The following is a 244,999-nucleotide window of genomic DNA, read 5'->3' as shown; positions in this document are numbered from 1 at the left end:
TGTACTGCTCATTTTGTAAGTTTGTTTTCAGATTAATCATCCATAGGTCAAACCCAAAAGTATAAAGATGAAGACTTGACTTCATTAGATATAGGAATCCTGTTATCCAATGAAAAACAATATTTAATGTGATGTTAATTGCTCTGCTTCTCTTTGCCAAAGGATGCAAGAAAAGAAGGGTACTATATAAGCCAAGTTTGTACCCTCTGATGTGGAATACAATACCCTTGTTCTACTTCGACATATCACACTCCTTAAAATGTCTTGAGATGTCCCTAAATGACTTTGAGATATACATTGTCTAATTGGAGCTAGAGGGGCATTGAACTCACAGAATTTAACAGAGATTTAATGCCCTTCTGGCTCTCAACAGACGATAAATAAATTCCAAAGCTAGGAGTATAAATAGGCCTGTTTTCATCAGCTCGAGATTGCAAAATAGCCCGCTATTTCTGATTTGGGAAATAATCCCTAAGTTACATGTTGCGTCTTCATCGGCTCGATAATTGACCTCGAAACTTGAAACTTGAGCTCTGGAAATTAGCATGAGATATTTTGCTCAGCGTTCGCGCATTGTGCGAGTCTTCGGGCTGGTGAAGACGCACCGGACAAATAGCCGGATATTTTGCAAACTAGCCCAAGATATCTGGGGATGATTATCTCGCCCGAATATCCCATTAATTGCAACTTTGGGCCGATGAAGACGCAAATTGATTGGATAATTTGCGATCGTGATAGTTCAAATAGCGGGATATTTGGCAATCTCAAGCTGATGAAAACAGGCCTACTGAGGAAGACACTATACTTTGAGATAGAAATATGAGTGGGAGCTAGAGCTAACTGGTGGTTGGAGCCTTGGAGGAGACAGCATTCTACAGCCAAGCCATCAGTAGGCTATATGAGGCTTTTATTCCAAATGGGCTTTTCTACTTGACTTTCTCAAACGGTGGTCTCAAGGCGCAGTCTCCTATGAAAAATACCACAGCCGTTTCATCATTTTGTGATGACGATTCTTGTATGAAAACATCACTGTTCTGTGCTGAATTTGTCACCTTTTTTATTTATTGTATGTTTGAATAATTCTTGTTCAATCATCAGAATTTTCTTTGAAGCGTGTCACGTTTGTTTTCGACGATTGGGAAAGGGTGTGAAAACGTAGACTAGCGTCTCAAAGTCAGGAGCGGGTTCGTGCTTTGATTCGGGCTTAAATGGGCTCACAATGGGAGCTAAGATTACCCTCAATTGGCAATCTATTACATCCTGGAGCCCGGGCTGCTGGAAATATGGTCACCATATCAAATCATATCCCAAACTATATGAACCCACTAGTTTTCATGCCACAGACCCCTCTAGGCTCTAGTCACGTTTGCGATTCAAACATCTAGGATTTCAGCGACCTATACCTGACCTTTGGTTATATATATCCGTAGGATATGTCTCCGATTACAGACCATCTCTATCCATCATGGGAGATATAAAATATTTCTTGAGCTGCTTCCCATTGCATTTTACTTTTTCAAGAAAATATTTTTGAGATAGACCACAGATTTCTGCCTTTGTAGATGTGGAAAATTTGAAACTCCAAACAAGTTTTCCTTCTCACCACCCATACATGTTCATATACATATTCCATGGTATCATATTATTGCTCTGTTCTCCCACCACCACCACCTCAAAAACAACAACAATAACCACAAAAAACAAAACAACAATAACTATTTAAAAATTAAAAAAAACCCACAACAACAACAACAACACAGATCAATCTGCCACTAGGAAAGCCTAATCCTACTTTGCTCATGTGGGGTGAAATCTAGAAATATAAATGAAGAATTTTTTTTAAAGCTTGCAGGTAAAAAGAAAAGTGTCCTCTCATTCTCATCTGAGGTATACCGCTTCCCTGAAAAGAACCGATGATGCCGTAAAAATGTCATTCTGAATTTGCAGTCTTATCCAAATACTGCTTGTAATTACAAGCTCTTTCCAAAGCCATTAACAATATGATCCATCAACCTGACCCAGATACAGTTAGCTAGAAATAATACATGTAAAATAGCCTGTTCACACTGGAAGATATTTAAACAAAATTCATATAAAAATGGTGGTATCAAGAATCATATAGCGAAAAGAGCATTCACACATGACAAAAAGGTACATGTATCTTATGATTAAACTCTGTATAAAGAAACTAGTTTTAAAGATATCAATTGACACAAGTTTAGTGTCAGCTTTAAAGACAGTTGGCCAGTCATCGGTGCGCATTCTTGATGATCCCAGCCCAGTTTATCGTTTTTGTATGATAAGACATTCACATTAGATGTGTATGCTGATTCTTTTTATATATTTCATTGGGAACGATGCTCAAACATCTGTCTTGCTGTACAATGTTCTTTTGTATTTGGCTTTCCATTATATACATGTACTATACAACATTCAGACTTGAAAAAGTACATTTGATTTGATTGATTTGATTTATTTACCAACAGCAATACATTTCATACAATAATTTACATATATACAAGAAGAGAAACTATTGGTTGGTAAAAGGGGCCAGATAATAGCACATGTGCTAGTCGAGCCTATAACCCCTTAAACACCTAAACAAAGTATTTTGGTACAAATCAGTTTAGAGAACGTAGCAAAACAAAAATAATGAATTTACTTTTACAATCGATACTTTAAAAAAACAAAAATCAGTACTCAACGATGTAAATACTTATCGACTATTGCATAGCTACATACATGTATATGGTTCTTGTATAGCTACATGTACATTGTGCATGTATACAATGAATTCTGCTTGTCTGAACTGGGGGTGGGTGACAGAGAGAACCCCCCGGGGACATCATATTTTTTCTTCTTTAAGTCTAATCATTAGAAGTCCAGTTCAATCCCCCTATTCATCATGCATGGTGATGTATTGACTACCGGTATTGTTCAGGATACTGTTAAATCATACAGATATGGTCTATACAGGTGCATGTTTGATAGATGGCAATCCATCTCCTTGCTCCGATGTAGGAGGAAATAGAGCAGGTTGCTACAGGAAATATGCGTTTTTTGACCTGCCACATTGACAACTGACCATGTACAATGCAGCTTTGCCAATGCACAACATTTTAAAATCATATGAATGAAATATTACGATGGTTAAAATGTTTAGCCAATGAGGTAACTTCGGTACTGTGGCTCTTTTTGTTATTATTTCACCCCTAACTGAAAGATATAAAGTTGTGAGATGCAAACTTAGATTTTAGGCTGCATATGCTTAGTTTTATATGTAAAGATGGCAAATCTTTTATTGAGTATAGCTGTTTAATGTGCTTGGCTTAAGCTGACTAAAATGGACATTTTGAAAATGAAACCATCATTGAAAAGAAGTAATTTTATATTCTTGTACAGAGGATATTTGCTTGTTAGTGATCTTAATTTTATTCAAGATTCTCCTCACTTAACACCCCAACATTTATGCCATTGAGATCCTTATCCTTCTTCCAGAGTCAGTGAATGTTCTGAAGAGTATGTTGAACCAGAAGTACATCGGGAAGGTCAATGAGAAAGTCGTTGGGAGAAAAAAGCTTTTGCTATTGATTGTGCCATCCAGAAATCTTCCATGTTTGGACAGCTAAGCTCAAGGCTCATTTACCTGCAGTCCCACTGTATAGCTTTGTGTGTAATGGCAACCATCGATTGAGACCCGCTCATGCTTCGCCAATCTTGACAGTGACAGCTTGTTGACTTTGCAAACAAGTTTTCCACCTTATTATGACAGTGAACAGAGACAATGTCAACAAGCGGAGGAACATTAGAATGTTGATTTGGCCCGAACTGGGTCCGTTCTTTTTATCTCTCACTGTCGTTCATTCCCGAATCCAGTGATCCTTCGGGTAGATGTGGGTTTGAACTTTGATCAAGAAGGAAGAACATTCTAAATGGTAGTCAGCTTTATTTGATTGTATAGCTTGTTAGGCCAATGACAAATCTTCCACAGGGTCTTTCAATCGATAGGCTAGGTAAGAGGTGGGTGTACCTCAAGGCTCTAGCGCTACACCAGGTTTGAGAAGAAGTGCAGTGGGCTCTCCTGAACTCAGCGCCACTCTTTAACATCCAAATCAGAGGCACAAAATGCTTGTCCACGATGAAGGACTGGTCACATATCAACAGTATGGATTATGTCTCCTCCTTATTCAAACTGGTAGTCATAACAACATGAACAAAGGAGTAAACATTTAAAACCCAGGTCCATGACACAGTGAAAAATAGTATGCAAGTGTATCATTGTCAGGTGGTGCAAGACATTTTTTTAGTTTAAATCCTCTGGCAAACCTATTGCTGCAAGTGCATGTGTCATTTTTATTCTGACTGATTAATTGAAGGTATTGATTTGCCCTCCAAACAATTAAAACTTATACCAAATGATTTTAAATTTAATTCCTTCATAATAATGTCAGATGTAGTGTCGCAGTGAAGCTGGAGATATTACAGTAGTTGGTTAGCACACCAGTTATGGAGGGAGTGAACCTATACCAGTAGTTGGATTTAAACAAATATATGATATGATTGTATCTTCTCTTTATTGGTTTTGGTTAAACTTCTGAAGAAGTCTGATGAGGATAAAAGCTCAAAACAGATGTAGCCTGCATCATCCTTAGCTTGCATCTTAATTTCAAATATGATACAAAATATAGAAATGTTTACTGAGAGAGAATATAGATTGGAGTAGCTGGAAAGAGAGAATATATTTAAGAATTGGACAAGGTTACTTCCCAAATCACTCTAGATACTCTCATTTATCTTCAGTATTTCTACTTGTATATGTCATTATAATATGCTCAAGTGTACACAATATTTACGATCCTCATTTGTCCTCATCGGCTGGTAATGCATTTGACATACTCAATAGGCTAGCTGAGCTGCACAAATGAGACTTGTAGGCCTATATACTGGCTGCGAGAATTGCTTTTGAATTGTTCTTGAAGACAAAATCTGCTAATGGAAAAAATAGAATTGCCTTAATATGTTCAGTAGATTACCAGATTAAGAAATGTTCAGAAGAAGATATTCACTAAATTTGTATCTGATTTTGAGGGCTTGTGCAGCGGATTGCAATTTGAAAAAAAAATGCTCAGTTCCTGGAAAGTAGGCTAGGTAACCCGGGCAAGCCTGGATGAAAAGGATAGGGAGAAAAAGCTTTTCCATTACTGGCTTAATCTAGATATAGCCTCTTATCCCTGTTCAAGTGAAATCCATTTTCAATTACTTTCTCTTTCTGTATTACCTACACTTGATATTTGACTGAGAATAGGAAGACCTGATGAGCCGCTGGATAACTACACACATGTACATGTAAAACTGTAGTCTACCCATTCATACCCTTTAATGACTACTTAATGAATGTGGTTCATGGTTATCTGTATTTGCAAGAAACATTTTTTGCCTGCATACTACAATGCTGAAAAAAATGTATTTTCTATTACAGGCTTTTCCAGATTTAAAGCAATTGTCTTCTTATCCACAATAATGGAAATAAAGGGGGCATTTGAAATTGTACAGGGCTATTTCTGTATTTTATTGAGTGGGGGGGGGGGGGGTTGTTTAGGTTTATAGGTGTTTATCATTCAGGAGTGAATATTTACGGGGGCACACAATACATATATATTAGTCTTTGTTTCCAGCCTCTTCTCTCCCCCCCCCCCCCCCATCAATTTGAGAATTGATTCTGAATCAGGATAAATTTGTTTCTCTCATCTCAAGATTTCTGCAGATAAACAGTATTGGTATTTGCCCTCGTATAATAGGTATCAATGGCTTGAGTGCCTGACCAGCTGGAGCTGTACACATAGATCAAAAGATACCATTTAACAAATCGCAAAATTATTATTAATTGTTCTGTCAACTGAAGTAATATAGGAAATAACCTAACAACATATTATTCCATGAAAATATGTTGATAACTTTGGTTTGGCAAGTTTATTCCATGAACTGAAGGCTTATACTTGTGCGTTCGTTTGCCTTGCAGATTCTAAAACGTGTGAAGGAAATTAGAACGACTGGATCAAAAGACTAATATCAATGATTTATTTTCATTAAGTGCATGTATAATATATAATATATAATATATGTATCTAGATTATCTAGGGCAAGCTCCATCTTATTATAAGCCTTTAATGATAATGATAATAAAAACTAGGTAATAATAAATTCCACTCTCTTTGAGTGATAGCAAGAGAAAATCTTTTAAGATATGGAATTAATCTACAATGTAGATGTTCAAAATATATGCATTAAAATTGTTTGCCAATATACATGTAGATCCAAATTCGCATAAGATCCAAGAATACATAATGCACTTAAGTAAATATCTTAATACAGTAATGGCTTGCCTCAGATGTGTGCCTATTATTAATCACCCTTATTTTTCAATTTTGAAGAAAAACAAAACAACAACAAATTTTGTTGTTGTTGATTGAACTGAAGGTGGTAGAATTTTGGGCTTATTTTTGTGAATGGACACACGCTGCACTTCACAGCCTATACGCATGTCACTCATTTCGCTAAACCAGTGACGAAATGTGCAAATTTATACATAAATGAGAATTCTTGAAAATAATGAGAAAATTGCCTCCTTTTTCATTGATAATTTTTAATCATATAGGTACATGTATGCAAAATAAGCCTCATGCGCTTTTAAAGGTGGACCAATATAATGATGTACACAAATCTTCTGTCATACCACAGGGAGATGGTTAGGGCAGGCATACAAATGAATTGTCCCTTCAGAATTCTAATTTTTTTCTCGTTCTTCTTACAGCGCCCAGCGCTACTTTCATTGATGTCCCCATGATCCCTGTTATTCTTTTATTTCCCCTCTCCTCCTCCTCCCGCGTCCGTTATTGACATGACAAAGCTGCCAGCAATCACTACATCACACCAGCAGCCATGTATGTAATCATGCTTAGGGGAGGAAAGGAAAAAAAGTGCAAGCAAACATGCCCCCGTTCACACTCTGAAATAAGTGTTCATGTACAGTAGTCATAGCAACCCAACGGCACAAAGCAGGGTTTGCCCTTCGTTTAAAAGTTAAATTTGTCATCTCAATACAAAACCTTTATCTCTGAAATGTTTTCAACTTGACTACCAAACTACATACATATCACCAATACCAATGAACTTTCAAGTTTTACCATACATGTATGTTTAACTAAAAAATTTCTGTGAGACGAAGACTGTTGATACATGTACATGTAATTAATCTATAAGTTTCATATGCATAACTCATTCCCCCCCCCCCCCCCACTGTATGAATGCTAATGATAGATCTGTGAAATTTCTTGGACAAAGCACATTTTTTACTTCAAATCTTAAGATAGAGTTGGCGCATGTATGCATCCATCTTGACACCAGCAGGAGGCGAATGATGGGAGCTTTACTGTGCCTCTGGACTATCCGAAGCACTGACTGATACAGAAGTGTATTTACACTTGGATGAGAGAGCTCTGTCACCGGTCCAGCTACGAGCGAGAAAACTTGACATGTATGAACAGGGCCTATGATCACTCTTGATGGATGGCACTCACTTGTGTGTTAAATGAGATGTTCATACATGCTGCATCTTCTTGTATCCCCTGGTAACCCCTCCAGGGGGATGCAATCGCATGGACAGGATGGAATTATGAGTGGAGTCGAGAGAGAAGGAAGGAGGAAGCATGGATGAATGCAAAATGGCGAAGAAATTTGATGATCAGGGAGGGAGGGAGGTTTGAGGGATGCCGCTGTCGTGCTTTGATTATACCTGGTTTCCTCTTGCTCAATCAAAAAATAGATGTTGCAGGAGTACCCCAAACCCATCTTCCCCAAACCCATCTTCCTCTTTGAGTCTTTATTTGTAGTCTCTAATTCACGAGTAGTTTTGCAAACCGGCGAAAGTGCAATGCTTTATAGGCCTATGCACATGCAGCCATATGCAAGACCAGCTACAAATTCAATACTGGTTAGCAAACCGGCATCTGTGAGATGCTGAAGTCCTTCAAATCATAACTAACTTTGTGTTATGCTGAAAATGGAAGTGTTAAGGACATTTATTTTGCAGGATGGTGGCTGCATTTCATGCTCTGTATCTCAATGATAACCGTCATCTTTTCTCATCTCTACACCACTACCCTTACGGAGTAAAGAAATACAGGGCTTGTGCATGTAGACTACTTCTTGGGGACCCTAATGTTTATGACAGTGTTTGAGCTTGTATGGGTTCATCTGTACTTTTTCAGAAATATGTCTTCTGCATGTAGTATGAAGTCCTTGGAATTATGAAGGCACAACAAATTTGAGGGCATCATAATTTGGGGGTTATGAATGAATCTTGTTTCCAGATCAGATTTTCAAGGTTAGTTTATGTCTCTCCTGGTTGGACTTTTCTCTGGCTTTTTCTTTGGCTTTGTCTAGCCTCCCAGAAATAATGCTAGGTATTTGCTTCTTGTATACTATTCTCATCCACAACATATTTTGCTGGCGGCTTTTAAATATTATCTCTGCTCTTGCTAGGCTATCGATTTGATGCGAACAGCATTTCAGAATTTTTTCCTACCAGGTACTCATTTACTATTCCTGGCTCAAGAGTGGCAATTTGAGGTTAATGTCTTACCAAAGAACATTAGTGCCATTTTCGGGCTTGAACCCACACCTTAACATCTTCAGTCAAGTATCCAAATTAGTAGCCTAGTGGAAATCTGCGTGTACAAGTCAAATAGGTCACTTCACAATGAAAGATAAAATAAGTAACAGAAAGCACACATGCAGTTTCGCAGCCTCTAATATTTGTTTAAAAAACAACTTTCCCAGTGAATTTTATTTACCACTATCATATCCAGAAAACTGGACCGTGTAAACAGCTAGATGGCCTTTCTAGACAGTTCCTATAACACATTTCTTCCCAGAGGCTAATAATATGCATGTAGGTGGCCACTATAGAGCAGTGCCCGCAAAGACAGGTTTGACTGTATAGTGAGCACCAGAGGGGAATTAAACCCTCCTCAAAGAATATAGTGAGAATCTTTCTGGCTTTCACTATGTGCATGCATGCATTATTCTGTACATAAGAAGAGCTTAATTCCAGAAGGAGCTAAATCCACTTTTGATGATAATTGAGTTATTGATATCATTGTTCACTAAAGTACCCATATTCAAACAAAATTATTTACCTACATTTTAGGAGCAATTATGAACAAATGCACCTTCTAATATCCATAGATGTCTAAGGTACAAAATCTGGTAATTAATTTCTTTTTTCTCCAAACTTACATTTAATAGATTTAGCTCCTTTTGGAATTAAAACTCCTCATATACAGTATGTGTACAGATGATGAGAGCACACACAACAGCTGGGTGTCCTCACGTCCTGTCTTCAGAAGATGTAAATATAGAGCTGCCTATCTCCAAGCTATTGGTGTTTGTTGTTCTGCATCCATCGCTGAGTGGGTATAAAATTTACTTCCATCGTTTTGACCGACTTGCCCCAATAGCTTGGTAAAGAATTATGGTCATTAAATATATATAGGCATTTGTATATTAACTGGCCTCGCTATGGATTTCGATCCGTTAGGCCTATCACCATTATGTAGGCCCTATGAAGAGAGAAGTTATCAATGTATCCCCTTTGTATGGTTGCTAGATATAAAATTCAGAGCAGGAAGTTTTCTATCACAGCAACAACAAGTATTTTGCCTCAATCTTTGCAATATGATTTTCAAGCACTTCAAAATTATTAGGCCTAAATGTTAATGCATTGCAATATTTAGATTTTTACTTAAAGAGTAACTTACATGTGTAATTCTGAAATCTTTAGTCACAAAAACAGATATATTTGGGACATATCATTATTTTAATCAAGTTTTAGAATATTTATGCACTATGTATATAGGCCTATAATATGAGGTTGTACTGAGGTACATGGCAGTATCTACATGTGTACATGTATTCAATGGGAGTTGGGACAGAGCCATTGGTCTGTTAGAGACTGGGAGCCATGGGAATCGAGGGAGGTTGAGATATTTTTGGATCTGAGAAGAAAGATGTGTATAGATAGATATCTGAAATATTTTCCAGCACCAGTCCGCTGTGGCTGTGGAGGTAGGCAGCTAGGGCCATGATTGAGTGATGTATATAGCAGTGAGTGCTAGGGATAGATCTGGTGGGACCCCTCTGACCTCCTGACCCCCGTACCCAGCGCTGCTCAGGATGCTGTGTAAACAGACAGAGATGGACTCCCCTCTAGTCTCTGTGTCACTCATTCTGGAGGGTGGAGCAGGAGGAAAGATGACGGAGAAAGAAGGGGAGGGATGGGGGGGGGGGGGGGGGGGGGGAGGGGGAATGCTACCCGACTATGCAATGGAAGCATGATCGTAGAAACAGAGGTGTGGGAGGGGGACTCCCCTCGAGTTCCTATATGTCACTCATTCTGTAGGGTGGATCAATAGGAATGACAACGGAGAAAGAAGGGGGAGGATGGGGGGGGGGGGGTGGATGCACCTCTAGTCTCTGCGTCACCTATCTGAAGTGTGGAGCGAGAGGAAGGGGGGATGGAGAAAGAAGGGGAGGGGGGACGCCCCTCCTGACTCTGTGATGGAAGATTAATAATAGAAAAAGAGGTGTGGAGAAGGATTCCCTTGAGTTTCTACTTCACTCACTCACTCTGTAGGATGGAGAAATGAGGATGGAGAAAGTAGGGGAGGGGCGGGAAGATGGGACTCCCCTCTAGTCTCTGTGTCACTCATTCTGAAGGATAGAGCAGGAGGAATGATGGTGGAGAAAGAAGGGGGAAGGTGGATGCCCTCCTGACTCTGTGATGGAAGAATAATGATAGAAAAAGAGGTGTGAGAGAGGGACTCCCCTTGAGTTCCTACATGTACGTCACTTCCTCATTCTGAAGAGTGGAGGAATGAGGATGGAGAAAGTTTCGGGAGAGGGGGGGGGGGGGGGAGGGGCATTGAGATGAACTCCTCTCTAGTCTCTATATCACACACTCGGCCAGGTTTAAAGGATGTAGCAATGGTAGAATGATGACAGAGAAAGGAGAGAGAGGATGGACTCCCCTCTCTGTGTCACTCACTCATTCTGAAGGGTTTAGGATTAATGATGGAGAACAAATTGGGGATGGGGGATGTATTCCCCTTTTTCAAGTGGGGGTAACCAACTCGAAGCCTCAGATACGGGGGGGGGGGGGGGGGGGGGGGGGAGGAGGAGGAGGAGGTAGGGTCTCAACCTACAGTCTCTCAATCTGAAGGGTGTGCTGAAATAATGGCGAAAGAAGGGGGAAAGGTGACTTGTGGCTAAGTGAGGAAGCTGCAGATACTGGGGCAAAATAAATACGAAAGAAAGGGGGTGGGTGAGGTCACATGAAAAAAGATAATGGTAAGGAAGCTATAGTGATTGGAATGAATATCCCCCCCCCCTCCCAAATGGATGATTTGTGTAAACTCTATCTGAAATATGAGGAGACAAACTCCATAATGAATATTATTTCATGGTCCAAATTCACAGACTTAACATAATTTAAAATTTGGACCTGAATTATTGAAGACGATTAATGCTGTACCTTCAGGGTACTAGCTTTTCAAGTACCGTAAGTTTTGAACTTCTGGAAGCATTGGTGAAATACGTACACAGCATCCCGTTGCTGAAAATGAAATGACTAATTGATATTGCATTTTCTCCTGCGGGGGCAGTCACTCCTGGTAGCTAATTCATATTGGCCTCCGATACTGGTGGCCGATGACAGAGACATTGACATTTTTCATTCCATACTTGTGTCACCTTGACTGAATTAAATTGTCAATGTCATGTTCATTAAGTTCACCACTGTTGTCTGTCTCGGCTCATCACCTCTGCCTCATTGAAAAGATGCAGACAGCATGAGGGGTGTGAGGCCAATGAAGTTTCATTCAGCTTTTGCAGGGTAACGGTCTTGGTCTTCTTCTTTTTGTGGAGATAGTTTTGCTTAGAGTTAGAAGACAACCAGAAGGCAGAAGCAAGCAAGTCTGTCTTTTGCCATTTTGGGCTGGTAATTTGAAGAAAAAAAGAAGAATATGTTAACTCATTCAAACCGATAATATGGTGGGTTTTCTCCATTTTTGATTTGCTGTATTATATCAAACTCAATAAACTTTATGAAGATCCATTAGGGCAGTTGTTACTTGGCAAACTTTTAATGCTTCGCTTCATTTGGTGTCTGCAGTTTCGAATAATTAGGTCTTTCTTGTCATGAATTACACCGTGTTTTGGCAAGGAAAATGGTGACACCTGTAATTTCTCTCAAAACACTTGTCATTTGGCTTGAAGGCCTTTATGTAGGCCTTCATGTATTTGCTTTTATCATGGTAATGTGTAAGAGACATGCCTTCAATATGATGTTTCTTAATCCTTGTAAAGCTCCACATGCACGGTAATTCTGGGAAGCTTGTTATACTTGCAGTTTGATACAAACGTAAAGTGTACATGTAGCTCATCTCTGTTTGTGCCAGAATACCATGTATACACAGCAAAAGACAACACTTATTTATGGGATACGGACCCCAGGGCTCATTTTATTCAACTCGCAATAGAGTCATTATCCTCCACAACAACCAAGGTACCTCTTGCTTTTGTGCAGTCGATGGAAAAGATTTCATCACCCTCCTTTTGTATTCTCTTTGCTGGGGTGGGAGAAGGCAGGGAGGCGCAGTCTGTGTCTGTCGGCATCGCTCTATGCCCTCAAAGAACCCTCGCTGACAATGGCAACAATGCCCTACTGATGTGGGCCCAATCTCGGCCTGTTGATGAGATAACATTCATGCCAAGAATCCGGCTAAAGAAAGAAAAGATTGTCCGTGATTGATGTCTCTTTTAGGGGTGAGGCAGCTCGCACTCATCGCTCATGCCATGTCTGCTTGGAAGATCTCATGGTGGTAGAGACACAGCTAGAGCTTTGTGACTGTGGGGAACTAGCTTTGCATGATTGTTATGATCTTCAAGACGAGATATCTCCTCTTGGAGATCTCTTCGTCTCTTTCGATCTCTCTCCTTCTTTTTACATCTCTAGAGGTCAGTAATGAAAATCATCAATCGTACGACATTCACCCAGTCACCCAGACGGGATCATTCTGTCGGGGGTTCTTTCATCATGCTCGATGGATCAGCCGAAGTGATCACATTGATGCTATATGTCACCCCTGCGAAAAAGCAGTCAAAACCATGGCTTGCATTATTCATGAGCGACGGATGATTCACGGCGGTAGCTCTCGTAGAAATCTTATTCTTACGTTCACATGACTGCATGTGCTGGCTGTAGATTCATATAAGACACAAAAAGTCCCTGTTTTTCGTACTGAATTTTGCAAACTTACTGTCACTCAGAGTTTAAATCAAGCAAGAATTGAAGTGTTGCCGTTCCTTTCAGTAGGTTAGTGATATACATGCAGCATCGGCTGTTCGCACGGCCTTAAGAACTATGTATTGTCAATGGCACTTAAGACCTTCTTCCGGGCAGCCTATGATGTAAGCTGTGGAGGGGAGCTCCATAGTGGAAAACACATTGTTCATGATTTCAGGAAGCAAGAAAATGTATTCCAGTGGCATTTCAAACTGAGAATTTACAAGAAATAATATATGTCAGCCCACTCAGCAATCGAGAGAAGCCTAATCACGATGATAGGAATCTCTACTCCCCGTAATATTTCATCTCGGCACTCCACCCTCGCCTCATGGGTAATTTGAATTTACACAAAAGATGGCTTTCGTCGTCGGATCGGGATCAAATATTGAATTTTGCGTGGAACTTCTGGTCGCAGGTTTTTTTGATGGAATCTTTGCATCCATCACCTCGTATTTCATCCCCAAGCTGCCCGATACAGTGGTGCCTCATGGGTAATTTGTAAAGCAGCGCGGCTGCCTTGAACTTGTGTGCTCAGACCGGGGCTCTTGATACGAGAGCCGGCAGGATCCCCACTAGGCTGCTCGAACAAACACCTTACCTGGCAGGCAGACCTTCCAATATCCCAAATTGCCTTTGAATTATGGATGTAGATCAGGAATAAATTTGCCCTCTTTTTTTCTTACGGTGTTTTGCATGATTTTGGTTTTTGTTACTGGGTTTTTTATGCCTTCACTTCTAAAATGATTTTGGTAAGGGAAGGAGGGTTATGGTTAGGATGTAGGGAGAGACATTTTAAAGGTAAAGACCAGTTATGGTCATACGATTGCATTGTGAAAGAAATGTTGTGGAATCGATCATAAAAGGTTGATCATCTAGCATCTAGCATCTGCAAGGTTCTGGAATCATCAAAATGATAAGAAATTTGGCCCATTCTTCGTAAAGTTACAAGCACTATACACAGAAAGATGTATATGGGACTACCCTATATCTCTCACAGACCATGAGAGAAACAAATTTACCAAATATATGAATTAGTAGGCGGTTTCCTGGCAAATTTTTTATCATCATGTATTAGTCAAAACATATTCTTTCACATGATTGGTAATGAGAGCTTCCATTTCATTTTTTGAAATTGAGGCGTTTCCAACACTGGTCTTTACCTTTAAGAGGTTGAGAAAGTGATGAAGGTTATTAGAACACATGTTATGTTCAAAAGAACATTTTGAGGAAGTTTGTGTCTAACGTCACAGTATTACATTTTACACGAACACATAGTCAGGGATTGAAAAAAGAATTCCCTACATGCCCTGTCTCTCATTCTTAAAGGTAATACAAAGTTTTGGGAAATTTTGAAAATTGGGTGGATAGTGATTCTTTACAATTTTGATATATTTGGATGCCCCTGTGGATGTATTATAAGCACTAGAAAATTTAGCCCCTAAAACACTTCTGCTTTTGAGAAAAATTGAATATAAAAATTTACCGGTGCTCCCGGTAAATTTTGATAAATTCCAAATAGCGCCTACGGCCGTACAATGGTAGCTGCGACCATGAAAATCTCGGAATATGTAGTTGTGATATATAATTTCCAAACAGGAATAGCTGATCGGTCGATTTTAGTCAAGAAACATTGTTTTATAGCTTAATTAAGATCTTGACCTTGAGAGGGAGCTATACAACATAAAGAATTTGTTATTTACAATTTCATAACTTTAGACTCTATTTCAACCGCGACAACGATCATTGAATATTGTAGGACCGAATATGCTTCCAATATGTTCATTTGAACCAAATTCATGACCCCATACCAAAACTTTGTATAACCTTTAAAAGAATTCTTTAAATATCTGCACTGCTGTATACAGCTGTACATATCACAAGCTCAACTCCTGTTCCCCTTTCACAAAAAGACAGGAGCTGACCTTGTGGTCTGAAGTTCAAACACCTCCCGCTTTTCATTCTCCTCGAATCAGTATCTTCCCATTGAATCTTCCGTGTTGACAGCCATTCAACTAAACATGCACCGAGCTAGGTCCATGCTGAGAAAAAGGAAGAAATTTAGCATAAATATCACTTCCTGTGGAAACAAATATTGGGTTGTGATTGGGAGCTGTGCGCCTGCAGAGTGTATGCAGGTGGGGGCTTTTATGCTCCCAATAGGTGACGAGATGAAAGGGTCGGCACCGTTCGCATTCGAAATCTAGAGCAGCCCCCGTGATTTAATGGCGATCTGGGAAACTGTCCATCGATTTGGCATGAAAGTCCTTCCATTTTTAAGTCCTGATTTTAAAGCAGATTCGTTTTGAGAAGTCTTTTTTGTAGATCTAGGGTAATCATCAATTAGTGTTCTAAAATATGAAAGTGATATGGCGGTATCGGATATTCTAGATCTTAAGAAAAAGTGGTTTCAAGTGGGGCAATTTTGATGTTTTCTTAAGCTTTCATTAAAAGCTTTTTATGAGTTAATTCCTCCTCTTATACGTTGCAGTTTTCTTTTTGTCAGAAACTAGTGTTTTTTTTTTAAATTCTTAGTCTAATAAGGCAATGACTCATTTTTTATTTGAGCAAAGGAGCCTCCTGAATGAAAATTTGATTAGCCTTAATCTATTACTCTACATGCATATCCCCCAAATCAATTGCAAATTTTAAGTGCTATTTTCTGATTCGTTGAAAGTCCAGTTATTTTTTTAAAAATCATTTATATGTCACATGGCCTGTGCATATCATCTGTTTGGAGCAGGAAGGATGTTAACTCATAATTTTACACAGATTTTTACGCCTATCTGACAGACGATACAAAAATATGCCATGTTCTTTTATAACAATTAATAGTTTAGAGTTTGAAATTACTTGTAAAAGATTTGCTTTCATTCTTCCGACCCCCCCCCCCCCCATCCTCTAATTCAGTCTTTCCTCAGAGTCTGAATGATGAATCAGCTTACAATTTCGATGTGAACTGAGAGTTGAACTCAGGTCAAGTTTGTATAGTTTGGCTCAAACAAGAAGATTTAGCTCCAGGCAGTGTGGCTCAGATTGGTATGCAGCTACCGACCTTCAATTCACACTCTTCTCCAACACCCAGGCTTTACCCCTCCATAGGGGGAACTGAATCGTTGGAATGAATGATCGAAACGTACAGATAAAGATGTGAAACGTAATTATTGGTTGTATATAGATGTCATTCATCTCTGTCTGCTTGAGATTATAACATTGAATGAGTGATATGTTCAGACCATGTGACATTTATGCAAAACTTGTATAAAGAATTATCGGATAGCGAGAGGAGCGTACCGACTAGAAAACAACATCGCAGAAACAATCAGGGAAAAAATTAATATTTATTTTTTGGGGCTACTTTTCAAGCTTGCCTGCATGAAAATAACATTCTTAAATTTGTTTTGCATTGAACTCTATGCAAGTTTATGGGGTTCTTGTCTGATTTTCGGGGGCTCTTTTGGGCATTTCGGGGGCTAAATTGCCCCGAGCCCCCGTGTATTTTTTTTCACTGGAAACAATGTATGGAGAACTTAATTTTGAAGAGGTTAGTTGACATCACAGCTGACCAATCATCAGCCCCACCCAGTTATATGATTTTCATACAAAATGATTGTAAATTACCTGGCTGGTCCAGCTTTACCATCCACATAGTTTTATTCTGCAAAATGTCTGAATTACAACTCCAAATTTGAAGTTTCTGACCATAAAAATGACCCTCATTGACCATGAAAGTTTGCTGTTTACAGTTGACTTTATTCATCTTTCCATATAGTTTTAGACAGTGAATTCTTAATTCTACCCATGAGGAGAAAGCATTATGAATTTTGCAAAATCATAAATAACTTTAAGATAAAACTTCAGAGAAGTTTGGTTTAAATTCATTGAAATGAAAGTATGAAACAACATGTACTTCAAGAACTCTACATTCTTTTCAGTTCCATCTTCCAAAGTTCAGTAGACCAAATGTCATGTTGGCCTATGATTCGTAAGACAGCAAACAATCCTTAATGTTAGTAGATTTATATACTTGTTTATTGGTTTAGTGCTTTCATCGCCAGGGGAGACAGCGACTGTAAATCAAGAAAGACTTCTCAAATGTGTCACAAATTTTTTTTACATGAACAACTAAGATGAAAAACCTGTTTTTATGCCTCCGCCACCGAAGGTGGTGCCGGAGGCATCATGTTTTCGGGTTGTCCGTCCGTACGTCCGTCCGTACGTCCGTCCCGTTTGACCGTTATCACAATATCTCAAGAACCATTTAAGATTTAAACTTAAGACTCGGGAATAGTATTTATCACCATAAGAAGACGATCTGATTAGATTTTGGAGTACGTAGGTCAAAGGTCACAGTCACAGAGGTCAACTTATGAAATTCCTTGTATTGAGTTTGTTAGCGCGATATCTCAAGAACCGTTTGAGATTTAAACTTCAAACTTAAGGATAGTATGTATCACCATAGGAAGACGATCTGATTAGATTTTGGAGCACGTATGTCAAAGGTCAAGGGTCACAGAGGTCAACTTATGAAATTCCATACATTGAGATTGTTATCATGATATCTCAAGAACCACTGGAGATTTAAACTTCAAACTTAGTGATAGTGTGTATCACTATAGGAAAACAATCTGATTAGATTTTGGAGCACGTAGGTCAAAGGTCAAGGGTCACAGAGGTCAACTTATGAAATTCCATACATTGAGATCGTTATCGCGATATCTCAAGAACCACTGGAGAATTTTCACTTCAAACTTAATGATAGTATGTATCACCATATCATAATATCTCAAGAACCACTGGAGATTTAAACTTCAAACTTAATGATAGTGTGTATCACCATAGGAAGACAATCTGATTAGATTTTGGAGCACGTAGGTCAAAGGTCAAGGGTCACAGAGGTCAACTTATGAAATTCCATACATTGAGATCGTTATCGCGATATCTCAAGAACCACTGGAGAATTTTCACTTCAAACTTAATGATAGTATGTATCACCATATCATAATATCTCAAGAACCACTGGAGATTTAAACTTCAAACTTAATGATAGTGTGTATCACCATAGGAAGACAATCTGATTAGATTTTGGAGCACGTAGGTCAAAGGTCAAGGGTCACAGAGGTCAACTTATGAAATTCCATACATTGAGATCGTTATCGCGATATCTCAAGAACCACTGGAGAATTTTCACTTCAAACTTAATGATAGTATGTATCACCATATCATAATATCTCAAGAACCACTGGAGATTTAAACTTCAAACTTAATGATAGTGTGTATCACCATAGGAAGACAATCTGAGTAGATTTTGGAGCACGTAGGTCAAAGGTCAAGGGTCACAGAGGTCAACTTATGAAATTCCATACATTGAGATCGTTATCGCGATATCTCAAGAACCACTGGAGAATTTTCACTTCAAACTTAATGATAGTATGTATCACCATATCATAATATCTCAAGAACCACTGGAGATTTAAACTTCAAACTTAATGATAGTGTGTATCACCATAGGAAGACAATCTGATTAGATTTTGGAGCACGTAGGTCAAAGGTCAAGGGTCACAGAGGTCAACTTATGAAATTCCATACATTGAGATTGTTATCATGATATCTCAAGAACCACTGGAGATTTAAACTCCAAACTTGTTTAAATTGCTCTATGGCGGAGGCATCATTTTCGACTGCGCGCAGTCAAAATTCCATCTAATTTTTAAAGGAGTTGCATTTTTTTATACAAAAAGTACAAAGTCACATATAATTGGTCACAGATAACATATCTAATTCTTATAATCTTTGTTGTAGAGAGGTTTATTCATTCTAGTTTTGTTGTAATATTCAAATTTGATTTGGGGGGTAAAACTTCCCTAGAATTATAAGCTAGCTGTGTAGTGCTGAAACATTTTCATTCCAGCAAGGCACCACTGATCTTTGAGAGATCAACAGACAAATATACAGGATGCCGATGCCCCTACTTTGAGAGAATATAGGCTTTCAAGTTGTGTAGTATAAAGAAAGTTGGTGCACCTTCTCAATTTTCTTGCAAGGGTCCATCTGAAATGATCCAAATCTGAAATGATCTACTAAATGTATTTGCTGTTGATCACCTATCAGCTTTATCATAAAAGATGAAATTGAGTTATAAGACAAGTGCCTATGTTCACAATGTTTCAAAACGCTGGTACACAATCCTGAATTCTATCTAAATCATTAAAAAAAAGAAACGTCTTTGTTGAGTGTATTTTTTTTGTTTGTAAATATTTATACAACCAATTTTTTCATTTGAAGTAAAGACAAAATGGGTGAAAGAAGTAATATTATTTTTTGTAATAATGAGAAGTAAAATTTGGTGAAGCTTTTAAACGATGGCATGATGCTCTAGCTCGTCCCAATATTGTAAAACTCTATCTACACTATCTCGGATGAGAGAAGCAGGTGTGCCCATTATTGATGCTCTGATGTGTGATTATTAGGATGGACGATGGATGACCGATTGGACTAGCAAACAAGCAGATACTGCTTTCCAGCCAGCCCAGCGGGCCGAGGAGTGTGAAAGATGAACTAATTGAGCGGGAAAAGGAAAAACCTGTCATCGATATGGATCATTGCATCATCTCACTCAGGAGGGTGTTAATTACAGGGCATTACATGTAGTTATGCCCTTCTTGCACTCGGCAGAAGATGCATATTTACAGCCCCCCCCCCCCTGCACTCCTTATAGCTACTTGCGCCCTCTATATAGCAGACAATGCCTAATCGGTGCCTGTTGGTCCCCCATGTTCCTTTTTTTTCTTATGTTAATTGAGAGCTGATTTGATGAGATCACCACCTGTCAGTGACCTTGCAGGGAGGTCTAATCCCCCCGGTCAAACTAGTACAGACAGCTTTAAGATGTAGTATCTTTTCTTTTGAAGTATTGAAATTGTGAATGACTAAAAGAAAAATGTAGCCAATCTCAAATGGAATCAGGACAAATCATTCAGTTTCAATCATTCATACAATTCAAAGAATAAGCCTCTTCCAGCACGCTCTTTGCCCGAATCCTGCGTGAAAGCATGACAATTTCCGTCCGTCGCCGACGATCCAGAAGGAACTCGTCAGATTTCTGTATTCTCTCCCTCGCTCCCTCGTAATGTGACAGGCAGAGCACCAAGAATTGATTCCATTGAAATCACAGCCTAACTCAGATGACATTTACGATTCATTACGCCTGTCTGACATCCGTCGCATCCGCACATGCACTTTTCACTCTTCTTTGACAATCGACATTCATGTGGCGTCAAAATTATGCAGCGAACAAGACCAAGCTGGGGGAGAAGAAGGAGGCATAGGACGACAAGAAAAATATTGGAGAAAGGGAAGTTTACTATAGCATGAGACTGATGTTCTTGTATTTGAGATAATTTCTCTGCTGAGTGCCAAAAGGGCATTAACTCGCCTTTTGAAAGAGAGTTAATTCCTGTCTTGCGCTCAATAAATAATATTTTGAAATACAGACACTTACAATATCTGATGTAAATCCCACGCCAATCTAACTGACATATTATCTTGTGAAAATACATGGAAGTGATTAATGGGGTCGGGGGCAACATGAAAGTGTAGTGTGGGCCTGATGTCATAGTTACAAAGACATTGATTTGTTAGGTTCTATTTCGATGATCTTCCTGACTCTATGTTTTTGTCTGGCTTGAGTCTTGATGTCTGAGCTTTACCTAAATTTCTTTATTACTTCTGTATTACTCTTATTTCAGCTCATGATCACATTAAAAAAAAAAACAGGTCTAGTTTTTAAATATACACCTGTACTTGCAGTTATATTCATGCACTTAAGCTCAAAGCCCCAGTCCCATATAAAGCCGGACCAGCACGGACGAGCACGGACCACTCCGGACCATCCCGGACCATGGTCTGGGGTGATCCGGGATGGTCCGGGATGTTTTGTTAAAAAAAGTGTGATGCTTTAAAAGCTACAGTCCCATATACGTCCCGGACCGTCCCAGACCATCCCGGACCCCATCCGGGTTGATCCGGGATTCGGTCCGTGTTGACACCGTGTTGGGACCGGGGTGGTCCTGGATGGTCCTGGATGGTCCTGGATGGTCCTGGATGGTCCTGGGCGGTCAATAACTCACTCCCGGACTGCCACGGATCAACACGGACCGCCCCGGCGCCACTACGGATGACCCCGGACCCAGCACGGTGGCTACACGGATCACCCCGGATCAAACTTTTGTCCCGGACCGTCCCGGACCACCCCGGCAGTTTTTGACCGTCAAAAACATCCGGGGTCGACTCCCGGACCGCCCAGGACCATCCAGGACCATCCAGGACCATCCAGGACCACCCCGGTGCCAACACGGTGTCAACACGGACCGAATCCCGGATCACCCCGGATGGGGTCCGGGATGGTCCGGCACGGTCCGGGACGTATATGGGACTGTAGCTTTATACCTGTAAGGGGGCCATCTTAAAACAGAAAAAAGCACATTTAAGCTTGGTTTTTCTAAAATATGCTTCCTTAAATGGCATGAACTTGATTAAGATTTCAAACATGTTAAACATATATACCAAATTGTATGGTCAGTTTGTAAGCACAAAGCCTACCCTAATCATTTGATAATCATAGCAACAACTTGAACAAAACCTGCTAATTGTTTAAAAAAGAGTCCCTTTTAGACAACCACTATGCCTAGATCTATCTTGATCAATCATCTTCATAGAATATTTTGCATGTATACATCACAGTGTGCTCTGTGACTGGGGATGATAGTACACCAACCTTGTTATCGGTGAGAGAGATATGGATCCATCCCCCTTTCACTTGTAAAAAGAGATTCAAGCTTGAATACCTAATATCTATCTCCTAGCGATTCGTCCATTTCCGCATCAAAACACCATAAGGCGCTGGGATTGTCCTGTCGTAATGTCATCCTTTACTCTGCAAGATGATGAAGTTCTTTACTACCAGTATGTAAGATGAAAATCGACAGTGAGGGAGGGGGGGGGGCACAACAAGCCCATGTTCCCATTTTAAAATCAAGTGCACAAGAGGAAATGTGCCCATCTTCAAATATTTAACCCAAAAGGTACCTTAAAACTCTTAATACCTTTCTGGGGATTTTCAACAACAAAAAATTCCCCAAAAGGGATGGATAGTTCCCTTTCTGTATTCAAAAATAACTTTTGTAAACTGTTTAATATATTTCAATCATGTTTGTGGTTCCCTTCTTACTACTAAGAATTTTCACATGGCAGTGTAACTGTGATGGGAGGAGCCCCCAATTTTAATTTGCACCAAATCAGAGACTATTAAATTTGAAAGCCAAAAGAACATTTACTCACATCATTTTACATAGAGTTCATGCCCTTTTGGTTCTTACAGGCCTGATAATTATCTGATTTAAATTGGTTTCCAGATTTTTTTTTGTATTACCCGATTTTATTCTCCCCCCTCCCCCCCCCCCCCCAGATTTTATCACTATTTTGCCGTATTTGTTCCCAATTTTCTTACTCAAAAGGGGGGAAATGTTGTTAAATACCACCCCCCCCCTGAATCCTCTTCTCTCTTTTTTTACTCCAGAGGGGCGTGGTTGAGGGCAAACAAAAATTGTGCTCACTATCACCCCCGTTCTTAGCAGACCATCTTTTTAACCCCTTGCCTCCTGGAACTTCATGGCTCCTGTATAAAAGCCTATGGGAACGAGAGAACTCAGCAGTCATTGGGTTAAGCCCGAAGTCCCTTATGATATTGAGATAAGGGATTTGTGCTAATGACGGTGATGGCATTCAGAGAGTGATGAATGCGCTAATTAATATCTCGTCCCAATATTTATCATTGCCCAGGATTGATGTATATAACCTGGTGTTAGCTTTTTGAATAATCCAGATTGTTGACCTTTAAAGGGAGAGCTTAGTGATGAATGGCCTTTCACAGACCCAAAGGCTATAGATTATAAAGCCTGCCATAAATGTTAAGCCGGACTATGATTTAATATACATACAGATATCTTGTTATTTTCTTCCTGAATCCCTAATGTTCATTTTTAATATCCTTTTTGTTATATTGATCCAAAGAGAGAAATTGTTACTTTTAGACATTTTTAAAAGTTGAGGCAGAGCATTGAATTGTTAAAATGAGTATTCTCTTATACTCTTTTCACACTTGTTTTGCTTAACCCCGTACTTTGCTTAGCCCCGTACTATCCTTAACCCCGGACTATTTTTTTTTGGCTTTTCACACATGCTGCTTTTAGTCCCGTACTAGCGCCTATTCCGGAATAAGAAAAGTCACGCTGTTCTCACTGCAATTCTGGCCAGCTGCGATACGCTCCATTGCGTAGTACCGGACTATTTTTCGTTTCTGTTCTCATTCATTTGCTTGGCACCGCAATTGCGGGGTTAGCAGGAGTTAGCACCACAATTGCGGAGTTTAGCCCACTTTGGTAAAAGCCAGTCTGAACAGAAAGTGGAATAGGCTTAACCCTGTACTATAGGTGGGGCTAAGACCCCCCCTTAACCCAAACTATAGTACGGGGTTAAGCAAAATATTGCCAGTGTGAAAACAGTTTTAATAGTGACATACATGTAGGCCACATGAGGGGGTAGGGGTGTGAGGGGCAGGACCTACTCAAAGTTTTAGCAATCAGTTGAAATTTAATTTGGTCGCCGTGCAAGCATTTCAGAGCATCCAATTTGATTAAAATATAAGTGAGTGAAAGAGTAGAGTATTCCAGGGAAGAAAATATGATTTTCTGTGTGTTTAACAAAGAATCCAGTACAGAAATTATTGCAATTTCGGTCCTGTATGATTATCACTCTACTGATTTATGATCTGACAGGAATTTGACGAATAGAAAGAGATCAAACAAGATTTTGATGATGCTCCAAAACAAGAGGATGTTAGATTTCCTACATGTAAGCATGGACCTACTGATGTAAGCTTGCTTTGCAGAAGGATGTGACTGTGTAGCTTCTTCCTTGCACTAAAATTATCCCAATCAGATGTTCGACAGGAATGCGTATGATGTTTACAGTTTGAGATGTAAACAACCATGATGGTATGTGAAGTGGACATAGCACCAGGCTACAGTACACAGAGAGACCCTGCAAAAAATGCTGCCCCATTCGCACAAGGAGAAAGTTGTACAAAAGTTGAATAGAGAAACGTGTAAAGAATCGTTATAATAATTGCGATTTAGCAAAAGGGGCGTTCACACGTGAAAGAAAATTTTACAATGAAACTTGTGTTGAAGAGATCAGTTGATGTTATGTATGGTTTCAGTCAGCTAGCCAATCATCAGTGCCTTCAGTTATACAGGGTTTATATAATACAACATTCATACTAGAAGTGAACCTTGATTCTCTAGGATCAAATCTCCATTTTTACCATACTGTTGATGCTTTATTAATATGGGACATTGAGACTAAAGATAAATTAAAATAAGAATATTGTTTTGTGCCTTGCTAAATGATTTTCGTAGAGTTATACAACGACTTTTGCTAGGCTGAACTGGGGTACATCTCATATGCTTCCCTGCTGTAGATTGTATCTAACCCGATTTCTGGATCCCCGCATTGCTAATGACGCCTTGGTATCTGGCGCATCTCGACTATGCCGTTCATAGAGAATGCAATATGACAGCCAGTAACCATAAAACATGGGTGTACTGTCCCTTAGCCAGATGGGCAGATGGGCAGATGTCCGTGCTAGACTCGGTCATCTGGTTTTACTGGATAATGAGACGATGTCATGGTCAGCTAGAAGGGGCAAGGTCATGAGGGGAAATCTTTTCATTAATCATTTAATTGAGGTTGTGAAATCCATATGTGTATGTAGGCGTATGCTGCCCAACTGCAGATGTGTGTTGTTGTGTTCATTTTGTCACCTATCTAGCTGCCCCCTCCCTCACCTCAATAACCAAGCATTGTTGCCTGTGTTTCCAACATTTTCATATGCATGATACAAGTAAATCTTAGAAGGAGGAGGAGGGAGAGAAGGAGAGCAGTGATGGTGATGATGAGGAGGAGGAAGAAGATATATATATAGGGAAGGAGAGAGAGGGAGAGAGAAAGAGAGAGAGAGAGAGAGAAACATGGATAAGACTAGCAAGAACATGTATTGTCATTATTTGGTGCTGACATTTCAAGAACCTTCCTATTGCCGTTGCATTTCATTTGAAAATGACATAGTGCCTAATAGAAAGAAGAAAAAAGTGTTAATGTACATGTATATGTGGGTAGATGCAATACAACAAAAAAGCATATTACACTTAACAGAAGAAAGTGAGAAATGAAAACATTAATTCAGAATAGTCATTCATGTGTAGTGGATATTGCAAATATCAGTTTATTTATAGCCTTCGTTTTTTCTTTTGGTGTCCTTTCTCAATGCAGGAACCTGAGCAGGAATTCTATCAGCTACATCGAACCCAGAGCGTTTGAAGGCTTGACAAGTCTCACTGTCTTGTAAGTATTCCCATTTTATTAGTGAGAAGGTCGTTACTGCTATTCACAATACATATCTTGAACGACCTTCTTGCCTTCTCGAGAAGGTTGCTGATGAAAGGAACAGTTAAAAAAATACTAGAATGTGCAGGCCAGCAAGATGGATGCATTTTTGTGGGGAAGAAAATTCATGAATTGACCATAAATTAATTGATTCTTAAAGGCATCGTTTAACAATGTTAAATTTAAGATGCATGGCCCTACGTGTTATCAGCGACTGTGATATGGTGTAATATTGAAGCCCTAAAAAAATTGCACTTCAAAGTGATCATGAAGTGCCTCAAAAAAGTAAAAATCTTTGAGTGACCAGTTTTACCTGACTCATTTTCCCCAATAGGTTGTAGTGTTATAAAAACCGTTAGGAAAACAAATTTTTATTTCTAATTCCAATCATAATTATCTTGATATAATCAGACAGATGATCGGCTGGTAAAAGGTTCTTGACTTACCTAAAAGGTTTATAATTATCATTTCAGCATGAGCTAAATCCAGGATTTTGTTTCAGAATCTGAGATAAAGTTAGCCAATCGCTTTAGGACTATTCTTAAAATATGAACAATAGGGCAGAGCCAAAATTATAGAAATCACTAAGGTATTGGTAGAGGCAAATTGGCAACAAAGATGCATTCCTCCAGTATCACGATTACTATGAGATTAAAGGAGTTTGATTTGCTGATGAAAGGAACTGTTATGAGTCATAGTCCAAGATGCGTCATCCAAATGAAATGTCAGTCTAGTGAAAAGTTGATCTCTCTTTAATGTCGTCTTCGGGGTTTGTCGTAACCACTTCTTTCCCAAGTCAAATTAGCAACTCATTTTCTTCTCGGATGTTCTCCATGATGGGAGGTGTAGTGAAAGATAGTTAGAAAATTAATTATGAACGAGGTGAGATTAAAAATGGGATAGGTGATACATTCTAAAAACTCCATTTAAAATGGCTGAGGAGTGACAGTGTGAAATGTTGTATCTCATTCTTTATATTGCTGTAATAGATACTACATGGGTAAAGGGTGTATCCAGCATGTTCAAAATGTCAAATGTATCGTTTTGAAAATGTTTGCACTCTTGCCCCATTTGAATGGTAATACTTCACTTTTTCCAGTCTTCAAACACCTTCTGAAATAAATAGTTTATTGCCATCTACATTTAACTTCTTTTCTTACCTTTGTGGTAGATCAATCAACATGGATTGTTAATTTATTGCATTAGATGGTAGTATTTCTGTGGTTTTTAATTTAGAATTGGTGGCTTTGTGGAAAATGCTGATATTTTGGTATCAGGTACAGATATCTGTGACGATAATTGAATTATGTTTTGTCAGTTTTAGCCACTATATATGTTACAAACTACAATGCTTGCCAGATTCATTATATCAATAATTACTATATACAATATATGTATATATCTCCATATACTTGCCCAACTGATAGCATTTTTTAATGGTATTCTGGACGACCAATCAAGTTCATTTATAGGACCCTTTTATAGGCTACTTAAATTTTTACACAGGGACTGTTCCCTATGGACCACCTTCAAGTTCTAGGAATACCTCAAATAGCTTGTATTCTTAAGGGAATGTAATAAAGAAGGTTAGGGCTGCATGGGAGGGAGGGAGTCCATTCATCTTTCTGGGAATGGAAACACGGCCCAAGTCGTCGTCGCTATCTCCTCAAGAGAAGCAATTTGTCTAGGGAGCTGGGGGATCATCTCCAGGAATTAGCCATCTTCCCTTGATGAGGGGAACCCTTCCTTGATGAGCCTGCGAGGGCGCTATGCCGGAGTCACAGGTCGTTGATCTGACTGATGAGTGTCTTCTCTCTGCCTCATCAAACATCACCAATAAAAACTTAATTACATGTCATTTCCAAATGCAAGCCCTATTAAGATAAAGAACCTTGGAGGATGCTTGTATAGAGCGGCGATACGGTGACAGAAAGCGGCAAGACGAGACAGAAGAGCGGCAAGATTAGACCAACAAAAAGAAGGCTATTGTTGGATGTCACAGAAGATCAATTTTGCGTTGTATTGTATCTGTCACCTTGCTTTGGTTGTACAAAGGAGTGTTTGGTTACGTTTGGCATGTTCTTGTAGTATGCAATGAATTGTCAGAAGTTGCGCTTTCATGCAGAGAGACAAAAGGAAAGAAAGAGAGAGTATAGAGGTATAAAGGGAGAGAAGAAGGGTGGGGGGGGGGGGAATGGAGTGACTAAGATTAAGGCTTACAAAGAAACTGACAAAGAAAGAGAGAATGAGAAAGAGAGACAGTTAATGGGGAAATTCAGATTAGATACAAAGCAAGAGATGAAGGTTCTTATAGAAATCGGGAAAGAGTGAGAGAAACCTAGAATGAGAAAGAGAAATGTAGAAAGAGAGAAGATTTTAAAGATATATACCGGTAGTGGTAAAATTGCGGTTCAAGGGTATTGGGTACAAATATCCTTTCAATATTGTTTAAATACTGCCTTCAAAGGTTTAGATGGCAATACTTCAACCTAAATTCGCAAAAACAGCAGAAACATATGCCCTAATATTCAATGTTGAAGTGCATTCGCGATATCTATCCAGGTCGGATCAATATGATAATTTACCAGATATATCAATTAGTAGGCGGTTTCCCTCCAAATTTTTTATCATCACATATTAGTCAAAACATATTCTTTCATATGATTGGTAATAAGAGCTTCCATTTCATTTTTTGAGAGGGGGCGTTTCTAAAACTGGTCTATACCTTTAAAGGAGTGATGGAGAGGAAAGTCAAAGCATGGAATATGAGGCAGATGATGGAAAGAACGTGAGAGTAAAGGAATGAAATGAGATGGATGGCATGCATTTAGAGGTCAGTGAACATCCTAATGGCTTCATTCATTGTGATAAGTGGTGACAGGACAAGCAAATTCTACATTACTTGCTTCTTTCCTGACGAGTTCCTCCCGAGTATCTCGGAATGCGAGCCCGCTACTGTGGAAGTAATCGAGATAAAAGGAATTAGGGCTTGAAATGCAAGTTCATTTGATGTTAATGAGAGGATAGGTAATGTATCCCAGGGGAATTCTTTATGCGAAAAATCAATTAGGATTAACGGATGGTTTCTGTGCCATTGGTGATGATGCGCATGGGGGTGAAGAACCTCATTTTTAATTTTCATTGATAGGTTTGTAGAAATTGATTGTTCTTCTTTTAGGTAAATGAAATTAAGCAAGATTATATTCGTGATGAATGAGACATTCTGATTAGTCAGAGCATAGTGTGTCATATGCTTGAGGTCGGACCCATCAATGAGAAGGGGAGGGTGAGAGGGAGGGTGGGAGAAAGATGATGAGAGGTGGAGAGAGAGATAGAGAGAGACGGTGAGAGAGAGAGGGTGGGAGAGAGTGAGAGAGAGAGGGAGGGATGGAGTGAGTGAGTGAGTGAGTGAGTGAGTGAGTGAATGAGTGAGTGAGTGAGTGTGTGAGAGAGAGTGAGTGAGTGAGTGAGTGAGTGAGTGAGTGTGAGAGAGAGAGAGTGAGTGAGTGAGTGAGTGAGTGAGTGAGTGTGAGAGAGAGAGAGTGAGTGAGTGAGTGAGTGAGTGAGTGAGTGAGTGAGTGTGAGAGAGAGAGAGTGAGTGAGTGAGTGAGTGAGTGAGTGTGAGAGAGAGAGTGAGTGAGTGAGTGAGTGTGAGAGAGAGAGAGAGTGAGTGAGTGAGTGAGTGAGTGAGTGAGTGTGAGAGAGAGAGAGTGAGTGAGTGAGTGAGTGAGTGAGTGAGTGAGTGTGAGAGAGAGAGAGTGAGTGAGTGAGTGAGTGAGTGAGTGAGTGTGTGTGAGAGAGAGAGAGTGAGTGAGTGAGTGAGTGAGTGAGTGAGTGAGTGAGTGTGAGAGAGAGAGTGAGTGAGTGAGTGAGTAAGTGAGTGTGAGTGAGTGTGAGTGAGTGAGTGGGAGAGAAAGAAAAGAGATTCACAGATACAGAAAAAGAGATATAGGGAAAGAGAAGGGGAGGTGGGGTGGGGGGGGGGGGGGCGGGGTAGAATGATAGATTTAGATGAAGCTATACAAGTTGTGGGATATTACCTTTGAAGTATGAGTAGTATTCTGTGAAAATTCAACGAGGATCAGAGAGAAATGATAGTATAAAGAAGAGAGAAATAAAAATATAGAATATGAAAATTCAGAATGGCCATCTTAAAAAACATCTCAGAGAATGTTTTAACATCTACTGCTGATGAGCATTTTCCTTTTGTTCTTTCATTGATACTCCAGCCTATATATGCATGATGAAATACATGTGTAGATGAGATTTTCTACATGCATATCATTGGCTGCCAGCAAGAAGGCCATTACTCCCATGCACGATGCGTACATGTGACTCGTGACAGCCTTCTTTCGGGCAGCCAGCCATAATGCTCGTATATGATAAGAAGGTACTTGACAGCAGATCAGAGAATTCTATTCTTACTTACATGGGGGAGGTCAGAAAAAGTAGGGCATGGTATCTCACTTTAGAGAGTGATTTGTTATTTGTTTGTCAGAAGAGCATACATGTAACATCATCAATCCAAAAACAAGTATTTTAAACTATTTTCTATTCTCTTTTCAAAATGATGCGCATGTATGTTATGTACAATAGCTTCTTTGAAAACTACCAAAGCTATACAAGAAAGGGGATTTAAAGAGCTGTGTCCATATTTTTTCTCTATTTTCCCTTTTCTACTTTTTTCAAAAAACTTTGGGAAAGGCAGCATCTCTTTGTTTTTCTTTAAATGTTATTATCAGTCAAAATTAAAAAGTACAAGTATCATCTCTTGTTGTTTATTATAGCAATGCACTGTTATGGTATGACCACTGGTAGGTTTTTAAAGAATAAAAGCTACATGTAATTCACTTGTACAGTTTTCTCACAGTATTGTTTCGGTGCCTTAAGTTCATTAAGGGAATCGGATCTCACTCCACTCCAGTGATATGCATCACTATAATCAATATCTCCATCATGCCTGAAGGTCCGTCGCGGACAAGGCCACATAAAAAAAATACTGTATTTTTATGTTTGGAGGGAGAGAAACCCCGACCAGAAACTCTAGTGGACGCTTAATTGGTTTTGCACCATCCCGATGGGAAGGGTAGCAGTGCATAACGCATTGGAGCGGATCTAGCATCGATGCGACTGACTTTACCAATTCAATGTTACGTGTGTGTTGTGTGTGTTTGAGTGGAGCGTCGGAATCGGGCACTCGGCTCCTGATGTATGCGCACATGAAGATTAATGAAGTGAGTCATCGTCATGGCGATAGGGGAGTGGGAGATAGAGGGGGGTGAATAGCTTGTTAGAGGAAGAGGCAGTATTGTTGTTGACGGAAAGGGACTTCCTTATAGAAGATGCTCAGGTGATTTAGACTCACTTGGTTAAGTGATTCAAGAGGGGAGAGGTGAGGATAGAGTAGGGCGCTATTCAAGGGGCACTCTGCATGTGCTGCGAATGGGACAATTTTCTGTAGCTCCAAAGGAAATCTTCATTTCAATGTTCTCACTAGCTCATTCGTCTTACGAAACGAATTATAACCTCTCATTTCTTCAAAATGTAGGGTCTGTTTTTATTTCAGTGTACTCTCTATAACACCAAATAACAATTGTTCATATTTTGTATATATTATATCACATTGTTCATTCCATGAACATCTGGGTAAAAGAATCTGGAAAAAGAAGAAAACAACCTACTTGAAATATTGAAATTCAGATTGCATGTATATGTGTACCTTTTCAGAACTCTTCCCCTTTGTAGATGGATTGTAGGGAATTATTTCTTTAAACAAAATATATTTTTCCATTAGGAAATTTTATTCAGATGAAACTCATTAGTATATAATACAATTCCTCTCTTTGCAAGTGATACAACAATAATGTTGATAAATCATGTTTTGAAGAAGGATTTATATTCGGAGAGTGCATGGTTTGATACATTCCTTTCTTGTGTATACAAAGACATGCATATATTGTGGCTGGATAGTGGAATATAATTTGACAACTGTAGCTTGTAAGCAGACGTCCCTTCACGGAGGATCCCAAATAATTCAAATCATTCAATTTGCTGGCCCGAGTGACGTCAGCCAAAAATTAGAGCTCTATCACAAATGACAAATTCGCTTACGAAGTAGAGATGACTTTTAATATCTCTATTTTAGTTGATTCTGGCTGCTACCTTGAATAAGTATACCTATGTTCTTATTTGGGCTTCACCAAATGACCAGACTTTAACCATCGACCATGCTTTAACCTTAACTTGTAGGCAAGTACCATTGTTTTAGATGCCGCAGAGTACCATTGTTTTAGATGCCGCAGTTGACCTGATTGGCAAAAGATATTCTAGTGTTTTTGTGCAGCATTTATAAGCAGGATAGCGTAAATAAAGTAGTAGTAGTAGTAGACTTTATTGGATAACTTGTTTAGCACAGGGCTAATCTGCCACAAGGTCCATTAGTTATTCATTCAGAGTGAATTAATTTCTTCATTCTTTAAACGACAATGAAAGTTTAGTAGATTCCATAGACTGATTTATTTTTAGTTTTAAAAATGTATTTATTTATGTATTAATCTAACTTAAATCATTTTATTTTATTGTATTAAAATCTGTTTTATTGCTTAGCAGTTAGCAGCCATGACGTTTGAGCATACATGCATATCTTTGGTTTATAACCTTGGTCTCAATATTTTTAATAAAAGAACTCTCTGTTGAAATTATTTCTCATATCCTCCGATAACCGAGCCAAAATGAATAAAATTGAATTGCTCTTGTGATGACCTTGTAAATAGGATGAATACGTATACTGTACTGCTCTAATTGCATATATGCGCAGTGAGATAATGTATCAAAGAAATATTGGAATGTTCCTGTCCTGTACTTTAAAAAAAATAGGGTTTGAAATTTAAACTAATTGTCACCAAGGATTTTTTGTTGTTGACTTAAAGTCAATGGCCTTTACATTTAATATAACATGGGGAGTGATATATATATATTATATACTTTTTCCAATGACAATACAAACTGGTATACCAACGCCTAATTAAATATTAATTATTCCTCATGTGGAATTCATTTTGCCTATTGCGAAAACAAAGTGGTTAGGAAAACTAGAGTATCATCTGCTGAGAGTCAGAAGGACATTAGCTTTTATCCTTCTACTTAGCCCTTCTGGCTTTTACCAGACAATAAACATGTCTGTTTTGGCGCTAAAAGGGCACTACCGTATTTGCCGGCATAAAGGCCGCAGTATTTTTGGGAGAGAAAATATCAAAAAGTCGGGGTACGACCTTTGCGGCGAAAGGGTAAAAAAAAATTAAAAATTGCAAGTCAAAACCAGGAAAGACAGCACGAATTGTACATATGGGACAACAATGAAAGGTGATGGACATTTCTAGAATAACTGTCTAGAATAACACATGTCTTACCGACAATTATGTGTAATATTTTTTAAATGAAGGGCAAAGTTTTGTCAATCTCGTAAATAAAATTCATAACTTACCAACCAAACTCTACTGGTAGATCTAGATTTAAGTTTTTGACATAGCTAACGCAACCTCAATCCAGAAAGGCGCAAGGGAAAGCATCAGAGTCCGGATAGCCGAGCCGTCTAAGGTGGTGGTTACGGGTCCCAATCTTCATTTGTACGCAATAGTTCGAATCCCGCCTTCGACAAAAGTTTTTTTTCCCTGTAAGTCATATATTTTCACACACTAACACACAGTTTGCTGCCCTTTTGGCTCTAAGCAGACGATATGTTGCAAGTAGGGAAATGCTTTAGAATGATTGAGTAAATTTTAACATTTACCACAAAATCAATAACGATATAGCATTCTAATGGAATCTTGCCCACAAGTGTGATTTACCATATGGGATATGACTACTATCACCGCTGTTGCCATGGTATTGTATTATCAACCCTCAAGAATATACAAGATGGAAATAGGGTGGGGGCGTAGGAGAGAAGCGGGGTGTACATACATGTGCATGTACTCTAGGTAAGGTTCAAGAATAGATTCCTTTGTTCAAGGTATTCTTTTGCGGCAAGTGATGACAACCCATGGTTCATGGAGCACATTGTGATCGCGGCTTGCGCAGTAGAAAAAATGATAGAAAAGTGGGAAATGAAATGAATCGGTTGGTTGGATGACAATAGGCAAGACAAGCTCGGCCTTGCTGGAGGAAATGTCAACAGTCAATGAATTTCAATCACTGGAAATGTCACAGACGTTGGTGATCTTCAAGCTAGGGGTTTTAACCCTTTCGTGCCCCTGCGTCTAGAGGGGTTGATATTGAAAATTCAAGAGGAATGAATGTGATGTGCTTTACCATTTCTTTGAAGAAAAAAAAGAAAATGCTCTAATTGACCCATGCACTGTGTTTAAGAAGACTTGTTCTAGAATGCATTTTCATTTATGGAAATAACCTGAAACAATCAGGACTACACTGTATTCATCAGAGGATAAGTGAAGGAAAAAGTACATGAAAAGAAAGGAAAATCCATGCGCATGATTCCCTTTTGTATTCAGTTTCTCAATTTGAATAGAAATTAGAAAATGTTTCAAGAACACTGTAGAGACACTCTTCTGTTTATTAGGTATTTTCTTAATTTATGTTTATTTCTTATATCTCAATGATGAATACTTTCAATACAAATCTAATTTAATTCTACTAAAAATGAACTCATTAGGTCTCTAATTGGTGTCTGCATTTTCCTGAGATCATCAACATAAAATTAGAACCGTAAATGTTTTATTTGGTAGCAATAAGTTGATTGTTTGTGGTCTACTTGCGACAATTGCAGGAATGGTTCGCTGGACTAATTGAATATCCATGATACGAGGTCTCGTGTGGCAGACGACTCTCTAATTGCCACGTATTTCATGCCAGGTACACCTCGCCCGTCAATATTAATTCCATGGTAAATGGGTAGTGGGGTTAATTTGTTATTGATGAGTTTAAGTGAGTGTTGTGCTGCATCGTATTGGATAGCATCGCTTATGACCATGGTTATGAATATAATATGACCTTTGTTGTATGTAGAGGTAAGAATGTCAAACATATCATAGACAATACAGTTATTATGATACTCTATTATTTGGTTATACCTTATTATTTGTGAGGGCACATTTAAAGATAAAGACTACTTATGGTCATGCGATTGCATTGTGAAAGAAACGTTGTGGAATCGATCAGAAAAGGTTGATGATGTAGCTGCTAGTATTGGTGTGTACTGCAAGGTTCTGGAATCATCAAAATGATAACAAATTTGGCCCAGTCTTGGTAAAGTTACAAGCACTGTACACAGAAATATGTATATGGGACTATGTGACACGTGCGCGATATTTATCAGGTCCAAATAGATATAATAATTTACCAAATATATCAATTAGTAGGCTGTTTCTTGGCAAACTTTGTATCATCACGTATTAGTCAAAACATATTCTTTCACATGATTGGTAATAAGAGCATCCATTTCATTCTTTGAGAGGGGAGCGTTTCCAAAACTGGTCTTTACCTTTAACAATGTTATTGAAATTGCTATGTTTAGTATCTTGTATACTTAAAATAAAAATATTGCCAGATATCGTGAGGAAGATTCCATGACATTTGCTCCGGCGACAATTGCTCCGCTGTAAATTTCATACACTAATCGAATGGCTAACTTCAACCCTAGATTCAACACTATACCCTACCCTAAACCTAACCCTAAACCTAACATAAAACCCTATTGAAACCCTAACCCTAACCCTACATCTTAGACGAAATAAAGCCCGGAGCAAATGTCGTGTCACCCGTGAGGAATCAAGGATATTTTGAGAGTTTATTATGAGAGGGAGAGAAAAGATTGAGATAGGATGCCAGAAAAGATGAAGCTAAGAAAGAAAATAAAGGAGAAACAAGTAGAAGATGAAAATTAAAAAAAGGATAAGAACAAATAGGTAAATGGGAAGGAAAATAATAGGAAGAGGAGATAAAAGAAAGATGATAGGATGGAACAAGAGGAAGACAATGAAGGAGAGACAATTAGTAGATGAAAATTAAAAAAAGAAGAAGAAAGTTCACGAGAAAGGAGATAAAAAGGAGAAGGTAAACGGGAAGGGAAATAAAAGGAAGAGGAGATTAAAAAAAAGAAGATAATAGGACGGAACAAGAGAGGGATAGGAAAAGGATTAGATACACCATGTACATGTAGCTTGGTCGATCAGTAGACCTACATATTTAAGTGCAGAAATGAGGTGAAACCGAGAAGAATAGTCAACAATAAAAAACTGAAGTGAGACCTGTACTCTCTGTATCACATATCACCAGTTGAGATGACTGGGCCCATGTGTAACTGTACGAAGGCGGACAAGCGAGGGCAGGAAGACAAATATGCCCCCTAGCCATCTAATCAGAAAGGAAAGCTGTTGATAATGAGAAAATCAAATTTGCTCAGTGAATCACACTACTCGCAGAGATCCAACGCTCAAGAAGGATAAAATGAAATCATATTCCTCAAACCCCTCCCGCATGCGAGATCGTTTACGGGCATAAAGGAAAGTAAAGATGCTAGGTGCAGCCTTTAATCATGGCGGATTTACAAATGATTTGATAAATTTATAGTAGACTATTTTATCGTTACTTTCTTAGAAGTGTGCCTTGTGGAGAAATATGAGAAATGATAATGTGTTAAAGCATCTACAGTTACGTTTCACTAACTGGTATGGGGACAACATTTTTGCCATGATCTAGATAATTTTGTTTGATGGTTACTCATCCATTAGAAATGATCTTCCCTTGCCTTCCCCACCTTGGAAAGTGAGATACATTTAGGAAGAAAGATAAGGGTTATCCTCTTTGGTCAAACATAAGTGTCTTGGACTTAGTTTTGAAAATTGAAACATTTTGAAACTATAAGGCCCACATACCAGATACCTTCATAGCAGCAATCCCTTTTGAAACTGATTATTTATAATGCAATAATAAATAAGGGTTATTACATGTAGGTTTGTCTAAATGAGGAGGATGCTTGAGAGAGTGGAGAGAGGGAGTGTCATCATGGCGCGAAAGTCAGTAACCCTTCGTAAAAGGAAAAATGCTGATTTTAATGAAGGATCACAATGGCAATGTCTACACGTACATATGAACAAAAAGGTGTTTTTTCCACTGATTTGTTGAAAAGCTATAATGTGATGTAAAGCGCGGTTCTTCAATTTATTCTGTTCAATAGAAAAATTTTGGGTACTACAAAATCATATAATACATGTAGCAATACAGACACACAATTAATTTCCTCTTGCTCTGAATATAGTAAATTGCAATGATGAGCAGAAAGTCAAAATCAGAAAATGGAAACGGGAGCTAAAGGGAATCAGACAAATTCTTTGTTTTTTTATGAAATTCATCCTATATGTATATATTTCATTTTTTATCATGTTTGTCACTTCAGTTCCACTTATCTGTCCTACTTTGTATATCAGCAATATTAGAGCAGAAGATTTGTCATGAAAGCCTGACATATATTTTATATTTAATTCCATCGTTGGGTAAACAAACAAAATTGCAGCTCATGCATAGAAGTTTATTCTATGATATTACTTTAGATCAAGATATAATCCATTTCTCTGATTGATCTGAAAACAAAATCACAATTTCGATATTAATTCAATTGAAAATTAATTTTGATGGAGACTGGGAAATAAAGATCATAAGTGGGTTCAGCATGGTACCCCATGAGGGTTGATGCAGCATCCAGAATAAATTGATAAATGCTCTTTTTTTTATTTCATCTACTTCTCTCATTTTTCGTGAGATTCCATCTTTGATTAAGAATGATATGATTGAGAAGAAGTCATTTTGGGGGGCAGAGTAAATAAGAAGGCAATTTATGAAATGAATTCTGTGTCAGCAGCCAGCCAACTCGGTGACAGCCAAACTCTTTCCAATTTGATTCCCCTGATCAATACTCCAACTCTCAACGGCACGCTGTTATTCTTGCAATTCCACGCGATCGCTCTCATTGACGGAAGGAAGGCAGCTGGAACGAACGTGGCTGCCTAGCTGTATCCAGGTTGACTACCCTGCATGAGACTTATGAATTAATTAATGAATTCTCAAACCAATTTGATAGGGTAGGGTGATGTATAGGCATGAATCTGAAATACCTGACATCACTTTCAAAATCATGGCTCACCTTTATTATTCTTTTTTACAAATCAGGAAAAATACCCATCCCTTCCCTTGGGCAAGGGTAGAGAGCAAAAGTTGTGTTTGGTCATTAATTGCCATTCGATGTAGCTCTTTTTTTTGGGGGGGGGGGGGGGGGGGGGGGGGGGTCCTATTGAATGAAAAGAAGAAAAGTCTGGGTCATTTATTGATGATGGATATGTTCATTGACTCCATGCAACAGATGATTTTGTAGCTTGATTGCACAGAAAGCTGATGATGGAAAATGGTAGATAGTGAGAGGGAGAGAGAAAGGGATAGAGAGAGGGACAGGGACAGATAGACAGAGACAGATAGACAGAGACAGATCGACAGAGACAGAGAGAGAGATGAGGAACAGAGGGAAAAATTTTGCTGTCACATGAATACTTCAGTGATTTTCCTAGAATTGGGAATTGTAATCTCAAGGCAGATGAATGGATTTGTATGCTATAACATACTTCAACATTTTCTGGTAGTGATGAATAGAGTTATCATTAGCCTGATGGATATTTTCTAATCAATTTGTTCAGTTCAGTAAAATAAGTTAACAAAGAAACAAACAAACACAGAGATACATGCACTTTATGTGTTTGTGTATTTGAGAATGTGGAGAGTGAAAGTGTGGCATATGGAGATGAAAGGCAGGAATATCAAACTCATTGAATATAAATTCTACAAGCCGGAGATGGATAGATTGTAGAGAAGATTGTATACAAGATTGTAGGGCAACCAACAACAAAAAAAAAAAAAAAAAAAATCATCAACAGTTTATTATAGAAATTACTCAGGATTCAAATCAAATAAGTATTCTGATAGAGAGCTTACAAGCTTACAATAGGTCATGGTCGAGTATGCAAGTTGAAATGGATTTAATAAAGGATATAAAGATTTTGCTATCTCATTTATTAAAAAGACACTCTGTCTATTAAGTATTGATTCAGCCCCCACCATGGGGCACACTCTTAGTACAATTGGCACCAGAAATGCTATCAAATAACTTTTAGGAAAGTATAAAGTTGAAGAGAATCACAGAAAAGAAGGACAAATTAGGAAAGAAGAAATGTAGATACACTATCTTAGGTAGTTACAGTAGGTTTCTGCACAGAAATATTCTGTGTCTTATTATTCATGTTGTATGATTCATACTTTCTCTGTTAAGGGTCCCCATAAAGAAAAAAAATTGTCCGTCCCCATGCCCTCAATAATGCTGGGGTCCCTGATGAAATAAGAATAATTTTAAATCAAACAAATTTCAAGCAGCTGCCAAATAGAGAGAAGAATTACATGATCGAAAAGAATTCAACAAAAACAAAGTCATATGCTTCAATTTGTTTGAGACTTCCACTCTCAGTCAGAGAATAATGGATTGGGTAATGAAACTTGATTTTTTTTCCCAAAGTCATGCTTTCTGAAATCACATAAAAGCAGTCAAGATCTCAGTCAAGTTTAAAGAAAAAGTTGAGTTCTGGTCATGCGATTGCATTGTGAAAGAAACGGTGTGGAATAGATCAGAAAAGGTTGATCATCTAGCATATAAGTATTGGTGTGTACTGCAAGGTTCTGGAATCATCTAAATGATGATGAAATTTGGCCCAGTCTTGGTAAAGTTATAAGCGCTGTACACAAAAATATGTATATGGGACTACACGAACATGTGGCATAAAAATCCGGCCCAATTTTGAACGCTACATGGCATATTTAGAATATTAAGGCATTTGAAGAGCCATGCTTTACAGGGAACATTTTTTATCTGAAGTTCTTCCACACTTGCATAATAACAATAATAACGCTCACAAATTATTTTTCACCTCTTCTCAGATCTCTACCTTTTCTGTAAGTGACGTTAGAGCTCTTCAGCTTTAAATACACCGAATGATATGTCATTAGATCTTGGAAGTGGGAAAAAACAGCATCTATGAATAGATTCATTACTTAAATAAGTAGTCGACTCTAAAATCACCAAGAATATACCATGTTTGTGTAATACCTACATGTACATGTGGTGACATATTAAATACTCCCCCTTATCTTTCTCTGGGAGAAATCATTGAACATGGAACTTTTTAATATCAGTATGTCACAGTACAAGATGTATTTCTTGATTTACAAGCAGATAAAACTCAAGTTTGTCAATTTAAAACCATCATAAAATCTCTCATGAGCTCATATCTGACAGAAACTCATTGCAATACAAGCATAGGATGAAGTAGGTAGAAATACAGATGTCGTAAATGCTACAATGTTTTTAACATCTTCAAATGAGAGATTACAAAAAACAAACTATTTATTAAAAAAATATAATTGTCACAACATCCATCATCCACCCAATGTTAGATTGATTATTGAATAAATAATATAAAAATGTGTACAAGCCTACAAAATCTGCCAAATGAATTTGATAGAAATATAAAACATGAGGGATGAGTACAGCTGGTCTATTTGAACTTGATGTATTAGATTGTCATATATATATATGAAATTGTTATTTTCTAATGTGAAGTTGTAATGCCTCGGGTTATATCAGTGCTATAATATGATTTTAATCAACTACATGATCGATGAAGAGTTGAGATGAATTGCTCATGATTCTTCTTCTCCTCATTCTTCTTCTTCTTCTTCTTCTTCTTGTTCTCCTCCTCCTACTCCTCCTTCTTCTTTGTTTTCTTGTTCTTGTTCTTTTCCTCCTCCTTCCTTTTCTTCTGCTTGTACTTCTTCTTCTTCTCCTCCTCCTCCTTCTTCTTCTTTGTTTTCTTGTTCTTCTTGTTCTTGTTCTTCCCTTTCTCCTTCTCTTTCTCCTTCTCTTTCTCTTTCTCTTTCTCTTTCTCTTTCTCATTCTCTTTCTCTTTCTCTTTCTCTTTCTCTTTCTCTTTCTCTTTCTCTTCCCTTTTTCTTCTCTTTCTCCTTCTCCTTCTATTTCTCCTTCTCCTCTTTCTCCCTCTCCTTCTCGTCCTCCTCGTCATCCCTCTCCTCTTTCTTCTCTACTCAGAACTTAATATGACTATTTATAGTGAAAACATGTGCTCATATTAAAACCAATTTTATAATGTGAATATTTTTCTCATTTTGTTTGTATCTTACAGAGACCTGTCAAACAACATGCTTGGTAGTGTGAATAACACCATGTTCATTGGACTATCATCACTGGAAGAACTGTAAGTAAACCCATTCCATCCTAGCCCCATTCACACCAAGGCTGTAAACTGCTCCAATAAGTTACCTCGCAGTGAGCCTTTTTGATTGGCCTTTTTTGGATTTTCCTTACAGGGACTGCCATACCTGCCAACCCTCCCGAATAATCCGGAATATCCTGTTTTTCTGGATTTTTAGGACCCCAAAATGCGGGAGATCCCGGATTTTCAAAATTTCGTGTTTTTTTTTTGTTGCTTAAGCCAAATTAAGCCTGTTTTATCATATGCCGCAATGTGAGAGTTCACGTATTGCGTGCGTTGAAGGGCTGCATGATTGAGCAGCGAATTTGTATTTGCTTTTTTGCACAGATTTACCGCGTATTGCCAGTTACACTGCCGCTGCATGTGCGAACGCCTGTTGAGGGTACAGATTTCTTATTTTCGAAGACATACCGTGCTAAAAATTCTTAATTCTCATTTTCAAATGTTGACAGGTATGGACTGCTGGTATGACCAGCTATCCACATTTATCTCTTGATAACCTAAAGTGGCTATTGTTAGCAATTTCACAATATTACCAAAAAAGTTGATGGTAACAATCCCTTCTTAATAAAGAGTGCTGTCTCAATTTGTTTATAAATCTTGTGAAGAATAAAATTCATTGTTTTATATTTACATATTAATTCCTTAATTACATTGTTTATATGTTTTGATAACACTTCTATACATTTATTTGGTAAATTATTTCTACTACTGTCTGATTGTTATGTAATGCTTTGTGTTTGTATTTGTATTTGAAATCCAACCTTATTGTTGCAAAAAATAAAAAATAAGACATATTTCTTGCTAATTACTTTTCTTCTATACCCCTAACTTAAGGGAGTTTCTACCATGTTTTAAGTGTAATTCTAAAAACGAGTATTGTTTTTAAAATTGTTGTGCAGTCAGCTTATGATTCTTAATGTGTTTTCCCTTCCAGGATTTTTTCTCACAACCAGATATCAACCATCTCACAAGCGACCTTTGACAGGCTCACCATGCTCAGGAGACTGTAAGTTTTAAAAAAATCTTCTTTCCATTTTTTTGTAAAATATAAAATGAATGAATTCCCATAAAATCTAATAACCATGTGTTGAAGATGCTCTTCTTTGTAGCTATGATATCCTTTAAATTCCTCACTTTTTGTGATAGGTGTTCATTGCATTTCCAAATATCCCAAATTCTCTTTTGAAAATTGTAAATAAATATCTTTTTTCAAATTCGTCATCCTATCCTATCCTAATCATACAAAGAGCAATATCTATCTAAGCATTGACGAATATATAAATAATTTCTGGTTATTCATCTCAGTTTTATACTTGGATGAATAACCAGAAATTTGATATCCATGTATTAAAGATACTCTTCTCTGTTCCTATGATTTAAGTTCAACCCGACTGTGGTTGTTCAAACAAATCTGTTGTCTTTTATCATCTTCCTATCATAATTAGACAAATGAGAAACAAATTCTCTGGAGGCATTATTAAATGGGAAGGGTATGAAGCTGGGGTGAATAACCATTATTTTGATATCCATCCATTGAAGATGCTCTCCTTTTTCTGTAACTTTAGGCCTGTCCTCATCAGCTCGAGATTGCCAAATATCCCGCTATTTCAACTATCCCAATCCCAAATTATCCAGTTAGTTTGCATCTTCATCAGCCCGAAGTTGCAATTAGCGGGATATTTTGTCGGGATAATCATCCCAAGATATCTTGGTATAGTTTGCAAAATATCCAACTATTTGGCAAAATATCCCGCTATTTGTCCGTTGCGTCTTGCACTATGCATGAAGGCTGAGCAAAATATCTTGAGCTAATTTCTCAAGGTCGAGTTTCAAGTTTTGAGGTCGAATCTCGAGCTGATAAAGATGTGATTTGTAACTTTGGGATTATTTCCCAAATCAGAAAGAGCGAGCTATTTGGCAATCTCGAGCTGATGAAGACACGCCTTTTGATTTCCTTCAAACTTGGTATTGTTGTGCTAGTCGTAACATCCCCAGATTCCCATGGGCAGATTCCTTTCCAGTGATGTTATGACCTTTATGAGACTAATTGCCCTCGTAAACCTCGGTACTCTGGCAAAAAAGTTTATTTTCATGCCATTTGTAATCAAAGCAATTATTTTGCCCTTCAGCTAAAGGAGTTAGTGTCTGTTCACACAATGATTTTCTGCAGCTGTTGCACAATGTTCACTTTTACGCTTTATCGAAATGTCATATTTGAGTTTTATGGTAACATAACATGTTGGCTTGTATTGATTATTTCTTACAAACATTTCAAGGCAAATGTCTACAATAATATAGCGTCAAATGTATGTAGGCCCGTAGTTCTAATTTTAATTACAATTGTATAGGATTAAGGGGTAGTAAAATCCATGTCAAAGTTATAGTTCAAGTGGATATGGCTCAGCATGTACAACCTTTGACCTTGCCCATTGTATGCAAGAGCATTTGATAAAAATATCACATTGAAATGTCGATTTCATGATTAATAACGATAATATTATTGGATACTTCTATAGTGCACCTATCCATGTGCAGTTAATTGAACAATTATTTATGAACTTTAAAGGTATACATAGAAATAAAATGAATATTAAAGCCCCACTGCACTACTTATAGCTACTTACGCCCTCTATATAGCAAATAATGCTTAAGCGGTGACCATTGGTCCCCCATACTCCCCTTTCTTCTCATGTTAATTGAGAGCTGATTTGATGAGATAACCACCTGTCAGTGACCATGCAGGGAGGTATAATCCCTCCTGGCCAAACTAGTTCAGATAGGCTTTAAAACTAAATTCTGATGAGTGACGTCATCTTTTATTTTCTTACAGTGAGTTTGCGTCAGAGTATCTGGTCTGCGACTGTAAGTTGGACTGGATCGTGAAGTGGAAGCGAAATCGAACTCCGAAGGTCAAGATCTCGGACAGTACGACCTGTGCAGTGCCAGAGTCTCTGGCAGGTAATCAGGTCAGCAGTCTGAAGAAAGCCCAGCTCAACTGTGGTAAGTCATTAATGTTATTAAGATAGGATTAGTATGATAGGCATAATGATGAAAAGAGCATCAGAGCAACATCAGCAATGCCAGTAACAACAACAGCAACAACACAGTAACAACAACAGCAACAATCACTTAAATCCTAAATTCCTCAACTGTCTTTTCTGCGTGCAGTGGTCAGACTTCACTCCTGCATGTGACAAGATTCAAAGTCCTACAGGACTGTTGATATATGTTGTCTTAATTTGTCTGAGTTCTTGTCTGTTGCAATGGTCAGACTCCCCATTCCAGATGTTGAGATTTAAAGTCCCAAAGGACTGGTGATATTTAAAAAATTTAATTACATTACTTTCCTTTTCTATTCCAATCGTCAAGCTCTCCTACAGATACCAAGGTTTAAAATCCTACAGGACAGTCCATGCATCGCTGTAGGCAGTCATGTGTCCTGATCAATAGTTCTTGAATCCTGTACTGTCTTTTCTCTTTCAATGGCCAGACTTTCCCCTGCAGATGTCACGCTTTGAGATCCGTCCCAGCAGCGACCAGGTGGTCTTCAAAGGAGACCTTGTAGACAGTCCTGTGTCCTGATCAATTCTCTTGATTCCTCTTCTGTCTTTTTCCCTTTCAACGGTCAGACTTTCCCCTGCAGATGTCACGCTTTGAGATCCGTCCCAGCAGAGACCAGGTGGTCTTCAAAGGAGACCCTGAAGACAGGCATGTGTCCTGATCAATAATCTTGAATCCTCTTCTGTCTTTTCTCTTCCAACGGTCAGACTTTTCCCTGCAGATGTCACACTTTGAGATCCGTCCCAGCAGCGACCAGGTGGTCTTCAAAGGAGACCCTATAGACAGTCATGTGTCCTGATCAATTCTCTTGATTCCTCTACTCTCTTTTCTCTTCCAACGGTCAGACTTTCCCCTGCAGATGTCACGCTTTGAGATCCGTCCCAGCAGCGACCAGGTGGTCTTCAAAGGAGACCCTATATCCCTGGAGTGCATCGCTACCTACCTGGATGAGACCCAGCAGATGGTGTGGCTCAGGAACAAGAAGATCCTTGAGAGCAACGCCTCTGCCGGGATCACCATCGAAACACACATCATGGAGGAAGAGGCACTCATGACCAGCACCCTAACCGTAAGTCATAGAGAAGAAAAAAAATCAAGATCGATAGATCTGGGGGTGTTTCACAAAACTCATCATCGGTGACAAATGACAGTTTTTTGTCGTAAGCTAGTGAAATTCTTGCTTCTGATTGGTTATCAGCAGATTTGTCACTGATTTTTATCACATTTTTATTGCTTTGATTGCAATACAGCTTGGGCAAGCGAAAGCTACATGTAAAACTAAAAATGGACTAAAAATGAAGCATGGGTCTTAGAGGAACAGGCACCAATGAGCAGTGCCCTGAGTTACAGTAATGAAAAAGTGCTTAGGTATCGATAGACGTTTAGCTCTTAAAAAAGCTGAAGAGACCCCAATAAGAGCTCCAAACAGATGTAGTGGAATTTTACACTCCAATCTACTTTTTGTCCGCCATACCTTGGGGCTTTGGTATTAAATTACAACTATTTTTTTGTGTAGCCATGTATTTTTTATTCAGTCTATGGAGTTATGAACTGTGCATCTTTTTTATTTTTTTAAAAGATTTTGGAGGGGTAAAAGTTTTCCAGTAGTGTATTTAAGAGTGAAATTGTAATTGTAATAGTACATGTATATGAATATTGCTATTTGCACAAGCTATTGAAAGCTTCACATGCCATGTTTGGGCAGAATTATAGTATAGTATTAATGACTGCTTTGAGAGAAATAGTTATTTTTATACGCTCAAGGGAAGGTTAGAATTGTGCTATTGCCCGAGGCGTGCCGAATTTGGAATTTGGATTTGGAATTTTACTGGGAATTTTACAGGAATAGTTAAAGTTTATGAATGCAATTTTGACCAATCAGATGGCTGGATTTCTTAAGTGAGGTATATAATAAATACGAATGGTGGATAACCATGTAGTGCCTGTGTCCTTTATGCTTTACTGTCATAACTGAGTGGCTAATTGTATAGTGCTGGGTAGACAGTGGCAAACATGGATTCACGTTTTGCCAGAAGACGTTAGAGTCAGGCGTGGATTTGAACCCTTAACTTTTTGATTGAAAGTCAAGTGAATGAATATCACAACACCTCCATAAGGTAGATCATAGATGGTATAATATTAAAGACTCGTCAACTTTCGCTTTAATAATCAGATTCAACAGATAACTCAAAGCACCGGTCTGTGGAAGATGGAGTGCCAGGTGATGACTGGTAGCGGGCGGGGCAATACCAATGTCATGATGGATCTGTATGTGTTTGGTAACATCAATCAGTCTCACAACTGCCAGGAAGAAGTCACTACTAACAATAAAGGTAAGATGATGATCGGAAGGAGGAAGACGAGGAATGGAGGATGAGGAGGAGGAAAATGATGAGGAGAATGAGGAGGAGAATGATGATGAGGAGTAGGAGGAGAATGATGTTGATGATAGGGGTGATGATGATTATGATGATGACGATGAGGATGTTGATGATGACGATGGTGATGAGGAGGAGTAAGAGGAGTAGGATGAGGATGTTGATAATAGTGGTATTTATGATGATGATGATGAAAATGATGATGGTGAAGATGACGATAATAATGATGATAGAGTGTCGGCCTGTCGGGTGATAACTGGTAGTGGGTCAAAAATAGGAATGTCATGATGGACCTTCTTTTTTTTTGTAACATCAATCAGTCTCACAACTACCAGGAAGAAGTCCCTACTAACAACAAATACATTTCTCTTCCATACTAGGCACCTTCCAGTGGCAGGCCACCATACCTGACATGACGGCAGAGGTACCCTGCCCGAATGGAGGGGGGCTCCACTTCAGTGGCGGGGATCCCAGCAGGGCCAAAGCAAGACGTACCTGTTTGGAGGGGGGCCGCTGGCAGACCCCTCAGACAGAGGCCTGTGACTATGCAGATGAGGCTACTCGCATGCTAGAGAAAATAGCCATGGTAAGAAAGAACATGTGGGAAATAAAGAATCATATAAAGATGTTTAAAGGTAATACAAAGTTTTGGTATGGGGTCATGAATTTCATTCAAATGAACATATTGGAAGCATATGCGATCCTACAATATTCAACGATCTTTGTCCCGGTTGAAATCGAGTCTAAAGTAATGAAATTATAAATAATAAAATCTTTATGCTGTATAGCTCACTCTCAACGTCAAGATATTAATTAAAGATAAACTTGAGTTCTGGTAAAAAAAGAAAATGAATTCTCACAGAATCTAACGAAACTTACACTGAATGTTCAAGGTTACAAATAAATGTCATGTGCCAAACAATTTTGGAAGAAAATGTATACTGGCTGAGTAATGAGCATAGAAAGATAAGGAAATCAGGGTAGTACTAGCCCCGACACCATGTGTGTTGTCCCATATACATCTATCTGTGTAAGTGATTGTTACTTTACCAAGACTCTGCCAAATTTATGATGATTTTGATGACTCTAGAACCTTGCATTACACACCATTACTTACATGCTATATGATCAACTTTTCTGATCCATTCCACACCTTTTCTTTCACAATGCAATCGCATAACCAGTACTCTTTATCTTTAATTAAAAACAAAAATAATGTATCTTGACTAAAATGGACCGATTGGCTATTTCCGTTAGGAAATTATATATCACAATTATATATCACAACTACATATTTTCATGGTCGCAGCTATTATTGTATGGCCGTAAGCGCTATTTGAAATTTATCAAAATATTCAATTTTACTCGAAAGCAGAAGTGTTTAAGGGGATTAATTTTCTAGTGCTTATAATACATCCACAGGGGCATCAAAATGTATCAAATTGTAAAGAATCACTATCCGGCCAATTTTCAAAATTTCCCAAAACTTTGTATTACCTTTAACAGTTTATATACTTAGTTTATTGTTTAGCCCTATTACTAACCTAGTTGAGACAAGTACCAAATTGTACAGGCATTTATGTTTCAGCAGAGGAGAATGACTTCACATAGAAGCAAGAGATGAAATATAGGTACTAATTCTAAATGCTGATACTCCAGCAAATTTGACCGGTATATTTGAATATGCATTGAGCTTCTCTTCTAGATCCCAGGTTAGTTTCATTCAGATATGTTTTGACAAATTCAGTCCTTTTCTGAATAAAACTGAATGTAATTGGGAAAAAAACTTTTGATTTAACAAAGATCAACCTTTTTACTGTATTAGAAGAAAAATTGTTACAATTACTCAGTTTTAACAACTTTAAGCAGACCTACATGTAGTAAACTTTGAATTTTTTATTTCATTTTTTCACACCATACAGTCATCGTATAGAAATGCCTCAGTGGCGCTAAAGGCAGCTAGGAGGGTGGAAGTTCAAACAGCGGATGCTCACACTTTTGCTGACAAGCTGAAAGTTGTCTTTGTGGCTAGATTCATTGAAAAGATTCACCAATTGACAACTAAAGATGTGAGTATCATTGTTCAAGTTTTGTTATCAATATAAACCCAATCTTCTACATGTAGTCCCATTCATTCACTTAAAATAATAGAGATTTCTTCTGACACCAACATGTTAACAGTTATATGACTGTACTAAGGATAAAATGATGATTAAGTCTGGTTTTAAAGTGACTCTAGCAATTCCATCAGTAGCTATAAACTCTTCCGTGAAGGGATATATGATTTTCAGTTTGATGTAACCATCAAGATCTGCTTCCCTGTCAGGATTACTCTCTATGTAGGTCTAAGCCACTCTCCACCCAGGTGAAGTAAATGGGTACCGGTAGGAAGGAATTCCTTGAATGCTGTGAGCACCGAGATCGGTAGCCTAGCAGAACCGGGGTAATATTGGAGCGCTTTGAGCACCTTGCAGGGTGGATATGTGCGCCATATAAATATCCAATATTATTATTATTAAGCCCCATCTAATATAAATAGTCTATCAATCGCAACTATCTCATCTAGGAGACTGCAAACTTGCATATGATTGGAGGACATGCAATTGATTTGGATCAATCACAACTCTTCATAAGACGGGGCCCTGTTTTGTCTTTGCCTTTGTGCATACATGTATTTATATGCGAAAAAATGTGAAATGTGAAATATTATCAGTAACTGCTTGGTTGAATGATAATGAGGTATTATTACCCGTATCAGACATCTGAGCTGGTCATTTACAAAACCGTATTGCCCTAGTTTTCACTAGCAGTGGGAACGGATGAGTATATTCTTTGTATTTTCCTTGGTCTCCCTGCTCGTATAGACTTTGCGTATACCTTTGTATTTTTCACGGTCTCGCATCCGGGCATGTTATATTGACCGCGCCGTATTTTGTCATTTTCATTGCGTATCTATTATGCGTACGAAAACCTGCGCACTTTGCGCGCACTATATTGTGACGTAATAATCACACCAAATACACACTGTTTGCAGTGTATCGAAAATTTCGTCAAGTACTTGATGTACAGTGCTGGTTTGATAAAGTTTGTTCAGTTCTTTGAGATTGTCATGGTGGATTTTTTGTATTTGCTCTAGATGTCTGATTTGGATAACAATAAAAATATTGACTGGCTTTACTTTCGGGGCATATCAGAAATATTGACCACGCTGAGATCATATTGCCCTCGTCTTTCGACTCGGGCAATATGATCTCAGCGTGGTCAATATTTCTGATATACCCCTCGAGGCCAGTCAATATTATATAATTATATCAAGGGTTCAGTGACACAAAGACGTAACTCAATATTTTGCCAAAATGAGTATTTGATATCAAAATGTTCAGAAAAATGTGGGCTTTCCAGGAAACACAAAGACTTAACTCCACCCAGCACCCTATTGAAGTCAATGGCTAGTGAAACATGGACTAAACTCCTTAAGGCCCAAGTGCTCAGTGACACATAAACCACTTTTTCTCAAAATGGAATTATGTCTTTGTGTCACTGACCCCTCGATATTCAACATCTTCATTACTGTATTTTCCCCTTTTCCATCATTCCTGTAAAACCCATTTCCAAGAATCGAGAGAGAGGGAATTGTAGGATGCATCTGAAAGGCAGCCAGGATAGATCATCTCACAGCCCGGAGCCATAAGATAGGATATGTGACATGCTCAATCACATATCATGGGCCTTTTTATCTAATAACAACACAACCCAGTCTGTCTGTCTGTAGTGAATATGATTGTCATTCTGTTGCATGGTCGTGGCTGAAGGCTGTTTATATGTAATGTGAGCACTCTAATATATTGATTGTGATGCGGCATGATGCTTGTCAAGACAGATGGACTTGTATGGGTGTTCTGTTTTATATATACACCATGAACGATGCAATAACGAGGATTACTTAAGTTTGAGAATGCTATTTCTTTCTCCATCTCTATCTCTTTTTCTCCTGTCTCTCTTCACTCTACCATCTTTTCTCTCTTTTTATGTTGTTCACTCCTCCTTTTCTCTCTGACTCTGTCTCTCTGTCTGTCTGTCTCTCTCTCTCTCTCTCTCTCTCTCTCTATATATATATATATCTCTCTCTCTCTCTCTCCCCTCTCTCTTTATCTGTCTCTGTCTCTGCCTCTCTCTTACCTTTTCTCTTTCTCTATCTCTGTTGGCACTCGGATCTATATTTCTTGTCTCTTGTGCTTTCATTTTCTTTGCTTTGCCCTCTCTATCTTTATATGTCTTTATCATATTCATTGTAACTTTCCCACATCCCCTTCTCTCTCTCTCTCTCTCTCTCTCTCTCTCTCTCTCTCTCTCTCTCTCTCTCTCTCTCTCCTCTCTCTCTCTCTCTCTCTCTCTCTCTCTCTCTCTCTCTCTCTCCCTCCTCTTTTTTCCATAGATGTCTAGTACCTCCTCCTTCTTTCCTCTTCCAATTTCAATTAGAGTTCAGTGAAAATAGTACTTCCATCCATTAAGAAGGCTCATATGATATCTTATTAAGATTCTTTTTCTTTTTCATTCTTCAACAGCTTGGTCAAGTGATGATTAACATTGCAAGCAACCTGATGGAGGTCAACTCTACTCTCCTAGCTCAGAGCCAGATACAGGATAGGTCCTGCTCAAAGTAAGTTCACCATTTCTTTTCATGATTTTTGAAAGTTTATTGACAAGAGGCATATGCATGTGGTCTGTAAGGAGAATGTCACTTGGACTGTAAAAAGACCATTTCTAGATTGTAATGTGGCATGTGGACCGAAGCCTGCCCTTGGTTATACATGAATGTACAAAAAATGAAGAATAGAAGGAGAAAACCCTATGCCCTTGGATAAGACATTACATGGAGATCTTGTGCATAGAGTCACACCACAAGTATTTAATCGATGCTCTCTCACAGTGTAAAGTCTTTTGTGTTGGTACACTGATTCCAATCAGTTATATAGAGAGGAGAGGCCGAGTGCCAGGCTCCATGCAACCTTTTTTTTCTTGTCGAAATTTGCAAGGTCTGTATGCATGAAACCCCTTTAAATGTTTTATTTTGGGGGTCAGATGTTAGTGTTGAGTCCTGCTTATAAAAGGACCATATTTGTCTAGTTCACCTTTTCCCCTGTCAGGCAGTCAAAGAAATTGTCATCAACATCTGCTTATTTTGTATTACGTGTTACCATTATTTTTCTCCTTGCATAAATCCCTTTGATGTTTTTAAAGTTCTTTTTTACCACATCCAAAAAAGAAATTTACCTGCAACAATTTCAATGTCTTTAGACTTCTTCCCCAGACGCAAATTGGCAGACTGAATTTAGCCGCCTATTTTTCCGATCGCCAGTGGTCGTTTTTCATAATGAATCCCTTTAAACTTTGCTGTTTCATCTCTGACAGGGTGATAGATGCCTTGGAGTACTTTGCCAGCAACATCCTGCAGCACGGGCATGGCATAGAGATCGAGCACTACGCCCCCAACATCGCGGTACGGGCCATCAAGCTGCCGACCACCAACACCTTCAGCGGGATGCTGTGTGCCGCCATTGTGCCGGGGCCGGGGCAGCTCGAAGACTTCTCCAGGCAGAACGTCAAGTGCCACATGAGTAATATCACCTCGGCTCAGCTAGACGTTACAAAAGGGGTGAGTGCGATGATTGTCTTTGTGCTTTGAGCATTTGAAATGGGGAAAGGGGGTAAAGGTCACACTAAGAATTTTTTTCTTCACAAATAGTTCAATATATAAATGCACATTTCACTTGCATATGAAAGTATGAAATACAGAGTGTAAATTCGAAAATTATGTACATGTTTTCAAGGCTGTAGAACATAAAATGCTAATTTCTCTTTTTTGTTCGACCTGTAAAACAAAATCATGCATAGGTTATGATTTTGACAATTGTTATGGATATGTGAATTTGACAGCGAGTCTGATAGTTATTGAAAAATCATGGATGAATTGTAAGGAAATAAAAACTATTTAATCTACTTGTCCATTTTGCATCCAGCCCATAGAAGCATCCATCCAGCTCCCTCCAACCATCTTCCAAGGCCTGACCCAAGGTCAAAGGTCAGCGGCGGGTCAGACGTCCTCCCGCCCTGGTGTGGTTCTTCAGTTCTTTGTCTACAAGAATGGTAGACTGTTCCCATCTCTGAAGACGACGGCACAGGGGCAGATGGCTATTTCAGAAAGAGCGGTGACATCTATGGTAGTGGCCAGTAAAATTGGTACGTTGAAGTCGAAACTATTTTGTAGTGCTGTGGATTTCATGAGATTTTGATATACAGTCAAAACTGCTTCAGTGACCACCATGTATATAAAGACCACCTGTCTACAAAGACCACATTTTTTTCTCCCTTGAAAGTGGTTTCTCATTGAAACATGTACTAAAGGAACCTGTACATAGAGACCACCTACCTATAAAGACCACTATCTTGTCTCCCTTGGGTGGTCTTTATAGACAGGTTTCACTGTTCATGCAGTTACCAGTGTGTTATCCCATTCCCTACGGAAACCGGGCAGTCTCTGTATGAGGCCAACCAGTGTATGAGAATAAGAGAATCCTGTAGTCAGTGGGATACATGTATTCTTATTTCATCATGCTTATTGTCAATTTCCCTGTGATTTCTGTTTCATGTTCATGAATTTTGAAGTGCCATAAATGACCACAACAGCGATTGAATAATGCACCATCCTTATATATGTCTCTGTCTTCTCTTTTTACCTGCAGAGAATTACAATGTTGTCAATTTGACAGACCCTGTCACGTTGACCTTTCGACCTACGAACCTAGGTCACAGTGAAGCACCGGTGTACTGGGACGTTACTTCCCCAGGTGAGTAGATAAATCAGCAGCGTTAATGAGGCCATCTGCTCTGAAATAACCTGCTATTTTCAGACTCTGGATATTATCCCGAAGCTCGAAATTGCGTCTTTACCAGACCGATACGCTCATCACAAACTAGCTCGGACGGGCGCAAATTAGCCCGCTAATTCCAAAAGAGTGGGATATTTTGAAAACAAGGCCAAGATTTCTCAGGATATTTTCTCGTCCAAACATCCCGCTAATTGCAAACACGGGCTGATGAAGCCAGGCCTTTTAAGATATGACACTGTAAACCACTGCAAACATCACCCTGACTTTAAGCTCCAAGAACACAATTGTCATGCCAGGGCATGAACCCACAACCTCTACATCAAGTGTTCAAACCGCTCAACCATGTTTCCTCTAAACACTGCTTCTTCTCTTCCTCTCTTTACTGTACTTCTGCATCACCAGGAACCCCCTATTTATGTCTTTTTTGTTGTTGCTTGTACTTGATTGTTAGGGCTCATAAGGCATCAAGCTTCGCTCATCTTGGAGCCCTGGTATTTAAAAAAATCTAAAATAAAGTTATATTTCTTGATATATGTTTTAATGTATACTGCTTTTTATTATGTATTCAGAAATGAATAAATTAATGAAATTAAATGAAATATCTGTTGAATTTTTCCCCTTACAGGTTCACATGGGGAATGGAAGTCGGAAGGCTGTAAGATTGTAATGAAGACAGATAACATGACAACAGTACAGTGCAGTCATCTAACTAACTTTGCCATACTCAAGGTAATAACCCTGTAATAATAATCAGCTGAGAATTTATGAAAATGACTAGGTTAGGCTTGAAATCATGACTATCTTTGCTCCATCACTATTCAATATGGATTCCATTTTTAGAATCTTTTAATTTCAATTTTATAGCATATAGGTAATGCCAGACGTACATTGCATTGGTGCTTTTATACTTTGGTTATTACATGTCTCTTGTCATCATATTAGCTTCATTTATTCAAATGTTTGTTCAGACTTATAAAAAACCCAATTAACATGCAGCTTTAAGGGTGATGGATATGGCACTAAATCAGACTCATTTCTTATTCATTTTTTCTTGTGTGCCCCTGAATAGAAGTTCTAGATAGATGGTGCAATACAAATGCCTATTAACAATGTTAATATACATGTCAACCTCCCATGAAATTGACTGATACTTCTAATTCACACCTGCTAATGTATGAAGAGTGCAATATATAATTATGATGAAAAGACAAAAAAAGGTGTTCTATTACACATTTAAACAAACTTGGAATGCCATAAATATTTTATTACAACTGATATGAAATGTGACAATGAACAGTGCAATATATATTTACAACGAAAAAGAAAAAGAGGTTTTCTATTCCATATTTTTTAATCAAACATGAAATTGATTGTGATTTTCACAGGATTTCAGTGAACCACAAGGGCAGTACATCAGTGGTTTCTGGCCGGCCGCTGCTCTTCACCCAGCAATCTACATCGGTAGCTTCATCCTCCTCATCCTCCTCTTCATCACTCTCCTCACCTACGTCTGCTTCCACAGGTCAGTCAAGAAGACTTGTCTTTGATTATTTATTATTATGATAATTAAAAAAATAAAGATGTGAATGAATGAATTTCAATTTCAATTTCAATTTATTGTCCAATATTGGAAATTTGTTTTGCTCACATTTTACAAACGTACAAAGAATCAAGTTTACATACATAATATATATCATATACTTTGACATAGAAATCCTTCAGAATATTGCTATACAGAAGTTTCCTTACGGTATTATAAACTAAATAAGTGAATGAACGAAAATAAATGTGCAAATGCATGAATGAATGAATGCATGCTTCAAATCTATTGTTAAGTCAACTTAGAGTGTTATGTGTAGGAATTCCTGCCTGAGAATTGAAACTGGACACTACTAAAATAATATTTAGGTAAGGCAGTTGCCAACGAAAGGCTTCACACATCATTACCTGTGATTTTGAATCATCGATTAGAGTATATGGTATAAACATCTGTAAATTCTTTTTGATGTACAAGTAGCTTTAAACAATATTTAACACCTCATGTCAGCAAACTAAAGGGAAAATAGTGGGATTGGTTGTGATGGTGATGGGAGGTATCAAGGTTTATATTTTGTATTCAGATATGACTAGGATGTTAAACAGGTGGCATAAAGTTCATTTGTGTGGTTCCAATATCAGTGGGAAGATTGATAATGGATTCCCCTCCCTGGAACACCTATTACATAGACTCAAATTTATATCTGTGTCTGTGGTCCCTGAAAGCCAGGCTCTTATTGGTGGAAACATGCAAATGGAGGTGGAGCCTGTCAATGGTAGCAAATCAGATCACAGTAGAGTACTGACATGAAGCATACAATACTTCATTTTTTAAAACCTACACTATCGTTACCCCTTCAGCAACATCCGGATGAAGCGCAAGTGTCGCCACTCCCTCATCAACATCTGCCTGGCCATCATGTTCCTGGTCGTCTTCTACACCGGCGGCATCAAGTGGACGGAGCCAATCCTCCTCTGTCAGATCGTGGGCATCGGCCTCCACTACTTCAGCATCTGTACCCTCATGTGGATGGTGATACAGGCCAACAACCTCCGCAAGGCCCTCATCAGGCGCAACCGACCCCCTCTTCCACCGGGAGAAAGCCCCCCTCCTCCCAGGCCCATCCTCAGATTCTACTTTGTGGGTTGGGGTGAGTTGTCAAGTCTTCTTTTCTTTAAATCCTCAGCGAAGCTAATTTTAAAGTAGTCACCCGAAGAATCAAAAGTGTTTTGAATTGATGCAAAATTCACATCATTGCAAAGGGGATGCCTTACTGATCAAATATAGCAACTTCCCTCTTCAAAATATGTTTGGGGCCCACAGTTATTATCTCTCAAAAATGTTCATTTGGAGATCCAGATTTTCTGCCTTCAGCAGTCCTCTGTAAAGCGTCAAGATTCGTGACGTCACATGCGAGACCCAGCTAGCCACAAGATTGAAGTTTACGCCTTTCCATGATATCTATATGATTTTTTCGCAAATTATTTATGTTTTTCAAGAGAAAATCTCTCCATCCATTTATAATTTGTCCATAATTATCAGTTGTTGTGAATTTTCTTCGGGTGACTACTTTAAGGTCTCATTAATACTTAACTGGTTGAATAGCACACACTCTGGCATTCTCACATTTTGTAATTCATGGTGTAGAGAGGTTGTGCAACAAATTTGGAATGGAAGTTGAATATTCTGTGTCTGCTACATGTACATATATGTGTAACCATGACAACAGGTAGGCTCAGTACTTAATGTCATGAGACCTGATAATACATAGTATTCTATTCCATGACATTTGAAATTAATTTCAATTTCTTTGTACATCAATCACTACGCTCCTTTGCCAGTCAAACTTCAAATTCTGATACCAAGCCTGATCTTCAATCTTTACTAGAAAATCACCTTCAGTCACAAAAAAAAAACCTTTTCAAAGATGAGAGATATTGTCAAACCTCTCTATTAAGGCCACCAAAGGGAAACACCAAAGGTCGTCACTGTAGACAGGTGGCCTTTATGGACAGGTTCTTCAACACATGTTTTCTTCTAGAAGGAGGCAATACAGGCGACCGCTATAGACATGTGGTCTTTATATAGAGGTGGTCACTAAGACAGGTTTGCCTGTACATGTATTTTTTAATAGCTGGTTTAAAACTGAAATTTGATTTTGTTTCATGTTTGACAGGTATTCCTATGATTGTAGTGGGCATTACGGCAGCAGCATCTCCGGACATTGGCAACTATGGAGGCTCAGAATTGTAAGTAAATGATAAATGCCTCAACCTAGGGGATATTCAAGAAGAAAAACTGTAATAGTGACAGTGTATATCAATAGCGACTGGAAACACCGACTTTAATTCAAGATGCTATGCAGAGAAAAGCATGAATATAATCATACTCCCAGGGAATTAAAAGCATAGGATAGAATTCTTTAGGTGTAAGAATAATTAAAAATACATGGAGAATAAAATAATCTTTTGTTGAGCAAAAACGGTATTTAATGTCATTGTATATGATTTGATATTTAAAATGAGTGAAGGACACTCGTAAAGCTAATAGTAATCTCACTTTACCCTTGGACTGGTCGACATCAGAAATTTGAATCTTTATTGTTTGATAGTTGGTGGATTTTGGTTGCCTTAGACTAACTGGACACTGAGTTAATTGTTCTCTGCGATTGTACTGACATCTTTCTTCCTTTTCATCATTCAGTTGCTGGATTGTGGACTTCACAGTTAGCCTGGCTGCCTTCTTTGGCATAGCAGCAGCCATGGTAGTCCTGACGTGTGCCATGTTTATCTGGGCTTCCATGCACGTCAACAGGGCGCCCTCTATGGCCCAGCTGCAGGCCTACGAGCTACGAGACCAGAACCCCGATCATAAGGACGTACCGAACCACCGGGGAGAGAATGGGATTGAGAGACAGACTGGAACAGACAACGAATCCGTCGTTACGCATCGTACCGGAATCTCGGGAATGTCCAGCGTGATGGACTCGGAGTATACGTTCGCCAAGCAGATTACGGCTGCTGTGCTGATGCTGTTGGGATTCGTTGGGACATGGACGTTCGGTGCTTTAGCGGTCACCCAAGAAGACTTTCTCGTCATCGTGTTTTGCTACCTGTATGCAGGTACTGCAGTAGGACTTGGCCTATTCATCTTTGTGTACAACTGCGGAATGCGCATCGACGTCAAATACAACTGGAAGAAGACATGCGGTTGCACCCAAAAGGATCGGTATACGGTTGCAGTGACGTCCAACCAAACCAACCCGAGTGTCAATAACGGCCATGTGGTACAGAGGAGACAATCGGCAAGCAGTGTTGATTCTAATAATACAAACAAGTCTAATAATACCAATCACTCGTATCCTTCGGTGGTATCAGGATCGCGAAAGACCTCAAAGTGTAATTACGTGCCGTCCCAAACAAACACAGGCACCGATGCCTCGATTGACAGTAGCACGCAGGACAATGCAGGGCGCGTACATAACTATGACAAAAATCATCGTAGTAACGGTTATGCCCAGCGCTACCACAAGCAAGCGCGCAGCCGTAGTAAGAATCACAAACATTCTCGGTACTCGCAGGTCTCGCGGGACGGCCAAGAGGTGATGGCCGTTCCACCTCCGATGGTGCCCATGATACCCAATGGGGCGGGGCGGACGGGCAGCTCCTCCAGTTTCCCCATCGCCCACATGCATCATGTTGACCCCAACCATCAAAGCCCTGCAAGTAGCAACTCGTACCTACCTCAGCATGTGCTCTACATGGGAAGCCAGCCGCGCATGGTGCCCCTCCCTCAAGAACTCCACAGTAGCCATTCAGGCCATTTAGGGTTGTACCCCCAGCCTGAGGCTCTGTGCACCACGCAATCCTGGGACGCGCTCCGGGAGAACTCTCTCCCTCGTAGCACCGCATCCAGCGAGCGTTTCGTAAGAAACAGAGACAGAACAGGGTTTGTGCAGCAGCCGGTCCAGCAACATTTCATAGACTGTCCACACGAGGGCAGCATGCCGCGGGCCATGTCGGGCAAGAAGCAGTCGCGAGAAGAACTGCGTAAAGGCTCCGCCTCAAAGAACTCCTCTCGGGATCATCTTCCGCGACACGAGGACATCGCAGAGTATCCCACGGCGGAGATGAATCCTCTTTTACAAAGAACTCAGCGACCGAGTGTTTGCAAACCCCCAACATATGAAGAGGTGGCTGTGCTCCCTGAAAGCCAGGCTCTGATTGGTGGAAACATGCAAAGGGAGGTGGAGCCTGTCAATGGTAGCGAATCAGATCACAGTAGAGTACTGACATCAAAAGAATACCAGATGTCACAGAATGGTCTTAGTGGAGACAAGAGAGAAACAAGTGTTTAAATCTAGTGTTTCAAATCATGTTGTATTCATTGTATTCTGTACATGTATGTCTGAAAATGTTTGCTAGAGTGCATGCCTAACTTGAGTCTAAAGTATTCATGTTTTATTTAATAGTACTGACTTGCAATGTATGTATTCACCTTATACTTTGGCTGAATTGATGTTAGCAGGTCATAAGAACCTGTGACTTTTTTTAGTTTCTAAGCTCAACACTATGACCCCATCACACGGTCAGACTGATAGATCAAATAATTACGTTACACCAATCAGTTTGAAATCAGTTTGGAAATCATGTAGAGTCACTTTGGGAGTACGATTGAGATATAAGTCTAATAATGATCAGGTGCCCGTTTCATAAAACTCGTTATCTATAACAACCGCTAAATTTCTATGACAAATTTGCTCTTAGCCAATCAGATGCCATGATTTCAGTAGCTTATAACAGTAGCTTGTAACTTGTTAATGGTATCAAGTTTTATGAAACAGGACCCAGTACCAAGACTTTGGTATCGTTTCACAAAACTATCATAAGTACAAGTTGGCGACCAACCCATTGAAGCCTGTGATTATTCTAATACACATGTTTCAATGGGACATCGGTGAAATTGGATTATGACTGTTTCGTGAACTGCTGCCTTGGTCTCTTCTAACGAGCATTTGTTTGTATCTATCTTGATGCTGATGGCATACCGGAATTTTTTTTTTCTCTTTATATGTATTTCTAAAGTATGATCATGTAAAATGTAATTTGCAAGGCCACAATTGAGCATGCATTTATAATTGTTTCTTGTGAAGAACGTCCTTCTTATATATTTTTTTTAATGCTAATTCTGTTTGTCCTTCTTATTCACACAGCAGGCTTTATATATGACATGTTATATTAGAGCCGAAGATTAAAACTAAAAAAAATACATCATTTTTTTCTCCATGAGCTCATTTTCAGTCAGAACCGCTAAAGATGTGGCATGACAAACACTACCTTGTGTATTCATAACGTATTCACAGTTTTCAGTGTTTTTAGAGTTGTGAAATAGAGTGGAGAGTCTAAACTGCACATTTTTAAATCTTTTTTTTTTCTTCTTCAATTTGCAGTGCAATGCTTTTTAAAAAACCTTTTTTTGTAAAGAACGGACCATTTTGTCTTAATCATGAAAGTCCAAACCAATCTAGTACTAAATCATGTATAAATATGTAAGTGTAACTTCAAGATCAGTTTCTTGATATGTATACTGTATGCCTGAATGTATTTATGAAGAAAAAGTTTATATAGTACATTACGCAAGCAGCACTCAGCGACTGGAGAACCAAATAGTCTACAGGGGGCCAAATTGTCTCGCTGACTTGTTGCTTGAAATTATATTTAAAGAAAAAAAGGTACTTGATTTATCTTATGTATACCTTGAAGGGGATATGATTTTTAGAATGTACGATGCAAGTAGCTGCTGATCATGTAGTAGATTTACTGAAGGTACTACGCCCTATGCTCTGGTGTCAAATGCTAGGCGGCAAACATGAACTAACCGATTCCCAACTTCGACCCTGGACCAAACACTTTACCTAGCCCTAGCCTAACCCTAACCCTAAACCTAACCCGAAACCCACTTTCAACCTTTATCCTAACCCTATACTTATGAGGTAATAAAGCTTGTAGCTATTGTCACCGGAGCATATGTTGGATTACCACCTTATAGCCCCTAAGATCATGACTTGTGAAAAAAGGAAATTTTTCTTAAATCACTGATAAATGAAAATTATTGCTCACTGTTTGTTATGCTTAACTAATCTTTAAGTCATAGAGAAAGAGTCAAAGAATATTGCTAACTTTTCCAAGGACAAATTGGTCCTATTTTTTTTTCTCGCCCCATCTTATAAAATAGTTGCAATTGATTCAAGTAGTGATACCAATCACTACTAAAAGATACTTCAGTTTGTAAGTTTGCGACCAACAAGGATCAATTGCGATAGTTTATAAGACAGGGGGAATTGTGCTTTAAGATATAGATTATCATTTTAGCATAAATGTGCTAGCACCAAACAGCTTTTAGTTGCTGGACTGAAATACCATGGGGTATGAATGATGTCCACTAGATTGATTCATTGTAGCTGAAACGGTAGAAAGTATTCAATTTTATATTCTAAAGATGTTCACAAGTTTCGTTCACCTTTGTAGTTGAAGAAGTTGTGAACAATTTTGCCATATGTGAACACCTCGGACATCCAGTTCTCATATGTAAGCGTCAATGTTTGAAAGAAAGTAGGGCCGTATTCTGAAAACGATGTTATCTTTTATGTTAAGAAAAACAATATTGTTTGTCATAACAAACTTGAATTGCGCGGAACTAACACTTAAAATTGGTGCTTGCTCAGATGTCTCTTAACTTTATGTGAACGCAACCAGCTTTGCATCAACTTGAATCATTGACACGTCCTAATCCTGATTTGTTGTGACAATTAACATCGTTTTACTAACATAAAAGACACCATCATTGTCAGAATACCACCCTAGAACCGTAGCAGCCAAGCAAAAAAATTCCCACCATTGCAGTATTCCAGCATTGTCATTATCGTGGCAGCCCGATGTGTTTTTGTGTATTCTGTTGTGTCCACGCACAAATCAAGATTTTTCTATTTGAAAATGCATTTTGAGTACTACTCGGTACTGCAAAATGACACCATGTACAGTGCATACGCGTCAAATGTACATATTGAAATTGTAGACTAGTTGAAGGTAGGTGTTGTCGGTCATGGATGTAGTTCATTTTATGGGGAGATGTGCCAGCATGCTGTGAGTAAAAACTCACTGTTTTGTTGAAGGAGCATAACTCAAAATTTCTTGGGACATTGAATGATAATATTACTGTTTGTTATTGATGCAAAGAGTGAAGAGAAGGAGGGACATAGACAGAAAGTGAGAGAAAGAGAGATAAAAGAAGAGGTGATGAAATAGAGGAAGATAGAGAGAGAGAGGAGAAGGGAGGGAGGGGAGAGGGGGAGGAGAGAGAGAGAGGGAGAGATAGAGAGAGAGGGGGAGAGGGAGAGAGAGAGAGAGAGAGAGAGAAAAAGATAGAGGGGGGGGGGGAGAAAAGTACATGTGGATTTACAGACAGAAAGAAGGAGAGAACTAGCTAAAAATGTCATTTAGCAAATCAAAATATCATACGTGCTAGTGTTCTGTTATTTTAGAGTTGAAATCATGGATTTAAAAAAATCTCCTACCGGTATTCTCTTTTTTTCATATCGGTTTACACTATCAAGTCATGAAATCAGGAGTATAATAACTGGTTGGGATCATGCTTTTAATGTATTTTTTAAAATAATTTTTGTAATAATTATTATAGATCCATTTTTTCTATAGGGAATGTACTATAGCAGGACGTTTTTATCAGATTCTACTTGCCATGATGTAGATCAAATTTCAAAGCTGGTTTTGTCTTTCATTTTGTTTTAACAGGAATTAAAGTGACTGTTATTAGGTATTCAACCTGCCCAGTTTATTGTATTTTCAAACTTCAACGTGTACCGGTAGTTACTTTTCAACAGAGGAATGTTCCGAGAATCTTGTTACATGAGAATGCAATTGCATTTGGAACTTAATTGTCATTAGATTTGTTTTCTGATCTTTGTGACTTTGAAGATTAGATTTCTGATATTGGGTAATCATTTTAATGGCGGTATTACACTCTAAAGTAATACAATTTATTTCATTTTTTGTACCTGTTTAGCTATCATATGTATTTCCATAGAACGCTCTGTTGGAGTCTACTAGAAAAGTCTAAGAAACTTCTTGAAAATCATCAGTACATCAGGGTCCTGTCTTACAAAGAGTTGCGATTGATCCAAATCAATCGCAAGTTTGCAAACTCCAATCTCTTATGTACACAGTTGCAATTCATATCAACTCTTTGTAAGACAGGGCCCGGGAGTGTGTATTCTATTCCCCCTGTTCAAAGATTTTGACTGTTAGAGAGAGATATGAGCAGGAATGGTTTAGTTTTATCCTGTTGTTGTTTCACCTGAACCCTTGTGTTTGTTTGGAATTATCCTCTTTCCAATCTATCTACAACTCATGTAGCTTACAATGCAAATCTTGTACGTTCTAGTTCGGTTTGTAACTTGTCGTGTTGTAGCTCTGTAAACATGTCCTATGTTCTAATACAAAGAAAATGTCATAAATGCAGTATTGCATTTTATTTTACACAATGTTGTGTCAATGATTATAATTTCTTTCCAAACGATGAAAATTTCATAAATGCAGTATTGCATTTTATTTCACACAATGTTGATTTCATAATTATAATTTCTTTCCAAATGATTATTTAAACCATCACGTTTATTTTGTACTATTAATTTCAAATTCTTACAATTGTGATCAGTGGTATGAAATTATATTGTAAATGACACCTTATTTTGTTACACAGTAACCCAGAAATCATGTTATATGATTATGTAGCGGATATTTTATAGATACTATTGAATAAAATGGAAAGTTTCGGGTTTAAGGTCATTCTTTCAATGTGACGAAAATTATCGGCAGTTTTGCCACCCCCATAGTACTTTACAACATGCACTAAAAAAACAGAGAAATTAATACTACAGGATATCTTCTGTCAACACTACGATTTATCTTTTCTTGAAACTTTCCATTAACGTTTTTGCAAGCAGTACAACTTTCAAGTACTTTCTTTCTTACTGAATGTTGACTAGTACTTTCATTAGATACAGGAATTGACAAGCCCATCGCGTGCAGAAGTTATACATCAAGTCTTTTTTAGATGTATTATGTTCCTATTTTTGGGCAGTTTTGTAATACTACTTCAACATAATCACTGTCTGTAGCTGTGTTTGTATTTGTATATTTTTACAACCTGGCTACATGTTGTTAATTCTCCACGTAGTCCTATTCTCTTGCATTGTATTCTTTACTAAATTCCTAGATGTTGAGCTAAGGCTCGTCTGTATTTGGTAACAGCGAAAAAGTATTGTATTCTTTTGTATTTTAAATTATCTTTGTTATATTTATGCATTCTGTTTATATGTAAAAAGAGTGTACATATTACTATGTTGTACATTAAACATGAAGAAACAGAACCAAGCAATTATGGATTCCATGGGTTATGTTTTATTTTGTCGACCACTGAGATGTTTCATAGAGAGTTTTAGTGTACCGATCATTTAGAGCCATTGTGTGATGAGAGAGTATTTTTGTTGGTGTGAGTGTCGAGTTATGACAATCTTCCCACAAACTGTCTCGTTTTTAAGAGTAGTACAGGGACCCTTTTCACAAAGCTTTTTGTCGATGACAAATGACAAAAATCAGTGACAAATCTGCTGATACCCAATTAGAAGCAAGTGTCATGATAATGAATATGTATCAGATTATGCAAATGTGACACCTGTGACCTCAGGAGGTCAGATCGCATGTGCGCGATGTATATGCGATACGCGTGACTTGATACCCAGTGCGGGGAATAAACACCAGACTATGGTTTATGGAATTCAACTACTTTGTTAGTTTGTTTGCACTTAATATGTGACATTGGCGACGAGGATTAATGTTTCTTGGATGTTGAATCTGTGGCTACGAGCTGGAAAAGTTTCAACATGGCATTCGCTGGAGCGGAATTGTTAGCGCTTCGAGGAGTTCCACACTTCGATCCGACGGGTGGTGCAAGTATTGTCAGCGGCAAGTGGAAAGCTTGGCTTGAAGAGTTCGAAGCCTACGCCGATAGTCGCGGCCTGTTTCTGGACGGATGTACGCCGGCCCAGGAGGCGCAACGAAGAGCACTGTTGCTGTACACTGCGGGGCCTGTGGTAAGGGAGACTTTCAAAACACTTCCCAATAAAGGAGAGAGGAATGAGTATCAAAAAGCCACAGATGCCCTAAATGCTCATTATGTTGTCAAACCTAATGCTACGTTTCAAAGACATTTGTTCAGGAAAACAAAGCAGGAAGATGGTGAAACGGTTGCCCAATTTGTTACCAAATTACGACAGGTTGCTATCGGATGCAATTTCGTAGCTGGGGATGTAGAAAACCAAATTCTTGACCAAGTAGTTCAGTACTGCAGAGCTGATAAACTTCGCAGGAGAATGCTGGAGAAAGGAGGTGAGCTCAAGTTAAATGATGCATTGTCCATGGCTGCTGCTCTAGAAGCTGTTGAAGGTCAATTTAACTCCATGTCATTGAGAGAGAGAGAAAGGCCTAGAGCTGGTGGACAAGTTCAAGTGAACCAAGTATCGTATGAGAATGACAGAAAAAAGAATTTGGAATGCTACCGATGTGGGAACAAAGGACATTTTGGGAAGGATGCATCATGTCCAGCCAAAGGAAAGATCTGTCGGAAATGTGGAGGCCAAAACCACTTTGCGACGATGTGCAAAAGTAAGGCCAAGAGCACAAGTGAGGCGAGAGGAAAAGTCAGAGATGGGAAGTCCAGAGATGGAAAGAAGTATAAGAATAGAGTTCGCCAAGTGGAAGGTGAACCCGGACATGATAGTGATGATGACAACAGCCGTGGCCGTGATCAGAGGTACTATCAATTTGCTGTGAATGGTGATCATGAGAAAGTCCCAATAATCATTGGAGGTGTCACAGTCCCAGTGATAGTAGATTCGGGAAGTGATTGCAATGTAATAGATCAGATGTTGTGGGAGAAACTGAAGAAGGACAAAATCATCTGCAAATCTACTAAGAGTACCAAGAGGCTTTATCCGTACACATCACAGATACCATTAACAACTGTTGGATGTTTCACAGCCACCGTAGAAGTTGGCAAGATGAAGTCGACTGCAGAGTTTGTTGTCATTAAAGAAAAGGGAGAACCTTTACTGAGCAAACATACGTCTAGAGAGCTGGGAGTGCTCCAGGTGGGAATTGTACATGTAAATGCGGTACAGAGTTATGCAGGTTTAAAGCAGGAGTTTGAAACAGTCTTCAAAGGAGTTGGGAAGTTGAAGGGCCGACAGGTGCGGTTAGCAGTGGATGAAACGGTGAAGCCAGTGGCCCAGCCTGTGCGAAGGACTCCATTTGGACTGAGGAAAAAGGTCGAGATGAAGATTGCGGAATTGATCGATCTCGACATCATTGAGCCAGTTGAACGCTCCACGCCATGGGTAAGCCCAGTTGTCATAGTTCCAAAGAGAAATGATGAAATTAGACTGTGTATCGATATGCGTAGAGTGAACGAAGCAATCATAAGAGAACGTCACCCCATTCCCACTATTGAGGAAGTCCTACAGGAGCTGTCGATTAGCAAGGTCTTTTCGAAAATAGACCTGAAGTGGGGGTACCACCAACTGGAGTTACATCCGGAGTCTAGAGAGGTGACAACCTTTGTCACTCATTGTGGGTTGTTCCGCTATAAGAGACTGTTGTTCGGAATCAATGCTGCTCCAGAGATTTATCAATATGAGATACACAGAGTGATAGCTGGGATAGAAGGAGCTGCGAACATATCAGATGACATCATTGTGCATGCATCGACCCAGAAAGAGCATGACAAGAGGTTGAAGCAGGTGCTTGGCAGACTGCGGGATGCAGGACTTACTGCAAATGCAGAAAAGTGTAAGTTTGGTGTCTCTGAGTTGGACTTCATGGGGCACAGACTGACTAGCGAGGGACTCAACCCAGGATTGGCCAAGGTGAAAGCAATTGCAGAGGCCCGTGAACCCCAGACTGCAACTGAGATGAGAAGTTTCTTGGGGCTAGTCAACTACTGCGCAAAGTTCATTCCGAACTTTGCTACATTGGCAGATCCACTGAGAAAGCTGACCAGAAAGGACACGCCATTTCAATTTGGTCATGAACAACAACAAGCGTTTAAGGCGCTGAAGGAAAGCTTAATGAGTGCAGAGACCCTGGGCTACTACGATCTAAATGCACCGACAAAGGTCATAGCAGATGCCAGTCCAGTTGGCTTAGGAGCAGTGCTGGTGCAGGTGCATGCTGATGGCCCGAGGATAGTAGCATATGCCAGCCGCTCGTTAAGTAATGTTGAAAGGAGATACTCTCAGACGGAGAAAGAAGCCCTTGGACTTGTGTGGGCTTGTGAAAGATTCCATGCGTATTTGTATGGAATAGAGTTTGATCTAGTGACTGATCACAAACCGCTTGAAGTCATTTATTCACCGAGATCTAAGCCATGTGCGAGAATAGAGCGGTGGGTTCTGAGGCTTCAACAGTACAAGTACAGGGTAGTCCACATCGCAGGAAAGTCCAACATAGCAGATCCATTGTCAAGATTGCTGAAGGATGATCAACCGAGAGAAACTTCTGTGTTGGAAACAGAAGCAGAGAGCTTTGTGCGTTTTGTGGCAGTCCAGTCAACGCCAGGTGCGGTGACAACGAAGGAAGTCGAAAGAGAATCTGAACATGATCCTGAACTCGAAGTTATCAGAGAGTGTATTCACAGTGGACAATGGGATGATTGTCCATATAAAGCATACATTCCCATCAAGGATGAACTCTGTATAATTGGTCAGTGTGTGCTGAGAGGTAGCAGATTGGTGATTCCACAGGCACAGAGGCCAAAGATGGTGTCATTAGCTCACGAAGGACACCTGGGCATTGTTGGCACCAAACAGAATTTGAGAACCAAGGTATGGTGGCCAGGATGTGAGAAAGATGCAGAGAAATTCGTCAAGACTTGTCATGGTTGCCAAATCACAAGCAGGGGTAATCCACCAGAACCAATTCGAAGTACTATGTTGCCAACAGGACCTTGGGTGGATGTAGCTGTTGATTTCCTAGGACCACTTCCGACAGGAGAATCTATACTTGTGGTGGTTGATTATTATAGCAGATACTACGAGTATGCAATCATGAAATCAACCACTGCAGAGAAGACAGTCAAAGCCCTGGCTGAAATCTTTGGCAGACATGGGTTACCTGTGACGTTATACTCAGACAATGGACCCCAGTTCATCTCAGAAGTTTTCGCAGAGTACATGAACATTACAGGAATTCACCACCATCGGGTGACTCCTAAATGGCCCCAAGCCAACGGCGAGGTCGAAAGACAGAACCAGAGTATAGTGAAAAGGCTTCGAATTGCACAGGCAGAAGGCAAGGATTGGAAGGAGGCCTTGCTGACTTACGTCGCAGTCTACCGGGCTAGTACTCATTCGACAACGGGAAAAAGCCCGGCAGAAGTGTTGTTCGGGAGAAAGATCCGAACTAAACTACCACAAATCCAGGACATTAGTGAGGATCAGGAACTCAGAGACAGGGACCTCCAAATGAAAAGTGGTGCAAAACACTATGCAGATCTGAAGAGGGGAGCCGTACATTCTGACATAGTGCCAGGAGATAAGGTGATAGTAAGACGTGATGAAAGGAGGAAACTAGACACGCCATACTTTAGCCAGCCATACACAGTGACAGCAAGAACAGGAAGTATGGTAACTGTGAAATCTCCTGACGGAGTCCTGTATAATAGGAATGTATCAAGTGTAAAAAGATACATGTCCCGAGACACTCATAACGAAGCTGCCAATCCCGAGAGGACAGATGGCAATCCTGAGGCGGTGACCGGTATTCCTGAAGGGTCGGACGATAATCCTGAGGCGGAGACCAGTACTCCTGAGGCGGTGACCAGAGATCCAGACTCAGAGGCAGCGAGCAACACATCAGGCGGTGACCAGAGACATCAAGATGGTGATACCCAAGCAGAGACAACAAACACCAACGTTCCTATGGCAGCTAGTAGACCACAACGCCAGAGAAGATTCCCTAAGCGATATGATGATTTCGTGTGATTCCAGATCAATATGGTGGGAATGAGCTCTTTGTAAAATAGCGACAGTGATATCGGAAACTACATGTGCCAAGGAGAAATGTTTGGAAATCATTGGTTGAAGCCAAGTTATGATTTAAAGGGTGTACGCCTTGCGCTGCCCATATTTGTGAAATCGACATGTTGGAGAAATCACCATGGAAACCAAGCGTACGAGGAAGTTGTGTTATGTGCTAAAATAATAAGTTCTGATACATATGTTTCAATATTACACATACATTAATCAATGTAAAAGGGTGTACGCCGAACGCTGCCCTTATTGTATGTGATAGGTGTTGCGAAAAACACAAGTTGAGTTGGAGCATCGATCAGTTTTCAAAAATGGATTCAATCATCGAAGAGAGTATTTCCAGAAACTTCAGCTTCAGCTAGTCGTATGAACGCTTGGAGATAACAGATGATTTACACGAACTCAAAACTAGAACTCAAATAGTATCCAGTGAACAGTTGAACTTTTATTTGGACCACAGACTGGATGCATGAAAGATATTGCATGAAAGATATTATATTGCATGTTATGTTTTATGTTGTTCAACAAAGTTGTTTGGAAGATAAAACATTTGGGAAAAGTTTATCGACCAGATAAATTTGTTGTTTGTTAGAAGTTGTTTTAAAAAAAAAAAAGAAACAAACAAAAGCAAATGCACCAAAGCATGTTTATTTCAGTAATTCACATATGGCTGAAACACAAGAACAAAAGAAATATTACAAGAATTTTCAGTGAAACTATAGTATAAAAATAGACCAGGATAAAGTTTCATTCTGGCAAAGGAGGGATGTCATGATAATGAATATGTATCAGATTATGCAAATGTGACACCTGTGACCTCAGGAGGTCAGATCGCATGTGCGCGATGTATATGCGATACGCGTGACTTGATACCCAGTGCGGGGAATAAACACCAGACTATGGTTTATGGAATTCAACTACTTTGTTAGTTTGTTTGCACTTAATATGTGATTTCACTAGCTTCTAACAAACACTGTCATTTATCACTGATGACAAGTTTTGTGAAATGGGGGCCAAGGTTTACCCCAGTCTCACCGACGAGACCGACGCTACACTGAACAAAAACGTCACTTCCGGTGACCAGAATGGCCAGGATTTTGTGTCAGTTTGGCAGTGTGTGACTTGGGTGTGACATGCTACACATCATGTATGTATATCTTGTATGTGATTGGAAAGACCTGTAGTCATATGAGAGAAATCACACATGTTACACATGAAAATGTGCTGGAAGCCTTAAGGGAGTTTCGTGTTGACTCATACAACACAACGCCCTTCTACCTCCAGCAGACTGTATGTTTAATAGTCCAGATTCTGAAAGCTTTTTCAGTTACCTTTTTCCTCTCCCTAAAGCATGGGTGGTCCATTAAACCAGCAATTAGTCAATGAGGATCCTCCAGATCTTGAACAACAACAACAAAATTAATCAAAAGTGACCACGAGCCGAAGCATGAGCCGAAGAATGGTGAACGCCCTAGTGGCACTGAGAGTTCGGTGAACACGAGTCACACAACACGAGTAGTAAACACAGCTGTGGAAAAAAATGTAAACAACACAAGTTCATTGGCGCAGAAAGATGTAAATAGTCGTACAACACACGATGAGCGATCGAAACAACGAAGTCTGACGGATCTTTGGTCAAAGAGCACACCTGTCAGTGCAAGTCAAAGCTCGGATCCCGAGAACAGCGATAACACTGACGGATATGAATCAACCGACCACCGATCAGAAAATGCGGAGAGCGACAAAGATAAGAAACGAAAAGATCGACAAGAAAGAAAAAGGAGAAGAAAGGGCTCAAACAAAAAATAGTTCAGGTAACTATACTCATCAGAAGAAAATCGAAGAAACGAAGGTGTTAATTGTTTAAATCTCTTTTCTCTGAATGTGAGAGGGCTAAGAAATAAGCAAAAAAGAAATATGTTGTTTCAATTTCTTGTTAGACAAAAGTCAAATGTAATTTTATTACAGGAAACATTTTTGACAGAAGAAATACAAAAAAAAATTGATGAAGAATGGTGTTGTAATCCTTATAAAGAAGAACGTGTCATTTCATACCAGATTAATTCACCTATCAAATGACGGTAGAGTTATAGTGGTTGAAATAGAAGCAGGAAAATTTTGTTGATTAATGTCTATGCACCAACTGAAAAAAAGAACAAAGATGTGTTCTATGAACGTCTATCTAGATGTATAAGAAATGTTGACAAATTAGATTCCTATGCATTGATTATTGGATGCAGAACAGTTTACAAACAGCCTAAAGAATATATAAAGTTACTGAAAAAATATGGTATGATTGATATTTGGAGAAAAATGCATAGAGATATAAAACAATTTACATATCGAAATACTCATTTAAACATGGCGTCGAGAATTGACTTTTGGATAGTGCAAAGTACCTTTAAGGAATTTGTACAGCGCACATGTATAAAACCCATATCTATGTGTCCAGATCATTGTGCTATTACCATAGAGATTATGATATCTGGCGTCTCCAGAGGATCATCGTATTGGAAGTTTAACAACTCCTTGTTAAAGAATGAGGAATATAAAATTGGTGTTAGAAATGTTATCCGGAACGTGACATTTGAACATAGGACAGAGTCTGACACTAGTTCGCAGTTTGTGTGGGACATGTGTAAATTAAAGATTCGTGATTATACTATTATGTTTTCCAAAAAAATGAAATTTAACGAAAGGAAAGTCTTATTTGAGTTAGAAAAGAAATTTGAAAGATTGCACGATCAAGTATGCAACGGAAGAAAAGAACGAGAAGAAGAGTTGACTAGTGTAAAAATGGAATTAAATGCGTATTACAAATATTTATGTGATGGTGCTAGAGTTAGAGCAAGGGTAACTCTGTTTGAAGAAGGGGAAAGTAATTCCAAATATTTTTTAGGCTTAGAAACAAGAAACGGTGCAAAACGATCAATCTCTTGTTTAAGCATTGGGGGAAAGTTGGAGTACGACAAGGACAAAATCTTAAAGTTTATTGAGAAGTTTTACTCAAGACTCTATAGGTCAAATGAGTGTAATGAAGAATTAATAGATTCATACATGACAGAAGTAGAAATACCACGTCTAAATAGACACGAAGCAGATGCATGCGAAGGGCTCGTTACAATGGAAGAGATTACTGAAGCGATAACAAGTATGAAACCTAATAAAGCACCAGGGCTCGACGGTTTAAGCGTAGAATTTTATAAAGAATTTTGGTCAGAAGTAAATGATCTGGTTCTTCATAGTTTGAACGAGTCTTTTGAGAAAGGACACTTAAGTTATTCACAAAGGAAAGGCGTTATTACTTTATTGTTTAAAGGTGGAGATAAACAGGAACTTGACAATTGGAGACCAATAACTCTTTTAAATATAGACTACAAGATATTAGCGATGGTTTTGACCAAAAGGTTACAAAATGTGTTAGCAGACATTATTAATGAAGATCAAGTAGGCTATTTAAAGGGTAGAAGCGGTATTTATAATGCTAGACTAGTTCAAGACGTGGTTGACTACCACAGGGGCGTACGCAGGATTTTTTCAAGGGGGGGGTTTAAAATATTTTGCTCCCGAAAATTTGAAAATCGCGCCGGCCGAAAAGTCGCTCAGTGGGGGGGGGGGGGGGGGGGGGTAAGCGGACACTTTTTTTTTTTTTTTGGGAGGCCAAAAAAAATCGCAACGACTCAGCCGGCAGAAAATTCGCTCAGTGGGGGGGGGGGGGGGGGGGGGGGGGGGGGGGGGGGGGGTAAGCGGACACTTTTTTTTTTTTTTTGGTCTCAAAATTTCAAAATTTGACATTTTTTTACGTATGGGGGGGGGGTAAGGTCACCTTATTTAGGTTAGCCGGGGGTATAATTTTTTTTTTTTTTTTTTTTTTTAAATAAAAAAAAAAAAAAAAAAAAAAGCCAAAGGGGGGGGTTTTTAGGTTTTTTTAGGGGGGTTTACATACATGAAAATACCAAAGGGGGGGGGGGGTTTGAACCCCCAAAACACCCCCCCTGCGTACGCCCCTGGACTACCATCATTTAACGGCTAAAGATGGGGCAATTATTTTCACAGATTTTAGAAAAGCTTTCGACTCGTTGGAATGGATATACATTGACGAGTGTTTGCAGTTATATGGTTTTAGGCAATCCTTTCGGCAATGGATTGGATTGTTATATTCAAATCCAAGCTTATCAGTTACAGTAAATGGATGGTTTACTGGTAATATTAAACCATCTAGAGGCATAAGGCAAGGTTGTCCCCTGTCTGCCCTACTTTTTATCCTGAGTGTCGAAGTTTTAAGCAACAAAATAAGACAGAATGTAAATATTAAAGGTATTACTATCGGAAGACACAAAACAGAAATTAAGGTAGCTCAACTGGCTGATGATATGACAATTTTTGTACAAGACGTTGAATCTGGAAGGAAGGTAATAAATGTGATTGAAAATTTTGAAAGGGTATCAGGAATACATTTAAATACGAATAAAACTAAAGCTATATGGTGTGATACTTTTGTTAAATCTCTGGGTATATACTTCAGTAAGAATAAATCTTTGAGTGTGAATATGAATTGGAAAGTAATTATCTTAAAAAGCCTTGTTATTTCAAAATTGATTTATACAGCTCAAGTTTTATCATGCCCTATGGAATGGATAAAAGCGTATGAAAAGTTATTTTATAACTTTTTATGGGGTAATAGAGCAAAAGTGAAAAAAGAAAACATGATAAATACTCTTCAAAACGGAGGCATGAATATGGTCGACATGTGTACGCAATTTATGTCTTTACAAATAAAATGGTTGTTTAGCTTCTTAAGTTTTAAAGAAATCCAAGAAAAGAAAGGGAAGTGGATAATTTTTTTTGAGTATTGGATTGAAAAACTGGGAGGGATTGATATTATTATGAACTGTAAATGTTTACCAAAATATGTGACTTCTTATAGAGGAAAATACCTGATTTTTATTGTGACTTACTTTGTACATGGTTTACTGTAAAGCAAGTTAATTATGTAAAAGATATACACCACACCTATGGAAGTGTTACAAAAGAAATGATTTGGTTAAATTGTGATATCAAATTTAAAGGAAAACCATTGTTGTATAAAAATTGGATAAAATCGGGTATATTATTTTTAGGGGATATAGTGATAGGAAATAGATTTTTGACAGTCAAAGAATTGAAAGATAAACTTATCTATTATGATGGTAGATGGTTGAGTGAATATGCAAAAATAAGAACCGCAATACAACAAAGATGGAGGCGAATCATAAAATATGGCGAACAAGTTTATGATTTCAACGATTACAAACGTAAATTAGTTATATACTCTAATTTGAATTTAAATAGTTTTGAATTTTCAATACACTCTATTACTGTGAAAAAAGTATATACGGAACTCATAAAATTAATCCAAAAACCATCTAGGGCGGTAGACTTCTGGAACAAAACCTTACAAACAAATGTTACTATAAAGTGGGACTCTTTATGGTTATTTAAATTGAAATATGCTCGTGATAATTATTTGATACAATTCAACTTTAAATTTATGTATAATATTTTACCAACACCTGTTAATTTATTCAAATGGAAAATCAAAGAAAACAATTTGTGTTATTACTGTAATAAACCTGGTACTATTATACATGTATTTTTTGAATGCGAAAATATTTACCGATTTTGGAACGTTATCGAAATATTATTATGTAACTCCTTCTGTAAAGATTTTAAATTCTCACCCATTTGTGTTGTATATGGTTTTCATGACGCAAAAGAAAATGTTATAGATATTGATCTAATACTTCATTATGCTTTATTTGCAATCTATAAAGCGAGTGTTGGAAATCAATTTAATAAAAATGTAGTGACGAGAATAATAAGCAAATATTTTTTGTTTATGTTAGAATACAAAATAGAAGTTGAGGAAAACAGAACTAAAACAACGAATCTGAATATTATTAAGTTGAAGGAAACTATAACTAATTTAAAATCTGCTATTAAGTAAATAGAAATATAATTTGATTTGACCTCATTTAGACATGTGATTCAGTGATTTGTTATGAATATTTATGTACTATGATGTTATCCATGAATTTACCTGAATAAAGATTTATTTCAAAAAACAAAAAAAAACAAAAAATCAAAAGTGACCACTAAAAATCACAAAAAGTACACAAAATACTCAATTTGTCAATGAATATAGCTGAATATTTATTGGAGGTTCATTGGTCTATACCGGAAGACGGGGTCGACATGACATACCAGTATCTTTGACAATCAAATTTATTCACAATCATTCTTAATTGTCAAACATTAATTTATTAAAATCATCATGATTCGTTCACAACTAACATGTTTACTTAACATTGAAACATCAGACGAAAGTTGATACAGGTTTATTTATTCATAGTATTACCCTGAAATATACATACATACAGTACATTTAGATGTCTACCCTTCAGCTTTTATATTAAATTTATACCAATCAAAAACATCTACTGGTATTAATAAATGAATACAACATTACAATTCACTTTGTTTGAATACAAGAAGAAATTCACAAATGAATTTGTATTGCTGCATTAAAATCCATTTAAATATACCCATGATGCACAAGGCGAGGCTGATGAAGAGCGCCATTCATATTTAAGGAGCAGCACACAAAGGAAATATAAGAAAACAAGAGTTGGAATTAACCAGGCATGGTCGATTTTGCCTGCTTTTCTTTGAATCTTCAGCACCGATTTGAGCAAAGGTCACAAGATAACCTAGGTACCTATTCATCTCACTAATCTGTGTTCTTTACAATATTCCTCCATTTGATACATGATACCTCTCCTACTATTAAAAATGATATCAAATACAGATTTAAAAAAATAATATTAAGGATATAGGCAGCACGAATATAATGATGGATTTTACAAGAAAACCACCCAAGCAAAGATAAATAGAAGAAAACTAACTGCTGGATATAAAAAAGAGCAGAAATTCAAAATGCAATACGCATGATTTTGTATTCAAAGTTTTCTTATGTTTGTAGAGAGGCATCATTATGAATTGATAAAACTTAGTAGTTAATAAGCATTCCAAATTCAAATTAAAAAAATACAGATTTCTTAAGCCAAAGCAAAATTAATTCCACATTTTGTTATCAAAATTGTATTCACGTTTCCATAAAGCAAATGAATAAAGTGCACAAGAAATTGCCGGAAATATTGTTTTCTTTTCGGAGTCATTAATCATGTGTATTAATTCAATTGTTGTACAAAAGAAAACAAACGTCGCATATATTTTCAAACGTCCATGATTCTCAGATTATCTTGATATATATTTAGCACAAAAGTAGATGAAAGAACATTTTCGTAGAGGAATGCGACAAACGGTTCATAAAACCAACCATGTAAAACAAGACAGAACAGTAAATGGAGAAATGACCAATGATTTGGAATGTTAAAGAGCAACTTAATAATAAAATAATAACAAAATACTGATGGGGCAAGTTGTGCATGCGATTTATTCACGTCTAAACCAGTTCGTAAAATTGCTAACCGTCCATAAAATAAATCCATAGTGATTTCACTTTGCAGCCTTGTAAGAATTGTAATAATAGACTCTATGAGCCACAAATACAAGAATAGATATAATAAGCATGGTTATACAGCGACTGAATAATTGAGGTAACAAATGATACATAAGGACAAGATAAGTTGGGGGACAGGAAGAAAGGGAAAGTGTTCTATTCCTGCAAATCTTAATCAAAATCTGTTGAAATTCATCTTGATATATGAACCCATCAACATTTTAGAGAAAAAATTATGATAAAGTCAAATCCAAAATCCAACACCTTAACCATCTATTTCATTCGGTGACCATTACACAACATAAAAGCAGATAAAATTCCTAAGCCCCCTAAATAAAGAGGAAAGACATCACCAAGATACCATGTTTTTGTTTTAAACAATCTTTTCAGCATGCATGTTCAGTATTCCATGAATAACTTTTGGATTTGATTGTCTTAACAAAGTTAATTTTGACAGAAATGCCACAAAGATTACATTACCTTCTACACACATCAAACGTTAACAAACAAGGTTTAACCAATTACTGAAAACAAAATGAGGGTACTGTTCAGGTGACTTTCAATGGTTTTGTGCACAAAGTTATTATGACAAGCCCCCTTGTGACATAAAATTCAACCACAAAATATGAAACATACATGTACATTTATTTCAAACAACTAATTACAGAGGGGCAAAGACTTTGTTTTACTTTTCCATTTTCAATGTTGCAATTTGATCTCCTAATATAAATACGGTTAAAACTGGGCAAGTCCCAGCGCTTTCCGTATGTTTCTGACCTCATGTAAGACTGTAGTTTACCTGATCATTGTATGAAGTTTCTAGCCGTACTAGAGATTATATCAGACCAAATTTGAAGTGAAATGACACATCTGATGTCAATTTTTGTCCATTGGTATGGAATACTTTGGCAATGATGGGACATCTAATTGGGGGGGGGGGGGTGGACTTGTCCAACTACATAGTTGTAATACACATATTCATTACTTTTTGACATGCAAACAAACACACAAGGTTCACACTGATACATTTTCTTTGGGCTGATCCTGATCCTGAATACTGGTCAATGGTCAAGGCATCTCAAGCAGACACGGTCGCAGGTGATACAATGGTCAGTCTAGATAAGGGGGGGGGGGGGGTAGGTGATGGACATGTGATGGATATCTAGGCCATGACAAGTTCTGTGTTTCCTTCTTTGGTAATAAGCTGGACCAGAGACCCACTGTCTGGACGTTCCTCTCCCTGAGACCACTTGAATAGCAACCTGGCATAAGAAGAATAGTATGACGTGCATAAAAGGGCTTCAGCTATGCCTTTATTATCACAATAACAATTGGCTTCCAATATGCAGGGTGGTCCACAAGGGTTTTATGATGTAACAGCAGGTTAAAATTAATTCCTAGCTAAATGTATAGATGAATATTAGTGATAAAATAAGTTTGGAAATCCTTTGAAATATTTCTCAGACTGCACCAGACAGCCCTAGACCACGGCCACAAGGGACCTTGTGCAAAACTCACATAACTTCCAAGTTACTATTTTAAAAGTTTGCCCTTTTTTGTGTGGATCACCTTGAAGATGGTTGATTAATCCAAAATGGTTATCTAAAAAATTTCAAATCACCAAATTAAAATTACACAGATTTTCAAGCAGCACAGACAACACAAAGTGCTAATACAAGACCACAAAAAAGGAATTCATTGTCTGTTGGTTGTGCAGAAAATTTCCCATCTATAGAAAACATAATATGCTGCAGTCAGCCTGAAAAATTCACTAAATGGAGTAAACGATATATTTGAACTCGTAGAGAAATTCAATTTCAGAGTCATCAACGCCTTTGGTAAGTTTACACATTCATAAAAGGAATGAGTTTCATCAGGTAAGCTTGCCATTTCAATCATGTGGTTAATTTTGTTGGCTCAGTGTTTATCATGTTGACTTGTTTTAGAAGAAGAGAAGCGGTACTTACTCAGATACGTATTCCAGGGTAGTCCAGGAGGAGAAGTCGGCATTGGCCATGAACTTTCTATTCATCGGTGTGTCTAAGGTTACCCTGGAAGAAAAAGAAAAAATAATAATATTAATAATACTACTACTAATAATAAAACTAATACTACTCCTAATACTACTACTTCATATAATATTAATAATCAAGATTTATAAAGCGCTTTATATGAAATACCATCTCTAAGCACTATATAGATATTATTACCCTAGTCATTGGATTAATTTAGGCACAATGCGCCATCTCCACTCCCTGGGGAGTATTCTTACTCTATGGCATGAGAGGCTTTTGTCATCATATCAGGTCCCAGGTTCTCTCCTGGGTATGGAGTGGCAAATGTAGATTAATGCCAAAAGACATTGCTAAAGGACAAGAGAGCCATGTCAGGGATCAAACCCACTACCTCTGCATTTCAAGTCAAGTGCTTAAACCACTTGACCACAACAATCCAAAGAATTAAAAAAATAAATCTTTATCAAAGCATGATACGATATACTAAGTTGATCTGCTTATCCAAGTATTGTTCCCATAACAAAATATCTTTTCTTAAAATAAAAGTAGGGGTAAATAAATGGTTTCTCTAGTATGCCTTATATCTTACTGTTAAGATCAATTTATCCCCTAAATGTTTATTGACGTACAAGTTTTATTAAGGGAATGTACCATAGACGATTTAGAGTGCAAGTGACATTTTCACCACAAGGCATTTCTTTACTGAAAAATTCCAATTGCCTCATAAAAACCTACCGCATGACCTACAAACGTTGTAAGATCATCTTTACATATATGCTTGCTGCTTATTGGATTTAATCAAATCTGACTTTGAATACGTGTGAATGTTGCATAAGATGGGGTTAAACTTTCATTTTTTACGTTAGATTTTATTAGATTTTTCAATATAAATGCAGACCAAATTCAAGGAATTTCAAGCACCCTTAGCTCTTGATACATACATTCTCATCTTAGAGTGAATCATTTACTACTAATGTCATTTTCCAAAGACTTAAAGCCCATCTGTACTAGTTTGGCCAGGGGGATAATACCTCCCTGCAAGGTCACTGACAGGTGTTTATCTCATCAAATCAGCTCTCAATTAACATAAGAAAAAGGGCATCATGGGGACCAACATGCACCGATTAGGCATTGTTTGCTATGTAGAGGGCGCAAGTAGCTATAAGAAGTACAGTGGGGCTTTAAGATCACTTACGGTAAGATGGCAAGAGCTGTAGCGTTGGCTGGTAATCCACTGTCATCAGCACCAAGGCCTTTAGTCAGCTGGTGGACAGCAGCCTTGGCCATTCCGTACCCCATCATACCTACAATCAATCATTCCAGGAATAGCGACTATTACTCAATGATTTCTTGGTGTTCTTGGTGTTCTTGGTGTTCTATCAGTATTGATAACCAAACCCCTCCCCACCCCCACCCCCCCCCCCCCCCACCCTACAAATAAAAATGTTGCTTTTATAGTTGAACTGGATACAAAATATAACATCACTGATTAATATTATGACCAAAAGTGTACACATTTTTGCTCTTTCGATTTGCTAACTTATAAATAGCCCAACATAATCTTTAATCGTTTGCTACCATGTACATGTATGATTTTTTTTTTAAATGTTTATATTTGCATCAAACAAGGAAAAATAAGGATTTATCCATGAGAATATATCGGGTAGGAAGGGAGCAGTATGTATACTGTATCCATAGGAAATGTTCTATTGCCCCTACATGTAGATGAGCCATTAATGTGTACTTGGTAGGGGTGGGGGGGGGGGGCATTTTCTTGTTTCCCCGAGTGCATATACATTACAAGCTAGCGCCTATACCCAACTCTATATATTTGACAAAATAGAGCCAAGCAATTGGCACCAGAGAGAATAACAGAGCATTCCTCATTAAATGCCCATATTGATTTTTAAAAAATAAAAAAAATCAATATCTAAGGATTGTTTTGCAAGACATCTCACCTGCAGTTCCACCAAGGGCAGGTGATGCACCAGTCAGCTGGAGTAGGCCACCGTCCTTCAAGTGCCTGGCAGCAATTCCAGCCGAGATGACCGATGTCCAGCAACTCTGTTTAATCATCATGTCAGCATTCTTCACCAGGTCTAAAGGGCAATTAAAAAATTTACATTTTGATGAGACAGGTCACTTATCCCCTCCCCCTTCTCTCCCTCTCTCTCTATTAAGTGAAAGAAATGTTATCTAGTAACATAAATTGTTTTAAACATCATTACACCAAAATTATTCTTTTTAATCCACTAACGAGTCTAAGTAATTATTGAGTTTTTGTCTGCAATGACCTTTAAAAATGTTTCCAATGTTCTGTTCTTGGCATCTATTCAAAATCTTTAGGCTGTGAAATGTAAAAAAAAGGTGATTAGCTTTTTGTCAAAATTCCATATTTGTTGTGCCCAAAACTTTCTTTAAATTTAAAGATACTCAAAACTACACATATAATAATTGATCCTGTCACTTTTTTCAGTTGCGATAGGCATACCAGAAGTTGATTGTAAGAAGGAAATTAATCTTAGAAAAGAAAAGAAAAGAAAGCTGAATTGAAACTATCAAACAGTATTCTCCTAAGTCCTCACTGTGTTATCATCTCATGAAGATAGCATTGTGGGAAATTCTATAATTCTACAAGATTTCATTTTTTATCAACTTCTCACTAAAATATGGGATATCTCACCATCTTAAAGTACTCAAGATAACCAAGTTTTAAACAAAGTGTATTCTACTGTAAAATATCTGTCTATTTTCTTCCAAACCTGATATTACTGCCCTCTACATGTAGTACATTAATATTTTTGGACTGGAGAAAGAAGCATAATAAATAAGCCAAATGAAGTTTGTTTCTAATTCCAAATACTTTTAAAAATCAATCGCTATGTCGTCATCTAAGGGAGATAGCAAATAGAGAATTGGTCTTCTTTACAAATATTTAAGAACTCTCTTATTAATGCAACTTTAGTCAAGATTGATGAAATCCAAAAAAAGAACAGTTATAATACCTGGTTTTCTGGATAATAAAATCACATTTCATACTTGCATAGCACATATTACATGATATAACAACCTTTTGTGCTTCAAAAGAGCTTTGAAAATTGCTTTCAAGATTGCTTCTGTGTTGACTAGATTGACCTAAAGTTAAACTAGAGCTCTAATGCACTTCACTACAAGCCTATATCACTGTTAAAGGTAAGCTGTAACTTTGGATGTGATGACACTATTCTCTCTTTTGAATACGGTATGCACAAAAATACCATGTAAGATGGCTGTATCTTCCTCAAAATGTAAATATTTTGAGGGAAAGGGAAAGTTTCACAGTGAAATGACTTTCAATCTTTAAAGTTATTATACTAAAACTAGGGGACATATGAAAGAGTATAAAGTAATTTTTCCTGTTCATTGTATATATTAATTGTGTTTATGTATGATTAAGTTCATTTAAGTAAAAAAAAATAATCAACTGCTAAAATGATGATAAACACAACACATATTTTTTTTAACAATCATTTCTATATTAGAAAAATCAACATAACTGTTCGACTTAGTGTGTAATGAATTGGAAACATTTAGATATTGGATATTACTTGTGTTTACGTATGATTAAATGATTATAGTCTGTTAAGTTAAAAATAATCAACTGCTATAACAATGATAAACACAACACATATTTAAAAAAAAAATCATTTCTATATTGGAGAAATCTACATAACTGGTCGACTTAGTGCATACTGAATTACAAACCTTTTGACTTGGCATTGCCTCCAGCCCATCCTCCGGCTACACAGAGGATTGCGTCCAGCTTTTCACCAGAGAGGGCCTCCTCTACCTTGGAGTAGACTTCTTCGGACTGCAGGGTCCAGGCATTGAGCTCACTGATGATAACATTTGCATCTGCTTGCTCGTTAGGGGACAAATCAGCTGATAAAACCCACTAGGAAAAGAGGAAAATTAATTTAAAATAGGTACATCAAATGAGAATGTAGATTATTTTCTATTTAAACAAGAGTCTTAACTCTACAGTTTCATAAAGTAAATATCAATTCTTTATCTTTCCTGAGCTGGTGCAATTTCGCATTGGGGCGCCTCAAATCATAAAATGTGATTCCTTTAAAGTTTAAAGGGAGTCCCTCGTCAGTTTCCATGTGCAGAAGGCCATAATTTGCTGACACCAGACTTGGTGGGAAAACCATTAATGGGAGTACAAATCTGCACACAGCAAACCTGTTGGCCAGTCAAGAATTACCCCTTATCTCTCGGAGAGTCTAGCTTCGGATCCCGCTTCGGATCGGGAGAGGGGAAAGCAAAGCATTACATAAGGTCGAATGGTCATAAAACTCAAGGCTATCCCTGGTGATTGACAACACCCGTTATTGGGTAAACACCTGAACGGTGTTGATTTCCCCATGAGAGCTAACTACTGAGTGTCTTTAAATAAAATTGAACATTGTCATCGGCATCACCAAAAAAATGACCTATAATCTTGATTTTGGAGAAAATATGTATCAGGCTTAGCAGAGATGCATTAAAACACACCAGTTAAAACTAGTGGTCAAAATGTATTTCCTTGGATGGATAAATTAGGCACCCGGTTAAAGTACACACTAGAGTCTCTAGACTAGAGTCTAGAGAGCAGGCTATTGCCGGGAAAATAAAGAATCGTTTATTATAAGATCTGGATGCCAAATAAATACAAATACAAGTTGGCCGTTATAATTGCAAGAGAAAACAAGAGGAACTTCATTTTTATTGTACTCTCCAAAACAAACAAAACGGTGAGGCCCCATTGCTCACTTGCACGCTTGTGATAAAACAGAACTAGATCTATGAAGTTGTAAACCATCATGATCATCAATAAGACTCCTAATAAATTGTGATACTGGTGTCAGTATTGTGATAGGCCTAGTGCCTTAGGCTTAGTTAGTGGTGAATTAATTATATTAAGATCTAGACTACAATTTGTTATTTTAATTTCAGTTTCCTTTATTGATAACTGAATTTTCTTATTATTAAACTGAAGATATGGCGTAGATCTATGTATTCAGTACTGAATGAACGCCACAAACAACTATCAACAACAACAGTCTCTTCAGAGAGGACACCTTTAGGCTTAAAACCCCAACAAAAACAAATACAACAACAGCAACAACAACAACAACGCTCACTTGCGCCGAGTCGATGCCGACACTGCACTGCCCCAACAAAAGTCACAACAGGTGGGACTGTACTAAACTGTGTACAGAAGAGCCTCATGTTACAGATCCAAATTTGTACTTTAATTTTCAAAAAATGTTTCCCGAAGATCAGAAACGCTGGAAAAATAAGTTCTTAACAATTTACCCAGTTCTTTGACTTGTAAAAGTTCACCAATTGGGAACCAAGGGCCCCTTTTCCACCATAAACGAAGACACGGGAGTTAGCTGCCATTTTGATGAAGTGAATGGTGAAGAGTATAGTAACATTTTCTAGTTTTTGGCATGTTTTGATATTTTTATATTTTGAAATAATTATAATTCTAAATTGATAATTTCTATAGATATTTAAAGTAAATTTTTAATGTTTTTATAAGGTAATTTATATTTTTTATTGGAAAACCTCTGTTCGAGGTTGTGACATCACTGCTCATGGGGCTGAGCACTTTAGATTTTGATGAATATGTGTGAATAATTGGACATAAAAACACCATTTATTTTTCATGTGGAGCCTGTATTTAACATTTGCATGTAATTTGTAGATCACAAGACTCCCCTTAAGCTGTGAATGGATTTTGAGTCAAACTTGGGGCTGAGTTTTTGCCTAGGATGTCCCGACATGAAGGTAAGCAGATTGCAGAAACCGGAACATGTCAGCATTATTACATAGGCTTTACGTATAGAAAAGTCCTGCACTAATTCAAATGAATGTGATCTCGTGAAACTGCGGCCGCCGGCTGCCTGGCTACTGAGACTGAGTTAATCAATGTAAATGTGAATCTGAATGAATGATAACTCACTGATACAGATAATTGTAATGCTGTTGATGACTAATTTCCAATTATGCAAATAAATTGTTTTGCGTAGATTGCCTGGGCAATTCAGGAAGGGACACCATCACGACTGTCAAAAAAAAGAAAACACATTTCTGATTTCAATGAAGGTGGCGAATGGGATGTTGTAGGATAAGGAGGCGAGTTGGCTCAGTCGGTAAAGCTTCTGCCTGTCGAACCAAAGATCCCGGGTTCAACTTTCATCCAGGCGGATAACTGAAGTCTGCGTTGTGTGTTAACGTGCCCCTTCCCTTGTTCATAGACGCAGGTTATGTCAAGTGGAAAACACTCCGTCCCTCGGATAGGACGTTAAATGGAGGCCCCGTGTACAGGAGAGTCACCACCCTTGCACGTTAAGAACCCATTGCACTATTCGTATAAGAGAAGGGGGAAACCCTGGTGTAATGGTCCACCTGCACACCCCAATCAGGCCGAGTATATGGCATCTGCAAGAATCTTCAGTATTGAAGGAGGCAGATTATCTTGAAGAAGAAGAAGAATACAAACAACTCCAGATTTTCTTAAATTATACCCCATTTTAATGTTCTCCCAGAAGGTTATTAACTAACATCTTATAATGCTAAGCGAAAGGCAGCCAGCGATGGCCGATCAGAAGGGCCCTGGCCTTGGCCTTGCAGGCTTGCATGAAGGGCCAAAAAGCAGCCGTGTTTGAAAACGAGGCAGAGAACGGGTGAACTTAAAAGCGTATGCGCAGGATGGGAGCTAAAGTTCTACGTGGGGTTAACTCCAGATCCTACACCAGTAGGGGCGCTGGTCCGAGAATGAGGATCGTTTGCATAAACAAGGATATCCTTGTAAACGTGGACGAAATTGCGTCCTAACAATAAGGATCGTCCGCACTTCCGGGACTTTTTGTTTCAATGGCGCTCTGCAGGTTTCGCGTAAGAAAATAACCCTGGTTCACCGTCTACTTTTATGGGTTGTCCGTCTTCCTGGAGATTAATCGCTCATAACATGATCATGAAAGTCTCTGTACAAAATCAATGTAAAATGCATCAGGAAAATCATTGCGGAATCAGTTTTTTGCATCACCAACGCGCAGATTGGAAATATGAAACGTCTGCGAAATGCGGACAAGCCTTATTTTTGTTGACGCGTCTGTCTGCGTTTACGAAGACACTCCTCGTTTATGTGGACGATCCTTATTCTCTGACCAGCTCCCCTACTGTACACCGGGACACAATTCAAACAGTGGTATTGGTCCTAGATCTAGATCTATTTTTTAGAAATCTAAAAAAGTACATGTAGTAATTGATATTTAGACTTACAATGTTTTTTGACTCCTCTGGGCTTCCGGTCAACCACTTGAAATTATAATTTGAAGATGTCTTTGATGGGATAAAGGGTGGTTCCTTGTCCTAAACCAATTTATTTATGTTGTATTTCATTGATTCAACCATGTAGTATATTGTCGATTGATTCATGTTGTGTATCGTCGATTCAACATCGAAGAGAAAGTATGTGTTTGTGCAGCGCCGCTATCGCATACTTGCTCTTCGCTATGTTGAATCAACAATATACACCACGTTCGTTTTGAATGGCTCGTACGTACACACTCACTTTCAATTCAAATCCAGCTCTATAAAAGAAATTTACAACTGTAAGAAACCATAAAAATTATAAAATCGTATTAATTGAATTAGAAGTTTTGTGACTACTTGTGTTTATATGTTCAGTGGTATTTGTGAAAAAATAGTGACATATCAATCGAAATTTGGCCAAATGACAAGTAGAGCACACAGGTGAAGAGCGCCACTGTGGTGTGGCATACAATTTTTAGCTACAGCACATAACAAAGTCCCACCATGGGATCAGTCTATGAAGAAGAGGGATTCAGTGAAGTCGGACGTACATGATTGTAGTTTCAGCCGAACCTGTCCCTGAATGAAATAGAGTGATGTTTTGGTCGACTTTCCAATTTCCATCATCTTCTCTGCCGACGGCAACTGTGCAGGACCTCTGGGTATCAAAACTCCTTCTTCCCCAGTGCCATCAGCTCATGGAACCAGCTCCCTACCACTGTGACAGCAGCTTCTTCTATGGAACAGTACAAGAGGCAGCTGGTTGGGGTGACTCTGCGTCAAAACTAGCTGGAGAAGGAGTTATTATGACTTGCACAGTGAACACTTTTTTAGTTTTTACTACTCAATTCTAAAACCGTTTGGGACCTCTTTTTTGGAGGCTCACACAATGCAGCATGGCACACTTGTTCACAGCACTACATGTACACAACAGTACAAAAATACTCCCCCAGAGAACTGTACTTGTAATGTAAATGTACTGTACATGATTGTAGGGGGTTGACAATTGGCTTTGTGGACAATTTGATCAACTGTTCTCTTAGATATTCAATAACATGTAATCATACATTATATGGGACAAAACTTATGTTTTCGTTTTTATCGAGTTATGCTGTCGATATATTATAGGAATTCTCTAGTTTATACTTCAAAACCATTGTAACAGTTACATGTACATGTAAATAATTCATCTTTTTTGCCCTTTCTTAGTTTTGAAATTTTACTTGTAAATAAAATGTGACACTGATGCATGTGTAAGATCAACAAGTTGATGATTTGGGGTACAAAATTGTGATTGTGATGGTGGAAGGAATCATGATTTCAGTAGTGCTCATGTCATTTGCTCCCATTTGTAGACAGACTCCTCAGAGAACAATAAACATTACCTTTTATTTATTTTTTTTCAAACGTACTGGTATTCAAATAAAATAGATGCCTAGACAGTATTTTCTCCTCCTCTTCCTCCTTTTTCTCCTTCATCTCTTTCTTCTCCTTCTTCTCCTTCTTTTCCTTCTTTTCCTTCTTCTCCTTCTTCTTCTCCTCTTCCACTTCCTCTTCCTCATCTCTTTCCTCTTCTTCCTCTTCCTCTTCCTTTTTTCTTCCTCGTCCTCGTCCTCTTCCTCTTCTTCTTCTGCTTCCTCCTCCTCTTCTTCTTCTTCTCCCCCCCCCCCCATTTCCATTCTGCTTAGTTGTAAGCTGTGACTGCTGTCTGTAATGAAAATAAGTTGTATGGTGCCTAGACTCTTTGTAATAATTAGACTGTAGACATCACTTCTTTTTTCCCCTTCTGCTCAAGCTGTGAGATTTTACTGAGCACTGTCATAAAAGAAATACATTTTCAGTCTTTGTTTTGCAGTTAGAGTGACCCAAGAAAAATATGCTCTTCATATAACTGGAAAGTTGGACCAAACCTTCAAGCCACATAATAATAATAATAATAATAGTAGCTACTTGTATACATGTAGCGCACAGGTCCACCTTTCGGTGCTCATGGCGCTTAGAGAAAAATACATGTAACAAACTTAAGAAACAAAAAACAAAAACAGAATTCTCCTAGACATAGTAAATTAGAATATTGCAATAATTACAATGGAAAAAGCAAATAAGTGTTCAGTTGTGATTTGAATGTTTCAGTTGATGACAGTTGACGTATTTGTAGAAGGAGTTCATTCCAGAGTTTCATACCCATGGCTGAGAAATCCTGATTGCCCCGAGCATATTCTACATGTAGGTGTGTGTGTTTATTGTCCCACATACCCATTTCTGTGTGCAGCGCAAGTGATTTTCATCATGCTTCAATCATTTTTTCATGCCAAGCCTCGCAGTATGCATCAAATGTAATGTAATGTTATATAATGCATCACATACATGTACATGTACATGTAATTGCTTCCAGACAGTTTTTAAAAGAAAAAAAATTCACAGTGTGATAACTTAACCGATTTTGAACTTTATCTCTAAAAAAGTAATCAATAAGGACCCACTAATTTCTCCCCATTTATTCAGGTGTAAGCTGTGACTGCTGTCTAAAAAGTAATTTCCGAGGCAGACGGTACAAGTGTCTCATCTGTTACGACTATGACCTTTGTTCGACCTGCTATGAAAACGGAGCAACCACTACAAGACACACAGCAGAGCATCCAATGCAGTGCATACTTACTAGGTCAGATTTTGGTAAGCAATAACACTTCATCTTTTAATCCTTTCAGGACGGGATGTATTTTTAGCGCTAAATTGATCACATACATGTACATGTATTGTTCTTCAAATAGGCTTTTTTTTATTTTCATAGCTACTGTACAATGTACATGTACATTGTTAAAGTGACTTGGTAACATTGTTGAAGGTTGATGAAAAAAGTGCTTAATTTTTGTATAAAATGTTACTTACTATATTCCTTGTACTGTACTAACCCTCTGACGTGCAAACAATCCTGAAAAAATTCTCAAACCATGAAGATATCTAAGGTTTTCTTTGAATGCGTCGATGAACGACACCCTCTAACAGTGATTAACAGTAAATTTTCCCAACCGTTTTCCATGAAAAAAAGACATAAAACAGGCTATAAAAAATCTGTCAAACTCTTAAATGTCTGGAATGGAATGTAGAGCCATTTTATTGCTTTATGAGATTTCCATTCACCTAAAATTTAATTGAATTGCAATAATATAGTTGGGAGAATTAAGGAATCGATCAGATCAGTTTTTCCCAATTTGTACCATGAATAATGGTCCGTTTTCAATCAAATTTTCAGATTACGGTATCTTTAATTGTACATCTAGCATTGAAGTCACTACCTTAGCACCACTATCTCTCATCTGAACAAGTCCCTTTAAAATAAACTGTAATGTCAGAGCCTGAGGACAATAAAATGTACGTGGGCGAGAATGTTAACAATTTTTTTTAAAATTTCACTTTTGATTTAAAAAAAAACAATGATTTTGAATCTCTCAACATGTTGCCAATGTAATCATTTTAAAGCTTATTTTCCTTTTTGAAACACCTGGCCATCAAACACTTATTGTCTTGAATCAAAAATGGATGCAGTGTGTGCAGAACTAAGGCCAAATAAAAAACAAACAAACATGTTTAGCGTCCTGTTTTTTTGAAAAATAGGAAGGAGGAGGCCCTTTTTTTTTTTTTTCTTTCAAAATGGCCGTTCGGTACATTTTCCCTAACAGTCGGGGGCCATTTTTTTTCAAGATGGCCGCCGACAATTTTTTTTTTTTTTTTTAAATCAGAAATAGAGCCATTTTAGCAGTGTTTTTCATGTTTTTTTTTTTTCTTCAAAAAATCAAAAAAACAAAAAAAATCTTCCCTTTCTACTAATGCATCGAGCATACTTTATGTTGCTCTATATCAAAAGTCATTGAGCCAAACCTCAAAATGTAGGATGATTGTCACGAAAGGGTTAAAACAAACTTGTAACACCAACTTGGCAGTGTCCTTCCTTGTTTTCATCTGAAAAGTCAGATGTGATGTTGGTCATCTTTTTATCATTTTGGTTTCTGTTTTTCTCTGCGTAACTAGTGTCAGGACTTGGCCCATACAGTTGGCTTTTAAAAACTTCATTATTAAATGCAGCAGCAGATCTTATCAGTTGTAAACATCAAAATGTTGATAGAAAGTGGACAAAATTGTGTATCACAAGCAATTCTCGCTACCCTAAATAGGTACGAAAATCTCGAAATTCACGAGACGAGGTAATTTTCACTCTCTCGGGTCGTCACTACAACTTCCGGTATAGAGTCCCATCCCAAGTCACGGCCTTCATCCACCCCCATTTTTCAGGGTTCTTACGCTTGGAATCATGAGCCCAGCACTGTGCAGCCTCACAAAAGAAAACCATCGTCACTGATGTCAAAAGACGCAAAAAACAACGAATGAAATGTTCAAATAAACGTTGAAATATTTGCGAAAAAAAAACAAGACCGAGCAGACGACATATTCGGTGCATACACGTTGTGTGGCGACGGCGTTTTACGTTTGCGCTATCGCGCGCCTGCACAGGAAGCTGTAATGTCGAAAAGCTATCCCATAATGCAATGCGCGTTTTCAGGATTTTCCCCGGATCTCGGCAGAATCGCTATTTGGGGTAGCGAGAATTCACAAGTACATTGTACACATATATAGAGGCTCCACACTTACTCTTTTACATTTTCGTTTGATCATAAATCCTTTGCAAAGTGTGGTTACATACAGTACATGTACATATATACCTGTACACACGCAACATTTCAGCAAGATCTTTTTTTTCTTCTTCTGTGATTTGTTTTGTTTCATAATTTTGGTGTTTAAGTTCTCTCAATATGTAGGCCCCCCCCCCCCCAAAAAAAAGAAGAAAGAAACAGTAGCAAAAAAAAATACACTTTATTTCTTCAAAGAGCACGCCTCGATGTAAATGAAAATGAAATAACTATTAGTAGGCAGCTGCTTGCTGTACACTGCAGTAGCATACGGAACATAGGCATGTACGGCAATGAATGAAGGTCAAGTGTAGAAGGACTCATTAAATCACATGTGTACAGTACATAAACATTGCATTTGTGTTCTTACATAATGTACCTACATGTACATGTACATTTAATGTTAGTTTGCACTTTGATATTCGGCATCCTTTATTGGTCATCCTTGGATAATTGTTTTACTTCCAGATCCATTGTACATACATATTTTTTCATACATGTACCTGTGAATTATTATTTTTCAGAAGCATGTTCTTTTCTCTTCTTTTCTTTTATCATATCCTTGATTATTCATTGTGAATTGCCATTTATATTTTCTAATCTACAACTGCAATGTAAACATAATTGTATTTTACCAAATCGATTTTTAATATAATGCTTTCCTGTACGTATCAACTATCAATCTTTTGTAAATTCAATTCGTTTCAGCCTCTGGCTGCTATTTGCATGTTTTTTACCATATCAAATCAAAGCAAATCAAATCAAATCAAATTTTATATCCCCATGTCAAGAAAAGATAAGAAATATTATTTGCTGATCATGGTTTCTCTCATTAATTGGCAAATTGGCAGCCAAATGAAAGTGTACATTGTGTGAACTAAGCTGTTTATGACCGTAATGTTGATTATAGTCTAGATGTCAGTTTGTTATTGGCATTTACAAGGAAAAAAATGAAAAGAAAATTGCATCATCAAGTGTATGGACTGAAATTCGTTTCAACGTCTTCACAGTTTTTGAAGAACTTGGTCAATAGGTTCTACAGTACTTCATCTATTTATCTTTTGTGTGGACAAACATCAGCATTAATTCAATAAGAATAATGGAGTGTTGGAAGCATCTTATGATGAGCATAAACCTTGAACAAAAGGCATTGTAATGGCTGTTTCTCCTGAAATGTACTTGACATGTACATGTAGCTGCATGTAATTTCTGTAGATTTTTATTTCTTCTTTCTCTCAATTTTCATGGAAACTGTGTAATAATTATAATATGTTAATCTCTAAATTTCAGCTTTACAGTGAGCCTCTATTTACACATATTCGTTTTACTTTTTGTTCTTCTTTTAAATGTAGATTTTTGTTTCTTCTTTCTCTCATTGTACATGGAAACTTTGTTATAATATTTTAATCTCTGTTGTGATTTCTTTCAGCTTTACAGTGAGCCTCCATTTACACATATTTGTTTTACTTTTTGTTCTTCTTTTAAATGTAGATTTTTGTTTCTTCTTTCTCTCAATGTTCATGGAAACTGTGTAATAATTATAATATGTTAATCTCTAAATTCTCTATTGTGATTTCTTTCAGCTTAGTGAGCCTCCATTTACACATATTTGTTTTACTTTTTGTTCTTCTTCTAAAAGTAGATTTTTGTTTATTTTTTCTCTCATTGTACATGGAAACTTTGTTATAATATTTTAATATCTGTTGTGATTTCTTTCAGCTTAGTGAACCTCCATTTACACATTTTTTTCTATTTTTCCTTCTAAATGTCAGATTTATATGATGGTGGTGAAGCGGTGAGTTTAGACCAAGCATATTGAGCCTAAATGTACATTTTCACATGATTTGTTTCAATTTTTTTCCTTCTAAATGTCAGATTTATATTATGGTGGTGAAGCGGTGAGTTTAGACCAAGCACAGTCCTTCTCCTGTCCGTACTGTGGGAAGATGGGGTATACAGAAACAACCCTACAAGAGCACGTCACTTCAGAACATTCAGACTCTAATGCAGAAGTGGTGAGTTATGCTGTTCTTAATTTAAAGATGTGTAATCTTAAAGATAAAGTTGACTTCTGGTCATGCAATTGCATTGTGAAAGAAATGGTGTGGAATTGATCAGAAAAGGTTGATCATTTATGGGTGTGTACTTACTGCAAGGTTCTGGAATCATCAAAATGATAAGAAATTTGGCCCAGTCTTGGTAAAGTAATAAACACTGTTCACAGAATGATGTATATGGGACTACACGAACATGTGGCATAAAAATCTGTCCCGAATTTTATGATTTTACATGCCATATTTAGAATATTAAGGCATTTGAAGAGCAATGCTTTTCATGGAGCATTTTTTATCTGATGTTCTTCCACACTTGCGAAATAACAATGATAACGCTCACAAATTATTTTTCACCTCTTCCCAGAACTCAACCTTCTCTTTAAAGATGTGTATTCTTAAGCCCACCGCACACTTAAAGATCTATCTGCAGCCTGATTTTTGAAGAAATCTCAATTATATATCGTAGGGAAATTTAAGCAAACATTATTTCCTGAATTAGATGATAAGAATACTAATAACCAGAATGTTATTGAATATAAGCCTTCCAAATCGGCTTCACAGTGTAGACAGACAACCACTTAACCAGTCTGACATCACATCTATTCGGAGCCAATATACTGTAGCTTTTCCTTCTTCCCCATAACTTGAAATCCTTGAAATTTAGATTTTATTAATCATATGACTATTGAGATCCTTGATCATTAAAGATTTTATATGTTTGAATCTTCTAAGTACATGTAATTGATATTATAAATTCTTTCTAAATCTGATCATAGTCAGATCATATATTAGTGTGAGCCAAGCCTTTGTTCCTCTATTGAATTTTAACCCATTACCAAGATTGCGGATATTTAAAGGGACCTTCAACCCTGTTTCATAATTTTTTTAAAATCAATAACAGTTACAATAACTGTTATAAGCTACTGAAATTGTGGCATTTGATTGCCTGAGAGCAAATTTTTCATAGAAATTTAGCATTTGTTGTTAGTGATAACAATTTTTATGAAACAAGGCCCTGGACTGGAATTTTCTTTGAATTAAATTAAAATTATTTAATAGTCAAATGAACAATTTGTAAATTTTGGATTCTTGAACTTCTAAAAAAAAAGAAACTTTTAACAAGCTTTTACCTAGGTGTACTGTTTCTCTGTACTTTCCCTTTTTTGCATAATTCAAATTGCTAGAAAGGTTAGATTGTCCTTTAAAAGATATCCTGTTTGAGACCGAGAACGAAATGATCTTACAGGAAACCAAGTTTTTTAAGTTCAAGTGTTCTTTTCTTGATGATTGTGTGCATTGTGAAATTACAAAACATGCTACAATTAAAAGAAAAAAAAATCATTTATCAATTTTGTTAACGTATGTTATTTCTTTTCAACCATGCACCACTATTTCATGTAAAATGACAAGAGTTCAGTGCTGGTCAGACATTACTGAGCGATATAAATCTTTTCCAAAAGCTCCCCTCTTGTATATGTTTATAAGGCATTGAAAATCGTTTGTCTAGGTCAGGCCACACCAACTTATGCTAATGAGCCTTCAAGGATCTCATTGTGCGATTGGCATTGCTCACCAAGCAATTTTCTTTGATAGGAAAGACCTCTGTGATAATACCCGCGAGCCAATATTACTCCTTCGATAAGACTTCATGTCAGAAGAAGTCGTGTCAAGTCATGTCCATCTTGTTTGTCAGAACCTTACTAATTTTTATTGTTCAAGTATGACCACTTATTGTTCTTGTTTTCATCACATTTAAGGGCTCAACACTAGATTTTTGGGGTAAGGGGTTCAGATTCTAGTTTTTACAGTCTCTATGAGCCCTATGAAGAAAATTTCAACATTTTGCGCATCCAGGGCCCCATTTCACAAAACTTGTCATCAGTGACAAATGACACTTTTTGTTATAAGCTAGTGAAATCCTTGCTTCTGATTGGTTATCAGCAGATGTCACTGATTTTTGTCATTTATCATTGCAAAAAGGCTGTGTGAAACGGGTCTTTGGAGTAAGATTTTGTCCTGGACGCTGGTTAGTGTCAAGCCTTGATATACAGTGTATATATGCATGTACATTGTAGGTTTTCAATATATTGTCATAATTGAGGACTGACGTTTTTTTAATTCATCTTCAATTTTGTTTTATATATTTTGTCGTCGTTGAAATCTTGCAGGTATGTCCAGTGTGTGCAGCATCACCAGGAGGTGACCCTAATCATGTGACTGATGATTTTGCAGCTCATCTAACGTTAGAACACAGATCATCGCGAGAAATTATATCCTTTGGTGCAATATCAGAAAGTAGTGTTAAATGTGAAGAGAGCCTTGATTTTTATTGAGCTTTCATTTAGATTCAGAATAAATTCCTTTTGTTTGTGTGTCTATTGTATTCTTTTAGTTCACCCTGAGAAACTGTATGTAGCAGTCCCATACATGTAAACATGAAGTAGCAAATATTGTTTTTCAGTAGCAGTCTTTAATGAAATGAAGATATACCTGTATAGGTCTCTATTTTAAATATTGAATCACAAGTGAAGAAATGATGCTCTTAAGGAGGATTTATGATGTAAGTAATATGATGTGCCACATGAAACAATGTAATTGATTTACATTGTATTTTTAGCAAGTATATTTGGATTTATTTCAAATAGCATTGCCTATTGAGGAATTTTTAATGCAATGTTCATGCCTTTAAAAAGCTATTTGAGGGTAGCAAAAATATCATTTGAGTGCATGTACATGAATGCATGAATTCTTCAATCCAAATTTCTGAAAAATCTCCTGTCAAATAAACTGTAAATACACTTTCTATGATAGGAACTTGAGCTGTTGCTCCACATTTCGTGCTTTACTTTGTCGAAATTTCGTCCACCATAAGATTTAGTGGATGAACTGTTTGATAATCTGGGTGATATTGTAACTTTACGAGTTTCTCCTTGACTTTGAGTATCTTACGACGAAGCAGGCAACGTGAGGCATCTAAGAAGAATGTTTCATCCAGGCAGAGGTATAGGACCCAGACCGCGGCGGACCAACATGCACTTTGGCGGCGGCAGTGGACTCTCCGCGGGTCAAAGTTCAGGTTCTCCCGGCAACAGAGAAGCTATGGACCCTATAGCAGGTGAATGTCTGTGTGTAATGTGGAGAAGTTGATGCGAGGGTGATGGAGGGGGGGGGGGGGGGCGATACCTTTATTTATCATAGACAAACTTTTATTGTAATTTGGTATCCATGGGAAATGTTAAATATGATTGTAATGCTACAAATCTCTTTTGAACAAATGTAAAATTTAGAAGACATTACACATTTCAGTTTGTCATATTTCCATGGGTCGCCATAAAAATGGCAGGCCATGTGTAATTGCAAAATATTACTTCTTAAATTAAGCTGAAATCTTGTTGAAGAAGTACATGTATTTTCTGGTCTATAGGTGTTTAGAGACAGAGGTTGTTTTTAAAGTTTCAATTAATAAATTGTAGGTTATTGATTTAAGGAGAGAGTTTGAGTATTTATTATCCTATCCTATCCTCATCTATCTACCAGCAAGAAAAAAAATAGTTGACTTTTGTTAAAGCGATTCCTTCACTCAGTTTGAACCTCCTGAAATTTATTAGTTTTTACTTCCTTGGATAAAAGTATACGAGGTAAAACATTGAGAGAAGGGAAAGAGAGGGAAAGAGAGAGAGAGAGAGAGAGAGAGAGGAAGAGATACACATGCTTGAGATGCCTTTCAGTTTCAAATTGACCAACCTGATTGACCAATCATTATCCGTTCCTTTGTCTGATCAGAACTCTTATCGCAGCTATCTGGGGCAAGGCGGTCAGCGGGTGGTCTTGGCAGCCACTCCTCTACAGCCTCCCAGCTGCATCAACTCCAGATGATGCAGCTACAACTAGAGAGGCAGCAACAACAGCAGCAGCAACAACAACAGCAACAGCAGCAACAATCTCAGAATGCCCAAGTTAGGAGTATGGTAAGTGGACACGAGACAAGCGATGTTGCCGGATATTTCACTTGTATTCCATAACTTTTTGTCCAACACATTTTTATTTTGTATTGTGCTTTGATTGAGATTTAGGATATTGGTGTCTTGAAGACATTGCATTTTATTTTGGATCAGTGACTGCTGATCCGATGCTCCGATCATATTTGGTCCATGCTTTCATCGTCGTCATTTATTAAAGTCTCTTTTTTCCTTTTACGAGGGGTTACTAAATTTTGCACCATGATGACACTCCCTCCCTCCACATCTTCATTTCTCAAGCATCCTCCTAATTCATTCCAACCTTCCTGCTTTCTTTCTTCACCATGTCTTTCCATCAAATCTTTGGTCTTCCTTTCCCTCTTTTGTCATCCACTTCCAGATCTCACACTTTTTTCATCATCTTCCTCTCTTCCCTTCTTCTCTCTTCCCCTTCCTTTATTTTCTCAAAGATATAGGGTTAGGATTGTTATGAAGGGGTAACAAAATGGTGCCTAATTTGTTCAATTGACCAAACTCTGTATGGAAGGCTGTGGGCTAAATCAAACAATGAGTTACTAGATTACAACTAGATGAAAGTAAGGGTCTCTATTATGATTTGAGACTTCCTAAAATGACCCTGTAGAAACAACATTTTATTTCAAGAGGTTTTTGTGACAGATACAGAGAAAATGTTCCCAATTGTGCCTCTGTATTTCAATGAATGAGTATTTTGTATTTCATTACACTGTTGAATGTATTTTTACACTATAGTACCTACTGACAATTGAAAAATGTCACCTCATTTATATAATTGAGTTTAACTTTGACATTAATTGTACAGGCGTCCAGAAAATATCTTGAGCATGCCTAATATACATGTAAATAAAGGCATTTTTTTAAAGGTTTATGGATATTTTCTGCTTCTTATCAAAATAACACATGGGGTGTTCCATTGCCTCACAAACAGGATGGAATGATACTCCACTTATTTCCTTCATTTCCTGCCATTGATAATTTCAGTGATTAATATATGAACTCATGAATTAATTTGATTCAGTAGAACTAGATTTTACATCATAGACAGAATGGCAACAGCTATTTCAAATGTACCTTCATATTTAGGTAGGGTTAGTCTGTTTTTGTTTTTGTTTGCCCCTTTAAAATATTTTACAACGTTAAAGGTATTACAAAGTTTTGGTAAATTTTGAAAATTGGTTGGATAGTGATTCTTTACAATTTTGATATATTTGGATGCCCCTATAGATGTATGTTAAGCACTAAAAAAATTAGCTCCTAAAACACTACTGCTTTCGAGAAAAATTGAATATAAAAATTTACCGGTGCTCCCGGTAAATTGTGTTAAATTTCAAATAGCGCCTACGGCCATACGATGGTAGCTGCGACCATGAAAATCTCAGAATATGCAGATGTGATATATATATATTCCAAACGGTAATAGCAAATCGATCGATGTTAGTCAACTAACATTGTTTTATAGCTAAATTAATATCTTGACCTTGAGAGGGAGCTATACAACATGAGTTTATTATGTAAAATTTCCTCACTTTAGACTCGATTTCAACCGCGACAACGATCACTGAATATTGTAGGATCGCATATGCTTCCAATCTGTTCATTTAAACCAAATTCATGACTCCATACCAAAACTTTGTATTACCTTTAAAGTAGCACCATTGATTAGTAAAAGAGTCAAAAGATCTAACATGCCTTCCAGAAAAAAATATGAAGTAAAGTATGATGTCAATTTGTATACTTGTTTAACTTTGTAGATATTATCAGAACTGAATTTGGGAAATGATGTCATCAAAATGAATATAATTCTGATTATGTAAAGAATGTAATTTTAATCTTAGATGGGAATTCAAGAGATTTGCTGGGTTGACATTATAGAGGGTAATAATTACTAATTAAAAGGTATTGCATTGCCCCCTTCAAATTGTGTAAGAAATTCATAGTCAAATACAACTTCTACCAAGGTGCGATGCAACAACAGTCATTTTACTTACAGTTGTTAACTTTTAATGACAGCAGAATAGCATATTAAAGCTTGTCTGCACAAGTTTGGCCAGGGGGCATTAGACCTCCCTGCAAGGTCACTGACAGGTGGTTATCTCATCAAATCAGCTCTCAATTAACATAAGAAAAAGGGAATCATGGGGGACCAACAGGCACCGATTAGGCATTGTTTGCTATATAGAGGGCACAAGTAGCTATAAGTAGTGCAGTGGGGCTTTAATGTGTCTGTTAATTCCATCCTTTTTGCTTGCAGGGGAGACGGCAAGTAGAAAGTTTGACAGTACCTCCTCCACGGAGACCTACAGGGGCGGCTGCATCGGCCAACAGCAACCCCAGCAGCCACGGCGCCCCCTCCTACAACGCGGTGGTGGAGGCTGGCTTACTAGCAGCCAGCGCAGCATCACAACCAGAGTCCCAGTACCTATTATCAAGGTGAGTACAGTCTTGTATCTCTTAAAGGGAAATTGAACCTTGAAGGCATCGTTTCACAATGTTAAATCTGAGATGCATGGCCCTACGTGTTATCAGCATCTGCGATATGGTGTGATATTGAAGCCCTAAAAAAATTGCGCTTCAAAATGATAAAGAAATGCCTAAAAAAAGTAACAATCTTTGAGTGACCGGTTTTACCATACTCATTTTCCCCAATAGACTGTAGTGTTATGAAAACCGTTTGGAAAACGTACAATTTGGTTTCGATTTTCAATCATAAATATCTTGATAATCGGACATAATATTTATTCCAAACTTTTGCCATTCTATTCCTCTTATTTTTCTGCTTTCACTTAAACAAACTCAAAGATTGGTTTGCTCTTTTTTAGGCATATCAGGTTCAGATGAAGTAGGATGACATAGCGTATGACAAATATTGGATGCGGGCAACTCTGCCCTTGGAGTAACTTATAATAAAATGCTGATACATGCTCAGGAGTTTATAGCAGAAACACTGGATATAGGTTGTCATTTCCTACAGAAGCCAGTAATAAAATGTAGATTATAAGGTTGTCACTTCCTAAAATAGCTTATAACATTTGGTAGGCTGCCGAGCACCTTCCTTTTCTTCTCTCAGAATACTTATCAATAAAATATAATAATGAAGTATTTCTGTACCCTCTGTACTGTTTATTTGTTACAGGATAACACATAAAAGGACTGTCTTTCTGAAATGCCACTTTGATTGTACCATGCAATCACTCATTCCAAAACTTCTCTACATTCAGTTTGTCAATATAGACCTCATTTAACCATTTATTGCTTTTGAACTCTACTTGAGAGTTGCAAGGGGGCTGCATTTGAGCCCTTGGGTTGCAGAAGAACGTAGGGGTCAGAGATTGAAATCCACCACTTGATGGAAGTTGGTCTCTCCAGTGCAGTATCTTCTTCATATCTGTTCTCCATATCTCTCTCTCTCTCTTCCATTTAGGATAAACGATCCTTCCCTGTCAGAGACTGACCTCCAGGTCTCAGAGATAGAGAACGCAGACCGCAGTTTCTTTCTCCAAGACCTGATCCTCTCCACGCTAAACGACTCCGACAAGGACTCCGACACTTCCCTAGAAAACATAGAGGGCGCTCTTGCTCGGAGCAGTCCCGTGGAGGATACCCTGACGATAGCATCGCCAACCCTTCGCAAGTTAGGATCTTTAAATTTGAAAGAGAAGGAGGGGCCGGCATAGCACATAGCCTCTCCCTGTGTTTGTGTGTTGTTTGTGACTGATATTGTAACAGTGAGGCGAGTAAAAGAGAGATAAAAACACAAAACCAATTTACCAGTGCATTCTTGTATATTATATTAATATGAATATATAAACTATGATATCCAATGGTAGAGAGTCTGTTATCAGGCCAGTATAGGACTGGGCTAGGTCGGGGGCCAAGAATAGCGGGCACTCACTTCAGACTTTTGCAATATTTTATTTTATACTTTTTTGCAGATGTAGTAGATTGTTTAGAGAGAGGCCCTCCAAAGTTGTTGCTGTAAGGATCCTGTATGACAGGGAATATTTTCCTTTTTTTTTTGGTTTATTGTTGTTGGTAAGAATTTGACAAAATAATGATATTGAGATCCTAAATTGGCAACCTGGGGCGTTGCATTTGTTGTCTTTCTGTCAAGCAGCCTGCCAGATAAGCGCATATGTTGTTCATTTCATTCAGAACAATTTTTTATAGATATCTGCGAGCAATGATCTGCCTTATGTTATGTTATGCTATAAGTTTTCTTTGTGATCCCGGGGTACCAGCTTTTATTAATGAAGACACATGCCTCATCTTTCTGTACATGTTTATGTTAAAACAAGTTCTACATGATAACTTTTCACCCCTTCGAATTAGAAAAGTGGTCTCAGACTTTGGCCTAATGGCACAATAGCCCATTATTATTAATAATATTCACTTATACCTTGATTACAAAATTACTCAACTATTTCTATTTAATTAGATTGTACGTTAACAACCAAAATCGTACATTAATCTACCTATCAAAGTGAAGTTCTAGAGCTATTGTACCCTTTGGTCAAGCCCCTCCAAACACATTGTCAGATTTCATATTTTGCAATAGAGAAAACAAGAAACCTCAAAGTGTTAGCTAAAGGAAAAACATTTTTTCCCCATCCAGTGGAGTATGTAACAAATAGAGAGGAAAAATGAGTTGGATCCTTGATTGTTATCTAAAGCTTATATATTCTGGTTTTCCTCTCTTTCTGTAATTCATGTCATACACAGAAATTAAAAGTGAACAAATATTTAAAATTCATCTTTCTCCAAAATGCGAACACGATAACACCGTCTTATCATTATACTGTGAACATTGGCATTACTGTACTTCCTTTTGTAGGTGGTGCATTAACTTGGTAAAACCCCCTACATAATAACAGTAATTAATTTGCACTAAGCACCTCTATAGCAGGAGGCGCTATAGCTCAGTCGGTAGAGCAGTGGTCTTGTAATCCGGTGACCTGGGTTCGAAACGAAGTCGATGCGCTAGTGCCCTCTAGTAAGGCATTGATCCTCATTACCAGGTCCCTCAGAGAGGACCTAAGCCGTCGGTCGTCTGCTTGCTTACTAACAAGCATCTATGCTTTCTTAGCTGTCAGGTAAAATAACCACCACCACCATAGCATATTGAGAGAAATAGTTGCGACACACACACATGCGATTAAAAGGTCTAGTTTTGAGCACCATGATTTGACCTTTGATTGTGTACATGTGCACTTGTCACAACTATTGCTCTCGATACGCACCCCTCACCCTCCAACAGACCCTCTTAACAAACTGCTTTGTATAGATTTTCTGATTACACAAGCAGATAATCTGTTTTTGAATACTAATACACAAATTGCAAAAATAACATGTTTTTATTACACATGTCAGGTTTAAATGACATAAAAAAGGAGGACTTTAATAGTAATTGTTTTGATCAACTTTTGAAAATGTCGCTTCTAGCGGTGTAGATAGTCGGGCTGTCAGTCACATGCGTAAGATTGCCAATATCTTTAATCGGTTTTAATGTACTGACTTTAATACTAGGGTTATTTAAAGATTGTGTTAATGGTAGGGAAAAGGAGGCTCTTTAGTATTTTTGCTTTACTCTGTATGAGAGACTTATTTAATACTTGCATTACATAACCTAGTAAATCAAAGTTTTAAGCAGATCATTTTGGCATCTCCCATGGTACTCTTGAGTTCCGATAATGAAAAAGAAATTATAGGAAGAAAATCTCACAATTCAAAATAATAATAATGAAAACAAAGAACAAAACAAATGCAATATGACATATCTGATTTCACAATTTAAAAATTGTGACTTTAATACAACATGTTACCCCATATCTTCATATCTGTGTTGGTGCTTTGATATTGTATGGGATTAGCCAGTATTTAAAATATTCATGACATTGACATTTTGCTGGTTTGAAAAACTGTAATGAAAACTAAAAGCCTTTTTTTTTTTTTGTGAAACTTTCTTTTTTTCATTAGCTGAACTCAAGATTATCCCGAAAGTAAAAGATTGGGAAGCCCCAGGGAATATTTTACCTAGTGTATCAGAAAATTAATTTGTTAGCGTTGTTGATGACTTGTATATCTTATATCTGTATTGTTGTGTATGAATGAAAGTAATCAAAAGCAATGCCTTGAATTGGAAGGGAACTAATCGACAATGTCAATTTTTATCAAGGTGACTAATACTTATTATGGGAATGGTGAAGGGTGATTCCAAACATTGTGGAATGAAATTTCCAGAAAATTTCCAATCTTGAAAAAAGGAAATTATGAAGTTGTAATCAAAATCTACAAAATTAATGATAGACGTGTAATATATAAACTAATATGAGGTAGTTACGCAACAGGTGAACTTCTTATCAACTATTTATCAAATTGATAACATAGTGAATTTTGAATGGCTTTGTTACCAAATGAACCAAATGGCAAATAAACCTATCTAAAATTCACTATTTAATGAATCTTAGGGATGGTTGTTAGGAAACTCAACTGTTCATATTAGTAAATATATCACTAATTTGTCGATTTTTATCAAAATGTCTCTAATAAACTGAATTCAAAATTGAGAACTCTCAGGAAATGTCATTCCTTAATGCTTGGAATTGACCTAAAGATGTCATTTGCTCGCTACCACCATCTTAAAGTACTCGTTTATAAGGTGAAGAAAAGACAATTAATTATATTGATTATAGAGCAATGAGATGAGGTTTAAAAAACGCACAGAGTTTGTATGTATTTTAAGGGACACTGTGAACTGGAACATTCTATGGCGTCGATGTGTAAAGGGGGACGGCTACCGAATGACATTGTGTGTTTGAATCGTGTATATATTCCAAGATGAATTCAAATGATAATGACATTGCGGAGACAATGTCTGTCATAGTGTGTTTTCAAACCATGTATTTGTCAAAAGGCTAGGTGACATGACAGGCAGCTGCTTAGTTTTCAAGAATTTTTTGTTGTTGATTTCATCACAATTTTGTTTGCTTTAACAAAACAAGAAAATCAAAGGAATATTCTCAATAACTTTTTAATCATGTCAACCAGAGCTGTGATGTCAAAAGTTGTATCCCTTTCAGGTTTATTTCTATCTAATATTTATTAATATCCTGAAATTCCTTCAAAAAATTTGCAAAATCAATTTTAAAACAATACTTTTTCATAATTCGCTCTGATTAAAATGTAATTAGGGAGGAATAAAAAATCAACAACAGTGATTAAAAACTGGCATTCATCTTGAAAATAGGCTCACCCTATAATCAAAAGGTGAATTTTAAATTAAAATGTTCAAGAATCTAGGTTGCATTATTTACCCCAATTTGTCCTTGTACGTGCAAGAGCAAATTTAAAGAGTTCATGAGTTCTAAAAGTTATTGAATCAATTCTATTGAACCTAATACAACAAGGCCTCATAATGCCTCAAAATTCATATCCTCGCTACAAATAATGCTGGGATTGACATGCACATGCCTAGTAGTAGACAAAAGGTTTGAGGCATCTAAAACAATGTCATTAGCCTTTAATAAACAACTTCAAGGTCAGAAAGTTGTCTTCTTTTTTTCTCCTAAATCTTGAAAGTGCAAACAATGGACAAGTATTGCAAAGGTTTGCAGGATGGACAATGTAAAATACTCTGGGAACCTGCTGGAATTGGAATTTTGACCCAGGCATATCCTTTAACAAACTAGGCGAGTCTTTGTATTATTTTGAGTTGGTCTTATCAAATATCTCCAATTTTGTTAACAGGGCTCTGGGCTAATAATAAAATGTGATATGATTTTTTTTCCACTTTCTTTTAATTCTTGAGAAAATCAGGAATCTTTGAAGAATGTCAAGTTCTCACCATTATTTTGTTTTTTAAATCAAAGTGATTTATTGCTGTGAGAGTGGGATGACGGTAATATTATCTGTACTACAGTCAAACCTGTCTATAGCGACCGCCCAAGGGAAACACAAAAAGTGGTCTTCGTAGACAGGTTCCTTTAGTACATGTCTCAATGAAAAAACATTTTCAAGGGAAACAAAATATGTGGTCCTTGTAGACAGGTGGTCAACTAAAGCAGGTTTGACTGTACCCTGAACTGTTAAACAAAGGTTCAAGCAAATTCAAATAGATTCTCTTTAATTGGATTTTCTTGTAACTTAAAAAAACCCTGCTCATATTTAGAGCTCTACTTTACATTTGGCTGTGTCCAATACGTAAATATATATCTTTCTGTCCCCAGACTTTTCACAGATACGTCACATTTGATTTACTATAACATATTGCTCTGTCCAAAAACTGAACATCATTTAGCAGTGCTTTCTTTATTTAAAAAAAAATGCCTTACCATATGTAACTGTATCAAATACTTGTAGCATTTTCATTTTCTCTTTTCTTACCTCTCGTTTTTTTTTTTTTTTGAAGTTATTTTAAAGTGCTTTTTTTTTTTACAGGATCTGGATATTATGACAATTGTTCTTTTTTTGTAAGGTAGAATTATTAATATTATATCTAATCCAAGTTGATTGCTTCTGCAAATGACACACTGTTATATCCATCCAATGTCAGCTGTACTGTATACATGGAGTTCAGTGTCCCAGTGTTCACTGCATAAATAGATATGTTATAAAAGATATGAAATTTAAAAAATTCACAGGCTGCAGCACGTGTCTTTATTTTACAATTTTGTTTGTTATGTAAAATGGGAGAGTGATCTGGAGTTGATGAAATCATCAATCCATATCATTATCATCTGTGTTAAGCCAAAGGGGTGTTACTACTACTAGTAACTCATATATATGCATGGACTTTATCACTAAATTAACTTGTGCAGGCTCAAAACAGTCTATATAAAGACATGTACCGTAAACATTTGTATGTGTGTGTGTGTGTGTGTGTGTGTAGTTTAGAACAAATTCATAATCCAGGTAGGATTTTGACCATAATGTAGAATAGCTTAGGCCCATACAGCATCCATGAGAATCTTTCCATGACCCCTACTTCTGTAATGGTACATTCCACTATTTAAATCTTTCTGAGCCACATTGACAGATCTATTGAGAGTGGAATATACCACGATTGAACAGGGGTACGGTAATCAACAGTTGAATGTTCCATATACAACTGTAATACACTGCAAATATGGTGTATGGCCTGTATAAAATATGCACTTTGCAATGAATTGAGGGACTTGCTTTCAAACAGGGTAATGTCTTTCACTCATACATAAATGGCACAGTCAAGTTTGGAATGTTCCATTTGAATATGGGTAACTTTACCAATGGATAAATTGTTGAAATGAATTGGGAGACTTCATTTTGAATAATAGGAATGCTTTTCACCTGTAAAAAATAGTTGTGTGAAGGTTGGAATGTTCCATTTGAAGATGAGTAACTTCACCAAGGATGAATTTATGAATAGAATTGGAAAACTTCATTTTGAAAGGGGACTTCCTTTCACCTGTGAATAAGAGAAGCGCTGTGTCAAAATTGGAATGTTCCATTTTAAGTTGGGTAACTTTACCGATGGATAAATTGTTGAATTGAATTTGGGAGACTTCATTTTGAATATTAGGGGGATGCTTTTCACCTGTAAAGGAAATAGTGGATGTATCAAGACTGAAATGCACCATTCGAAGCCGGGTTATTGAGCATTTGAACCTCTACATCAGTTTCTCTAATTAAGGTGTTTACCCAGGATTGAAAATTGAACATTCCATGGTGTAAAAATCAAAGATTGGCTATATTGCGCAATATTGCGCAATAGCTTGTAACGTTCGCAGTAAGACCTAGGATATTGCGCAATAGCTTGTAACGTTGACAGTAAGACCTAGGATATTGTGCAATAGCTTGTAACGTTGACAGGAGGACCTAGGATATTGCGCAATAACTTGAAACGTTGACGGTAAGACCTGGGATATTGCGCAATAACTTGAAACGTTCACAGTAAGACCTGGGATATTGCGCAATAACTTGAAACGTTCACAGTATTAAGAGCTAGGATATTGCGCAATAACTTGAAACATTACTCTGAAAACGATTTTAACTTCTTTGTTAAGGAAAATGATGCAATTTGTCATAACATTGTCAAATCACATGGAACTAACACTTAGCTTCGGTGCTTGCGCAGATGTCTCCTTTAACTTTACACGAACGCAACCAGCTTCGCGGAGACATTAAGCAATGGCTTGTCTTAATTTTGATTTCTTATGACAATTAACATCGTTTTACTAATATATACATAACATCGTTTTCAGAATTCCACCCAAAGTTTCTAAAGTGCCCCGATCACTGGCCGAAGCCAGATTTCTTGCTATTCATGTTTTCTTTTAAATAAAATGGGGAAAAATGTTTTTGAATACTCATTTAATAAGCATTTAGCATGAACTTGATAGGAGAGAAACATCACAACACAAAGGGAAAAACAGAATCAAAGAAACGCAGTAAAATAATATATTTATGTCCAAGGTAATTTATTTATACATCGGAAACACATTCATCAAGCCATCAGACTGAGTCACAACAATATTTCTCTTAATGAAGTACATACACAAATTTTGGGGCTCTTTCTTTGACTGGACAAGTTTATTAATGATAACATGTACTTTTTTGTTGTTCACTCTATCAAGTTGATGTATCAAAGCGCGATACAAAGCGGCCAAAAAAGAACACAACAGCTGAGATCTGTCCAGTAATTTCAAAAACAATTTTAAATTTGAAAGTTTGTGGTTTTACTGTGTGGGTAGTGTTCTGAAAAGGACAGTTGGGTTTGAAAGGGGATAGAAAAGAAGAAGATTGTGGAAGAGGTGAACCGGTATATTTGGGGTATTGTCCTATGGAGGACCACTTGGCATGGTGTGGATAGAGATAGAGAAATTAAGAGTCGTATTCTATCGCGATAAGAGTCATCAGGGCTGATGAACCAGGTTATGAATGCAAAGAGAGAACGAAGTTCAATTTTCCAAACTGGTTGACCGTTCATCATCTTAAGTCTCATGATGACAACAGTTTTGTCCATGATGTCTTTGAAATTATAGATCTCAGCTGCTTCATTTTGTTTTCGGGCCACCCTGTATACATTACTCACCCTTGGAATCGGACGATGCTCAATCTCCATAGGGTGGATTCAAAGCAGTTGCAAATTTTTTGAAATGCTACATGGTACATGGAGTTTGGTTAGTTTCTGAGACATTCAGGACAAATAATCAGACTGACAGATAATGTAATTGAACTAATAATTGAACTAATTGAATTAATAAGATAATCATGGGATCTTATAATGACACTGCATTTCATGGAAAACTGTTTCAAAGTCATTTTGAATCATTAATCATATAGAAAATAAAATCCTAATAAGGTATTGGTGTTTTTTTTTGCAAGCAAAATGTAACAGAAGTCATGAAACTTGCATATAAAACCATACACTAAATAGCACAAAAAGACCCAATAGTTTTACAATTTTTTATCACTGGGATATCATACATTTGATAAATACCTTTGATAAATATTATTAAAATTAAAAATCAACATGTCTCAACTTATACACCAGATTAGCTGTTTATTGATAATGATACTTTTGAGGTTTGAAATCGGTCAAAATTGAGTTAATATAGTCTGTCAAAATGCAAACTCCTTTTACAGAACATTCTTTTGCAGCTACTTCGTTCTGGATACAAAAGAGAAAGGTATAACTGCATCCGTTACCGAAGCCATCATGATGAACATGTTACGCATAAACATTGTTGCACTTTACTGCTGTTTAATGACACTTTGAATATATTCAAACACATATAATCACATGATACCACAAACAAAAGCAGGTTCTACTGATTTCAGTCTCTCTACCCCTGCAAATCGAGTACCAACACATGATCTTTGCATTCAATTCAATCTGAGCATTGCGCACCATTTTCGTCTCTGATACTCTTTGTTCATACAACTACAGGCACTGATATTAGGTTCAGTAATGTCAAGTTTTGAAAAGGGATAATCCTGATTTTAAAGATAAAGTTCTGGTCATGCGATTGCATTGTGAAAGAAACGTTGTGGAATTGATCAGAAAAGGTTGATCATCTAGCATATAAGTATTGGTGTGTACTGCAAGGTTCTGGCATCATCAAAGGATAAGAAATTTGGCCCAGTCTTGGTAAAGTTACAAGCAGTGTACACAGAAAGATATATATGGCACTACACAAACACCTACATTGTAGCATAAAAATCCGTCCTGAATTTTATGATGTTATACATGCCATATTTAGAATATTAAGGCATTTGAAGAGCCGTGCTTTTCAGGGAACATTATTTATCTGAAGTTCTTACACATTTGCATAATACAATGATAACGCTCACAAATTGTTTTTCAGCTCTTCCCAGAACTCAACTTCTCTTTAAGTCTCTTCAGAGTACAGTGTTTAACAGAGCTGCTGGATCACATAAAAACACATGTATCCTGAAGTCAGCAACCAACATGCAACAACTTGAAGTCTTGCTTGACGATTTTTTCTACAATTCATTCCAGGGGGGCGTTTCACAAAACTTGTAATCAGTGACAAATGACAGTTTTTGTTATAAGCTTCTGATTGGTTATCAGCAGATTTGTCACTGCTTTTTGACTGGTATGGAGATACCGCTCGCCAAATTACTTTTCGGTTTCCTTCCTTCAAATTGCTATTAATCACTCATGCGTAAAATATGCATCACATGAGTAGCATCAACTGAAAGAGGAGACTCTAAGCTTTCCAAATATGTATCATTCATTAATTATAGTTTTGATTAAGTTATGATAAAACATCAATACTTCTCGATTTCGTTTTTTCTGGGACGCACTGTATAGGGTTAGGTTTCCAATTGGGATTGGTGTTAGGTTTACATTTACAGTTAGGTAAAGTGTCTGGTTGTAGGGCATCACATTTAGATAATGCAGGATATTGACTGTGCAGAAACTGTCGACGGAGCTGGTATCACAGAACCCGGTGTCCAGTTGCAAGGCTGATCCGAGTGCTCGTCTATATGCTTCAGTCGGGTTAATCCATGATAACTTCTCTTTGAAGCACATTCTACAGATGGCATTGGTGTGAAATAACGGTTCATCATGCTCCTGGTAGTTCTACAAAAAGTCCTTTAAATGCTCAGTAAATAAGAGTCCAACTGGGTTCAGTATTAATAAAATTCAGAGCTGATATATCAATTCTTTCCCTTGTATTTGAAGCTCTGCAGGGGATCTTCTTCAGTTTTCCTCTGTAAAAAAAAGGATAAATAAGTCAATATTAATGACATCATGTAGAAAGAAAAACAATGCTTTAATGCAAACATGTAGTTTTAACAAAAAGAAAGATAGGTATTCAAGATATCCATGACAATCATACATGAATTGAAGAAATATTTTCAAAATGTACTGGTTACCATCATGAAGGATAGTTGGATGCAAATGAGCGCTCATTTAATAAGTGCAAAGAATCTGATACCTTTGCACTGTACACAAAGTTCCCTCCAGAATTCAAACTTGTAAACAAGACTTCAAAACGTCTTAACCCTTTTTAGAGCTTTAAATACAGTTTACAACTACCAGTACATTATTCATACCTTTACCAAATTTTGTGTGATTTTTTTAAGTACTGGTATGTGAAAATTTGATGTTCTGATTTATGTTTTTTGAAAAGGTGACATATTAAAGCTTATCTGTAATAGTTTATAGGAGGGATTAGACCATGCTGCAAGGTCACTGGACAGGTGGTTATCTCATCAACTCAGCTCTCAATTAACATAAGAAAAAGGGGACCATGGGGGACCAATGGTCACCGATTAGGCATTGTTTTCTATATAGAGGGAGCAAGTAGCTACAAGTAGGACAGTGTGGCTTTAAAGCACCGCTTCATATCAGAGAGCGTTGATACACCAAATGTTAATTTCGGTGCTATCACCATGAAGCCTTTGCCATAGGGATTCTCCTACCTTCATTTTGGCTACCCTGGACTCTCTCTTCTGCACGCCCTTGCCATCAGCCGCTGTCCTCTTGGGAGCTTTCCGTCTGCTTGTGGTGGGAATGGTTCCTCTCAAAGCCTTGGGGACTGATGAGAAATCAAAGAGATGAAACCTTAATTACAATGATACAGTGAAACCAGCTTTAGTGATTACCTGTCTACAAGGACCACATTTTTTGTTTCCCTTGAAAATGGTTTCATTGAAACATGTACTAAAGGAACCTGTCTACAAAGACCACCTGTCTTCAAAGACCACCTTTTTTGTTTTCCTTGGGGGGTCGCTGTAGACAGGTTTAACTGTATAAAGTTTGTCTCTAAGAAGGTAACATTAAAAGTCCATAGATTTCTGAAAGTTGCAAAGGCATATTTCTTTCTTTCTTTTGCTATGATTTACTAGTGTCATTTTACTGGTAATTAAATTCTTGCTAATTTGGGGCAATAACAACTGATGGTCAGCATGCATGGTTTTAATGTGAATATTTAGTTACATTGAAGCCCGTCTGCACTAGTTTGGCCAGGAGGGATTAGAGCTCCCAGCGTGGTCACTGACAGGTGGTTATCTCATCAACTCAGCTCTCAATTAACATAAGAAAAAGGGATCATGGGGGACCAACAGCCACCACTTAGGCATTGTTTGCTACATGTATATAGAGGGAGCAAGTAGCTACAAGTAGTGCAGTGGGGCTTTAAAGGAGCTTGACTTCAAAATCTTCAAACAAATCAAAATGCGACTGCATCTCCTATATGCCTCCGCCCTAATATCAGTAATATCAGAAATGGATGGAATTGTTCTTGAAATATCATGACGAAAACAAAAAGCCTATAATTACATGTCAACCAACGACTATGATCTTTGACCTTTGACCTACGTACTTCAAAAACTAATCATATCGTCTTCCTATGGTGATACATATTGTCACCAAGTTTGAAGTTCACACCTCCAGTAGATCTTGAGATATTGCAAAAATCAAGGCTAATCCGTGTAATTTCAGAGATTGACCCCGGTGAACTTTGACCAGTGACCTATATATCCCACAATCTAATCAGCTCGTTTTTCTACTGTGATACATGTACATACTGTCACTAAGTACGAAGTTCATACCTCAAGCTGTTCTTGAGATATCGCGTTAACAAGAAAACATAATGCCTCCGGTGGGCGAAGGCATACAAAATAACAACAAAGGTGGTCTGCACTTACATTTATTAGTACAGCGATTCATGTACATAACAAGTTTATGTTACCCCATTTCCTTGTTTAGTCAAATTGTTCCTATTTTCACAAAGTGACGGTAGTGAGGAAAATCCGCAAGCAAATTGTATGTGATTTTTATTCACTACCGTCACTTCGTGAAAATAGGGATGAAATGATTGACAAGTATTTTTATGAATGTCAAATACAGGCCTGGGCAATATGCAATTAATAAATAATTAAGAAAAGGAATTTAAAAAGGTTCATCTCTACCGATCTCCAAGCAATCAGGCTCCATCCTTGTAAAGTAAATACTTTAATGATTCATAAGATTCCAACCATTCAGATATATCATTAAACTGTTCAAAAGGAGTCCTGACACAGATCAATGCGAGCAATATTTAAAGTGTAAGCATACATGTAGATAGATTTTGAGATACGTTTTGCATAAAGTCATGCTCCCTGGATCCGATTCCTACCTCAGTTGTGAAGGAAAATGATGACTCGATGGCCATGCTTATCTCAAAGATAGTCAATGCTTCTCTACAGGAAGGGAAGTTTCCGGAAGAATTGAAACTTGCTCATGTTACTCCTGTTCTGAAGATGTCATCCCTAGATCGTGATGAGATGCACAGTTATCAGCCTTTCGCTAACCTGCCTTTCCTCGCCAAAGTCCTCAAGAAAGTAGTCGCCAACAGACTGACATCACACCTTCAGGACTATGACCTCCATGAGACCACGCAGTCTGTGTACAAGAGGCTCCACAGCGCGGAGACTGCTCTTCTGTAAATATCTATCATCCTGAGGGCAGTCGACAACAAGAAAGCGGTTATGGTAATTCTTTTGGACTTATCTGCTGCATTCGATGATTCAATACGATTGATCACAAAATCCTTCTTCAGAGGCTGCAACAGGACTTCAAGGTCGATGACACTGCCCTGGAATGGTTCAGGTCATATCTGCACTGCAGACGACAGGCTGTGAACATCAATAGAACTGTGTCGGATGAAGCTTCCTTGACCTACGGCGTTCCACAGGGTTCCATCCTCGGACCAATACTCTTCACGTTGTACTCTTCCCCATTTGGGAACGTAACCCGTCAACATGGTCTACAAGTCCACTTCTACGCAGATGACACTCAGCTGTATGTGACATTTGATCCAAGAGTGACAACTGATTAAAAGGCCATAGCTGCAAGGACGACCTCGTGCCTTGCAGATATCCATCAATGGATGGTGTAGAATTTCATTAAACTCAATGATGACAAGACCGAATACTTCATTATTTATCCATCAAACATGAGGAACGAGATCAGCTCCATGGACCTCCAAGTTGGCAATGTGTCTGCCTCTCCTACGGTAAGCGCCCGTAACCTTGGGTCCATGAAAATGGACAGGCACATTTCACAGGTATGTCAGACTGCTTACATGTACTTCCAGCTTCGTAACATTGCAGCTACTAGACCACCTACTGTGACTAATGCCTCCTCTGAACTCAAGTCCACACAACATGTATATAAGTATAATACAGCTGAGCTTCGGAAATGGAAAGACAAGTTAACTGAATTACCACATGATGTTTTAAATGTTATCTCATCATGCGGGCTTCAACCTTCTATACCTTGTATACGTAAAACGCGCAGGGGAAATCGAGGTGGCAAACGTAGAAACTGTCACCGAAATGAATGTAAGGCATCACTGCCTCACCGTTCAAAGGATAAACTTGATCAACCACAACAGAGTGTCTCCTTTTGTATGATTAACACCCGCTCGATTCGTAATAAAACCTCTGTATTCAATGACTTTGTTATAGATAATGACCTTGACATTGTTGGTGTATGTGAGACATGGTTGCATCCAGATGATGATGCTGTGATAGCAGCCCTAAATCCAGGTGGTTACAGGTTTTGTCATACACCAAGACTACATAAAAGAGGTGGTGGAGTTGCACTCCTTTATCGTAGTAACTTGGATGTTAAAGTTGTTCCTTCCTCACTTAATATTAGTACATTTGAAATGACTGAAATCAGCATTGTACATAATTCTGTATCTATGGTTGTGTGTGTTATCTATAGGCCCCCAAGTGCCTCATCCTCTCTCAAGCAATTCATAGATGATTTCTCTTGTCTCTTAGACTACCTTCTTTTTAAGAATTCTAGTTTGCTAATTGCTGGGGATTTCAACATTCATGTTAATAATGTTTCGCCAAATACCAGGCTCTTCCTCGAAACTCTAAGTGCCTATGACCTTAAACAACATATTCAGGTCCCAACACACATACATGGCCACACTCTGGACTTGCTAATCACTCGCCAGTCAGATATAAATACTGTGACAGATGTAATGGTGGTGGATGGTCTTTCCGACCATTCTGCCATAATTTGTAAGTTGAACTTAACAAAACCTCCTGCTGCAAAAAGTGTGATACACACACGGAACATTAAGTCCATAAATATTGTATCTTTTATGGAAAAAATCACAGAACTATCTCTCCTTGGAAATTGTTCAAATAGTGATGTTTCAGAATCTGTTGAATGTTATAATTCTCTATTAAGAACTGTCCTTGATGAGTATGCTCCTGTGAAACAGAGATGTGTCACAGTTCGTCCTAACACAAAGTGGTACTGTCAAGATATTGCAAACAAAAAACTCCAACGTAGGAAATTGGAGCGCAAATGGCTTAAATCGGGCCTTGAGTCTGATCGTGTGAAATATCAGAACCAGCGTCAGTTGGTGCAGTTAAGTGTTCGCGCTGCCAAAACGTCATATAACTCTATGCTGGTTGAAAGCTGCACAAGTACAAGACAGCTGTTTAGAGTTGCAAACGTTTTACTTAATAGAAGTAAGAAATCTCCCCTTCCTACTTATGCGAATCTTGCAGATCATTTTAACAAATTCTTTGTGGAAAAAATTCAGAATGTCAGATCAGCTCTTACTAATATCGGAGGGTTTGAAATTCCTTTGATTACAGAGAAGACACTAGATAAGCTATCTCTAACAACACCTAATGAGATTAAGTCGATCATAATGAGTTCACCTTCTAAATCTAGTGAACTTGACCCCATACCAACATTGCTTTTGAAACAATGTCTCCCTGCTATTATACCATCAATTGTAACTATAATTAACACAAGTCTTGGTTCAGGGATAGTTCCTGACAGTATGAAGATTGCAGCAGTGCGCCCCACCTTGAAAAAATCCAATTTGGACAGTGAGTGTCTTCAGAACTATAGACCTATCTCAAATTTGTCGTATCTGTCCAAACTCACAGAACGAGTGGCTTTCTCACGTCTTCGCACATATCTTATTGAAAATAATTTAATTGATAATTTTCAATCTGCCTACCGCCCACACCATAGTGTGGAAACTCTGCTAACTAATCTTGTGGACTGTGTCCTCTCCGAAATGGATAAAGGTAACATTACTTTTCTTGTGCTACTTGATATGTCAAGTGCTTTCGACACTATTGACCACACAATACTTGTTAAGAGACTACAGTCTCTTGGGGTAACAGGCACTGCGTTGCAGTGGTTTTCATCATACATTCATAAAAGAACCCAGTATGTCTCTGTAAATAACTCCCAATCTGACAAAACTTATCTTTCATACGGTGTGCCACAAGGGTCTGTTGGTGGCCTGTTAATGTTTTCTGTTTACCTTGAGCCAATCAGTACAATAATTAGAAAGCATAATATAAAATATCATTGTTACGCTGATGACATTCAGCTTTTCATTTCTGTACATCCTTCCTCAGATGCAATTGCCGATGCTAAGAGAACTTTAGAAGCCTGTATTCATGACATGAAAGGCTGGATGGATTCCAACGGTCTTAAAATAAATGAAAATAAAACTGAGTTTATCATTTTGGGCTCTAAGAACTCTTTACTGAGAGCAAATCATACTCATTTAAGCTTGCATCTAGGTGACAAAGTTCTAAAGCCAGCCTCAAAGGTCCGTAACCTCGGTGTGATATTTGACAATAATATGTCATTTATTGAACATGTATCTAGCATATCAAAGTCTGTAAGATATCAACTGCGGAACCTTGGGTTCATACGAAAATCTCTGACTCAAAAAGCATGCGAACAATTAATCCATGCATTAATCTCATCCCGCTTAGATTTTTGTAATTCTATTCTATTTGGACTCACAAAACAGCAGCAAGACAGACTGCAATCCCTCCAAAATTCCAGTGCAAGACTCCTTACTTTCACACCAAGAATGTCTTCTATTACGCCTATATTACGCTCTCTTCACTGGCTACCTGTCCAGAAAAGGGTCCACTTCAAAATTATGTTACTTGTTTATCGGGCTCTCCATGGAATCTCGCCACAATACATTAAAGACTCACTACACTCCTACAATCCAACTCGTACCTTAAGATCTGGAAGTGATAATTTGCTGCAAATTCCCCGTACCCGTCATTCATGGGGAGACCATGCTTTTTCGCATGCAGCAGCCAAATTATGGAATAAGCTTCCCTCATCACTTCGCTGTATTGCAACATACTCTGCCTTTAAAACTCGTCTTAAGACTTACCTATTCCATCTGTAACCCAGTATTTCCTTAAGTTGTATAAGTTTATTTTACTAAATCCATAATTGATATGTCATTTGTATATACATTTGAAATTAATTAGTTATCACCCTTTAGTCTCATTGGCTGCCTGTGTGGGGCCTGTTGGCCTCAGATGCTAGAGCTTCTGTGAATAATGTGCTGACTGGGCTAGTCCCTTAAATTGTCAGTGAACGGAGCAGCTGGAGGGCACCAGGCCCCATCAGGCAGAGCTGAGGATTGAAATGGGTTATAACAAAATATCGCAAAAAATATTGCAAAATTATTTACTTTACTTGTATCAAAGAGAACTGTTGCTGAGCTAGCGCCATGAGCGTCCCTGGACGGTGTGTGCGCTCTATAAGTTTACACTATTATTATTATTATTATTGCTTACAAGGACGGCAGCAGAAAGCCTTATCCATTCACTTATTTCCTCTAGACTCGATTTTTGTTACAGCCTTCCTTCTGCAACCTTGAACAGATTTCAAGCAGTACAGAATGCAGCAGCACGTTTGCTTACTGGGCTGAGGAAGCATGACCACATCTCCCCTGTCCTGGCTGAGCTGCATTGGCTTTCTGTCAAGAGCTGAATTGAATTCAAGGTCCTGCCGTTCACATTTAAGGCAATTCATGGTCAGACCCCAGGATATGTGTCATCTTTAATTGACCGGTGTCATCTTCGCCCTGGACTTTGCTCATCTGGCCTACTCTCCAGATGCCTATCACTCATCTCAAGGGCTATGGAAACCGGGCATTTTCCTCTATTGCTCCTCGCCTGTGGAACTCCCTCCCATCATTTCTTCGCGAAATTGACAACCTGGACCACTTTGAAGCTTCACTCAAGAGTCACGAGTAACTTTATTGGAGGAGCTCGCGCCTTTGAATGTATTTGGCGCCATACAAATGCTGTGAATCATCATCATCATCACAAATAGTGGGGGAGATTCATAAAGAAAAAATACACAACAAGTCAACGTAAAGCGTAGCATCCTCTCACAGGGTACAAATGGCCTACATACGTCAGAACAAGTTACCTCCATTGGACTATACTATTACAGTTGTATATTACTAGGCAAGGCACATATATAATTAGGTGTTTTTGCATATTTAATGAGCGATGACCTTTCACCTTTGACCTACATACTCAGAAATCAAACTTAGGCTGTGTTTTGATACCATGAACCTTTATATAAAATTTCATTAAAATCTGTCAAAGAATACTTAAGTTATTGAATGGAAACCAGATTTGCATATTTAATGAGCTAGGACCTTTGACCTACATACTCCGAAATTAAACTTAGGCTGTGTTTTGATACCATGTACCTTCATATCAAATTGCATTAAAATTTGTCAAACATTACTTAAGTTATCGAATGGAAACCAGATTCGCATATTTAATGAGCTATGACTTTTGACCTACATACTCCGAAATTAAACTTAGGCTGTGTTTTGATACCAAGAACCTTCATACCAAATTTCATTAAAATCTGTCAAACATTACTGAAGTTATCGATCGGAAACCAAATTTATTACGGACGCACGCACGCACGAAAGGAAGGACGGAAGGAAGGAAGGACGGACTGCAGCGTTACTATATCCCCTCCGACTTCGTCGGCGAGGGGATAACAAAGTTACAAGGTTGTCTGTACTTACATGAAAATAAGTAAAGATAAAAATATTATGTTTCACTGTTTCCTTTATTTACCGGTAGTCAAATGATTGACAAGTATTCTTATGAATGTCAAAAGCAGGCCTGGGCAATATGAAATTAATAAGATTTTTGTAAAGGGAATTTAAAAAGGATCATCTCTACCGATCTCTAAGCAATCACGCTCCATCCTTGTAAATTCAATACTTTAACGATTCATAAGATTCAATCTATTCAGATATATCATTAACCTTTTTGTAAAAGGAATTCAAAAAGATTCATCTCTATCAATCTCCAAGCAATCAGGCTCCATCCCTGGATGTCAAAAGCAGGCCTGGGTAATATGCAATTAATCAATTTTTGTAAAAGGAATTTGAAAAGGTTCATCTTTACCAATCTCTAAGCAATCATGCTCCATTCTTATAAAGTCAATACTTTTGAAAATTCATCCATACAAGAAAATGCGGGGAAGTATGTGACTAACCAGAAAGGTAGAAAGTCGATAGTCTGAAATTTCTGCTTTTATTGCCAGAATACATGGGAATCAATAACGGTAAGGCCATATGATAACATTCAATCTGCTAGTTTAAAAGAATTTTTTAAGGAATTCTGAATTTTTCGCTATTAACCCTACCTTATGTGACTTGCTAGTGTATAAATATCATGTTGGGTTCATTAATCCTTTCATTTCAGTAGCAGCATTGACAGTGTTTACAGCATTATCAAAGTTACTTAAGATATCATATTCAGTTATGATCTTTAGATATTGCTGAAATATATCAGTTAACTATTTCCACCTCAGATCAAATTCTTTGAATCATACTTTGCTATCATCAGTCAAAATGTTTAGTGGAATGGAAATTATCCGCATAGTACTAGGTTGTTTGGCTGCTGCTCTGGGTATTCCTGGCAACATAACGATCATATATGTCTTTGTAAGACAAGGTATCAAGAATGCTACTGATGTTACCTTTACTGCACTTGCCATTGTTGAGCTCATTGCCTGTATCATCAACAGCATGAGGATCCCAATTATCTTCTTTCACAATGAACACCCATGGGCATGTTTTGTGGAGATCATCGGTGGAAGGTCTGCACTATATGCCGGGTTGTTTCTCACGATCTCGATAGCTGTTTACCGCTACCAAGCCATCTGTAAGCCATTCGATCGACGAATCGGACGCCGAGCTGCTATCTTGATCTCCATCGGTTGCACACTTCTTGCAGTCTGTCTTCATGTCCCGTTCTTCTTCATTACAACTTCAGTGAAGTTTAATGAAGAGTCGTATGGGTGCAAAGTGTATGGCGACAACCCATGGGGAGGTGAGGTCTACGCCACATCACAAGCCATTGTATTCTGTGTTTCTGCCATAGCTATAACTGTTTTATACCTCATCATTTATAAGTTCATCCGTGCTCACCAAATTATTCGCAAGAAAATGATAAATGCACATGTCACATCCACTACAACTGAGAGTGTCATATCAGTAAGTGCTGCCGTTTCTAAGTCCGATGCTGAATTATCAAATGCCACAGAGTCCAATGGAACCTGCAAGCAAGGACGACATGGCTCTCTGCAAAACGAAGGCCCTTGTGACACAAGATCCCACCCTAGGCCAGTCCATGAGAAGACAGAGCAATCATCAAAGAAGTCTAAAAGCCACCAGACTGATCATAAGACTACTCAAGTGGTCATCATCATTACAGTTATATTTTTTCTCTTCTGGCTTCCAAGCATTGTGCTTGATCAGGTTCCTAGAAATCAACTCAGTAGGATCATCCCAGACCGTCAGCTGAGAGATGATTTCGTGTATTTCTGCTACCAAATCAAGTACATCAATAACATCATCAATGTTTTTATCTACCTGTTTGTAAATCAACGCTTCAGACATACCTGTTGCAGGCCATTCACTTATTGCAATAATTAACAAAATGTCAGAGCGGAGCAGAGCTGCCAACCTTGTGCGACCAAAAAAAGAAATCATGATGGCAAAAAAAGGAATTCAAGCAAAAAAAAAGGAATTCATAAAAACGAAACTTACAACCACGCGCGACACACTTCCAATGCAGAAATGTTCATTCATCATGCTGTTTTTTCTATACAAGCAGGAATTTTTCTTTTCAAGTATGTTTTAAATTTAGTTTTCTATCGAATTTGTGATCAAATCACCATTTTAGTGCAGTTGTTTGACATGCGGTATGTAAAAAAAAAATTTAATTTTTAAAAAAAAAACAAAAAAAAGTAATACCGTAATTTGGAGGAAAAAACTGAGTAATTCTGGCAAAAACGAAATGGTTGGCAGCTCTGAAAGAGTAACCTACATGCAGGAACACTTGTACAAATGTATAGAATTAAGATATTTCTACCTAAAAGTAAATTTGTAGAATATTATGGCTATTCATTTGAAATTTTATTAGGATCTTTCATTGTTAGTAAACTACTGTTAAACACACAATCATCACCATGTAATTAGAAAGAAATGCAATTAAAATAATTGTGGTTGTATAAACAGGAAGAAATTAATGTACCAATATACTGTATATATTACCAATTTGTCCTGTATTCAATGCTTGTATAATACTGTACCGGTATGTTGATTGTTGATACTACATGTATATTGAACATATAAATGTAGCTTTTTCCTACTACTTTTCATGAATCTAAGTTCTTTTGGTTATATACATGTACATGTACATACCTGGACAGTAAAATATGAACAGGGCAAGCACATATCTTGGTATCAATATATTTTGAAAATTTAAAGAAGGAAATCATATTCTTTTCTGTTTTGAAAGTTTATGGGTAAACCCTTACCCTAGCCCTCCAGCACCACGTTTGGTGGGCGGAGGCATACAGAATAACAACAAAGGTGGTCTGCACTTACATGTAAATAAGTACAGCAATTCATGTACATAAAAAGTTCCTTATTTCGTCAAATGATCTACAAATATTCTTATTAATTTCAAAAGCAGGCCTGGGCAATATGCAATTAATAAATAATTTGGAAAAGGAATTTGAAAAGGTTCATCTCAATCAATCTCCAAGCAATCAGGCTCGGTCCTTGTAAAGTCAATACTTTAACAATTCATAAGATTCAACCTACTCAGATAAATCATTAAACTGTTCAAAAGGAGTACTGACACAGATCGATGCGAGCAATATTTAAAGTGTAAGCATACATGTAGATAGATCTTGAGATACGTTGTGCACAAATAGTGGGGGAGATATATATAGAAAACAATGCCTCTGGCACCATCTTTGGTGATCAGAGGCATGAAAATAACAACAAAGTTAATGGAAGGTGGTCTGTACTTTAATACATGTAAATAAGTACAGTGATCGATGTACATGAAAAGTTTATGTTACCCTGTTTCCTTCATTTAGTCAAATGATTGAAAAGTACTCTTACGGATGTCAAAAGCAGGCCTGGGCAATATACAATTAATCAATTTTTGTAAAAGGAATTTAAAAAGGTTCATCTCTACCGATCTTTAAGCAGTCACGTTCTATTTAACAAACCTAAACGGAAGCGATTTTTAAAATTCAAGTTTGATTGTAATCCATTTAGAGGTTTTCAGAATATATCGTGAATACAAGCTATTTTTCATATACATGGCTCTGCAAGATAAATGCATGTCCTGAGTTTGATAGTAATCCATCTGTCGTTTATTGATAATACGTTCACAAGCATGCATTTTTTTTCCATAGTCATTGTAATCCAAGATGGCGGCTCGCATGTTTTGCCTCTTCTCTTAGACTAAAATTATTAATTTCACAGTCATGAAAAGGCACTTAATATCAACAAAAATGGTCTTCAACAACTCCAAATGACAAAATAATTCCAGCTATGCATGTTTTTCTAGTATTTGATAGCTCAAAACTTGAAAATTTTCGGCAACTCTTTTTTTTTTCAATTTTTTTATAAAACAATTTATTTTCAATTTTTGACATTCAAGTTAATTTTAATGGCATGAAATTAGTTTGAAATATGAACTACAACAACTTCAAATGAGAGAATTATCAAAGGTGTGAGTGATTTTAGATATTAGAGTGCTCAAAATTTCAACTTAAAAAAAAAAAAATTTTAAAAATCATTTTGAACCAATACTTTTTGCCAATATTTTTTGCCAATACCGATCAAAGGTGCGAGGGTGTCGCTCCGATCTTCCGATCCGATCAAAGCCCCAACTTACAAGGTTATTTATATCCATACATGATGAAGCACCATGACCTTTGACATTTGACCCTAAAATCTAATCAGTTCATTGACTCTGCAAGATACATACATGTCTTGAGCTTGATGGTAATCTGCTCATTGGTTCTAATGAAAGTGTGATCACGAGCTGTTTTTGCATACATAATGAGCCCTGTGACCTATGAACTTTGACCTTGTGACCCAAAAATCTAATCACTTCATTGGCTCTGCAAGATACATACATGACCCAAGTGTAGCAGCAATCCCTCAATCAGTTCTTGAGATAACGCGACAACAAGCTATTTTCGCATACATAATGAGCCCTGTGACCTTTGACCTTGTGACCCCAAAATCTAATCAGTTCGTTGGCTCTGCAAGATACATACATGACCTAAATTTAGCGGGAATCCATCAATTGGTTCTTGAGATGAGGCGAACACGAAAACATAATGCCTCCCGCTACAAAGTAGCAGATTTTGTAGCAGAGGCATAACAAATTGAAGAGACTACTACAAATTTAATCATTTTATATTGACATGTACGTACTGCATAACAAAAATATTGATTGACTGATAGCTAAACTACATTTCCCATTTCATGATCCTTACTGCTCTTTACTGGAAGCACTGAAGAATATGGGGATTACTTTAATGGAGCGGTAACCATGGCGATGACTTACCAAGGTATTCCGGTACATTCTTGAGGTCAGAGTGGACCTTCGCAGGATGCAGGATCTTGTCGTGTCTGAGGAGCTGTAGGTCCCTTGGGTTGTCTTCGAAGTAGGCCTTGAGTTTCTTGGAGTTGAAGATCTCCTGCTTGATCTCTTTCACCCTGGCTTCACGCACTGCTACCTTCGTTACCGCTCGCATTGCATCCTGGGTGTTACAAAATAAAGAGGTAGAAATTAATGACGTGTACCTAATTCACTGCTGAATGATTGAATTAAAGAATTTTGGTTACTACAGTATTAACAAAATTAATACAGAGAGATGAATCATTTCTAACATATTTCACTACTTGCATTGAATCCTGGGAACCGTATAATAATAAATACAGATATGACTTATTTCTGCCCATCTCATTGCTTGCATTGCACCTTGGGTATTCATGGATAGATTAATTATTTCTAAACAAGCCATCTTTACCATTGCATGCTTAATATCAATGAACAGAGAGTTAGGAATCAATGATAACAAATCATACAGGGCTGGATACACTGAACGTGGAATGAGATCTATGCATGTGTTAGATTGTCTTCATAGATGAATCGCAAGCTTGCATGTATACCCATTAAGAAAGAGTTTTTTTTAATTGTAACGCGTACACAAAAAATTGAGTCTACGTAGTCCTTAATAACATCTTACATCTAACATTACATCTTAGATAAGAACAAAGATTAAAGAAAATTTAAAGTTAACTATTGTATCCAGATAGTTTTAGAACGACTACTCCCTGAAGTACACTGTACCTCCTCAGAACAGCTATAACCTAAGCAATTACCCCATAATGACATTGTAAATTGAGAGAATTTCAATACCTCATCTCAGAGGGATTGTCTTGATGGTTTTAAAGATAAATGTGAGTTCTGGTCGTGCGATTGCATTGTGGAAGAAAAGGTGTGGAATGGATCAGAAAAAGTTGACCATGTAGCATGTAAGTATTGGTGTTTACTGCAAGGTTCTGGAGTCATCAAAATCATAATAAATTTGGCCCAGTCTTGGTAAAGTAACAAGCACTGTACACTGATTTCCTTATCCTTCTATGCTCATTACTCAGCCAGTATACATTTTCTACCAAAATTGTTTGGCAAATGACATTTATTTGTAATCTTGAACATTCAGTGTAAGTTTTGTTTGATTCTGCGAGAATTCATTTTCTTTTTTTACCAGAACTCAAGTTTATCTTTAATCGAAGGAGGTTGTTGTCATAGAGGGGTTATTGTCTAGGAGTTAGTCGGGCGGAAACAGATGGGTTATAGGCCTCATGATTTCTTACCTTGGCTCGATACCTGAATCCTTCAATCTCTGACATCTTGAACTGATAAGGCTTGATTAAAGGTGTTCCATCATCTGAAAAAGACAAGCAATTTGAAATTTAATTAAAGAAATATTGAAAATACCTTAGCTGCGCAATATAAATCTTAAAAGTAGGCTCGACTTCTACTAATGACATTGAACTTCACAAGAAACTTTTCAAAGTTATTATAAATTATAATTATGAAGTCAATAAGAATTCTCATTTACAGGGGTATTTGGGAGAAAAGAGAACAAGAAATGATGATGTTTTTTATTATTCTTAAGGATTTTACCTCCGATAAGTTCCTGTTCTACATTGTCTAGAAGATCTTGCTCCTGCTCATTCACAAAGGACAAGGCTGTTCCCATCTTTTCTCCTCTTGCAGTTCTGTAAATAGAACACAGCATTTTGATAGATATTCAAATGAGCACCATGAAACACGAAAAGGATTTAATTTTATTGAATGTACATTTCCTATTGTATGAACTTGCATAATGCAAATCCTGAATTCACAAGTTGGCTAGATTCCTGTAAGCTTCATGCCATTAAATAATCCCATTTGTTTTGTTAGCATTTTTTTTAAACTTCAGGTATTAAGGTACGTATATGCTTTCTCAGCTGTTAACAGATGCACAAGCATATTTTGACAGGTACATGTCATATCTAATGTTCTATCATATTCTCTTGACGGCTCGGTGTAAAAATGTCAGAGGAAAAAATGTCAGAGGTAAAAATGTCAGAGGTAAAAATGTCAGAGGTAAAAATGTCAGAGGTAAAAATGTCAGAGGTAAAAATGTCAGAGGAAAAAATGTCAGAGGAAAAATGTCAGAGGTAAAAATGTCAGAGGAAAAAATGTCAGAGGTAAAAATGTCAGAGGTAAAAATGTCAGAGGTAAAAATGTCAGAGGTAAAAATGTCAGATAAAAATGTCAGAGGTAAAAATGTCAGAGGTAAAAATGTCAGAGGAAAAAACGTCAGAGGTATTAATGTTAGAGGTATAAAATAAAAACAAAATCATGTGGCAAGTTTGTTATGGTTACACCCGGGTTATATATTAGGCTTATCGAAAAAGAACAGCGAGGGATATTCTGCAGTTGTTATTTCACCGCTGCTTTATTTTCCACTTTCCCAGTTTACCTTTCGGCCCAAATTGTGACTTTTTGCCCGATTATTGCCGAAGGAAGACGGGGGGGGGGGGGGGGGGGGGGGGGGGGAGGGTATTCTTTTTCAGGGGCACGGTGACCCGGCTGCTCTCCCCTTCCTCTTATATTATGCTTTGCTATATATCCTTCCGAACAGTGGTCAATGCCTAGGCAGAGCAGGCAGACTAATTTCTACTCCGAGTTTCGCACCTTGCAAGCAATCTTCAGGCAATTGAGAGCATTCTTAAAAGTACATGATTATCCTATAACCAGGGGCGTCGCCAAAGGAGGGGAGGGGGGGTGTGGGGTGCGACACCCCTCCACCTGTTAGGATAGTGTCGGTAAAATTGCGCTGCCGTCGGGAAAAAAAGAGAAAGAGGGAGGGGAAAAAGAGAGGGAAAGGGAAAGAAAAGAAAAAAGAAAAGGAAAAGAAAGGAAGAGAAGAGAAGAAAGAAAGAGAAAACTGGAAAATGAGAAAAGAATAGGGAATGGAAAAGGAAAAGAAAGAAAAGAAAGAAAAGGAGAAAAGGAAAAAAGAAAAAAGAAAAGAGAGAAAAAAGAAAGGAGAATGAAAGAGAGGAGAGAGAGATGTAGTAAGGGCCTGAGGGAAGAGGGGTGGGAGTAAGAGAGAGAGAGGGGGATGCCGGGAGTCGCCACGTCGAGGGAGCAAGAAAGATACGCATGATAATTATGTTGCTGTGTCGGATCCGCAGTGTCGATAGTTTTTGCTCGATCAGACAGAGAAACATTTTTGAAAATTCAGACAATGATTAATAGTCGCTACAACGAATTGTCTTCTTTTTCTAATAATTAAATGAAACGTCAAAGCTTCCTCGCTTCGCGTGGTAGGGGTAACTGAATTCAGACAAGGATTAAGAGTCGAAAACAGTACAACGAATTGTATTCTTTCTCTAATAATTTAAGGAAACGTCAAAGCTTCCTTGCTTCGCGCAGGAGGGGAAAATGAATTCAGACAAGGATTAAAAGGAATCATTTTAATGAAACGCCCAAACTACCTTGCTTCGCGCGGGGAGGGGGGGGGGGAAAACTAAATTCAGACATGGACACGGTACAACGAATCGCCTTCTACTCTAATAATTTTAATAAACATGAAAGCTTCTGCGCTTCGCGATGGGCGATAATGAATTCAGACAAGGGTTAAGAGTAATGATTAAGGGTAACGTAAAGGTTCCGCGCTTCGCGCGGGAGGGGAGAAAACTGAATGGATTTAGAGCATAGAGATCGGTACAACGAATCGTCTTCTTTCTCTGATAATTTAATGAAACTGAAATCAGACAAGGATTAAGAGTAAAGAACAGTACAGCGAATCGTCTTGTTTCTCTTATAATTTAATGAAAATGTCAAAGCTTCCGTGCGAAGCGCGGGAGTGGGAAACTGAATTCAGACCAGGATTTAGAGTAGAGAACGGTACAACGAATTGTCTTCTTTCTCAGATAATTTAATCAAACCGAAATCAGACAAGGATTAAGAGTCGAAAATAGTACAACCAATCGTCATCTTTCTCTAATGGTGTAATGAAACGTCAAAACTTCCGCGCTTCGCGCGGGAGGGGCGAAACATGAACTAAGAGTCGGAACGGTACAATGAATCGTCTTCTTTCTCTATTTAATGAAATGTCAAAGCTTCCGCGCTAGGGAAAAAGGCATAAATTAAAAAAAAGGCGGATGTTGATATCGGACAACATACATGACACGAGCCTGCCCCCTCTCCAAATTTGTGCCCGCTTGTATGTTAAGTTGAAATATTGGTCTATGCGATTAAAAAAAATTCGGCCCCCCCCCCCCCCCCTATTGGAAAATCCCGGATCCGCGTCTGAACAGTCTTTGCTAGGCGATGAACATGAAATTGGGTCTGATGACTGAATTTGTGGAATTTCTGTGCAATCTTAATAATTGAGTCCATGTTTCAATTATCTCATTCAATCTTAATATTCTATGTACTTACTTCCTAAAAGCCAAATAATTGTAGCGGTAATGAATTTACGATTTGTTTTGGTCTTAGAAAAGTTTGTTCGCCTCCTTGCACTGTTCGCAGTTGCCAGTTATTGGGTCAAACTGGTTGTCATGGGTGTAAACAGGAAGGGACGCCTACGTATTTGTAAAAACATGTGGGGTCCATGACTCATTGATTTGACTTGATTTCGATTTATTTATTTCTGTTTGATTTCCTTTTTTCTTTTGCAGTTTTACAAACATATAACAAACAAATCATTGCAAATTTAACACACGACAAAAGAGCAGAGGCGGAACAGGGGGGGGGGGGGGTGCGGGGGGCCTACAGTATAGTAAGGCTGGCTGTAACTAGTCGAAAACCTCAACCAGGAGGGTTGACAAAGTAAGCATAGCTTGATAGCATGACTACCCTCAATGAATACATAATAACACAAATGTGGAGGAAACAATATTGGCAAAAGGGAAACAAGAAAGAGGGGGTGTACATTGGGTATCAACGGAATAGTTAATGGAGTAAACAACTTTCATTTTTTGAGGGGGAGGGGGTAGCTTGTTGTTAAGGTTCATAATCAGGCGCGTAGCCGCGGGGGGGGGGGGGGCACGGGGGGGGGGGGGGGGGGCACGTGCCCCCCCCTAAATTTCCAGGATCGGTTGCTTTTTTTAGACCCCTTTTTTTTACCTCGATCGATTACATGTGCCCTCCCCCCCCCCCAAAAAAAACCCCTCAAACTCTGGCTACGCGCCTGTTCATCGTTACTATAGGACTGTTGTGCCCTAGTTCAGAATGTTTATGTGCGAGTTCGAAATGCATGCTCCGATTATCATTCAAATAATTGCCTCCAGGATTGTTATATTTCCGGCCCGTTTGCGTTCTTCGGATTTAATAAAGATGTCGAATGAAAGAGTTTAAGATCGAAAGAGCACAAATGAGAGAGTTATGTAAGTTACGAGGCCGATGAGTATTGCGGGCCGGAAAGCTCAACTCTGGAGGTTAAGTTCGCAAAATTAATAAAGTTCCTTTCGACATGGGTGTGTATGGTGCCGGGGATTACATTTTGACGCAATGCGTCGTAGTGACACGCCCTTATAAGGGGTCACACGTGTCGGAGGGTTTACAATGGGGATGAGCTTCTGAATCGAGACGGTCTTTTCTTTTTGGAGCGGGTTTTTAGTTTTCGGAGCGAGTCTTCACTTCTTGTTTTTTTTCTCATTCTTACTCCACTTCCTTTGCCGCCATGAGGTGCTAAAGCTTTAGCAGAGTTCGGGGCGCCCAGCCTATATATGTCACTTTTCGTGATTCCTCGTGACTATATGTAATTATTTTTACTAAATGCACTACTCACTTTAACACCTGACTTTTGTCGAGAACTTTCATTTCTTCGTTTGGACTTTGTTCGTCTCTGGAACGTTACACGGGCTAGGTTGTAGGCTGCCACCGGCCAAACCGGTCCGTTTCACAAACATTAACACATCAACCAATTCAAAATATCAAAAAATGTTAGACATTCATAAATAATATATATGCAAGCCTGATCAAAAAAAAATAAATTTCAAAATCTATTTTCCACATTGTATTATCCTCAGGACATGTACGAAATACAACACACAGCCATTTATATAATTTACATTATGGAAGAAAGGAATATAATAGACTAGCCCATGCAGTAGCTGTACGTCTCGACATTCTGTGTGATAAAAGTGCTGAGATATTATGACGGCACTCATTTGTTGTGCTTGTACCTCTAATATTTTTACCTCTGACATTTTTACCTCTGACATTTTTACCTCTGACATTTTTTCCTCTGACATTTTTACCTCTGACATTTTTACCTCTGACATTTTTACCTCTGACATTTTTACCTCTGACATTTTTACCTCTGACATTTTTACCTCTGACATTTTTACCTCTGACATTTTTACCTCTGACATTTTTTCCTCTGACATTTTTACCTCTGACATTTTTACCTCTGACATTTTTTCCTCTGACATTTTTACCTCTGACATTTTTACCTCTGACATTTTTTCCTCTGACATTTTTACCTGGCACCCTCTTGACATGGCAACCCCTCAATCAAAATACTTATTACCAGCAAGATAACCAAGGAAACAAATATAAAGATAATTAGTTATTTTGATTTTCTTTCTTTAAGATGAATACATCAATTTCCAGACGGCACCTTCTATGTACTTCTATGTCTATGGGTAGAATTGTCTGTGTTTAAGAATTAGTGAGTGAGAGTCTTGTAGTTTTTAACTTAATTTCAATTTTAATTTGTAATTTATTTACTTTGTGTACCTACATGTATTTGCATTGATATCGTTCAAGGTATAAGTATTTACACTATTCCTATCTGTCCACTTCATTTGATTGTATCATTTTGTACACTTTTATTTCATGTTTTGTGGAAATCAATTCAATTCAATTCTACAGTCTTAAAATAACTCATGACACAAGGTAGAACAACAGAAAATACTTTTTAAAATTAAAAACCTAAACACTTTTGGGGTTTGAATGTCTTTCTCAACATTTAAAGTGGAAGTCCACTTTCTTTGTACTTCAACAATCCTATCAGAACTCAAGAGGAAAGGTAAAACTGCAGAAAATACTTTTAAAACAGGCTGGTTTCAAATCCTTTCAGTCCTTCGCCCCACGTCTCTTGGACAAACTCCCTCGTTCTTAAGAAACAGTACTTCACTGGATTTCTTCAAAAAAATAACTGAAAACATACCTGTACAACTCCTCTTAAATTGTTGGAAGACAAAGAGAACAGCGCCTTGTATCCTTTGGAAAAGGTGCTATATAAATCCAGTCATTACAATTCTTCTTATTATTATTATTTCTTCATTAAAGGGAACCAAAACCTTCATACTAAGTTACTTTTATTATAAAGGTTAAGATATTTGAATAAAATTAGTGAAAATTTGAACAAAATCAGGCAAGGAATAAGGAAGTCAAAGCTTTTTGAAATGACTAGTCACTAGAGGGCGATATTCAATTTGATGCGTCATTTGTGGACAACTCTCCAAGCCTTTTGTACTTCAAATTTCTTGTGATTGAGATAATCTACTCCCCTGAAAGCAAGGTATAGAATGCAAAATGATATTCTACTTCACATGTTATGAAGTCGGATCAAGAACACAAATAAATACGAAGAAAACAAAAGAATTGTGAAATTTGAAGTACAAAAGGCATGGAGAGTTGTCCACAAATGACGCATCAAATTGAATATTGCCCTCTAGTGACTAGTCATTTCAAAAAGCTTTAACTTTCTTATTCCTTGCGCAATTTTGTTCAAATTTTCACTGATTTTTTTCAAATATCTTAAACTTTACAATAAAAGTATTAAACTAAGTATGAAGGTTTTGGTTCCCTTTAAGAAACTAATACTTTTCAGGGTCTGATTTTTCCATTCAACATTTAAGAACAGGGGGGGGGGCGTTTCACAAAGATCCTAAGTTGAACTTATCTCTAAGTTGGACTTAACAATTATGGAAAGCCATTAGCATCCTTGAAAATATCTTGTAAAGCTATTTATAATGCATAAATGTTGATTCACATCATTCATATTTTCTATTATCATGGGAGATTTCATGTTCTTGATGTGGAATTTATGAAAATTCTAAAATACTCCAATTTTTGCTTTTGAATATAAATCATTATAAGGCTATATATTATAAGGCTCTCCATAATATTTAAGTCCAACTTAGAGTTAAGTTCAACTTAGGATCTTTGTGAAACACCCCCCAGATCTACACACATCTCAATCATAAAGACCTACATACCTTCCCACTCTGTGGATGTAGGACTTGACACTCTCTGGAAAGTCAAAGTTGATCACGTTGGAAACATTCTGGAAATCTATCCCTCTTGATACTCCATATTCCTTGTCTTTCTTCTGCTTTACTCTGAAGGAGATGAAAAGAGGGATTATTTGTCTTTAAAAAACAGTCATACTTAACAGCAAATAATGTACCGTATAAGAAACTCAAACTTTATTTTTCAGATTCCTTTATATAATGATATAAAATTTGATTTTGATATAAAATTTGAGCTTGATATAAAATTTGATTTTGATATAAAACTTGATTTTAATATAGAATTTGATTTTGACATGAAACACAATTTCTTAAGGCTCAAGTCAGGGATAAGTCAACCCTTATATTTGTTAATCCTTCTATAACTTCAATAGTTTCTGTTTCCAAATACATGTAAAATTTAAAGCTTTTAAATTCTTTTAATTTCAGTAATGGAAACTGTAATTCAAAAGGTTGTATCAATGTTTTTTTACAAATAAGGAAAACAATGAAAATATAAATAACAGAGCACTTTTAACTTTTTATACCAGAAGTGCAAAATATGAACTTACTTTTGGCCTTTGCCCTTCTTCTCCTTCCTCTCCTCCGCTTCGTCTCTCTTGCCTCCATCAAAGAGACTAGACTCCTCCGATGCGACGATGATGTCATACAGACCGGTGTTGAACTGGTTTACTATGTGGCATCTAGAGTTCACCGGGAGCTCTGAGTTCAGCAGACAGACTGGCACAGAAAACTGCTCTAGGTACAGCTTCAGTCTACAGAAGAAAAGGAAAAAAAGGGTAGACTAAACATTTGTGCCTGGGCTTGTATGTGTTAACAATCATTAGCTTGGTGAAATTATTCCTAACATTCCATGAATCTAAATAAAGCTACGCAGTTTTCTCAAAAACATCATAAGCCAAAGTTCTTGGACATCCCTTGGCAACGCACAGTATACAATTTAACAAGCATCGCCATGGCATTTCAAAACTTACTCATGACAGTTTCGAGAACTGGTCCCTAGACCCTAGTTGTGTCGTGGTCTAGTGGATACGTCACCAGACTGTAGATTACAAGGTTTGAGGTTCGAGTCCCACCTTGGGACGCTCTGATTTCTTTTGGAAAGACATCTATCTACATTTGCTACTCTCCACCCAGGTGTTAAATAGGTACATGTACCTGTAGGAAGTAACTAGTTGAATGCTGTAAGCACCAAAATCGGTAGCCCAGCAAAGCCGGGCGTATAAAGGCAGGCCTTGAGCTCCTTGCCTAGTGGATATGGGCCCTATAAACATTTTCAATATTATTATCATTACCATTAATTTACCAATATTTCACAGTAATGGATGTTTCTTCCGAAAAGCATTACAAAGTTTGGTCACCTGTATGTATGGTAGGTTCAGAATGGATCACGTCATTCGGATAGGTGACGTTAAAGGTCTGTCCCCAGACGTAAATAATCATATCTGATTGATCACGTCTGTAAAAATCCAATTACACACACACATACACACATGACACATATTTGTTGCTATTTAATGAATGCCTCAGACAAGCTTGGTTACCAGTCAAGGATTTTTGTATCACATAAAAATGCATGAACCATGAACACTTTAGCATATTCATTCAGCCACTTTGATTATGGAATAAAATATAATCAGATTCTATGGCCCGAATTCACAAAGGAGGTTTAGATTCAACCCATGGTTTAAAACCTCATTTACATAACCAATGGTTTAAAAATTAGCGCAAAAAAAGCGTACCTTGCCTTGCGCGCGTCTAATATTGGACCTCTGACTTGTGTCGCCCTTATTGAGCGCTTATTTTAAACCATGGGTTATGTAAATAAGGGTTTAAACCATGGGTTAAATCTAAACCTCCTTTGTGAATTCGGGCCTATAAATTTCTTATTTGAAAACAAATGCAGATAAATCAGATTAATTCTTTTGAAGAAATTTCTCTCACCTGTAACACCTGTCTATTGAGTTTACAAAGATGATGGTTTTGCCTCTGATCAGCTTGAGCTTCAGTAGTGTGTAGATGAGTAGATATTTGTCCTCTTCAATACATCTTACTTGGTACTGGCTTAGGCGGTCTGCCTCTGGAAGCTGTGATTCGGCGAGTTTGAGTGTAATCTGTTTTCAGGACAGGAATGAGCAAAAGGTACATGATACAAAAGGTATATATATTTTGAGCAACAATTTCTTTCTGGCTAATTTTTATCGCTCTATGATTTTCAATTTTTCTTCCTGTTATAACATTTTCTTTGTATTTATATGTAAATTTCTCCTGTATCCTGATCTTAATTCAATAGCTCTCTGCCCCAACAACATTTCCCTTCTACCTCTCTCCCTCTAACTCTCTAACTCTCTCTCTCTTTCTCTCTCTCTCTCCTAAATTACATCATATAAACCTATTCTTCATAATCTTGCTCAAAAGATCTGTCCGTATTAAAGATAAAATTTGTTGCATTATTGCAACACTACCATCTAAAGATGTGAAGGTTTCTTACTCATTCTTTCTGATTTCAAGATATTTCTACTAGCTACATATTTTCTAGAAGTCTTCTGCTATTCTATTCGTTTTGTCAGTAAATGGCGGAAACATAGATTGGAACATGAAAGAGTTGATTAATATTTGGGCATGCCGGCGCACAATGTGTGCACAATCTCCACTCCCTGGGGAGCATTCCAGCCAGGCGTTACTTGACGCTCAAAAACTGTTTGACCAACAATGACGGCCGCATCCTACCGGGTACCCATTTAACACCTGGGTGGAGAGTAGCAAGTGTAGGTTAATATCTTGCGAACCCTCGACCTTCGCATCCCTAGTCAAGTAATAAAAAATAAATAAATAAATAATAATCTTAAAGTCCACTCCAAATTTTATTAAACCGAAAATTGAAATTCATTTTGCTCAATTGATCGTGAGCCCGGCAGCCACTGAGCAGCGCCAGATCACGATTACTTCCCAGCACTACTTACAGGATTGTGCAACACCAGCTTCTTGAGTGTCTTCACATCTTCACTCAGCGTAGCGGACATGAGAATGGCTTGATAGATCTTTGGAAAGTGAGAGAGTAGCGCCCTCATGTCAGCCTCATGGCCGAAGGAGAAGACCAGGTCCGCTTCGTCGATGACCAGCATCTCCAGGGAGTTCTGCAGGGACAGGTTCTTGGCCTGGATGTGGGCCAGGATCCGACTAGGAGTGCCAAGAACTATGTCTGGTCTTTCCATCAGTAGAGGCCTGTGAAAAGAAAGTAATGATAACATTTCTAATGATTAAATCTAAGTATTCTTATATCCATACCAAAGGAAGCTAGAGTAGCCCATAAGGTGTTGTATTATTCCCTGGATATAGCCTTGTTGTCGTGCAATGGCCACTCAGGATGTGAGTTGGTCAATTGGTGGGCTCTGTGATCTGCTTTCAAGATAACAATGGTTGAATCCAAATTGCATCTTTCAGATGTTGGCTTTATAGCTTTATGCCCAGACATGAATAATTATGTCTGGTCACACATGCCTGTAAAAAGTTAAAACCACATGAACATACCCAATGGGATATGTCCTTGCACATATTATCATCAAAACACATGTATTGCAATAAAATAAATTTTCATACTGTATCCATGATTAGGGAAAATGCCCATTAATGCCTTGCCAAAGAATTATCTTTTTACATTTCAGGTTCAAACTTTGATCGAATGGAGCTTCTTGCATAAAACCTTTCCATTAAAGGGAGGCTTTACTACTTCAGCTAGAAGGGATTAGACTACCCAGTGAGCCATCGAGGTCACTGTGACAGGTGGCTATCTCATTAACTCAGCTCTCATTTAACATAATAAAAAGAGGATCATGGGGGACCAACAGGCACCGATTTGGGAAGTTTTGTATATAGAGGGAGCAAGTAGCTACAAGGACAGTGTGCCTTTAAATGTAACAATTATGGCCTACGTTTATCAATAACAAAACCTTTCCAAATAATGTTATGATACCTTTGAGCTGACAAGTCCACCTGGCCAGATACATCAGCACATTTGATTTCTTTAGAGCAACATTTGCTGATTTCCTGTAGAACAAACACAATGAGACAACATTAGTTAGAGTAAAGGCTTGGTCACACCTCACCGGTAATATCTATAGACAATACAATGTACAACAATAGTGATAGAAGTGGTCAGACATGGCCAATTTTTCACAATGATCCAATCGTTGCTTTAATATGTCACCCAAACAGTATTGACATTGCCTCTATTCCTTCTTCTGCCACTGACACCTTCTTCTTCTTTTGTATGTCGCAGCAGAATAGACAAAAAGAAATCATTACTTATATAAATATATAAAATTACTATATATCTGTGGTGACCATGGTGCCTCCCCCCCCCCCCCCCTCTCTCTTCCACTCTTCCAATAAGGGGGAAAAAAATAAAAAAAATAAAAACACACAAACTGACGTCACCTCAAAGGCTCACAGATATTATCTTTGAGGTCTGTCCAAAAAACAAAAAAAATTCAACATAAACAAAAATTGTTGTTAAAGTTGTCATATTGTTACTGTTATCATTGAGGTCTAGCCAGGGCTCAATATTTATCAAGCTTCCTTATTATAATATCACGGTGCTAATAATAATAATATGTATTACTCACTATGAACATGACAGACAAAGACAGCGGACAAAATATACAGTTCCTCAGGTAGACAAAAGAACATCCCTTCACTGCTATTATGTAAAACTGTGTAGAACAGGTGTCACATGCATATTCACCTGTTCTACACATTTTTACATAATAGCAGTGAAGGGATGTTCCTTTGTCTATCTGAGGAACTGTATATTTTGTCCGCTTTCTTTGTCTGTCATGTTCATAGTGACTTAATCTAATCATTACATAATTTAATGCATAACTTGCAAGCATCATTAAAAGGAAATCATGAGTTCCAGTTAAAACAAAAAGGAAATAATAATCCTCCCCGTCTAAAGTAACTTACAATGAATGTTCTACACTAAAACAATGATATCCATCAAAAGAGATTGCTATAAAAGCTGAATGATTAACAGTTCCGAATTAATTCAAAGCATTTCCTCTTGCAAATTTGCAATTTCTTGCCAGAATTAACGACTAGAATTTAAAAAAAATATAAGCCCTTTGATGTGTAGTATACCCAACATAAGATGAGTCGAGAAATCTAGGTATGTGGACCGTCTGTGGCTGCTATAAAAAAAGACATACATGATGATATTGATGAAACTCATTCTTCAGGTAAAGGTATATGTTTTACCTGTATGTTCTTGAACGCCTGTGAACAGAGTTCTCTGGATGGCACTAAGATCAGAGCCCGTGTAGCCTGCTCTCTAGCTGTCTGTAAGAAAAGATGCATAGAATTCATATTAAATATGGATACCGTTGCATGAAATTGTGCTCGTATTAAATCTATTTTTCATTATTTTATTAAAAAAACATACACAAACAAGAAGAGAGGTAAAGGATAAATATTATACATCTGCACAGATAGATGAAACTGTATCAGTGTTTGCAGGTAGCATTTTTTTTTTAACACAACAACAAGGAGCAAACAAACTATAAACTAAAATCCAAAGGGTATCAATTGCAGCATTGGATTTTGGGTCAACTCTATATAAAATAATGGCAAGTTAAAGGTAATTTCAGAATAAATATCTATACATAGAAAGCAAAAAATCAATATTAAAGGACAAATATCTAAAAGCAAGTGTAGACGAATATGGAATACAAGTAATAAAAGCTAAACAACTCAACAGTTAGTGCAATAACTATCTAAGTCACTTTTGTGACAAAGTTCAATGATGCATATTATGATAAAAATGTTTACAATTATTATCCAACCACTATATCATCAAACAAACAAGGGAATAGTTTATTGTAATTAATTAAATGTAATTAAGTACATTTATATATGTTTGAAAGCATATTCAATAAACTCATTTTACCCCATGTCATCATATTGACAAGATCTAATTTTGCAATTTTTTAAACTTTCAAAATTATTGTTTGAACACATCAAAATGATAAAATACCTCTTTTAAAGTTAGGATCTTTTGGACGAGAGGGATAGCATAGGCTGCTGTCTTGCCAGATCCAGTCCTAGCCCGGGCTAGTATATCCTTTCCTTCCAGGGCCAGTGGTATCGCCTTTTCCTGGATCAGAGTTGGACTAGACCAGCCCAGCTTCGCAAGGGCCTAGGTGAACATAAGGAAATGAGACAGATATATGCATGTGTGTTCAGTTCTCACCGGTGTGTACAGGGGAAAAAATACTTTAAAAATTGTGGGGGCTACTTTTCAAGCTTGTTTGCATGAAAATAACACTCTTTATTTTGTTTTGAATTGAACTCTATGCAATTTTGGGGGGCTTTTATGACTTTTGGGGGCTCTTTTTGGAATTTCGGGGGCTAATTTACCCCGAGCCCCTGTGTGTTTATCTCTACTTACCTGTCTTTTGGGCTTGATGGAAGATGAAGAGACTTGTAAATGCCCATTCGTTTTCATGCTAACACCCCTGCATGTGTCACTTGATATACCTCTACAATATCATGAGATTCATTTGATCTTTCATGGACTTAGTAGAGATAAAAGTAATGCAACTAAAACAAAAATGTGTCAAAGATATGCGAACTTTCTGTGCACTCATGTACATCCCATTTTCAGTCTCTCATTTTAAGATAAAGTTGAGTTCTGCGATTGCATTGTGAAAGAAAAGGTGTGGAATAGATTCTTAAAAGTTGATCATGTAGCATATAGTATTGGTATGTACTGCAAGGTTTTTTCTCTGACGTTCTTCCACACTTGCACAGCAAAAATGATAATGCTCACAAATTATTTTCACCTCTCCCCAGAACTCAACCTTCTCGTTAAAAGAGCTAACTGACTTAAATTTTTTTAAAGGACAAAAGAAACAACACCCAAACAAATAATACAAGTTCTTTCAGCCATCGTTTCCCTTCTCTTCACTTGACATTTGTTTTTTGTGTCAATCAAAAGGAAGAAAATATGTAAAAAAAGAATGAAAGTAAACAGTCAAAAGGGGAATTTGACATGACAAATCAAAACAACACTTTAGGAAATATAATACTTAAGTTAAGTCTCATCTGTGCCTATATACATGTAGGCTACATGTATATAGGCACAGAGCTATATATATTGCCAGATGAAGAAATATAGTCGTCTTTCTTCCTCTGACATTTCTAACTCTGTCGTTTTCACCTCTGACATCTTTATCTCCGGCATGGTTTACCTCTAATTTTTTTTACCTGTGAATGTGATACTTCTGGCATTTCCATATTTGTACATGCGACACTTTCACCTAGAAATATTAGCGCTAGTTCAGAACTGTGACCATACTTTGGACCCATGACTCAGGCATTGAGATACCCTACTAGTATAACATACCAAAAAATCAACTGAATCTTCAACAATTGTTCAAATAATGGTCTTGATTTTAAAGTTGTTATCTTTCTAACCTGTTTCGTGTCAATTTTCTTATTTTTGGGGGAGTATTTTTCCTAAAACAAAGACATTATAAATATAAACTTTCTCACAGGTTTCACTGCAAGCAACTGCCCAAAACAAGTGCATACCGATGGTGGGTTTTTGCATGGTTTTGCGCGGGTGTGCGCCCCTGCGTGAAGTTATCGACCATAATCAAATGAGGATCTGAGACGGAAGATAAAAGTTGGCAATTTGAAAAATGTAATAATTAAATGGAATGGTTTGGACGAGGGGAAGGGGGAGGGGGCGCTAGTGTAGCAAGGTATCCAAAATATAGCCTACTAAAACAGACCTCAAATTTTAGACCCCAAATTTCGTGTTTATCATTATCTCTAGGGTTAGGGTTAGGGTTAGGGTTAGGGTTAGGGTTAGGGTTAGGGTTAGGGTTCTAGGGTTAGGGTTAGGGTTAGGGTTAGGGTTAGGGTTAGGGTAATGATGACCACAAAATTTGGGGTCTGAAATTTGGGGTCTGTTTTAGTAGGCTATATTTTGGATACCTTGCTACACTAGCGCCGGGGGGGCGGTCGCTAAATACAGGCTCGTTTTTAATAAAGAGAAAAAAAAAACTATAATTTCAGTCAATCATATTTTCTTACTCTTTCTCGAATACGATACGTCCGACTAAAATTAAAAATAGTAAAATTATATTTTTGTTTTCTCTTTATTTAATAAAGTCAAAGAGCCTCCAGCATGTCCAGAGCGCAGATTATTTTTCTGAAATTTCTACCTCTGTCCTCAGACATATTTACCTGTGAAATGTTTATGACATTTATGATTTATGGCACTAACTCTAAGCTAAATTCGGCTTCAGCTTTCAGTCTGCAGTCAGAGACGCAAATAGGCAACATAAAACTGAATGGATGGGACTGAACTAAAGAACGTGTGGTAAATGTTCGTTATCAACTACAATTTTCTGTGACCATTTTCGATAAAAACTTAAGAATGTATAAATATTCAACATCAAACATTACGAATTTACCTTCAAGACACGATCATCTAGACCCATACCGCGAAATGTAGCACCATTAATTTCACTCTTGGAGGCCGCCATCTTTAAAATCCAGCATGTGTTTACTAGCCTTTCTCAAGACGTGGCCGTGGATTATAACAAATGTTTCGTTGTTGTTTTTGTTATCATTTTTTTAAATATGTACCGGTAATGTCCTCAATATTGTGTCTTCAGGCAAAATGAAGGGCTCTTAACTTCTTGAAATAGGTCGAGGATAGATGTGTGATATTACAGCTCACTCCAAGCCAGCCATCTCACCCCCCCCCCCCCCCCTCAACTTTTGTTTTTTCTCTCTCTCTCTGCCTAATCTCCACTTGTTTATCTTCTACTCCGTTCTGCTTTTTCCCTCTACCCCTCCTCCCACGTTCCTCTTTCTTGCCATTTGTCTAAACATTTCAACAACAAAAATGTGGTTATCGCATGCGATTTGTGAATATGCATGTGAAATTGTGAATATTAAAGGTGAAGACCAGTATTGGAAACGCCCCAATTTCAAAAAATGAAATGGAAGCTCTCATTACCAATCATGTGAAAGAATATGTTTTTACTAATACATGATGATAAAAAATTTGCCGGGAAACCGCCTACTAATTCATATATTTGCTAAATTTGTTTCTCTCATGGTCTGTGAGAGATATAGGGTAGTCCCATATACATCTTTCTGTGTATAGTGTTTGTAACTTTACGAAGAATGGGCCACATTTCTTATCATTTTGATGATTCCAGAACCTTGCAGATGCTCGGATGCTAGATGATCAACCTTTTCTGATCGATTCCACAACGTTTCTTTCACAATGCAATCGCATGACCATAACTGGTCTTTACCTTTAAACACCGTTTCTTCCCTCTATTTCTTCCCCTATCTCTTGTTTCTTCCTCTCCCATTCGAACTATCTACCTCTATCTCCTCTCGTTTTTTCTTCCCCTCTATTTCTTTCTATTTTAATTTCTACCCCTTTCTCTTCCACTCTGATTCATTCTTTTTTGTTTTCTCTCTCTCTCTCTCACTCTCTCTCTCTCTCTCACACACACTCTATCTCTCTTGCTACTAATAAAAATATCATTACAACTGTCATTGTTGATTAGCAAGTAAATTCTCACATTTTATAACTTGAGATAAGAAACATTTGGTTGCAATAAAGAATTTTGAGTAAAATTCCTGATAAATTCAAACGATAAACAACACAAAATGGAAGGAAAACGCAGTAATGTATGGACATTGATAATAGAGTTAGTAATATATAATTGTGAGTGGTACACAGTGAGGAAGTGCTTCACGATTCTCAAAGTACATTAAATCTGTCACTGTCACTCAGTGAATAATTATCCACTGTGTATAATGGATTTCCTTTTATGGTTTTGGTTTCATAATATAAAAGTGTGCGTGCATACTTGTGTGCTAACACTTAGTACTTAAATCCATTGAGCTAATGTGCTAGAGAGAGAAGAATAGCTTCATTCAACAAACGAACACTTGCGGCAAATTCGGTTAGAACCTAATTTCATGATTACTATTAAATACAGAAGCAGCAACAATCTTTAAATGGCCTCATAAATGCTTTTGAATTCTATGGCAATCTGTAATATTAGAACAATGCACTACAATTTTAGCTCCCTTAGTTTCCAGCTTTTACAGATCTTAATGGATGCTGGGACAACAGCACCACTGCGCCTAGAAACAATGTATTAGGCACGTTATAAATGAGATCTATTATTATTATTATTATTATTAATCTTACAAAAATGGTACAATTTCAGTTCGTCTTGATTCACACATGAAATTGAATTATTAATATCATAAAAAAGTAAATATGATGGTAAAACCTGAATGTACAAAGAGAAATCAGAACAGGCAACTGGTAGTTTAATATATTACACATATATTGTTTAACTTTTGGCATTACATTCTGATGTTAGATACTTGCAGCTGGGGAAGTAATGTACTATAATGTACACATACAATTTGGTGTCTTCTTTGTTAGTATAATACATATAATAGCAGATCACAACAAGATTAAAGCACAAAATGTATTTTTCTTAATAAATAAAGCTGATAATTTTCTCTGTCATAGAATTTCTAGAATAATTTTCTTACAAAACAAATAACAGTAAGCTTAGATTTATGAACATTGCACTGTTTCTCAGCACCATGTTCAATTGAAATTCAATACACATGAAAAATATATAATTAGTAATAATCACAATGTGTATACCCTAGTTCATACTCTACTCTTGAATAGCACATTATCAAAATCTATCTTTAATTTAATTAAAAAAATATATAAAGCATGGCTAGGCATTTCAAAAGGTTAGTGAGACGTTAGAAGATGACTTTAGCATTTCTACAAAGTTTTGAATGTAGTGTACAGTATTTGTAAAAGATACAGGTTAAAAATAGATTCCCTAAATGTCTAGTTTTCTGATAAAAATAGGTGACATGTATAACTAAATCAATAACCTTCATCAAACTGTGTACATGTATTTCCTTTAACGCTTTGACTACAAGGGATAATACAGAGAACATTTATGAATTCTAATTTATAAACATTACAAGAGACATTTCCCGTTTCCACAAATGACTGAACCATATAAAAAGTAAAATTTTGCTGGTCAATCTACCTACAGGGTACATGTACAAAATGATACAATAGTGCAGAAAAAAGGCAATTTAAGACAAACTTAAACATAATAAATCAATAACCGCAATGAAAATGTAGTTCATAGTATAAGAAATTGCCATTTATGGACTAAATAGTGTCTATAGAGCTAGTGTAAAACTACATGTATATCTATCATGTATGAATACTTCATCAATATTCAATTTTAATAAATTGGCACAACACGATCTTGGGTATATAAAATGAATTTTGGTACTAACATGATGTTCATGTGCATGAATTCTTTAGATCGTGTCGAAATACATATTGTGTTCCCACGATTCACCATCTACAACGGCAACTTTCCTTGCCCTAAGTGCCTCACTGCATTCGTGTCTCTTTGCAGCAAGGAAGTATTTGATAAAGTCTTTACCCAGTGCATCCAGGATCACTTCGTCTGTCTCTAAGACCTCCATAGCTTGCTCCAGAGAGAGGGGAAGCTCTGGCAAGTCATACCCTTGATCGTAGGCACTTCCTTCTGTAGCCGCTTTGAGAGGCATGTCAGTAAGCAGCCCATCAAGACCGGCGGCAACCGTTGCTGCCAGTACCACGTAAGGGTTGCTCCCACTCGAAGGTATGCGATTCTCGATAATGGTTCGCTTGGAACCATCGACTTTCACACGAATAGCACACGTGCGGTTGCCGATCCCCCAGGAACAATTGCTCGGGGCGTGCGATGTTGGTGACGTCTCAAAGCGACTGTAGCAGTTGACCGTTGGTGCCATGAGAGCCGTGATAGCCTGGGCATGGGATAGGATTCCAGCGATCCACTTCTGGCACGTGCTTGATAGACTATTTTCTGCCGTTGAGTCAAAGACGATGCATTTATGTTCTTGCAGACTCCAAAGAGAGTGGCACAAGTAGGTGGTACTGCCTCTGTGTTCTGGCCAGGGCTTTGTCATGAAGGTTGCCACAAAGCCATTCCTGGTGGCCAATTCCTTCACTGTTGACTTGAAAGTGTAGGCGTTGTCTGCCGAACCGACACCAAAGGCCGACTTGTAGGTGACTCTGAGTTGGCCAGGAGCATCCAATGTCTCTATGCTCTCCACATCCACCCCAACTCTTGGCAGACATGCCAACAGAAGATTGATGAACGCCTCAAGCTTACAAAGTCTACTGGTGGCTGCATAGTTGCAGCTCTTCTCTGCTGGCTCACCGGTTTTTTCATCCACCAGATAGAACTCATGCACAAAGGAAGAGAAGAGTGAGACCCCTTGCTCTCCTAGTCGATCGAGTAGCCTCCGTGCGTTGTTTCTTGGATACTGTGGAATGTATTCTCCTTTGATGGTGGGTTCCACAAGGATCCTGGCTGTACTCTGACACCAAACCAGATTCTGGAATGTCTCATAGACGGGGTACGTGACAGCATCAACATCATCGATGCACATACCGCTATCGGAGAACTTGATCCCCTTGGGGTCTAGGACCAGGGCTAGTAGATTGAAACTTGAACCATGAACAGCTTTGTCCTTAAAATGCCTCGATGTGATAAGCCTGCTGTGCCCGATGCCATGGATGTCAACTAGCTCGAAGCGGATGGCTGCAATTTTGTTTTGCACGATCAATGCTAGCACTTTGTCTATACCCGACATTTTGGAGGTATGCAGCAACAGTCTGTAATGAAATGAAAGGAACATGTTTTGGTCATTTGGTAATAACTTACTGAGCGATATCGATGAAACAGAATCCTCTTTCCATCAGAGACCACTATTATACATGAAAATGAATGATGAAGCTGCTAATATGAATTGACAATGACAAACTATGGTATTGTCACAATTAAAAAGGATGTTCTTATGAAAAGCGGTATCTGCCTTTCCTTTTATTTGAAAGCAACAGTACTACTTTACAGAACATGAAATCTCCTTGATAATAGAAAACATGAATAATTTGTATCAACATTTTATGCCTTTTAAAATAAATTTTACAAAAACATAATTGATAAGTCCAACTTGAAGATAAGTTCAACTTAGAGATACCTTAAGTTCAACTTAGGATCTTTGTGAAACACCCCCCCCCCCCCTGGTTGTTGAGTGTTGATTCTGTCTTTTTATTTTTCTCCTCTAGGTTCTGATGTTTCATTTTAAGTTTCACAAGTTCAAGCTTCTCTACTTTGTTTTGTAGGTAAAAGATAGCATCAAGCACCATCTTGTTTGTCTATGCGATCAATTAACTGGTCAAATCTGGGATAGAGGCCGGAGCTTGACAAATGGTGCTCTTTATGACACAAAGGACTTCTTCGTCCATCAGAGCTTCCTTCACCAAGTTCACCAGGTTCTTTGTAGAGCGTGTACCTCCAGCCATAGTGTTCAAAGAGAAAGCCAATGGTACTGATCTCGCAGGATTAATTCTAATTCGCCACCATTCAGGTTTTTACCCAATAACACAACAGGTGTTGTCAATCACCACGATTAGCCTTCAGTTAGACCTTATATAATGCTTTGCTTTATACCCTCACCTGAAGACTCTTCGAGAGACTAGTAGGAGGTATTTCTTGATTAGATTCTGGGTTTGCTCATTGCTGTGTGCAGACCTGTACTCCCATTAAACATGGTAATTACACAAAGTCTGGTTTCAGCGAATTATGGCCTTCTGCAGCTGCAAATGGAAACTGACAACCCGCCCATTTACTTACTTCTTCACAATAATGCCCAAATTTAAATAAATTAGAATCCAAATTGAAAAACATTTTTTTTGGCAGCAAAATGGAATCATATTAAAACAAAAAATTAATGCTTGGCCTTGGCTGAGCCTTAGCTAATAGGTGGGCGTGTTATATCTACTGAGGCGAGTCTGGTTAATACAGCCATGAATACACGTAGGCACGCACCCTTTCGACCACGCCGGGGCCCGGGGGCGGCCTGGGCAAGGACCAGGCCACGGCAGTGCCACGACAGATACAATCGAGGACAATTATTGATCTAGGGGTTTCACTCTCATCTCACCATGGTTGCTTTTAATAACACGCACACATTGACATTGATAGCACATGATCTCTATGACGAATAAATTACTCCCATCCTCACAAACCATTTACATTGCCATTACATTAGCGTTTTTAAGGTTTAAAAATAAAATGTTTAACTTACCTAGCAAATTATTTGATTGAGCGTCACCGATGTACTGCTGTTCTTGAACAATCGTAGATGGCGCTCCACTTGCATTGCATTAAAAAAAATTAAATAGCTGCCCACAGCTGTACAAAAATATCTTAAAATTTGATTTGATTTGTTAGTCAAGTTCATTGTAACATAAATACAAAAAGCAAAATAATATTATAAACAGCTGTACAAAAATATCTTAAGTTAGATTTGATTTGAATTGTAAGTCAAGTACATTGTAACATAAATTCAAAAAGCAAAATTAGGCCATAGCTATATTATAAAAATGAAAACTAAATAATGAAAGGGTTCGAGATATATTTGACGACAAAATAGATGGCATCTGGAGTTTGTTTTTTCACTTTTTTCATTTTTCATCATAAACAGCGTAAATTGTTATTCGCAATGGCTAATGGGGATCTATAGTAACATATGTGTGGAGTAACCCTTGCTATCAAGATTATCCCCCGAACTCATTTGCAAAACTGCCCCAGGTATAATGACTTTTGATGTGAAAAACTTACAGTAGAAAAATTGTTTGAAGTTATTATTTAGAAGGGGAAAAAATCCTGGTCCTAATTCTCATCCCCCAAACTGATAAAACATTATTAGCATAAGAATAGTAGTAGGGATTGAATCCAAGACAAAGGGAACAAAAACTGTGCTGAATGTTACAAATGGTCGAACTATAATGATGAATCAAAACAAAGAAAATGCCTGTGATATTCTTGGCCTGCCAGTGGCGGATCCAGGGGGGGGGGGGCACAGGGGGCACGTGCCCCCGGCCAAAAAAAATATGTTGAAATCAGCCCTAAATTCGCCAAAAATGTACTGACAAACAGGAACAGGAATTTTTGTTCAATAAAATTTGAGAATGTATAATATTATCTAGATCTATTAGGGATAAATCATTGTCAAAATAATTCCATAAATTGGGGTTCAAAAAAAATATATTCCAACTATATGAGCGACAGTGTATATAATATATATGTTGGGGGTATTTTTTTTTTTTTTGGGGGGGGGGCCAAGAGTTTGGGGGTTCGACATGTGCCTCGAAAAAAATTGGGTTGCTTAATTTAACCGCCCCCATCCCAAGCCCCCTCTAGAACCGCTACTGCTGAATAACACCCTGTGCCTGTGGCGAGGATGCCAATTAAACCAGTATATATTACTGTGAAGGTGAGTTGCCGTTTTGGTCTACACCCAGCCCGCCTACTAATATCTACATGGTCTAATAATCAGGCACATAGCCAGAGTTTGATGTTGGGGGGGGGGGGGGCACATACATGTAATCGATCGAGGTAAAAAAAAAAAGGGGGGTCTAAAAAAGTTCAACCGATCCTGGGAATTGGGGGGGGGGGGCACGTGCCCCCCGTGCCCCCCCCCCCGTGGCTACGTGCCTGCAGTAATAATCACTTGTCTAATGACAATTTATAGGCTAATAGTTATTTAGTCTAATTTACATTTGGTCTAATCTGCAATAAGTCTACTACCCATTCTGATCTATATAATTGTTCATTTAGTCTGTAAGCACCACCTAGACTAATTCCCAGTTAATTTGTCTTAGGCCTATGCCTATTTCGTCTAGGCCTACCACCCATTAATGTCTAATATCATAATAATTTGATGATTATTATCATATATGATTAAATAATTATTAGACCATATGGATAGTAGACAAAATGGGCATTAGGCAAACTGGGAATTAGACTGAATGAGCCATAGACCAATTGGGTAGTAGACTTATTGCAGATTAGTCCAAAGTGGAAATTAGACCAAATGACTACCAGTATTACATTAGCCTGAGACCAAATGATAAGTAGATGAAGTGATTATTAGACCATGTGGATAGTAGACGGGCTGGGTGTAGACCATATAGGAATAGAGCAATTGAGTATATAGTAGAGGTACGTTACTGGCTGTAGAGTAGACCAAACGGCAATAAACCTTACTGTCAACTAAGAGTTAAGTATGATTCTGTCCACGGAATCACTTTTGATCTGAGATTGATATTTTTCAAACCTGGAAGTGATTTTGTGAATTCTTGTATCCGAAATAAAAAAATGAAATTCATGACTACATTGTACCTCAAATTTTACATACAACAGAATGAAGTCCCAGTTTGATATGTAAACTAATCTCAAACTATAACCATTATTTTACATAATCTAAAATTGATCTACAAATACCCCAACGTTTTTCAATTTAGGGGCACCTCAAAGGGGCGGGTATAGGTAGGTAGCATGAACTTGAGAAACAGCTTGGTGTGAGGGAGAAAGAGAGAGAAAGAGAGAGAGAGAGAGAGAGCGACGGAACAAAAGGCGGGAAAAGAAGGAAGAGAAGAAGAGATGAAAATGCAAGAAAGACTGAGAGAGAGAGAGAGATATGAATTAAATTTATTTATTATTTTAAAAAACGCTACACTGTGACTAACGGGTCGGCAACGTATTGAAACCGGGATGGACGAAAGTGTAGGAAAAAAAACACTATGAAATTGTCTTTAGAGAGAAAGAGAGATGAATTCTTAAAGGGAATGATAGCGGATGTGTGAATTTCAAGGAGAAAATGACAATTTCTATCTTTTGAGATTCCATGGCCCCTGCATCCCACAATGATAGAAGTGGTTCCCAATTCGAGTGTGCGTGTTCGTGTTGTGCGCAGACTGGACGTGCGTGAGAGAGAGAGAGAGAGAGAGAGAGAGAGAGAGAGAGAGAGAGATTTCCAAGGAAGTAAAACCATCAAGGCAGTGCAAATGTTTGTATTCGCTCAAAACAGCTATCTTACAATTTATGAATTGCTAAAACTCGAGAGCACCCGGGGCTCCGCCCTCTGGACCCAGAGTGGGGGCGCTTAGGCGGGCCATTATTCTATAAACTTGTCTTTAAGAAACTGCTCTACTGTTTGAAACAGCTGAACCAATTAGCTTCTCAGCTAGTAACCAATTGTTTATTTATAAATGTTGCAATAATTACGAATAATTAAGCACCGATTAGCAATTTATTTTCGAAAGCAGTGCGTGTCGAAGAAATTTTTGACATGGGTTGCACCGTTCAAACATTTCGGCATTGGTGCATGTAATGTGAAAAGTTTCATTGTCTTATGCTTAGATAGGTTATGGTGGCCCTGAAGGGACATCGCGAATAGACTAAATCGTGAAAAATATGCGATAAAATTCACGATATCGTCAATTTTATCGCATATTTTTCACGAAGAAATTCACGAAATTGACGATATCGTGAACTTTATCGTGAACTTTTCACGATGAAATTGACGATATCGTGAATTTTATCGTGAAAAGTTCACGATAAAGTTCACGATATCGTGTACTCTATCGTGACGGGCGCTTCGTAAACAAAACCAGCCCTAGCTGGGGGAGACAGAGAGAAGGAAAAAAGGGAAAGGGAAAGAGAAGATAAAAGGAAAGAAAGAATAATAAGAAGAAAAGAGGGAAACGGGGGGGGGCGAAGGGCTCTTGCCTCCTCCTCACTCCCCCCCCCCCCCCCGCCAAAAAATAAATAAGGAGAGAGAGAAGGGAAAGGGAAAGGGAAAGGAAATATAAAAGGAAAGAAAGAAGAGGAAGAAGGAAAGAGGGAAACGGGGGAAGGGCGAAAGGCTCTTACCTCCCCCCCCCCCCCCGCCAAAAAAATAAATAAGAGAGAGAGAGAGAGAGAGAGAGAGAGAAGGGAAAGGGAAAGAAAGAAGAGGAATAAGAGGGAAACAGGGGAAGGGCGAAGGGCTCTTGCCTCCTCCCCCCCCCCCCCGCCAAAAATAAATAAGAGAGAGAAGGGAAAGGGAAAGAAAATATAAAAGGAAAGAAAGAAGAGGAAGAAGAAGAAGAAAAGAGGGAAACGGGGGCGAAGGGCTCTTACATCCCCCCGCCCAAAAAATAAATAAGAGAGAGAGAGAGAGAAGGGAAAGGGAAAGAGAATAAAAAAGGAAAGGAAGAAGAATAAGAAGAAAAGAGGGGCTCTTGCCTCCTCCCCCCTCCCGCGCCAACAAATAAATAGGAGAGAGACAGAGAGATAGAGAGAAGGGAAAGGGAAAGGGAAAGAAAATATAAAAGGAAAGAAAGAAGAAGAAGACGGAAAGAGGGAAACGGGGGAAGGGCGAAAGGCTCTTACCTCCCCCTCCCCCTCCCCCTCCCGCCATAAAGGGAAAGAGAAGGGAGAGGGAAAGAAAATATAAAAGGAAAGAAAGAAGAGGAAAAAGAATAAGAAAAGAGGGAAACAGGGGCGAAGGGCTCTTGCCTCTTTTCTTTTCTTTCTTTTCCTTTCTTTCCTATTCTCCCTCTTTTTCGTTTTTCTCTTTCTTTCTTCTCTTTCCCTTTCCTTCTCTCCCTCTCTCTTATTTATTTTTTGGCGGGGGGCGGGGGGACGAGGCAAAAGCCCTTTGCCCCCGTTTCCCTCTTTTCTTCTTCTTCCTCTTCTTTCTTTCCTTTTATCTTCTCTTTCCCTTTTCCTTTCCCTTCTCTCTCTCTCTCTGATTTATTTTTTGGCGGGGGGGGGAGGGGGGGCAAGAGTCCTTCGCCCTTCCCCCGTTTTCCTCTTTTCTTCTTCTTCCTCTTCTTTCTTTCCTTTTATCTTCTCTTTCCCTTTCCCTTCTCTCTCTCTCTCTGATTTATTTTTTGGCGGGGAGGGGGTGGAGTGAGGAGGAGGCAAGAGCCCTTCGCCCCCCCCCCGTTTCCCTCTTTTCTTCTTATTATTCTTTCTTTCCTTTTATCTTCTCTTTCCCTTTCCCTTTTTTCCTTCTCTCTGCTCTCCGGCCCCCAGCTAGGGCTGGTTTTGTTTACGAAGCGCCCGTCAGGAGAGTACACGATAGAGTACACGATAGAGTACACGATAAAATTGACGATATCGTGAACTTTATATCGTGAACTTTTCACGATAAAATTCACGATATCGTCAATTTCATCGTGAAAAGTTCACGATAAAGTTCACGATATCGTCAATTTCGTGAATTTCTTCGTGAAAAATATGCGATAAAATTGACGATATCGTGAATTTTATCGCATATTTTTCACGATTTAGTCTATTCGCGATGTCCCTTCAGGGCCACCATAGATAATGATCATATAATAAAAGGACATATATTTATTTTTGAAACCCAATAATTTTTGCTGATTTTTAATCATCCATACTGTAATGTATCTGTGTGTCTTCAACACAATGCTGAATCGAATGTATGGGTTGTATGGAATAACAATAATTATATTTGTAAGTTTCACAATCCAACTGTCCTGTCTATCTTGTATATTGTGTACTATATGAAAAATGAGGGATATTGAATGGTGAAAAAAAAGAAAAGAAAGTTCGGATGAGAGGGGAGGTAAGGGGAAATTAGTGTTTTACAGCAATTGAGAATACTTCGCAAAAAGATACTTTTATTGAAAAGAGTTGAATGGGCTCAATTTAATTCACCTTATCCTTTTTTTCACATCTCTCTCCCTCTCTGTATTTATCTCTTTTTTCCTCTCTCTATCCCTTTTTCTATCTGTATCTTTCCATCTTTCTCTCTCTTTCTATATCCCTCTCTCTTTATTGATGAACAGGGATACCCCTTGCTCTTGATTCTTCTATCTTTTAATTGATTACTTCTCAACTTTCACATAATTTTCTGATGACTGGAATGGAAATAACAAATACTACATTGACCACAAAAAAAAATAGAATAAAAAGCAGAAACAACAAGTAAAGTGTGTGTGTGTGTGAGAGAGAGAGAGACAGAGAGAGAGACTGAAAAATACAAAAAATAATGGCAGTCACTTTGGTAAAATCTACAAAAATTCAAAAATTCATAAGGGGTTAGTCCTATAAAATGTATCTCCTTTATGTTCACACCTAATTTGTATCTCATTTTCTCTTTCATCTTTCATCCATACTTCGCTGCTCCTATTTTCCAAATAATCACAAGTAAGATAAATCATATTTCATTTGATTTTCAGATTTATTCAAACTTCCCACTCAAATTTGAGTCTTATCAAGGTTAAAGTTATCAATACAGTATATATTATAGGGGTGTATATATAGATTGAATGAAAAAGATTAAAAATATACCCTAACCAGATGTAATGAGCATTTCAATAAGATGAATATATGCTTTTATGTACATGCATACAGTCGTATTTTACATTTGCTTTACATCAGTTTCCCACACTTCAGAATTAGCATTAGCACTTGAATATATGAACCAAAAAAATTAAGAATTTCCTAAGTAATGTTAAATTTTACCGAGGCCATAGGCTGAAGATGAAATATAATTGTAAAAGGGGATTTCTGAATTTGGAGGTGAATAAATGTTACACTGAATAACAAAATGCATGCAATACTTTTGCGTAGAGAACTAGAAGAGATCACTTTTGCACGTGTTATGACATTCAAAATAAGGTTGCTATATTGCAGAGTCATGCAAATATAACAGAATGTTGTGTGTCATGTGACACCATTTCAGCTATAAGATACAAATACACCATCATCAAACTACACTAGCTAGTAAATTCTTTTGTTTCATTTGTACATCATAATGTTTAAATATCTAAGGCACCGCAAAATTTATTTTTGAAATTCATAATCATTCAAGTTACATAGAAAGACCTGTATTGTACATCCTTTTGCATGACATAATTCAGAATAAACTCACAGATCTGAGCGATTTGCATTGTCTATTACGAAAATCAGAGTGGATTATGAAAATGACATCACTTGATCAGAAGAGGATGGTGATAAAAAGGCAAGGTAATGGAATGCTCATGAGAGTATAGTGTCTACGTTTGTATCTTAATTATAAGCCAATCAGGAATGCAAACTTACTAAAATATAAAACGTATTTACAAGGCAAGTATGGTAAAGATATACAAGTTCAAAATATACATGTATCATAGCATTGCATAATCATAATCTGGAATATGTATCATCAAAATTATTGAAATCCAGTACAGAATACAAATAGAATAAACATGTATCGTACAATTATAGCAGCGTATTTATATGTACACTGGAATGATGTAAAGAAAATCCAGGAAAATATTTCCTCAAATGGATTTAATATAGTACTGGTGGATATAGTTAAACATGTACAAACAATAATCCATTTTTAATTAAATATCACACTGATAACTCGGGCATGTTACATTGACAAAACAGACATTCATCTTAAACTTGTAGCAGCATATTTGCATATACACTGAAATGATGTAAAGAAAATCCAGGAAAATATTTACTCAAATGGATTTAATATAGTACTGGTGGATATAGTTAAACATGTACAAACAATAATCCATTTTTAATTACATATAACACTGATAACTCGGGCATGTTACATTGACAAAACAGACATGTATCTTAAACTTGTAGCAGCATATTTACATATACATTGAAATGATATCCAAAAAAATCCAGGAAAATATTTCCTCAAATGGATTTAATATAGTACTGGTGGATGTAGTTAAACATGTACAAACAATAATCCATTTCAAATTAAATATCACACTGATAATTCAGGGATGTTACATTGACAAAAGAGACATGTATCTTAAACTTGTAGCAGCATCCACTATGAATATGACGGACAAAGAAAGCGGACAAAATATATGTTCCTCAGGTAGACAAAGGAACATCCCTTCACTGCTATTATCTAAAAATGTGTAGAACAGGTGAATATGCATGTGACACCTGTTCTACACATTTTTACATAATAGCAGTGAAGGGATGTTCCTTTGTCTACCTGAGAAACTGTATATTTTGTCCGCTTTCTTTGTCCGTCATATTCATAGTGATCTACACTGGAATGATGTAAAGAAAAATCCAGGAAAATATTTCCTCAGATGGATTTTAAAATCTAGAACTGGATGTAGTTAATTACAAACAATAATCCACGTCAGACAAAATGTTTCACTGATAACTCGGGCCTTTATTCATACACCCTTACCAGACAAAGCCAGTTCTCAACTATCATGTTGAGTTCTATCAAGTTCATAGACAAGATGTCTGGAGCAATGTGGGTATTAACATCTGGGTATTTCTGGTAACAAATTCACAAATTGATTTAGATTCTACTTCATTATATTTTGTATTGAACATGGGTAATGACATTGACAAATACAGTGACATTTCGATAAGATAATTTGAACAATTACATACTTTAACTCATAACTCACTTTGTGAAAGTTGAGTGGTATTTCATACATTGCATGCAAATCACCTTCTATTGTATATTGTTCATATGCTTTATGTAATGGCAACAACTGAATTTCAAAATGGACCAATAAAATTAATCTGAATGAATGAACAAAGTGGTAAAAGTCTACAATACACAATACACCTTTCCAGGTCTGCCCAATCCTCCCCCTCCCCCTCCCTCTCTCACATGGTGCAACTGCAAGTCTACTGAATAATACACATATACTTGGTACATGGACTACATAATTGTCTAATGCACTAACATCCTTGACAAGGCATTATTCAACATTTGCCACTCTCCACCCAGGTGTACATCGGCACCCGATATGCCAAAGTGGGACATATTTGGAGGCGGCCTAGGACCAGGGTAATACAGTTTGAGCGCAAGGTGCGTCATGGCTTGACAGCATCACTATATCAGAAGCCACCGTTACTATCATTATATCAACTAGTTGCTGGCCATGTCACCTTCTATTTACAGGCATAATGCATGATCTTAGCCAAGTAAATAATGACCCCCTATTTAGAGTATTTTCAGAAAACATTTCCACACAACATGACCCCTTTCTGCATAAAAACAGGTACACAATGGGCTCTTGATGCAACTCTGTTTTGGGCTTATTAAGTACACATTCACAAACATTGTGACAATATTATGATCCCTTTCTCTTCAAATGTTTATTCTTAACACCAGGGCCCCATTTCACAAAACTTGTAATCAATGACAACTGACAGTTTTAGTAATAACTAGCTAGTGAAATCCTTGCTTCTAATTGGTTAATTATCAGCACATTTGTCAATGACTTTTGTCATTTGTCATTGAAAAAAGGCTGTGAGAAGCAGGTCGCTGATAGTGGGCTGTACTCATCTAGGTGCAAAAGAAGAAAACAGTCCGTTTACCCCCTTTTACCCACAATTTCTTGCTACCAGTCCAGGGTCCCATTTCACAAAACTTGTTATCAATGACAAATTACAGTTTTTGTTATAAGCTAGTGAAATCCTTGCTTCTGCTTGGTTAATTAATTATCAGCAGATTTGTACCGTAACTGATTTTTGTCATTTGTTATTGAAAAAGGCTTTGTGAAACAGGTCCCAGAACTTTCAACTCACAGGCTAGCCGACACACATGCATGGACACCCCAAATCTAGGTCCGGACCCCCAGAATTTGGATGTTTTTACATAGGGCTAATGCATACAGACTGTAACAAGTTAAATCTGAACCTCTTTTCCAAATAACAGTTAGTGTGGAGCCCTGTATCATACATACACGTACATACAAGATGAAGTGTTACCAGTGGGACACTGTCGTAATCTACCAATACCATTGCAACTAGACTTCATACTTTGATTGCTTCTCTGAAGTTTGGGGATCATCCTGTGGAACTCTTGACTGAGTACAAGTAGCTTGCCTCTTGTAAGGCCTGATCACGCTACTGCTACAATCTCTGTGTGTCTGAGGGAATTGAAATACAGTATCTGGAGTATTGTCAACATGCTGTTGAGGGTAGTCTGATGGTGGTAATGTCCTTCTTGGATAGTGTACATCACCCATGGGTTGCTGTTGAGGGTAATCTGATGGTGGTAATGTCCTTCTTGGATAGTGTACATCACCCATGTGTTGCTGTTGAGGGTGGTCTGATGGTGGTAATGTCCTTCTTGGATAGTGTACATTGGCCGTGGGTTGCTGTTGAGGGTGGTCTGATGGTGGTAATGTCCTTCTTGGATAGTGTACATCACCCATGGGTAGTTGTTGAGGGTGGTCTGATGGTGGCAATGTCCTTCTTGGAGAGTGTACATTGGCCGTGGGTTGCTGTTTAGGGTGGTCCCTACCAGTACTGCTTGTACTTTGGATCGAGGATGAAAAGTTGGTGGAATGTCTAGCACCTGTGCACTCAGGAACAGGTTGTGGATACTGTGTTGGTGAAAGGTACCCTGCAGACATGGTAAGTTGATCATGTCTTGAGACTGGAGGGTTACACAACAAAGCGGAGCTGGATGTAGAGGCATGGTAGGATTGAGTGCCGTGACCCTGACTTGACCAAGGCATGGTGGTACGTGTAGCACCTGTGCTCTCAGGAACCGGTGGTGGATACTGTGATGGTGAAAGGTACCCTGCGGACATGGTAGGTTGATCATGTCTTGAGACTGGAGGGTTAGGAGATGCAGAACTTGACATAGTGGCACTGTAGGTAGGATTGTAGTAAGCCGCTCTATACTCAGGACTGCAATTATAACCACTGCATGGCTCATTTGGAGCAGGGGTCTGGTACCCAGCGGACATATCTGATTGGAGATTGGAAGGCATAAATTGGGGCTGACTAGGCCCAGGATTCCACGGTGGTGCATTATTCTCTAAATAGACTGGCCAAATACCAGTCTGATTCCTCAATGTACCTGGCTGTTGTACAGCTTGCCTCACAAGAGCATTATCCAAAGACTCTTGCAAGACTGGAATATTGGCACCTAACCCTCTTGATAAGGTGTCAAGGTAAACACTGGCGTTGGCATGTAGTGGGTTCACATGACTAATGCTTGCCCCGGTTTCTTGATACGTTGCTCTTGATTGCTCTGATGAGACATTTCTTGTGTTGTATGTGTTGCCATGGTGACTGTCTCTTAATCGTTGGAGAGGTGACCTGAAATATGGTTGATAAGGACTGTATTAAGGAATTATGGGAAACTGAGTAACGTTTAAATTATCTCAGTCTGCTAAAGTGAGCTAAAAAAAACACGGATTTGTTATTACAATCTGTTTGCAAGATGAGAAATAAGAAATTAACTACTATTGGCCTATTGAAAGTACTAGTCTCAAGATATATTTTGATTAGTGGCACCTAAGAAAAAGAAAAAAGAAAAAAGAAATAAAAGAGACTACATTCCCTCCCCCATCCATTAAAAAAAAAATGTACATGTATACATCTAAAGAACATCAAAATTCAACAAGTTTTAACTTGATAGATTCCACTTTACAGTAGGGAATTTGTTAAATAAAACCGTTACTGAATATTTAGTTCTGTCCGATAAAAAGGTAAATAGTATCAAAATATTGCATGCTCCCAGCAGGGGTATCAGCATTGTAGGTTTTCTTAGTATTCCATTAGAGGCTGTTTTCTATATCGCACTATTCATGAAAAGTCTAAATGTTGTTATCTGAGTTTGTTATATTTTTTTTTAATAACATACCGGTATACTTTACTGACCTTGAGAGGGTGTGAAGAAATGAGTTCAAGTCATCTTGAATAACTCCATTCAACCTGAAGTTTCCCTTCCTGATCTGAGGAAAACAACCCTGTAACATATAATAGCAACATTGCTTGTAAACTTTGTATCAGTTTCCAGTAAGTGGATCTATTTCATTCTTGCATATAATCTATTTTCTTGGGAATATACACTCAAGAGCTACAGTTACATCCCTTAAACAAAATGAAAAAATAAAAATAAAGTATGGACAATTACAAAAAGGTAGAGTAAGAAAAATGTTGCGCAGTAGATAAATCACAATCATCATCTTACATCACATATGAGACCTTTCGGGATGAATGAATGTGGCGGGGAGGGGGGTATCCCCAAAATGCCTGTTTTTTTTTTCACAGGAAAAGTGTCCCTTTTTCTTTGTAAGAAGTGCCACTTCCCATTTTAATAAGTGCCCTATTCACCTCAGACAAGCGCCCTTTTATTTTGACACCTGCTTTTTTTCTTTCGACAAGTTCCCTTTTTTCTTTGCAATAAGTGTCCATTTACCATTCTCATAAGAACTTCACATCTGATAGATGCCCCTTTTCTTTCAATGAATGCCCCTTTTCCTATATAAATAAGTGCCCATTTTATATTCTCATAAGTGCCTTTTTCAATCTCTGATAATCCTTTTTCATCTGTGATAATTACCTTTTTACTTTGAGACGTGCTCCTTTCCTTTTCTAATAAATGTCTTTATCCCTTTTGATAAGTGTCCCCTTTGCCTTTCACCCAAAAATGTGCCCGTAATTTAAAGCAACTAAGGGCACCGTATGTTTCTTATCAAAGGTCTTTTCAGTCTTTCATGATTAGATTGTTCTTATAACCCCATCAGGCTTGTTTTTCCTCTTTATAAGATATAATTTTCGCACTGCAACCTCACAAATGTCAAAATTTCAAAGGAATATTCAGACCATCACACCCAACTGCAAAGTATGCTTCTTAGCAGAATCTTGTACTATGGAAAGAGAGAAGCATATATTGAAATCACCCCTGATAATTTAATCACAATATAGGGGTATATGCCAATGTCTGAAAATATAATATTTTCGCTTTGAAATTTCCCAAGAGAGTGCCTTTTTTGTTGCCCCTCCCCCCCCCCCCCCCCCTCCCACTTGGAAGATGCTCCGCCACCCCTGTTGTGACGGCTCATGCCATAGTGAATATCCGCCATATACATGTATGACATGCGATTGGGCTTATTTTAGTGAATTTGGCACGCCAAATTACTTGCTGGAAATATTTCGCATGTTGTTAAACTTGCAAACAATGATTTGTGGAATTCATAATAGTGAATCCTCGCGAAAATAACTACTTCTAAACAGTAATGCAAGGACAATGAGCCTCGGGACAATTACCCCCTAGACAATAACTCCCCCCAGGTCAATTAAGGGATGTTGACTAGGGATGACGGGGCTTTCCTCAAGGGAACAGGGGGTGGTGGTATGTGGAGGGGTTCCCACGGAAGAACTTTTTCAATTCAATAAACTTAAATCATACTTTAGCACAATGTAGAAATATCAATTGAAAGTTGCTTTTTTTTTAACAATTATCTAAAACAGGTGTGGAGGAGAAGGGGGAAATAACAGAAAAGGGCAACTTACAGAAGGTGAAAATGAGGTGGAAAAAAGCTTTCTAAGACATTAGTATATCCCTACTATATTGTTCTTGAATAGCAGCCCACAACAGCCCATATGTATACCTGCATGGATGATGTCTTTGCTTTCAATGTAGAGTAGAACTCAAGACACACATGTCTGATTTTGATTGTAATACATCCATCGGTTCTAATGATAACGGGATCAAAAGCTATTTTTGCATATATAATGAGCCCCATGACCTTTGACTGTGACCTTGACCTCATGACCCCAAAATCTAATCAGTTCATTGCCTCAGCAAGATACATACATGTCCTGACTTTCATGGTAATCTGTCCATCTGTTCTTATGATAATGTGATCACAAGCTATTTTTGCATACATATTGAGCCGTGACCTTTGACCTTTAACCTTATGACCCCAAACTATAATCAATTAATTGGCTCTGCAAGATACATACATGACCTAAGTAGGGCAGGAATCCATCTATCAGTTCTTGAGATAACGCAATCACAAGCTTTTTTTGCATATATAATGAGTCCTGTGACCTTTGACCTTTGATATCGTAACCCCAAAATCTAATCAATTCATTGGCTCTGCAAGTTACATACATGACCAAAGTTTGGTAGGAATCCATCAGACGGTTCTTGAGATAACGTGATAACGAGAGTGGGACGTACGGACGGACGGACAACCCGAAAACATAATGCCTCCGGCTACTTCGTAACGGAGGCATTACAATAAAAATAAAAATAAAAAAGGGCGACTTGCAGAGAAGAGAAGAAAAGAAAAGGGGGAGAAGGAGCGTTGGTAATAATACAATAAATCGAATACATCTGCTGAATGAATGCAGGTACTTTCATGGATGGGTAAACAATGCTTTCACACGTTCAAATTTCAACTGAATCAGTACATGTGTAGTTTGCTTTAATCCATTGTTCCAATATACCAAGTGAATGGCCTTTTAAAAAGGGTGTTTGGAGAAAAAAACATATATACATGTGCACTTTACAACTATTACTGCCGTTTCTTTCTTGCAATGACCCTCCATGACATGTACATTAGGACACACATACCTGTATGGATGATGCCTTTGCTTTCAATGCAGAGTAGAACTCCTCATTGAGAAACCCTCCAAGTGTCAGGTCAGTCAGGTTGGGCATAGAACACAGTGCTTCTGCTAGGAGATGTAATGAGGCTAGTGTGGGACACAGGAGACCAAGCTCGACAGTCTGGACCTGCATTGTTTGTCAATATATTTAAGCATCACATCTATTCATCCATATGTTTTACTCACTAATTTCTGACTGTATTCTAACATTTCACCCAAATTCCATTAATTACATAGTTGTATTCATAATAACATTCTCAACAAAAATGATTGAATAGATTTTATTTTCAAATTCAATTCTTGTCTACTGAGAAAAAGAATACACTAAAGTTTCTATGGAGAGGATTATGTAGTAAAGGTAATTTATTTTTAAATTCCTTATGTATTCTTTATAGGGCTTCCAACCTGTTTGCATTAATGAGTCCTACTCCTACTTACACTGAAATTTATAATACCAATAGATATGCATTTGCTATTAATGTATTAAAGGTATTCATAACTCTGGATTTCATATGCACAAGACCCTTAAAGTCAGGAGGTTTGTTGCCATGGTTCAGTTTGGTTAATTCAAGCCTCTATAAAAAATGGCTCTTAAAAAACTATATGGCATATTTTTACTATCAATCAAACTTGGAAATGGTTGAATTTTTATTATTAGTCAAATCAATGTCAATTTTAGACACACTTGAATTTCAACTAAATCAGTACATGTGTAGTTTGCTTTATTCCATGTTTCATGACTGTTCCAAAGGGTGATTGGAGAAGGAAATAAACACATACCGTTATATACATGTGCACCATATAAATATTACTGCTGCTTCTGTCATTCAATGACCCTCCATCACATTTGGACGCACATACCTGTATGGATGATGCCTTTGCTTTCAATGTAGAGAAGAATTCCTCATAGAAAACCCCTCCAAGTTTCAGGTCAGTCAGGTTTGGCATAGAACACAGCACTTCTGCTAGTTGTGATGAGGCTGATGTGGGAGACAGGAGTGCATCAAGCCTGAGAGTCTGGACCTGCATTGTTTGTGCATATATTTAAGCATCATGCACGTCTATACATGCATATGTTTTACTCACTAATTTCTGACTGTAATCTTACATTTTATACTGTGAGGATCTTATTCAAATTAGGTAGTTCTTTGTGAGCCCATGTAAGTTATACAAGGATCATATGCAAATTAGATGTTCTTTTGTGAGCCCACTTATGAACAGGTGCTTAATGTAGATTTCCACTTCACTAGATGAATAGTTAGGTGTATTCAAGTGTACACAATATCTAGGTTCTGTCAGGTGTATAGAATTGCAGACTCTTTGTATGACACATTTTCATTTGTGTGTGCTAGTAAAAATGCACATGCAGACTGCTCACTTGGATAATTGATCTTGAAGAGAGAGGTCTGTGTTACAGTTTTGGGGGGTATTTCCAAGGAAAGGAACCGGCGGGGTGTGGTGCCATGCAACCCAGTGCATGCTGAGACTGTTCTTCCCTCTTCTCAATGCCGAATTGTAAGTACATTTTTATACATCATTGCATGTAAACCTAGGTCATTTTTATATGCTTAAACAGTCATTGTTATGGTCATTTAGAGAGGATAATGTGAAGTTGTTTTATTACCGAATGATATGTATTTTGTTTGGCTGAGTCCTTTAAAATATGGACATTTAAAGAGGATAGATATGAAGCTGTTTTATATCCGAATGATATGTATTTTGTGTGTGGCCGAGTCCTTTAAAATATGGACACTTTTGCTAATGTTGGAAACCGATGTAATACAAGTGGTATTGTGCATTTTTGTGTTAATTTTAGGACCTATGCTATTAAGATTCCGGTCTTTTATTAATTTAGACGGCGGTCAACGTACGGGTCAACCTCGGCCATATATATAGTCAACCTTGGACGACGTATACTCGAGCAACCTCGGCTAGGACAGAGTCGGGTGTTTCAAGGTCGTTCAAGAGTTATCTTCAACCAGATCAACGGGGCGCATCTCTAGCTTTCCACTGTTCAAGGTAATCATTCGCCGTCGCTACTGGTCAACACACGTTCGTCATTGCAGTCGTCGCATATAGTTTCATCGAAGTATCAACGTTAAATGAACTCAGAGAAGACAAACATTTATTTAAGCTTCATTGAATGCCAGTATCCTATTTACAGATAATTATTATTTTGTAAACGACAATAATATGATGTGTTCTATTTGGGCAAGGATATTTGTAATATCCTCCTTGATTTGAGTTACATTAAATGTTTCATTCAACCAATATTTCTGGAATCCTTTGGTAGTATTATTCAGAGTGGTTAAGTAGCCTATTCTAGATTAGTGAGCTAATACAAGCGAGCTATCGCACGTGACATATACAAATTCCTCAAATTACATAGTTGTATTCATAATAACATTCTCAACAAAACGATTGAATAGCTTTTATATCAAATTCAATTCTTGTCTATTGAGAAAAAGAACACACTAAAGTTTCTATTGAGAGGATTATTTAGTAAAGGCAATTTTTTAAAATAATTCCTTATGTATTCTTTATAGGGCTTCCAACCTGTTTGCATTGATAAGTCCTACTCCTACTTACACTGAAGTTCATAATACCAATAAATATATATTTGCTGTTAATGTATTAAAGGTATTCATATCTCTGGATTTTATATGCACAAGATCCCTAAGTCAGAAGGTTTGTTGCTATGGTTCATTTTGGTAAGTTCAAGCCTCTATAAAAAATGGCTCTTAAAAAACTATATGACATATTTTTACTATCAATCAAACTTGGAAAAAGTTGAATTTTGATTATTAGTCAAATCAATGTCAATCTTAGACACACTTGAATTTCAACTGTATCAGTACATGTGTAGTTTGCTTTATTCCATATTTCATGACTTTTCCAAAGGGTGATTGGAGAAGAAAAAAAAAAACATACTGGTATATACTGTACATGTGCACCATGTAACTATTACTGCTGTTTCTGTCGATCAATGAACCTCCATGACATTTACATAAGGACACACATACCTGTATGGATGATGCCTTTGCTTTCAATGCAGAGTAGAACTCCTTATAGATATGCCCTTTAAGTGTCAGGTTAGTCAGGTTGGGCATAGAACACAGTGCTTCTGCTAGGAGATGTAATGAGGATGGTGTGGGACACTGGAGACCATAAAGCTTGAGAGTCTGGACCTGCATTGTTTGTCAATATATTTAAGCATTATGTCTATACATGCATATGATTTACTCACTAATTTCTGACTGTATTCTAACATTTCAGCCAAATTATATTTATTACATAGTTTTATTCATAACATTCTCCAAAAAAAAAATTGAATAGATTTTATTTTCAAATTCAATTCTTGTCTATTGAGAAAAAGAACACACTAAAGTTTGTATTAAGAGGATTCTTTAGTAAAGGTAATTTTTTTAAAATTATGTATTCTTTATAGGGCGTCCATCCTGTTTGCATTGATAAGTCCTACTCCTACTTACACTGAAATTCATAATACCAATAAATATACATTTGCTATTAATGTATTTAAGGTATTCTTAACTCTGAATTTCATATGCACAAGACCCATCAGAAGGTTTGTTGCCATGGTTCAGTGTGGTAAATTCAAGTCTTAACACCCTAATGAGGCCGGGGTATTTGAGGTCTTTCTACGACATCGGACAGGGGGGGGGGGGTGGGGCATTTCAATTGAAGTGTATTGAATACTATGGTATTTTCAATTTTTTGAAAATTGACTCATTTGCATATTTCTGGTAAATTATGCAAATAAGATCATGAAATTCACATTTTTACCCCTTAATCATAAATTGGTCATACTTGAACATTTGCTTTCATTAGATATATCGTCTTTAGACTATTTGGAATAATAATACAACCAAACTAGATGGATGTTCGACTGCACGCAGTCGAAAATGATACCTCCGCCATACAGCAGTAACAAAAGCAATTTTAAAAATTCAAGTTTGATTGTAATCCATTAACAGGTTCTCAGAATATCGTGATTAAAAGCTATTTTTCATATTCATGTATGACCTTTATAACTTTGACATCATGACCCTAAAATGTAATCAGTTCATTGTATCTGCAAGATACATACAGGTACATGTCCCAAGTTTGATAGTAATCCATCCGTCAGTATTGACAATGCCTTCACAAGCTATTTTTGCATACATAATAAGCCCCATGACCTTTGACCCTAAAATCTGATCAGTTCATAGGCTCTGCAAGATACATACATGGCCCGAGTTTGACGGTAATCCAACAATCGGTTCTTGAGATAACGCGGTCACAAGAACGGGATGTATACAGACGGACAACCAGAAAACCTAATGCCTCGGCTACTTTGTAGCGGAGGCATAAAAAATGAGTGTTAAATAAACACCAACATGGAATTTAAAGAAAGTGTTGGAATTACATCGGTTTAATCCCTATCCATGTTTATCACATACCTATCAGGTGTCACATGTATACTATCATAGATAGTATACCGATGTAATGTCATTAACACCCTGGTGTATATACATTTTTTGCAAAAAAGTAGAGAATCATACAAGACAACAAATTGTCTCCTGGCCTACCCCTCCAGTTGGAATGGCATACAACAATAATTAAAAGGTTAAGATGAGAAAAGACAGATTCGTTTTCTAGGAAAATGTTACACGATGTCATTATTAACTATATTTCGCACGTACTGTAAATCCAAATACAAAAGCATGGAGGACAATGATGTACAAATCTTTTTGGTGTTAACAAAGTGTCCGGGAACAATCAATATATTACATTATTTAGGTGGATCTTTCATTGTCATGATTATTCAAAGTTATCTGCATGAAAAGTCATAGAGATTATTGTGACTAACAACCGTTATTCTTGTCACCCCAAACTCTGCACCAATAACAATACCAATATATCATATCGACTCTGTCTTCAATTGCATACAGAGATTATATTACTTTCATTTCAATCTATACATCGGATACAACTTATACATGTCATTGATGAAACATTTGTTGGATCGAGAGAGCGGTTATTTAGTCAGCAATTCTGAACCCATATTTAGAGTTTTTTTAAATCATGCATAGATTGTATAAATATGATATTTACACAACTTTCAATTAACACTTCTATTCCATCTTTTATCAGCAAGGTGGTTTTCCAAGAATAATGTTAACAACAGATCTAGATGAGAAAGACCAAGAACGTATAGGATTTAGATCCTAAGTTAACGCTACCATTGGACAAGTCTGTCCTTCAACATTCCTTTCCCAAAAGTTTCAGTGCCCATATGCAGGTCTCATTCAGACTTATTTTTGGAGTCTGAACAATATTTTACTTGTATATATGTTTAGATTATAGCAGTTCTGCTCATAAACAAACTAGAATGAAATTAAAGTTATGCTTCTGATATTAGGGAGGCACTTAATGCAATAAATAATCATCACTGGTGGTACTTTAAGTCAAAGGGGAAGTCCATCCTGATATTAAGTAGATTTTAATAGAAGCAGAAAATGATTGGAACGGGTCAGTGAAAGTTTGAGCAAATTCCGATTAAATTAGGAAAGTTTTGAGTATTTGAAGTTGCGATCAATCAAACACAAATTGGCAACGATGTGACGTATTAAAGTACATTATCTTGCCAGCCCCACCCCCCCCCCCCCTCCAATATGCTCTGTACATAAAACTTAATAAACCTTCATTTTCTTTATTGATGATGGAATATATATTTTTTCCATACATATTTTAAATATATTTGCAATAATCATATTATGGGTGCATGTATGATTGAACATTTTCTTGAGGGAAAATAAATGAATCTCAGTTTTTAGTACAGAGCAAATAGAAAAGGAGCTCACGAGATGTGTTCCACTGATGACAACATAGAAAATTCATAACTTTTTGTATCTTTAATTGGATATTGCTCAAACTTTCACTAATTGATTTCTTTTATTTTTCTGCTTTTATTAAAACCAACTTAATATCAGGGTAAACTTTCCCTTTAAGTACGTTGTGATCTTCCACAGTTTCCATGGTTATAATATTCACATGTAAAGGCTTTGTTAACACTGCTGAGGCCTAATAGTGAAAAGACAATTGACAATATATTCTTCTGTCAAAAGAACCAGCATATATGAGACATTTAAAGGAATTAAAGAAAAGTAAAATGTACATTAGCAAAGGGAAGAGATGGTAATGGAATTAAATTAAATTAAACACTCACTCATACATCAAAATTGTGGATGAACCACTCACCTTTGATTCTTTTCCTTTCCTTGCAAGTGTTTCAAAAAAACAATGATGGAATGCACTTAGTAGAAAAACTTCCTTCAAAGATGGCATGGAGCATATTATCTCTGCCACATCCAGTGACATAGTAGGTCCACAATTTCTCTTAATACAGAGGGAAACCTGGATAAAATGACAAAGTGGTTACTGATGGGATGCAAAATAGAGATGTTCTCTTGGATGTTAGGCATATGTGTGTATAACTTACATGAGCATTTTCCATAGATATGCTGCTAGAACTACAGAGCATAAGAAAGAAAAGGAAATAAATAAAGGTACAGGCTGAAGAACTATTGCCATGACATTTCATCCTATTTTTGTGACAGTACTGAGTAGGAATATCATCTTAGCTTACCATGTGTGTACAGAGAATCCTCAAACAAAATAAAAGGAGAGTACAAGTCTAAGGACAGGTTTCGAAAGAGATTTTTAAAGTTCACACCATCTGGTGCCTCGATCATACCTTAATCATTTATAAATGTAAGTAGGAATACGATCAGTAAATTAAAAGGGTGAATACGGAGCAAAAATCTAGTCTCCAGAGTTGCAATATCAATACAGGTAACCCAAATTATACACAGGGCCAATAATAATATCAAACAGATTTCTTTGTGCCCTGTTAAACATTTATAAACCAAGAATTGGGACTTCATTCGGGCATGAGATACCTTTTCTGAAGGGATGACAGTGTGCAAACTATCGATGAAGTTTCCTTTCCAAAATGTTTAGCTCATCTAAAAGGTATAGATGCACTGTGTATATATTATATGCACCTGCAAGTACATACATGTAGCTTCACTGTAATTGTAAATTGCATGTTCTGAATCCTTTTTTTCAAATTCCTCTTTCACTGGCATCAGATTAATTTTGCACGCAGTGCTTGTTATTCCTAATTAGGTCCCTTTCTCTCTCTCCCAATTCCTTTCAGATTTCATATGCATATTCTTTACCATCCCATTGTATGCACTGAACTGATCGTCCATGCACAATTTTGACTGTTTTGAGTCCGTCTTTATACCTTTCTTTCAGCCTACCTATCTCCACTATCCTAGATGCTACAGACTTTTAAAAAATTACTCTAGGTAGTGTACGAGTTGCTCTTCATCTTCTACTGATACAAATGGCCTTTCAAAATGCTATCTTCATACTCAAAATTTAATTCCAAAATCGACCCTTTCAAGAATCGCTAAAATTCTTTAAATATTGACAGATGAAAAAGAAAAATTACCACAACTTAGTCATATCAAGTCCTAAATGAAATTTCTACAGCATCTTTATCTTTGCATTGCACATGGTTCTGCTCAGTTAATTTCACAATATCAATGATCATGTTTGATATGAAAGTTCTGAAAATGGATGTGTTTATCTTGCTACCCTTACAAAAATGTCCTGTGGTAATACCACATGATTACCACAGGAATTACCACAGGACATTTTTGTAAGGGTATACCTGTAGCTCCATCAAGCCTGGCTTAATAAAGACCCTCTATTATATTTAGATACTTCAAGATATACCCTTTTCAACCCCCTACAAAATGCAACTACAACTGACCTACTTTACGATAAATTGCTCTCCAAAAACAGACTTTTCAGGAAAATTCCTAAACAACTTCAACATGTGCTCAATTTGTAAACTTTATACCTAGATCTATGAAATTAAGCAGACATGTGTATCAACCTACTTGACAACTACCTGCCAAGTTCACTAACATTTCATGACATCAATCATCACAAGCTTATTGTAATACTGAACTTGCTATGCATCAAATTACAATATGTGTGACATGCTTGTAGTACATTAGCGTGGTTGACAATGGGGTCAAAGTGACCGCAACGAAGTGCCCCTTCAAATGTTACCATACACAGTATATGTTCACTTAGAAATTTTGAGTAAATCGAAAGCAGGTCACAATTTGGATTACACAGGGATTTGGATTACAACTGTAACACGTATCAGCTATGCATGACATTAATTTTCAGAGTGATTTTTGTTCTGTTTCGATTTTTCTTTATCTTGAGATTTTGCAAGTATTTTCTGGGTGGCCAAACTCAGGGCATCTCACAGCCCGATTTTGAAAATCTGCCAAGTGGGACATTTTAGATGCCATTTTATATCCTGCATTACAATGTATCGCACTTTATGCCTCACATACATGTATTAGTATGTTAGCATGCAAGGCCATATAGGCCAAAGTATATATGGAAAACCATGCATGTGTAATGACGGATTGTGTACATAGGATCTGATCTAATTGCTTTACTGATATTTATTTGCTCAAAGAAATAGAAATGTGGGCATCAATGCATGCATATCATTATGCAGTTGCAGTTCTAGTTTTCAAATTATTACTGTTCAAACCTCTTTGATTTGATATATTTTATTATCAACAGCAATACAGCAATACATTTCATGCAATATGATATGCAAGAAGAGAACTTTTTGATATACAAGAGGAAATTATGATACACAAGAAGAGAAAATTGGTTGATAAAAGGGGCCAGATAATAGCACATGTGCTGGTCGAGATGCACCCTTCCATAATTATGCTGTTGTACTGTAAGAAAACTGCAAAAGATATGAAAGTAAGAACTTGCACAAAAATGGATGAATTAATTTTGTTCATCAAACTGTGATTAAACTTACCACATGTGGTCCAATGAAAGCATAACCAGCTACAGTGTGTGCTGTCATGTTTCTGGATATGGTCAGTGTAATTGCCTCTGATGAAACCCTGTCCTTCACCAAGGTTGCTACATCTGGGTCCTGACTCTCAAAGGCTACATCAACAATGAAAGATATCTCTCTACCTACATCTGTGTACTGTAGACTCCCAAAGGCTGAACCAACATTGAAAGGTGACTCTATACCTACATCTATGTCTAGTCCCTGAAGCATAGAGTTCAGTACATGGGTTGCAATACCTTTGTTTTGTGACACAGTGAAGTACAGGAGATACCTGAACTCCTCCTTCCTTGGCAGCACTACTAGCTCAATCAGCCTATTGAATTCATTACGATCTGATTCATACAGGGAAGCGAGATGGACTCCAGCCATGTACTCCTGAAACAGTTTGTGAGGGAAGAAGACTGGTAATTGTACATGAGAATTCCTCTTATGTATGTCCATGCTAGTGGTAATTCTGTCCTCCTGAGACAAAATCCCAACCCGACAGGCAGTTTCCTTGGATTCTGGGCATATTTGGAAGTCATCTTCCCCGAAAATCAGGGTATTTTCTAGCAGACCATTGAGGGCCTGCTTAGCAATTGGTCCAAGGAGCTCATCAATTTTGTTCAAATAGGAAAGAAGTGAGGGGCTGCCTACTTTCTTCACCATTTTCTGAGCATAATGTTCTTTTAGAAAGGTAATCATTTCTTTGAATATCTGAGAAAAAGATGTCAGTGATTTCATTTTCTTTAGTTTTTGTTCATCAAGTTCTTTCCACATAAGACACAGCATGGCTACATATATTGGATAGTGGGCCATGTTTTCAGATATGACATCATTCTCACTAGTGAACTGAATGAGCTGATTTGCTTTATCATCATTCTTTGGAAAGTATTTGTGAATGTAATCTGACAAATTCTCTCTGTTGAAACCCTCAACACGAATGAATGTGTAGAGCTTCATTAGATCACCATCTGATCTAATCTCTACTGCTCTCCATGGGCGAGTGGTCACCAAGACTGGGCAAGAGGCAAGTTGATCAGAACAAAGAATCTCTACAAGTCCAATTTCATCAGATGAGCTTCCACATGCCTCTGAGGAGGCGACACTTGGCTGTGATGGCTGAAGTTGCATTTGATCAGTAGGCTGTGATTCGCAAGATTTTGTCTTCATGATTTTGCCTTTGACTTCATCTAGCCCATCGAATGCGATGAATACTTTGTCAGGATTTGACCGGATATACTCAATAATCTGAGAAACCGTTGCTGGATTGTTTTTGGCCAGATAAGACTTTGCAATCTCGCCAATAGTGTGTTGCTTAAATTCACGTAGAGGTACAATCAAGACCCACACAAAGTGACTGAAATGCCTTGCTTCAATCCAGTCCCAGGCAATCTTAGCACAGAATGTGGTTTTTCCAGCCCCTGCCTCTCCCTGAACCATGATCCGCTTGGGGAACTCTCCATTGACTTTGAGATCAAGCATATCATTGTAATCTAGCACTCGCTTCTCTGTTCCATGTTCTTCCAGTAAGACGAGATTAGTATACATGTCATCAAACTGCACAATGGAAGCAGGATTGAGAGGATCAGCTCTGATCTTACAGAGAGTTGACCTATACTTGAACTTGAAATCATTTGCACACCACTCAATCAGTTCAGGAGAAAGTGGTTTGGTCTGAGATTCAGCTGAAGGAGGTTTGGTCTGTGATTCGAGCAGTCTTGATGGCCCTCCTAAAAATACAAAATCCATATTCATATGATTACACGTAAACATATTTTGATACATCTGAAAGGATTGTAAAGGCCTGAGGCTAATAGTGTGACATACGACTAGGTGCATGTAGTCAAAGACACAAAGTCCTACATGTTTGTCTGAATTTGTATGACTTCTTTGTAAGGGTATTTTAAATCTGAGTAATTTGTGTATACCTAATATGGTACTTGTAGATGAATATCATTAAAGAAGAATTTCCTACATGTAGGACATTTCAGCCATTCAGAGTTTCCCTGACAATCACATCTTATTTTGAAAAAAACAAGACAAAAAAAAAAATGAATGCATCTCCACTATGCCTCCACCTAAATTCAGTTAAAATCAGGGCTTGAATCAATCTTTAAATATCACAATGAGAATAAAAAGCCTATATATATTATATAAATACATTTTGATTGATCTTTACAACCTATGACCTTTGACCTGACAATCCAACATCTGATCATTTGTCTCCCTTTGGTGAAGCATACCATATGAAGTTTTTAAAATAATTTTTCCAGCTAAAGTAGCTTAAAGTAGTTATTGCTAGTTTCATTTTGCTGACTTTTGACCTTCTTAACCCAAAATAAAAACGATTTGTCTCAATATGCTGATGCATGCCAACACCAAATTTGAAACACATGGCTCAAACCGATGGACAGACAACCCCAAAACATATTTTATCCGGCACCACCTTTGGTGGGTGGATGCATAATAACTGTTATCATGATAATGGTATGATGCAAAATATTATATTTTGTTTGTAGATCATGTGCACATAAAGAAAGCTGGCATACATTGATTTCTGCTATCACTAAAAGTACTTGAACTATATTGGTGTCCAGAAAATATCTAGGATTAACAAAGTAAAATCAGGAAATTATAAAACATGCATGGAATCTGATGAAATTTGACACTATTCTGTAAAGTGTGACAAATGTATAGAACATGGAGCACTCACTATATCTCTATGGTAAAAACTTACTTCAGTTTTATGCACAGTTTTCTATAAGTCTGATGGTGTAGCAAGAATTAGTATCTGTTTACATGTACCTGTGCTGTTTGGAATTAGAGGTTCATTGAGTAATCTGTCTGATAGGCCACCCAAGTCAATCTCTCGCAGTGCGTCTGCCAAAAGCTGTCGTCTGTTTGAATGTGGAGGTTGCTGCTTGACCTTCCATTTCATGAATACTCGCAAAAATGCATTGGAATAGTTATTCGACATCTGAATCAGGATTGCCTGTATCTGAGCTGAGGGGATTCCTAGAGATATCCCTACAGCATCGTAGTAAGATGGAGGGATAGCATGGGCCAGCTTCAGGAACTCCATTTCACTGACAGTACTGTAAAATGAATAATAAATCAATTGGGAATGATAGGATATTAGCTACAGAGCATCCTATTGGCTATCATATAAGCTATCATGTGAATAAGCTATCATGTGACACTTAACAATTTGTATTATGTGCTCGAGCGTGTAATAAAAAAGCCTGCGGATGTCAAAATACATTGACAGTGATATTAACATTTGAAACAGTTTGGCAAGCTTGGTTTCACTGGGTCACAACATGGCACATATTGTTTTGTGCTTGCCCAACACAGCAGTAGTCACCATATTGTGTCGAACTCTAATCGGGTTGGCCAAACTCTGTGTATAGATGGCTCTGGGCAAGGTAAGGGTAATCATTCCAAAAAAAGCAGATTCTGGCAGTGTATAATACAATAATGATGGTGATAATAATGATGGTGATAGTAATAAAAATAATATTAGAAGGAAAGGGTTACTACTACTTTTAATAATAATAATAATAAGGCCAAATAACAAAAATAACGTGTTTCTTTTCCGACTTTAAACAAAAAGTAGGAGGCAGGGCATTACTATTAACTATTTTGCTATTTTTTGCTATTTTTTCCAAGATGGCTGTCATGCTAATTATAGTTGGCTAAGCCTATTTATTGACAGATATTGTGCTTTGTGAGTATACTGACGCAATGTAAGACAAAACATATGATTTGTATCCCTTTAGAAGCTTTTAAAACAAAATTTATATATCCCAGGCTTCTTTGTTGTGTGTGGCTTTATTTGGGGGGTTTGGGGAGCCATTTTTCTTCTGAATAGTAGGAAAAAAAAGGAGGTGACGGCCAAAAAGGAGGCGGGCGGGGACGAGAAACACTGCATTTTGGTTATTTGGCCTAATAACAATAATAATGTTTAAATTATTATTATTACTAAATAAGTTGATGATAATCATGTGGTGATGATTATTATCATTATTATCATCATCAAATTCATCATATTTATTTTCTATATCAAGCCTAGTCAATGTAATTGGCTTACCTGTACTCTGAATCATCAGGTCATCGCTTTGGGTTGGTTGTGGAGTTAGCCAACCTTTTGAAAAAACATGCCCCTTTTATTCACAAAATGTCGGTGGCTAATGTGAAATAAACCCCTCTCATTTAAAACCCTACTGCAAATCTACGAAAGATTTCATCCTGAACTTGCATCTTTACATGAACTTTTGTTTCACGAAGGGTCGTCTAACGCAATGACCCGACCGGATGCGATGACCCAATGAATCAAGGTCAGCCAGTATATGCGTACCTTTCTGCAGTGTCAGGACCTGGATTAGTTTCAACGTCACCAGATCTCATCAAGAGGATCAGGAGCAGATAGAGAAGGCAGAATCCATCCATGGTGTAAGATGTCCTTCTCATTCAACAGCAGTTTAGTTCTCTAGAAAGTGCATGGGGATGCCATATAGGCAACAATACCTGAAAACAATATTCAGAAATATCTACGTTATATACATAAAACAGATTGAATACAGATTCTTGAAATTTGCAGCTGTATTTTAAACTGTTACTGTCAATGGATGACGACATCTTCCTTCATGCGCAGTAACAGTTTAAATTACGGCTGCAAGAATTCCAACACAGAGATCGATTTTGATGAAGGAAATCTGGAAAAAAGAACCTTAAACGCATCGTACAATCAATCTGGTAAGTGGAACCGATGTAGTTTAGCCTAATAGCATAAATATTGGAGTATAAATGCATCGGCTATGCATCCGCTAAAAATAGGGTCTCCCGTGCAAACCTTGTGGCCAGATCTGACCACAAAACTTTGCCCAAAATACTCAATTTTAGTATTTTTTGCACGGGAGACCCTATGGTCTGCTTCTGTTTCTTAAGAGAGGAGCAGACCCTACCCAAATAAGGGCGCGTTCATGCTTGATTTTGACGGCCAGAATCAGGCATCTGTTACGCGTTTAGTTTAAAACACGATTGCGTTCATGCTCACTTTTGTAGAATCACCGAAAAACGGCGATCACGATCGCTGATCGTAAACTCACAAAAAGATGCGTTTACAATTTGTAAACGCGTTTAAATGGGGTCAACGCACTGACCTCTAGTGGGTCTACGTAGCATGCGCACACAGGTTTGCGAATCCAGCTGAAGGCCACCCAAGGAGAATTGCCTGGAGAAGTGAGCATGAACAGTGCACCGTGGAACTGCGATTACGATGAGCGTTTACGATGAGCGTTACAAATCGCTCATTCTGCCTTCAAAATCAAGCATGAACGCGCCCTAAGAGGCTAACGAATGAAAGAGACAAAAAATTTCGGTCTAGGGGAGACCAAGAATCACTTTAAAAGTATGTTGCCGGTGCCGGCTGCCAGAGCTAAAGCTAGGGTAGGGCATAGGCAAGTTATATCCATGGCTGTCAACTTTGGGGAACTGCTTGGAGGAATTTTTCTTCTTCAGACGAACCACCAACGTACCGTAGCGTATGCATTTTTTTTCGCTCAGGGGGGGGGGGGGGGGGGGGGGGGGAATGTTGAGTTGAATTTTTTTAAAAAACTTTTATTTAAAGGTAAAGACCAGTATTGGAAACGCCCCAATTTAAAAAAAAATGAAATGAAAGTCGTGTTGCGCACGTGTGTGTGTAGTCCCATATACATCTTTCTTTGTACAGTAATTCTAACTTTATGAAGACTTGGCCAAATTTCTTATCATTTTGATGATTCCAGAACCTTGCAGTACATCTATGCTAGATGATCAACCTTTTCTGATCGATTTCACAATGTTTCTTTCACAATGCAATCGCATGACCATGGTCGTTATCTTTAAATTGCTCACTACCCCCCCCCCCCCCCCCCTCCCCCCTTGAGCACAAACAGATTTGAAAAATTGCATAAGATTTTCAATTTACACGTTTGGCGGGAATATTTTTTATAAACAGGGAGATTCTACATAGCAGCGGCAGAGCCCCCGCTACGAGCTGGTGGGTTGGCAGAAGAGAATGAGCGTGGTGGTGTGAAACTCCCTCCAAATGCGGGGGGGGGGGGTTTGACAGCCCTGTATATTGTAATAAGTTATGCGCTATACAAGTACGGATTATTATTATGGAATAACCATGACACAGATGTATGGAAATTGCTGAATATGCATGTATCAAAGAGACAAAACCCTCCTCCACCTCTTGCATATTCAGCAATTTCGAGCGAATGGTGGTCTATATCATGCGCCAATACCGCGCATGCGTACTGTCTCTTCGTCATGATAAATCGACGATACAACATTAATAAATCGTGAGGTTAGGACGAAGAATCACCCTTTTTCCCATCGAAGACCTCTTGAATTATAATTTCAAGTGGTTGGAATTTGGAAAGATGCCCGGCCCAGAGGAGTAAAAAAAACATTGAAAGTCAAAATTGTATTACCGGTACTACCTCTTTACATTGCAAAAAAATGTGCCCCAGATCTCTGCAATTATTCCAGTATGACAGTGTGACCAAAGTTTGCGCGTGACCTAGGTTCGCTATCTCCAAAAATTGGCAAGATTTCGAAAATCTGATATCACCAATGGAAAGAGGAATGTAAAATTACCCACAGAGTTTTCTCTGGAATCAGGTGTGAAATTATGAAAATATTGACAAAAGATTGGCAAATTATGTGCTCATTTGCACCATTCCGAAAAAATCACTTACTTACCGATAAGGGTCTGGAAATCTTCATTTTGAGAGCAGTCCTCAAAATTGTATAAGTAGGCCTAACTAATAAGCAAATTATGAAATCACCTTATTTTTTATGGATCGTATTTTTGTATAAATCGGCTGTAAACCCTGTGCATGAAGTTAGGTCAAATTGTTTTTATGACTCTTTTAGATGCAGCGTGCACGCACGATCGGACACCAAATTTTAAAGGGACTTGGTAACATTGTTCAGATAAGAGATAGTGGTGCTAAGGTAGTGACTTCAATGCTAGATGTACAATTAAAGATAATCTGAAAATCTGAGTGAAAACTGAAAACGGACCATTATTCATGGTACAAATTGGGAAAAACTGATCTGATCAATTCCTTAATTCTCCCAACTATATTATTACAATCTAATTACATTTTAGGTGAATAGAAATCTCACAGAACAATAAAATGGCTCTACATTCCATTCCAGACAGTTAAGTGTTGACAGATTTTTTATAGCCTGTTTTATGCCTTTTTGTCATGGAAAAATGGTTGGGAAAATTCAAAAATGGTTGGGAGAATTTACTGTTAATCACTGTTAGAGGGTGTCGTACATCGACGCCTTCAAAGAAAACCATAGGTATCTTCGTGGTTTGAGAATTTTTTTAGGATATTTTGCATGTCAGAGGGTTAGTACAGTAGAAGGAATATAGTAAGTAACATTTTATACAAAAATTAAGCAATTTTTTCATCAACCTTCAACAATTTTACCAAGTCACTTTAAGATTGCGATATCTCCGAAACCTTTTGAAAATAAATTTTCTAGTTCAACCAAATTTGCAGTAAAATAATTTGCCGTCCATTTGGTATTAAAGGGATCCGGTAACTTTGTCTCAGATTCTGAAAACATATTCTGGATTTAGCTCATGATGCAATGATAATTATAAATCTTTAGGTCATTGCAGTCAGGAACCCCGTGACTTTTACAAGCCGATCGCCTGTCTGATTATCAAGATATTTATGATTGGAATTACACATTTTGAAAACCGTTCGCCTGACGGTTTTCATAACACTAGTCTATTGGGGAAAACGAGTATGGTAAAACCGGTCACTCAAAGATTTTTACTTTTTTGAGGCACTTCTTGATCATTTTAAAGCGCAATTTTTTTAGGGCTTCAATATTACATCATATCACAGACACTGATAACACGTAGGGCATTTATTTTAGTTTAACTAAAATAAATGAATTTGTGTAGAATATGAAAAATCATGGATCGAATATCACATTTTCTAATATGTTCTAAAATCTCTGCAAACTTTGGTCACCCCTTCATCCAGTAATAAGGTTCATAAGTTAATAAAGGGGGTAGAAAATCAAGAAAATGAGATCATTGCCATCAATACGCATTAGCATTGACCCCTGGCCCTGGCACTAGTACCGGTATGCGTTGCTGGTGTGTGTGCGGACATCCAAGCCCCATCATACAACAAACATTTCATTTGTAACAAGCCAGAAACAAGGTTATATTTGAAATAGACTAACCTTGTTTAAGTTTGATCAGGTTTGCAAAGACAGCATGTCGTCGACGACAAACTCCAATATAAATCTGCTGTAACTGAAGAAAGATCGGATCTTAAAATTTAGTAAGATCAATCACTGAATCGAACTCGGACGCGGCAGGATACGCGTACGTGCAAATTTCTGGCAGCAGAAAGATGGCGCTTGGGTGGGTCGCGGGGGAGCTAATGAAAGGGGGAATCCCCGGCTGTGCGTATTTTGTCTTTTTTCTTACATTCAGCAAAATAAGTTCTATGTTCGCGCGGGGTGCGAATTTTTTTCCGTACTCGAGAGGGCAAATACCCCATGTGCGCATGCGCGTGGACTTGTGATTTCTCTGCTACTTCCCATACGAAATGTACATGTATTCGCATGTACTGTGCACGATTCGCGTTCTACGAGTAAACGATGGCATAGTAGTCTTCAAACACAGACTCTGATTTGCCAGTTTGACAAAACAATTACGCATATATCGTGCGTAGCAATAGTACTAGTATTCAAGTCTGAGTAGTTGTATGATTCAGACATTTTAGTGCTTACAGAAATGCATCCCAAATTGAATAGCATGGTATAGTAGTCTGCAAGCACAGACGCTAATCGGACAGTTTGACAACATAGTGTCTTGAGTAGTGCTTTATATTCAAATATGTGTAGTTTTATGATTCAGACCCTACTGGTGCGTGTATTGGAAAGGCATCTCAACTTGCAGAGTGGCATAGTAGTCTGCAAGCACAGACGCTAATCTGACAGTTTGACAAAATAGTGTTATTCAAGTCTGAGTAGTTTTATGATTCAGACCCTACTGGTGCGTGTATTGGAAATGCACCTCAACTTATAGAGTGGCATAGTAGTATGCAAGCACAGACTCTCCTTTGACAGTTTGACAGAATAATATAGGCCTATTGTGTATTGAGTAGTGCTTTTATTCAAGTTTTCGTAGTTTTCTGTGTTGTGCACACTACTAGTATGTTGTCAAACTGTCAGATTAGCGTCTGTGCTTGCAGACTACTATACCATTCTATACAAGTTGGCGACTTGAATAAAGTACTTCTCAGCACACTACTAGTATGTTGTCAAACTGTCAGATTAGCGTCTGTGCTTGCAGACTACTATACCATTCTATACAAGTTGCAATGTATTTCCATATGCACTACTGGGTCTGAATCATACAACTACACAGACTTGAATAAGCACATCGCGACACATACGCATATTGATTTGTCAAACTGGCAAATCAGAGTCTGTGTTTGAAGACTACTATGCCATCGTTTACTCGTAGAACGCGAATCGTGCACAGTACATGCGAATACATGTACATTTCGTATGGGAAGTAGCAGAGAAATCATAAGTCCACGCGCATGCGCACATGGGATTTTTGCTCTCTCGAGTACGGAAAAAAAATTCGCGCGCGGGGTACACAGTGTAGACAATCTTCATATCTCTATTGTTGTGTAAACCTATTGTAGTAAGCTTAAAAGTGAATCGCATGACTATGATGTTATATTCTGAAAAACAAGCATGTTTATTCTCTCAAATCTTTCTTCAATTTCTTTTAAAGAGTCTTTACGATATCATTAATTTGCAGAAGACCGTGGACAATTAACCCCCGTTGAACATTACCGCCCCCCCGCCCATAGAGGACAATTACCCCCACCCCTGAAAATTGCCCCCTAGGACAATTCAACCCCCCCCCCCTCCCCCTCGGAAAATTCACCCCACCCCCACCCTGCACGGCCCTGATAATGCTAGGTTAATTTTTTTCGGAGGGGAATTTTCCGGGGGTGATTGTCCACAGGGGGAATTGTCATAGAACCCTAATTCCTATATAGCACTTGTACCCCGAAGCCATATCTCATACACTGCCATCCAGTATCATAATTATAACCAGTTGAAAAGCATGATTTACCCGACGTTTTATATACAGATTGAAATACTTGTACTATACCTCTAATTTGAGATTAAGCAAAATTTAAGTCGTTTTATATGTACATTCATCCCTTGTTTTACATAACTATCTTTAAATATGGATCGAAACAATATCAAGTTGGGTGCATGGCTCCAAAAGAGGTGCCTATAAGAAGCTGTTAGGTGAAATTGAGAAAGAGGGAGAGATACATATAGGGGAAGGGGCGTGAGTGAGAGGGGGTAGTGAGGGCGAGGGCGAGAGAAAAACGGAGAAAGAAAAAAGTCGAGAATTTATATAAGCAAAGAGAAAGATAGGGAGAGAGGGCGAGAAGATAGAGAGGCAAAGAGAGAGAGAGAGAGAGAGAGAGAGAGAGAGAGAGAGAGGGTCGATGGAAAGCAATTTACATTCTACATGAAAGAGAGATAAAAACTAACTTTTGAACGCTATGAGTAATCTGATTCCTTTTTTTGGTCACATCTTTCCAATCTAATGTTCATGCTGCGTTGCTGGCTGAAGGATGTGGAAAACACGCAAGTTATTATGCATTTCATTATCTATCACATAAAATATTTACATCCATGTTCAAGTTTTGGGTCAATGTAGTATAAATGTTATTTCCATTCCAGTCATATCAGAAAATTATGTGTGAGTTGAAAGAATAGTTGAGTAAACAATTACAAGATAAAAAGAAGCAAGAGCAAGGGGTTATCTCTTTTATCAATAAAGAGAGAGGGAGTTAGAAAGAGAGAGAGAGAGAGATGGAAAGATACAGATAGACAGATAGAAAAAGTGATAGAAAGAGAGGACAAAAGAGGGAAATACAGAGGTGGAGAGAGATAGGGAGAGATGTGAAATAAAAGGATAATCAGGTGAATTAAATTGAGCCCATTCAACTCTTTTCAATAAAAGTATCTTTTTGTGAATTATTGCTGTAAACTCATTTCCCTTACCTCCTCTCTCATCCGAACTTTTTTTTTCTTCTTCTTCACCATTCAATATCTCTAATCTTTCATTCAGTACACAATATACAAGATAACCAGAACAATTGGATTATGAAAATTACAAATATAATTCTTGTTATTCCATGCAACCCATACATTCAATTCAGCTTTGTGTTGAAGATACACAGATAGATTTCAGCATGGATGAATAAAAATCAGCAAAACTTATCTTTTAAAAATAGATAAATGAACTTCATTAACTCGATGTCGACTAGTGACCAGATGAAAGAGTACCGAGATGGGCATCGCCAGCGCCGCTTGTCTGAGCTACATGAATCTGTCCTCGAAGGCACAGACGTCGCGCCTCCTACTCCGATGTCGACGAGTGACCAGATGAAAGAGTACCGAGATGGGCATCGCCAGCGCCGCTTGTTGGAGGTACCTGCTGCTGTTTTCAAAGGCACTGACGCAAAGCCTTCGACTTCGATGTCGACGAGCGACCAAACCAATGAGTACCGACAAGGGCATCGCCAACGCCGCTTGTCTAAGCTACCTGATGTTGTCATCGAAGGCGACTCGATGATTAAGCACATCGAGGGCCGACTCCTGAGCCGAAAACATCGAGTAGTCTGCCATCCGAACCCAGGGGCAACGGTGGCTGATATCTCCTCTAAGAAGGCTACTGAGGGTGTAAAGGCGAAAGGAGACGTCATTCTACATGTTGGGTCAAATGACTTGTCGAAAGGTAATGGTAGTACATCCACCGCCGATGACATCATAGCATTAGCAGACGTGATTGCAGCAAAAGGCTGTGATGTATGCTTGTCTGGTGTTATACACCGCAGATGGGAATCGGTTCACCAGAGGCGCAGTGTTGATGGGGTTAATGGGCGATTGAGAAGAGCTGCCCGTGAAAGGAGATGGGGTTTCGTTGACAACGAAAACATAGGTGACAGGCACCTCGGCAGAGATGGGGTCCACATCAATAAGGCAGGACAAGCTGTTCTTGCCTCTAATCTACGCCACTTTATTGAGCGACCTCAAGGGCCACCTACACCTACTCAGCAAACGTCCTACGCTGAAGTTGTTGGATCTTCAACGCAGGATTTCGAGATGATTGCTCCGAGAGGAAGGCTAAAGTCTGCACCTGCTCTTCCAATGTTTCCACTGACAAAAGCTCAACAGGGGTGGGACGAGCATCTACGTCTTGTCATGGCAACATGCTGTTAAACTCTGTCTCTGATACTGGCATACTACATCATAATCTTCAGGATCAATCTCATGAACTGAATAAGAGTAACATTAAACAGTTGGAAGGTGGTTCAGTTCCTCCGTTTAGAAACAGGGGCTTAAAATTTGCCCATTTGAATATTCATAGCTTAGTTGCTAAGATTGACGAACTTAGATTACTTCTGAGAAATGCATCATTTGATGTTATTGGTTTAAATGAAACATTTTGCGACTCCATGATTGATGATTCTGAATTGTATATAGATGATTATATTTTATTACGTAGAGACCGTACGAGACATGGTGGTGGTGTGGCTGTATATATATCCAAGAGGTTCAATTATAAAAGAAGGGATGATTTGATTTCATCTACTTTAGAATGCCTTTGGTTTGAATTGCATTATCCAAATAAGTCTCCCATCCTGGTTGGAGAGTTTTACAGACCTCCAAATTCTCACGTTGATTTCTTTGAAGAATTAGACGAAAATTTGGACTCTGCTCTCTCGGAAGATATGAGCTGTATTATTTTAGGTGATTTCAATTGTGATTGTATGCCACACCAACTTGATCTGAATGCTGAAAAGTTAATGTTTTATACAAATATGTACGGGCTAAGTCAGCTAATTGATACTGCCACGAGAGTTACAAATACCTCTTCTACTTTAATTGATTTGATATTTGTATCAGACAAGGAACTTTACAATGAATGGGGAATATTTGAAACTAGCATAAGTGATCATTATTTGGTGTATACGGTTCGCGATTTTAGTGCAAAGATCCATAACAAATCTGAATACGCAGAATTTCGCTCGTTTAAAAATCTTGACGAGGAGAAATTTTACAATGAATTTAGAAGTACTCCTTGGCAGGTCATAAAAGATATAGATAATGTTGATGTTGCGTGGGATATGTGGTTGACTCTATTCAATAATATAATCAACAAGCACATACCAGTATGTAAAAAGCGGATAAGAAAAAAGGCATGTCCATGGATATCTGACGAGATTGTTAAGCTTATGACGGAACGTGATAAAGTTCTCAAAGCTGCTAAAGCTAACAAAAGTGATGATCTTTGGGACACCTACAAATATCTAAAGAATACAGTTATTCATCTCATGAGGAAAAGAAAAAGAGAATATAATGCAGACCAGATCTCGCAAAATCATAACAATAGTAAGCAAATGTGGAGATGTTTGAGAAACCTGGTGCCTAAGTCATTACCTATATCTCCCAATAGCATAAATGTTGATGGTGCTAATGTGTCAGACAATGCAAATATTGCTGAAGCTTTTAATGACTTTTTCATTTCTAATGCTACTAAGATTACAAAGGACCTGCGAAGGAATAAGTCTCAACTGAGAGTAGACGAGGACAATAATATTGGTCCAACTCATTCGCAATTTAATTTGAATTTGATTACTGAGGATTTTGTATTGAAACAGATTGATAATCTGAGTATAGATAAAGCAACTGGTGAAGATCACATCAGCTGTAAACTTTTAAAGATGACGAAGAATGTTATCGCAGAGTCTCTTTGTGATATCATTAACAAATCCCTGTCTACAGGAGTTGTTCCACGTGAATGGAAAAAGGCTCGGGTAGTACCAATATTCAAATCTGGAGATATTTCTTCTTTGAATAATTACCGCCCCATTTCAATATTACCTATCGTGAGTAAAATTATAGAAAGGGCCGTCCACCAACAACTCAGTGAATTCTTGGACGTGAATCAATTATTACACCCTAATCAGTCTGGATTTAGACCTAAACATTCAACAGCTACTGCCCTTGCAAAACTTGTAAATCAATGGTCGTTGAATATTGATAACAAACAAATTTCTGGAGTTGCCTTTATAGATCTTCGTAAGGCTTTTGATACTGTTGACCATGAGCTACTTCTACATAAACTAGCTTGTATAGGTTGTAGTAATAGGACTATTTATTGGTTCAAATCATATTTAGGGGATCGACAACAAGTGACCCAATTCAAAGGAGCCAAGTCGCATCCATCAACCATCAAATTAGGTGTGCCACAAGGTTCAATTCTTGGTCCCCTTTTATTTTCAATATATGTTAATAGTCTACCTGAATGTACTCCTGAAGGTATCATAGATATGTATGCTGACGATACGACACTTACCGTCAGTGCAAATGATGCAACTGTTGTGGAAGAAAAATTAACTGTTGCGTTAAACAGAGTCATGGCATGGATTAAGGAAAATCGTCTTGTTCTTAACACTGAAAAAACTTGTGTCATGTTAATAGGCTCTCCTGCTAATCTCAAGAAAATTGAATCTTTTACCATTTCATTAAACGGCAATTTGATCAAAAGAGTTCAATTCACCAAATGCTTAGGACTTTTGATAGATGAAGAATTGAAATGGTCTAAACAAATCGAAAACGTAAGTAAACTTACCCAGAAAAACATTAGCATGATAAAGAGAGCAAAAAGTTTTTTGCCTCAAAAATCCTTAAAGTTACTTTATAACAGTCTAGTGTTGCCACGATTAGATTACTGCTCTGTTGTATGGTCGAACCGATTTCATTCTCATACAACTAAGCTGCAAAAAATTCAAAAGAGGGCCGCAAGAATAATATTGAACAAGACATATGACACACCGTCGGCTGATTTGTTCACAAGTCTTAAATGGATGACACTAGACAAGCGGTTTGAGTTAAGTCGCGTTATGATGATATATAAATGCGTTCATAACTTAGCACCTTCTTACCTTCAGGTAGGCTTAATCAATCCTAATGATGTACATGAGCATCATACAAGGCAAATAGACAGTGGATGTTTACGTGTGCCTAGATTTCACACTGATTGTTATAAGTGTAGCCCAATTGTTTCTTCCATATTTGAATGGAATAAGCTAGATAATTCATTGAGAACGGCTTCCTCTGTCAATTCATTTAAGAGATTGTTTAAACAAAGTTGTAATTTGTGAATGGCTCAGCCGTACATACACTACGTGCATGTTCTGTAATATTTACATGACTTATTCACATAATTGCGACTTAATTAATATTTTCCTATTGACATTACTGTTTACTAGGTTAATGATTATATTTATTTTGCAAACGAGTATTATTTTTGTAACTGTTCTGTATAAATGTTATAAACGATGTAAATATGTTCATTCAGGGCCCCATGGAAGACCACTACTTGTTGGTGAATGGGCTACCCTGTCAAAATATTAGAAATAAATAAATAAATAAATAAATATCAATATCTGTCTATCTTAGCATGAGACAATGGCACAAAATGTCAATGAAAGTTTCCACATCACATACACCAATGCTGAAATGTTTGAACAGTGGATCCCGTGTCAAAAAATTTCTTAGACATGTACTGCTTTCGAAAAAAAAATTGCTAATCAGTGCTTCGTAATTATTGCACACATTTATAAATAAACAATTGGCTACTGAGAAGCTAATTGGTTCAGCTGTTTCAAACGGTTGAGCCATAAGCGGCCCTCCCGCGAGCCGGGGTGGGGGGGGGGGTGGGCGGGGAGGGGGCAGGGGACACAGTGATATGAGCGGTTAAATCTAACAATCATGGCCTCTCGAATTGCTCGCTAAATTAAAGGAGCAAGAGACGATCCCCTGGCTAAATTTTGCCCTGAAGCCAATTAAAAGGCACGACGATCTAATTCCCTTTAAGGTTTTGGGTGTGGTAATCATGGGTGTCGATCCCGGGGGGATGGGGGGATATATCCCCCCCCCAATAATTCACCATCAAAAAAAAAAAAAAAAATGAAGAGAAAAATTAAGGATGAGAGCCCGATGAGAGTAGTTAATGGTTATTACTCGCAAGATGACCATCAATATACACATTTTGCTATCTCATTTTCATAATACATACATAATATATACGAAGTAAATAAGACAACCGTATATGAGACAAGAATAAATTGAATTCTCTCTCATACGGCTTCATCAGGAATTGATGAATTTATTCAATTTGTTCAATCAACAGCATCATAGAAATGCAGTGCGCCAAATGCAAAGACGCAGCGTTAAAAAGCAACGAGCTAAATGTTAAGCGCGAAGCGCAAAAATAGCAATCTGCAATGCACATCAGACAATCCTGGACAGTGTGCATAGATGAACTCTGTGACGATTTCGTGATGAGATCGGAGACAAGGAGAAAGATTTTCGAACATTAGTTCTCTAGTTGTTATGTTGTTTCCGTTCACTCTTTTTAAAATTCACGTCATTGTATCTTTATTTTTGTTTTTTTCACTCATTTTATTTCCTGATATTTCCTAAAAGATTTTTCATTTTTGGAGAAAGATTATTATGTCACAACTTATTTGTAACACAAATTATTTTCAGTGGGGAAACTGAATTCAGACAAGTTTTAATATAGAGAACGGTACAACGAATCGTCGTCTTTCTCTAATAATTCAGTGAAAAGGGCAAAGCTGTTAGGGGGCAACTGAATTCAAACGTGGATTAAACGTAATAATCAAATGAAACGTCAAAGTACGTACACGATACAACGAAGCGTCTTCTTTAACGAATAATTTAATGAAACGTGAAAGGAATTCATATGCATGGACCTACGGTAAGCATTCCTTCTAATAATCATTCATCAAGCATGATACGGCCGCCCAAATCACACCACTAGCCTTGGTCGTCCTTCTCTTCCCCTGTTTTTGTTGGGGGAGGGGGGGGGGGGGCGTGTCCCCTGTGTCCCACGAATCCGCCACTGACATATTAACAATCAATAAGAGACCAGTGTACTTCCTACCAACAGACACGTTACACCTCGAAGCATTTCCTTTGTCAAAAAAAAGGTTTCCTCCACTAAATTCTAATACACCATTCCACACATTGTTTTTTTGGTCTTTTAACTTTTAAGATGAATTAGAAACTTAAAGAATAAAACATGTGAACATTAGGATCTCTTCCTGTCCCCTGCATTCTGGACTGGACATGCTTGAGGGGGGTGAAGGATAACAGTTTCCGACAAGTTTGCAGACCTTTGTTAAAAGACGCGTATGCAAGGGGTTGAACTTTTTAAGTGTGTTTTGTTGACTTCATCAGGTACAACATGAGCTAGATGACGTTGTAGGGCGTGGCCGACAACCAAACAATGCTGCCACAGGTTATTGAAACCGATGCTTAAGTGAGTATAGAGGGGACACGACCCCCCCCCCCCCCCAAAAAAAAAAAAGAGGAGGAAAGAGCAAGGCTGGTATCCTGTTTTTCTTGCTTTCAGTTTCTTTCTTTCTTTTCTGTGTTCTGCTTGGTACAGAGATTGAGGACTTGTGCCCCCCCCCCCCCCCCCCCCCCCCTGAGAATTGTGGAACCCCAACCGAACCCCAATTAACTGCCGGTCTCCGATGTTTATCCATGATAAGATCCTCCACCCGGGTATATAGTTTCAGTATAGCAGCCCCGATACAAATATCAATTGAATAAAACTTAGGCAACTCAAGGACTGGGTTTTTTAATTACGGTAGTGGTTTTCTCCTTTTTTAGGGAAGCACAGTTAACCACACCCAAAACCTCGAAGGGAATTAGATAGTTGTGCCTTTTAATTGGCTTCAAGGCAAAGTTTAGCCAGGGGATCGTCTCTTGCTCATTTACTTTTAATTTAGCGAGCAATTCGAGAGGCTATGATTTTTAGATTTAACCGCTCATAGCACATTGGGTATCGTATCACTGTGCCCCCTGCCCCCCCCCCCCTCCCTCGCAAGAGGGCCGCCTCTGGCTCAACTATTTGAAACAGGTGAACCAATAAGCTTCTCAGTAGCCAATTGTTTATTTATAAATTTTTACGAAGCACTAATTAGCAATTTATTTTCGAAAGCAATACATGTCAAAGAATTTTTTTGACACGGGATCCACTGTTCAAACATTTCAGCATTGGTGTATGTGATGTGGAAAGTTTCGTTGACATTTTGTGCCATTGTCTCATAGATAGACAAATATTGATATCAGTTAATGAAGTTCATTTATCTACTTTTAAAAGATAAGATTTGCTGATTTGTATTCATCCATTCTGTAATCTATCTGTGTGTCTTCAGCACAAAGCTGAATTGAATGTACGGGTAATTGTATGGAAAAACAATAATCATATTTGTAATTTTCATAATCCAATTGTTCTGTCTAACTTGTATATCGTGTACTAAATGAAAGATGAGAGATATTGAATGGTGAAAAAAGAAAAGAAAGTTTGGATGAGAGGGGAGGTAAGGGAAACGAGTGTTTTACAGCAATTGAATACTCGCAAAAAGATACTTTTATTGAAGAGTTGAATGGACTACATCAAATTCACCTTATCCTTTTAATTCACATCTCTCTCTCTTTCTCTCCGTCTCCGTATTTCTCTTTTTCCCCTCTGTATCCCCATCTCTATGAAACTCTTTATTTTTGCATCTCTCTCTTTCTCTGTTCTCTTGCTTTATATATATCCTAGTGTCCCTTATAAAGAGACACTAATATATCCCTCTCTCTCTATATCGATGAACAGGGATACCCCTTGCTTTTGCTTCTTCTATCTTGTTATTGATTACTCTACTATTCTTTCAACTCTCACATCATCTTTTTCCGATATGACTGGAATGGAAATAAAATAAAATAACAAGACATAAATACTTCAATGACAACAACAAAAATAGAATAACAAGCATAAACAAACAAGTATTGAGAGAGAGAGAGAGAGAGAGATAGAGAGAGAAGAGAGAGAGAGAGAGAGAGAGAGAAAGAGAGAGAGAGAGAGAGAGAGAGAGAAATACAAACAATAATGGCAGTCACTGTGGTAAAATATACAAAATTCCTGGAATTCATAAGGGGTTAGTTCAATATATTTCCTTTATGTTCACACCTATTTTGTAACTCATTTTCTCTTTCATCTCTCCTCCTTTTATCCATACTTATTATCCTTTTATTTCACATCTCTCTCTCTCTCTCTCCGTATTTCTCTGTTTTCCTCTGTATCCCTATCTCTATAGAACTAGAACTCTCTATCTTTCCATCTCTCTCTTTCTCTTTTCTCTCGCTCTCTCTATATATGTCCCTCTCTCTCATCCTCTCCGTCTCTGTGTTTCTCTTTTCTCTCGCTCTCTCTCTCTCTATTATCACTCTCTCTTTATTGATGAACAGGGATACCCCTTGCTTTTGCTTCTTCTATCTTGTTATTGATTACTCTACTACTATTCTTTCAACTCTCACATCATCATTTTCTGATATGACTGGAATGGAAATAACATAACATAACAAGACATAAATATTACATCGACCAAAAAAGAAAGAAAAAATAACGAACAACAACACAAAAGTAATGTGAGAGAGAGAGAGAGAGAGAGAGAGACTGAGAGAAATACAAAACTACTGGCAGTCACTTTGGTAAAATCTACAAAAATTCCTAAATTTATAAGGGGTTAGTTCAATAAAATATATTTCCTTTATGTTCACACCTAATTTGTAACTCATTTTCTCTTTCATCTCTCCTTCTTTTATCCATACTTTGCTGATCCTATTTCCCAAATAATCACCAGTAAGATAAATCATATTTCATTTGATTTTCAAATTTATTCAAACTTCCCACTCAAATTTGAGTCTTATCAAGCTTCAATTGATCAATGCAGTATATATAGATTAAATGAAATATATAAAAAAAATATCCCGAACCAGACGTAATTAACATTCCAATAAGATGAATATATGCATACAGTCGTATTTGACATAAAAAGGATAAGCTTCCCTCACTTTAGAATTAGCATAGGCACTTGCATATATCAACTGAAAAATTCAGAATTTCCCCAAGTGATGTTGTACTTTACTGAGGCCATAGGCTGAAGATGAATATAATGGCACGAGGGGAATTCTGAATCTGGAGGTGAATTAATGTTACACTGAACAATGATATGCATGCAATACTTTTGCGTAGAGAACTAGAAGAGATCGCTTTTGCACGTGTTATGACATGCAAAATAAGGTTGCTATATTGCAGAGTCATGCAAATATAACAGAATGTTGTGTGTCATGTGACACCATTTCAGCCATAGGATACAAATACACCCTCATCAAACTACACCTCGTACATTCTTTTGTCTCCTCTGTACATCAAAATGTTGAAATATCTAAGGCACTAAAACTTTATTTGAGTAATTCATGATCATCTAATATATACATAGAAAGACCCTTATTGTACATCCTTTTGCATGATATAATTGAGAATAAACTCACAGATCTGAGCGATTTACATTGTCTATTACGAAAATCAGAGTGGATTATGAAAATGACATCATTTAATCAGAAGAGGATGGTGATCAAAAGGCAAGGTAATGGAATTCTCATGAGAGTATAGTGTCTACGTTTGTATCTTATAAGCCATTCAGGAATGCAAACTTACTAAAATATAAAATATATTTACAAGGCAAGTATAGCAAAGATATACAAGTTCAAAATATACATGTATCATAATCTGGAATATGTATCATCAAAATTATTGAAATCCAGTACTGAATACAATTAGAATACACATGTATGGTAAACAATATATAGCAGCATGTTTACATGTACACTGGAATGATGTAAAGAAAATCCAGGAAATATTTCCTCAAATGGATTTAATATAGTACTGGTGGATGTAGTTAAACATGTATACAAACAATAATCCATTTTGAATTAAATATCACACTGATAACTCAGGCATGTTACATTGACAACAGAGACATGTATCTTAAAATTATAGCAGCATATTAACATGTACACTGGAATGATGTCAACAAAATCCAGGAAAATATTTCCTCAGATGGATTTTATAATCTAGAATTAGATGTAGTTATTTACAAACAATAATCCACGTCAGACAAAATGTTACACTGATAACTCAAGCCTATATTCATACACCCTTACCAGACAAAGCTAGTTCTCGACTATCATATTGAGTTCTATCAAGTTCATAGACAAGCAATATGGCTATTAACATCTGGGTCATTTCTAGTAGCAAATTCACTAGTTGATTTAGATTCTACTTAATTATATTTTGTATTGAACATGTGCAAGGACATTGACAAATACAGTGACATTTTGAAAGATAATTTGACATATTACATACTTTAAATCGATCATAACTCACTTTGTGAAAGTTGAGTGGTATTTCATACATTGCATGCAAATCACTAAAACAACATGGTTAAACTCTACAATACACATATACTTGGTACAGGCACTACATAAATTGTCTAATGCACTAACATCCTTGACAAGGCATTAATCCACATTTGCCACTCTCCACCCAGGTATAAATTGGCACCCGATATGTCAAAGTGTGACATATTTAGAGGCCGCCTAGGACCAGGGTAATACTGTTTGAGTGCAAGGTGCGTCATGGCTTGACAGCGTGTGGACTATATCAGAAGCCACCATTATTTTCAATATAACAACTAGTTGCTGGCCGTGTCACCTTCTATTGACAGGTATAATGCATTGGTGAGTAAAAAACGACCGCTATTTAGAGTATTTTCAGACAACATTTTCCACAAAACATGACCCCTTTCTGCATCAATAAAACAGGTACACAATGGGGTCTTGATGCAACTCTGTTTTGGACTATTAAGTACACATTCACAAAACATGACAATATTATGATCCCTTTCTCTTAAAATGTTTATTCTAACACCAGGGCCCCCATATCACAAAGTTTTTAATCAGTGACAATTGACAGTTTTAGTAATAAGCTAGTGAAATCCTTGCTCCTGATTGGTTATCAGCAGATTTTGTCACAGGCTGATTTTAGTCATTTGTCATTGAAAAAAGGCATTAAGAGGGCCCCTGATAGTGGACTGTACTCATCTAGGTGAAAAAGAAGAAAACAGCCTTTTACAAATATTTGCAAACCTGGCCAGAAATTACCCCCTTTAACCCAAAATTTCTTGCTATCAGTCCAATCACCCATTTCACAAAACTTGTCATCAGTGAAAAATTACAGTTTTAGTTATAAACTAGTGAAATCCTTGCTTCTGATTAGTTAATTATCAGCAGATTTGTAACTGATTTTTGTCATTTGTCATTGAAAAAAGGGCTTTGTGACTAAAAGACTTGAAACTAACAGGCTAGCCGAGACACATGGATGCCCAAAATCTAGGTCAGGAGTCAGGACCCCCAGAATTGGGAAGTTTTTGACATAGGGCTAATGCATACAGACCGTAAAAAGTAAAATCTGAACCTCTTTTCCAAATAACAGTTAGTGTGGAGCCCTGTATCATACATACAAGTACACACAAGATGAAGTGTTACCAGTGGGACACTGTCTTACTCTACCAATACCATTGCAACTAGACTTCATACTTTGATTGCTTCTCTGGTATTTCAAGATTACAAGTAGCTTGCCTCTTGTAAGGTCTGCTCAAGCTACTGCTACCCTCTGTGTGTGCCTGAGATAACTGAAAAACAGTATCCGATGTATTGCCAACATGCTGTTGAGGGTGGTCTGATAAGGGTAATGTCCTTCTTGGATAGTGTACATCGGTCATTGGTTGCTGTTAAGGGTGGTCTGATGGTGGTAATGCCCTTCTTGGATAGTGTACATCACCCATAGGTTGCTGTTGAGGGTAGTTTAATGGTGGTATTGTCATTCTTGGATAGTGTACATCACCCATAGGATGCTGTTGAGGGTGGTTTGATGGTGGTATTGTCATTCTTTGATAGTGTACATCACCCATGGGTTGCTGTTGAGGGTAGTTTGATGGTGGTATTGTCATTCTTTGATAGTGTACATCACCCATGGGTTGCTGTTGAGGGTAGTTTGATGGTGGTATTGTCATTCTTGGATAGTGTACATCACCCATGGGTTGCTGTTGAGGGTAGTCTGATGGTGGTAATGCCCTTCTTGGATAGTGTACATCACACATTGGTTGCTGTTGAGGGTGGTCTGATGGTGGAAATGTCCTTCTTGGATAGTGTACATCACCCATGTGTCGCTGTTGAGGCAGATCTGATGGTGGTAATGTCCTTCTTGGAGAGTGTACATCACCCATGTGTCGCTGTTGAGGCAGATCTGATGGTGGTAATGTCCTTCTTGGAGAGTGTACATCACCCATGTGTCGCTGTTGAGGCAGATCTGATGGTGGTAATGTCCTACTTTGAGAGTATACATCACCCATGGGTTGCTGTTGAGGGTGGTCTGATGATGGAAATGTCCTTCTTGGATAGTGTACATCACCCATTGGTTGCTGTTGAGGGTAGTGTGATGGTGGTAATGTCCTTCTTGGATAGTGTACATCACCCATGGGTTGCTGCTGAGGGTGGTCTGATGGAGGTAATGTCCTTCTTGGATAGTGTACATCACCCATGGGTAGTAGTTTAGGGTGGCCTGTTAGTGATAATGTCCTTGTTAGATGAAGTACATCACCCATGGGTTGCTGTTGAGGGTGGTCTGATGGTGGTAATGCCCTTCTTAGATAGTGTACATCAGCCATGGGTTGCTGTTGAGGGTGGTATGATTGTGGTAATGTCCTTGGATAGTGTACATCACCCATGTGTTGCTGTTGAGGGTGGTCTGATGGTGGTAATGCCCTTCTTGGATAGTGTACATCAGCCATGGGTTGCTGTTGAGGGTGGTCTCTATCAGTACTGCTTGTACTTTGGATTGGGGACAAAAAGTTGGTGGAATGTGAAACCTGACTGGAAGAACCTGGACTTCCTGTTCTTTCCAATACAATTGGTGGATAATGGGAAGCTGAATGGAATCCTGAAGTGGAGGAATTCTTACTAGGCCGAGGTTGGCTAGATCCTGACAGCTCTACAATCTCTGGTTGAAAAGGTGCATCTGAAACGTGCCTTTTCGACATGGCAGGTTGATGATATCCAGAGACTGGATGGTTAGACAACAAAGCAAGGCTGGATATAGAGGCATGGTAGGATTGACTGTAGTGATCCTGACTTGACCAAGGCATGATGGCACGTGTAGCACTTGTGCTCTCAGGAACCAGTGGCGGATACTGTGTTGGTGAAAGGTACCCTGCAGACATGGCAGGTTGATCTTGTCTCGAGACTGGAGGGTTAGGAGGTGGAGCAGAACTTGACATAGTGGCATGGTAGGTAGAATCGTACCTGTAAGGAATGATGGGAAACTGAGTAACGTTTGAGTTGTCCAAGTCGGCTAAGCCATAAGAAAATAGACTTTTTTCTTACCATCTGTTTGCCAGATGAGAAATAAGAAATGAACTACAGGGTTAGGAGGTGGAGCAGAACTTGACATAGTGGCATGGTAGGTAGAATCGTACCTAAAATAACGACTGTAAGAAATGATGGGAAAATGAGTAACGTTTGAGTTGTCCAAGTCGGCTGAGCTATAAGAAAATAGACATTTTTCTTACCATCTGTTTGCCAGATGAGAAATAAGAAATGAACTACAGGGTTAGGAGGTGGAGCAGAACTTGACATAGTGGCATGGTAGGTAGAATCGTACCTGAAATAACGACTGTAAGGAATGATGGGAAAATGAGTAACGTTTGAGTTGTCCAAGTCGGCTGAGCCATAAGAAAATAGACTTTTTTCTTACCATCTGTTTGCCAGATGAGAAATAAGAAATGAACTACTATTGGTCTTTATGAAACCATTTAAGAAACATTTTGATCAGTAATGAAGAAGAAGAAAAAAAGAAATAGAAGAGACTGTAGTCCCCCCCTCCCCCCCCCCCCAACCCCAACACAAAAATTCAACAATTTTAAGTTGATTGATTCCACTTTCCAGTAGGGAATTTGTTCAATAAAGCAGTTACTAAATATTTGGATCTGTCAGACAAGAAATCATCAAAAAGGTAAACAGTATCACAATATTGCATGCTCCCAGCAGGGGTATCAGCATTGTAGCTTTCCTTAGTATTCCATTAAAGGCTCTTTTTTCTATAGCACACTTTTCATGCAAAGTCTAAATGCTGTTATCTGAGTTTTTATATTTTTCTAAATCACATTCCGGTATACTTTACTGACCTTGAGAGGGTGTGAAGAAATGAGTTCAAGTCATCTTGAGTAACATCATTCAACCTGAAGTTTCCCTTCCTGAGCTGAGGAAAACAACCCTGTAACATATAATAGAAACATTGCTTGTAAACTTTGTATCAGTTTCTAGTAAGTGGATCTATTTCATTCTTGCATATAATCTATTTTCTTGGGAATATACACTCCAGAGCTACAGTTACATCCCTTACAAAAAAATAAAAAAAATAAAAATGAAAAAAGGTAGATTAAGAAAAATGTTGCGCAGTAGATAAATCACAAATCATCATCTTACATGAGACCTTTAGGGATGAATGAATGTGGCGGGGAGGGGGTATCCCCAAAATGCCTGTTTTTACACAGGAAAAGTGTCCCTTTTTCTTTGTAAGAAGTGCCACTTCCCCTTTTAATAAGTGCCCTATTCACCTCTGATAAGTGCCCCTTTTATTTTGACACCAGCCCCTTTTCTTTCGACACTAGTTTCCTGTTTTCTTTGCAATAAGTGTCCATTTAACATTCTCATAAGAGCCCACTTCACCTCTGATAATTGCCCTTATTGAAATATGATAGATGCCCCTTTTCTTTCAACAAATGCCCCTTTTCCTATATAAATAAGTGCCCATTTTATATTCCCATAAGTGCCACTTCTCATGTGCGAGAAGTGCCACATTTTCATCTCTGATAATTACCCTTTTACTTTGACACGTGCTCCTTTTCTTTTCTAATAAATGTCTTTATCCCTTTTGATAAGTGTCCCCTTTGCCTTTCACCATAAAATGTGCCCGTAAAATTTAAAGCAACTAAGGGCACCGTATGTTTCTTATCAAAGGTCTTTTCAGTCTTGCATGATGAGATTGTTCTTATAACCCCATCAGGATTGTTTTTTCCTCTTTACAAGATGTAATTTTTCGCACTGCGACCTCACAAATGTCAAAATTTCAAATGAATATTCAGACCATCACACCCAACTGCAAAGTATGATTATTAGCAGTATCTTGTACTATGGAAGGAGAGAAGCATATATTGAAATCATCCCTGATAATTTAATCACAATATAGGAGTATATACCAATGTCTGAAAATAGAATAGTTTTGCTTTGAGATTTCCCCAGAGAGTGCCTTTTTTTGTTCCCCCCTCCCACTTTGGAAGATGCTCCGCCACCCCTGTTGTGGCGGCTCATGCTATATCGCATATCTGCCATATATGACATGCGATTGGGCTTATTTTAGTGAATTTGGCACGCCAAATTACTTGCTGGAAATATTTTGCATGTTGTTAAACTTGCAAACAGTGATTTGTGGAATTCACAATAGTGAATCCTCGCGAAAATAACTACTTCTAAACAGTAATGCAAGGACAATGAGCCTCGGGACAATTACCCCCTAGACAATAACTCCCCCAACACAACTACTCCCATGACAATTACATGTTGCCCCAGGTCAATTAAGGGATGTTGACTAGGGATGACGGGGCTTTCCTCAAGGGAACAGGGGGTGGTGGTATGTGGAGGGGTTCCCACGGAAGAACTTTTTCAATTCAATAAACTTAAATCATACTTTAGCACAATGTAGAAATATCAATTGAAAGTTGCTTTTTTTAACAATTATCTAAAACAGGTGCGGAGGAGAAGGGGGAAATAACAGAAAAGGGCAACTTACAGAAGGTGAAAATGAGGTGGAAAAATGCTTTCTAAGACATTAGTATATCCCTACTATATTGTTCTTGAATAGCAGCCCACAACAGCCCATATGTATACCTGCATGGATGATGTCTTTGCTTTCAATGTAGAGTAGAACTCAAGACACACATGTCTGATTTTGATCGTAATACATCCATCGGTTCTAATGATAACGCGATCAAAAGCTATTTTTGCATACATAATGAGCCCCATGACCTTTGACGGTGACCTTGACCTCATGACCCCAAAATCTAATCAGTTCATTGCCTCAGCAAGATACATACATGTCCTGACTTTCATGGTAATCTGTCCATCTGTTCTTATGATAATGTGATCACAAGCTATTTTTGCATACATATTGAGCCGTGACCTTTGACCTTTAACCTTGTGACCCCAAACTATAATCAATTAATTGGCTCTGCAAGATACATACATGACCTAAGTAGGGCAGGAATCCATCAATCAGTTCTTGAGATAAAGCGATCACAAGCTTTTTTTGCATATATAATGAGTCCTGTGACCTTTGACCTTTGATCTCGTAACCCCAAAATCTAATCAATTCATTGGCTCCGCAAGTTACATACATGACCAAAGTTTGGTAGGAATCCATCAGACGGTTCTTGAGATAACGCGATAACGCGATAACGAGAGTGGGACGTACGGACGGACGGACAACCCGAAAACATAATGCCTCCGGCTACTTCATAACGGAGGCATTACAATAAAAATAAAATAAAAAAGGGTGACTTGCAGAGAAGAAAAGAAAAGGGGGAGAAGGAGCGTTAGTAATAATACAATAAATCGAATACATCTGCTGAATGAATGCAGGTTCTTTCATGGATGGGTAAACAATGCTTTCACACATTTAAATTTCAACTGAATCAGTACATGTGTAGTTTGCTTTAATTCATTGTTCCAATATACCAAGTGAATGGCCTTTTAAAAAGGGTGTTTGGAGAAAAAAACATATATACATGTGCACTTTAAAACTATTACTGCCGTTTCTTTCTTGCAATGACCCTCCATGACATGTACATTAGGACACACATACCTGTATGGATGATGCCTTTGCTTTCAATGTAGAGTAGAACTCCTCATTGAGATGAATACCAAGTATCAGATCAGTCAGGTTTGGCATAGAACACAGTGCTTCTACTAGGAGAGGTAATGAGGCTGGTGTGGGACACAGGAGACAACCATCAAGCTTGACAGTCTGGACCTGCATTGTTTATGAATATATTTAAGCATCACGTCTATTCATCCATATGTTTTACTCACTAATTTCTGACTGTATTCTAACATTTCACCCAAATTCCATTAATTACATAGTTGTATTCATAATAACATTCTCAACAAAAATGATTGAATAGATTTTATTTTCAAATTCAATTCTTGTCTACTGAGAAAAAGAATACACTAAAGTTTCTATGGAGAGGATTATTTAGTAAAGGTAATTTATTTTTAAATTCCTTATGTATTCTTTATAGGGCTTCCAACCTGTTTGCATTAATGAGTCCTACTCCTACTTGCACTGAAATGTATAATACCAATAGATATGCATTTGCTATTAATGTATTAAAGGTATTCATAACTCTGGATTTCATATGCACAAGACCCTTAAAGTCAGGAGGTTTGTTGCCATGGTTCAGTTTGGTTAATTCAAGCCTCTATAAAAAATGGCTCCTAAAAAACTATATGACATATTTTTACTACCAATCAAACTACACTACATGTGTAGTTTGCTTTATTCCATGTTTCATAACTGTTCCAAAGGGTGATTGGAGAAGGAAAAATATATAACCTGGTTTATACATGTGAACCATATAACTATTACTGCTGTTTCTGTCGATCAACGAACCTCCATGACATTTACATTAGGACATACATACCTGTATGGATGATGCCTTTGCTTTCAATGCAGAGTAGAACTCCTCATTGAGAGGCCCTCCAAGTGTCAGGTCAGTCAGGTTTGGCATAGAACACAGCACTTCTGCTAGTTGTGATGAGGCTGATGTGGGAGACAGGAGTGCATCAAGCCTGAGAGTCTGGACCTGCATTGTTTGTGCATATATTTAAGCATCATGCACGTCTATACATGCATGTTTTACTCACTAATTTCTGACTGTAATCTTACATTTTATACTGTGAGGATCTTATTCAAATTAGGTAGTTCTTTGTGAGCCCATGTAAGTTATACAAGGATCATATGCAAATTAGATGTTCTTTTGTGAGCCCACTTATGAACAGGTGCTTAATGTAGATTTCCACTTCACTAGATGAATAGTTAAGTGTATTCAAGTGTACACAATATCTAGGTTCTGTCAGGTGTATAGAATTGCAGACTCTTTGTATGACACATTTTCATTTGTGTGTGCTAGTAAAAATGCACATGCAGACTGCTCACTTGGATAATTGATCTTGAAGAGAGAGGTCTGTGTTACAGTTTTGGGGGGTATTTCCAAGGAAAGAAATCGGCGTGGTGTGGTGCCATGCAACCCAGTGCACGCTGAGACTGTTCTTCCCTCTTCTCAATGCCGAATTGTAAGTACATTTTTATACATCATTGCATGTAAACCTAGGTCATTTTTGTATGCTTAAACAGTCATTGTTATGGTCATTTAGAGAGGATAATGTGAAGTTGTTTTATTACCGAATGATATGTATTTTGTTTGGCTGAGTCCTTTAAAATATGGACATTTAAAGAGGATAGATATGAAGCTGTTTTATATCCGAATGATATGTATTTTGTGTGTGGCTGAGTCCTTTAAAATATGGACACTTTTGCTAATGTGGGAAACCGATGTAATACAAGTGGTATTGTGCATTTTCGTGTTAATTTTAGGACCTATGCTATTAAGATTCCGGTCTTTTATTAATTTAGACGGCGGTCAACCTACGGGTCAACCTCGGCCATACTTATAGTCAACCTCGGACTACGTATACTCGGGCAACCTCGGCTAGGACAGAGTCGGGTGTTTCAAGGTCATTCAAGGGTTATCTTCAACCAGATCAACGGGGTGCATCTCTAGCTTTCCACTGTTCAAGGCAATCACTCGCCGTCGCTACTGGTCAACACTGGTCAACACACGTTCGTCGTTGCAGTCGTCGCATATAGTTTCATCGAAGTATCAACGTTAAATGAACTCAGAGAAGACAAACATTTATTTAAGCTTCATTGAATGCCAGTATCCTATTTACAGATAATTATAATTTAGTAAACGACAATAATATGATGTGTTCTATTTGAGCAAGGATATTTGTAATATCCTCCTTGATTTGAGTTACATTAAATGTTTCATTCAACCTATATTTTCTGGAATCATTTGGTAGTATTATTCAGGGTGGTTAAGTAGCCTATTCTAGATTAGTGAGCTAATACAAGCGAGCTATCGCACGTGACATATACAAATTCCTCAAATTACATAGTTGTATTCATAATAACATTCTCAACAAAACAATTGGATAGATTGTATTTTCTAATTCAATTCTTGTCTATTGAGAAAAAGAACACACTAAGGTTTCTATTGAAAGGATTATTTAGTAAAGGCAATTTTTTTTAAAATTCCTTATGCATTCTTTATAGGGCTTCCAACCTGTTTGCATGGATAAGTCCTACTCCTACTTACACTGAAATTCATAATACCAATACATATATATTTGCTGTTAATGTATTGAAGGTATTCATGAATCTGGATTTCATATGCACAAGATCCCTAAGTCAAAAGGTTTGTTGCTATGGTTCATTTAGGTAAATTCAAGCCTCTATAAAAAATGGCTCTTAAAAAACTATATGGCATATTTTTACTATCAATCAAACTTGGAAATGGTTAAATTTTCATTATTAGTCAAATCAATGTCAATTTTAGACACACTTGAATTTCAACTAAATCAGTACACGTGTAGTTTGCTTTATTCCATGTTTCATGACTGTTTCAAAGGGTGATTGGAGAAGGAAATAAACACATACCGGTTTATACATGTGCACCATATAAATATTACTGCTGCTTCTGTCATTCAATGACCCTCCATGACATTAACATTAGGACACACATACCTGTATGGATGATGCCTTTGCTTTCAATGCAGAGTAGAACTCCTCATTGAGAACCCATCCAAGTGTCAGGTTAGTCAGGTTGGGCATAGAACACAGTGCTTCTGCTAGGAGATGTGATTCGGCTGGTGTGGGACGATGGAGACCATAAAACTTGAGAGTCTGCACCTGCATTGTTTGTGAATATATTTAAGCATCACGTCTATTACTGATTTTTGCCTATATTCTTACATTTCATACACATTTTATTAATTACATAATTGTATTCATAATAACATTCTCAACAAAAATAATTGAATATATTTTCTTTTCAAATTCAATTCTGGTCTATTGAGAAAAAGAACACACTAAAGTTTCTATTGAGAGGATTATATAGTAAAGGTAATCTTTTTTAAATTCCTTATGTAATCTTTATAGGGCTTCCAACCTGTTTGCATTAATAAGTCCTACTCCTACTTACACTGAAATTCATAATACCAATAAATATACATTTGCTATTACTGTATTAAAGGTATTCATAACTCTGGATTTCATATGCACAAGACCCAAGTCAGGAGGTTTGGTAAATTCAAGCCTCTTTTAAAAATGGCTTTTAAAAAACTATATGACATATTTTTTTACTATCAATCAAACTTGGAAAAGGTTGAATTTTGATTATTAGTCATATCAATGTCAATCTTAGATACACTCAAATTTCAACTGAATCAGCTCATGTGTAGTTTGCTTTAATCTTGCCAAAGTCTTAAACTCCAGCGGAATGTCTTAAAATAGTCTACTTTCGATCTTGGATAAACTGTTTTATTTTAATCTTGTGGTCTTTATCATTGAAATACTAGTTTAAGGCTGTTCGTATACTGCATGGGCCTATGATGAAGGTCATGGGTCTTATTTTAGTCTAGAAGTTTTATTATGGTAATAATACAAAGCAAGATGACTAAAAAAGGTCTTAATTTTAGCTCATTTTGACTCTTGGGAGAAGGCAGTGGCTCGGAAGACCCGACCACTGACTGGAATATGTATTCATATGCACCATCTTGTGATTTCCCCTTATCTCTCTCTCAATGTAATGAACATTAAACCAAAAACTCGAAATCGTTAATATTAAATGTACTAGGTACTAATAATATACATATCAATTAAAGTTTGCTTCCATAATTAAAGTTGTTTAGAAATATTTTGGTGCATACCAATGTTATGTGTCTATTACGGGTCTGGGCAAACAACTACTGGTACATGTATGTCTCAAAACCCGGGAATTCCTCCCAATGGACAGACAAGGTCACGCGCTGGCTGAGAGGTAAATATTACCAAATTATTACTGTTTTTATGATTTCTGTAAAAAATCATGCTAAATTTGCTTAAGAAATCAGTAAAAAGAAAAATTTACAGTAAATTAAACTTCCAACAAAAGGAATTGACCAACGACCAACGCTAAGTCAGTTTTCTTCATGGGGAAGATAGTCTCATGTCCAGAAGTCAGTTACTATGATCTGAAAAAATTGAGTCCAACCTTTACAAACAATGTCATTCACTTGTGTTGTACAGAATTAAACAAGCGGTAAACCTTACAGTAATACAAACGCATTCAGTTTAAATTTTATAGTGTATTTTCATACACTGTTGCCATAAAGCTGGAATAAGTTTGTTACACTGACCAATGTTCAAGAAAATTGAAGAAAAAAAAATCATCCTTTTGATTCAATACCCCAATTTTACTGAAGCCTAAATACAGTTTGTAAAGATTAATTGTGGTTTCATTTTCACTGTGATATGCTCGGTAGAAATTAATCATTAAAGTTTTGACAAGATGCACTTTGTCTGTCAAGAATAAATGAAAATGTCACAGACTTCATGATAACACTCTACATTGCATTCATTGACTAAGAACTTATACTTTTTTTATAGTTTTTGATGCTGACGCCGCTGTCGCCGTCACCGGAAAAGCGGCGCCTATGTCTCCAAATTTATCAGGTTAAGTTTTTTATGTTGACGCCGTCGCCGTCGTTGTCGCCTATGTCTCGCTTTTTGCTTCGCAAGCGAGACAAAAATTAAAGATATCATTTGTTTAGTGATTTAACCCTTATCTATCAGGCTATCCAGATTCGAACCAAACTGACCAATTACAAATAGTGATGTTGATTATCTCTTCAACACCTGATTAATCTTGAGATACATAAATCATAAATTCATTTTGATATGAAACATTAGCTGAAATTCATGCAGAATTCTAAGTATAAATTAAAGGCTTCACCCTAAAAAGGCCGGGCTATTTGAGGTCTTAGTAGGGCCGGGGGGGGGGGGGGGGGGGGCCATTATGGCCCCCCATAAGATGTCAGCCGTGAAGCGGCCGATCTCCGCAAAAATGTGCACGCATGTCAAGTGGAGTGTATAGAATACTATAATTTCAATTTTTTTGAAAAATTCACTCATTTGCATGTTTATGGTACTTTATGCAAATTACGTCATAAAAATCACATTTTTACCCATAAATCATATATTATTCATATTTAAGCATTATTTTTCACTACAGATATTCATTAGACCATTCTGAATAATAATACGAGAAACAAAATTGGAAGTGCCAGCTTATTCCTTATGTTATCTCTTGTTTTTATGATTTCTTATGTATTTCATTGTTTTTTTAACTTATGTAACTGTATTTCATTGTTTTTGTTGTTTTATTTCATATCTAACTATAATTCAACTATTTTGACCCCCAAAAGAACCACCTAAACTTTAAAAAAGACCCAATAACCCATGTTTGATCTATTTTTAGGAAAAATAACTTTTCCATATGTTTTGTACACAAATTATGAAAATGAGCGATTTTCGGGCTGACATGCAAAGATAAAAGGTCACATGACCTTGTAACCCTAATTTTAGTACGACTTAAATTTTTAAAAATTAATTCACCTCTTTCTTTTATCGATGTTTTGTTTGTGTCCCTCTATATTTGTCAGGGTTTTTATTAATTTTATTATCATGCCAGGTTACCAAATCCTGTCCTTTTTTATTTGGCACCATCCTGACAAACCCACTCATATGATACGAGGGTTTCTCTGAAGTTTTTGAAAGAAAACAAAAACCTATGTCCCTCGGTGTGGAACAGAGTGACTCCCTGCTCAGTATGAGATACCTTTATCTGATAATCAAGGAAAAGAACTTGGGTGTGAACTGAAAGTAGACCCTTCCTGAAGAATTGCACTGTCGTGCAGATAGTTATTAAAAATGATGATACCGGTAAGCAAAAAATATGGGCTTTTGATGAAAAATGGTGCAGTTAATCAAAGATGAAACAAATAAGAAGTTATACATAATTAATGAGTCACTTATCCATGTGATGCCCTTATACTATAGACCTGTATGTATTTTATATAGATTTTACTAGCTGGTAAAATCCATGTTCAGACTTTAGGAATGTGACAGGGGTCAATCCCTTGACCCCAATGGACATGACATGTTTCACACAGAGTACATGAGCAAGTAGATATGCATGCCTCTATTGCAAGGCAATAATCAAGTCAGAGTCACAATTAAGGGGGCACCTCAAAAATGCTAACAAAACACTGGTATGGAAATTTGAATTCAACTGCATGGTTTTCCATCGTTTCCAAACAAAAAATTAGTGTTAAAGGAACACTAACATGGAATTAAATTAAAAGAAATTAGTGATGGAATTTGAAATTACATATAGGTAAGTTAATCCTTATTGATGTTGTTCAAACACCTATCAGGTGTCACATTTATACTATCATAGATAGTATACCAAGGTAATATTATTAACACCCTAGTCACCTAGTGTATATATATTTTTTGCAAAAAAAAGTAGAAAATCATACATGTACATGACAAAATATTTTCTCCTAGCTGGCACCAGTGGTGTAGGCCGGGTGGCCTACCCCTTCAGTCGAAACGGTATTTAAACAATAATTACAAGAAAAGACAGAATCGTTTCTGGGAAAATGTTACATGATGACAGTGTTAACTATATTTTGCACTGTATATCCAATTACAAAAGCATGGACAACAAATGACGTACAAATCTTTTTTGTGTTAACAAAGTGTCTGATAACAATCAATAATATATATTACATTATTTAGGTGGATCTTTTATTGTTATGATTATTCAGTTATCTGCGTAAAAAGTCAAAGAGATTATTGTGACTATAACAACCGTTATTCTTGTCACCCCAAACTCGGCACCAATGTCAATACCAATATATCATATTAAATCAGTCTTCAATTGCATACAGAGATTATGTTACTTTCCTTTTAATCTATACATCAGATACAATTAACTTATACATGTTATTGATGAAAGATTTGTTAGATCGAGAGAGCCAAGGGTGGATTTAGCTTTTTGCTAAGGGGGTGGGGGGGGGGGGGGGGGTGGCCCAATCACGATGCGGAGGCGATTTTTTTTTTTTTTTTTCTTCTTTTATTTTTTCTCTTTTGAACCCCTGTTAGTGATGTTTTCCTGACATCTAACTAACACGATAGAGACCATAAAAATCAGTGCATGGTAATGTCTTTTTAAATCAAGTAACAGTTTAATACACAGTTATATCCAGAGTTATCATGTGTTTGCAGATACCAGATGAGTTGAATATCTTCTCACAATATTTGCACTTTTCTCTCCAGTGTGCGTTCTTTCTTTGTGGTCTTTCTCTTGGTCGGACCTCTCTTTGGGGGAAAGCAACCTTTATGCCAAGGGGGGGGGGGGGGGGGGGGGGGTTGACGCAATGACGATGCAGAGCATTGTCCACGAGCCACATAGCGGCGAGGCGATTTTTGTTGTTGCTATTTTGAACCCCAGTAAGTGATGTTTTTCTTGGGGTTTGACCTGATGACGATGCGGATACTGTGTGGGTCTGGACACAAGATGGCGTTTTTCTATGCACATCACATTTTCACTTGGCAGCCCAAGTAGATTAAACTGGCACATATTCCAGTTTCGTCAACTGGATTCAACTGGTACCAGTTGATTCCAGTTGAAAATCCAACTGGCTTCAACTGTTTTTTTGACCTGGGTGGGTCTGGACACATGATGGCGTTTTTCTATGCACATCATATTTTCCAAAAGTTTCAGTGCCCATATGCTGGTCTCATTCAGACTTATTTTTGGAGTCTGAACGGGAATTTAATATTTTATTTGTACCCGTATATATGTTTAGATTATAGCAGTTCTTCTCATGAACAAAGTAGAATGAAATTAAAGTTATGCTTCTGATATTAGGGAGACATTCAACGCATTTAAAAATAATCGTCACTTGTGGTACTTAAAGCTAAAGGGGAATTAGATCCATCCTGAATTAAGTTGGTTTCAATAGAAGCAGAAAATGAGAGGAACAGGTCGGTGAAAGTTTGAGCAAATTCTGGTTAAAATATAAAAGTTACGAATGTTGGAAGTAGCGATCAATCAAACATAAATTGGCAACAATGTGACAAATCTTGTGAGCCCCCCCCCCAATATGCTCCGTACATAAAATTTAATAAACCTTCATTTACTTTGTTATTGATGATGGAATATATATTTTTCCATACATATTTAAAATATATTTGCAATAATCATATTATTGGTGCATGTATAATTGAACATTTTCTTGAGGGAAATTTAATTAAGAATTAAAATTTTATTGACTCTTTGACCCCATCTCGGGATATGAGGGTACAAACAAACATAAAAGTATAAATAGCAATGCATGACTTATGAATACAATTCTCATACATTATACATAGATAATGACACAAAGATACAAACGATAATAGGTATATAGTGTATGAAAGTACAAACATGAACAATGAACCAACTAGTAAACACAAAGTATATATACATGTACAATGTAGATAGTGACAATAATACATGTATAGGTATAATGCAGTCTATTTACAAGCAAAAAAGTAAACAAAGTAGGCTGTTTCACTATTCTACCGCTACGAGTATGTGAAGGTTCAGCTCTCATTGTACTTCCTGAAATGTTTGAACTATCTTCTTTCTCTGTTTTTTGATAAAATGTCAACATAATAAGGCGAGTAAATCTTGCTAAATTCTTTAACTGAGAAGTGCTTATATAAATGTAAGGGCATGTCAAACCATTCAAAAGGGGATATGACCCGATTCTGATAACTAAAATCTTTTGCTTGTAAATACACAGGATAGGGGTTAATTAACAATCAAAGAAACCAGACTTTCAAATTGAAAACCCCCCGGAAGGATACTAAGGAAGGCATTTGTTCCCTTTTGGAACGCCGAACATACCGCGGTGTGTGCAGCTGAATATACAATGGCGTCTTATTTTGTTTACAAGCGACAGATTCCTTTTTTTTTGTATCACTGCATTTGTCATCAAAATAAAAACATGCGCGGGTTTAATGTGAGGCAATAGATTATACATTTAGCCTGACGGTAGTGAAGTAAGAGAAAGAACTCAAGAGAAGATGAAAACACAGGCACTGAAAATGTGAGAAATGTCATGGGACATCGTCTGCTTGTGCAAATCATGTCCATACTGTGATCTCACACATCTCAGCAGCATTCGGAGAGCTCTTCAGGTGCTATGCCGGGGCTGTATTTAAGCGTTTTGTAATTTATAATAATCATTACTATGAATGTTTCCAAGCATTGAATTTTGATAAACTTGTCGAATCAAAGTGTCAATTTTGCAATAATCAACATGAAATTAGTTATTCAATTCAATGAATATCTACTTTAAAGAAAAGTAAAATGTACATTAGAAATGGGAAGAGATGTTAATGGAATAAATAAAAATATCACACATACATCACAGTTGTGGATGAACTGCTCACCTTTGATTCTTTTCCTTTCATTGCAAGTGTTTCAAAAAAACATTGATGGCCACAGAATTCATCTCCTAGACAAACTTCCTTCAAGGATGGCATGGAGCATATTATCTCTGCCAGATCAAGTGACATAGTAGGTCCACAACTTCTGTTAATCCTGAGTGCAACCTGGATAAAATGACAAGGTGATTACTGATAGGATGCAGAATATAGATGTTCACTGGGATGTTTAATAGGCATACATGTGTAACCTACATGAGCGGCTACCTTACATGTGCTGCTCGAACTATGGAGAGTAAGAGGGAAAAGGAAATAAATAAGGGTACAGGCTGAAGAACTTTTGCCATGCCATTTCATATCAAATTCCTATTTTTACGACAGTAGGAATATATCATCTTAGTTTACCATGTACTAAACAGAGAATCCTTAAACTAAATAAAAGGAGAGTATAAGTCAAAGAACAGGTTTCAAAGGAGATTATTTAAGTCTGCACCATCTGGTACCTCATACCTTAGTCATTTATAAATGTTAATAGGAATACGATTACTAAATTAAAAGGGTAGATACAGAGCGAAAATCTAGTCTCGCCAAGGAGAAAAGAACTTATGTTGATACCCCTTGCATGAGGAGTTGATGCGGTCTAGTGGATAAGTTACCCAACTGCAGATCACAAGGTCACTAATCATTAATGTCCTTTGGCAAGACGTCAATCACATTTTCAGCCAAAAAAATGCACCCTACCACGGACCTACTTCTGCAAAAAATTGCTCTCAAAAACCATACTTTTCAGGAAAATTCCTAAATAACTTCAACATGCGCTCAATTTGCGAACTTTATACCTATAGGTCTATGAAACTTGGGAGACATGTGTATGAACCTACTTGACAACTGTCTGCCAAGTTCACTAAAATTTCATGATGTCAATCATCACAAGAATATTGTAAAAAATGCTGAATTTGCTATGCATCAAATTACAATATGCGTGACATGCTTGTATTACAAAAGCGTGGATGACAATGGGGTCAAAATGACCGCAATGAAGTACGTGCCCATTCAAATGATACCATACACAATATGTGTTCACTTAGAAAATTATGAGTAAATCAAAATTGAAAGCAGGTCACAATTTGGATTATGCAGGGATTTGGATTACAACTGTTACACGTATCGGCTATGCATGACATCAATTTTCAGAGTGATTTTTGTTCTTTTTTTATTTTTCTTTATCTTGAAATTTTGCAAGTATTTTCTGGGTGGCCAAACTCAGGGCATCTCACAGCCCGATTTTGAAAATCTGCCAAGTGCGACATTTTAGATGCCATTTAATATCCCGCATTACAAATTTACAATGTATCGCACTTTATGTGTCACGTATTAGTATGTTAGTGCAAGGCCATATCAGCCAAAGCATATATGGAAAACCATACGTGTAATGACGTGTTGTGTACATAGGATTATCTAATTGCTGGTATTTATCTGCTCAAAGAAATAGAAACGCGGGCATCAATGTATGCATATCGTTATACGATTGCAGTTCTAGTTTTCGAATTAATACTATTCAAACCTCTTTGATTTGATTTATTTACCAACAGCAATAACAGTAATACATTTCATGCAATGATATACAAGAATGTCAAGAAGAGAAAATTAGTTGGTAAAAGGGGCTAGAGAATAGCACATGCGCTAGTCGAGATGCACCCTTCCATAATTATACTGTTGTACTGTAAGAAAACTGCAAAAGATATTAAAGGTAAAGACCAGTTTTGGAAACGCCCCCCTCTCAAAAAATGAAATGGAAGCTCTTATTACCAATCATGTGAAAGAATATGTTCTGACTAATACGTGATCATATAAATTTTGCTGACAAACCGCCTACTAATTGATATATTTGGTAAATTATATCTATTTGGACCTGATAGATATAACGCACATGTTGCGCACGTGTGCGTAGTCCCATATACATCTTTCTGTGTACAGTGCTTGTAACTTTACCAAGACTGGGCCAAATTTCTTATCATTTTGATGATTCCAGAACCTTGCAGTACACACCAATACTTATATGCTAGATGATCAACCTTTTCTGATCGATTCCACAACGTTTCTTTCACAATGCAATCGCATGACCATAACTGGTCTTTATCTTTAATGTAAGAACTTGAACAAAAATGGATGAATTAATTTTGTTCATCAAACTGTGATTAAACTTACCACATGTGGTCCAATGAAAGCATAACCAGCTACAGTGTGTGCTGTCATGTTTCTGGATATGGTCAGTGTAATTGCCTCTGATGAAACCCTGTCCTTCACCAAGGTTGCTACATCTGGGTCCTGACTCTCAAAGGCTACATCAACAATGAAAGATATCTCTCTACCTACATCTGTGTACTGTAGACTCCCAAAGGCTGAACCAACATTGAAAGGTGACTCTATACCTACATCTATGTCTAGTCCCTGAAGCATAGAGTTCAGTACATGGGTTGCAATACCTTTGTTTTGTGACACAGTGAAGTACAGGAGATACCTAAACTCCTTCTTCCTTGGCAGCACTACTTGCTCAATCAGCCTGTTGAATTCGTTACGATCTGATTCATACAGGGAAGCAAGATGGACTCCAGCCATGTACTCCTGAAACAGTTTGTGAGGGAAGAAGACTGGCAATTGCACATGAGAATTCTTCTCATGAATGTCGATGCTAATGGTAATTCTCTCCTCCTGAGACAAAATCCCAACCCGACAGGCAGTGTCCTTGGATTCTGGGCATATTCCAAAATCATCTTCATCGAAAATCAAGGTATTTTCTAGCAGACCTTTGAGGGCCCGTTTGGCAATTGGTCCAAGAAGCTCATCAATTTTTTTCAAATAAGAAAGAAATAAGCGGCTGCCTACTTTCTTCTCCGTTTTCTGAGCATAATGTTCTTTTAGAAAGGCAATCATTTTTTGGAATATCTGAGAAAAAGATTTCAGTGATTTCATTTCCCTTAATTTTTGCTCGTCAAGCTTTTTCCACATAAGACACAACATGGCTACATATATAGGATAGTGGGCCATGTTTTCAGATATGACATCATTCTCACTGGTGAACTGGATAAGCTGAATTGCCTTTTCTTTATCTTCTTTCTTTGGAAAGTATTTGTGAATGTAATCTGACAAATTCTCTCTGTTAAAACCCTCAACATGAATGAACGTGTAGAGCTTCATTAGATCACCATCTGATCTAATCTCTACTGCTCTCCATGGGCGAGTGGTCACCAAGACTGGGCAAGAGGCAAGTTGATCTGAACAAAGAATCTCTACAAGTCCAATATCACCAGTCTCAGATGAGCTTCCACGCGCCTCTGAGGGGGTAATACTTGGCTGTGATGACTGAAGTTGCATTTGATAAGTAGGCTGTTTTTCACAAGATTTTGTCTTCATGATTTTGCCACTGACTTCATCTAGCCCATCGAATGCGATGAATACCTTGTCAGGATTCGACCGGATATACTCAGTAATCTGAGAAACCGTTGCTGGATTGTTTTTGGCCAGATAAGACTTTGCAATCTCGCCAATAGTGTGTTGCTTAAATTCACGTAGAGGAACAATTAAGACCCACACAAAATGACTGAAATGCCTCTCTCCAATCCAGTCCCAGGCAATCTTAGCACAGAATGTAGTTTTTCCAGCCCCTGCCTCTCCCTGAACCATGATCCGCTTGGGGAACTCTCCATTGACTTTGAGATCAAGGATATCATTGTAATCTAGCATTTGTTTCTCTGTCCCATGTTCTTCTAGTAAGACAAGATTAGTATACATGTCGTCAAACTGCACAATGGAAGCAGGATTGAGAGGATCAGCTCTGATCTTACAGAGAGTTGACCTATACTTGAACTTAAAATCATTTGCACACCGCTCAACCAGTTCAGGAGAAAGTGGTTTGGTCTGAGACTCAGCTAAAGGAGGTTTGGTCTGTGAATCGAGCAGTCTCGATGGCCCTCCTAAAAATACAAATCCATATTCATATGATTACACAAAAACACATTTTGATACATCGGAAAGGATTGTAAAGACCCGAGGCTAATAGTATGACATACGACTAAGTGCATGTAGTCAAAGACACAAAGTCCTACATGTTTGTCTGAATTAATATGACTTCATTCAATTTTAAGGGCATTTAGAATCTGACTAATTTGTGTATACATGTATATGTAATCACTGGAATTATTTTTCCTAGGACATTTCAGCAAATTAGAGGTTCCCTGACAATCACACATCTTATTTTGAGAAAAAAACAAGACAAATATGATTGCATCTTCAGTATGCCTCTGCGTAAATTCAGTTAAAATCAGGACTTGAATCAATCTCTAAATATAAAAATGAGAACAAAAAGCCTATATATACATGTTGCTTGATCTTTACAACCTATGACCTTAGAACCTGACAATCCAACATTGGATCGCTTGTCTCCCTATGGTGATGCATACCATATGTAGTTTTTTTTAAATAAATTTTCCAGCTACAATAGCATTAAAGGTAATGCAAAGTTTTGGGAAATTTTGAAAATTGGATGGATAGTAATTCTTTGGAATTTTGATATATTTGGATGCCCCTGTGGATGTATTATAAGCACTAGAAAATTTAGCCCCTAAAACACTTCTGCTTTTGAAGATTGAATAATCAAATATTTACCGATGCTCCTGGTAAATTGCAAATATTTCAAATAGCGCATCAGGCCATTCCATGGTAACTGCGATATATAATTTCCAAATGGGAATAGCAAATCGGTCGATTGTAGTCAAGAAACATTGTTTTAAGGTTAAAGTAATACCAGTCTTGAGAGGGAGCTATACAACATAAAGAGTTTCTTATTTACAATTTCATCACTTTAGATTCGATTTCAACCGCGACAACGATCATGGAATATTGTAAAATCGCATATGCTTCCATTATCTTCATTAGAACCAAATGCATTACCCCATACCAAAACTTTATATTACCTTTAAGTAATTATTGATATGGTGATAATCGTTCCGTTTTGCTGACTTTTGACCTTTTTAACCCAAAACGTAAAGGCCCGAATTCACAAAGGAGGTTTGTCGACAAACCTAGGTTTATGTGCGTCATATGACGCGTTTTGATGCATTTCAAACCTAGTTTTGTACAAACCTTGGTTTGAAACACGTCGTCATATGACACACATAAACCTAGGTTTGTTCAAAAACCTCCTTTGTGAATTCGAGCCGAACAGTTTGTCTCAATATTTATGCATACCAACACCGAATTTGAAATTCATGGCTCAAACCGTTCTTGAGACATAGCAATAATGGGACTAAAACCCTAAAAATTAATCAAATTTGACCCTCATGGCCCTTGGCCTTTGAAACTTATCACAAATTCTAATCACTCCATCTCACTTTGGTGATGCATAATAACACCAATTTGAAGTTCATACCTCAAGTGGTTCTTGACATATCATGAGGCTTTAACCTGTAATTTCCTCTTTGACCCACTACCGGTAACACCCAAATCTAATCAAGATTATCTTCCTATGGTAATACATACTATCATCAAGTTTGAAGTTCATACCTCAAGAGGTTCTTGAGAAATCGCAATAGCAAAGAAAAAGTAGGACAGATGGACAGACAACCCCAAAACATATTTTATCCGGCAGCACCTTTGATGGGCGAATGCATAATCACAATTATCATAAAAAGGATGGTGCAAAAGAATATAATTTGTTTGTAGAACAAAGAAAGCTGGCAAACATTGAATTATGCTGTCACTAAAAGTACTTGTACTATATTGGTGTCCAGAAAATATCTAGGATTAACAAAGTTAAATTAGTGAATTATAATAACATGCATATGGGGCTTGTTAAAATTTGACACTTCTGTCAATTGTGGCAAATGTATAGAATACAGAGCACTCACTATCTCTATGGTAAAAACTTCAGTTTCATGCACAGTTTTCTATATGTCTTCTGGTGGAGAAAGAATTAATATCTGTTTACCTGTGCTGTTTGGAATTAGAGGTTCATTGAGTAATCTGTCCGATAGGCCACCCAAGTCAATCTCTCGAAGTGCGTCTGCCAAAAGCTGTCGTCTGTTTGAGTGTGGAGGTTGCTGCTTGACTTTCCATTTCATGAATACTCGCAAAAATGCATTGGAATAATTATGCGACATCTGAATAAGGATTGCCTGTATCTGAGCTGAGGGGATCCCTAGAGATATCCCTACTGCATCGTAGTAAGATGGAGGGATATCATAGGCCAGCTTCAGGAACTCCATATCACTGACAGTACTGTAAAATGAAAAATAAATCAATTGGGAATGATAGGATATTAGTTAGAGAGCATCCTATTGGCTGATTAGCTATCATGTGACACTTAACAATTTGTATTATGTGCTCGAGCGTGCAATATAACAGCCTGGGGATGTCAGAATTGGTTGACAGTGATATTAACATTTGAAACAAATTGCCTCAAGTTGCAGGTGAGGGTGGTATTGTTCTGGCAAGGGTAATCATTCCAAAAAAATGTCTGGCAGTAAATACAATAATGATGGTGATAGTAATAATATTAATATAAGGAGAGAAGGATTATTACAACTTTTAATAATAATAATAATAATGTTTACATTATAACTGATACTAGAATGGATGATGATTATTATAATTATCATTATCATCATCATCATCATTATCTGTACCAAGCAAAGTCTATGTAATCGGCTTACTTTTAATCATCCGGTTATCGCTTTTGGTTGGGTGGAGTTAGCCGAACTTTTGTGAAAAAATACCCGTTTATTCACAAAACTTCAGAGACTATAATGTATGTGAAAAAAACCCTCTCATCTACAAATAGTCTGGCATAATTTACACGACAATTTGTGAAAACCTGAAGGCAAATCTACGAAAGACTGTATCCTGAGTATGCATCTTTACATGATCTTTTGTTTCACAAAAGTTCGTGTAACGCAATGACCCGACCAGACGCGACGACCCGATGAATCAAAGTAAGCATACCTTTCTGCAGTGTCAGGACCTGGATTGGTTTCAACATCACCAGATCTCATCAAGAGGAGCAGGAGCAGATAGAGAAGGCAGAATCCATCCATGGTGTAAGATGTCCTTCTCATTCAACAGAAGTTTAGTTCTCTGGAAACTGGGGATGCCATAGGCAACAATACCTGGAAAAAATATTCAGAAATATGTACAATGTATACATAAAACAGATTGAATACAGATTCTTGAGATTTGCAGCCGTATTTTAAACTGTTACTCTCAATGGATGATTGACGACATCTTCATTCATGCGCAGTAACAGTATAAAATATGGCTGCAAGAATTTCAACACGGAGATCAATTTTGACGAAGGAAATCTGGAAAAAAGACCCTTAAACGCATCGTACAATCAAGCCTAAAAGCATAAATATTGGAGTATAAATGCATCGGCTATGCATCCACTAAAATTGAGTATTTGGGGCAAAGTTTTGTGGTCAGATCTAGCCACAAGGTTTGCACGGGAGACCCTATGGTCGGATTCTGTTTCTTAAGAGAGGAGCGGACCTTACCCAAATAAGAGGCTAACAAACGAAAGAGACAGAAATTTTCGGTCTAGGGGAGACCAAGAATCACTTCAAAAGTATGTTGCCGGTGCCGGCTGCCAGAGCTAAAATATTCATGGCTGTCAATTTTGGGGAACTGCTTGGAGGAATTGTTTTTCTTCAGACGAACCACCAACGTACCGTAGCGTATGCACATTTTTTTCGCTCAAGGGGGGGGGGGGGGGGGTGTTGAGTTGAATTTTTTTGTTTTAAACTTTTATTTGATATTCGCTACTCCCCCCCCCCCCCCTCCCCCTTGAGTACAAACAGATTTGAAAAATTGCATAAGGTTTTCAATTTACACGGAGATTCTACATAGCAGCGGCAGAGCTGGATGAAGGGCCTGGTGGCGGGAATCTCCCGCTACGAGCTGGTGGGATGGCGGGAGAATGAGCGTGGTGGTGTGAAACTCCCTCCAAATGCGGGAGGGTTGACAGCCCTGTATATCATAATAAGTTATGCGCTATACAAGAACGGATAATTGTTATTATGGAATAACCATGACACAGATGTATGGAAATTGCTGAATATGCATGTATCGAAGAGACAAAACCCTCCTAAACCTCTTGCATTTTCAGCAATTTCGAGCGAATGGCGCTCTATATCATGAATATTCATATTTGCTGCGCCAATACCTCGCATGCGTACTGTCTCTTCGCCATGTTAAATCGACGATACAACATTAATGAATCGTCAGGTTAGGACAAAGAATTACCCTTTTTCCCATCGAAGACCTCTTGAATTATAATTTCAAGTGGTTGGAATTTGGAAAGATGCCTGGCCCAGAGGAGTAAAAAAAACATTGAAAGTCAAAATTGTATTACTACCTCTTTACATTGCGAAAAAATGTGACCCAGATCTCTGCAATTTTTCCAGTACGACTGTGTGACCAAAGTTTGCGCGTGACCTAGGTTCGCTATCTCCAAAAATTGGCAAGATTTCGAAAATCTGATATCACCAATGGAAAAAGGAGCATATAATTACCCATAATCAGAGTTTTCTCTGGAATCGGGTGTGAAATTATGAAAATATTGACAAAAGATTGGCAAATTTTGTGCTCATTTGCGCCCATTCCGAAAAATCACTAACTTACCGATAAGGGTCTGGAAATCTTCATTTTGAGAGCAGTCCTCAAAATTGTAAGTAACTAATAAGCAAATTATGAAATTACCGGTACCTTAATATTATTTTTGATGGATCGTATTTTGGTATAAATTGGCTGTAAAGTGTAAACCCTGTGCATGAAGTTAGGTCTAATTGTTTTTATGACTTTTTTTAGATGCACCAAAAATCGGACACCAAATTTTAAGATCGCAATATCTCCAAAACCTTTTGACAAAGTTTTCTAGTTCAACCAATTTGCAGTAAAATAATTTGCTGTCCATTTGGTATTAACTAAAATAAATGAATTTGTGTAGAATATGAACAAGGGAAACGCTCTCGGCGGTCTCGCCTGCATTATGCAATTCAATATGATGCAAAATTGAGGTTGGGACATTATTTATAGGCAGGATGGCCCATGAGCAGGCCCCCAAAATTGAAATCCTCTAAATATAATCACATTTTGAAGTGAATATTGACTAAGAATCATCAGAAGAATTATTTTCTATTAAATGTACCACGATCGATAACTTGAATAAAATATGAACAAATTAATTTAAAAAAAATTAATTCTCATATTAAGTTGTGAAAATATAATCCAAGTCTACTGACCTTTGACCTTGTGACCTGGAATGTGTGTCATATGATTTGTGATACTTGATAACCCTTGGGTACAAGTTTCATGGAATTTGAACGATCAATTTTGAAAATATGCTAAAAATTCAAAATCTTGATGTTGATGCCACAACAAAGTCTAAGTCTGTTGACCTGAAATGACCTTTGACCTTGACTTTGTGACCTGAAATTCCACTCACTTGATTTGGGATACTTGATAATCCTTTCGTCCAAGTTTCATTGACTAAGAACTTATTTATACTTTCAAAATTATATCAAAAATTCAAAAACTTACGGCGGCGCCTAGATCTATGTCTCGCTTTTTGCTACGCAGGCAAGACAAAAATCATGGATTGAATATCACATTTTCTAATATGTTCTAAAATCTCCGCGAACTTTGGTCACCCCTTCATCCAGTAATATGGTTTATAAGTTCATAAAGGTAGTAGAAAATCTAGAAAATGAGATCATTGCCATCAATACGCATTAGCATTGACCCGGGCCGTGGCCTTGGCATGGCACTATGCGTTGCTGGTGTGCGGACACCCAACCCCCATCATTCATTCATACAAAAAACATTTCATTTGTAACAAAGCCAGGAACAAGGTTATATTTGAAATAGACTAACCTTGTTTAAGTTTGATCAGGTTTGCAAAGACAGCATGTCGTCGTCGACTGCAACTGAAGAAAGATCGGATCTTAAAATTTAGTAAGATCAATCACTGAATCGAACTCGGACGCGGCAGGATACGCGTACGTGCACATTTCTGGCAGCAGAAAGATGGCGATTAATTGGGTGGGTCGAAAGGGGGAATCCCCGGCCCGGCTGCGCATATTTTTTTACACAACTGTTTAGCCACTTCAGTAGTATTAGCCACTTCATTTCATAGTATTAGCCACTTCATGAGTATCAAGGGGCCTGCCCAAGGGCCCTTGGTTGGTTCCCGGGGCAGAGCCCCCGGAAGCTCAGGGGTTTTAGGCGTTTAATTATAGTTTTTGATACCTTATTTTGTTGTGACACTGGTAGTTAACTATTCTTTCTTTCTTGCATGCTCTCTTTATTTCTATTCCTCTTTAAAATGCTTTTCCAACAAAAATCAGGGGGGGGGGGGGAGCTGGAGGCTCCCGATCCCCGCCGTTCCGCGGGCCTTGACATGTAGGCATCTCAAGAATTTCTTGCCTGGCTGTTAATTTACAAACGCATAAAAAAGTATAATTTACTAAAGAATGAGGAAAAATCTCGGAAAATTATGTCATTTCAGCATTATGCAGTGGCGGATCCAGGGGGGGGGGCCGAAACGGCCACGGCCCCCCCTATTGGCGGCGCAAAAAAAAAGAAAAAAGAGGAAGAAAAGAAGAGAAAAAAAGGAAAGGAGAAGAGAAGAAAAAAAGGAGAAGAGAAAAGAAAGGAGAAGAGAAAAGAAAAGAAAGAAGAGAAAAGAAACAGAGAGAGAGAGAGAAAAAAAATAGGAGAAATGATAACGAAGAAAGTCCCCCCCCCCCCCCCAATTTGTGTTTCCAAAATCTCCAAAAAAGGGTTACTTTTCACGCAACAAAGTCCGGCCCGTACTGACTTTACACACCAGAGATAGAGGGGTGCTTTCAAAGAGAGGGAACATAATTGCGCGTACCCTAGATAACACTGAGTGAGTGGGGGGGGGGGGGGGGGGGTGGCGCTTAGTGACAGTAACAACGAATAAGGGAAAAACTGTAATCGGGAGATTTGGAGTCATTCCAGTAGGCTTGGCAAACGTCATTGAATAGAGGGGGCCGGGCCGGCCGCATAAAATCTCGAGCCACGGATTCAAAGTTAAACGTTAAAAACAGCCCCTGCGCTACAAAGGTCACCACTCTTTAGTGAGAAATTTAAAAAGGGCACACTATTTTGGATGTCTTTTAAATAGAAGCTATATACTCAACAGTCAAATTTTAGCGGTAGGGCCGCTTCACAACTCTTATTTTGCCCTTCATTTGGATGCACCTCATACCAACTCGCTTGTGCTTGTATTTGAACTCATGTTGGTAAAACCATGGATTTATCCATGGTTGGTGTAATAAATCTTTCATTTCTACTAGTCTAATTGTGTGCTATCACAATCATGATTGTTTCATTTTCCCTGTAAAGCAGGCGCGTAGCCAGGGGCGGTAGGGGCAGTGAGAGAACATAAGACGAAAAAGGAGCAGACAAGGAAATATTTTTGAAATTCTGACAAGTCGAGAACGGTACAACGAATCGTCTTCTTTCTCTAATAATTTAATGAAATGTCAAAGCTTCCGCGCTACGCGCGAGCGGGGAAAAACTAAATTCAAACAACGATATAGAGTCGAGAATGGAACAACGTATTATCTTCTTTCTCTAATAATGTAATGCAATGTCAAAGCTTCGGCGCTTCGCGCAGGAGGGGGGAAACTGTATTAAAACAAGATTTTAGAGTCGAGAATGGAACAACGAATTATCCTTTTCTCTAATAATTTAATGAAACGTCAAAGCTTCCGCGCTTCGTGTAGGAGAGAGGGGAAACTGAATTCAAACAAGGATTAAGAGACGAGGATGGTACAACGAATCGTCTTCTTTCTCTAATAATTTAATGAAGCGTCAAAGCTTACGCGCTTCGCGCGGGAGGGGGGGGGGGGACTCAATTCAGACAAGTACTAAGAGTCGAGAACGGTACAACGAATCGTCTTCTTTCTCTATAAATAATTTAATGAAACGTCAAAGCTTCCGCGCTTCGCGCGGGAGGGGTAAACTAAATCCAAACAAGGATCAAGAGTCGAGAATGGAACAACGAATCTTCTAATTCTTTCTCTAATAATTAATGAAAGGTCAAAGCTTCCGCGCTTCGCGCGAGAGGGGGGACGAACTAAATTCAAACAAGGATTTAGAGTCGAGAATGGAACAACGAATCTTCTAATTCTTTCTCTAATAATTTCATTAAACTATGAAAGGTCAAAGTTTCCGCGCTTTGCGCGGAGGGGGAGGGGAACTGAATTCAGACAAAGAATAAGAGTCGAGAATGGTACAACAAATCTTCTTCTTTCTCTAATAATTAATGAAAGGTCATAGCTTCCGCGCTTTGCGCGAGAGGGGGGGGGACGAACTAAATTCAAACAAGGAGTTAGAGTCGAGAATGGAACAAAGAATCTTCTAATTCTTTCTCTAATAATTTTATTAAACTATGAAAGGTCAAAGTTTCCGCGCTTCGCGCGAGAGGGGGGGGGGGACGAAATAAATTCAAACAATGATTTAGAGTCGAGAATGGTTCAACGAATCCTCTCCTCTAATAATTTCATGAAACATCACAGCTTCTGCGCTTCGCGCGTAATGGGGGGGGGGGGGGGGGGGACAGCGAGCTGCCCGAATATGAATTTTTGATATCTTTTCTCGTTTATTTTCGTGATAAATAACACTTTCGTAATATACATGTACATATTATGCTCAAATTTTTGCTCGATCGCTTCGCTCACTCGCCGAATTTTGAAACCAGAAAATTACTTTTTAGGGCAAGAGGTTATAGCCCCCCCCCCCCCATTGAAATGACAAAAATTGTACCGGTATGGTGCTTCTAATATGACCTTGTAAGTATTGATATGTTGAGTTTTAAAAAAAGGTCTGCGCAATTTTCAAATTTCCGGCCCCCCCCCTATTGGAAAATCCTGGATCCGCGCCTGATGTGTATACCACCGTTATGGAATAAGAAATAAACCACGTTTAAATTTTATTTCCCCCGAGCCCCCTCCCCGATCAATACGCCAGTGCCCCGCCTCCCCCCCCCCGATCTACACTTTGTTGGCGGAAAAATCGCAACTGATCTCCCCTACCTTTCTTCTTTCTCTGTTCCTTCCCTTCCTTCTCTCTCTTTTAGGTTTGATGGGGGGGGGGGGGGGGAGACAAGGTCATTTCGCCCTCACCCTTCTCCACACGTTGTTGGCGAGATTAACTGCAAATGATCTATTTCCCCTTCTTTTCACCCTTTTTTCGGTCCCTTTTAGCTCTCCTTTTTTCCTTTTCCTTCTTTCTCTCTTATTTTTAGCGGGGCGGGGGGAGGCAAGGGCATTTTGCCCCACCCCCACCCGATCCACAACTTGTTGGCGGAAAAATTGCAACTGATACCCCCTTCTTTCTATTTCCTTCCTTCTCTCTTATTTTTTTGATTGGGGGAGGGGGGAGGCGAGGCTCTTTCGCCCCCGCCCCCGATCACTTCTTCCCCCCTTTTCTTTTCTTCTTCCTCTTCTTTCTTTCCCTTTCTCTCCTCTTTCCCTTCTTTTCCTTCTCTCTCTCTCTCTCTCTTTTTTTTCCTCCTTTTTTTCCCTTCTTTTTTTTTTCCTTTTTTTTTCCCCTTTTTTTTTTCCTCCTTTTTTTTTCCTTCTTCTTTTTTTTTTTTTTTTTCCCGGGGGGGGGGGGGGGGGCCTGGATCCGCGCCTGATCCGATGATTGGCAGCGACCATGGCCCGGGTGGAAGGTGTCTTGGACGCCGAACGAACCATAAACAGAAGAGAAACCCTAAAACTCCGAGTAATACTGACGTTGATGATAGGAAAAACATATTTAGTCTTTGACGGATGAAGATGACATTAAAATGATGAGTATACTATGAATAGTGTACGTAAATGTATCCCGTCAAATCGTAGTGAATCTGATAGGTCAATGTCTAACTAAAATAGCCAATATTTACATGAAACAAACACTCCAGTGCTGTTCAGTCTTATAACGATGGCCAAGGAATTTAAATATGTTTCTTTCCCTCTCATGTATGGAAGCAAAATGTTCACCCATAACACTCCTCGATCATGTCAGAGTGCAGCGTGCGACAGGCAGTGTTCAAAATTGGGGTATATACCCGATGTCCACTTTATTTTTATTTATACAATGTAGGGGTACACACTTTGAGATATCCCTTTGTAGGTGCCGTTTTTTTTTTTCTTCCAGAAAATTCCCTTTTTGTTGGTGCCCCTCCCCCCCCCCCCCCGCCACTTTGGAAGTCGCTCCACCGCCATGACACATCAAAGCATCTCAATCTCACAGCATGATGTGAAGAAAAGTTAATGGTGCAGATAAATACACAATAAATATGTACAGCGGCAGCCCAAGTCAAGCAATCATTTATAGAAATGAGGCTTTGCCAAGGCATCCACTTAAGCATGCTAGGGCAAATAAGATGTAGTCAAGTTACAACCAAGGTATAGGATTGCAGACTTTGTAGTCACAGAGGCACATGTGATATAGCTTGCAATATGCAGACCAAGGTTTGATCTTAAAGGCCATCTATACAGTTGTATGAGCCCAGAACATGAAGTAACTCTGTCACATGTCTTAATAATATCAAGTAGTATGATATGAAAATAAAGTACTTACAACTGAACAGGTACAAGATGGTTTAATAACTTACACTACAATAAGTCAAGTGAAGTTACCATTTTTTTCTTCCTTCTTTAATTGCTAGCTGCATTGTGTTAGTGCCACTTAACGTTGACTTGTGAATGTGGCAAATTGCACAGGAGTGAAGTCTGGTTTGTGTCATTGTGCTCCTGAGCCACGTTTTCAGGTGTCTCAGTGCCGAGAAACTCCTCTCACATTCACATGAAGCTATACTGGGCAAACCAGCATCAACTTCAGAAGACATTTCACTTCTGGAAAAAGGGCCCTTATAACATTTAGAGACATGTTCTGATATGCAGTAGTTGCACCTCCTAGCAATGTTGCTTTAGCCTAGTTGCATGCAGAAACATGTCAAGCTTGATCTTGAAAGCAGTTACATTGGTAATGGTATTGAGTTCCGGATGCTTCTTCAGAATGTGATATGTGATACTGTGTGCTTTTATACTTGCCCGGCAATTTAGGCACTTTTGTTGTTATCATGAATTCACACGATCCGATATTATGGTACTCACTTCATTACTAAAATGCAGTGAGCTCAATGTATCATATTGTATTGTCATACAAAATGTCATTAATGTAAACATGGGGTGATTACATAGGCCATCTCCCCCTTGGTCAAATATTTGGGGGAGATACCCCCCTTCCCATCCCCCGGAACTACGAATATTTATGTGTGTGTGAGAGAGAGAGAGAGAGAGAGAAGGGGGGGAGGGAGGGAGGGAAAGATAGAGAGAGAGATTTCGAAGGAAATAAACCTTTAGGGCAGCGCAAATCTCAAGGGTAAGTTTAATAGGGTTTTTGTATTCGCTAAAAACGGCTATCTTGACATTTCTCAATTGCTAAAACTCGAGAGCATCCGCCCTTTCGGGCCATTGTTTTATAAATTTGTCTTTAAGAAAGCATAATGCCATTGTTTAACTAAAGAAACTGCTCAAATGTTTGAAACAGCTGAACCAATTAGCTTCTCAGTAGCTAATTGTTTATTTATAAATGTGTGCAATAATTACGAAGCACTGATTAGCAATTTATTTTTGAAAGCAGTACATGTCTAAGAAGTTTTTGACACGGTTTCCACTGTTCAAACATTTCAGCATTGATGTATGTAAAAAAAAATGTGAAAAGTTCCAATTACATTTTGTGTCATTGTCTTATGCTAAGATAGACAGATATTGATATCAGTTAATGAAGTTCATTTATTTCTTTATTTACTTTTAAAAGATAAGTTTTGCTGATTTGTATTCATCCATGCTGTAATCTATCTATGTGTCTTCAACACAAAGCTGAATTGAATGTATGGGTAATTGTATGGAAAAACAATAATTATATTTGTAATTTTCATAATCCAATTGTTCTGTCTAACTTGTATATTGTGAAAGATGAGAGATATTGAATGGTGAAGAAAAGAAAAGAAAGTTCGGATGAGAGGGGAGGTAATTAAGGGAAATGAGTGTTTTACAGCAAATATGAGAATAATTCGCAAAAAGATACTTTTATTGAAGAGTTGAATGGACTACATCAAATTCACCTTATCCTTTTAATTCACATCTCTCTCTCTCTCTCCGTCTCCGTATTTCTCTTTCTTCCCTCTGTATCCCTATCTCTATAGAACTCTCTATTTTTCATCTCTCTCTTTCTCTGTTCTCTCGCTTTATATATATCCTATTGTCCCTTATAAAGAGACACTAATATATCCCTCTCTCTCTCTATATCGATGAACAGGGATACCCCTTGTTTTTGCTTCCTCTATCTTGTTATTGATTACTCTACTATTCTTTCAACTCTCACATCATCATTTTCTGATATGACTGGAATGGAAATAACATAAAATTACAAGACATAAATACTACATTGACAACAACAAAAATAGCATAAAGCATAAACAAACAAGTAATGAGAGAGAGAGAGAGAGAGAGAGAGAAATACAAAAAATAATGACAGTCACTGTGGTAAAATATACAAAATTCCCGGAATTCCTAAGGGGGTTAGTTCAATAAAATATATTTCCTTTCTTTCATCTCTCCTTCTTTTATCCATACTTTGCTGCTCCCATTTTCCAAATAATCACAAGTAAGATAAATCATATTTCATTTGATTTTCAAATGTATTCAAACTTCCCACTCGAATTTGGATCTTATCAAGCTTAAAGTTATAAACACAGTATATATTATAGGGTGTATATATAGATTGAATGAAAAAGATTAAAAATATCCCGAACCAGATGTAATGAACATTTCAATAAAATGAATATATGCTTGTATGTACATGCATACAGTCATATTTAATATAAAGAGGATATGCTTTACATCAGCTTCCCTCGATTAAGAATTAGCATAAGCACCTGCATTTATGAACCGAAAAATTCAGAATCTCATGAGTGATGTTATATTTTACTGAGGCCATAGGGTGAAGATGAAATATGACGGCACAAGGGGAACCTGAATTTGAATTTGGAGGTGAATAATAGTTACACTGAATAACGAAATGCATGCAATATTTCGCATAGAGAACTAGAAGAGATGTGTGCAGTCTAATTCACCTTTGCACACGTTATAACATGCAAAGTTAGGTTGTTATATTGCACAGCCGTGCAAATATAACAGAATGTCTAGTGTCGCGTGACACCATTTCAGCTATAAGATACAAATACACCATCATCAAACTACACCTACCGGTAGTACATTCTTTTGTTTCATTTGTACATCAAAATGTTAAAATATCTAAGGCACCACAAACTTTATTTTAGTAATTCATGATCATCCAATATACATAGAAAGACCTGTTTAGTACATCCTTTTGCATGATATAATTGAGAATAAACTCACAGATCTGAGCGATTTGCATTGTCTATTACGAAAATCAGAGTGGAGAGTATAGTGTCTATGTTTGTATCTTATAAGCCAGGAATGCAAACTTACTAAAGTATAAAACGTATTTACAAGGCAAGTATGGCAAAGATATACAAGTTCAAAATATACATGTATCATAGTATTGCATAATCCTAATCTGGAATATGTATCATCAAAATTATTGAAATCCAGTACTGAATACAACTAGAATAAACAGGTATAGTACAATTATAGCAGCATATTTATATGTACACTGGAATGATGTTAAAAAAAACTTGGAAATATTTCCTCAAATGGATTTAATATGTTGTACTGGTGAATGTAGTTAAATATGTACAAACAATAATCCATTTCAAATTAGATATCACACTGATAACTGAGGCATGTTACATTGACAACAGAGACATGTATCTTAAAATTATAGCAGCATATTAACATGTACACTGGAATGATGTCAACAAAATCCAGGAAAATATTTCCTCAGATGGATTTTATAATCTAGAATTAGATGTAGTTATTTACAAACAATAATCCACGTCAGACAAAATGTTACACTGATAACTCAAGCCTATATTCATACACCCTTACCAGACAAAGCTAGTTCTCGACTATCATATTGAGTTCTATCAAGTTCATAGACAAGCAATATGGCTATTAACATCTGGGTCATTTCTAGTAGCAAATTCACTAGTTGATTTAGATTCTACTTAATTATATTTTGTATTGAACATGTGCAATGACATTGACAAATACAGTGACATTTTGAAAGATAATTTGACATATTACATACTTTAACTCGATCATAACTCACTTTGTGAAAGTTGAGTGGTATTTCATACATTGCATGCAAATCACTAAAACAACATGGTTAAACTCTACAATACACATATACGTGGTACATGCATTACATGAACTGTCTAATGCACTAACATCCTTATCAAGGCATTAATCCACATTTGCCACTCTCCACCCAGGTGTACATTGGCACCTGATATGCCAAAGCGCGACATATTTGGAGGCCGCCTAGGACAGGGTAATAATGTTTGAGTGCAAGGAGCGTCATAGCTTGACAGCGTCACTATATTAGAAGCCACCGTTATTATCAGTATATCAACTAGTTCCTGGCAGTGTCGCCTTCTATTGACAGGCATAATGCATGGCTGAGTAAAAATCGACCCCCTATTTAGAGTATTTTCAGAAAACATTTTCCACACTTTCTGCATCAATAAAAAAAGGTACACAATGGGCTTTTGATGCAACTCTGTTTTGGGCTTATTAAAGGGATCATTTAACAATGTTAAATCTAAGATACACGGCCTTCAGTGTTATCAGTGTCTGTGATATGGTGTTATATTGAAGCCCTACAAAAATTGCGCTTCAAAATGATCAAGAAGTGCCTCAAAAAAGTAAAAACCTTTGAGTGACCGGTTTTACCACACTTGTTTTCCCCAATAGACTGTAGTGTAATGAAAATCGTTTGGCAAACACAAAATTTGATTCGATTTTAATCATAAATATTTTGATAATTAGACAGGCGATCGGCTTGTAAAAGTCATGGGGTTCCTGACTGACCTAAAGGTTTATGATTATCATTGCAGCATGAGCTAAATCAAGGATTTTTTTTAAAGGATCTAAGACAAAATTACCGGATCCCTTTAAAAGTACATGCACATTCACTAAACGTATTCTATTTTTTGAATCGTTATCTACAAATGCCTTACACATGTTTTTGAACCTTGTGACAATATTATGATCCCTTTCTCTTGAATTTTTTAATTCTAACACCAGATAGTGGACTGTACTCAATCTACAGGTAGGTAAAGAAGAAGAAGAAAACAGCCTTTTTGCAAACCTCACCAAAAAATACCCTTTTTTACCCCAAATTTCTTGCTATCAGGCCAGGGCTTGAAACTAACAGCCTAGCAGAGACACATGGACACCCAAAATCTAGGTCCAGACCCCAGAACTTGGAAGTTTTTACATAGGGCTAATGCATACAGACTATAAAATCTGAACCTCTTTTCCAAATAACAGTTAGTGTGGATCCCTGTATCATGCATACACAAAGTTAAGATGAAGTGTTACCAGTGGGGCACTGTCTTACTCTACTGATACCATAGAAATTAGACTTCATACTTTGATCGTTTCTCTGGGATTTCAGGATCATCCTGTGGAACTCTTGACTGAGTACAAGTAGCTTGCCTCTTGTAAGGCCTGCTCAAGCTACTGCTACCTTCTCTGTGTCTCTGAGATAATTGAAATACAGTATATGGTGTATTGCCAACATGCTGTTGAGGGTGGTCTGATGAGGGTAATGTCCTTCTTGGATAGTGTACATCGGCCATTGGTTGCTGTTAAGGGTGGTCTGATGGTGGTAATGTCCTTCTTGGATAGTGTACACCACCCATAGGTTGCTGTTGAGGGTAGTTTGATGGTGGTATTGTCATTCTTGGATAATGTACATCACCCATAGGTTGCTGTTGAGGGTAGTTTAATGGTGGTATTGTCATTCTTGGATAGTGTACATAACCCATAGGATGCTGTTGAGGGTGGTTTGATGGTGGTATTGTCATTCTTTGATAGTGTACATCATCCATGGGTTGCTGTTGATGGTAGTGTGATGGTGGTAATGCCTTTCTTGGATAGTGTACATCACCCATAGGTTGCTGTTGATCGTAGTGTGATGGTGGTAATGCCTTTCTTGGAGAGTGTACATCACCACTGGGTTGCTGTTGAGGGTAGTGTGATGGTGGTAATGCCTTTCTTGGATAGTGTACATCACCCATAGGTTGCTGTTGATCATAGTGTGATGGTGGTAATGCCTTTCTTTGATAGTGTACATCACCCATGGGTTGCTGTTGAGGGTGGTCTGATGGTGGTAATGACCTTCTTGGAGAGTGTACATCACCCATGGGTTGCTGTTGAGGGTAGTGTGATGGTGGTAATGCCCTTCTTGGAGAGTGTACATCACCCATGGGTTGCTGTTGATGGTAGTGTGATGGTGGTAATGCCTTTCTTGGATAGTGTACATCACCCATATGTTGCTGTTGAGGGTGGTCTGTGGCAGGTTGATTATGTCTTGAGACTGGAGGGTTAGGAGATGGAGTAGAACTTGACATAGTGGCATTGTAGGTAGGATTGTAGTAAGCCTCTCCATACTCCATACTGCGGTACCCAGCAGACATGCTCGATTGGAGATTGGAAGGCATAAATTGGGGCTGACTACGCCCAATATTCCAAGGTAGTGCATTATTCTCTAAATAGACTGGCCAAATACCAGACTCATTCCTCAATGTACCGGGCTGTTGTAAAGCTTGCCTCACGAGTGTATTGTCCTGAGATTCTTGCAAGACTGGAATATTGGCACCTAACCCTCTTGATAGGGTGTCAAGGGAAACACCAACGTTGGCATGTACTGGGTTCACACTGCTGTTGCTTGCCCTTGTTTCTTGGTACACTGCTCTTGATTGCTCTGATGAGACATCTCCTGTGTTGTATGTGTTGCCATGGTAAAAGCATCCTGATAGTTGGCGACATGACCTGAAATAAGGTTGATAAGGATGATAAGGACTGTAAGAAATAATGGGAAATTGAGTAACGTTTGAGTTGCCCATGTCGGCTGATTATAAAGGAAACAGATTTTTTCTTAATATCTGTTTGCAAGATGAGAAATAAGAAATTAACTACAATTGGTCTTATTGAAAGTAGTGCTGTAAGTCAGAGGCCATGTTCGTGTTCGGTTCGGCAGAGTTCGGCGATTTTTCACCTGAACTTGGTTCGGTTCGGGGTTCGGTAATATAATAGCAAGCAGCGCTATAGCTACGGTGGCCACCACTTCTGATGAAATACACTGCTTCCGACCGGCACAAATTTTACATAAAAACTGCTTTAAACGTAACTATTTGTGAAGAAAAGTAGTACCAGTACTTACAATCATATTTCCGTCTTTAATTGTGTTTTATTTGCAGTTTTATAGGAATCATGTTTGCAATTTGACAATAAATTATATTTTTTAAAGATTTGCAGAGACGGTTCTTGTCTAATGTTACGAGTCATGAAAGCTGCCATATTGAATTTACTGATGTATACGTTATAATACACAAAGATAGCAGCCCAGGCTTATTCAATTACTGTTCTTATAAATGTTTATTTTTAATAGGGTAATAATAAAATTCCTGAATTACCTGATTAAAAATAAATAAAAATACTATATATTTATTTCATTATTTATATTGTAAAATTTGTCCAATATTATTACAATTAAAATATATATTTTTTTATTGATTTGGTTTGAGCTGAACTTGTTTTGATCAGCGCCTAGAACGCACATGTATTCTTATTTATGACTTGCGTTCGCGACGTAGCAGAGGTCAGGATTTGAGATTTAAATGGCGCCAGTGAAGTCTCGCCCACCACTGGATAGGCATAAATCACAAAGGAGGAAAATGGTAAAAAATATAAAATGAGCAATCATGACGTGAAAATTAGGTACAAAATGACAATTTAGCTTACAAAAACGTTTACATTTTTCTGCCGAACATCCGAACCAGGCCTTTGCGTTCGGTTCAGTTCGGAAGTGCCATGTTCGGCGAACTTCTATTCGGTTCGGCGGTTCGGCTACAGCACTAATTGAAAGTACTAGTCTCAAGAAACATTTTGATCAATGAATAAAGAAGAAGAAAAAAGAAATAGAAGAGACTACAGTCCCCCCCCCCAAAAAAAAAATATATATATATATATGTAAAGAACACAAAAATTCAATACATTTTAAGTTGATTGATTCCTCTTTACAATAGGGAGTTTGTTCAATAAAGCTGTTACTGAATATTCAGTTGAAGAAATCTTCATCTTTTTTAAGGTAAACAGTATCACAATATTGCATGCTCCCAGTAGGGGTATCAGCATTGTAGCTTTTCTTAGTATTCTATTAGAGGCTCTTTTTTCTATATCGCACTATTCATGAAAAGTCTACATGCTAGCTGTTATCTTACTTTTTTAAGATTTTTAAATCACATACCGGTATACTTTACTGACCTTGAGAGGGTGTGAGGAAATGAGTCCAAGCCATCTTGAGTGACTCCATTGAGCCTGAAGTTTCCCTTCCTGATCTGAGGAAAACAACCCTGTAACATATAATAGCAACATTGCTTGTAAACTTTGTATCAGTGTCAAGTATTAAGTAGATGTATTTCATTCTGGCATATAATCTAATTTCTAGTAAATATACATTCAAAAGCTACAGTTACCTCCCTTAAACAAAATTAAAATAAGAAAACACTAGATGGAACTTTGACTGCACGCAGTTGAAAATGATGCCTCCGTCATAGAGCGATTTCACAAACAAAAACAGAGGCAATTTTTCAAATACAAGTTTGATTGTAATACATTAACAGGTTCTCAGAATATCGTGGTTACAACCTATTTTTCATATACATGTTGTATGACCCTTTGATCTTTGACCTCATGTAAAATCTAATCAGTTCATTGGCTTTGCAAAATACATACATGTCCTAATAAAGTTTGATGGTAATCCAACCGTCAGTTCTAATGAAAATTCGTTCACAAGCTATTTTTGCATGCACGATGAGCCCCAACCTTTGACCTTTGACCTCATGACCCCAAAATCTACTCAGTTCATTGGCGCTGCAAGATACATACATGTCTTGAGTTTGATGGTAATCCGTCCATCAGTTCTAATGATAATGCAATCACATGCTATGTCGCATACATAATGAGCCCTATAACATTTGATCTTGACCTCGTGACCCCAAAAATCTAATCAGTTCATTGGCTCAACAAGATAAATACATGTCCTGAGTTAGATGGTAATCAGTCCATCAGTTCTAATGATAATATGATCACGAGCTATTTTTGCATACATAATGAGCCCTGTGACCTTTGACCTCGTGACCCCAAAATCTAATCAGCTCATTAGCTCTGCAAGTTACATACATGACCAAAGTTTGGCAAGAATCCATCAATCGGTTCTTGAGATAACACGATCCATGAACGGGACGGACATGAATGAAAACATAATGATCCGGCTACTTCGTAACAGAGGCATGAAAAGAAGTATGGAGAATTTTTGAAAAGGAGAATAAAAAAAATTTGCGCATTAGATAAATCACAATCATCATCCTGCATGAAATATTCCGGCAATTAATGAATTTATTGAAGTGCCCTGTTACAATATATGCGGCCTAATGACCGAGTGACGTAGAAATAGCGCTCCTGGGGGAGGAGTACCCCCAAAATGCCTGTTTTTACAAAGAAAAAGTGCCCCTTTTCCTTTGTAAGAAGTGCCACTTCCCCTTTTAATAAGTGCCCCATTTCACCTCTGAAAAGTACCCCTTTCATTTTAACCCTGCCCCTTTTCTTTTGACAAGTTCCCTTTTAATCTCAGAAGTGCCCCTTTTCCTTTTTAATCAGAACCACTTCTTCTCATAAATGCCCCTTTTCACTTTTGATAAATGCCCCCAATGAAATCTGACAGGTGCCCCTTTTCTTTTCAACAAATGCCCCTATTCCTATATAAATAAGTGTAAATTAAAGCGTTTATTAGAATTGGCTCTTAAAAAAACTAAATTACATCTTTTTACTATCAATCAAACTTGGAAAAGGTTGAATATTGATTATTGATCAAAACAATGCCAATCTTTCACACATTTGAATTTCAACTGAATCAGTACATGTGTAGTTTGCTTAAATTCAATGTTTCATGACTGTTCAAATATACCAAGTGAATGGCCTTTAAAAAAGGGTGTTTGGAAAAACAAAAACATATATACATGTGCACCATATAACTCTTACTGCCGTTTCTTTCTTGCAATGACCCTCCATGACATTTACATTAGGACACACATACCTGTATGGATGATGCCTTTGCTTTCAATGTAGAGTAGAAATCCTCATTGAGATTAATTCCAAGTGTCAGGTCAGTCAGGTTTGGCATATAACACAGTGCTTCTGCTAGGAGGTGTGAAGAGGCTGGTGCGGCATACAGGAGACAACCGAGGTTGACAGTCTGGACCTGCATTGTTTGTCAATATATTTAAGCATCACGTCTATACATGCATATGTTTTACTCACTACTTTCTGACTGTATTCTAACATTCCAGCAAAATTCCATTAATTACAAAAACGATTGAATAGCTTTTATTTCAAATTCGATTCTTGTCTATTGAGAAAAAGAACACACTAAAGTTTCTATTGAGAGGATTATTTAGTAAAGGCAATTTTTTTAAATAATTCCTTATGTATTCTTTATAGGGCTTCCAACCTGTTTGCATTAATAAGTCCTACTCCTACTTACACTGAAATTCATAATACTAATAAATATATATTTGTATGTATTAATATTTAATGTATTAAAGGTATTCATAACTCTGGATTTCATATGCACGAGATCCCTAAGTCAGAAGGTTTGTTGCTATGGTTCATTTTTGAAAGTTCAAGCCTCTATAAAAAATGGCTCTTAATAAACTATATGACATATTTTTACTATCAATGAAACTTGGAAAAAGTTGAATTTTGATTATTAGTCAAATCAATGTCGATCTTAGACACACTTGAATTTCAACTGAATCAGTACATGTGTAGTTTGCTTTATTCCATGTTTCATGACTGTTCCAAAGGGTGATTGGAGAAGAAAAAAAACACATACTGGTATATATATGTGCACCATATCACTATTACTGCTGTTTTTGTTGATCAATGACCCTCCATGACATTTACATTAGGACACACATACCTGTATGGATGAGGCCTTTGCTCTCAATGCAGAGTAGAACTCCCCATTAAGAACAAATCTAAGTGTCAGGTCAGTCAGGTTTGGCATAGAACACAGTGCTTCTGCTAGGAGATGTGATGAGGCTGGTGTGGGACACTTGAGACCAAACTTGAGAGTCTGGACCTGCATTGTTTGTCAATATATTTAAGCATCATGTCTATACATGCAGATGTTTTACTCACTAATTTCTGACTGTACTCTAACATTTCAGCAAAATTCCATTAATCACATAGTTGTATTCATAATAACATTCTCAACAAAACGATTGAATAGATTTTATTTTCAAATTTAATTCTTGACTATTGAGAAAAAGAACACACTAAAGTTTCTATTGAGAGGATTATTTAGTAAAGGCAACTTTTTTTAAAATTACTTATGTATTCTTTATAGGGCTTCCAACCTGTATTCATTAATAAGTCCTACTCCTACTTACACTGAAATTCATAATACTAATAAATAAATATATATTTGTATGTATTAATATTTAATGTATTAAAGGTATTCATAACTCTGGATTTCATATGCACGAGATCCCTAAGTCAGAAGGTTTGTTGCTATGGTTCATTTTGGTAAGTTCAAGCCTCTATAAAAAATGGCTCTTAATAAACTATATGACATATTTTTACTATCAATGAAACTTGGGAAAAGTTGAATTTTGATTATTAGTCAAATTAATGTCAATCTTAGACACACTTGAATTTCAACTGAATCAGTACATGTGTAGTTTGCTTTATTCCATGTTTCATGGCTGTTCCAAAGGGTGATTGGAGAAGAAAAAAAACACATACCGGTATATACATGTGCACCATATAAATATTACTGCTGCTTCTGTCATTCAATGACCCTCCATGACATTTACATTACGACACACATACCTGTATGGATGATGCCTTTGCTTTCAATGTAGAGTAGAACTCCTCATAGATATCCCCTCCAAGTGTCAGGTCAGTCAGGTTTGGCATAGAACACAGTGCTTCTGCAAAGTGATGTGAAGAGGCTGGTGTGGGACACTCGAGACCAAACTTGAAAGTCTGGACCTGCATTGTTTGTCAATATATTTAAGCATCATGTCTATACATGCAGATGTTTTACTCACTAATTTCTGACTGTATTCTAACATTTCAGCAAAATTCCATTAATCACATAGTTGTATTCATAATAACATTCTCAACAAAACGATTGAATAGATTTTATTTTCAAATTCAATTCTTGACTATTGAGAAAAAGAACACACTAAAGTTTCTATTGAGAGGATTATTTAGTAAAGGCAACTTTTTTTAGAATTACTTATGTATTCTTTATAGGGCTTCCAACCTGTTTGCATTAATAAGTCCTACTCCTACTTACACTGAAATTCATAATACTAATAAATATATATTTGTATGTATTAATATTTAATGTATTAAAGGTATTCATAACTCTGGATTTCATATGCACGAGATCCCTAAGTCAGAAGGTTTGTTGCTATGGTTCATTTTTGCAAGTTCAAGCCTCTATAAAAAATGGCTCTTAATAAACTATATGACATATTTTTACTATCAATGAAACTTGGAAAAAGTTGAATTTTGATTATTAGTCAAATCAATGTCAATCTTAGACACACTTGAATTTCAACTGAATCAGTACATGTGTAGTTTGCTTTATTCCATGTTTCATGACTGTTCCAAAGGGTGATTGGAGAAGAAAAAAACACATACCGGTATATATATGTGCACCATATAAATATTACTGCTGCTTCTGTCATTCAATGACCCTCCATGACATTAACATTAGGACACACATACCTGTATGGATGATGCCTTTGCTTTCAATGTAGAGTAGAACTCCTCATAGATATCCCCTCCAAGTGTCAGGTCAGTCAGTTTTGGCATAGAACACAGTGCTTCTGCAAAGTGATGTGAAGAGGCTGGTGTGGGACACTTGAGACCAAACTTGAAAGTCTGGACCTGCATTGTTTGTCAATATATTTAAGCATCATGTCTATACATGCAGATGTTTTACTCACTAATTTCTGACTGTACTCTAACATTTCAGCAAAATTCCATTAATCACATAGTTGTATTCATAATAACATTCTCAACAAAACGATTGAATAGATTTTATTTTCAAATTTAATTCTTGACTATTGAGAAAAAGAACACACTAAAGTTTCTATTGAGAGGATTATTTAGTAAAGGCAACTTTTTTTAAAATTACTTATGTATTCTTTATAGGGCTTCCAACCTGTTTGCATTAATAAGTCCTACTCCTACTTACACTGAAATTCATAATACTAATAAATATATATTTGTATGTATTAATATTTAATGCATTAAAGGAATTCATAACTATGGATTTCATATGCACGAGATCCCTAAGTCAGAAGGTTTGTTGCTATGGTTCATTTTGGTAAGTTCAAGCCTCTATACAAAATGGCTCTTAATAAACTATATGACATATTTTTACTATCAATGAAACTTGGAAAAAGTTGAATTTTGATTATTAGTCAAATCAATGTCAATCTTAGACACACTTGAATTTCAACTGAATCAGTACATGTGTAGTTTGCTTTATTCCATGTTTCATGACTGTTCCAAAGGGTGATTGGAGAAGAAAAAAACACATACCGGTATATATATGTGCACCATATAAATATTACTGCTGCTTCTGTCATTCAATGACCCTCCATGACATTAACATTAGGACACACATACCTGTATGGATGATGCCTTTGCTTTCAATGTAGAGTAGAACTCCTCATAGTTATCCCCTCCAAGTGTCAGGTCAGTCAGTTTTGGCATAGAACACAGTGCTTCTGCAAAGTGATGTGAAGAGGCTGGTGTGGGACACTTGAGACCAAACTTGAAAGTCTGGACCTGCATTGTTTGTCAATATATTTAAGCATCATGTCTATACATGCAGATGTTTTACTCACTAATTTCTGACTGTACTCTAACATTTCAGCAAAATTCCATTAATCACATAGTTGTATTCATAATAACATTCTCAACAAAACGATTGAATAGATTTTATTTTCAAATTTAATTCTTGACTATTGAGAAAAAGAACACACTAAAGTTTCTATTGAGAGGATTATTTAGTAAAGGCAACTTTTTTTAAAATTACTTATGTATTCTTTATAGGGCTTCCAACCTGTTTGCATTAATAAGTCCTACTCCTACTTACACTGAAATTCATAATACTAATAAATATATATTTGTATGTATTAATATTTAATGTATTAAAGGAATTCATAACTATGGATTTCATATGCACGAGATCCCTAAGTCAGAAGGTTTGTTGCTATGGTTCATTTTGGTAAGTTCAAGCCTCTATACAAAATGGCTCTTAATAAACTATATGACATATTTTTACTATCAATGAAACTTGGAAAAAGTTGAATTTTGATTATTAGTCAAATCAATGTCAATCTTAGACACACTTGAATTTCAACTGAATCAGCACATGTGTAGTTTGCTTTATTCCATGTTTCATGACTGTTCCAAAGGGTGATTGGAGAAGAAAAAAACACATACCGGTATATACATGTGCACCATTTAACTCTTACTGCTGTTTTTGTTGATCAATGACCCTCCATGACATTAACATTAGGACACACATACCTGTATGGATGATGCCTTTGCTTTCAATGTAGAGTAGAACTCCTCATAGATATCCCCTCCAAGTGTCAGGTCAGTCAGGTTTGGCATAGAACACAGTGCTTCTGCTAGGAGATGTGATGAGGCTGGTGTGGGACACTGGAGACCATTAAGCTTGACAGTCTGGACCTGCATTGTTTTTCAATATATTTAAGCAGCACATCTATTTACGCATATGTTATATTTACTAATTTCTGTCTGTATTCTTACATTTTATACAAATTCCTCAAATTACATAGATGTATTCATAACAACATTCTAAACAAAAATGATTGGGAAAAAGAACACAATAAAATTCCTATGGAGAGGATGATTTAGTAAGAGCGATTAAAAAAAATTCTATATGTATTGTCTATAAAGCTTCCAATGTGTTTGCATTGATAAGTCCTGCTCCTACTAACACTGAAATTAATGATACCATAAATATACATTTGCTATCAATGTATTTAAGGTATTCTTAATGCTGGATTTCAAGTGCACAAGACCTGTCATTCAGAAAGTTTGTTGCTATGGTTTCAGTTTGGTAAATTCAAGTCTTAACACCCTAATGAGGCCGGGGTATTTGAAGTCTTTATACAACAGGTGGGGGGGGGGGGGGGGGCATTCCAAGTGAAGTGTATTGAATACTATGGCAATTTCAATTTTTTTTTGAAAATTTACTCATTTGCATATTATGGTAATTTATGCAAATACGATCATAAAAATTCACATTTTTACCCCTAAATCATATATTAGTCATATTTAGACATTCGTTTTCACGACATATCTTCTTTAGACTATTTGGAATAATAATACAACCAAACTAGATGGATGTTCGACTGAAATGATACTTTTGCCATCCAGCAACAACAACAAAAAAACTATTTTTAAAATTCAATTTTTATTGTAATCCATTAACAGGTTATCAGAATATCGTGATTAAAAGCTATTTTTCATATACATGTATGACCCTTTGAACTTTGATCTCATGACCCTAAAATCTAATCAGTTCGTTGGCTCTGCAAGATACATACCTGTCCCAAGTTTGATAGTAATCCATCCGTCAGTATTGACAATGCGTTCACAAGCTATTTTTGCATACATAATGAGCCCCATGACCTTTGACCCCAAAATCTGATCAGTTCATTGGCTCTGCAAGATACATACATGGCCCAAGTCTGGCAGTAATCCATCAATCGGTTATTGAGATAACGCAATCATGAGAACGGGACGTACAGATGGACAACTAGAAAACCTAATGCCTCCTGCTACTTTGTAGCGGAGGCATAAAAATGAGTGTTAAATAAACATCAACATGGAATTTAAAGAAAGTGATGGAATTACATCAGTTTAATCCTTATCGATGTTGATCAAACACCTATCAGGTGTCACATTTATACTATAATAGACAGTATACCAAGGTAATGTCATTAACACCCTGGTGTATATAATTTTTTTCCAGTTGGAACGGTATACATGTACAACAATAATTAATAGGTAAAGATGAGAAAATACAGATTTGTTTCTAGGAAAATGTTACACAATGTCATTGTTAACTATATTTCGCACGTACACTAAATCCAAATCCAAAAGCATGGAGGAAACCGATGTACAAATCTTGTTGGTGTTAACAAAGTGTCTGGGGACAGTCGATGAAATATTACATTATTTAGGTGGATCTTTCATTGTTATGATTATTCAGTTATCTGCATGAAAAATCATAGAGATTATTGTGACTATTAAACAACCGTTATTCTTCTCACCCCAAACTCTGCACAAATGTCAATAATGATATATCATATTGACTCTGTCTCCAATTGCATACAGAGATTATATTACTTTCCTTTTAAGTTATACATCGGACACAACTGATAAATGTCATTGCTGAAACACTTATTTGATCGAGAGAGCGGTTACTTAGTCAGCAATTCTGAACCCATCATGTAAAAGTTATATCAATTTTGTTTTAATCATGCATAGAGATTTGTGTTAAAATTAGCCAATTTACAATTTACACTTCTTTTCCATCTTTTATCAGCAAGGTGGTATTCCAGGAATAATGTTAACGACATAGCTAGATAAGAAAGACCAAGGAGGTACAGGATTTTACATAACTCCTTGGAAAGACCATGCAGGGAATCAAAAGACATAATTTGAAAGACAAAAGTTGAGAACGAGAGAGGGGGCAAGAGCTGGCTCACCACAAATCCCATTACATCCCAAGTGAAGATAAAATTGGACAAGTCTGTGTTCAAAATTTCCTTTGCCAAAAGTTTCTGTGCCTATATGCTGGTCTCATTCAGACTTAGTTTGGGAGTCTGAACAGGACTTTAATAATGTACTCGTATATATGGTTAGATTATAGCAGTTCTTCTCATTGTACAATTAAAGATAATCTGCAAATTTGAGTGAAAACGAACCATTATTAATGATACAAATATGGAAAAACTGATCTGATCGATTCCTTAATTCTCCCAACTATATCATTACAATTTAATTGCATTTTTGGTGAATGTAAATCGTCACACAGCAATAAATTGGCTCTACATACCATTCCAGACATTTAAATGTTGACAGATTTTTAATAGCCCGTTTTATGTCTCGTTTTCATGGAAAAACGGTTGGGAGAATTTACTGGTAATCACTGTTAGAGGGTGTTGACCAGTGACACCTTCTTAGAAAACCATTAAATATCTTTGCGGTTTGAGAATTTTCAGGATTTTTTTGCATGTTAGAGGTCTAGTACAGTAGAAGGAAGATGAAGTAATTCAAAACAGTGAATGATGTCTATTATTTACAATAAAACGGTGGACGTGCAAGTAAAAACCAAGACGTGGAGTCTACAGTAGCTTGGACCCAACAGGAGGAGGCAACGCTCTGATGATGGGTAGAGCAGCCTCCTGGAAGATGGTCACTGTTGGAGATATTACCGCAGCAGCTGATAGGTGGTTCCACGTCCAGATGGTGAGAGGATAGAAGGAGTACTTGAAGCTATCAATGGAAGCTGGGGGTACTGCATACTTCAGAGGGTGATCATTTCTGCCCAGATATGTAGCTGGGATAATGTGAGTGGGAAAAGGCATGTTGAGTTGATGATGGTGCATCTTGTAAAACAAAGTGGACTGTGCAAGAAGCCTGCGATTGTGAACGGTATCCCATCCCAGTTTGTTGACAAGTGCTGTGACTGATGTTACTCTCCGGTAGTCTTGGTATACAAAACCTTTCTCAAGACTTTGTATTGATGTCAGAGTCTGAGGGTTCCAAGCTTCACTGCCATACTCAAGTTGGGGACGAACAAGCATTGTGTAGGCTTTGGATTTGATGTTCTTGGTGCACAGTGATAGAGTTCTGCGTAGGAGGCCAAGGGTTCTATTGGCTTTCTGGGTGGTGAGTTGACATTGGGTGTTCCATTTAAGGTAATGGGTAATCGTGACACCAAGATACTTGTATTGTTTTACTCGAGGAATTGACTCATTTAGTAGGGTGTAGTCCACTGTGATGGGGTGCTTCTTGTTTGTGATTGACAATGAAGCACACTTCTTGACGCAATGTTCCCGGAACCACCGGTAGGTGGCGCACCACACGACTAGGGCTTTAACGGAACACTTTCAATTACTTTCGTAGTAAAATACCAGGTAATGACCTAAAATGCCCCAGATATGTATGTTGTAGCCAACATTTTGACATTGTATCGCATGGAACGCCTTAGAATGGTTTCAAGAGGGTTAAAACGCTGAAAAACATACGAAACAGTATATATCTGAGCCAAAAAGTGAATTTTATTATTTTATTTAGTAGACCTGTGACGTCACACAGAACGTCATCTTCGGCATCATAAGTCTTGGAAGCAACGTCTTCGGAAGCATTCGGATGCTCGGAAATGTCACCCAAACAAAGTTGAAAGTTCAAGATGATCATGAGGCAAATGGCATCAATGATGGGTAAGTGAAAATGTGATTTTTTTCTTCAAATTGATACAAAATTTGAGCAATTTTGAGCGAGTAACTTTTTAACTGTTTAGATGTTACACTACTCGAATCATTATTCGCTACGCAAAAGTGTAAATGTAGAAATCGCGTGAACTTGACCAGATTATTTAGCATGTTGGCGCTTAAAATTAAAATGCCATGCACATGGTCATGGGAAAGTGTACCCACGTAGATCTAGTCCCTGTACATGTTATGATTCTTATTTCGCGGCGCTGAAAATCGACCTGTATTGCCGGACACCGTGTTATGTCTATGGCGAAACGCAAAAGTCGCGAGTCGCGCGAGAAGAAAATGCACGGAAAACAAATAGGAAAATGACATTCTCAAAACAAACTTGACAGCCATTCACTTTGCACGGGCATTAGGAAAATTGGATTATTTCATGAAAAAGGCATGTATTTGTCACTTATACGTTATAGGCTAAGTTAGATGTGTAAATTTTCTAATTTTTTTTTTGTGTTCTTACGATGCGTCATACATTTCTTGATCACCCCACTCGACTTGCACATTCGATACGTGTAGTCCCGCACGTAGAACGCGCGTCCGGTAATTCAATAGTGTCCGGTAATACCATGCGTGGGCATACGTGTTCATCTCGTATGACGGGGGCCCTATTACCATTACCGTCCACAATTATTTCAGGTCCTCAATTTGTCGATCAAAACATGAAATCTACGAGTAGGTTTATGATAAAAAAGAAACTTCTGTATTTTTATTCCCTGGAATGGCACTCCGTATCAACCTACCACCCAATAAACAGAACACCAAAAAGTAACCTCTTTAATTTGGGAGTGTATTTTAAGTGATTTTAAAGTATAGTGCCTTTTGAACTAGATTTAAACGTTATCGACACGCGTGCCTTCATTTAAACAAAAAAGGTACTGGCTGTTCACGTTTTCATCTAACCTAAAAACCACCAGTTTATCACGCGACTGGAGCAACGTGATTCCACTTACCTCTGTAAATCAAGTGTTTATGACCAAATAACCACTTGACCAAGCAACGAGTTTTTTGTCAGTTAACCGATGGTGGCGATAAATACGTAATTATTTGGTCTTGTAAGCACCTTTATTGATTGGTTTCACAGGTTATCCAAGGTTGATGGTAATAATCACGTTACTTACACCGGCTAATCGTCTTATTGTTCTGTCCGTGAATCTCTGGTTATATTCAACTAGTAATTCTGAGGTGTCTTACACACCTCTTTAAAAGGTTTCAAAGTTACAATAAATTTCTTGGTTATGATCACGTGGCTCAAGCTGATTACTAATCTAAGCTGTGAAAACGTGATATGTAGGTGTGAAAATTAGTAATTATTAAGTGTTTTAAAACACCTTTTTAAATGGTAGTCAAAGTTGCCATATGTTCCGCGGTGATGATCTCGTGACTCAAACGGATTATTGATCTAAGCTTGTCATACGTGACTTTTAGGTGTGAAAAATTAGTCATTATTAGGTGTCTTAAAACACCTATTTAAATGGTTTCAAAGTTTACCATAACTTTCTAGGTGATGATCACGTAGTTAAAACTGATTACTAATCTAAGCTGTGAATCCGTGATATTTAGGTGTGAAAAATTAGTCATTATTAGGTGTATTAAAACACCTATTTAAATGGAAGTCAAAGTTGCCATAAGTTCCGCGGAGATGATCTCGTGACTCAAACGGATTATTAATATAAGCTGGACATACGTGACTTTTAGGTGTGAAAACTTAGTCATGATTAGGTGTCTTAAAACACCTATTTAAATCGTAGTCAAAGTTGCCAGGAGTTCCGCGGTGATGATCGCGTGACTCAAACGGATTATTAATATAAGCTGGGTATTCCGTGTTTTCCATGTGTGAACATATGAGTTATTCTTGGGTGTCTTATTGGTTTCACAGTTACCATTTAAGTTCCGTGGTGATAATCCCGTGACTGTTGGCATATTTCTATGTTCACCAGTTGATAACTGACTGTTGGCATATTTTCATTGCACCAGTTGATAACTGGAGTGTGCATATTTCCAGTTGCACCAGTTGATGACTGAGCGTTGGCATATTTCGAGTTGACCCAGCTGACACCAATGCATTTGCATATTGAATATGGGGTGCGTGCAGATCTATGTTTTTTAAACAATTTATCTGAATTTACAGCATATTTCTTAATTACTGATGATTTAGTTATATGCAATTCATTTCGAAAATACTACAAATATAAATTACCAGTTATTAGGACATTTCGCTACTTCGTATAAATAGTTAAACATGAATAAGGGAAGCATTAACTGTGAACTAAAATAATTTCAATAAAGTACAAGTAAACGAGTTTTTTTCAATTAATTCAATTATGTAAGTCTACTTATTACCAATGCCCTTACATTGGAAATACAGACGTACCAGTATTGAAGAATTGTTGCTGTTCAACTGGTTGGAAGTTTTACCAAATGGTTCTAATGGCTCAGCTAGACCAGTTGAATTATAACTGGCCTGGATCAACTGGATCATTTAGCCCATTTCAATTTCCAGGGTTACCAGTTGGCATTAAATGGTTCATCAACTGGACCAGTTGCAACTAGCTTTCTCTTCTGGGATGTTTGCAACCCCCCCCCCCCCCCACCCAACCCCCTCTAATCCCAAACTGCTTCCGGCGCGCCTTGACGTAATTATGGAAGATCCAAGACACGACGTTCAGAAACGGGATGAGAACGTCATTATTTTGGTTCATTTATTGTGTAACATTTGCGTAATTATTGGGTTGAACGAGGGTTACATACTTCCTCTTCGACGTAAATTTCACGTGAATGAAGAACATGATTCATCTCAAGTCAGCCTCGTAATATTCACGTGAATTTCACGCAGATATTTTGACTAAAACTATCACTAACACTTCACGTGTTTCTGTGACACGATAATTTCGTGTATGAAGATGTAATTTCATAACCAAACAAACACGGGAGTATTAGGTTTACAAACCATGGTCTCCAAGGTAGGGATAATCACGTTATTATAATGGTGATATTGCAGTGACAATTGCGTGATTTAGTGTACGTGTGTTTTAAGTTACCTAATGCAAAAAACGTATTAACACATTTACGTAAATGTCCGGTGTTTGAAGAACGTAACTCTCCTCAAGTCGATACCTTGATATTGACGTGATTTTCACGTGATTTTGTTTATTGGGCAGTTTGTTTATATCGCTGTTCAAAATGACCCTAACCTTGTCGTAGTCTTCTTTTTCGTGCTCACAAAATCGGTATCATGAGAGGTTGTATTTCCGGACGGGTTGAGTACCCGGACACCGCGCATTAGAACGGCGCAATACGCGTCGGGGAAACATCGCGTGCAGTTGCAAACAGACACCCGGTGACGCAGCTGTTATTTTTCTTCGCATAAATCCTGATTTTGCATGGAAATTCTAATGCTGATTATTTGGAAATTACGTTTTTTGGCAACATATTCTGAAAAAACGCACAAAATTAAGTGTCCGGTTACTCAAGTCCCCACCCTACCTATTACCGTCCAAAATTTCCTTGAGGTGTTGTTAGGTCAGTCCCCTCATACAAAGGACAGACATCATTACCAGCATATTTTCATGCGCGTGAATTCACGTCAACCGGGCAGGATATGAACTATTGCTTGTCAGGCGGATTCCTGACTAGGAGCTCTCCATGTTTGTGCTCACCGAGATCTTAACACGATATTAATGAACATTTACATCACATATACAACCATTTTTTCACTTACGATGTCAGTGTTTTCAAGCAATTTCTGTCCATAACGGGCATCGCTTGAACACTTCTTCTTCGTAGGGAACTGCTGAAACTGAATGCGCATGCACGATACTGTAATAGACATACTCTTGAACTTGGCGTATTTATGCATACATTCTATATTAATAATTTACCAGTGTCTTTCAAAGACTACTTCAAAAGGCGCTCTGATACTTACCATTACTAAACAACACAAATTAATGATCTTTCTCATACACTCAATAAGAAAGCTTTCTCTGATCATGATATACAAGCAGCCGGCCTAATCCTTTCGAATTCACTCCCTAAACTAATCAAAGAATAAAAAAATACAAAACACTTTCGAAACCTACTTAAACGTTAGCTGATTAGTAATTATGAGTAATTTCTTTAGAGCATGTCCACATTTGTCTTGTCGTAATGGTTTTTGTCAGAGTCTTTTTTACGCGTTCAACTTTTGTGTTTCTTTTTTCTGTGTATATCATGCATTGTATACATATTTTTGTAAAGGTGTGGGCTACTTTCGGGCCTTACTGGCTCTCCGGCTCATTCCTCCATTTGTCAGTCTTTGTATTTTACTGTTATTTTGAGGTGTTTAGGTCTATATTTTATCATTGTAAATTTTGTTGGAAACAAGGAAAATCAGCCATTTTGACAAAAAAATTGGATGAAAAGTTGCGAGTGCAGTGAGTGAGCGAGAAGCTGAGAACAAATAATTTCCATGTTTTTTAATGGAAAAATTTAATGTCAAAAACACAATAAAAAATGCTGACTGACCGACCCTCCCTGGAAGGTTTGACCGCCATTTTTTTTGTCACCTAATAGGTATAATTTTGTGAAAAATGGATGTGTATTAACAAATATTAGGGCGTGTGAAATCACTTTCACCTTTGGGGCTATTATACATGTAAGACTATGTATTTCACCATAAATTTACCTCTGCACCTCTGACAAATTTGTTGTAGGCCAGAGCATATGAAAAAATATGTTACAAACAACACACTCACTTGGCATGCTTTGTTGTCATTGGTTGCAAAATCTTGCATTTTCCTTTAAAAGGTCATTTTACCAATTAAAAATTATTTAAGGTTCTCATAATTTTGTAGACTTTAAAAGAAAAAAATCCAACTACCCATAACACACATTGTGTAATACCAACATCTCAAAAGTTACTGCTGGCTACTTGAGTGCACATAGCAATCAGTGATTCTTAGTATAAATTGCTCTCATCATGACTACCATTGGTACACTCATAGTCATCTTCCCTATCCTTTCCACTTTCAGCAATATGTCGCTAAAGTTTCTCAGAGTATGTGACAAGGACCATGCCGATTGTCTTTTTTGTGTGTGGAATACATTGTAAATCTGCCACCTTGTACTGACACTTTACAATTAAATATAAACTTTTGGTAAATGTTTTCCATGGAAGATCATTTGTTATGTTCATGTGATAGTCTTCAACCGCATGCGTCAACGCTACCCAAATCTAATTTGGGAGGACTTCGGACAATTTCACCCATGAACAACTCCAGCCAATGTGAGTACAGACACTATCCCAACATTCACTTCCAACATCAAAATCAGTAGGTGAGAGGATGTATTCCCGTATGGGTAATGCATCCTCTCACCACCAGAATCCTTCATCAACAACAGTCATCCTCCAAGCACAGGAACATTACACAAAATTATGTGCAACATCAAAACAGTTCAAGACATGTACCAGTAGGCCTACAT

The 244,999-nt window shown here is 37.6% G+C and overlaps 11 protein-coding genes and 2 long non-coding RNA genes across 13 annotated transcripts; 5 read left to right on the top strand and 8 right to left on the bottom strand.

Moving 5' to 3' along the window:
* Positions 1–25,688: 25,688 nt before the first annotated feature.
* On the top strand, positions 25,689–59,918 carry LOC762521 (adhesion G protein-coupled receptor A3). Its single transcript, XM_030986023.1, has 19 exons — positions 25,689–25,864; positions 41,158–41,229; positions 42,185–42,256; positions 44,081–44,250; positions 44,741–44,827; positions 44,880–44,958; positions 45,112–45,379; positions 46,484–46,643; positions 47,069–47,274; positions 48,611–48,757; positions 51,254–51,348; positions 52,101–52,344; positions 52,709–52,928; positions 53,432–53,536; positions 54,204–54,307; positions 54,964–55,100; positions 55,976–56,265; positions 57,292–57,364; positions 57,819–59,918. The coding sequence occupies exons 1-19, from the start codon at positions 25,689–25,691 to the stop codon at positions 59,470–59,472; spliced, it is 4,359 nt and encodes a 1,452-aa protein (XP_030841883.1). The 3' UTR covers positions 59,473–59,918.
* A 5,155-nt stretch (positions 59,919–65,073) lies between these two features.
* On the top strand, positions 65,074–69,228 carry LOC115924168 (uncharacterized protein K02A2.6-like). The gene has a single exon (XM_030986022.1). It carries the CDS (start codon positions 65,074–65,076, stop codon positions 69,226–69,228), a length of 4,155 nt encoding a protein of 1,384 aa, XP_030841882.1.
* A 6,211-nt stretch (positions 69,229–75,439) lies between these two features.
* LOC575893 (dihydropteridine reductase) lies at positions 75,440–84,297 on the bottom strand. The gene is made up of 6 exons (XM_776257.5): positions 84,193–84,297; positions 82,597–82,786; positions 80,811–80,951; positions 80,048–80,156; positions 78,805–78,888; positions 75,440–78,099 (listed from the first exon to the last, which is right to left on the bottom strand). The coding sequence occupies exons 1-6, from the start codon at positions 84,277–84,279 to the stop codon at positions 78,000–78,002; spliced, it is 711 nt and encodes a 236-aa protein (XP_781350.3). The 5' UTR covers positions 84,280–84,297; the 3' UTR covers positions 75,440–77,999.
* A 168-nt stretch (positions 84,298–84,465) lies between these two features.
* On the top strand, positions 84,466–101,465 carry LOC575958 (E3 ubiquitin-protein ligase KCMF1). The gene is made up of 8 exons (XM_011669244.2): positions 84,466–84,669; positions 88,705–88,872; positions 92,760–92,899; positions 95,107–95,208; positions 95,888–96,053; positions 96,722–96,906; positions 99,188–99,366; positions 100,358–101,465. Exons 1-8 carry the CDS (start codon positions 84,654–84,656, stop codon positions 100,608–100,610), a joined length of 1,209 nt encoding a protein of 402 aa, XP_011667546.1. The 5' UTR covers positions 84,466–84,653; the 3' UTR covers positions 100,611–101,465.
* An 8,265-nt stretch (positions 101,466–109,730) lies between these two features.
* On the bottom strand, positions 109,731–140,040 carry LOC578068 (probable ATP-dependent RNA helicase DDX56). Its single transcript, XM_030985923.1, has 13 exons — positions 139,910–140,040; positions 137,461–137,622; positions 136,686–136,766; positions 135,403–135,476; positions 134,393–134,654; positions 133,374–133,543; positions 131,981–132,184; positions 131,397–131,519; positions 124,792–124,886; positions 124,479–124,552; positions 123,163–123,358; positions 110,866–110,981; positions 109,731–110,151 (listed from the first exon to the last, which is right to left on the bottom strand). Exons 1-13 carry the CDS (start codon positions 139,979–139,981, stop codon positions 110,098–110,100), a joined length of 1,683 nt encoding a protein of 560 aa, XP_030841783.1. The 5' UTR covers positions 139,982–140,040; the 3' UTR covers positions 109,731–110,097.
* A 1,118-nt stretch (positions 140,041–141,158) lies between these two features.
* LOC115924124 (lengsin-like) lies at positions 141,159–145,722 on the bottom strand. The gene is made up of 2 exons (XM_030985922.1): positions 145,686–145,722; positions 141,159–144,210 (listed from the first exon to the last, which is right to left on the bottom strand). Exon 2 carries the CDS (start codon positions 144,186–144,188, stop codon positions 142,842–142,844), a length of 1,347 nt encoding a protein of 448 aa, XP_030841782.1. The 5' UTR covers positions 144,189–144,210; positions 145,686–145,722; the 3' UTR covers positions 141,159–142,841.
* Positions 145,723–155,297: 9,575 nt separating this feature from the next.
* On the bottom strand, positions 155,298–163,068 carry LOC105440339. Its single transcript, XM_030986021.1, has 4 exons — positions 162,838–163,068; positions 157,073–157,161; positions 155,558–156,508; positions 155,298–155,325 (listed from the first exon to the last, which is right to left on the bottom strand). The coding sequence occupies exons 1-4, from the start codon at positions 163,006–163,008 to the stop codon at positions 155,298–155,300; spliced, it is 1,239 nt and encodes a 412-aa protein (XP_030841881.1). The 5' UTR covers positions 163,009–163,068.
* On the top strand, positions 160,750–162,087 carry LOC115924123. Its single transcript, XR_004064203.1, has 2 exons — positions 160,750–161,329; positions 161,670–162,087. It is a non-coding gene; the product is annotated as an uncharacterized LOC115924123 (long non-coding RNA).
* Positions 163,069–165,967: 2,899 nt separating the features above from the next.
* LOC105443345 (NACHT, LRR and PYD domains-containing protein 9-like) lies at positions 165,968–177,109 on the bottom strand. Its single transcript, XM_030985921.1, has 5 exons — positions 177,042–177,109; positions 173,134–173,303; positions 171,582–171,871; positions 168,753–170,506; positions 165,968–166,231 (listed from the first exon to the last, which is right to left on the bottom strand). Exons 2-5 carry the CDS (start codon positions 173,244–173,246, stop codon positions 166,040–166,042), a joined length of 2,349 nt encoding a protein of 782 aa, XP_030841781.1. The 5' UTR covers positions 173,247–173,303; positions 177,042–177,109; the 3' UTR covers positions 165,968–166,039.
* Positions 177,110–197,900: 20,791 nt separating this feature from the next.
* On the top strand, positions 197,901–199,079 carry LOC115924121. Its single transcript, XR_004064202.1, has 2 exons — positions 197,901–198,311; positions 198,652–199,079. It is a non-coding gene; the product is annotated as an uncharacterized LOC115924121 (long non-coding RNA).
* A 7,498-nt stretch (positions 199,080–206,577) lies between these two features.
* Positions 206,578–212,025, bottom strand: LOC115924167 (NACHT, LRR and PYD domains-containing protein 12-like). The gene is made up of 3 exons (XM_030986020.1): positions 212,013–212,025; positions 208,831–210,596; positions 206,578–206,790 (listed from the first exon to the last, which is right to left on the bottom strand). The coding sequence occupies exons 1-3, from the start codon at positions 212,023–212,025 to the stop codon at positions 206,593–206,595; spliced, it is 1,977 nt and encodes a 658-aa protein (XP_030841880.1). The 3' UTR covers positions 206,578–206,592.
* A 542-nt stretch (positions 212,026–212,567) lies between these two features.
* LOC115924166 lies at positions 212,568–216,719 on the bottom strand. Its single transcript, XM_030986019.1, has 3 exons — positions 216,547–216,719; positions 213,622–213,785; positions 212,568–212,898 (listed from the first exon to the last, which is right to left on the bottom strand). Exons 2-3 carry the CDS (start codon positions 213,732–213,734, stop codon positions 212,568–212,570), a joined length of 444 nt encoding a protein of 147 aa, XP_030841879.1. The 5' UTR covers positions 213,735–213,785; positions 216,547–216,719.
* A 9,016-nt stretch (positions 216,720–225,735) lies between these two features.
* Positions 225,736–232,115, bottom strand: LOC100893719 (altered inheritance of mitochondria protein 3). Its single transcript, XM_030985920.1, has 4 exons — positions 231,892–232,115; positions 231,007–231,171; positions 229,176–229,264; positions 225,736–227,681 (listed from the first exon to the last, which is right to left on the bottom strand). Exons 1-4 carry the CDS (start codon positions 232,057–232,059, stop codon positions 226,496–226,498), a joined length of 1,608 nt encoding a protein of 535 aa, XP_030841780.1. The 5' UTR covers positions 232,060–232,115; the 3' UTR covers positions 225,736–226,495.
* Positions 232,116–244,999: the final 12,884 nt, after the last annotated feature.

This window comes from Strongylocentrotus purpuratus, unplaced genomic scaffold (genome assembly GCF_000002235.5).
Source record: "Strongylocentrotus purpuratus isolate Spur 01 unplaced genomic scaffold, Spur_5.0 spur5_scaffold_15, whole genome shotgun sequence".
In the NCBI taxonomy this organism is placed as follows: domain Eukaryota; kingdom Metazoa; phylum Echinodermata; class Echinoidea; order Camarodonta; family Strongylocentrotidae; genus Strongylocentrotus; species Strongylocentrotus purpuratus.
The sequence above is the reverse complement of the archived record's forward strand: the minus strand, read 5'-3'. Positions and strand labels throughout refer to the sequence as shown.

Bases quoted from the DNA above. Each gene is read 5' to 3' on its own strand.
- LOC105443345 (XM_030985921.1), bottom strand. From the start codon at position 173,246: ATGAGAAGGACATCTTACACCATGGATGGATTCTGCCTTCTCTATCTG. The intron at 171,872-173,133 runs GTACGCATATAC...TTCATTTTACAG, and splicing joins GGTCCTGACACTGCAGAAAG to TACTGTCAGTGAAATGGAGT. The intron at 166,232-168,752 runs GTAAGTTTAATC...CATTTTATCCAG, and splicing joins CTTTCATTGGACCACATGTG to GTTTCCCTCTGTATTAAGAG.
- LOC578068 (XM_030985923.1), bottom strand. From the start codon at position 139,981: ATGGCGGCCTCCAAGAGTGAAATTAATGGTGCTACATTTCGCGGTATG. The intron at 132,185-133,373 runs GTGAGAGAAATT...TTTCTTCTGTAG, and splicing joins TCAATAGACAGGTGTTACAG to ACTGAAGCTGTACCTAGAGC. The intron at 110,152-110,865 runs GTAGGAGAATCC...TTTTTTTTACAG, and splicing joins CCAGGGTAGCCAAAATGAAG to AGGAAAACTGAAGAAGATCC.
- LOC115924124 (XM_030985922.1), bottom strand. From the start codon at position 144,188: ATGTCGGGTATAGACAAAGTGCTAGCATTGATCGTGCAAAACAAAATT.
- LOC115924167 (XM_030986020.1), bottom strand. The intron at 206,791-208,830 runs GTAAGTTTAATC...CATTTTATCCAG, and splicing joins CTTTCATTGGACCACATGTG to GTTGCACTCAGGATTAACAG.
- LOC762521 (XM_030986023.1), top strand. From the start codon at position 25,689: ATGAAAACATTAATTCAGAATAGTCATTCATGTGTAGTGGATATTGCA. The intron at 44,251-44,740 runs GTAAGTCATTAA...TTCAATGGCCAG, and splicing joins GAAAGCCCAGCTCAACTGTG to ACTTTCCCCTGCAGATGTCA. The intron at 51,349-52,100 runs GTAAGTTCACCA...CATCTCTGACAG, and splicing joins CAGGATAGGTCCTGCTCAAA to GGTGATAGATGCCTTGGAGT.
- LOC105440339 (XM_030986021.1), bottom strand. From the start codon at position 163,008: ATGCAGGTCCAGACTCTCAAGCTTTATGGTCTCCAGTGTCCCACACCA. The intron at 157,162-162,837 runs GTATGTGTGTCC...TATATGTTACAG, and splicing joins CAAAGGCATCATCCATACAG to GGTTGTTTTCCTCAGATCAG. The intron at 156,509-157,072 runs GTCAGTAAAGTA...ACCATATTTCAG, and splicing joins TTTCTTCACACCCTCTCAAG to GTCACCTCTCCAACGATTAA.
- LOC100893719 (XM_030985920.1), bottom strand. From the start codon at position 232,059: ATGCAGGTCCAGACTCTCAAGTTTGGTCTCAAGTGTCCCACACCAGCC. The intron at 229,265-231,006 runs GTATGTGTGTCC...TATATGTTACAG, and splicing joins CAAAGGCATCATCCATACAG to GGTTGTTTTCCTCAGATCAG. The intron at 227,682-229,175 runs GTCAGTAAAGTA...ACCTTATTTCAG, and splicing joins TTTCCTCACACCCTCTCAAG to GTCATGTCGCCAACTATCAG.
- LOC115924168 (XM_030986022.1), top strand. From the start codon at position 65,074: ATGGCATTCGCTGGAGCGGAATTGTTAGCGCTTCGAGGAGTTCCACAC.
- LOC575958 (XM_011669244.2), top strand. The intron at 88,873-92,759 runs GTAAGCAATAAC...TCTAAATGTCAG, and splicing joins ACTTACTAGGTCAGATTTTG to ATTTATATTATGGTGGTGAA. The intron at 99,367-100,357 runs GTGAGTACAGTC...TCTTCCATTTAG, and splicing joins TCCCAGTACCTATTATCAAG to GATAAACGATCCTTCCCTGT.
- LOC115924166 (XM_030986019.1), bottom strand. From the start codon at position 213,734: ATGAGAAGGACATCTTACACCATGGATGGATTCTGCCTTCTCTATCTG. The intron at 212,899-213,621 runs GTATGCTTACTT...TTCATTTTACAG, and splicing joins GGTCCTGACACTGCAGAAAG to TACTGTCAGTGATATGGAGT.
- LOC575893 (XM_776257.5), bottom strand. From the start codon at position 84,279: ATGGCAGCTAACTCCCGTGTCTTCGTTTATGGTGGAAAAGGGGCCCTT. The intron at 80,952-82,596 runs GTTTGTAATTCA...ATTGCCCTTTAG, and splicing joins AGGCAATGCCAAGTCAAAAG to ACCTGGTGAAGAATGCTGAC. The intron at 80,157-80,810 runs GTGAGATGTCTT...GATTGATTGTAG, and splicing joins TGCCCTTGGTGGAACTGCAG to GTATGATGGGGTACGGAATG.